Source organism: Xyrauchen texanus, chromosome 5, assembly GCF_025860055.1.
Source record: "Xyrauchen texanus isolate HMW12.3.18 chromosome 5, RBS_HiC_50CHRs, whole genome shotgun sequence".
NCBI lineage: Eukaryota > Metazoa > Chordata > Actinopteri > Cypriniformes > Catostomidae > Xyrauchen > Xyrauchen texanus.
Window position 1 is genome coordinate 33,704,129 of NC_068280.1, and position 288,358 is coordinate 33,992,486.

A 288,358-nucleotide genomic window follows, 5' to 3' on the forward strand; every position below is an offset into this window, starting at 1 on the left:
TATTGTAAAAAAAAAAAATGTTTTTTAAATGTGGCTTATTTTTAAATCATTTATTTAGCTTTGCTTTGTTTTGGTTTGGAGCTCATGAACATTTCTGTTTTCTGTGCATCAGTTTATATACTCTCGCTCCACATTAGGCACTATGTGTCAGTTTATACAATGTATGGCTGCACAGATGCATAATGAATGTAATTTACCAAAATAATCAGTGCTTTGCTATTGCTAATTTGATACTTATATTAATTACCTGTATGTACTTGTATATTTGTGCTATGAAGATATCTGTAAGGTAATAGTACACTTTCTATATTTTTTTGCTCATAGACAAACTTTAAATATATTCTTGAGATATATTTATTCATGATTGTAAAAAAAAAAACATTTTTCCAGTGTAAAGCCTTTGTAGTTTGTTTTAATGAACACTGGTTTTAGGCTAAAATTTTAAACTGTTGTAGTGATTTATTTTATGAAACGAATTATTACAGTATTCTTTCATAAATCATTCCATTGGAGAGCAATGAAACGTCATCTAGCTTCGCAGATGCCATTTGCTATTGTTAGGACTTTGCCAACATATAGGTATAGGGGTCAGTTGTAAATTACCACAACATCAGATAAAAAAAGATCAAAACAATGCAAAATAAAACAGGCCCAGATTACAATTTGATGCAATTCTAGCATTGCTATGTGTGTGTGGTAGGCCACTGTGCTTTTTGTGTACAGAATGTACCATATATAGTGATTATATAAAATTACAATTTTATTTTGTTTTGTATGGTGTCTTTTTTCCATGGTTGGTTATTTCTTGGATATTTCATATGTTTTTTTCCTCTTCAAAAGTGCCAAGATGTTTTGATACTAGGCTGTTCAACTTAGGTAATCAAAATGAAACTTGCTTGTGCAAAATGCATGTCTCTTTCATAGTGGGAGAAATCTGTTAAACTCCCCACAGAAGCTTAGTCACATAGGGGCAAATATGGTGCAACAAAAATACCACAACACAAGCAAACGCATCTGACAGATTTATTTATTTATTATTTTGAAGTGTGAGTGAGCTCTGATGTTCTTGCCACTGTTACAGAAAATCAAGAGGGAATAGTGTGCTGGAGAAAAACAAATGTAAAATAATTAAATATTTTTTTTCAGGACCTGCTGTTTTTATTCTGAATATTCAAACAGTCTATTTTTCTCACTTGTAATATTTGAAAGGAATCATTCAGTGTTTTTTACTTTAATGATTTGACTGCCAGTGTGGCTATCCTGTGAACTCAGCAGTGACGTTCTACTCTTTATATAGCTCGTATCTGTGCTTTCTCTAGAGCAATTATTCATGCTTATTGTCATTGTGTCTCATATCTTCTGACATATCAAGTCCAATAAAGATGTGTTCTGCAATACAGCATAGATGGAAATTATCTGTGTTTGCTTCCAATGAGTGCAAAAATATTTTCTTTCTCTGTTAGGGCTGCTGAAATCAGTCTGTTCTTACCAAAAATCCAAACCAGGCAGTGGTCAAATCTGGAAGGGTTGTTGAACATATGTGCATGTGTGTGCTTCAGTTTCCAGGTGAAATGTCCACAGAGTGGCTTCAAAAGCTAATTGTATTTTTATTTGTAAATGATGCAATACAGTCATCATAATAATATTTCAGCTCTGATGTGACTGTTTTATGCTATAGGTGGTTGTTAGTGAATAAGACCAGAGCTGTGTTTCTCAAAAGCATTGTAAGCTTAAGTTGATCGTAGAGACCATGATCTACTTAGCTAATGATGCTTTTGGTAATGATGATCCATGGCCCTAGGAAACCATCCGACCGGGTCCCCCCGAGCGTTTCGCCATCCATCTGCCGTTTCGCCATCCGTCTGCCGTTTTGCCATCCGTCTGACCATTTTCGGATTTGAAATATTTTAGATGCAACCAGTCACTAAGCATGTTCTAGTTTGGAAGGATTCAGTTCTCATTTGTTTTTCAGTGTAGCTACTGATTAAACAAAATATTGGACAGTGTGACAGGAAGTGGGAAGGTTAAAGACAATAGGAATAGGATAGAATGTGATGAATGTGTGAATAAGTCTTTGACCAGAGGGAGGATGGTCACCTCTCCTTCTCCTTTGAGCCTCATGCAGCTAAACAACCCTGACAGATTCCATGAGCTACACTAACAACAAGATGCTGTCATCACTGACAATCCCTGGGAATTAATATACTTTACACAATGACAAAAGATGCCTGACAGCAGGCTTCGTGTTATGATGCAAAATTTGACAAGATACTGCCGTTTATGGACCCCAGTGAGATCTAAAACACTGGATCTAACAAAAAGAGGCTCACAGGCAAAATGTTGTTGCTTGGCAACAAGAGGTAGATATCTCAAGCAGGATGAAGTTGTGAAACTTTCACTTCTTTCTGTCTGCAAGAGTAAGAAACACATATTATTTATAAAATCAAAAACTATCTGACACATCACAAATAGTTTTTGGATGACATATTTCAATAAGTGTGTGGTGTGTTTGTGTGTGTGGGTGGGTGGATGCACAAAAAAAAAATGCTTGTATTTTAATTTAAATTTATATAATTTATAATTTAAAAATTATATAAATTATAAATTATTTTTATTTTATAATTTAACTAATTAAAATGAACAAAAATAACACAATAATACATCATTTTGTCACAACTTAATTTTATTGTGTTTGGGTAAACAGGTAAGATATAGGTTCAAATTCAAGATTTTATTAATGAACCAAGTGTTGAAAAACTGAATAAGTAAAAAAAAAAGCTGATTTGGTGGTGCTTGCAGGAATTTATGGGTTAACTTTTTGTTAGCAACCATTAAACAAGAAATTAGAGATGAGCTTATCAGTAAATTGGAGGAGGAAGTTAGATTATTAAAGCACAGAACGACGAGAGGCGTTATATTTGTATAGCGCTTTTCACAACACACATCGTTTCAAAGCAGGTTTACAGAAGATCAATCTAGACTTAAACATCTCGAGTTAGGGAGACTATTCCATAGTTTAGGAGACAAATATGAAAAGGATCTACCTCCTTTTGTATATTTTGATATTCTAGGAACTATTAACAGGACAGAATTTTGCAATAGTAATAAATGTGATGGAATATAGCGTGGTAGAAGGTCACTTGAGTATTGCGGAACAAGACCATTCAAAACTTTGTATGTAGTTAACAGAATTTTTAAATAAATACGAAATTTAACAGGTAGCCAATGTAACGATGATAAAATTGGGCTAATATTATCATATTTCTTGGTTCTCGTCAGCATTCTGGCTGCTGCATTTTGAACCAATTGAAGTTTATTTATTGATCTTGCTGGACATCCTCCCAGTAATGCATTAAAATAATCTAGTCTTGAGGACAAGAATGCATGAATTAGTTTTTTGGCATCAGCAACAGAGAGCATGTGTTGTAATTTAGCATTATTTTTAGGTGGAAGAATGCTGTTCTCCTAACGTTGGTAGATTTTCAAAGGACAGATTGGTATTACATATAACACCTAAGTTCTTCGCTGTTGAAAACGATGTAATAGTACATCCATCGAGAGACAAATTATATTTTAGTGGCTTATTTTTAGAGGTTTTTGGTCCAATAATTGGTTCCTCTGTTTTTTCGGTATTGAGTAGAAGGAAATTTCTGGCCATACAATCATTTATTTAATTGATACACTCTGCTAATTTGGAGAATTGTGAAATCTCATCAGGTTTTGAAGAAATATAAAGTTGGGTATCGTCAGCATAACAGTGGAAACTTATTCCACGATTCCTGATAATATCGCCCAGGGAAGCATATACAAGGAGAAAAGCAGAGGCATTAAAAAAGATACCTGTGGCACTCCATACTTTACTTTTGTTTGGATTGACAATACCTCATTTACGTAGACAAAGTGGTAGCGGTCTGCTAAATAGGATCTAAACCATGCTAATGCAACTCCAAAAATGTCAACATAATTCTCTAGCCTATTCAAGAGAATGTTGTGATCTACATTGTCGAAGGCAGCACTAAGATCTAAAAGCACTAGAAGTGAAATGCAGGTGCGATCAGATGATAAGAGCAAGTCATTTGTAACTCTGATAAGTCCAGTCTCTATACTGTGATGAGGCCTAAATCCTGACTGAAATTGTTCATATATAATATTTCTCTGTAGAAATTAATCAAGTTTCTTAATAAGTGGTTTGATAACTGCCATTTTAAAGTTTCTTGGGACATGTCCTAAGGATAGAGAGGAGTTAATAATATTAAGAATAGGTTCTGAGATTACAGGGAATACCTCTTTTACGAGCTTGGTTGGTATTGGATCTAACATACAGTACATGTTGTTGCTGTTGATGTTTCTGTTTTTGTTAGCTCTTCGTGACATATGACAGCGAAGGATTGACGTTACACTTGAGGGAAATTATGAGACACTCTTTTCTGAGGTACTGTGACAGATGATTGTATAATTCCAATTTAAATTTGATCAGTAAAGAAGTCTTTACTCTTGTGCTGCGACAGAATATCTGGTTTTGTTGAAGCTTTATTCCTAACCAATTTAGCCACAGTACTGAATAGACACCTAGGAATGTTGTGGTTATTTTCTATGAGTTTGATCAAATATGCTGACCTGGCAGCTTTTTGTGCCTGTCTGTAGCAGCAGACACTATCCTTCCATGCACTGCGAACTACCTCTAATTTAGAATTCTTCCACTTGCACTCCATTTTCCGAGCTGCTCTCTTGAGAGCATGAGAGCATGAGTGTGATCATTGTACCATGGTGCAGGGCTTTTTTCTTTAATTTTCTTTAATTGAAAGGGGGTATCAAGAGTGCTAGAGATGACTGTATTTATATTTTCTGTATTTATTTCATCAAGTTCTTCAAGGCTTTGGGGTTTACTGAGTGTATGAGATAGATCTGAAAGATTATTAGTGAAGCTATCTTTAGTAGTTGAAAGAATAGTTCTACCTGAACGATAGCATGATGTAGATTGAGTAACATTAGCTGATTGCAGCATAAAAGAGACGAGGTAATGATCCAAGATGTCATCGCTCTGCAGAATTTCTGTAGTATCAACATCTACTCCATATAACATAATTAAATCTAGCATATGATTATGGTTGATAAGAGAGTTGAGAATATCGATAAATGCTTATCCCAATGTGTAATTTTCATTATTTATGTAAATCTTGAAGTCACCAACAATTTAAGCTCTATCTACAGTAACTACATGTGGCAGCGGGGGCAGGTATATACTGTACCCTTGCTGCAGTATATAGATAACCCAGGCCTTATTCTGTGCATCTGTGCACAGAATCTAACATCTGTGTCTAATTTCAGTAAGCATGGGGAGAGCGGCATTCTTGACTTCAAGGTAAGACTTTTAATTTACACACTTTAGAATTTGCAATACAACAGTTCATTAACTTCTTCTGGTGGCTTTGGTGTCGGGCTCTCTCTCTCTCTCGAGGCTCTGTGGCTGCTGTCTTTTTATGCCGCTCTGCCCATGCATGTTAGACATAATTTGGCTCAGGTGTAAGCGCCCTTACCGCTTTCTCTCCCGGACGGGCGCTTGACCACGCCCCCGCTGCCACACTACAATATCTGATAAAAAATTTGCAAATTCACCAAGGAAATCAGAATAAGGCCTGGGTTATCTATATACTGTAGCAAGGGTAAAAGACCCTATAGATATATATCTATATCCGATGGTGTCACATTAAGCATTATTCGTTAAAAATACTTACATTTATATCCTGTCCTCTGAGTAACACCAAAAACTTCACTGTAAATAAATGCAACACCTCCTCCTCGACCCTTCAGATGAGGCTCATGTTTATAACCATAACCTGGGGGAGTAGATTTCTTTAACCTAATATATTCATCCGGTTTAAGCCAGGTTTTAGTCAAACAGAGCACATCCAAACTATGATCTGTAATTATTTAATTTACAATTAGTGCTTTGGTAGAAAGAGATCTAATGTTTAGTAGCCCTATCTTTATATGATGTTTATCTTCATTTTGTTTGGTTTGTTCAAGTGTGACCTTAATCCAATTTTTTCTAAATTATTTAGTGAGGGTTTTGTGTTTGGTAGTTCGGGGAACAGACACAGTCTCTATATGATATCTAGGTGATAGAGTCTCTATGTGTTGTAGTTTTTGTGACCTATGTGACGTCTCAAGGCAGATAGCCAACGTTCGGATTAACCAGTTTGTCTGCTTCCTGACCTGGGCCCCAGTTAATCAAATACTATCATTATTAAGACTATGAGCCAAATTACTGGAGAGGAGAGCGGCACCTTCCCTGCAGGGATGGAGTCTGTCTCTCTTTAGCAGGTCAGGTCTACCCCACAAACTCTTCCAATTGTCTATAAATCCTATTCTATTCTCCAGACACCACTCAGACATCCAGCCATTCAGTGACACTAATCTTCTATAAACCTTGTCACCACAACGATCAGGGATGGGACAAGAGCATATTACTGTGTCTGACATAATTTTTGCAAATTCACACAACTCTTTAAAATTAAGCCAAAACCAAGCCGGACATCATTAGTGCTCACATGAATACACATTTTAGAAAATCTACATTTAGAATTAGCCAGCACTTGAAAATGTGATCTGATGTCAGATGCTCTGGCACTCGAAATGCATTTAACAATAGTGGCCAGAGTCTCTATTTCCACATTCCTTACAATAGAATCACTAATAACAATGGCTCTTTCAACATGATTCTCAGTGGGTGCATCACTGAGTGGGGATAATCGATTGGAATCCCAAAAAGGAATGGGGGAGTGGTGCCGCTTTGCTGAGTGAGTATGCTTCCGAGATGTCACACAAAGCCCTGCTGCGGGGGCTCTACAGCCGAAACCAAAGTTTGTGTGTTGCTCTCTGTACTGCCGCATCCAAAACAGTATCAACCGGCTTCTCTAGATCAGTGACCTACACTAGCGTTCGGATGCATGTCTCTAACTCATTAATCTTCTCCATCAGCCTGACTAATTCCTTACATTTATCACATGTGAATCCCTCACTGCTGATGGAAGAGAAATATCATGACATGCCATTCAACGGATCCCACTGTAGTTGTTTGTTGTTGTTGGTTGTTCCTGAGCGATGAGGGTTTGAGATCGATGTGAATCCCTCACGCAATTGTTTGTTGTTATGGTTGTTCTTGATAAATGGTGCTTTGAGATCGATGCAATAATCCATATAACACAGAGGAGAAAAACGGTGCACACTGTAAAATGCACACAGTTTAATTGCGATTAAAATAGAAAGTGGATGCACATGGAAAATGCATGCAGTTGAATCGAGATAAGAGAATAATGTGGGAGGAAACTCGATGCATGCTGAAAAATGGCAGATGTTAAGGATTAAAGTCTGAAAACAGATAGATAAGCGATGCAAAAAAGCAAGCAGGCTACAAACACAGACTCGAGCTAGGTGCCAGAGTCAACAGGTAAAATATACACAGATGAAACTGTAGAAAAGTGGAAAAACCCAAAACATGTGGTAAAATGACAAAATATGTGTACAGAGTGAAAGCATTATACCTGGTGTGCCGGAGACATGTTTCCCTGACCTGGATCTTGAAAATTTGCCTGAAGGTTTGGGTGGTTCTTATATGGATAGATTTTTTGTTAGATGTTCATCTAAAAGAGTTATATCTAGCTGTGAAACGGCAGGAGCATGATAAGCAATAAGCATAAGATGTGCTGGAGTTGGAGGCTGTGAATGCTCAAGCCCAACAACGTCCTATTCTATTGCCTAGATCAACGATGTCTTCTGAATCTTCCATGTCAATTCCAACTTCACAGTATGATGTAAGTAAACACATACATTTTGTTCCCCAGTTTAGAAAATCTGAAATGGATTCTCATTTTAATGCCTTTGAGCAGATAACTGGTGTTATAAGTTAGCCAAAGGCTGTGTGGTTGCTATTGTTACATTGCAAATTAGTGGGGAAGACCCAGGAGGTTTGCGCTGCTCTGTCAACAGAGCAGAGTTTAAATTATGATGTGGTAAAAGATACAGTTTTGCGGGCCTATGAGTTAGTTCCTGAAGCCTACAGCCAAACATTCAGAAATTCGAAAAAGGCTGCCAACCAAACATATTTTAAATTTGCCAGGGAGAAAAGTCTCTTGTTGGAAAGATGGTGTCAAAAGTGCCTACATTTGAGCAACTGAAAAAACTTGTATTGGTGGAAGAATTTAAAACTTTTTGCCAGATAAGTCTATTGTCTACCTTAATGAACAAAAAGTTAAGTTGTTATCTCAAGCTGCTGTCTTGGCAGACAAATGTATTCTTACCCATAAGAATGTTTTTTCCATTTCAATTCAGAATTTACCTGCCGAAACACCGCTGATCAAAGCTCTGGTGAGAGGCACCAGCCTCTGTTGAGTCCCATGAGAAATGTGAGTGTTTCTATTGTCATCAAGTAGGTCATCTTTTTGCGGCCTTCCCCTCTTAACAAAGAAATGTAAGCACCAAAAGCAGCCTGACAAAAGTGTAGCTTTAGTAAAAACTGTGAATGTTCTGTCAACTACACCTGATTGTGAAGTTGTTAAATGTGATCCACTGTGTTATCCTTTTATTGAACTTCACACGGTGAAACTTAATGCTTCTGATCAAATTCCTGTGAACATTTTAAGAGAAACAGGATCAGCACAGACTTTTATTCTCAGCAATGTCCTATTGTTTTCTGACAAATCTTACTGTGGTTTGAATATGTTAATCTAGGGCATAGAGATGGGATATATACAAGTGCTGCTGCATAATGTGTGTTTAAACTGTGATTTAATTTCATGGATTGTCAAAATGGCTGTTTGTGACAATTTGCTTGGTTCGGGAGTATCTGTTATTTTGGGAAATGATTTAGCTGGGTGCAAAGTAACTGCATTACCTGAGGTCGTAGATACTGGTGATGTGCATTCTCAGTCTAATAATGCTGTTTTGTTAGTCTAATAAAGAGTTTCCCTCTGTGCACTGAAAACTTTGTGAACAAGTTGATTGAGTCATTACTTGTATTGGAGAACCCAGTGGAAAATGTTGTGAAAGAAACTATCTTTTTGTCTAAAACACAAAAATCAGACAAACCTATTGAAAAGGTAATCTTCTTAAGTTCTGCCAAACCCGTTGTGAAGTTGCCACTTGTCAAATTGTCGGGAAACCCCATCAGACTGTTCCTCCTGCACCGCTCCAACTCATCCCTGTTATGGGTGAAACTTTAAAAATAATTTTAATCGGTTTTGTGTCTGTTGTCTAGAATTAAATCTGGAAATAAATTTCTTCTTACATTTATGTGGGCATCGACTCGCTACCCTGAAGTAGTGCCGTTACGCACACTTAAGGGTAGAGTCATAATTTGGACTTTATTCAAGATTTGTTCCATATTTAGGCTGCCTAATTTATACAGACTGATTAGAGCTCCAAATTTTATGCCTAGAGTTTTTTCCTAAGTTATGTCGCAGCTGAAGGTGAAACATCAAATTTCCAATGCCTACCTTCCAGAATCACAGAGAACATTGGGACGCTTCCACTAAAAAGTATACTTCAAGCATACTATTTTGATACAGGGTGTCTGTAACGAAGACTCAGGTAAGTTGGGATCCATAAGCAGTTTATTGAGAATCGCAGGTTATAACAGGTGAGGGTCAAGCAACAGGCAAACAGGGTAAACGTAGGCAGGCAGAGTCGATGTCAAACAGGCAGAAGATCAGGGCAGGCAGCAAACAACAATATACGAGTGACAGGCGAGAGTTCAATGAAGGCAGGTGGCAAACAAACGTGGTCAGATAAACAGGGCAAGGTTGGTACACAGCAGATCAGATCAGATCAGATAGAATAGAATAGAATAGAATAGAATAGAATAGAATAGAATAGAATAGAATAGAATAGAATAGAATAGCCAATAACGCTCAGAAATGTAGCCGGGGCAAACAAGACTTCGCAATGAGTGAAACAACGGGTAGGGTTTAAATAGAGAGGCAGAGATAGGGAACAGCTGTAGTGCAATTAGACCAGGTATGTGGGTTTATGGGAATTGTAGTGTCAGAGTCAATATTCGGGTGATTCAGATCTCCGATGGCCGGTTGAGGAGGCGCCTATCTCGGCGTTCGTGACAGTGTCAGTGGGACAAAGGAGTTCCTTTGGTTTTGTTTGCCATGAGGGAAACTAGAATCATGGGAATTTAGTCCTGCAGAGTTGTTTTTTGGGCAAACCGTGCGGGGCCCATTGAAGATGTTACAAGAGAGTTGGACAGGTTCGCAGCTGAGGCAGGGCAAGAATGTACTTGATTATGTGAGCTCCTTTCATGAGGGTCTACATCATGTCTTTGGTGCAGTTAATTCTGTTTGATTGAAAAGCAGTTCAGCATAGTTTTAAAGTGGGAGACAAGGTACTTCCGTTGATGGGGAAAATGTTCTGGACCATATTGTGTGGAGGCAAAGTTGTGTGATACAGATTATGTTGTGCATACACCTTATTGTAAGTACAAAACTAGCATCTGTAATGTCAGCATGCTGTAAAATTATGTTGCCAGAGATGTGATGCCAGTTGTTTCTGTGTCTGTTGTGCCTTCCTTAGATCCTACTGAGAATAATTAATAAACTTCCTCTGGTGAGTTGAGGTCTTGCATAATCGGCGATCTGTCATGTCTCATCTTCCAGAATCAGATCAGCAAGGTATTGTGAAATTAATAATTAATCATAAGTCATTATTTTCTGATGTTCCTACTAGTGTTGTAGTACTCGAGACCGGTCTCGAGACCACTTTTTGAAGGTCTCGGTCTCGTCAAATAATCTGCAAACTGCGGGAGTATCACTAAATTGTCTGTGCATTGCTTAATTTAATTGTTAATATCATTACTGTGATTGGATGTAAAACGTCACGCTTCAAATGCAACCAATAACATCAATAAATAATTTTTATTTGAAATTACCCATCACCCTTCCCCGCACCCCAAAAGTGAATGAGGGAGATAGGTGAAGCAGCGGCTATCTGCCTGGAAAAAAAATCAACGTTAATTAAATTTGGTTACCTGAACCACAAAGAGTTTACAGTTGCATCCAAAAGAAAACACATAGCAGTGTGTAAATTCTGTAATGAGATGCTCACCGAGACAGCTGGAACCACATAAAATTTTACTAGAATTTAGAAAGAAAACATAATAAAAGGTAAGCTAAGTGGAACTGATGCTAGCAAAGCTAGCTTCCTAATGTTTGCAATCTTCCTCTGTGGCAATACTCTTCAGAAATCTCTCTCAACTCCACAGTTTGGCACTGAAAGTGCTGTCAGTCCCTGCCTCCTCGGCTTGGATTTATGAAGAGTGTTTTGCCACTGCAGTTGTTCAGGTTTGGCTTATTATGTTTTATTATAAGGCTATCTACTTCATTTTTATACAAGTGCCAAGATGTGTCATTTTTAAGTAAGTGTCAGTGAATTTTAATGGTGTTTGGAGCAGACACGTGGAGCTCCTCAAATAGAGCTGAAACAGAAATGTTGACTGCAGTTGTTCAGGTTTGGCATATTATGTCATAACTTTTTAAACAAAACTTGTTGTTCCAAAATAACAACATTATATATTATATTATTATTACTTATATTATATATGTGTGGCAATAAAAGAGGTGAATGCTTTTTGTGGGTGTTTTTATAGGAACGTGGATCATTCAGATCAATTTGAGAGGTGCCTATGTTTGCATGTTTCACGTTTTATCTTAAGTGTGTCGTGCAGTGTGGGACTTGCAGTGATCTGGTCTTGACCCAGTCTCGCCCTGCCTTGGTCTTGGTCTTGACTCGGTCTTGACCCCTCAAAATCTTTGTCTTGTCTCGGTCTCGATACACTCTGGTCTTGGTCATGACTCGGTCTCGGTTTAGGTGGTCTTGACTACAACACTGGTTCCTACTATTCTTTTTCATGATATTGATGTAAATGCTCACCCGCCTATTAAACAGCAGGGATATTGCATCAGTCCGTTTAAATGTTTTGTTAAGCAGGAGGAGGCACAATATCTATTAGAATATGATTTGGCTGTTCCCAGCTAAATTCTTGGAGTTACCCCTGTTTAGTGGTTCCTAAACCTGATGGATCTTTCCGTTTTTGTACGGATTTTAAGGAAATTAATGTGGTCACAAAGCCAGGCTCCTTTCCATTGCCTTGGATGGAGGACTGTGTGGATAGAGTGGTCTTTGCCGAATTTGTGACAAAACAAGATTTGTTAAAAGCATACTGGCAAGTGCCACTTACTGTGCGAGCTTCTGAAATCGCTGCCTTTTTTAGGCCAGATGCATTTCTCCTATACTCTGTGATGGCATTTGGTTTGCAAAATGCACCTACTACATTTCAGAGGCTGATGACCAAAGTTTTAACTGGTATGACTAACTGTGAAGTGTACATAGAAGATGTAGTTGTTTATTTCTCTGACTGGAAAGAGCATGTAAAGAGTCTTTTAAAGTGTTTAAAGGACACTCTTACATTAAATTTGATCAAGTGCGAGTTCGGAAAAGCCACGGTGAACTATTTGGGAAAACAGATTGGGTGCGGTCAAGTGCGTCCTTTGATGGTGAAAGTTGAAGATAACCAAAAACATGAACTTTTGTGGATGGCGGGTTATTACAGGAGTTTCTGTCGTAACTTTGCGAGTGTTGTTGCACCACTTACAAATTGGTGCATGCAAATGTCCCATAAGTTTGGTCTACTGACTGTGATCTTGCTTTTGATTATGTTAAGGCAAACCTCTGTAATACTCCTGTACTCACTGACCCAGACTACACTATAACCTATAGATCGATGCTAGAGCAGTGTTGTTACAGGAAGATGCAGAGAGAGTGGATCATCCAATTTCATATTTTTCTAGTAAATTTAATCATTATCAAGCAAATTACAGTACAACTGAAAAAGAGACATTGGCACTTTTGTTGCCTTAGGAACATTTCAAAGTATAGCTTTGTTTCACTTCTATACCTGCGGTGGTTTATACAGACCATAACTCTCTCGTCTTTCTCGGCTGCGTAATACACCTGTTGAGATTAATGCGGTGGTCACTGTTGGTGCAAGGGTTCAATTTACAAATACGCCACAAAAAAGGCACGTAGTGGCTGATGCTTTATAGAGGGTTTGAAAAAGAAATGCTCTGTTTTATTAAACTTTGTGTAATAGACACCTTGTGTAAATATTTTAAGGGTGGGGGTGTTACAAGCCAGCCCGTAAGGAGAAATAATTTGATGTCATACGCTATGGTTGATTATACACAATGGTATGTCTAACCTACAACTTCCTTGTATATAGCTCACATGGAAATGGGAGGGGGTTGTTTGTATTTCTACTTTTTCTTTTATATGTTTTCTCCTGTTTTTTGGTTTAGGTAGGGAGTTTATGATTGTTGTTTATTTCTTTACTTTGTCATGAACAAGCTTAGTTTTTGAGAAAGTTTGTTACTCATTTTGATTTATTCTTTTGATGAGTTGGGCCTCTTTCCCTCATGAGAACAAAAGAGAAAAATAAAAGCAAGATGAAGAAAAACATGAGTCGAGTTGTAATGTCTAATAAAGTTATGCCTTCAGAGCCTGAATGATCTAAACCCTAGTATTCCCAGTCCCTTAAAAAATTGGATAAGTTTTTAACACCCATTACAATTTGCCAAATGTAAGTCTACTTAATCCATTTAAGTTTGGACTACATGAATACTTGTTGTTGTGTTAATGAGATTTGCATGGGACTGTATCCACCCTGTTTTGCAACGTGGAAGGAAGCAACGGCTGCATTTCAAGGGAATGTGTAAAAGTTCAGCTGTTATTGACCGCAATGTAAATAAATAGAAGGATAATAATACCAGAATTTAGTGATATAAGTTTATATCTTTATATATTTGAGTTTACCCAATTAAACTAGGTTCTTTCTGCACAAAGTGTTTGTGTTGAGATAACAGAAATTTTAAGGTAAGAAAACTAATTTCAAACACACAAAACCACTGTCAACGATTGAATAAAGTTCAGCCAAAGGTGTGGGGGGTTGACGAGGAAAAATGTTTAGGTTACAAACTGGTAAGTATAAGGATTTGATGCTATAAATGTGGTTTATGAGGACATTTCTAGAGTCCCCATAATTAGAATCGCTTAAACATATTAAACAATGTTTTTTTGAAAATGTAAAAACACAGGGTGAGGGTTAGGTTTAGGGTTAGAATTTATAGTTTGTACAGTATAAAAATCATTATGTCAACAGAGAGTCCTCATAAGGATAGCCGCACCAACACAGCACAGTGTGTGTGTGCGCGTGTGTGCATGCGTGTGTTTGGAGATTTCCATAAGAAGGAATGATTAACTCTGTTGAAAAGATTTTGGCATAATGTGTGTGTTTAAATGTGTATGAGCATATTTTTTGCAAAACGTAATGCATTATATTGTTATGTATACCTTGTCTTGTTTCACTGTTGCCCTTTTGTTTGCCATTTTTGTCACTTTTGTCCCTTGTGTAGCTCCATAGTCTCTTTGTTAGCTTTCGTGTTCACCGTTCATTGTTTGTACCTGCCCTCGTTAATTTGCCATTTTGCTTCTGTTTATCACCTTGTTATCTTGTTTGAGTTCTGTTTTGTTCATTGGCCCCTTTTTCCCTTGCTCATGTATTTATACCCCGGTTCTTTGTTCAGTCCTTGTCTATCGTTGTTTGTTGTTAGCCTGGTATGTGTTCCCTGCCTGAGTTCTCTGTTTGGTTGCCTGAGTTCTCTGTTTGGTTGCCTGAGTTCTCTGTTTGGTTTCATCGTGTTTAGTTTTCAGTTTTATGTTTTATTTCCCCATTGAGGGTTGTTCCTTTGTGTTTACTTGCTTGTTTATTTAATAAAGTCTAACTGCATTTGGATCCGCATCTCCTCGTCTGCCTCGCTGCTCAATCGTTACAGAACGATAGACCACACATGGATCCAGCAGCTATACGGGCCAAATGCCGGCTGCTCAACTTGCAGCAAGAAGACCGTCCTTTAGTAGACCACGCTCTCTACTTCCTCCTCCTGGCGAGCTTTACGGACTTCCGGGACTCAGCATTGGTGGTTTTTTTTAAGAACAGCTTAAACCCCTAGCTGAGGGAGCGGGTGCCACAGGCAACGCCCGGCTGCACTCTCCGCGACTACCTGGAGACGACTCTACTAGCATGCAGCTCACCGCTCCCTGTCACACCAGCCTCACCTGTCAGCGAGCAACCCCCACGCCAGTGGCTTCCCTTGAACCCGCACGGTCAACTTCGTCCGCCCGGAGGAGGAGGAGAAGACAGGCTTCCGCCTCCCGGCCCACGCCTGCCCCGGTCTGCGAGCCAGAGCCCACGCCTGCCCCGGTCTGCGAGCCAGAGCCCACGCCTGTCACTGTGAGCGAGCCTGCGCCCACGCCTGCACTGTGAGCGAGCCTGCGCCCACGCCTGTCACTGTGAGCGAGCCTGCGCCCACGCCTGTCACGGTGAGCGAGCCTGCGCCCACGCCTGTCACGGTGAGCGAGCCTGCGCCCACGCCTGTCACGGTGAGCGAGCCTGCGCCCACGCCTGTCACGGTGAGCGAGCCTGCGCCCACGCATGTCACTGTGAGCGAGCCAGCGCCCACGCATGTCACTGTGAGCGAGCCAGCGCCTACGACCTTTACCGTCAGTGAGCCTGAGCCCTCGTCAGCCATGGTCAGCGAGCCTGAGCCCTTGCCAGCCACGGCCAGCGAGCATGAAGCCACGCTGACCAGGAACAGCGTCCCAGCTTCGCCAGTCGCATCAGCCCGGAGGAATAGGAGAAAGGGAAAGGTCTCTGCTCTCCAGCCTCCGCCTGCCGCAGCCCCGTGCCCTAAACCCCCCTTGGCTCTGCCCTCAGCGCCCAGCGAACCCAAGCCGGCGCATACCACGGTAACCCAGCCAGAGCCTGTCGCCTCAGAAGTCAGTGAGCCAGCGCCTGTAGCCTCGACCGTCCCCGAGCCAGCGCCTGTAGCCTCGACCGTCCCCGAGCCAGCGCCTGTAGCCTCGACCGTCCAAGAGCCAGCGCCTGTAGCCATGACCACCCAAGAGCTAGCGCCAGTAGCCACGACCGTCCAAGAGCTAGCGCCAATAGCCATGACCGTCCAAAGGCCAGCGCCAGTGGTCGCGCCCATCCAAGAGTCAGCTCCTCTCGAGCTTTCCAGAGCTCCGCCTTCCGAGCTCCGCCTTCCGAGCTTTCCAGAGCTCCGCCTTCCGAGCTTTCTAGAGCTCCGCCTTCCGAACTTTCCAGAGCTCCGCCTTCCGAACTTTCCAGAGCTCCGCCTTCCGAGCTTCCTAGTACTCTGCCTTCCGAGCTTTCCAGAGCTCCGCCTTCCGAGCTTCCTAGTACTCTGCCTTCCGAGCCTTCCGAGCTTTCCAGAGCTCCGCCTTCCGAGCTTCCTAGTACTCTGCCTTCTGAGCCTTCCGAGCTTTCCAGAGCTCCGCCTCCCGAGCCTTCCAGGGCTCCGCCTCCCAAGTCTCTCGAGCCTTCCAGGGCTCCTCCTCCCGAGCCTCCTAGGGCTCCGTCTCTCAAGTCTCTCGAGTCTTCCAGGGCTCCTCCTCCCGAGCCTCCTAGGGCTCCGCCTCTCAAGTCTCTCGAGCCTTCCAGGGCTCCGCCTCTCAAGCCTCTCGAGCCTTCCAGGGCTCCGCCTCTCAAGTCTCCCGAATCTTCCAGGGCTCCTCCTCCCGAGTCTTCCAGGGCTCCGCCTCCCAAGACTCTCGAGCCTCCTAGGGCTCCGCCTCCCAAGTCTCTCGAGTCTTCTAGGGCTCCTCCTCCCGAGCCTTCCAGGGCTCCGCCTCGCGAGCCTTCCAGGGCTCCGCCCCTCAAGTCTCTGGAGCCTTCCAGGGCTCCGCCCCCCGAGCCTCCTACGGCTCCGCCTCCTATGGCTCAGCCTCCTGTGGCTCTGCCTCCCGAGCCTCCTATGGCTCCGCCTCCCACGGCTCTGCCTCCCGAGCCTCCTACATCTCAGCCTCCCGCGGCTCTGCCTCCAGAGACTCCTAGGGCCTCGCCTCTAGAGGCTCCTACGGCGCCACCTTCCTCGGCTCCGCCTCCGAAGCCTTCCAGCTCACCATCAGAACAACCTCCTACGGCGCCACCTCCCTCAGCCCCGCCGCAAGAGCCACCCTCGGCCTCGCCTCCGGCGCCCCTCCCGGCTCCGCCTCCGAAGCCTCCCTCAGCCTCGCCTCCGACGCCTCCTAAGTCCTCCTTGGCTCCGCCCCTATCCTGCGGCCACCACCCAGGACCCCCAAGCCTACCCACATCCCGTGGTCAACTCTCAGGCCTCCTGAACCTGTCCCTGCCCTGTGGCCAGCTCCCAGGCCTCCTGAACCTATCCTTGCCCTGTGGCCAGCTCCCAGGCCACCTGAGCCCGTCCTTGCCCTGAGGTCAGCTCCCAGACATCCTGCACCTGTCCTTGCCCTGTGGCCAGGTGCCAAGCCTCCTGAACCTGTCCTTGCCCTGAGGCCAGCTCCCAGACCTCCTGAACCGGTCCTTGCCCCATGGCCATCTCCTAGGCCACCAAAACCGGCCTCTGTCCTGTGGCCACGTCCCAGGTCCCCTGAACCGGCCCTTGGCTCACGGCCATCTCCCAGGCCACCAAAACCGGCCTCTGTCCTGTGGCCTCCTCCTAGGCCCCCTGAGCCGGCCCTTGCCTTATGGCCAGCCCCCGGGCCATCTAAACCTGTCCCTGCCCGGTCGATACCTCCCTGGCCCCCTAAACCTGTCCCTTTTTGCCCCCATAGACTGCTTGCCTGTCCTCTCGGCCTCCTTGGACTGCCTGTCTGCCAATCTTTGCCCCCCTGGACTGCCTGTCTGCCACTCGTTGCCCCCTTGGACTTCCTGCCTGCCCTCTGTGCCCCTTGGACTGCCCTCTTGATCTTGTGCCCCCCCTGGTCTGCCTGGCTGCCCCTGGTGCCCTCATTTTGTTTTTTGTGAGTTTTTTTTGTTCTTTAGGATCGTCTGGAATCCGATCCTTTGAGGGGGGGCTCTGTTATGTATACCTTGTCTTGTTTCACTGTTGCCCTATTGTTTGCCATTTTTGTCACTTTTGCATTCCTTAGTTTTCACTTTTGTCCCTTGTGTAGCTCCATAGTCTCTTTGTTAGCTTTCGTGTTCACCGTTCATTGTTTGCACCTGCCCTCGTTAATTTGCCATTTTGCTTCTGTTTATCACCTTGTTATCTTGTTTGAGTTCTGTTTTGTTCATTGGCCCCTTTTTCCCTTGCTCATGTATTTATACCCCGGTTCTTTGTTCAGTCCTTGTCTATCGTTGTTTGTTGTTAGCCTGGTATGTGTTCCCTGCCTGAGTTCTCTGTTTGGTTTCATCGTTTTTATGTTTTATGTTTTATTTCCCCATTGAGGGTTGTTCCTTTGTGTTTACTTGCTTGTTTATTTAATAAAGTCTAACTGCATTTGGATCCGCATCTCCTCGTCTGCCTCGATGCTCAATCGTTACATATATCAACTTCATCTGGTTTTAAGATACAGTAATATTTTGATGACAGTTTTCTTAGCTTTCATTAATCTTGACAAAAGAAAATCACAAGATATCAGAATCAAAATGAGCTTTATTGCCAAGTATACTTACACACACAAGGAATTCTTCATGGTGACAGAAGATTCCAGTGCAAGAGAATGCCACATATATATATATATATATATATATATATATATACATAAATACAAACATATACTTTTAAACATACAGTGAAAAAAATTATAATAAAACAAATAAGATATAACAGATAAATACAAGGCATACACTACTCTCTTATTCTTTCTCTTGCATAGTAGTTGGACTGATATTACATTGTAACATTTTAACATTGTATTGCTTTTCTTTAAAAAGATAAAGAGTTTTAAATATAATAGGCATACACATTTATGCAAACAAACAAACAAATCATAGTACTTTCATTCTGAAAAATCCATCCTAAGCTGGTAGCTGTGTTTTGGAACATGGTAGCTGGTTTCTAGCTGGTCCAACCTGCCGATTAACTGGTCTAAACTGGTCTTTAGCTGGTTCAATCTGGGAGAACATTTTGCTGGTCATACCACCTTAAGGTGGTCCTGCTGGTTTTTGGAACATGGTAGCTGGTCGACCAGCTACGAACCAGCTTGGCCCAGCACATGACCAGCTTGGACCAGCTCCTATGTTCCAAAATACACTACCAGCTTAAGCTGTATTTTCCTGCAGTACAGTGATGTTTGGTGAGTGCGTAATTGTAAAATGCAGATATAGCCTAACTGACTGTTTTAAACTGGTTTCCCAAACACTCCCTGTGTCTGAAAAATGTAGTCCAACCCCAAACTTAATAGTTATGCCAATGTTGCTCTGTCAAGCTGGTTGAGATAATATAACAAACTGAGCATTTTTTTTTTTTTTTTTGCTGAAACATTGATTATTTCAAAATAGGAATTATTAACACACTTTGATCAAAAAGACTAAATTAAATATTTTAATCATACAGACTTATGGTTAATCTCCCAGTCACAATGTTCAGTAGCAGATACAAAAATGTAAAGTTCACAGAGCTTAGCCACAATAGCTTAAAAGCAGCTAACTTGAAATTTATAGAATAGATGTTTGCAAGGTTTCCATACAAAAAAAAAAAACATTGAATGGACAATCCTTTGCAGTTCTTATGCAAATATATAAATATAACATGTTGACAACATGTTTTATATATATATATATATATAAAATATGTTGTCAACAAATAACAATTATTCATAAAAGATCCTAAATTAAACATTGATGTAAATGTTTAAAAAGCACCATAGAGCAATGTGTTTACTTTTCAAGGGAATCAGCCTATGAATTGCTCTCTTATATTTGTCTCTGAATATTACTATGGGATAGGAGAAAGTATTTTAACATTAAAAAAAATTGTACACTAGCTGAACAACCCGATCCAAATAAATAACCTTGGTGAACCCTCTAAACAGCTATATATAAACTATATATTTTTATAGTTATTACCTTATCCACAAGTAATTCCTTTTTCTAATGATGATCATACATTTTAAGAATAAGCTGATTTTGTTCTGTTTGATACACTATGTACGCTGGGACTTTTGGTCTTTACATTGTGGTGTTTGAAGCAGATGCAGTGTTCATATACATTAACACACACACACATAAGAGGTGTGGGAACTATTTCTGCCCTCATACCTGTGCTTCTCGTACAGAGAGAACTGCAAAACAAAGTTGTGAAATAATAAAAATTTCACACCTATGTTCACTTTACTGTAATATTATGATAAAAGAAAATTAAAAGGATTTAGACTGGTTGAATTTTGAAGTTTCATGCAAAATACTATGACATATAAGATGAGGACATGAAAAAATCCACTGCATAGGTATGACCCACATATGCCAGATACTGACATGAACATAACTAGACAAAATTACACTTCCTCAAACGTATCAGGCCACATACACACAAGAAAGTGAACACTCTAACAGACAGGAAACAAAGCACACCAACCAAAAAAATAGGCTGCTAGTATTACAAAAGCACGGTCTGTATCTTAGGATTCTGAGTAGTATATTTGAATTTCCTTTCCTCGCTGTTACTGAGAAGAAAGATATGATCCACTCTCCATACCCTCCATTATATCTTAATTAAGCTGCAGTCTAATCTCCTCTGTTAATAAAAAGTGCAGATGAACTGAAATTTCTAAGCTCTCAAAGCACCAGTGGCCTACACTAAAGGACGTTCATTCATCCATTTCCACACAACATGACTAAAACATCCTGGATGTAAAATGTGGAGGAGGTAAGAACTCTCTTTTACTGTACAAAAGAGAAAAAGAAGTGGGAAAAGAACTGTCAAAATGAAACAGAGAGGAGAGCACACACCGGCGTTGACGTTATAATTTTGAGTGTTACGTCTGTTGTGTTAAAGCACTAACTCTAATGATGGTTCTCAGCATTTCTGCTACTGATTTTTTGTGTATGTTTGGCAACAATCCCGCTTTGTCTGTAGCCAAATACTTAAAAAGCATGGTTCATTCATATCTTCAAAGAGGAAAAGAATGGCTTTTTTCATTAAAGCTCTCAGCAGGCTTTGAGTGCATTATGTTTGTTGCTTTTTAACAGAAAATATTGCAGAAAATAATAAAATGAAGTGTGCATTCTTGCACAAAGTTTTGTAAAACATCACAAATAGTTGCGTCTCTTTAATAAAAAATATTCAGTGACCGGTAGCATCTAAAGTTTTGACTTGGCTTTAAGAAATAGTTCACTCAAAAATGTTGATTCGGTCATTATTTACTCACCCTCATGTCATTTAAAACATGTATTCTGTATTCTTTCTTTTGTGGAACACAAAAGGATATATTTTAAGGAGTATTGTGATTGCTGATTTCCATACAATAGCTGTTGATTGTTAGATAGTCACTTAAAAGCTTAAAGGGTAACTAAACCCTAAACCAACTTTTTTTAGTTAATGATCTGTAAGCATGGGGCTTTATTAGTACTGGTCATTGATTCAAGTAATTTTTTTGACATTTGTGTATAAAGTGTTTTAATTCTACAATATATGGTGTAAAAACGTCTGAGTGCTGCCCTCTTCAGGTTGAACGGTGGCTACTGCAGTTGAATTTTCCTATTGGCTGTTGCGGTACTTCATGACGTAAGCGGTGACAGCTGACGTAAGCAGGTTCCAGCTCACCACGCCAGATTCATGTACATGTCGTCTTGCGACCGTGTGAGGAATAATAATAACATAGAGTCTGACACCCCCCCGCTCAGCCCCGCACTCGGTTCGTTCCCTCTATCCCCGCCGAGGTCTGCCCACTTTTCCTGCATTTTCAAATATTTCTAGTGGGTGGAGTCAGACTCTGAGCAGGTGTTTAGTTACCCTTTAAAAAGCACCCCAAAGTGTCTAAAAAGTAGTCCATGTGACTCATCCAGTATATTCCAAGTCTTCTAAATACATACGATCATACAGACAAAAAAAATGTAAGGCCATGTCCACATGAATAAGTTTTTGTTTGAAAACAAATAGATTTTATTAAGTTTACATCTCCGATCTATCCTAGAAGGTCATTTTCTCCACCTAAAAGATGCTCGCTCTCCATAACGACATAAAAACATAAATGAAAACATATTTTTGTGTTCATAGCCTAAGTCGTTATTCACACTGAAATCAAATCAACTTAATTTACAGGGCCCAAGTAAAATATGGCGACATGTCAATACATTAAAGCTCATTGGTTCTTTGGTAATACTGTCATTACATTTGGTCACAAGACACTTTTGTTTTCTGCAGAAGAAAGAAAGTCACATGGGTTTGGAGTGAAATTACGGTGAATAGCCAACATAATGACAATATTTATTACTAACAGTTGTAACTAGTTGTAATCAGTTGTAAATTAATGAATTTGATTTGTAATCATATTATGTGAACTCAAGTAGAAATACATACTTAAATCAAGTATGTAAATGCATACTATGCCAGTTTAGACACAGGAACACAGTAGCACTGTAATGACACCGAAGTCAGTTTTGCTAAGAAGTCTTTTGAAGGACTAACAGTTAATTTGGCTTTGCTGAATCTGTAAAGTGAGACATTACATTTTAAATGGCCACTGTTGCTCAGTGAAAAAAAATAATTATAATATATATATATATATATATATATATATATATATATATATTATAATTATTTTTTTTTTTTTGCTGGATAGAAGAGGTATAACATATGCCTCTGACCCCCGCCCCCTCACTGTATGTTGCTATACATTATATCTGTCTGATGGACATAGACAGAGAGATCGCTTCAATGTACCCAAATGAAAAAAATATTTAATGTTTTAAATAAGAAAATTAACAAAAATGTAACTCTCTTGGTTACACAGTATACTGATAAATTCGGATATCACTAAATGGCTGGCTTCATTTCCTGCAGCAGATACATGTTTGATAGCAATTAATAAGAGAAACAGACAGAGTGAAACATACATAGAGAGAAATATATACAAACTGTTTAATCTGTATGTCCTGTGTGATTAGAGGATCATCTGATTTATCATTTTGCAGGCTCTGAACATGAAGTATTTCCTGGATTTATGACTCTCGTCTAAATGGCATTTATGTGTAAGTGTGGGTGTATTTGTATGTGGGGAGGACTGTGAATGTCAGGACAAATAATAAAGTGTTGTTTCCTGGCACAATCTTATGAGAACCATAAAGAAAATTCTTGGACGCAAATATGTTCCATAATACTGCATAAAGATAGACTTATATGATTGAAAAAATAATCAAGTATAATCACATGACTTTCTTTTTTCAATTTTAATATGGCAGTTCTACTTAATAAAATGGGATTTTCTCTAGAAATCAGAAGAGCAGCTGAATAGCAGTCTGTAAAACTGAACTAAGCCCCACTGATGATGGCAAGACAAATTTCAGCTAGAGCTAGCATTTACATTTACAGTCTGTAACTAACCTACCAGTGTGCCCAAAAGGTGATAGAAAGGGATGCAAGATGTCAAGATGTAGGCCTATATATAGATAGAGGTTCCATACATTAACATACATAACAAATTGTTCCTCTGTGATATTGCAATGAATAGTTCATGCAAAACATCTGTCATCATTTACTTGCCCTTTTACTCACTCAGATGTTCATTGGCAGATTTGGGCAGTAGAAGACTACATGGATAATGTAATCAGATTACAAAATCAATTACTTGTAATTATATTAAGAGAACTTGTAATTAGAACTTGAATACTTGTATATGAATACTTTTATTTTCTTATAGACAATTGAATCAATCTGTTTGTATTGTATCTCACCGCCAATCCATGCAGCCATGCGTAATCAGCGCAGAGAGTGCAATAAATAAAACACCTCCAGGGGTTAATGAACAGATCCAGCAGAATTAAGTAAAAACATTGTAATTCTTTTACCATTTCTTACAGTGCAACATAGTGTAACGGTGATATATTTTCACCAAGGGACTTTTATTTTGGTGGGTGGCGCTGTCTACGCTGTGTGCGAAAGAAGACAGTCACGCCTTTGGCTTTGAAGAAGACAGTCGCGCTGTGCTCGTGAAGAGAGTAACGTTGTAACAGCTGTGCGAGAGATCGACATTTTGTCAGCTGAAGATGTAAACGACAACGGAGGCACACAGTCAGTTTAAGTTATGCGAGTTAAGTGTACTTTGACGTGAACGTGTGAAGCTGAAGACGTAGGCTAGTTAAAGCGGAGGTTCCAGTTGATTACGCTTTTTGACGGAGAACGGTGTTAAGAGACTGGCCGAGAGTGTTGCTAAAGCCGAGAGTTTCATTCAGAACATTGTTGTTTCTGGCGTAATAGTTTTTTAATCAAACTGCGTTTTTGGAGTCATCTGTGAACCGTGTCATAGTGATACGTTGTTTTCCCGCGCATCGGAGAGTTAGTTTTGCACGAGTGATTTTTCCCAGAGTATTTTTCGGCATTTATAAGAGTCTGACAATAGTCAACGATCAAGTATCGCTTTCAATAAGCATTTATCATCTTTCTGTGCATCGACCATATTTAAGTGGGCCTCGCGCGTGCTGTGACTGAGCCGCGCCATTTTTTTCCAGAAATTTCCAGAGTTTTCCCGAACTGCGCTGAGCTTCTCTGGTGTTTTTGAGTTTGTTACCCTGCCAACCAGACGACATCTCTTCACTGTCCTGTCTCAGATGTTTTGTTATGTTTCATGGTTACAAATCCTTACAAGTTATCTCACATAATCAGTCAGCGCAAGTCAACGCATCAAGAGTCATCGTTGAAACAGTCTGGTACAAATGTTCTTTACACACACCTATACAAACATTTTACTGAGTCTGATGGAACTGAACTGAGTGATTATTTGAACCACTTGAACTGTCATTTGAATGAAGCTGAAAGAGTCATCAGAGTTATTTGAAGTGAATAGTTTGAATTGTGCTATAATAGTCTTCAACAGTATTCAGTATTTTGTTAAGTAACATCCAGTGTCATTGGTGACTTAATTTATGTGTCTATACATTGGAATTCATTTAGGAAAATGTACAACTGAAGAGTGTTATATATGAGTGTTTGAAGTTGATGTTTTGTAGTTTCATAAAGTCTATAAGACTAATTCAGAGAACCTTTTATTCTCAGTTTTATTATTTTATTTCAGTTAACTGTGAAAATTACTTTAAGAAGAATTCATAGTTTCCTAAAAAAGAGAAAATAAATGATTAATTGTTAAAAGTAATACAGCTGAAGATTATTTCTGGAACTTACCTTGGAGTAGGGGCGTCTCACTTTCACTATTAGGTTTAGGGGGGTGGGAACGTGAGCTGGAGTTATCACTTTGCATCACCTTTTATTCTTCAGGAAGCCACTGTGTTGACATTTAATTAAACACTACTTGTGTATTAGACAAAAGGTATGCTAAAACATATACACACTAACTGTGTATCCTGAGACTCAAAGCACCAGGGGTGGGGACTAAGATCCTGTCACTTCTAGGCCTTCCAAGGTAACATTGTAATATTCCCCTACGAGCAGGGCCGGCGCTACCTATAGGCGAACTAGGCAGTTGCCTAGGGCCTCAGCCTTGGAGGCGGGGCCTCCAAAACATACACATGCTTATCCACCAATCAAGAGCAGCAAAATACTATGCTGTTTGTCCATTGGATATAACAATTGTCATTTACCTGTAGTTAAACCAATTAATATCACCGTTTACATGCGAGTCACTCCCAACCTCTGAATTTATGAATGAAGATCTTGTAGAGGAATAAAATCCAACTTTTCTGCAAATTTATCTGATGGCGCCGAAACAAATTCATCCTTCAGGGGCTGCTAAGCGTAAGGCTAAGCAGGCACGCAAAGAAAGTGCAGCTCGTGATTCAGGTATCATCTATTTTTGAGTGATTGTAATGTATTGTAAAAAATAAACTGATTCTAATGATCAGCGTCATTTTGAGATAGATCATTTGACGGTTATTTCCAGTTCAAAAAAGCAGAACAGTGCCTCTGTAGGTGGCCATGGAATAAGAATAATAAGTGCTGGTCCAGATGACTTTTCAGATGATTTTTTTTTTTTTTGTTTACCTTAATTAAAGTTACATTAATATGCACATTTAAGTACAAATATAAAAACACTGATAACAGGTTTTGTATAAATAAAATGGTTAGGAATCATATTTGTTTTCAAGTCTTTTTTATTAAATGATGTTTTATTAACAAAGTTCGTGAGGAGCACATTCAGATAATCAACGCGATAAGAGGTATATATATACTGCAGACTTACCTCTGTTCATTGACAGTTTATCAGCATCCCTCCACCACTCCCATCTCCTCACTTTGATTTTGAATAATCTCTTATTGGACGTAAACAACACAATCCAAAATACAATGCAATCCAATGTAATACTGTGTAAATCTGGCCAAAATTCATTATGCGTATTTGGCATGCTGTCCTCCCCTGGACAGCATGTCAAATACGCATAATCTTTACTCTATTTAATTTGATGTAAGTGTGAACTCGTGAATTCTGAAAGGTGGAGGGGAGGAGGGCATGGCGGGGGGCCTCCAACATACATTTTGCCTAGGGCCTCCAAATGTCTAGAACTGGCCCTGTCTACGAGGCGAGATTTACAGTCCCGTTACAATAGTATAAATGTTAATTTGCATAATAGATTAAAAGGACACTTGATAGAACTTCAAATATATCAAGTTGGTAAATCAAGAGCAAGGTGCAATTACACATTAAAGACTTTTAGCCTAAGAGCATAGAACAACAAGACAGATGTAAAGAAAACCAAAGGCAAAGCTGCCATATAAGATTTGGAGCTGTGGATGGAGGAGGGTATGTTTGCATTAGTGCAATTCAAAAGCTGCTAAGGCAATGTATAAATGAGTGACTTAAATAGAACTGATGCTACATTTGATTTCAGTCATGACCACTTCCGTCAAATGAATATTTTGTCTTGAATACTTGAATGAATACTTTTCTTCACCTACATACAACTGAAGAAATCTGGTGGTGTTGGCAGTATGGTTTTGTTCTGGCCAAAATCCTTGCTCATCCATGTAATAAGTTCAGCGAATAACCCCTATGCCAAACATCCCCCAACCAACAAATGATGCTGACCATTGGACTTAACCAAATCCATACAGCCGTAATGTTGAGAGAAAAAAATAACAAAATTCCGAAGCCATAGAAATGAGCCCTGACTGCTGCTAACTGATCTCAAGTGATGTCATATAAAATCCAAAGCTATGAACACTGACTGCTGGAGTGTTGAGAGATCAAAATAATGACATTCTGAATTAATATTTACAAATACTGACGATAATAATCTACTGGGGAATGCAAGCAGAGCTTAAACAATCTTAAAAGCAACAAGAATGATGCTATTACCCAGATAGGAGCTTAAGGCAAAAAGCATGTTACCATTATTGTGTCCTCCTCTCCCTCTCTCTCACGTGCAGCTGTCAGCAGCACATTGATTAGTTGTTGAGTTTAGTGTGAGCACGCAAAGTAAGGAAGCACTTTGTATTATACTTGTCACATAGTAACTGAAACGTAAGATGCAGCAGATGAAAACCATTCTAAACCTGTGAATTCGTCATGCAAATGGCGCTGTAAGTGAGCAATGCACATGCAACAATTGCTTCTGTTTATAGGCTAATCAACAAAGCCGTCAACATTGCAAATGCTGTAGCAATATGGGAGCAATCTATTTTGCCTCCTTTCACGTCGTGGCACTCCCTTATTAGTCATAATAAAACACATTTGACAAGAAAGGCAGAAATAGCAAAAATGCTTTGTGTAATGTACCAGCTACATGGTGAAGAGAGATGTTTAATAACCTGTTACATCATCTCTCATCTCTCTAGATTTCATCTTCTATCTGACCTCTACAGATATTTTTTCTGCCTTGTGGTTCAGTCAATTTGAATAAGTTATAGTATACAGACAGTAATAATAATATAATTTAAATACCATCATTTTGATAATATAGTTACATAGCATATATATTATTATATAGTATAGTCTATCTTTAATATACATATGATCTGTTTTCAATATAAATCATAACTGATTTAGCAACAATGTTCTCTTTCACTATTTCATTTGTTAACATTTAAATGCATTTTGTAAACATGAACTGGCTATTAATATATGTGCTGAGTATTGACTTGTACTCAAGGCCGTAGCCAGGGTTTTAAAATTAGTGAGGTCCACGGTGATGTGTCAAGACTTTTACCAAAATTACACCTACAAATGCAACATATTCTATACATCAAAATTAAATATAAAAATTAAAGGACAGAAATGTCATGGTTACTGTTGTAACCTCCATTCCCTGATGGAGAGAACGAGATGTTGTGTTGAATGTAGTGACACAAGGAGCCTCGCGTACCTCTGAACTTGAGAAAAGGCGAAATTGCTAGACAGAAATTGCATGTCCCGCCCCCGCACATACGGGTATAAAGGGAAGCGGGCGTGCGTCTGTCAGTCAGGTTTTTGCACTGAAGAGCCGAGAATAAGGTACGGCTGTTTACAGTTGTAGGTGGCAAGGGGGACACAACGTCTCATTCCCTCCATCGGGGAACAGAGGTTACAACAGTAACAGTTCCCAGCACCCCTAAGGGGGGAACAGTTGACATGACTATCATGGGAGCCAGCCGTGGCCTTTTCTCTCTCTATGTTTTTCGTCATAGAGCATAAATCTTACTGCTACATTCCTATTCTTTCAGGGGGAAGAGACCTCATCCTGCCCAGACTGGGGGGAGGTGACATGTGGCCAATACGCCACATGGGTTGTGGAGGGCCTGTGGAGCCCTACCCCAGTGCAGAGCACTTGCGGCTCGTAGTGGGACTGGTCACAAATTCCTCCACTGAATTTGCAGGCCAGAAGGCTAGGGAGGAAGAACATCCAGGAAGCGGGAGCTTAGTGGCTAACCTGGGACAGAGAGCACACTGGATCACTTTGGTGAAGGGCGCTAGGTGCAAGCGGAAAACCCGGTCGGCTGTTCCATATTACCGAGTTCTACCGGCTCGGACCTGACAAAACACATGACGAGACCGACTCAACCCTGAGATTGTAGAATCTCGCAAAGGTATTGGGTGTTGCCCAGCCCGCTTGCTCTGCAGATGTCTGCTAGGGAGGTGCCGTTGGCCAGTGCCCACGAGGATGCCACATTTCTCATCAAGTGTGCTCGAACCCGCAAGGGGGCGGGCTCGGCCTGGGTCTAGTAGGCCAGGGAGATAGCGTCAATGACCCAGTGAGCTAACCTCTGTTTGGAGACGGCGTTCCCTTTCCGTCATCTGCCGAAGCAGAAAAAGAGCTGTTCAAAACATCTAAAGCTCTGTGTGTGGTCCAAATAGATATGCAAAGCACGTATCGGACACAGCAACTAAAAGGCTGGGTCTGCCTCCTCCCGGGACAGCGCTTGCAGGTTCACAACCTGATCCCTGAAGGGGGTTGTAGGAACCTTGGACACATAGCCCAGTCGCGGTCTTAGGATGACGTGAGTATCTGCCAGACCGAACTTCAGGCAAGTGTCGCTTACAGAGAACGCTTGCAGGTCCCCAGCCCTCTTGATGGAAGCTAGCACTGTCAGGAGGGCCATCTTCAAGGAGAGGGCCTTGAGCTCAACTGAGTCAAGCGGCTCAAAGGGGGGTCTCTGAAAGCCTGAGAGGACCACGGAGAGATCTCAGGAGGGGAACAGGCTTGGCCGGGTAGGATTGAGCCTCCGGGCGCCCCTAAGGAACCTGATAATCAAGTCGTGCTTACCCAAGGACTTGCCGTCCACTGCGTTGTGGTGGGCCGCATAGCAGCTACATACACGTTCAAGGTGGAGGGGGACAGCCTCCCCTCCAACCTCTCTTGCAGAAATGAAAGCACTGACCAAAACGGGGCATCTCTACGGGTCTTCAAACCAGGAAGAACACCAATTTACAATTAAGCGGCACTTTAGGGGGTGTACAGTTGCCTGGTAGGAGTCTACGACTGCATCACTCAGATCTTCCACGTCCCATCCATGGGCCAGACGCGGAGGTTCCAGATGTCTGGGCGCGCGTGCCAGAGGGTGCCCCGTCCCTGGAAAAGAAGGTCCTTCCTCAGGGGGATTTACCAGGGAGGTGCTGTCGCGAGGAGTGTGAGATCCGAGAACAAAGTCCGCGTGGGCCAGTAAGGAGCCTCTAAGGTGACATGTTCCCTGTCCTCCCTGATCTTGCACAGCACCAGTGCAAGAAGGCTCACTGGAGGAAATGCGTACTTGCGCAGCCCCCGGAGCCAGCTGTGTGCCAGCACGTCTGTCCCGAGAAGGGCCTCTGTCAGGGAGTACCAGAGCGGGCAGTGGGAATTGTTTTGGGAGGCAGAGATCTACCTGTGCCATGCCGAACTGCCCCCAAATCAGCTGGAGCACCTGGGGTTGGAGCCTCCACTCTCCGCTGAGCGAGACCTGTCGCGACAGCACATCCGATGAGTCGCCACTGAAATATTACAAGAGCGCACGCCACCATGGCGATTTATTTACCCTACCGTTGCGGTGCTGTCTAAACGGATCAAGACGTGCTTGCCCCAGATCAGTGGGAGAAACCCCCACAGGGCAAGGAATACAGCCAGCAACTCTAGGCAGTTGATGTGACAATGTAGCCGGGGCCCTATCCAGGAGCCAGCAGCCGCGTGCCCGTTGCACACGGCGCCCCAACCCTGTTGAGAGGCGTCTGTGGTTACCACGACATGTCTGGACACCTGCTGTAGGGGGACTCCAGTCCACAGAAAACAGAGGTCTGTCCAAGGGTTGAAAGTCTGATGGCAGGAAGGGGTGATTAAGACGGTATGAGCCATGGTGCCAAGCCCATCACGGGACTCGAGTCTGAATCCAGTGCTGAAGCAGTCTCATATGCAACAACCCGAGCGGTGTGACTGCGGCCGAGGATGCCATATGCCCCAGGAGCCTCTGGAACTGTTTTAGAGGAGCTGCTGTACCGGGCTCGAAGAGAGCGAGGCACCTGAGCACCGACTACGCGCGCTCGTTCATGAGCTCCGGAGCGAACATCTGACTGCTCGAGGCAGAGCTGCCTGTTGTTTGGATGCAAGGGGATGCCCTCGGCGGGCAGACGGGGCGTGGGCTGCGCTGGGGCGGTGCTGCGGCATGATGTGTGATATAGCCTCCATTTGCCTCTTTACCACTGAAAACTGCTGGGCGAAGGCGTCGACGATGTCGCCGAAGAGGCCAGGCTGGGAGACGGGGGCATTGAGAAAGCAGGCCTTGTCAACATTGCGTATCTCATCAATGTTCATCCAAAGGTCTCGTTCCTGGACCACGAGGATGGCCATCGCCCGCCCAAGTGCCCGCGCTGTGACCTTTGTGGCTCTGAGAGCGAGGTCGGTGGGAGAGCGCAGTTCGTGCAGCACATCGAGGTTGGGACTACCCAGGTGCAGTTCTTTAAGTGCCTTGGCTTGGTGGACCTGCAGGAGAGCCATGGCATGCAGGGCAGAGGCGGCCTGTCCAGTGGTGCTGTAGGATTTCGATTTCATCAGTGACGACGTGTGCTGAGGCAGCGTTCTCAGCACACAGGTGGATTGCAAGCACTTTGTCCTCCAGGGGAACCTCTGTGTACCCGTGGGCCACCCCACCATCAAGGGTAGAGGCTGGGAGTGCCGCCCTGATCTGAGGTACCAATCGTCAAGCCGTGAAGGGTGTGGGAAGGACAGAGGGTTCCAGTCCAAGCCCACGCTCACGACGGCCCAGGCAAGCATGTCGGCCATCTGCACGTCGGCCTCAGACTGGGCGGGGTGGCATCCTAATTGAGTCCTCTGCGTCAGACATCTGAACACTCTTCAATGCAGCGGAGAAGTCATCATCCAACTCCGGGTGCTCAAGGGAGATTACGGGATGGCCGTGAGACGAGCCGCACTCACCTTGAGCCCGGACGGAAGCAAGCGAGCGTGCCAGGGGGCGGGTGGTTCGTGGGGATTTACCCGACGAAACCGAGCCCGCTGCCATCCCCAAATCTCCTCAATCGTCAGCCGGGTTGTCCTCAGTCCTGTGGGAAGAAGCAGCAATGCGGGGAGCGGCTGAAGTGGCATTCACTTTGAGAAATGAAAGCCGTGACCACAACGATGCCATGATCATGTTCTTGCAGTGTAGCGTTTCTTGGTTCAGGTTTGGGGAATGTACAATTAATATTAATGATTGTAATCAATGATTAATCATACGGTTTGAACTAGATAACAATACATTCTAAATTGCCCTTCAACAGGGGTTATATAGCCCAAAAGTCTGCTTCAGATATATATAGATAATTAAACACAACGAATTATAATTAATTAGGAATATACATCATATGCAGACAGGCTATATTAATTTTCAGAACACCTTAATGGAATTAACCCGTACCGCAACCAATCAGTTCATCCACCGAACCACTTTGCTCGATACTCTTGATCAATTCTCCAGAAGGTTTATTCTTAGCATAAGCTTACTTAATCAAAGCACGTTAACTTACTTTGATAATATCAGCTCGTAGCTTTAGATCGCACATTAAAGAGGCTTTGCTTTATGACCAACAAACAGACAATCAAGCGTATAATTGGGTTTAATACAAGGATCTAGGATATATCACAAACTTAACAAACGTAGAACACATTTAACAACAAACATTTAACATAGAACAAAGTAAAACAGTAAGGAAAATAAAGAGATTACAGGGATAGCAAACTTGTTACAACAGTTAAACCTTAAGAGCCAGCAAGGGACTTACACACTTTAACGCATTTGAATTTAGATGGGATAATACTTGCAAAATGGACCTTTGTGTCGCTGAACAAGTCTGCGTGTGTGCGTGAATGTCCTCGTTGCGTCCGTGAGATGGAGGATTTCTCTTGGTGCTTCTCGAGCGTGGATCGCTCACGGGAAGTTCAAAGCATCTTAGGAGTAACGGTTGAAACTGAGAGAAAGTCCTTTCACCCGGAGGATATCGGACTGCTCCAAAAATGTATAGTGTTGAGCTTTGTCCGAAGACAAGGAAAAGACTGAGATAAATGCCAAATAAAACAAAAGACATGTCTGACGAGAGTTTGAAGAGAAGTTGAAGAAAACTTGAAGAGGTTCAGAAGAGAAAGTAAGAGAGAGATGTAAGGACAAAGGACAAGAGAAAGAGGACAAGAGAGCGATTCCACACCAGATCCTGACTTTTAAGGTAGGGAGGTCATGCCTCCTTTGGGAGGAATGACCCAATGAGGCTCCTCAGTTTTGGCGCGAGATGGTTCCCTTTGTCTTGTCAAGGCTCGACATTTGCCTAATATACAACAGGGTCCGGATGTGGTTTGAATCACTCAAAAGATGGTAAAATATAGCAGAATACATTTTAATGTAACCTTATATATATATATTCAGCTAGGGCGAGTCGTAGGGTTTAATTTGATACCAAGAAACTTGTATATGGTACACTTAAAAGTGAATATATACTCTTAGACTCTTTATATAAGCCCTCAGAGTTTAACTACACAACTAAACAATCTTAACTAGTTTGATATAACAGCAGAAATACCCAAGCATACGGGAATAAAACATGTTTCCTTAAAATAAGCCATTTCTGGGTTTTAAATGGTAGGAACGTGTGTGTGTATAGATTTTCAGTGTGTAGATGGCGATATCACGAGTGTCTCTGGAGAGGCTCTTTGTGTTGTAAAAACGTCAAGAAAGCATTCTAACTCCCAGACTTGCTGGCGCTACCTGGTGATTTAGATGGGGAGTCACAGTGTGTGGGGGTTTTAGGATCCTTCGCCAAAATGTGTGCATTGCATTCAGAATTAATGAGTTCATGATTTTCCGTTCATACTCTACAGCAGTGAGTACATGAACCATCCAAACGCGTCTATGACCATCAGTCTTGGAGAGATATCGACCACATCTAGGAACTACACAGAGGTGGAAGGGCATTTTTAAAAAGACACGTCAACTGTTATGTATTGCTCTTTTGTGAGTGAAAACAAACTCTTTTAGAGGGGAAAATTATCTTTTAGAATTAAACAGTCTTTTAGACAGAAGTGCTGTCGAAGCACCCCAGGGGCATGGACTGCACAGCGTGCAGAGATGGAGAAAGCTGCTGGTAATGCACCGTAGATCCAACAGCAATTCTCTGCCAACAGAGGTGAGTGGAACAGTAGTGAACTTCAGCTTGCTGCTGCACAACCGCTCGGCTCCGAAGAAAAAATCTGACTGACAGATGCACGCCCGCTTCCCTTTATACCCGTATGTCCGGGGGCGGGACATGCTAATTCTGTATGCCAATTTCTCATTGGCCTTTTCTCAAGTTCAGAGGTATGTGAGGCTTTCAAGAAAGACCCCTTGTGTCACTACATTCGACACAACGTCGACCAATAATAATACTGAAATATTTTGTTTAATCGCAAATGCAGTAAATAATAATACTGAATTTTTGTAACATAGAAATGCACATTTGAAAATAAAGCTAAAGTTTACTCTGTTTCATATTAATATTATCCAAAACAATCAATTGTTTTCCTTTTGCCAGACTTTTTCACCTTTAAAAAAAGTTTTACTCCTGAAGAAATTAATTATAATTTTTAAATATATGTATAAAATCACGACCTCTCACTTGAGATGTCATATTCTAGTCATATCAGTAACCTTATAAAAGCTGTTTTATTCTACATGGGGCATGGCTTGGCCATTTTAGAATCACATTACCAGTTGAATACTACTCGCTTAAGCTCAGTAACTTTCTTGTTATTGGACACTTTCACTCATGTATTAAATTAAGCATAGTTGATTGTGAATAGTGAATTCTACAATGGCATCAGTAACTGAAAACTTCTGATTTTGAATGATGCTGCATCCACACCACTAGGTGTCACTGTAAGTCCAACATGACATGAACAAAGAGTTACTGAGTGTACCTTTAATTCACCTTTTTCAAAGTTCATTAGAACTAAACATATTTACAAAGGAGAAAAAGTCATACTTCATAATTCATGAGTGTCCAGGCTTTAATCTGGCATACCGGGCATTTACCCGGTGGGCCGACTCACTTTGGGGCCGATCAGGGGCGGACTGGCCATTGGGAGAACCGAGCGGGCCAGTGGGTCTGCTGCAAAACGGGCTGAATCGGCCACGAGAAGCGAAAATGAGCCAAAGCATTATGCAGAACGGACAACAAAATGGCGCCGTGATATGCAGAAAAGGACAGCGAACCCCCACTCCGCTCAACAACTTTTGGGCCAGTTGCTATGTAAAATCCTGGGCCGGTTTCTCTTCCCAGTCCAGCCCTGGTTATGAATGGAACAAAGTTTTCCTGTGTATCTCGTCAATGTAGTTTAATATGACGGGCTGTTTAAACTTGTTTCACCTAGCTTCAGCACAGAGCCATTAAGTGTCTTGTATCAGATGGGTTTATAACAGAGAATTCTGTGTCAAATTCAAATGGGTCGCACGCGACTCGCACTGTATTAACCTCGGGACAGCACGCGCAGCGCAGGTTCATCAGATTAGTGAGACCGGTCCAGCTTTTACTCTGCTCTGCCCGGTAAAATGCGCTTAGCAGCTTCAGCGCCATTTCATCACACGCTAGTAGTATTTGCGGACAGTAAAGAATCCAGCCAACTGTCTAAACAAAATCATACATGCATGCAGACACTCAAAGGCGTTATCCACCACTTATTTTTTTATTTTATTTACAAACCTGTATGCTTTTCTTCATTAAAACTTAAAAGGAGATGTTAGACAGAATGTTAGTTTCAGTCATTATTCACTTTCTTTGTATAGAAGAAAAGATGAATTGATGACTGAGACATTCTGCCTAACATCTTTTGTGTTCCATGGAAGAGAGAAATTCATACAGGCTTGAAGGTGAACCACGATGACCGAGATTTAATTTTTTGGGAGGTGAACTATCCTTTTAACTACCTGTTTAAGTGTTTATTAAAGGTATTTGACAAGAACGACAATAAAAGTATATTTTTAGCACATGATTATGATTGAATGTTACAATCAATTGAAGAAGAGTTTACTGAAGAAAGTTTGTTTGCAGTTTTAAAGGCAGAAGTCAGCATGACAACAATGACAAGCTTCTTCTCCACCTTCAAGATAAGGGGGTAATTATACTAAAAAGATCAACAATGTACGTCAGGTTACAGATAAAATTATCCTGTTTGGTTGAATCATAGATAAGTTTAGTACATCTCCAAACATGGTGTCCTGTTACTAACATATCTCACAGACTACAGGTCTGGTTGATACAGTTCTAAATTAATTATTAGATAACCTAGCTGTCACAAGTCAGAATTTCTATATGAAGGATCTTCTTAGGATCCTCTACAGCAGTGGTTCTCAACCTTTTTTGAACAAACGCCCCCCTGACCTCTTCATGATCCTCTTAACGCCCCAACCCCCCACCCTAAAAAAAAACAAAAACACTTCAGAAATACTATTACAGCCAAACAATTGCAACACTGACACCTGAAGCCTGAGTTTTTGGAAAAAAAAAAAAACTGAAACAGAAGTTTCTTATTGTATTTAAACTACATGTAAAAGCCTCAAGTTGAGTAATATTGTGTTTGGAAAAAAATGCAAAAACACATGGATTGTTTGAAAGGTATTGCAAATGTATTTAGAAATTCAAACAAATTCAGGCTCACACACAATTTTTTTTTAAGATGAACCGATCACGTGAACAATAACGTAACTAACCTAAATGGCCAATGAAAAAGCAGCGGTCGTTCGCGCACTCAATTAGGCAATATATACTAGGCTTCAAATTTGAATAGCCTACAAATGGTCATTTGATTTCAAATGAAGAACAAAGACGACAACAGCTCGGCCACCTGAACTGAACCGAAGAAAAAACGACGTCAAAAACAGCCATTATTAATTACGGTCATTAGTGTGAGCCCTGAGCACTAATTATGCGCCTAATTATGTGTTCCGCGTTATGTACAGAAAAAGCCGGTGAAAGCGCGCCTCTTTTGCGCTGAAAATTCTCCGCCTCTTAAAAGCATGTGTAACTTAGGAAGCGGCTCTCCTGGCATATCCTCCTGGTGAAGTGGCAGCAGTAATCTGAGCAAGATGAAGACATAGGCTAAGGAGAAGAGCTGAAAAGATATTTGCGCAGGCCGCCTGTTGAGTACCTCTGAGTAACGCCCCCCATTTGTGCCTGAGCGCCCCCCTCTCTGCTGCCTCATTCACACCGCCCCCCAACACTGTCCAAACGCCCCCTAGGGGGCGGTACCGCCCGTTGAGAAACGCTGCTCTACAGCCTCCTTCTCAGGTGCCACATTGTATCCTTTCTTCTTGCTCCTGAAACAAAGCAATAATAAAGAGCACACATCCTCCTAGTTCAAGGTTGCCAGCTGAAAGCTTCATCAGATTTGGCTTTTTCCCAAAACAATAGAGATAAGATGTACTTTAATTTAGTGGAACTTAACAATATCTTCCCTAAGATCAGAGAGTCACAAATGTAGAGTCAAGAATAGGGAATGCCTAGTGAAGAGATACAGGGTGAAATCCTGGCTGACCACGTGGGTTACCTGGGCAGGAATAGTATACTGATGACCTGTGTTAGGCCTAAACAGAGTTGGTGAACAGACAGAGAGAGAGAGAGAGAGAGAGAGAGTGAGAAAATAAATATAAGCATACATTATCAAGATAACTTTTTCATGCAACTACATTATAATGAATCAATTCTACTTAAATCAAAAAGGATAAATGCTGATTAATAGTTGAGTAAAACTTAGTCAAAATCAGGAGGTATCAAAGGTAAAGGTGAATATACACCCCTTCACTCCCCTGTTTTAGACAAATGAGTTTCCAAATAACCCATGTCCGGTCTAGTGAGTTCGCTCCGGAAATTGGAAGTGCCCTTGCCACTTGGCGAGTAATTTAGAGCTTGAGGTGGACAGTAATACAAGCACTTTATCTCTCGTTGCGAATTCCTGTTATCCAGTGCCCCTGTCTTACAGTCGGCTTTAACGTTCCTGAGCTTGGAACAAATTCTCCTGTGTTAATTGACCCAAAGTGTGGAGTTTTGCTCTAAGATCAAGAACCTACTGAATTTAATTTTTACTGTTTGAAGGTCCCTCCTCACAAGCTTCCCACATCACGGCGAGCGTGCCGCGTGACCGACGCCCATACAGCTACTCGAATGGGGAAAACCCTTTGGCCTCACACACTGCAAATAACAGGGGTTTGAGCCACTTATCCCAATTTCTAGCATCCTTGTGTACGAATTTACAAATAAATAATTTTTAAGGTTTATTAAATTATTCTAACAACCCATCTGTTTGTGGGTGGTAACCACTGGTGCGAATCGATTTAATACCTAACCATTCATACAGTTCACGTAGTGTTCGTGACATAATGTTGTGCCTTGATCAGTGAGGATTTCTTTTGGAATCCCCACTCGGGAGATAATTCTGAAGAGTGCCTCTGCAACACTACGTGTTGTGATGTTGCGAATGTCCCAGTGCATGCCTGGCCAAAACAAAAAGCCATTATTCGGTTAAGCCTTTTCTCGTGCACTAGATGGCCAGCCATTGGATTAAGGTGTGCCGCCTGGAAGAGGGTTTCCCAACGGCTCTTTGGTACTAATAATTGGGTTGCATTTTCTTTTGTTTGAGTGTCCTGTGTCCCCCGATACAACCAATCTTTACTAATTGAAAAATATGGGTATGTGAGTGCGACGTCAGGCTGGAGCTGTTGATTATGTGTTTGTGGGACTCATCACATGACTGCTCTATAGGGAAATCTCCCACAGGGAACCCCCTGAGGACAGGAATTCCCTCTCTTGCATCATCTTGATGTGGCGGAGACATAGACAGCCCTGGCACCACCTCCCCAGCCATAGCATCGCACTTCACACACCTAGACAAAATTCCTAAAATCAGACCAATTCATTCCCAAAATCAGTGGATGGGTGAGGCGGGAATTAACCATGGCCTCTAATCTATACTTTTCCCCCCTAAATAGTATCTCAATGGTACCCACCGAATACCTGTGAATATACCCATGCACACACTATTTATTCATACCCAATGCCCCGCCTTGCACCAATGTTGTTGGATAGAGATTTAGATACAACCAAAATCCACCAAAACTTGATATGTATGCCCTTTTAAACTCACCATTATACAATACGTCCCTGCCTGATCAGGGGCAGCCTGCGGAGCATCAGGGATCTGGATCTGCATCGCCACTTCCATAACTAGACACAGATTCTGGCAGTACCCGGCTTCCCCACAGCTCACACAGACTGGCCCAGGTTTCCCTACCATGCCCATGGGGACGGACTGGGGGGGAGAGCAGAAGGAGACAGCGGAAGGGTGAGACACAGAAAAGGGGAAGGTTTTGGGTGGGGCTCCTCCCCACTTCCGGGGAGCTGGAACAGGATGGAAACAGGAAGGGGGAGAGAAAGAGAGAGAAGAAAGAGCCTCCAGGAAATGCCACCATCTAATCTTCTGCCAGCTGGACGAATCCGTCTATGCTGGGCAGTGGCACTGGACCCACACAGTCATCCCTGAGGGAGTTGAGAGATGTACTGCTCCAGTGTCACCAGGTTGACAATATCCATGGCACCGCGGGTTGCCTCAGCCAGCAGCCATTTCGACAGGCATACCGGAGCTGTTACATGAAAGCAAATGGGCAGCTGTGTTTCTCAAACTTCAGGGTTCTGAATTGCTGGCGGTCCTGCTCAGGACTACAGCCAAAGTGCTGCATGATCACCTTCTTCAGGTCTCCGTAGTTGAGGAGGCTGGCGGCAGGAAGTTTCTGGGCCACTAGCCAAATAAGCCAATGTAGGCCTCAGGATCATTGCTCAGCCCCATCTTGATAAGGGTAACAGGGGTTGTGGGCTCCAGAGTCACAGCGCAGCCCCCTCTCTGGCAATGAGGCTCCAGAATGCCTGCCGATCCTCCACTTGGGCCTGGAGCCGGAGTTGGAAATGCTGTTAGTGCTCCAGGCATAAATCCATTTTATTGCAAGGAACTTGATTACTTTGCCCAGTGGTGAAGGGTCCATGGCGATGTTATCCTCCAAATCCGAACAGAGTTCGTATTTTCAGGGCAAATGGAGGAGACAGGAGGCAGCGGAAACATTTTAACCAAAGCGACTTACAAAAGAGGAAAAACATCAGTGAATCATCTTAGGGAGACAGTGGTACAAAAAGTGCCATATTACAAAGTTTCACTATCATCAGAATAGTACACAAAACAGATTTAAGTGCAACAAGAAATGTAAATAATTTTTTTTATTAATTTGTTTTTTTTTAAGTGACCGGTTAAGTGCTTTTGGAAAAGATGTGTTTTTAGCCGTTTTTTGAAGATAGAGAGTGAGTTGGCTTCCACCGTGGTATAATGAAACTGAAAGTCCGGGAAAGTGTTTTGGTGCCTCTTTGTTTTGGTACGACAAGGCGACGTTCCTTAGCTGACTGCAGGCTTCTGGTGGGAACGTAGCTCTGCATAAATGTTTTTAGGTATGCTGGAGCAGACCCAGTGACTGTTTTGTATGCCAGCATCAGGGCCTTGAATTTAATACGTGCATGAACCGGCAGCAAGTGGAGAGAGACAAAAAGTGGTGTAACATGTGCTGTCTTAGGTTCATTAAAGACCAGACGTGCTGCATTCTGGATCATTTGGAGAGGTCTAATAGCACATGCAGGACGGCCTGCAATGAGAGCGTTACAGTAGTCCAGTCTAGTTATGACAAGGGACTGAACGAGCAGTTGTGTGGCATGTACAGAGAGGAAGGGTCTTATTTTTCTGATATTGTAGAGTGTAAATCTACATGATCTTGCAGTTTTTGAAATGTGGTCTGTGAAATTTAGCTCATCATCAATAGTTATATCACCCCTAGATTTCTGACCATTTTGGAAGGTGAAACTGTAGTTGGACCCAGCTGCACGGTGATGTTGTGTTCAACAGCAGGGTTGGCTGGAAAGACAAGTTCGGTCTTGGCTGGGTTGAGCTGAAGGTGGTGTTCCTTCATCCAGGCTGAGATGTCTGCCAGACAGGCAGCAATTTGAGCGGTCACTGTGGTGTCGTTGGGCTGGAAAGACAAGTAGAGTTGCGTGTCATCAGCGTAGCAGTGGTAAGAGAAACCATGTGACTGGATGATGGGTCCCAGTGATGTTGTGTATATGGAGAAGAGAAGTGGCCCAAGCACTGATCCCTGAGGTACCCCAGTAAGTAACTGGTGTGGCTTGGATACTTCCCCTCTCCAGGCTACCTCAAAGGACCTTTCTGAGAGATCAGAGTTGAACCAGTCAAGCACAGTTCCAGTGATGCCCAGTTTAGGAAACAGTAACCATTAGTATTTTATTACTCTTCAGCGTCATTCACAAAACTCAAACAAAAGGGCACTCAGTGGCCAAATAATCACACACACAAAGAGTCAATTTCTTGTCACACATACAGGAACAGTTTCTCTCTGCCTCCTCTCTTTCTGCTGACTGATGCACTTTATCTGCCTCCAATATTTCTGCTCAAAGATGTGGTTTCCCACTTAGCCTGCCTTTGATTAGAAACTGAGCCGAGATGCTTATTGGATAACAGTTTAAAATATGATGAAATATCACTTACTGGTGAGAGAAAACTTACTGAGTTTTTTTTACAGCCCATTCAGCATAGTCATAAATCAGCAGGCAAGGATGTTGGCCTGCCATTGAAGTTTGAGGTGGAGTAATAGCCTACAATTCCAAATGAGGTTCACCCTGGGACTCGCTGGACCAGTGCTGCTGAATAAGACATATTACCCACCCAGGTCCACAGATGAAAAGTCTTACTGCCATCAGCATGCCTCAAGGCTAGAGTAGAGGCCAGAGTCTCTTTTATGCTCACAAAGGCATCATCCATCTCCTCTGTCCATTCGACCAGTCCTGGCTTTCCTCCCTTTAGGGCTTCCGTGAGAGGTTTGGATATATACTGGCGGCAGTAATTCAAAAGTCCCATTACTTGCCTTAGACCAGTAACAGTGTTAGGCTTTGGCAGTTCAACAATGGCTTTAATCCATTCAGGTGTAATGCGTCAGCCATGGACACAGACTAATTGGCCCCGACAGGTCACCTCAGGCCATGCCAACTGTGCCTTTTTCAAATTTACCTTGAAACCCCTGTTTACGAGGGCTTTCAAAACAGTTTGTACCACAGTCAAATGTTGAAAGTTTGTGGGGCTATCAATCAAAAAGTAATCAACTTACTGCAACACAAAGGACCCTTCAGCTTAAATTGATTTACGTACAGGGTCAAGAAATTATGCAAGTGTCTGGTGAAATGTGGGAGAGTGGCAAAATCCCTTTGGAAATTGAGTCCATTGTTGGCCATTGCACGTAAATGCAAACTTAGGCTGATCCTCAGGTGCTAAGGAGCATGTCCAAACTCCAATAGAAATGTCCAGAGCAGTAAAATAACAATGTTCAGAGCCTCATGCAAAATAATTGCTGGGTTAGCAACAAGGGGTGTACTTTGGTGGAAACTGAATTTAGTGCCGTGTAGTCAATGGTTAAACACCATCAGGCTTTATGACAGGCCACATTGGAGAGTTGGTTGGGGATTTGTATTGAACAATAATCACCCATTTATGCAGCTCTTCTACAACATTTTCAGCTCCTATTCTAGCTTAATTTTTCAGTGGATATTGATGTTTGACATGCATATGGCCTGGGATGCTTAGTGGTGAAATTTTAGCATAAAATAGGACAAAATAATTTGTCCTTATCCCAAACTTCAGGGAATTTAGAGATCAAAAACTTCCTTTCAGGTGGGGTTTCTGTAAATCAAGTAGTATCTGCCACTGCACATCCTGTGTCATGGTGGGGGCCAGCATGAGATAAGCAAATTACTTCATTGCAGCCAAGTACAATCTTACCTTTAGAAAGCAAAACATCAGCTTCTAATTCTTTCAAAATGTCACTAACAATTATTGTGACCACAGTGTTTTTACCAACTCAAAATTCAGTCCAAAATACAGTCTGAGAGCTGATGGGAATACTTCTTTACCATTCAGTACTTCTATGTACAAAGATTCAGATGTTGTTTGTAAAAGAATATCAATGATAGAAACTTTTGCCATTGTATCGAACAAGACAATGCATTGCCGGCCTCCTAACAATGCATGAACGAAAGGGCGAGGATCAGTTTTATCACAGGAGTTGGAGGCTGCTGACCCCTAATCATCACTTAAAAGAGAAAAGAGAAGTTTCCCTTCATTTTCCCCTCTCGCCTTTGTGACCTTTTCCTTTCTGGGCTCTACAGGTTTTCTGTAGATGTCCAGTTTTGCCACACTGATTGCATTTCAACACTATGCCACATGTGTTAGCATTATGTCCTTGCATTCCACATCAGTAACAAGACACAGTGTCTTGTGGATTAATTTCCACTCCTGCAGCAGCAGATGCTTTGCCTAATTTCCTCTCATTATGAGCTTGAAGACTACTCCAGCTTACTGCACACCACTGGAGTAATGAGTCTCAATTAGGAATTTGGACAGAACCGCTAATGATCAGTTCTCTGTATTATTTTGATAGTCCATTGGTGGCAGATTCAATAACAAAAGCTGAGTCATAATCTTCTAGAGAATCATTGGCAACAGAATAATTTTCATACGCTGCATGGAACCGCTCTACATATTCTAAAGGGCTCTCATTTACCTTCTGTTGAATTTGGGTCACACTAGTCCAGTGATATGAGCCCCATCCCAGAACCCCTTGAACCGCCCGCCTATATATATTTATTATAGGTTTCACAATATTCAATCCAGTCAGAGGGGACCCTGGGCCTGAAGTCAACCGCCTGGACCTGTGGTAAATTACTGGGATACAGTGGTGGACGAAGTACACATACCATGTACTTGAGTTAAAGTAAAGACACTCAAGGTAAAATATTACTCAAGTAAAAGTAGAAGTGCTGCATTTAAACATTCACTTGAGTAAAAGTACAAAAGTATTTGCCTTCAAATGTACTTAAGTATCCAAGTACTATGATTTTTTATGGCCATAATGTCCTATTATAATTTGTCACAAGACTCTTGCTTAACTCAGTCTACATGAAGACTAATGTCACTCTTGGCACACCAATCTATTAATAAAATTACATTAATTAGTCAGATGTGTGTATATGTATGTGTGTGTATATATATATATATATATATATATATATATTTTTCTTTTTTTTTTTTTTATTGAATAATTTTTTTTTGTGTTTAATTTTGGAGGGAAGGGACTGTTCCCATAAGGTATAATACATTTACAGTATTTACTGTATATATTTTTCTCGAGTGTCTATGGTCATAATTATTAACATCCTAATGTTATGATACATTCACATAAACCTGCACAATGCCATTAAATATATATATATATATATATATATATATATATATATATATATATATATATATATACACACACACACACACACACACACACATCACACACACACACACATATATATATATATGTATATATATATACTCACCTAAAGGATTATTAGGAACACCTCTTCAATTTCTCATTAATGCAATTATCTAATCAACCAATCACATGGCAGTTGCTTCAATGCATTTAGGGGTGTGGTCCTGGTCAAGACAATCTCCTGAACTCCAAACTGAATGTCAGAATGGGAAAAAAGGTGATTTAAGCAATTTTGTGCGTGGCATGGTTGTTGGTGCCAGACGGGCCGGTCTGAGTATTTCACAATCTGCTCAGTTACTGGGATTTTCACGCACAACCATTTCTAGGGTTTACAAAGAATGGTGTGAAAAGGGAAAAACATCCAGTATGCGGCAGTTCTGTGGGCGAAAATGCCTTGTTGATGCTAGAGGTCAGAGGAGAATGTGCCGACTGATTCAAGCTGATAGAAGAGCAAATTTGCCTGAAATAACCACTCGTTACAACCGAGGTATGCAGCAAAGCATTTGTGAAGCCACAACACGCACAACCTTGAGGCGGATGGGCTACAACAGCAGAAGACCCCACCGGGTACCACTCATCTCCACTACAAATAGGAAAAAGAGGCTACAATTTGCAAGAGCTCACAAAAATTGGACAGTTGAAGACTGGAAACATGTTGCCTGGTCTGATGAGTCTCGATTTCTGTTGAGACATTCAGATGGTAGAGTCAGAATTTGGCGTAAACAGAATGAGAACATGGATCCATCATGCCTTGTTACCACTGTGCAGGCTGGTGGTGGTGGTGTAATGGTGTGGGGGATGTTTTCTTGGCACTCTTTAGGCCCCTTAGTGCCAATTGGGCATCGTTTAAATGCCACGGCCTACCTGAGCATTGTTTCTGACCATGTCCATCCCTTTATGGCCACCATGTACCCATCCTCTGATGGCTACTTCCAGCAGGATAATGCACCATGTCACAAAGCTCGAATCATTTCAAATTGGTTTCTTGAACATGACAATGAGTTCACTGTACTAAAATGGCCCCCACAGTCTCAACCCAATAGAGAACCTTTGGGATGTGGTGGAACGGGAGCTTCGTGCCCTGGATGTGCATCCCACAAATCTCCATCAACTGCAAGATGCTATCCTATCAATATGGGCCAACATTTCTAAAGAATGCTTTCAGCACCTTGATGAATCAATGCCATGTAGAAGTAAGGCAGTTCTGAAGGCGAAAGGGGGTCAAACACAGTATTAGTATGGTGTTCCTAATAATCCTTTAGGTGAGTGTATACACACACACACACACACACACACACACACACACACACACACACACACATACATAGAATATATATAAATATTTATATACATATTTATATATTCTATGTTATGGGAGCAGCCAATTTCCCTCCAAAATTAAACACAAAAACGTATTAATGCAGTGTTTCTGCTACTCCCCAGAAAAAAAATGCAATTATATGCAAGTCATTTTAGTGTCAGCATAATAAGCAATGTACATTATGCGTCAATATTTACCGATAATTGCTGCAATAATAGCTGCTGCTCTCTGCCCCGCTTAAAATCATTGGCAACGCAATTTGTTTGGACCTATTGAGAGCTACACGAATCTCGTGACCGCGCGGCGGTGAGATCACTGTCGCAACCGTCTATGTTCGCAACTCTCATATTTAACGGCTCTGGGGTGCGTTTCCCATACAACGACGTAACTTGCTGCTCCACTACCGTAGTACGATGCACTGTTGAAGAAATCAACTTGCTGGTCACGACTGTTTCCCGAAACCGTATTGTCGCAAATTGGTTGTTCAACCACGTTGGTTAATGATGTCACACATGTGGTGGAGTAAAAACTACTTTTAATGAATCTGTTTGCGATCGAATTAATGCTAGATGATTTGCTATAAATTACGGACATGTCATCTGAGGACTATCTCATATTTTTCTCAGTTATTTGCTTTATTTCCAGATTCAATCATAGGCTCGTTCTTACGCACTAGAGCACGTTCACACATGCACACTCTTCAAAAACAGTGCTTTAAATCTATTGACAAACTAAAATACATAAAGGACATTTGTATGTCTTCTAAATAAAAGATACTGATTGTGCTGAATGTCATCTTGCTTATTTGGCTCAAGATAATAATTTATTAAGCCCACATGTTATAATAACAAGAAACTCTGCTTCTAACCCCAGGTCGAGAGCTGTCGTTCCAACCACACAACACTGTTTGCGAATGTTCGTTGGACTATGATGATAACGACGGAACTTGCGACCATAGTTGGCTAACGATGCTTTTGGGAAACGCACCCCTGGTTCGCGCTTAGTAGATGCCGCCAAGGCAAGTTCAAAACAAAGTGCGCGCGCTGTACTGTGATTGGTGGCTCCTTTGACCAGTTACGTTTTTATCCACTCATAAATAAAAAGGAACGACTGATTTTGAAAATGTAGTAGAGTAAAAAGATATTTGACTTTGAAATGTAGTGGAGTTAATGTAAAAGTCTCCCCAAATTTAAATACTTCAGTAAAGTACAGATACGCAAAAAAGCTACTTAAGTACAGTAACGAATTACATTTACTTCGTTACTGTCCACCACTGCTGGGATATACAAGACTTTCAACAATAACCTGTGTATCGTCAATTCCCAAATTTTGCTGTCTTGCTACAGCTTCTATTTTATTCCATAAAATAGGGTTAAACAATTTAAAAGGTTCTAGTCCCGTGAGCATGTTATCTCTTTCTGGGAGAGTCAGCCTATTCCATTCTCCTGAATCTTCTCCAGCTCCCATCTCTGAATCTCTTACAAAAGAGTGTGTCTGATTGGAGCAGCTGACACTTTTTCTCTTGGGGCAACATGCACACGCCCCTTCTCCAGAAGAGAAAGGGACATTTTTCTGACTGCTTGTGTGATTGGGGCCTTTTCATTCTTGCATAAGGTGGAGGTGCTTCCCCCGTGACTGCATTCAACATATACCTAACTTCAATGAACAGTAAGGGGTGTGAATCTGAATCTTAGCTTGGAGGGTGGCGCTTAAGGCAGAAGCCACTTGAACATACTGAGAAGTAGAATTTGTGATTTTGTCACAAACATCCTTTAAGTTATGTGAATCACCAGTTACCTCAGGGACCTTTCTTCTAGGTTTAGCAGTATGCCTCCCATTGTACAGATCCAAGAATATGCACATACAACTAGAAATTTGCTTTGTAGCCAATCGAGTTGCTGTTCAACTTTCCAATCAGAAACAAAACCCTGACTAACCATTCTTTTAATAAGCTCAGAGATTTTCTTTGAGGTGAGAGCTTCAGAGCAGAAATGTTTTCAGTGCTTGCTCTAGTCTGTTTCATAATTTAGGTCCGGGCCAACCTTGCTACACATATTGGCAGACATTCCTTAGTCACAGGTGAAACCCACAAGAAATTATCTACACCAGCAGCAAAAATGAAAATACAGCTGTAATCTTGAATAAACACAACTTGAATTCTGCACAACGAAAAAGCAAAGAACACTTGGTGATTTTCTGCACACTGGTATATTTGACTTAGGGCCAAATTTGATCTCAGGTCATTCTTGATGTACCCATGATCAAACAACTTCATTTCTATTTTTGGTTTTGATAGCAGCCAGGGCATAATCCCTGACTGTCTGATCTCTAAATTCGGGGTGCCCCTATCTGAGTGGAAGATTTTGAGGAGCTACCGGCAGTGGTCATGCACCTGCAGGTGCCTTTAAGAGCTCTGAACACCCATGTTATGCAAAAGGTTAAGTGAAAACACTTACGAGCTGTGTGGAACTCTCTGTTCCCCTTCTGTCGCTCTCTCCACGTTGTGTCAGAGAAGCGACACTAGGGGTCTCTCTTGAGCGCCGATATTCACCTCTGGACTATGAAAAAGGCCAATGAGAGTTGGCAACCAGTATTTGCATGTCCCGCCCCCGGACATACGGGTATTTAAGTGGCGCAAATACGGGAGTTCATTCAGAAAATTTCTTCGGAGCCGATGGTCGTGCATGAACTCTGCTGCGAGTTACACACCAAGTTCCTGGTTAATCCTCTGACGCTCTGCATGCTGTTGGATCTGACGGCGCATAACAGCGGCTTTCTCCTTCATGCACGGCTGTGCATTCTTGCCCCTGGGCGCTTCGACAGCGCAGACAACTCGAAAGAGTTATTCTAAAAGAGTCATTTCGCTCTAAAGAGCAAAACACAGTGGTGTTGAACGTCCTTCTCAGGACGCGTCTTTTTAAAGACGATATTTCCGGCCCTGTGTAGTTTCTGGATGTGGTTGATGTCTCCCCACCTCTGACGGTCATAAAAACTGCCTTGCATTCCTGGGTTGCGATCACACACAGGCAGCGTTTTTATGAATGGTCTATGTTTTCAGTGCGAGAACATAGCCATGACAGCATTGCGGTCATAGGCTTTCTCTTGTAGTGAGAGAAAGCCGCTTCAGCCGCCCCCCGCTCCTCGCCTCCTTCCCACGGGATTGAGGCAGGTGCCGCGGGCGATGAAAACGATCTGGGGACAATGACGGGCTCCGTTTCGCCGGGTGAACCCCCTCGAAACCCCCCGCCTCCCCGGCACGCTTGCTTGTTTCTGTCCGAGCTCGGGATGAGCATTCTCTCCTATGGGTTATGTTTTCAGTGTGAGAACATAGCTGCGGCAGCGTTGCGATCTCTGCTTTCTCTTGTAGTGAGAGAGAGCCATCTCAGCCGCCCCCCGCGCCTCGCCTCCTTCCTACGGGATTGAGGCAGGCGCCGCGGGCGATGGAGAACAATCTGGGGAGAATAACGGGACGCTTTCGCCGGGTAAATCCCCCCGAAAACCTCCCACCTCCCCGGCACGCTTGCCTGCTTCCCTCGAGCTCGGGATTAGTGCGGTCCACTTAACGGCCTACCGTCCGGTCCCTCGAGCTCCCCAGCATTGAATGATGACATCACCGCTGCATCGGAGAGCGTAACAGCGGTGTCGGATGCGGATAACTCGCATGGGCCGCCACCTTCGGGTCTCCGCCCAGTCTGAGCCTGACGCAAGAAGGTCTGCTATGCTTCCCCGGGCTTAATTGGTTCCGCGGGCATGTGTGCCGCTCACAGCCACGCCCCCCCTGGATTCCTTCCCGGACGTGCATGACGAGCTGAGCAAGCCCAGCTTCCTCGCTCCTCCGCTCTCGCTACCCTCGGTGGTAGAACGGTCCCAGACCACTCCCCCCTGCACGCCATGGCCCCCTCCTGCAAGTCCACCGGGCCAGGGCACTTCAAAATCTGCACTTGTGTGGTCCTGTTCTTGACGTGCTGCAGGAACTGCACTCGAACAGGCGATGGCCACTCCGTGGTCCAGAAACGCAACGATGGACAGGCAGTACGGGAGGCAGACAAACCACGCTTTCTCAAATGCTCCCGTCTCCCAGCTCCGTCCATTCGGCGACACCACTTGACGACTTCGCCCAGAAGTCCTCAGTGGTGAAGAAACAGACGAAGGCTATTTTCAAGCAAAAAAAGCATCCTGCCCTGCCGCAAACCTGCCACCAGGGGCCATGCCCTGTCTGCTCGCCGAGGGCGTCCTCCTCCGGCTTTCAAGAAAGAAAGAAAGTGGTGCTCCGCCTCAACTAACAAGTGAGTGGGCCCAGCTCTCAGCCCTAGCGTTGAGCCCCCCGCAGAAGTTGGACGCCCATCGTCTCACGGACCCCCTTGAGGACCCAGAAGGCTCCCAGGCACTCCTGAGATGACAGACCCAGAGACCGAGACGTTAGCTCCGGAGCTGGTAAGACCACTCCGTTCCCCGGTGGAGGGCCGGGAGGAGAATTTTTTGTTAAATTCGTTACACTCTATAGAGCTATTTCCTTGTTGTCTCTGGGGTCACCTGGTCCGCAAATGCCGTTCTCACGGCACTCTGCTTTCAGGCCTCAACAGTCCCGGCTCCATGGACGCGGTGTCCCCACCTTCAGCCTCACGACTGTTCCCCGGCTGGCCGGTTCAGACGAGTCCAGAGGACGCCAGCATCAGACCTCCTCCTCAGTCACGAACCTGCCCCCTGCCGGGTGCGCGGAGCAAGGTAAGTGCTTTGAGTTTATTCTCAGCACCGGAGCCTCGGGACGCCACGTTGCCTCCCGACGCCGCGTTACCTGTTCCGCACCACTGCGAAGCCCCGCCGGGTACGTCCAAAAAACTCGTCCCCTTGGTGCCCCTAGCGCGGAGCTTAGAGGCGTGGTTTTCACTGCCCAACCCGTCACGCTGGCTGCACCGGACCATTCGACTCGGTTACGCAATTCAGTTTGCCAGGTCTCCACCCCCTTCGTGGGCGTACATTTTTCCGCAGTACACGGCCAACATGCCCATTCCCTGCGCGAAGAAATCGCCTCCCTTCTATTAAAGGACGCGATAGAGCCTGTCCCTCCAACCGAAACGAAGAAGGGTGTCTACAGCCCTTACTTTGTTGTACCCAAGAAAGGCGGCGGCTTACGACCGATCTTGGACCTGCGAGTTTTCAATCGGACCTTGTCCAAACTCCCGTTCAAAATGCTCACCCAGAAACAAATTCTATCTGGCATCCAGCATTTAGATTGGTTCGCAGCGGTAGACCTGAAGGACGCGTACTTCCACGTCTCAATTTGCCCTCGACATCGACCCTTCCTACGTTCGTATTCGACGGCCAGGCGTATCAGTACAAAGTCCTCCCCTTCGGCCTGTCTCTGTCCCCTCGCGTCTTCACGAAAGTCGCAGAGGCAGCTCTTGTCCCGCTCCGAGTAGCCGGCATACGCATACTCAATTACCTCGACGACTGGCTCATACTGGCTCACTCTTGAGAGTTACTATGCGCACACAGAGACCAGGTGCTCAGGCACCTCAGCCGTTTGGGGCTTCAGGTCATCCGGGAAAAGTGCAAGCTCTTCCCGGTCCAGAGCATCTCTTTTCTCGGTCTGGAGTTAGACTCAGTCTCAATGACAGCACGTCTCTCAAACGAGCGTGCTCAGTCAGTGCTGAAATGCCTCGCTTCCTTCAAGCCAGGCGCCGTGGTCCCGCTAAAACGTTTCCAACAGCTCCTGGGGCATATGGCATCCTCCGCGGCGGCCGCGCAGCTGGGGTTGATGCATATGAGACCACTTCAGCACTGGCTCCGGACTCGAGTCCCGAGACGAGCATGGCGCCGCGGCACGCACAACGTAAAAGTTACTTCTGCCTGCCGCTAAACCTTCAAACCCTGGACAGACCTCTGCTTTCTAAGTGCAGGTGTACCCTTGCAGCAGGTGTCCTGACGCGTTCTGGTCACAACCGACGCTTCCAAATTGGGTTGGGGCGCCATGTGCAATGGGCGCGCAGCCGCAGGCCGGTGGAACCGAGCCCTGCTGCGCTGGCACATCAACTGCCTAGAGCTGCTGGCTGTTTTTCTGGCCCTGCAGAAGTTTCTCCCGTTAACTCGGAACAAACACGTCCTAGTCAGGACAGACAGCACCACGGTCGTAGCCTACATAAACCGCCAAGGCAGAGTACGCTCCCCCCACATGTCACAGCTCGCCCGTCGTCTCCTCCTTTGGAGTCAGCAGCGACTGGAGTCACTGCGCGCCACTCACATCCCCGGCAACCTCAATGTGATAGCGGACGCGCTGTCAAGACAAAGCTTGCCTGGCGGGGAGTGGAGGCTCCACCCCCAGTCGGTCCAGCTGATTTGGGACCGGTTCGGCAAGGCTCAGGTAGACCTGTTTGCCTCCCAAGAAACCTCCCACTGCCTGCTCTGGTATGCCCGGAGAGAGGCTCCCCTCGGGGCACATGCGCTGACACACAGCTGGCCCGCGGGGCTGCGCAAGTACGCATTTCCCCCAGTGAGCCTTCTTGCACAGGTGCTATGCAAGGTCAGGGAGGACGAGGAGCAAGTCATTCTGGTAGCCCCCTATTGGCCTACCCGGACTTGGTTTTCGGACCTCACGCTCCTCACGACAGCCCTTCCCTGGCGAATTCCCCTGAGGAAGGACCTTCTTTCTCAGGGACGGGGCACGCTCTGGCACCCGCACCCAGACCTCTGGAACCTCCATGTCTGGCCCCTGGACGGGATGCGGAAGATCTAGCCGGTCTACCATCTACCGTCGTAGATACAATCAGCCAAGCCAGAGCCCCCTCTACCAGGCATCTTTACGCCCTAAAGTGGCGTCTGTTCGCAGACTGGTGTTCTTCCCGAGCCGAAGACCCGCAGAAGTGCGCAGTTAGGTCAGTGCTCGTGTTTCTTCAGGAGAGGCTGGAGAGGAGGCTGTCCCCCTCCACCCTCAAGGTGTATGGTCGCGGCCCACCATGACACGGTAGACGGAAAGTCTCTTGGTAAGCACAACTTAATCGTCAGGTTCCTAAAAGGTGCCCCGGAGGATAGCTCCCTCCCGGCCTAACCTGTTCCCCCCCTGGGATCTCTTGGTCGTCCTTACGGGACTCCAGAGACCCCCCTTCGAGCCGCTTGACTCAGTTGGACTCAGGGCCCTCTCTCTCAAGACCGCCCTGCTGATCGCGCTCGCTTCCATCAAGAGGGTCGGGGACCTGCATGCATTCTCTGTTAGCGACGCTTGCCTGGAGTTCGGTCCGGCAGACACTTTCGTGATCCTAAGACCGCGACCGGGCTATGTACCCAAGGTTCCTACCACACCCTTCAGGGATCAGGTAGTGAACCTGCAAGCGCTGCCCCGGGAGGAGGCAGATCCAGCCCTTTCACTGCTGTGTCCAGTACGTGCCTTACGTATCTAACTGGACCGCACACAGAGCACTAGACGCTCTGAGCAGCTCTTCGTCTGCTTTGGGGGACAGCAGAAAGGGAATGCTATCTCCAAGCAGAGACTCGCCCACTGGGTTGTCGACACCATTTCCCTGGCTTATCACACCCAGGCCGTGCCCCCCCTTTGCGGGTCCGAGCCCACTCCACCAGGAGTGTTGCGTCCTCATGGGCACTGGCTAGGGGCACTGCCCTAGCAGACATTTGTAGAGCAGCGGGCTGGGCAACACCTAACACTTTCGCGAGATTCTACAATCTCCGAGTTGGGTCAGTATCGTCCCGTGTTCTCTCAGGTACCGAGACCGTAGAACTCGGTGGCACGCTCACGATCTGACCGGGTGAATCGCTTGCACCTAGCGCCATTCCCCCTAACCAGGGGAAACAGTGCACCTTCATTCCCAGGAGATCTCAGGTTTGGGACACTGGTTGATTCCTCCCTAGCCTTCGTGGGTCGCAGTTCAGTGGAGGAAATCGCTGACCCAAGCCACTGCGGGTACCGCAAGCTACCCTGTACTGGTATAGGTGCTCCACAGGTAAGGCCTCCTTCGGACTCCCCCTGTGTGTAACTCCACAGTTCTGTCCCCTCTGGCGAGCGGACTCCCGTGCTTCCCTTAGGCAGTCACGGCTGCCTCGGTTGCCGTGCTGTATGTTCCCCCCTCTATAGGCTGGATCCACCACCGCACCGACTTTTCCACATAGGCCCTAAGTCAGGCCTCTGATGGTTTTGCCACTTAAACTTGCCTCCCCTCTCGGGTAGGCGTGGCCTCCGCAGGGTCTTCTCCGCCCTGAATAAGGGCTAAGACCCCCTTCCCTCAATGCGTGTAAGGGCCCCGGCCTAAGTTGCTCTATGCGAGAAACATAGAGAGAAAAGAGGCCCGACCAGGCTTTGCCCGTTCCCAGGTTGGCAGCCAGCACCTTGTTCCCCCTTCCGGGGTAACGATAAGGAATCCTGATGGCTTAAATGGGGCATTGGGGAAGGATACGTGCAGCCTGATACAGTTGGTCGTCCTGCACGTAAGAATACCTGCTCGCTCCTGTATCAGCAGTTCACGTACACGGCTCAGCGCGTGGCGCTTTTATAAGTGGACCCCTAGTGTCATTTCTCTGACACAACGTGGAGAGAGCGACAGAAGGGGAACGTCTAGGTTACGTATGTAACCTCCGTTCCCCGATGGAGGGAACGAGACGTTGTGTCTCCCCTGCCACGTCGCTGAGCTGAGCCACTGTTGTGGCCGGACCATTTCCGGCTCCTCAGAAAAATCCTGAATGAACTCCCGTATTTGCGCTGCTTAAATACCCGTATGTCCGGGGGCGGGACATGCAAATACTGGTTGCCAACTCTCATTGGCCTTTTTTCATAGTCCAGAGGTGAATATCGGCGCTCAAGAGAGACCCCTAGTGTCGCTTCTCTGACACAACGTCTCGTTCCCTCCATCGGGGAACGGAGGTTACATACGTAACCTAGACGTTTTTGGCTGAGGGCTGCATCCACTCCTGAAACGAATTAATACAAATACCCAACTTCAGTGGATCTGCAACTGGCCACACAACCACCCCTTCAACCTCTTCCACCAGATAGCCTTAAGAATTCAAATCTGCCTACCTAATTGATGGTTGATCAGAGATTACACTGAAGAATATGTCCGCGCCTCTCCACCATTTACTGTAGGGGAAGTTCAGTAAAGGCCCTTAGAACCAGTCAGTGAAAGGAAGACCAGGAGTAAAAGTCGCAATCAACTGAAGAAGAGTTTACTGAAGTAAGGTTGTTTGCAGGTTCAAAGGCAGAAGTCAGCATGAAATACATTTTCTACAAGTTCGTAGAAGGCTACTTCTTTAGCTTCAATATAAGATTGGCAATTATACTAAAACAAGAGATCAACCATGTATGTCAGGATATAGATGACAAAGCAATAATAAAGAGCACAAATCGTCCTAGCTCAGGGTTGCAAGCTGAAAGCTTCGTCAGATTTGGGTTTTTTCCAAAACATAGAGATAAGATGTACTTTTATCTAGTGAATCTTAACATTATCTTCACTAAGCTCAGAGTGTCACAAATGTAGAGTCAGGAATAGGGAATGCCTAGTAAATGATATAAGAAATACAGGGTGAGATCCTGGATGACCCTGTGGGTGAACTGGGCAGGAATAGTATGCTGATGACCTGTGTTAGGCCTAAGCAGAGTTGGTAAACAGACCAGAGAGAAAATATAGTGTGTATATAGCCATACATCATCAAGATAACTTTTTCATGCAACTATATTGTAATGAAACAATTCTCCTTAAAAATGTTAAATGCTGGTTAATAGTTGAGTAAAAGGATATCAGGAAGAATCAAATCTGAAGGTAAATATACACCCTTTTAATTGCATCAAGTCTTGCTGGGAAAGTGTAATGTATATTTAAAATAATTCCATCTGAATAAAACTAGAGGCAAGAATTGAGAAAAGTAGCCCTCGTGAAATTTAGGTGAGATTGTTGTAAAATTCGATATGCTTTATTGTTTTATTCCCCCCAAAAGTGCGTATGAGCCATGTAAAGGGGGAATTACCCCCATTTTCAGAAATTTATTTCAGTTAGAGCCAAGCTAACAATTATGCTCCAGGAGTACCAGCAAACTACAGAGTCCAGAGTTTTTTCAAAGTCCAGATTTTGTCAGAGTCTAGAATTTTTACAGGTTCAGAGTTCACAGAGTTTAGTTAAAGTAAACCTCAAAACTTGACTAGCTTTCTCCAGTGTTTATTAGAGACAAAGTCAATGTCTGCAGAGTTGCAGAAAGAATTAAAAACAAAGCCATCAAATAAATCTCCTAAATTCCAGGATGAACATAACATTGATAGTATGCAACAGAAGACTATCGACCAAGAGCTTGAATACATTGTTAACAGAAACTTCTGCTTTTATCACTGCTCTGATGTGACAGAGTGAGCACTAGTATGCTATACAGCACCATGGAGAGGCTGGAAAACTGGCAAACCAAGAAGAGCAGTAAACCAGCACCTGGACCTCTGGCTTTCTCCCCTCTGTGATGAATATCATCAGGACATGCATGAGGTTGTAAACTCTAATAAACTCTAATGGAACTGAAAAACATTATTAGTATTTATTTACATTAAGTCTACCATACATTGTCTACCCACACACACAGTATTTAACCTACAATAGATGTCTAGAGGGAAATATCTGACAGAGTCAGATCAATTGTTGGCTTAAAGTATGAATTCCCAGAACAAAGAAAACCTTACAAAAAAGTGCACAAAGAGACAGCTTCCTATGTTGATTCTACAACAGAATTAAAACACTTTTGCCTTGAATCATCAATTCATCAATTGAACGGGAGTGCAATAGGAAGCCTTTTTGTCTTGTTTGTTGATACATTCTTAGCAGTGCTGAAAATGCAAAACGTGTTACAGATGGATGACTCCAAGCATCTATAGAACAAATGCCTGAACTTCAATTTTATGGAGGAAGGCTGTATGATACGAGATGGGTTACAATGTGTAATAAATGCGCATGAGGCCTTTGCCATAGCAATTGCAGGAAATTACACAAAAACAGAACAAAAAAAGTCAAGCTGAGCAAGTCTTGTTCTTTTAAAGAATATTTAGCTAGGGTGCTGAAATTGAAATAAGAACCGTTACAGTGAAATAAGAATTTACAGTGTTAACCGTAAATTTCCAGTAATACATGACTGCATGATTTGTTGAGCCATCTAATAATAAAGATACTGAAGAGCACTGTAACAAGTTTAAAATGGGCATGGAGGAGGCGGGAACTGGACAAACCATCAAAATAGTATTTAAAATAAAAGTTTAATGAAAACTTAAAAGACAAAAACATAAACACACACGGCAGCTGCGTGTGGCTCTCTCTCTCCTGAACTGCGCATCCAGCTCAGCTTTAGCCCTCTCCTCGGCTGATTAACCTGATTGGGGGCTAGTCATGAGCATGCCGGCCCCGCCCTCCTCTTCATCACAAGCACCTTTATTATAATATGAACAGTGCTTCATTAATGCAGTATATAATGTTTCTGGAGCCTGATCGCCACAAGAATACAAGCTAATACAGTTGAGTTGCGATGGCTTTAAGGTTATATGGGAAGCACGACTTCCCCTTAAATTTTATAAGAAATGCAGCAATGGCAAGTTATAGGTACAAATCATGGCATGTCTATATGATAATTAGTCGAGCTCTAACAATGGGCGAGACTTCGCAAAAAATTAAAATAATTAAAACAGAGACGTATGTGATGCGTATGAAATTAAAAGCAACCCTGTCAAGTGTAGAGGATTTGGTGCTCGGATATATGCATAGCTATTTGTAATCTAATTTACACATTTATTTCAGCTTTCATAAAGTGATAACCCAAGTGAGGCATGAAAAGAAATATTAAGCCAGATACAGCAAAAAGTCCAGTTCATTATTAACAATAAGATGGCGTCTCTGCAATAACATCCCCATTGCCTTTGTCTTTAGCTGGCAGTTGGGGGCTTGAATGAGAATGGGCTTAGAAAGAATGTACTAAATGTAAAGAGATGCACAGATATATAAGCAAATATGGCTATAATGCCAGATTGACACAATCATTCAATTCTTTTTATATCATTTGTATGAATATACATATCTACTTTAACAGAAAGACTTGGGATACTCATGAAAGCATACTACAGTAGGTAATGTCCAGGTCTGATTACAAATACTTAGTAGCATTCATTTTGACACTCCGGGCAAGTTCTTAGATAACATCCCCATACAAGCCATGTAGTACAGAGTTCAGCAGAACCTTTTAGCCAAACTGGCATTAGGATGTGAAGATTTTTCAAGAAAATGGGGAGAATAATTTACAATTTTGTTGTTACTTCCACTGTTCCTGCTGTGCTTAACCCAGTGGTCACAGACAGTGTCCTCTGACCCACTGCATAGACACATGACATGGTCTTCTGGGGGTCTGCAGTAGGGTACTGAACACAGTCCAAAGAGGTTACATGCTTCAGTTCGGGAAGCTGCCACCTGGCTTCAGTGGTGTTCTTTCCTCCACCATACCAATGTGGGACCAGCCAATTTTACACTCAGAGGTACAGAATCTCCTTGACAAAGACATGATAGTGAGTGTACCGACATGTGATGAACAGAAAGGAATTTAACAGCCGTTATTTTCTGATTGCCAAAAATAGCATCAACTGGACAAAGAGCGTGTTGTACCCAGTCAGCAAGTTACCTTCTTAGGAATGAAACTTGACTCACCTGACCCCGTTAGACTTGCTACAGGCAAGACCTCTTCAGGGCTGGCTCAACTTGAGGGTATCTCATCAAGGAGAGGCCTGAGTTTTATCGTGAGTGTGTGACACTCACCAAGATGGCTAAACACAAAGCTGTCACTATGGACATGTCAGTTCAGGCTGGGGAGCACTGTGCAACAGACATCCGGGTTTTCATACCTGGACATTCCCCAGGATGGGTGAATGGCACCCTGATTCAAATGTGCAGTGCAGAGGATTTCGGAGGTATTCTGTGAACTTTTTAGCCAAACTGGCATTACCTGTGAGGTTTATTCATGTAACTGGGGAAAATAATATACAATTATGTCAATACTTCCACTGTTCCTGCTGTGCTTACTCCAGTGGTCACAGACCAGCACCTGTGTCCTCTGACCCGCTACACAGACATGTGACATTCTCTTCTGGTGGTCTGCAGCAGGGTACTGAACACAGTCCAAAGAGGATATGTGCTTCAGTTCGGGAAGCGGCCATCTGGCTTCAATGGTGTTCTCTCATCCACCGTACCAATGCGGGACTAGCCAATTCTACACTCAGAGGTACAGAATCTCCTTGCAAAAGACATGATAGGGAGCATACCTACAGGTGATGAACATAAAGGAATTTAACAGCCGTTATTTTCTGATTGCCAAAAAATAGCATTGAGTTACGTCCCACACTGGACTTGAGGCCCTCGAATCGGACACTCAGGAAGTCTCCTTTCAAGATGGTAACTCCTTTGGACTGGTTTGTGCCAATCGACTTAAAAGATGCCTACTTTCATGTGCAGATTGCCCCTGGACACAGGCCATACTTGAGATTCATGTTCGAGAGGACTGCATTCCAGTTGGCGGTCCTACTCTTCAGATTGACCATGGCTCCTCCTGGAAGCTGAGCAGTGTCAGTATATTGAATTACCTTGACGATTGGCTGCTGCTAGCTCAATCGGATGCATAGGCATTCAACACAGAGTCCTGTTGCTCGTGCATTTAGAGCAGTTGGGCCTCAGGGTCAACTGGACAAAGAGCGTGTTGGTGCCTAGTCAGCAAGTTACCTTCTTAGGAATGAAATTCGACTGTAAACATGTCAGCACACCTGACCCCTCAACTTGCTACAGATGATACCTCTTCAGGGCTGGCTCAACTTGAGGGTACCTCATCAAGGAGAGGCCTGTGTTTATTCGTGAGGGTGTGACACTCGCCAAGATGGCTAAACACAAAGCTTTCACTATGGACATGTTCAGTTCAGGCCGGGGAGCTCTGTGAGACAGACATCCAGTGTTTGGTACCTGGACATTCCCCAGGATGGGGGAATGGCACCCTGACTCAAATGTGTAATGCAGAGGATTTGAGAGGTATTCTGGGAAGCCAAGTTAGACCTGTTTGCCTCCTAGGAGACCATGCATAGTTGCTTCTGGTACTCCATGACAGTAGCTCAACAAGGTTTTGACACCTTAGCACACAGATGGCCAACAAAATTAAAATATGCTACATGAAATTTTGTGCAAGATACAGGAATCATGGAAACAGTTATGTATATTAGTTGTGCCAAGGTATGATCTGGCATCCTCAGCCAGAGCTGTGGAGACTGCATGTTTTGCCCCTATGTGGGGCTCATCTGATAAGATAGGGTTGTCGCAACCGCTTCTAGGCAACATACTACAGGACAGGGCACTGTATGCCTTAAAGTGTGCAACATTTTGCTGATTGATGTTCTTCCTGAGGAGATTATATCGCTCCCATGGCGGCCACACTTTGAGGGCTTGTTTGTAGGCAAACACCCTCTGGACAGCAAATTGTTTTGCATGGTGTGTAATGGTTAAATGCCTCTTGCCTGTTAACAACCCAGTCTGGGACTTAGCACTGGTGTTAAATGCTCTTACAGGTTCCTTTTCTGAGCCACTAGAGGCGGTAAGCTTAAGCATACTCTCTTTGAAAACTGTGGTGCTTTTCGCTTTGGCATCATTCAAACGTCAAAGGGGTAGAGCAAGGCCGGGAAGATAAGTGGTGAATGAGCTCCACCTGTGTGCCACACTGGCCTCACATTCCAGTGAGGGGTGGTGGGAGTATTTGAGCAGAGGACACATCGGCAGAAGAGAGAGAGACGCACAGAGTTGTGTGTGCGTGTTGATGTGTTTGTGTCTTTCAGGGACTGCTGAAAAGAAAACGTCTAGGTTACGAATGTAACCTCCGTTCCCCGATGGAGGGAACGAGACGTTGTGTCGGAGAAGTGACACTAGGGGTCTCTCTTGAGCCACCGAATATACCTCTAATCTATGAAAAAAGGCCAATGAGAAGTTGGAAGCTAGTATTTGCATACCCTGCCCCCGGACATACGGGTACAAAGGTGAGGCAAATACTAGAGTTCATTCAGGATTTTTCTGAGGAGCCGGAAATGGTCCGGCCACTACAGCGGCTCGGCTCAGCGACATGGCCGGGAAGGACACAACGTCTCGTTCCCTCCATCGGGGAACGGAGGTTACATTCGTAACCTAGACGTTCCCCTTCTGTCGCATCCCGATGGAGGGAACGAGACGTTGTGTCGGAGAAGCGACACTAGGGGTCCAATTTAAATTACGCCATGCGCTGAGCCGTGTACGTGGTCTGACACAGGAGCGGGCAGGTGTTTTTTACGTGCCAGATAACCAGCTGTATCAGACTACACGTACCCTTCCCCAATGCCCCACAAAAGTCATCGGAATCCTTTTGGTTACCCTGACAGGGGAACAAGGCGACGCTTGCCAACCTGGGAACGGGCCAAGCCTGGCTGGGCCTCTTTTCTCTCTATGTTTCTCGCATAGAGCAATAGACAGCCTGGGCCCTTACACGCACTGATTGCAGGGGGTCTTACCCAATTCCTATTCTTTCAGGGGGAAAAGAACCTGCGGAGACCACCCCTTCCCAGCTGGGGAGGTAAGGTGGTGAATACATCACATGTGTTTTTAGGCGACACGTGGAAGTGGCGCAGTGGTAGATCCAGCCTCAGCGAAGGGGGAGTTGCTACACACGGCGACCGAAGGGCAGCCGAAACGTACCCAAGGAAAACGCGGGTCTGCTCGTATGGGGACCGTATCGCGGAAAATACACACAGGGGGAGTCCGCGTAGGATTCCTCACCCTGTGGAGCACCTATTCCAGTACAGGGTAGATTTGAGTACCCACAGTGGATTGGGTCGGCAAGTTCCTCCGCCGAACTGCGGACCCATGAGGGCTAGGGAGGAATCGACCAGGGATTCGAGTTGAGTGGAATCTCCTGGGAAAAAAGTTTTACCTCAAGCGAGGGAAAGGGCGTATATGCAAGTGATTCACCCGGTCAGCCCATCAGCGTGTTACCGAGTTCTACTGGGATGAAACTGACTCAACCCTGAGATTATAGTATCTCGTAAAGGTGTTGGGTGTCGCCCAACCCGCTGCTCTACAAATGTCTGCCAGGGAGGTACCCCTGGCCAGTGCCCACAAGGACGCAACACTCCTTGTCGAGTGAGCTCGGACCCGCAAAGGGGGGGCACAGCCTGAGTATGATAAGCCAGTGAAATAGCATCTACTACCCAGTGGGAAAGCCTCTGTTTGGAGACAGCATTTCCTTTCCGCTGTCCCCCAAAGCATACAAAGAGCTGCTCAGAGTGTCTAAAGCTCTGCGTGCGGTCCAAATAGGTACGCAAAGCACGTACCGAACACAGCAACGATGGGGCTGGGTCTGCCTCCTCCCGGGGCAGCGCTTGCAGGTTTACTACCTGGTCTCTGAAAGGCGTGGTAGGAACCTTGGGCACGTAGCCCGGTCGCGGTCTTAGGATCACATGAGTGTCTGCTGGACGAACTCCAGGCAAGTGTCGCTGACAGAGAACGCTTGCAGGTCCCCGACCCTCTTGATGGAGGCGAGCGCGATCAGCAGGGCAGTCTTAAGAGAGAGGGTCCTGAGTCCAACTGATTCTAGTGGCTCAAAGGGAGGTCTCTGGAGACCCGTGAGGACTACCGAGAGGTCCCAGGAGGGGAACAGGCTTGGCCATGAGGGATTTAAACTCCAGGCACCTCTTAGGAACCTGATGATTAAGTCGTGCTTACCAAGGGACTTGCCATCTACTGCGTCGTGGTGGGCCGCGATAGCAGCAACATACACCTTCAAGGTGGACGGGGACAGCCTCCCCTCCTGCAGGAATAGGAGCACGGACCTAACTGCGCACCTCTGTGGGTCTTCAGCCCGGGAAGAACTCCAATTTGCGAACAAGCGCCACTTCAGGGCGTAGAGCTGCCTGGTGGAAGGGGCTCTGGCTTGGTTGATCGTGTCTACGACAGTAGGTGGTAGGCCAGCTAGATCTTCCGCGTCCCGTCCAGGGACCAGATGTGGAGTTTCCAGAGGTCTGGATGCGGATGCCAGAGCGTGCCCTGCCCCTGAGAAAGAAGGTCCTTCCTCAGGGGAATTCGCCAAGGAGGGGCTGTAGCGAGGAGTACGAGGTCCGAGAACCAGGCCCGGGTGTGCCAGTATGGAGCCACTAGTGTGACTTGCTCCTCGTCCTCCTTGACCTTGCACAGCACCTGTGCAAGAAGGCTCACTGGGGAAATGCATACTTGCGCAGCCCCGTGGGCCAGCTGTGTGCCAGCGCATCTGCCCCAAGGGGGGCCTCTGTCTGGCCATACCAGAGCGGGCAGTGGGAGGTCTCTCGGGAGGCAAGCAGGTCTACCTGGGCCTTGCCGAATTGTTCCCAGATCAGCTGAACCGACTGGGGGTGAAGCCTCCACTCTCCACTGGGCAAGTGTTGTCGTGACAGCGCGTCCGCTACCACATTGAGTTTGCCGGGGATGTGAGTGGCACGCAGCGACATGAGTCGCTGCTGGCTCCAAAGGAGGAGACGACGGGCGAGTCGTGACATGTGGCGGGAGCGTACGCTGCCTTGGCGATTTATGTACGCTACCGCAGTGGTGCTGTCTGACCTGATTAGGACATGTTTGTCTCGAATTAACGGGAGGAACTGTCGCAGGGCAAAGAAAACAGTCAACAATTGGTAGGGTTTCCGGGGCATAGGTGAAGCGCAACAGCCCTATCCACCAGGGGAATCGTCGTGTATCCGTGGACCGCTCCGCCGTCGAGGGTAGCGAGAGCAGATGAGCGAGTGTCTTTGTGAGAGGTGAAAGGCGCTCTCCACAGCGACGTCAGCTCATCATGCACTTCTGGGAAAAACGGGACTGGGGGGGCGTGGCCGTGGGTCTGTGGTACCCGATGGAGCCGCACCCGCTGCCGCCCCAAATCGCCTCCAGCGCCACTCGCACCGTCCTCAATCCCGTGAGAAGGAGCAATGCGAGGGGTCGGCTGAAGTGGCTTGTTCTTGGTTGAAAACAAGTCGCGACTGCAACGTTGTCATGGTCATGTTCTCGCAGTGAGAACATGAACCATCCACAAACGCAGCCTTGGTGTGATCGCTACCCAGACACACGAGACAACGCCTGTGGCCGTCTGAAATGGAGAGCACAGTGTTATGGTATACGGCTTCTGTAGTGTAAGCTACTGATGCAGAGTCAAAGTGACCGACTTGAAAGGGAACGTCAAGGTTACTGATGTAACCTTGGTTCTCCAAAAGTAGTGAAAGAGGTGCTGCATAGCTTTGCTGCAATATTGATTTATTTGCTGTAAAGAGACCGAGATATGTGTTCCCCTCCTTTCAGTTGGAAAATTCTGAAGGTGTGGCACTGAGCTCCGGTTTAAATGCCCACAATGTCACAATCAAAAGGTCAAGCATTACCAGCCAATCCAATTGGCTTGAGGGTATAGGGTTTCAAGGTCATTGCCCCTAGGAGGAGCTCCCATACTGTCAGCTACTGATGCAGAGTCTCGCACCTCCCTTTCAGAGAAAGGTTACATCAGTAACTGAGACATTATTAAATACAATAGTTGCAAAACCTAAATGTTGAAGCTTTAATCACAATAATTTCTCTTTGGATTTCTACAGATTCTACTACCTGCCTGAACAGACACGACGCTTGATTTTTGAATATTTACAATCAGAGTAGAGTTAATTTTTGGATTACATTATTACATAAAGATTGAATTAATCATCAGTGAAAGTGTAAATTGGTAATTAATGCACTTAAAATGAGATTTTCATCAAAAAGTAATCAGATTAGATTGACTCAAAATGGTAATCTAAAAGATCACATTACTGATTACAATTTTAGTTTTGTAATTTGTAATTATTGACATATCTCATTTCAGATGTCATCTACCCAATACTGTCCAATGGTAGATAATGATTTCTTTTGTTTCATTGTATTACTTATACTTAAGCACTTACACTTATTTACTGCACTCCACCAAATCATATAATTTATTTTTTATCAAACTTTTGTTGTCTGATTATATTTGCTAGTATTTGGAACAACTAAAGAACTAAAGAGGACATCTGTGTGCTCTTTGACCAAACTTATAAACAAATATTGTTTTCAGAAGACGCAGAGGTAATTATAATTTACAATGAAATGTCTGGTGAAGAAGAGCAGCAGAATGTAGTGTGAGCATGTTGCATGTTTAAAAAGGTTCTCTGAGGAAGACACAAATGAGGATAGTGTTTTCACACACCTTTGAAGTGCTCCCCAAATTCACAGATCTGAATCCTTCAAAAAGGGTAGGCCAGGTTTCAAAAAGATAAACGTAAAATGCCATTTATGTACTTAAATGTGCCAGTGTGTCAAAATTATGTGCACATCCCCTTTTAATCAACGGGTTTGGCTATTCCAGGTATTCCAGTGAAGACCATCTTAATGCGTTTCCACACTATGACATTCTAGAAGACTGTGTGCTTCCAACACACACAGTATTTTCTGTTCCCGCATAACAATGTTCCTGTGCACAAAAAAATGATTTAGTGAGTCTGGTGTGGAAAAACTTGAATGGCCTGCAAAAAACCTAGACCTAAACTCATTTGAACACCTTTGGGATGAATTGAGGCAGCAATTGCGAATCAGGCCCCTTCACCCAGCAGTGCCTGACCTCACTGATGCTCTTGTGTCTGAATGGGAGCCAATTCCCACAGCCATTTCCAAACATCAAGTTGAAAGTCTTCCCAGAAGAGTGGATGTTGTTCTTGCATAGGTAGTAATTCATGCTTATGGTGTTGAAATTACATTTTCAACAAGCACAAATAGGTGTGGTTTTTGGGTGTCCACATACTTTATGTACTTCTTGATTACATCATGTGATCAGCCCATGTGTTGTTTGGAGATTTTGCAGGTGTTTGTATATATGTGTATATTAGCTCAATCAGTGCAGGCATGTGATTATCCTGAGAGACAGATGCAACTGGACAGAAGAGTGACAACATATGTTGAACAACAGAAAACATTTTCTAAGCACAGATGCATTGAAGACAGATGCCTTGCTGAAATTAATTATGGATTCTTCGATCATAAAAATGTGTATGTGTGTGATTGATTGGGAAATTATATTTTGTATGTTACTTGTGAGATGTGTTTTTGAAATACACACTAAACCTACACACAAATAACACAAATACACATACAGTAAGTATAATAAAGGGACCATAAATCAAGGTGCAAACCCATATATACTTTCACACTGACACCTATGTATGCACCAATGCACACGCACCATTAACCATCTGACCATATAGATTAGGTTGATAAAACAGCAATATTTTGAGAACTTCTTTGTTGCTAAGGGAACAGAACACTAGCACACTTGGTGTCACAGCATCTAACACCCATCCTGTTGGTTGTAATAAGCATCATATAAAGATATCTTTGTACACGCATTGTCACAATCCTGTAAAGATATCTTTGTGACACTTTTCTCTGCAGTATAATACTATGTTACACAGTTATATAAACAAGAATTCATTTTACTTCTTCTCTGTTTCTTTTCACCATGACTTTCATCATCCACCCCCACCACCACAATTTCTTTTCTGTGTGTGTATATCTAATACTTTTATTTTCTTGTATATCTAATGCCTCTAATTCCTTTATCTCTTTTGTAGTTTATATTACTCTTCATGAACTCACAAATAACATGAATCTTCTGCTCCCACAATGTATCCGTAGAGTGAGTGCTTTAAAAACATGCTAGTGCACACTTAAATTGATGCATTGCACACTTATATTGATGCATTGCGTTATATCTGTGGATGAGTGTGTGTTGTGTGGTATGTGTTTGTCTGAGTGCATATAAAGGATCCTGAAAAATATTACATCTCTCTAATAAGACACAATGAGGGAATTGTTGTTTTGCTATAGTTTATCAAGCTATGCATTATCACTGGTAATTTGATTTCCCCAATTCCACCCCACCACAATAAATGCAAGCCAACACAAAAAACAGGAGAGGTCTCGCCCTAAACCAAGAATTCCTAGGCATTTTTATCGGCTTAACCCCAATGATCTAAATTATTTACTTGGGAGTACCACCTGAGAAGTAATAGTTTAAAAACATGTCAATAAGTATAATGATAAATTGAAAAGTGAAAGATATTAAGTTTAACAAATTAAACACTCTGGACACTTTTGTCCATACCGAGGGCAAATGCGATGTTACAGGTTGTCATTTAACTTCTGCGGTTAGTTTGATAGAAAGGCTTTGCAAAGGCAAAATAGGGGCAAGAACTTCATGTTCAATACAAAACCAGGGAGGGGCTCTCTCAGGTGGAGGCGACCAATGAGCTAATTATTGAGGCCAAATGCATAATAATAAAACAAAATCTTGGAAAGGCCTACCCCACCTTTGTCAATCGGCCTATGCAGCACTCTGAAATGTAATCTGGGATGTTTCCCATTCCAAATGACTTCGCTATGCTATCAGATTGCTTGAAATAAGACAGGGGAACATCTATAAGAAGAGAATGTAGCAGGTGGTTGAATTTTGGAAAACAATGCATTTCAATAACATTAACCTTCCCAATCATAGATAAATGTATTGAAACCCACCTGCCCACATTGCTTGAAAACCTTTTTATTAAAGGAACAAAATTAACTCTAACTAAATCACACAAATTTGCTGGGAATAAAATACCCAAATAAATGATGCCACTGAAAGGCGCCCAGCTGAAAAGCCGTTATCGGGCAGTTTGCTGTCAGAGCCAAAGCTTCGATTTAGACAAATTGACTTTGCATCCCGAGAACTTAGAAAAGGAACGAATAATTCTGTGGAGGCAAGGCATAGATCTAGAAGGGTTGGAGACGTATAATAGAATATCATCTGCATAAAGCAGAATCTTATGCACCACACCTCCCACCATCACCCCTGGAAAATCCTCCTCCTTTCTTATTGTGGCTGCTAATGGCTCGAGGGCAAGACAGAACAATAATGCGGAAAGAGAGCAACCCTGCTGGGTGACACTATCCAAAGTAAAATAATCTGAAATGAATCCATTTGTTTGTACCGTCATTACTGGGTGTCTATAAAGTAACTTAATCCTTCCAAAAAACGTACTCCCAGACCCGTACATTTCCAAAATCTTAAAAAGATAATCTCATTTTAACTGTCTGTTCGCTGTCCTTTTTTGCATATCGCAGCCCAGTTTTGTGGTCCGTTCTGCATAACGCGGCGGCTCATTTTAGCTTATCATGGTCCAGTTTAGGGAGTTCTAATGGTTAAACAAAATGCCTAAAATCTTCATCAGTAGACGAAGACATGGAACTATAAAGATCAAGATATAATTCTTTAAAGCATTATTAATATCAATGGCCATGGTAAACATTTCACCACCAGCAGATTTCACTGAGGAATGGTAGAAAAAGACTCTCTCTGCTTTATACATCTAGCCAAAAGCTTCCCTGCTTTGTCTCCCAACTCAAAGTATGACTGTTTTGCCCTGAATAGCCAAACTCTACCTTCCCCGACAAAATTGTATTATATCTGTATTTCAGTCAGGTCAGTTCTGAGACCATCAGATGACATTTGGTGCTTCAGCTCTGCCTCTGCATTTTTAATATTCCCTATCAACTCCACGAGTTCTCTTGCTTTGGAATTTTTGATGAATGAGTCATACTGTATGATCCGACCTCTAAGAACCACCTTAAATGCCTCCCAAGCCACACCCACAGAGGATACTGTGGACCATTTGGTCTCTATATAAACACTGATTTCAGCCTTTAACATTTGTTGGAAATCAGGATTTTACAAAGGGATACATTTTAAGCGCCAACTATATGCTTTATTTTTGTGACAACACCTCTAAACAAACCAGGGCATGATCTGAGACTAAGATGTTTCCAACTGAGCATCAACAACAATTTAAATGAAGGACTTAGATATATAAAAAAATCTATTCTAGAAAAAATCTTATGGACTGGTGAAAAGAATGTATTGTCCCTACCAGATGTTTTAAAAGTCTCCAAATATCTGTTAGAACAAGGTTTTTACACATCCTGTGATGCGTCAATGTTGCCCTAGGGGACTTGCACACTTTTGCTTCACTATGATCAAGGACCATCAATAGATTAAAGTCTCCTTCCAATATTATACCATGAGGGGTACAAGCGCCTTACAACATCCCTTCAAGATCTATAAAAAGCCCTGATCATCAGCATTAGGTGCGTAAATATTAGCCAAAATAAGACTTTGCCCCTGAATTTCTGCTAAAACAATAATGACTCTTCCTAATTATTCTTTACACTTTTTGAGGCATTTGAATTGTAGATGTTTACTTATTAATGTAATGACTCCCCTGCTCTTACTTGAGCAAGTACTAAAGAAAATATGCCCACCCCATATCCTCTTTTTCAGCTTCCTGTGGGGAAAGATGTGTTTCTTGTAGAAACACTATATCATATTTATTTCATTTAAGAACATAAATAAACTTCCTTCTTTTTATGGGGTGCCCCAAACCATTAAATTTCCACATGGAGAGAGACAATCCACTCATATTACCATTTGGCATTTTGACATATGAGAAACAATAGACTGTGTGTCAAAAACAAGATTATAAAGACCACATTCCAACATTAGTGCAATAATAATACCCCGAATTTCCCCCTGAATCAAACAAACTAAAAATAGAAAAACATGCACATTAACCCTGCGCAAGACAGCGCCAAATGTCATCCATACCTCTAAACTCAAATAGTCTATGTACACCTACGAGAGCCCCAACAACCACTTTGCTGTCAGATTGCTCAAGTCCAGTTTTTCTAAACAAATTTTGTGTGACAGAATTACATAACAGAAGAAAATCTATAAAACAAACTCCAGCCAACAGGCAAAATAAACACAAAGAACATGTAGATTAATCTGCATAACTGTCCCGAAGGTGTGTTCCTCCCCAAAACAAACTCCAGCCTCTAGCGGAACCTGCACACACACACACACACACACACACACACACACACACATACAAAAGCAGTTCAGTTTCCTTGAACAGTCAAACGAATGTTCAGTGTTCAATGTTCGGCCGTTACATGAGTGAGCAGATGACAAATCATTCCAATGTCCTGCAAAAAATACTCAACAAAACAAACTCCAGCCAACAGGAGGCATTAGCACAAAGAACATGCAGATTCATCCACAAACTGTCCTGAAGGAGTGTTACTACACAAAACAAACTCCAGCCGCTTCGCGGAACCAGCACAAAAAGAAGCAAAAAAGGTACCCAGTTTCCTTTGACGGTCAAGTGAATGTTCAGTGAGTCAGGCCCGCTCAGCTGCAAAGCGAGCGCCACAAAGTGACTTACTCATTCCATTGACTTTATGAAGGATAATGCTTGTTGAGGACAAGTAAATACTTTGCAGCCATCCTTAGCATCTATTCTCAACATGGCCAGGAACTTCGGTGCAAAAACAACCCTCTGTCAATGCAATAATTTCTTGAATGAGTGTTATTCTACAAAACAAACTCCAGCCGCTAGGCGGAACCAGCACAATAAGAAACAAAAAAGATGCTCAGTTTCCTTGGACAGTCAAGTGAATGTTCAGTGAGTCAGGCCCACTCGGCTGCAACATGAGAATCACACAAAGACTTACTCATTCCACTGACTTTATGAAGGATAATGCTTGTTGAGGACAAGTAAATACTTTGCAGCCATCCTTAGCATCTATTCTCAATTTGGCCGGGAATATCAGTGCAAAAGCGACCTTCCATTGATGTAAGAGTTTCTTGTATTCCTTGAATCAATCATGTTTCTCTCTTGATGAATTTGCAAAGTCTGGGAACAAGAAAATGTTGTGGTATAACATCGGATGATCTCAGAAATTTGGCCAGAATTGATCGGGGCCAGTCTCCCTTAGCGGATCTCTGAGCCGGAACTCTTTGAGCTCGCTCGATTTCCAGCTTATGGCCTGTTATGTTGAGCAGACTCGAAAATAACCTATCCAGAAATTCTACCATATTCTTACCCTCCGCTCGATCAGGAATTCCAACAATTCTGAAGTTGTTTCGCCAGTTACGATTCTCAAGGTCCTCCAACTTTTCCCAAATGTGTTCCAAGTCCACATTGGTCGCTAGCGGATTAGCAGCTAATTCCCTCCGATGACTCCAGATAATCAATCCACTTTTGTAACCACTTTGATGAATTTCATCTCCATGGCAGTGATCGATCGACATATTATAGCAAGAGCCTCCAAGTCAGCAATGACCTTTATCAACAATACCCTTCGATAATGTTCGACAGTTGACGCTGAATCTTTCCCTCTGCACTGTCCAAATTGAGTCCCGGGCTCGAGGCCTCCGGACGGGCATCAGCTGGAGCACGTGAGTGTCTTTTAATGTCTCCAGAGCTTGAGGATTTTGAATTCTTTGACATATTGTCTTCCTAGAACATTTAAGAATCAGGGTGTATTGAATCTCACCGGTTTGTGACATAAAAAGTATTAAAACCAGCAAAGTGGCAGAGCTCGCCGTTCACAAGTCCGAACCTCACATGACATCACGTGACTTTGAAAAAAGTAATTTTTGATCAAACCTAGACAGGTTCCATTTCCAGCAGCCATCACTCCAACACCTTATGCTTGAGTTATCATGATAAATAGCTAATTTGGTCACATGCCATTATATCATACACAGTTGAAAGCAGTTTGGTTTGTTAAATGAAGCTGAACATTGTCTTTGTATTTGTTTTTGAGTTGCCACAGTGAGCAATAGATTGGCATGTCTTAAGGTCAATACTACATCAAAAATGGCAAAAAAGAAACAGCTTTCTCTAGAAACTCATCAGTCAATCGTTGTTTTGATGAATGAAGGCTATATAATGCTTGGAATTACCAAAAAACTGAAGCTCTCATACAAAGGTGTACACTACTGTCTTCAAAGACAAAGGACAACTGGCTCTAACAAGGACAGAAAGAGATGTGGAAGCCCAGATGTACAACTAAACAAGAAGATAAGTACATCAGAGTCTCTAGTTTGAGAAGTCAAGTCAAGTTAATTTTATTTGTATGGCGCCTTTCACAACACACATCGTTTCAAAGCAGCTTTACAGAAGATCAGCATTAACAGACGATAAAACTTTAATGTCTATAAAGTCGATGAATCATCATTGTGCAATTTAGATAAAATACGATTCTTAAATAATAATTGTATTAATAATATTAATAACCCAAGTGAGCAAGCTGTAGGCGACTGTGGCAAAGAACACAAAACTCCATAAGATGTAGATTAATGGAGAAAAATAACCTTGGGAGAAACCAGACTCACTGTGGGGGCCAGTTCCCCTCTGGCTAACATTATGAATTTAATGTAAATATTACATATGTATATGTCACGAACCCCGCTCCCTCGCTCCGCCCCTTCGAGCTTCCACGCTCGTTTTGCTCCCTCGGGCTTCCACGCTCGTTTTGCTCGCTCGAGCTTGCACGCTCGTTTTGCTCCTACGAGCTCTCATGCTCGTTAGCAGGTCTCCCTCCTTGGGCTCGCATGCCCGCTCTCCTATCACCAGTATTAGTTTCACCCGCACTCGTCCCAATCACTAGATCATTAGTTTCACCTGTACTCGTCTCATCACTTATCATTGTTTACACCTGCACTCGCCCCTATATATATCACAACCCTTTCGTCTCACGCCTGTTGGTTATTGTATTTAGTTTCCCGTGTCTTTGCCCCCCACTAGTCTCGTCTAGTTCTGAACTCCTCTAGTTTACCCCTTAGCTTGCCAGCTCTTGTGTTCCCCTAGCTCCCCTGTTTAGTGTTACTCGTTCTGCTGATTCTTATTACCCCGGCTTTGACCCTACGCTCTCGTTGACCACTCTCTCCTGGATTTGCCCCTTTACCCTATCTTGATTCCCTGGCTTCGACTTAACGCTCACCCTGACCATTCTCCCTCTGGATTTTCCCCACTGTACCTTCGCCTGCTCTTTACAATAAAAAGCAGTTTTGATTTACATTGTGACTGTCTCGTCTTGTGTGTGTGTGAGCGGGTTACAGAATAACCAACCTCACCGTAGACTGTCACAATGCGTCACACGGAGGATTCGCGCAGCTCACTAGAGCGGAGATGCACGTCACATTCGGCACGAGGAGCTACAGTTTGGAGAGATGACCACGCGCTCACGGCCCAGGGGCAGCAGGTATGCACTATTTCTGATTTATTTCACCCTGTTTCACCTGTGTCTGCCCCTGAGCCCGTTTATGCGTCCCATGCATTTCTGAGCGCCGTGAGCCTTCAACCCCCTGAGAGGTTTGACGGCTCTTCGGGCGCTTACCAAGAGTTTTTCGTGCAAGGCAGCGGTTGTGTAACTCATAACCCCGTCCTTGACATTATGGAGCCAGCGGCCCGACTCTTGGTTTTGTGCCAGGGGAGCCAATCCATGGAGGCTTATGTTGTGGATTTTTGTGCCCTGGCTAACCAGGTGAATTTTGATGAGGTGGCTCTGAAAGACATTTTTCAATGTGGACTGAATGAGCCAACCTCATCATTCATGCCTGGTGGTCGCTGCTCTCTCAACCTGGCTCAGTTTATTGCCCTCGCCCTACTGTACGCTGGTTCCTCGTTTACTGTGGGGGAGGCAGACACTGAACCAGCGCTCCACGTCACGGCCCTAGTCCCGAAGCCTTACACGGCCCTAGCCCCGAAGCCTGACACAGCCCTAGCCCCGAAGCCTGACACGGCCCCAGTCCCGAAGCCTGACACGGCCCCAGTCCCGAAGCCTGTCACGGCCCCAGTCCCGAAGCCTGACACGGCCCCAGTCCCGAAGCCTGTCACGGCCCCAGTCCCGAAGCCCGACACGGCCCCATTCCCGAGGCCCGTCACGGCCCCCGTCCCGGAGCCCGACACGGCCCCAGTCCCGAGGCATGTTACCGCCCCAGCCTTGAAGCCTGGCACGGCCAGCGAGTCAACGCCCATGCCTGCCACGGTCAGCGAGCCAGGGCCTGTAGCCTCGACTGCCCCAGAGCCAGCGCCTGTAGCCTCGACCGTCCCCATGGCCACGTCCCCTGTTGGCCGAAGACGTAAGAGAAGGAAGAGGGCCCCTTCTCCCCAGTCTCGTCTTGTGCTCAAGACCGCAGAGGTTCCCTCAGAGTCTTCCACGACTCTGCCGGGCTCTGCTCCGCCCCCAGAGTCTTCCACGGCTCTGCCGGGCTCTGCTCCGCCCTCAGAGTCTTCCACGGCTCTGCCGGGCTCTGCTCCGCCCTCAGAGTCTTCCACGGCTCTGCCAGCCTCTGCTCCGCCCTCAGAGTCTTCCACGGCTCTGCCAGCCTCTGCTCGCCCCTCAGAGCCCTCGCGGGCTCCGCCTCACGAGCCTCCTAAGGCACCCGCTCTCAAGCCTCTCAGGGCTTCCCCTCTCAAGTCTTTCAGGGCTCCTCCCCCTCTCAAGCCTCTCAGGGCTTCCCCTCTCGAGTCTCTCAGGGCTCCTCCTCCCCTCAAGCCTCTCAGGGCTTCTCCTCTCGAGTCTTTCAGGGCTCCACCTCCTTCCAAGCCTCTCAGGGCTTCTCCTCTCGAGTCTTTCAGGGCTCCTCCTCCCCTCGAGCCTCTCAGGGCTCCGTCCCTCGAGTCTTTCAGGGCTCCTCCTCCCCTCCGGCCTCTCGGGGCTTCGTCTCTCGAGTCTTCCAGGGCTCCTCCTCCTCCCGAGCCTCTCGGGGCTCTGTCTCTTGAGTCTTTCATGGCTCCCCCCCTCGAGCCTCTCGAGCCTTCCAGGGCCCCACCTCTAGAGCCTCTCGAGTCTTCCACGACCCTTTTCCCCGAGCCTCTCACGGCTCTACTCCCAGAGACTCCAGAGCTTCCTAGGGCTCCGCCTCTCGAGCCTCCTACGGCTCCGCCTCCCGAGCCTCCTACGGCTCCCCCTCCAGAGCCTCCCACGGCTCCACCTCCCGAGCCCCTCATGGCTCAGCTCCCAAAGACTCCAGAGCTTTCTATGGCTCTGCCTCTCGGGCCTCCTACGGCTCTACCCCCCGAGACTACAGAGCCTGCCAGGTCGTCGCCTCGGGGACCTCCCACGGCGCCACCTCCATTGGCTCCACCTCCTGAGCCTTCCAGGCCTTCCCCCCAAAGCCTCCTTCGGCTCCACCTCCAGAGCCTTCCAGGCCTTCGCCCCTAAAGCCTCCTTTGGCTCCTCCTCCAGAGCCTTCCAGGCCTCTGCCTCTAGAGCCGCCCATGGCGCCACCGTCATTGGCTCCACCTCCTGAGCCTTCCAGGCCTTCCCCCCTAAAGCCTCCTTCGGCTCCACCTCCAGAGCCTTCCAGGCCTCCGCCTCTAGAGCCTCCCACGGCGCCACCGTCATTGGCTCCACCTCCAGAGCCTTTCAGGCCTTCGCCCCTAAAGCCTCCTTCGGCTCCACCTCCAGAGCCTTCCAGAACCCCACCTCCAGAGCCGCCTACAGTGCCGCCTCTGACGGCACCGCCTTTCACGGCTCAGCCCGGACTTCCTGACCCCCTCCCTGTCCTGTGGCCTCTTCCCTGGCCTCCGGACCCTATTCCTGTCCGGTGGTCACCTTCCAGACCCCCGGACCCAGTCCCGGTCCTCCAGTCGCCTTCCAGACCCCCTGACCCAGTCTCTGCCCTATGGATGCCCCCTAGATCTCCCGACCACCCGCCTGTCCGCTATGTTCCCCCTGACCTTGCCTTGAAACTGCCCATTGACCCCATGTCTCATTTCCCTCTGTGCCCCTTGGACTGCCCTCAATTTTGTTTGTGTGTTTTGTGGGTTGTCTGTTCAGGGTTTTTTGTTTGTTGGGATCGTCCAGCACCACTTCCCAGAGGTCGCACTCCTCGCAACCGAGCGCGGCCGTCAGGAGCCGTCCGTTATAGAGGTGGGAGTACTGTCACGAACCCCGCTCCCTCGCTCCGCCCCTTCGAGCTTCCACGCTCGTTTTGCTCCCTCGGGCTTCCACGCTCGTTTTGCTCGCTCGAGCTTGCACGCTCGTTTTGCTCCTACGAGCTCTCATGCTCGTTAGCAGGTCTCCCTCCTCGGGCTCGCATGCCCGCTCTCCTATCACCAGTATTAGTTTCACCCGCACTCGTCCCAATCACTAGATCATTAGTTTCACCTGTACTCGTCTCATCACCTATCATTGTTTACACCTGCACTCGCCCCTATATATATCACAACCCTTTCGTCTCACGCCTGTTGGTTATTGTATTTAGTTTCCCGTGTCTTTGCCCCCCGCTAGTCTCGTCTAGTTCTGAACTCCTCTAGTTTACCCCTTAGCTTGCCAGCTCTTGTGTTCCCCTAGCTCCCCTGTTTAGTGTTACTCGTTCCGCTGACTCTTATTACCCCAGCTTTGACCCTACGCTCTCGTTGACCACTCTCTCCTGGATTTGCCCCTTTACCCTATCTTGATTCCCCGGCTTCGACTTAACGCTCACCCTGACCATTCTCCCTCTGGATTTTCCCCACTGTACCTTCGCCTGCTCTTTACAATAAAAAGCAGTTTTGATTTACATTGTGACTGTCTCGTCTTGTGTGTGTGTGAGCGGGTTACAGAATAGTTAAAATCATGGTTTAAAATTATTAAACTAAGTAAGGGTTAAGAGTCAGTGTTTAAAAATCGATTGTGTTTGAACTGTAAGATTAATGACCACAGTCTTTGTAGTCAATCTTGCTTAATTGCAGAAGTTCACATAGATGCAATTGTCCTTGTTAATTGGCTGATGAAGGCTTTCGTTGGCAATAGTTAGTCTATGTATTCCATTTCAAGATCGTAGTCCATCAATATTCCGAGGTGATGCAGGTTGTAGTTGGCATCAGTTCATCCTCTGAAGTCCATCATAATAGACTGAAGTGATATATGGCTGGCACCGGCTGCATTTAGTCATCATCATTCAGCGACATGTAGCAGTGGAGTCCAACATGAAGCAGGAATGGTGCTGGATCCAGCCGGTTCTGGTGACCACAGGATAGAGAAATAGACGCTTTACAATTCCTCGGGTGACAGCTTCCTTGAATTCTACCTGCTCAGCGTCAGTTTCAAGTACTAAAGTAAAGAAAAAGAAAAAAGTTACTTTTACAAAAAGTAAGGCCTTATGGGAAGAATGGCAAAGAAACAGCCACTTTTGAAACAGAAAAACAAAGAAAAGTTTAGAGAGGGCAAAGAAGCACAGACATTGGACAACAGATTATTGTAAATTTTGTTTAGTCACAACATAATTCCCATTGTTCCATTTATGTTATTCCATAGTTTTGATGACTTTACTATTATTCTAAAATGTGAAAAAAATATATATAATAAAGAATGAGTATGTGTTTCAAAACTTTTGACAGGTAAATTTTTATATATATTAGCGCTGTTGATTTAACACGTTACTTCAGTGCGATTAATTTGACAAAAAATAACGTGTTAAAATAATTTACACAAATAATCACACTTCCCCCGGACCATAATAAGGAAGAGTCCTGAGAAATGCAAGCTTGTAGTACCACCTGTTTACTCCAGAGGGCAGTAAGTGAAATTTCAGCTGTATGAGCAATGCGCAGTTTATACAGTGAAGAAAACACTTCAGTAGGCAGAACAACACAAACATGCGTTACGTTCTTGCGTTCAAAACACTTGAAGGAGTGTAAATGCGAACTAAGGGATCTCAAGATGTACCATGTTGCCTCCAGGCAACACAACCTATTTTAGTTATTTTTTAATAAAATGAGACACCCATTTAATTGGGGAATGTTATATCAGGGAGGAGAACTCAAATACTAACCAATGAAAATGTAAAAAAAAGTGGTCACAAGACCCACAGGGGTCTATTTTGTTTCCTCTTTCAGCACATGTGCACATGTCACATGGCTCCATATTTTCTCCAATGATAAGTGCATATTTCACAAATTTTTGTCCATATAATCGCCTTCAAAAAATCAGTGTCACCTTCATTGGTAAGTAAAGAATTATTTTCAAAAAATTTACATTATATATCATCAAATGTATCATAGGGCATTACAAAAAACTGCATGTTGCCTTGAGGCTACATTGTACCGTAATGGAATCGCATAAGACCATACCGGGCATGTTGGCTCGGTCTCCAATGACAAGATGTACAAGGTGCTCCCACTGCTGTCATCCCTCTTGGAGAAGTTCCAAGCAATCCCAATTGATGGAAATCTTTGTGCGGATGAAAACATTTTCCTTTCAAGGGGGAAAACCCCATGAAACAGTACAATCCCACAACAAAGGGATGGGAGGGGTTGATCTACTAGACTCTCTCATCACCTTCTACAGAACAAAGATTCGATCCAAAAAGTGGTATCACCGAGTGGTCTTCCACATGTTTGATCTGGCTGTTGTTGAGGCCTGGCTCCTCTACCGGAGAGACAGCAGAGACTGTGACATCTCCCCAAAGTGTGTGTGCAGCCTTGCAAAATTCAAAGGCCTTGAAGTGAAGGGGGAGACCATCACAGCACAGTGAGAAAGAACAGCCTGAAAAGCATCTAAAACCCCTGTAGAACCACGACCATCAATGCTGGTTCGCTTTGATCAGACAAGGGTTATGCAAATACCCAGGATGTTCAGGCATTGTAAAAGTGCAGTGCTCAAAATGTGCTACCTACCTGTGTTTTTCTGTTGAGACGAATTGCTTCAACTTTCACAGGTACCATTTGTGAGGAAGGACATTTTGTGTGTATGTGCATGCTTGTAAGGATAAGGTGCATATTAGGATAAGCTTATGATGATTTTTTAAAATTGTTTTATCTTGAAACAACACTGATTGTAATGTTTTGAAATGATAAATTGATGATATGATGGTTTGGTAATATTTGTGTTCCACGATGTTTCAATGTTGCCTGAGAGCAACAGCTCAATATGAAATGTTACTTTTTATTAAATATAAAATGTGTAATACATCTAAAACTAGATAAATCTGTTTGTTGAAGTGTTTGGTTAAAGAAATTGATGTTTTCAATAAATATATTTCTTTTTTCTGCATTAAATGTCAAATATTTAAATTTTTCCATTGTGGTACAATGTGGCCTTGAGGCAACAAACTTTAAATAAATAAATTAATTTCAAAATAATTAAAATATTTATTGATATTGTTATAGTGTCCAATTTTAAGCAGGAAAAGCATCACAAATATTTTTTTCCTCATTGATATCATATTGCATACCATAGAGGGTTAAAGATTGAGTATTAAACTATATTTACCTTGAAACAGTGACTTAAACAATTTATGTTATGATGCAACGCACCTGAGACACTACACAAGCATGTCTGATGCTGGATTGAGATGGTGCAAAATTTGGAAATTACCCATAAATATTTAATCAGGAATAAAATCAAAGAAATTTCTTTTAAACTTATTTATAAGTACTACCTCACTAATTATTTTCTTGTAGAGAGATTTAATTGTGATGTCGATATATTCTGTACATTTTTTTCATTTATTTTGGAATTGTCCCTATACTCGGCTTGTTTTTGGTCTGATTGTTAGATCATATTATTCCTGGCTTTCAACTTTGTTTTGAAAATGTTTTATTCGTTTTTTTAGCTATGACATGTCTCTTCATAAGGAATATTATTTGATTAATGTTCTGCTTTTGTTGGCAAAATTTAGTATTCATAATGTATGGTGGTTAAGTATATATATAATGGTTAATTGACATTTCTATCACGGTATCAAGACCCTACTGCAAATTAATCACGATCCCTAGTGGTTTTCGTACGGCTAGTTGGGAAACTTTGCCCAAAACTTGAGGACACCCTGAGGACACCCACGCGAACACGGGGAGAACATGCAAACTCCACACAGAAAGGACCAATTGAGCCTAGACTCGAACCCACGACCTTCTTGCTGTGTGGCGACAGTGCTAAATTATGCAGTAATCTAGCACAACCTGGTGGTCGTTCTAGGTATTGGCCAATCACAAGGGAAGGACAGAGGTTTGTGTTATCTGTCATTTATAATCTGTTACACAACACACGCGCGCGTTACAAGTGACCTGTTTTCACTTCTTGTATTCTAAGTAATCTATTAGGCTATATCAGTAAATGGGGTATAAAGTAGGCCTAAACACCTCCCAGATTATGGCTTTAGTAATTATTTGATTAAATTGCTATAAAAATGTTAATCAAAGCCCAGCAAAATAATGACATTAATAATCAAATGAAAAATAATAGGAAATTATTTTAAAACATGGATCTACGTTGAGAAACGGCCTTTTCTTTTTACTTTTCATGTAGGCTAAATGTGTGACTCGTGATCCAAAGATTACTGTTCTTGTAATATAATATGATAATTAATTTTTATGATTAAAAATAAGGGATAGAGTCAATTAACTTATACATTTGCTGGGTAAAATCTAAATATATATATATAAAAAAAAAAAAATTACATATAGAAATTAGTGAAATAGATATTCAGCTGTGAAGCTCCAAATTAATCTGCACTTCAAATTTTTGGGGGGTTTTCCTGTCACAATTAATTTGGATGGACTTTTGTAATTGTACTAACGAACATTTGCTTTTGGATTTTTCAATATTGTTTAAGATGTACTGATCTGTTTTTTTATAGCATCAGAAAAACAAAAAAGGAATGAGTATTTTTATATTAACATTTATATAAACCTTGCTGTTTGCCAAATTTGACATTCACCAAAGCAAATTCAGTAATCAAAAGCCCTTATTTATACATCCAACTATTTTAACTTAAAAGAACACTAATGCTGCGACGAATGTAAACATGCTTTCTTAATATATTATCTTTGTAAATTATTTATATAATAGATAAAAGAACTGTGGTCACACCATATATTGATTTAGCATTTTTTTATGTTTACTGGACTTTGCATGACGTTAATTGATAAATGAAAAATGTGTATGCCATTATTTTTGAAGAACAATCATATGTTATTAGAAATGTTACCAGCATATATATATATATATATATATATATATATATACCCGTTAAATGTGACAAACGCTGATGATTATTACAGATACCAGTTTGAATTAAGTTATTGTCCACACGGGGCGCTAGAGGTCGATCATTTAATCTCTTACTACAGTACTGCAACTCGCATGAATCACGGCGTGTTGTTGTCATCGGTCCAGTTTCACCCCGCCCGTCAGTCTTGTGCCCACCGCACAATCGCAATGGAAGAACGTCACTTTGTTCAACTACTCCAACTTGGATTATCTGACTTTTAGTATCGCTTTTCACCATCGGGGAAACTAAAGAGACTATCGGACACGGGCTAATGAACATTAATCCCGAAACAACGGAGTTTAAGCTTCCCTACCCGTGAAACTCTAATCTGGACACAAGACAATGCACAGACATTTCTGGACTTGTTCAGTTGATGTATAGTTGTTTAAGTGACGTTACTTGCAAAAACGTAATTCCGTTACCTTATCGACTTTACGTTATTTGTGGCAAGTGATTTTTAAAAGCCACTATACTTTCATGTTAATATTTACCCCTCGTGCGACGCTGGGACGCTGTCTGTTACTTAAGGCTTGACTACAACTCCAGCCCGCGGCTCTGAAACTGGCCCACATTGAGACACCTTTGTCTTTTAGGGACCTTTAGTTCAGTTTAGAAATGACGGCGCACCTTAAAAGAAGGAGTCGGAAGCGTTAGCGGAAATGTACAGGTTTGAAAAAGCAGACCTCTTGTGTTACTTGTGAACGCACGCGGACAGAATGGCGTCTTATGTGGATAATAGTTTTCGGCACGCGATCGTGAAGAATCCTGCCGACAGGACGCAACAGGTGAGTCTCTCTCTCTCTCTCTCTCTCTCTCTCTCTCTCTCTCTTTCTCTCTGTGTGCCTAATAAAATAGTTTATTTACCGTGTGCTGTTACACAATAGCCATATTGTTCTGGGGAACAGTGGGTTGTCTAAATAAAACAAATGACAAAATAAAGGGACTTCTTTTTTTTATTTTTATGATACGCCTCATCTTAATTTAGGCTCGGGGGCATATTTTTTTAAGCGAGCTTGTTTAAATATCCCAGTTATCCGTATTCTTGCATAATTGTGTGTTCCTTAAGTATAGCCAAGTAACTCGCTCAAACTCGCGCTGTTTTTACAGCGTTGCTTAATATAGCAACACACTCATCAAAGTTGGCTGGACATTGTTGCTGTGGTATTTCAGACACGTATTAATCATGTATCGGAAGGGAGTATTTCCACACCATGCCCTTCAATCCAGACTAGTCCATCCTTATTTAGACCAGCTGCAATAAACAAACGTCGCAACACAATTTAGCCCGAGACCACAACTTAACTGGAGATTCAGTTCTGTAGCCTAAATGTGCATCGTTTGAATGTCAGCACGAAACCTCTTGCCTGTGGCCACAGTGAAACTACATTTATGTGTGTGGGACTTCTGGGTGTGAGTTGTGAGCTCAGGAATTTAATGAATCAAAAGAATGTGAGGAATGTAGTTTAGAGCGATTGTCCTTCAGCTTATGCCTGTGTGCTTGTAGTTGCAACTTTATTTCTTGTATTTCAGTTTAATTACTCTATATTTTGCATATGTGATTAATATTCTCAGTATTTACATCTTTCGTTAAATGGGGGTCTCCAATCAGGCAGGTGGTCATAATCCGTTTTTGTGTGTATCCCACTGTGTAGCTGCCTTCTGGTTACAACTTTAGGCTGGTGATCCGTGAACTTTATCACCACTTTGCAAATTCACCTTAGTTTCTAGGTGGTCGTCTCTGTAATAAGTGTTCTGTAAGTTTTACATTTAGCAGATGCTGTCATCCAAAGCGCCTTACAAATGAGGAAATTTAGCAGACACTTTGAATAAATGATTTAGCTAAATGACAAATTATGAAAATTAATCCACTGGTTTTAGATGTACTCCTTTAACATGTTAATCTGATTACAGATTTACACAAGGCCCCACATTAAAGGATCGTTCAGGTTCAATACAAGGTCAAGCTGAAGTATGTAATTTCTGTGCCACCAAACAGAATTGTAAAAATATATACATTTTTTAAAACAGATTTCTGTCTGCCGTTGGTCAAACAGAGATAGTCCCTCCCAGGTGATCGTAGAGAATATTGTCACCAATGGTTTATGCAATCTACTTAGGCTTGGAAAACGCTGCCCAGAGCAATTTTCATAGTGCCACAGAAACACAATGCTTAGAGATTTCGGAGAAATGTTCCTTCTGAATGGCTTACTAATTGTTGTCTCTGCATATTAAACTGGTACAGGAGAAAGAATTTTAACACAGAAAAAGTTACATACCTAATCTTTAAGCTTAATTAACAGCATTTGTAGCTTAAAGTTGGTTTCAACAAAAAATTATTTTGATGTCCTCCCATTTGATAAATTGTTAACAGGGTTTCTTAGTCATGACAACTTTTTTTTTATAGGATACAACTTTAAACTGATAAAGTTAGTAAGTGATTTTATCACACTACAACCAGGTAAACATGTAGACAATATTGTTTACATCATGTGACTATACTTTTGAAACAAATGGCACTTTTCCACTGCACGTTACGGTTTGACTCGCCTCAACTCTTCTTGTTTTACTTTTCTGAGCTTGTATTTCCACTGCAGTTTAGTGCCTCCTCAGCGTGGGTGGGATTATAGGTTGATCGTCATAGTTGCGCCGCCTCTACTGACGTGACATCATCTTAAACATGACTTAAACTGACCCAAACAATAACACAATCACTAGCTTTTAGCTTACTCATTGTGCTGCATAAAGCATTTGTTGCATGGTGATTTTACACAAGTGTAACATTTAAATTGGCCTGATTGTTTTAGAAGCAAGCTTCCAGTAGCTGGTCAACTAAATAAAGTGAAGCTTTCAAGCAGAGTATAGAGTTAACGTAACAAAACATACCATCCTCCATCGTGGCTGAGTCCAGGGCACTCTCCCTCCCATTGATCTCTGGTTTAGATAGCGTCCATTTGGTCAAATCACGTCCACTTTTCCTTGATGGTTCTGTAGTCACTTAACTTTTTTTTTTTTTTTTACTTTTCCCTACACTGTTGGTAGGTCCGGTGGTAGCCGTGTGCGGCCAACAGCTGAGACACTTCCTCAGAGACATTTTCGTTTCGCTCATCGCTAACGAGTGGACCGTCTGCGCCTCTTTTATTGACCATGGTGTGGTTTTGCGCACAGCCATTCCTTTTTTCACAATTTGAATGTCGCATGAACAAATTATACTTCTATCACTGTTACTAACTTTAAAACTAGCGTATTGATGTTGTGTGTCAGAAATCCAGGGACGCTGGTAGTGACGATTCTCCCTGACCAATCAATGATCTGCAGGATTTTGACGTCACATTTAGTATTGGTTCGGCTCGCTTGGAACCTCGACCGAGGTGGTACTAAAAAAAGTATCAGGTACCAGGTACTATCCACAGTGGAAAAATCCAAAAAAGCGAGCAGAGTTGAGTTGTACCGTGCAGTGGAAAAGCCCCAAAAGTGTATTTTAGCCTGTAATCCTGGTATTATATAATAATTTTACACAGAAGGTAAGTGAATTTATGACTAAAATAAAATCATGCAAAAAAAAAAAATATAATAATAATAATATGCTTGTATGTTACATCTTGTGGCTTTACTTTTGAAATGGTGTTTGTTTTTAGCATATGTGGACTGGCCCTATTCACTCTCATTGTAGGTGCCTTACTTGTACTACTTTTTTAATAAACGAGGAATAGTTTAAATTATTTTTGTGGCAATCAACATTATGCAACAAATGCTGTTTAATAAGCTTAACTTGAATTCCACCCTGAACATTCCTTTAATAACCCTCTGAAAAGCAGCAGCAGCATTTTGGTTTTGGTCAAGATGTAATGCATGTACTGCATATCACATTACATCAGTTGTTCAGTACTTTATAGAAAACACAATGTTGTCAAGGAATGAATACCCATGTACATGATAACAAATATAAGATATTCTGAAAACACAACTCTGGCCAGAAACTCTCGCACTAGCCCTACACCAATCGCCATTTTTTACATTGAGCCCTGACTTTGCATTCAGTTAAAGGGAGTCTGTACTGCAGTATAGTTTTCATAAAGATGATTGTCATTTAGTACCCTCAGGGAAGTAGGTACTAGAGGTCTACCAATATAGGATTTTGCAGATACCGATAACTATGTTTGGAAGATAAGCAGATAACCGATTAATCAGCCGATAGTTTTTAAAATTGATACTGAATGAAAAAAACAACATTTAAAGTAGGGATGCAAATTTTCCTTTTCCGATACTGGAAATCTCAGTATCATCCGATACAGTGTTGTTTTTTTGCATAATCAGTTTAGAATATCTTTATTGTGTGGAACTAATTGGGTGTACTCTTTAATATGTAAAGAAACATAAACCTCTAACTACACATTATTTCAATATAAATGTATAGCTTATTTCAATTGACATTGAAATCACTTTATCTTATCTAAGAAAAAAAAGTATGTTTTGACACATCCAGTGTAGACAGCCTCAAGCATCGCAGCACATCCAGTTCCATCATCAACGAAGGGACAAAATATTATGTCGTTTGATTGATGAGTAGGCCCAGATGGAATCTGCTGACTTTTTGTTGTTGTTTTTGCATTTTTTTGTGCTAATTTTGTGGCTAAATACTGAAGGATTTAAACATAGTAAAATGTACTAAATGGAGCTGAGAGTACTGCACTATTATTGGCTGCAGAGAGCATCTTGGAATTAGACAAAATATGTTATTAACACAAGCAAGTGGTTAGAAGTGGGTAGAACTTTTATGAATGACAGATTTCGCAATTCTGTGGAAATCTGCACAGTTCTGCATGCACAGATTCTTTCTGTGGCTGCCGATGAGCTCTTGCTATAAATGTTGTCAATTAGATTGATATTGAAAACATTTAAATTTAATTTCACACAACTTTAGAGAGCTAATTCTAATACATCTACATTCCTAAAAAGGCATGTTGCGGGGCCACAAAATAAAGGCTGACGAGCCTGATGCAGCCCCATGACTGTCTTTTATAAATTACTTTATGGACTTCAAATTCCAATTTAAAGTTACCACATGACGTGATGGTGAAAATGTTCCATCCATTTACCAAAAATTGTGCCATGCACAAAAGCCTGACATTATACCACCCACACAGATCTCATCATTTTGTTCGTCTTTAAGCCATAAAAGTGCCATGTTTCATCTAAATGATGACTTAATTCGAGACATCTGTTTAGTCAGGGGTTTACTAAATCTTTTGAGCTTACTGATGTGTTGGATAGATGCATCAAATGTCAAAAATAACCATCAGCTCGGATAATTTTTGGTCCATTATGGTTGTTTCAGCCTCTGTAAAGAGAGCCTGTGAGTTCTGAGTGTAGACTACAGCAGTAAGCTTCAGAAGAATTAGGCCTCTGGAGTGATGATTAAACGAGCATTTTGTTCCACTGAACATACTGGTTACTTAGCTGCTGATAGCAGAGGTAGCCTACAATTTTGTAAAACAAAGTGGAAAAATATACGGAGCCCTTTAGAGGAGAACCATAAATTTACCTTGGTTTTTCTGTAGTAACCATATTTTAACCTTGATATTTGTAGTAAAACCATTGTAATAATATAGTAATATATTGTATACTGTATTAAACCATTGCTGCCAAAATACAAAACATGGTTAGCGTGCAACAGTTATGGCTACTACAATGTTACTATAGAAATATTATTTTCACCAAAAACTATGGTAACAACAGTCTACAAGTAAAGTAAAACCACAAAATTATGCCTTTTTATTACCATAGTTTTAGTTTTCCTGTATTATCACTATGGTTTCACTATTAATATCAAAGTTAAAATGTGGTTACTGTAGTAAAACCTTGGTACATTTATTGTGAGGGCACACAAAACTATTGCAAGGGAATGCAAAACTATTGCGTTGGCACACAAAGCTATTTCAGAAAAAAGTCCCATCCTGTCCTCTAAGGGGCTCTGTAAAATTCTGATATCCTGATCTGAAGGAGAAATTTTTTTTTGTTTATAGTGTCTAATTTTACTTTGGCATTGTAGGAAATAGGACTTATAAACTGATTCATATTCTTCCAAAACACATTAGCCCTGCAGTTTCATAACAATGGATTTGTTTCCTCCCTCCTGACTGTTTCTGAGTAGCAGCCGCATGGTCATTAGTGAGTTAAACTACTTGATCACTTTTTCGATGCCTTTCCCCTGAATCACATGTTGTTTGAGTTTTAAATAGAGCTGGAAAATGTCTCCGTTACGTAAGTAACCTCGGTTCACTGAGATGAAGGGAATGAGACATTGCGTCACTAAGCTGAAAGGATTAGTTGACATTATCGACAACGTCGACAATAAAAATTTGTCTACAAACATTTTAATTGTCAAATAGTTGTCTTATTTAATTTAACAACTTGAGATCTTTTGAAATGTTAATGATGACCCAGGAGAGCAGCACGTAAAGGGCACCTATTATGGAATTTTGAAAATTACCTTTCATGTAGTGTGTAACATAGATTTAAGTGAACAAAAACATCCTGCAAAGTTTTATATATGAAAGTTCACCGTAAAAAAAGTTATTGTCTCTCAAAAGTAGGAGTCGACTCTGAGTCGATTTAATGAATCGTTTTTCCAATGAGTCATTTTCCTTTTCTTTGTGACGTCAAGACGAAAAATTATCAAATTGGCCGCACCCACTCATTGCGCGCGCAGACACCAGGGAAACCTTGAAAACATCATGTCGACAACAAGACGCTGTGTTCTGAAGTGCATATCAAAAGTGACCTTTTTTTCACTGCCCAGGGATGAGCATGTGAAGAATCAGTGGCTAGAGTTTATATTTACAACTATACCACATAAGTATAGCCCGAACCTTGTGCTGTGTTCGCGTCATTTTTATGACGATTGCTTTACGAACATGAATGCTTTCAAGTGTGGATTCGCGAGCCAGTTAATACTGAAGGAAGGTTCAGTACCAAGTTTATTTGGATCAGCTTCCTCCTCCGAATCACAACCTGTAAGTCTTATTAATAATTGTTGCTTTTATGTGTTTTTTAGCATGCTTAATAAATATTTGTGTGTGTTGTGTAAGTTACACTCAGCGCAGCTTCTAGGTCTCCAATGTCAATTTTTTTTAAATATGTGAAATGTTTGTCGATGTTAATGGAGTTGTCATAAAGAATAGAGCAATAACTTGTAGTAATGCAGTGCTTTACCAATATGTTTATGCGTTGGGCTAATGCAAACAATAACTAATTGGGTGTTTACCACCGAACTTTGGGCTATGATCGCTAACATAAATCAACTCAAATTCCTTCTCTAATTTTGATTTTTACTACAAAGCGGTGATGGGCGTTCCGTTTCCGACAATCTCTACACAGAGTATACCAATCACCGCAGATTAGCGTCACGCAAAGGAGGGGTTTGGAAAAATGTGTCGTTGAACGAATCATTTGGAAGTCGGTGAGCAAATCACATAAACATAAATGCATATTATAAGACAACAAAAGTGTTTTTTGTCATTGCATGCATGTAAAACTGTTGTTGGGGACTCCCAAAACAATATTAGGAACATTTTAAATGCCATAATAGGTGCCCTTTAAGCTCGCACTAGATTGAGGAGAAGCTCACAGTCCAGATGCACTCCAAACTTTCCAAACAGATTAAGGTGATGTAGATCACAGAGTATTATGATAAAAAAATGCAAAATAAGTAAATACAGAAGCAGTGTCATCGTGAAATAATGCGGAGCCATACCTGGTGTTCCGCTTGAGCAAAACTTGCCTGTCAGAGCGTCTAAAAGGGAAACACTGCGCTGTTATGCTGTGTGTAATGCATCCTTTATTAAAGTTCAAATAATAAGGAAGTGGCCTGTATACATAAGCACAAACTTGGAAACTGGCATTTACCTGTGCGGTCAGTGTCGCTTATGAGTCGCGTGAAAAACAGTGCGAAAGAGTTTCAAATTTCTCCCGGCTGATAGACTCTCGCACGGAGACGCTCATCACTGGCGCAAGCTTGCTGCAGCTAGATTTTGTTTATAGTGATTGCCTGTGACAGTGAATTATAATATGAGTGTCACTGTGTGTATCTTATGGTGTAGAAAATCGGCAATACGTAGGAGTTAAAGATGGATCGAAATCAAGTGAACAAAAAGGTGAGAGGGTGTAGTTATACAATGCAAAAATGTATTTATTTTTTAATTTTATTTTTTGGTTTGTTTTCCAATATAAATATCTAAAACTCCTTATGTACATTTACTTTAGCAGCTGTACTGCAGAAGAAATATTTTTGATATAACATTTAATTAATTTTAATATTTAAATACTTGAAAATATAAAAAAATCCTTAGAACAAGATACATTTACCTGAGAAGCAACACATAAGATATTTAGACTTGCTTTTAGAGCTAATATCTTGAATATGAGTATATTTTCTTTACTGCACTGGCAGAAGTATGAACAAGTGAAAAAATATACTAATCAAAATACACTTATATTTAAGATACATTCTCTTAAAGCAAGTCTAAATATCTTATATGTTGCTTCTCAAGTAAATGTATCTTGTTTTAAGGATTTTTAGACTATTTTAAATGGAAAACAAGACAAAAACACTTGATAACAATAGGATTTTTTGCAGTGAAATGTTTAATTAATTCAACAATAAAAATCCAAGTAGTTTTTCCCCTTTAATTCAGTGAATGTCATTTAGAGGTATTTTAAATTATGATTTTGTCCTCTTAATTGTTAGTTAGCATGTTTAATACTACCTTTAAGTCGGGCACAAGCTGAATAGTCGGTTAAGAGCTAATGATTAATCTTTGCAATAATCGCATGAATAGTCGAATTATCGTTCTAATAATCGTTAGATTAGTCGATTATCAAAATAATCATTAGTTGCAGCCCTAATTGGGAGTGTGCTTCTACATGAGTTAGTTGAATCTACCTAGTTGAAACCTTTCTACAAAAACAGCAGTATTGGCTATGGTGTTTAAGCCCAGCCCTTTTAGGCGTGAAGCTGTCCGGTATAAAAGCGGGCATGCAAAAATCATTCCTCAGAATTTTCTGACTGAGGGACAAAGAGGGCATCGCTCACAACACAAACCATAGTGTGGCCAGCTTACGCAATGTCTTGTTCCCTTTATCTCATGGAACCAAGGCTAGATTCATAACTGAGATGTTCCCTTACGATTAAGTGCACTACACAACATAACTTTCCCAGAGAGGAAAAATTATGCCGCAGTCCTGTGGGATGGCGACCGACATGAGAATGCCGCAAGTGAATGACCCTAATTGTGAGCCATATATATATACAGTGAGGAAAATAAGTATTTGAACACCCTGCTATTTTGCAAGTTCTCCCACTTGGAAATCATGGAGGGGTCGGAAATTGTCATCGTAGGTGCATGTCCACTGTGAGAGACATAATCTAAAAAAAAAAAATCCAGAAATCACAATGTATGATTCTTTAACTATTTATTTGTATGATACAGCTGCAAATAAGTATTTGAACACCTGTCTATCAGCTAGAATTCTGACCCTCAAAGACCTGTTAGTCTGCCTTTAAAATGTCCACCTCCACTCCATTTATTATCCTAAATTAGATGCACCTGTTTGAGGTCGTTAGCTGCATAAAGACACCTGTCCACCCCATACAATCAGTAAGAATCCAACTACTAACATGGCCAAGACCAAAGAGCTGTCCAAAGACACTAGAGACAAAATTGTACACCTCCACAAGGCTGGAAAGGGCTACGGGGAAATTGCCAAGCAGCTTGGTGAAAAAAGGTCCACTGTTGGAGCAATCATTAGAATATGGAAGAAGCTAAACATGACTGTCAATCTCCCTCGGACTGGGGCTCCATGCAAGATCTCACCTCGTGGGGTCTCAATGATCCTAAGAAAGGTGAGAAATCAGCCCAGAACTACACGGGAGGAGCTGGTCAATGACCTGAAAAGAGCTGGGACCACCTTTCCAAGGTTACTGTTGGTAATACACTAAGACGTCATGGTTTGAAATCATGCATGGCACGGAAGGTTCCCCTGCTTAAACCAGCACGTCAAGGCCCGTCTTAAGTTTGCCAATGACCATTTGGATGATCCAGAGGAGTCATGGGAGAAAGTCATGTGGTCAGATGAGACCAAAATAGAACTTTTTGGTCATAATTCCACTAACCGTGTTTGGAGGAAGAAGAATGATGAGTACCATCCCAAGAACACCATCCCTACTGTGAAGCATGGGGGTGGTAGCATCATGCTTTGGGGGTGTTTTTCTGCACATGGGACAGGGCGACTGCACTGTATTAAGGAGAGGATGACAGGGGCCATGTATTGCGAGATTTTGGGGAACAACCTCCTTCCCTCAGTTAGAGCATTGAAGATGGGTCGAGGCTGGTTCTTCCAACATGACAATGACCCGAAGCGCACAGCCAGGATAACCAAGGAGTGGCTCTGTAAGAAGCATATCAAGGTTCTGGCGTGGCCTAGCCAGTCTCCAGACCTAAACCCAATAGAGAATCTTTGGAGGGAGCTCAAACTCCGTGTTTCTCAGCGACAGCCCAGAAACCTGACTGATCTAGAGAAGATCTGTGTGGAGGAGTGGGCCAAAATCCCTCCTGCAGTGTGTGCAAACCTGGTGAAAAACTACAGGAAACGTTTGACCTCTGTAATTGCAAACAAAGGCTACTGTACCAAATATTAACATTGATTTTCTCAGGTGTTCAAATACTTATTTGCAGCTGTATCATACAAATAAATAGTTAAAAAATCATACATTGTGATTTCTGGATTTTTTTTTTTTATTTTGTCTCTCACAGTGGACATGCACCTACGATGACAATTTCAGACCCCTCCATGATTTCTAAGTGGGAGAACTTGCAAAATTGCAGGGTGTTCAAATACTTATTTTCCTCACTGTATATATTTGAACTATGGTAATATAGTATAAATTAACCCCTTCACGAATCCAGTCGGGAAGGAAGTTTATTTGTAATGGAAGTGCCTGTGACTTTTGGGATATACAACGGTCTGAATGCAGGAGGTTGTGTAAAAAGACAGGGAGCCCATGCTTAAGAGGGGCATAAGTATATGTTTGGCCAATGATATAGTAAGCGCTCTAGACAGAGATGACTAGCTGTGAGAGAGATATAACTTCTAGGTTGTAAAACCTTGCGAATGTGTTTTGAGAAGACCATCCCGCTGCAAAATATATGTCTTATAAGGACCATGTTCATCCATGTCCATAAAGAGTTGAGTGTACTTTAACGACAATTGGGCAATTCGCACTCTGCGACTCGTAAGCCAAGGCAATCGCATCAACCAGTGAGAAAGTCTTTGCTTGGAGATGGACATTCCTTTTGTGCGTCCTCCATAGCACATAACAAATTCAAGGATTTAAATGGAGGAGGGTAAATCGCTTGAAGGTGAACCACCTGTGCTCTAAAGGGTGTGGTTTGAACCTTAGGCACATAGGCTTTCCTGGGTTTGACAGTGGTTTTTGAAAAACCCGGACCAAACTGCAGACATGAATTGTCAACTGACAGTGCTTGCAAATTACCGACCCATTTACTGAGGCTAAAGACAGCAGAAATGCAGCCTTAAGAGAAAGCACACACAATTCAACATAGTCCAGAGGCTCGAATGGAAGCCCCGTGAGCACCTTTAAGACCAAAGTTAGGTCCCAAGTTGGGACTGTAGCCGGGCGAGGGGGATTCAGTGCTTAAAAGCATCTCCTGGATTGTGCTCTAGCCTGTAAAATGGTGTTCTTAACCAAGTTCTGGCTCTTCCGCTGTGCTCCGTTAAAAGGCCACATGTGTAGGCTCCACAGTTCTGGCTGGGGATGTCAAATCGTGCCTCGCGTTTGAGAGATAAGGTCTCTCCGCCGCTGTATTTTTCATGGAGGCCCGTCCTGTATTTGTACCATCTCCAGAAACCAGGACTGATTGGGCCATTTCAGCACAATAAACAGAAATGTTTCCATGTCCACTCAGACTTTGCTGATGACAGAATGGAGGTGCACCAGGGGAAAAGCATTTCACCGGCCATACGTGGGCCAGCGCATCCTGGCGACTTGTATACACCACTACTGTTGTGTTGCTGAATGATTCAGAATGTGGTGATTCACTATGTCGGAATGAAAAGCTCTCAAATCTAGAAAGACAGCCAGTAGCTCTTGGCAGTTGACATGCCACACCAGTTTTGCACCTGTCCAGGTGTCGAAAGTCAGGCATCCATTAAACACCGCGCCCCAAACTGTGTTGGATTCATCTGTGGCCAGCACTTTCCTTCTGAAAATTTTACCCGGCATAACACCCTGTTGGTTGAATGCCGGTGCTGTCCATGGTGCTAGAGCAGCCAGACAGCGGCGAGTCACCATGATGTACATGCGCCCGAGGCTCCAGGCGCAATGTGAAACATCGCTTGAGCTAGTACTGGAGAGGTCTCGTTATGAGGTCTCGAGGTTCTCTGAAATGACTTGGTGGTAATGTTTTTCCAGTTTAAACTGAGACAGACATGAAGGTCTGTACGCACTCATTCGTGAGGTGTTGCACTCATGCTCATGGAGTCAAGACGAACTCCTAAAAAGAAGATTTACTTGCTGGGGAAAAGTGTGCTTTTCGCCCAGTTGACATTTAGACCAGATTTCCCATTTGGCAAAGCAGCAAATCTCTGTGTTCGCTCAGAAGTGCCTCTGATTGGCTAGTAATAACAATCAGCGAAGTAATTAAATACACGCACACCGTTCATTTTCAATGGAGCGATCGTCACATCGATACATTTATTGAATGTGCGGGGAGCCAAAGACAGACTGAAATGAAGGACTTGATATGCTGATATGCAGTTCCCTCAAGTGCAAATCTAAAAGCCATCTGTAACCCAGTGCAATTGGTACATGAATTACTCGTCCTTCAGATCTATTGACGCAAACCAGTCCTGAGGATGGATGTGCGATAAGATCTGTTACTGACTTAACATTTTGTATAGGCACGTTGCAAGCCTGCCGTCCTTCTTCAGAACAGGGATATAATGGCTGTAATTCCCACTGTGTTAGTGTTGCAGTCTCTATCACATGTTTTGCATGACTGTGAATCTCTGCACCGAACATCGGCATATCCTGTGGTCGGACCTCAAATCGCTGGTGAAGCGAGGTCGTATGACCATGCTCAATAGTTTTAAACACCAGTCTGAAACGCCCGTGAAGGCTGCTTTTATTGTAGAAAGGTTTCAACTAGGTCATGGAGAAGGACACTCCCCATAGCCTCATCTTAGTGACGCAATGTCAAGTATACTGAATCATAAGGGAACCCAGATTTCTTCATAATTCACAAATCTTTAGCTCAGAATACCACTGAACTGAATTGGAAAAATTTATATTTCACTTAAAATGCCATCTGATCTTGGTCAGTCAAAAAAGCTAGAAATGGGCAGTAGTCTACTAGTTTCTGATGCTGAAAGTAACACTTGATTAGTGTTGGTAATCTTTACACTTTCAAAGTTACAATTAAAGTCAGAAGTTTATATATGCCCTGTTTTCACAATTCCTGACATTTACAGTAATTCTAGAAACAAATTCCTTCTTAGGTCAGTTAGGAAAACAACTTTATTTTAAGAATGTGAAATGTAAAAATAATAGTAGAGAGAATTATTTATTTCAGCTTTTATATCTTTCATCACATTATCAGTGGTTCATAAGTTTACATACACTTTGTTAGTATTTGGTAGCATTGCTTTTAAATTGTTTAACTTGGGTCAGTAATTTTAGGAAGCCTTCCACAAGCTTCTCACAATAAGTTACTGGAATGTTGGCCCATTCCTCCAGACAGAACTGGTGTAACTGAGTCAGGTTTGTAGGCCTCCTTGCTCGCTAGGGCTGGGACGACGCGTCGACGTAATCGATGACGTCGCCGAAAAAAATACGTCGACGCAAAATATGCGCGTCGATTCGTCAGACCAAAACAAAGATGGCGGTGCCAGGGAAAGTAGAAGCAAAACGAGTGGCTCCCCAGACTACCAGAAGTGCAAGGCGGCACGTACTCGTTCATCTAAAGTGTGGGAATTCTTTAATTTAAAAGGAAAAAATTGTGTGATATGTCGTCTTTGCAAAATGGAGATGGCTTTCCATTCTAGCACCACGGCAATGCACCAGCACTAGGGCTGGGATGACGTCGACGGAAAAAATACGTCGACGCAAAATATGCGCGTCGAATTGTCAGACCCAAAACAAAGATGGCAGCGCCGGCGCCAACACGAGTGGCTCCTCAGACTATCAGAAGTGCAAGGCGGCATGCACTCGTTCCTCTAAAGTATGGGAATTCTTTAATTTAAAAGGAAACAATTCCGTGATATGTCGTCTTTGCAAAATGGAGATGGCCTTCCATTCTAGCGCTACCCGGGAGCAGCTGCAGATGACAGAGCACCGTAAGTTATTTTTTCAACTCCCCACTTTGCACTCGATGTTGGAGTAGGCTATAATACGTTGTCGACACCTAAAGTTTTCGCTTATAGCTATTAATAATGCGCTTATAGCTATGAATGTCGTGAAAAATACATAGAGGACACTGACAACGCGCTGACAGACAGGACCAAGCAGGTAACATTTAATAAAGTCTCAACTTTCAAATTTGGACATTCAAAGAAAATTAAACCATAAATAGGCGTACTATTTTGTGGCTCTTTAATGTGTCGTGACAGATTGCCTCAGTTAAAGCTGCTCGTGAACCGATCATCTTTTCCTTGGTGAATTTTTAGCATCAAATAGGCTAAACATGAATGTAGCCTACATCAGAAGGACTGTTGTTTTAACCACGGAAAGACGTCAGTACGGTAGCCTACAATCCATTATTCAAATTCAAATCCACCGACGTTAATCTTCTCTATCCTGACTACTTTGTCGGACAAAAATGGCGTATTATGATTGATTGATCAGATCGCCAGTCAATCAAACTCCCAGCAAATGTTTTTTTTTTATTTTTTTTACATTTTATACACCCCCACCCCCCGATGAAACCGGTATTACAGGTGTTGTCACAAGTGGATTAATCGAAATCGAATCGGACTGGAAAAAATGAATCGTTAGATTAATCGATGCATCGAAAAAAATAATCGCTAGATTAATCGTTTAAAAAATAATCGTTTATCCCAGCCCTATTGCTCGCACATGCTTTTTCAGTCCTGCCCACACATTTTCTATCGGATTGAGGTGTCAGGGCTTTGTGAATGCCACTCCAATACCTTGACTTTGTTATCCTTAAGCCATTTTGCCACCAATTTGGAGGTATGCTTGGGGTCATTGTCCATTTGGAAGACCCATTTGCGACCAAGCTTTTAACTTTCTGGCTGATGTCTTGAGATGTTACTTTAATATATGCACATAATTTTCCTTCCTCATGATGCCATCTATTTTGTGAAGTGCACCAGTCCCTTTTGCAGCAAACCACCCCCACAACATGATGCTGCTACCCCCATGCTTCACGGTTGAGATGATGTTCTTCGGCTTGCAAGCCTAACCCTTTTTCCTCCAAACAGAACAATGGTCATTATGGCCAAGCAGTTACATTTTTGTTTCATCAGAAGTAAGATCTTTGTCCCCATGTGCACTTGCAAACTGTAGTCTGGCTTTTTTTATGGTGGTTTTGGAGTATATGTATACACATCTTTACATGTATAAGTCGGAATAAAATGTACATTGAGTTATTAAATGTAATCTACAGTAAGTATAGCAAAATATTGTCCTGTATTTTTTTTATGGCTCAGATATTTTGAATACCCAGTTATGAAGGAAAACAAACCGGGTCCTTCTGTGGATAATGGAAAAGAGCATTGCTGTGAGGGTTGGTTTATTTAGTTCTGAGGCCAAACTCTCACAGCTGTGAACCTTTCAGTATTTTCCCAGAAATTTGGTGACATCATAAAGGTCAGTGGTGAAGCTGAATTGGAGTATTTTTGGAAAAGGATGTTTCCCTTTTTGTTCCAGTTGAGCACGTGAAGGGGAGTAAGAGGCGTTCTCTTTCCCTTTATTAGAGTGATATGTCAGTGCTGATAAGTGCATTAAGACACACTGTTGTATTAATAATGCTGTCTTATCAGCTTTTCCTCTCCTCCTTGAATTTTCCCCTCAATCCTGTGTATTAGTCAGCACTGATAAAATAACTTTGCACTTCACACACACATTTACACATTTGAGCAGAACCATGACCCAAAAATCTATCATAGCTCTTTTTTTAACATACACATTAGCAAGAATATGAAGGTGTTTATTTTAATTTCTTCATTTTTCTAGGTTATGAAAGGCCGAATCATTTCACTACAAGAATCATTTTCCAGGAAAATGGTTACTCGAAACATTCCTCTCTTCGCAAATGCCATTCTTGTAGGAAAAAATAATGACAGGACTGTCATGCAATATGTGCATTACTTTTCTTAAGTTTGCCTTACAGTTAGGTTCCTAAATTAATACAAGTGCCAAATGCGGGTAGTATTTTCTATTTGGCTGTGCCATACATTGGCGGGCGCTTTTTTGTCAGTTTGTGTCAGCTTGTAAAATAATGTAACTTGTTCCAGTTTTGTCATTTAAGGGGGTTCTGTAGGTCTTCAGTCATTAAGGTTGTAGGTATTTACATGGAACGGCTCTCATTAGCTAGTCCCTCTGCTCATCGAAAGTCTCAGTTAGCAGTAGAGATACCACGCTCATGTACTTGTATGTGTGAAGCCGGTGTTGTGTTGAAGCTGGCTACTCTTACAAGCTCCTTGGTTCACACTAGTTCAGACACTCTGAGAACTTAAGAAACCGCTATATTTAAAGGGCTAAAGTGCTGGAAAGTGCAGATTTATGGGCTTCTTGTTAACATGTAAATTCACACTGGATTAATATTATCAGGGGTTATTTTCACAGGCCGTCTTAGAGTAGGTACAACATGCTGTAATTTTTACCTGAGTGGGAATGCACAGTCTGTAAAAAGTCTGGGAAAATTACTGGCATGACCGATTTGCAGGGAATTAAAATGACTGAGAATGGACAAGCTCTGGTAATTATTACATTACCCCACGTCCCCATATAAAACAAATCCCATCTGAATAGGGCTTCATACTGTTACTACTACTACTACTACTACTAATAATAATAATACAAAATCAATAATATTTACAAATTTAGCAATATCTCACACCTTTGATGCTCTGTTGTGCAGCACTTTATAAATCAAATGTATTTTGTGCTGTGAGGTTCTGAATAACACCACAATTTTGATGATAACATTGAAATAAACTGTTGATTTGGATTTCGGGAAAAAATAAAACAATAAACAGGTATCAGTAACGCCGAGTACTAAAAAGGAAGTATCGGTACTTGTACAAAAAATGGTGTGAGGACATCTCTAGTTAACAGTAAATCTATGAGCTGCTCTTTTTAGTGAATCATAAAGACGTATGAATCTGTTGGAGCTTACTGAATTAATTGACTCACTCCAAATATACCAATATCTTTTACTGTGTTATGTGTACTTAAGGCTTGTGAGACTAATGAGTTACTAACTGGTCGTTCATATGACAACATGTAGTTTAAAATACAAATTTAGTTTTGTTGTAATAAGTGAATAATCTGAAATTTTATTCTAAATGGACTATCTGGCAATTAAATATTTCATAAATTATAAAACAATACAAGTCTTTAAAAAAGCAGCTCACTTTTAAACATGCTTATAGCATTGTTTATTTGTCTCTCATGTCTGTTAAATCCAACCAAAATTTTATGTAATAAATCCAATAATAATAATGCTAAAAAATTGCTGGTAAGATATCTAACTGCTGTTAAATGTTTTCATCTACCAGCCACCTTGGCTGGTGGGCTAAAAAGTTAATTTCGGACCCTGCTTACAGTGAACTTGACATCCATATTGGTTCTCCTTTCTTTTATGGTGTGGTGCTGGAATGCTTATATAAAGATGGGATTGTTTCGGGGGTTATGTTGTGGGTGTGAGTGTTTGTTGTGGATAATCTCCTCTCTGATAGCAGTAAGGGAGTTTGTGGATGTTGTGCAAAGTCATGAACCAGAGCAGTATTGCTTCATGGTAACTTATGTTTACATGGAATCTAATGTTATCCAAGGGTCATTAAAAATAGCCAATTTAAATACATAGACAGATATTGCAATCTGTTCTCTTACTACACGTTACTACATCGGAATCTTGAAAATGAGCCTCGTTGTGCGTATATCTTCACTTTCCTGGTGAAATGAACACTGAGTGCTAGAACAATGACTTTTATTCCATTTCACACAAATGGTACACTTTTCGCCCTGATCCTCACACAGTGATATCTTATGACATTTAACACCATGGAAATCTAGGCCCGCGGACGGGCCCTTAAATGTACAAAATAAAAGTATGCGATAAACAAAACAGCTGTGTGTTACATTGGTACACATGCCACATATCTTTGGAAAGCTACATTTCTTGATTTTCTATTGATATAAACCATTTTAAGATACAATCACAACAGCAGGTACAATCTATATCTTTGTCAGACCACCAACATATAAACAACCAATAACAAAATTTAGGCAACTCACCTATGATGCCTCATAGTTGTACACTGAGCCATAACTTCCCGACAAAAGCGGTGTTGTTTCATTGTCAAATGTCCAAATGATCAAATCAAGTAAAATGTTTAGTCCAAATCACAGTATTACATCAATAAATATCCACAGACTCTTGTTGCATCATTTCAAAGCACCTGGCAGCTGTGCCTAATCTTTCACATATTACGGTAATAACTTCAGTTCAGATGTAAACATTTCCTATATCCGGTATCAAAATGGAAGCGCGCACTCTGGCCTTTCGATTGACACCTCATTTGACCCAATAGGAGCTTCCATGTCCTGTCCACAGCCTTCAATACCCAACCACCATCTGTGTCGAGTGTAAGGGCATACCCACTTTCCTTTGTTTACTGATCAAACCAATTACATTGAAGAGTGGAAATGACTGGCGCATCGTATAGCCAATGAAATTCTGAAAACAGTGATATGCGGCTTTAGTGGAACTATTAGATGACGGCTCTGTTATTCCTGTGCGCAAAGTTTCCTCGAGTTTACCCCTGCTGTAGCCTCCGTGCGTAAATGCATGCAGAGCTGCTTTGGAACTGTTTACACATTTGGCGATTTAAATATGGTGAAACGGACCTGAAAAACAGGATTTTCACCCCAGGATGTGATATAAGAAGGCATTCATTGTCAAAATTCTGAGTTTGGAGATGAAATTTCTGAAAACAATACAGATGATTCAGAGGCAGATGGAGAGATGAGACATGGCTCTGGACAAGTAAGTGTTTTCTTGTGTTTATAACATATATTACTGTATATTCCGCATAAATAAGCTTTAGTTTGAATAATGAATACACATTTTGTAATTACCCTTTGTCCTGTGTTTCCTCAGTGAGTGTTTGAACCGTTTGTGCGTGTTTTTAGTTCATTGTTTGTTTCAGATCTATTGACATGCTATATAGATGTTTTGTATATTTACTGTAAAATATATATATATATATATATATATATATATATATATAGTAAATAAATCAATAAATATAAGTTGAAAATAAGAATATATGTTGTGTTTGAGAGTCTATTTGTTACAATGCTGGGGAGGTGGGGAGGTGTAGGGCCATCTATTTGTTACAGTGCTGAATTCATGGGGAGGTGTAGGCCCATCTCTTTGTTCCATAGTACATTGGCAAAGTATACAGTATTTACAGTAAATATACATACAATAATACATTTTTACACACTCGAAAAGAAAAACTAATATATATATATATATATATAGAATACAGAAAAGATGGAGAAGTTGTGTCTAGCTTTGTAAATTACATTTATTTATTATCCCCCACTCAGCAAGCGGCCACATAAAGTGGAGCAGCAGGACAGCACCTCATCAAGAGAGGAGGGCTTTCAGAGAGACCCTTGCTGAGGAGCATGGCAGAGTTGGGGTCTCAATCCACAGCCAGACCCGTATCTCCTGCTCCACGAAGAGCACATCACAGGCTGTTGCACATCACCAAATCTTGCACCGCTGGTCGTCTGAAGTGCAGGCAGTGTCATGCAAAGACACCAGTGAAGTACTCTCCTGTGTTGTGCCTATGTGCTTTGTACACAAATGTGACTGCTACAATGACTGGCATGTTGCTAGAAACATGTACAATTTTATAATGGTTTGTAAATACTTTATGTAAAAATTAATGTAAATAGTTTGTTGTGTATTTTTTATATAAACAAATTGTCCACCATAGCACTAGTTTTGACTCTTTTATATGCACAACATTTAGTTTCAAGAAGGAAAAGGCACTCTAATGTGTTTATGCATCAGTTACTCTGTGTCAGCAAAACTAATAGTGGATCTGGATATGGAATATGATAGCTCTAAGTGTCATCTTTCATTAGAGCCCACAATTATGACTGTACGTTGAAGCGTTCAAAAGTTGCAGCCTTTTTGTCCTAGGTTTCCAAAGTGACCTTTTGGAGTATCCAAAAGGCACTTTTATAAAACGCCTGGGTGTACCCTTAGAAAAACATGTGTAAAATATTCATTTTTTTATGATATTGTTATAACATTTGAACCTGGACTAGGTAAGGATTCATGCTGTGATCCCATTGTGTTCTCAAGCTAATAGCTACAAGTTATAGTCATCTGCAGGCATCTGTATGCAAAAAAAAATTTCAGGTAGGAAAAAGAAAATTCTATTTCATTGTGTTCAAACTTCTATTACTCAAAATCAGTAGCACTTACAGTAATTCTGACTGCTGGAGAAAAAACTTCAGAGTGTCCCCTTTCAAATGTGACCAAAACCATGCATGTACTCCAAACGGTTCAAGAACAGCTTTAAATTTACTTTGGGTATGCCTTGATTAGGCGTTTTAGGCTAATTTTACAGGATTGGGAAGAGGTTAAACACTTTTGGTATAGAGTACCTTGTAAGGCGATACATTTTAATGTCTTTTTTTTTTTGTTAGAAAGCATTTACAAAGAATGCGTTCTTGCATTAAATAAAATGGCTGGACTGTGCAGAATGGAATAGAATGCAAGAATCTTTTAAAAATGCAAAAGTTTGAAGTTTATATTAAAACATTTTATATTATTTTTAACATGATGTCTTAAAAATGCACTGTAGGGTTTAATTAGGATGAACCACCATCTATATCCCTTTATCACAGATCAAGACCATAAGGAGTCTTGTTCCACAATGTTAGTGTGCTTTTCATTGACTAAATAAATTGTAATTTAAGATCAGTCCTCCAAAACAGCTGCCTTGTACATGTCTACAGGATGCATATGGATATTTTTTTTCACTATCTGAACTGGAGTTTAACTAAACTTTAGCAGCTCCCAGGTCTCTGGGTCTGTTGCATTGCTCTTAAATCCTTTCCCCCCTTGTTCCCCCGGCTGGCTCTAATGGTTTTTCCCACCTGCTGACCCTGACACTGGGTGGGGGTGGGGGGATTTCACGCTAAACAGAGAATGAGTTGTAAAACTCAGAAACCACACAAACACAGATGCCAAACACGTTGAATTACCACGATGCCATGTCCAAAAAGCCATTGAAGTACCATGGTTCTTTTTATTTTTTTTAGTGTATGGTAGTTTTGTTATAGTGTATGTTGGGCTGCATGATATTGGTAAAAATAACAATGATGATTATTTTGCTCAACTTTAATTACAATTATTAATCATAATTATTTTGTCATTTGAGAATTTTCTTTTTTTAATAACAGTGCTGAACTATTTGGGGGGAAAAAAATGCTCTGTTGTCACTGCTTGAATATTATTTCTAAAAGAAGAAAAAATAAGATTAAACAGCAACTCTGATGTTGAACACTTGAACTCTGTTTGATGTATAAAATCTAAAAACTAGTAAATGTATTCCTTTTGACCAAAATTAAGTCATGTTTTTGCCAATGCTTTACTGCCAATAGAAAGTTAGAGTTACTCTGTAGGGTGTTCACAAAGCGAGTCCTCTTTAAAAGATAATTTTTAATTTGATTATTACCAAATAAAATAGCAATTTATTTCTGGAATAATTTAGCATGTGGGACTGCTATATGTTCTCAAGCCTTTATTTTTTGCGTGCAAGACACATGTTTGCGTGTATGTTAAATGTAACGGGTTGATAAATACACATCATTGCACATGTCACACTGGCATATTGAAAATTGGTTTTGTCAGTATTTTTCTGAAAAAACCTACATATATATATATATATATATATATATATATATATATATATATATATATATATATATATATATATATATATTTTTTATACCATAGATATCCCTTTAAAATTACTTTTATTATTTAATGCTTAAAAGATGCTTTAAAAAACTGTAGCTCAGCTCGTATCCACCATTAAAATCTGCTACTCTGAAGAACCATACAATTGCATACTTTGTGATGACATGGTAATTTAATCTTTTAATCAACATTAATAATCATGATTACAATATCAAGGGCAGTAATCAACAATAATGATTCTGGTCATAATCCTGACACCAATGAACTACCCATATACTACCCAAACTACCCAAAGCAAGTGTTTTATATATATATTACACAAAAAACCTAGTGCATTGTATAGAATGAATAATTTGGCTCTAAATCTTTTTGTCATTAATGAAAAAAATAAAGTTGTCTTAATTAAACATTGCATAATTAAAGTTTTATTTATTAATAACTCAAACTATTGAATACAAAATTGAAGCTATTGGAATGCCCATAATGCCTTGCCCTTGAATTATTTAATTGTGTTTACTTGGTCAATATATAGGGGGTTATTTAAATAGCTGTTATTAAGAATTCATTGTGATTTTAGCTCCTTTATATTATTTGTTATGTTGGTTTGTGGCAAATGGTGGTTTCTGATGTCACCATTAGGGTAATCTGTGTCCCCTTTGGTCAATTTAACCCTTTTCCACACTATCTCAGTTATCTTTGTGCATGTGCAACTAAAATACAAGTGTCTATACATTTCTGTGGAGAAATACGTTTATTTAATGATTGACCTTGAATCGGTTATAATCTTTTTTTATTTAAGCTGTTATTGTACAGTGCATCCGGAAAGTATTCACAGCACTTCACTTTTCCCACATTTTGTTATGTTACAGCCTTAATCCAAAATGGATTAAATTAAATATTTTCCCCAAAATTCTACAAACACTACCCCATAATGACAACGTGAAAGAAGTTTGTTTTGAAATCTTTGCAAACTTATTAGAAATCACATGTACACAAGTATTCACAGCCTTTGCTATGACACTCAAAATTGAGCTCAGGTGAATCTGGTTTCCACTGATCATCCTTGATGCTTCTACAAATTGATTAGTCCACCTGTGGTAAATTCAGTTGATTGGACATGATTTGGAAAGGCACACACCTGTCTATATAACGTCCCACAGTGCATGTCAGAGCACAAACCAAGCCATGAAGTCCAAGGAATTGTCTCAGAGGTCTACAGACAGGATTGTATCGAGGCACAGATCTGGGAAAGGGTACAGAAAAATGTCTGCAGCATTGAAGGTCCCAATGAGCACAGTGGCCTCCATCCATAAATGCAAGAAGTTTGGAACCACCTGGACTCTTCCAAGAGCTGGCCGCCCGGCCAAACTGAGCGATCGGGGGAGAAGGGCCTTAGTCAGAGAGGTGACCAAGAACCTGATGGTCACTCTGACAGAGCTCCAGCATTTCTCTGTGGAGAGAGGAGAACCTTCTAGAAGAACAACCATCTCTGCAGCACTCCACCAATCAGGCCTGTATGGAGTTTGCCAAAAGGCACCTGAAGGACTCTCAGACCATGAGAAACAAAATTCTCTGGTCTGATGAAACAATGATTGAACACTTTGGCCTGAATGGTAAGCGTCATGTCTGGAGGAAACCAGGCACCGCTCATCACCTGGCCAATACCATCCCTAAAGTGAAGCATGATGGTGGCAGCGTCATGCTGTGGGGATCTTTTTCAGTGGCAGGAACTGGGAGACTAGTCAGGATCGAGGGAAAGATGAATGCAGCAATGTACAGATACATCCTTGTTGAAAACCTGCTCCAGAGTGCTCTGGACCTCAAACTGGGGCAAAGGTTCATCATCCAACAAGACAACGACCCTAAGCACACAGCCAAGATGTCAAAGGAGTGGTTACGGGACAACTCTGTGAATGTCCTTGAGTGGCTCAGCCAGAGCCCAGACTTGAACCCGATTGAAAATCTCTGGAGAGATCTGAAAATGGCTGTGCACTGATGCTCCCCATCCAACCTGATGGAGCTTGAGAGGTCCTGCAAAGAAGTGGAGACATTTTTTATAAATTTGCAAATATTTCAAACAAACTTCTTTCACGTTGTCATTATGGGGTAGTGTTGTCACGCTACCAAAATTTCAGTAGTCGGTACCAATACCAGTGAAATTTCACTGTACTCAATACCATTTTCGGTACCAAAGCAAAAACGGGTTACTAAACAACACTGTCTTTTATTAACAAAGTCTACAAAACATTAGCAGCAGAACTAAGAACAGAAATATGCCATTGAGCAACACTTTAATTTAAATATATAATTTTTTAATTATAACAAAACTGAACAATGTATGCTTAAATACATTGTATAATATATAAGATTTGCTTCAACTTTTGCAACTTTTACCAAGTACTAAAAAAAAGCCTAAATAAACAAGCATACAATAAATTAATAAAAAACAATTTACAAACTAATGTGCAAAGTGCTCTCTTATTAATAAAGCTGCATATTGTCAATTTTCTTCATGATAAGAAATGCTTAGTGATATATATATATATATATATATATATATATATATATATATATATATATATATATAGATATAGATATTATGATTAAGTCATGAGCAACCGCATTCTAATCTAGCTGCATTTAGCGTGCGCACTGCATTTAAGATGTTACGCTGGGATGTTTCCTGTAAAGATTATTCCACAACGGTACATACTTTTGAATGTACTTTTTTTTAATCATTCCCTAATACTTTGGGATCTACCTAAAATAAACTGTGAAAGTTTTGAGTGCATCTGGACTGATCTGTGTAATTCTTCCTCCATTAGGCGTGAATTGCTGCTCTCATGCGATATCGTTACAGTTTAATGTGAGATCAAATGGCTATTCGACAACGAAAATGTTTCTCATCAACTTTGTGTTTTCGACGATGTCGACTAAACGTTTCAGCCCTAATGCAAATGATAATATGCTTTTAAACTCACCTGCTTTATTTGCTTGAATAAATCCGGGTGTCTGTCTTTATTAAGTTTGATGTGTTCCCTCCTATCATCAGAAAATTGCAAAAGCAGCATTTCCAAATAGGTTTTTGCTGATCTGTGATGTTTCCCTTTTCATCAGCCTCAAATTACCTGGCTTTTTCCACTTTTCATTTCGACATGATTCAGTTGAGGCTCCGCAGCAGCTTTGCTTGTCGTCATCTTTTGCTTGTTGTGAGCGTTCGAAAGTTCCCGCCTCTGCATGGGTACCGGGTAGACTCGGTACCCCGGTACCTTCAGAAATTCTGGTATCAGAAATTTTTTTTTGTTTGAGTACCGACTTGGTACCGGTATTTTTGACAACACTATTATGGGGGTATTGTTTGTAGAATTTTTAGGAAAATAATGAATTGAATACATTTTGGAATAAGGCTGTAACAAAATGTGGAAAAAGTGAAGCACTGTGAATACTTTCCGGATGCACCTATATGGAAGTTCATTCAATTAAAATTATTAAGTAGAAACAGCAACATTTAAATGTAAAACTGAGTTAAGTCTACTTGCATTTAGATACCTTAACTGAAATAGTTAAGTTCATTCTATATGATCACCAAGTTAAGTGAACATAATTACACAAGTTTCGGAGACGCCATTACTTAATTCAATTGAGGGAATTAGTTTACTCAGTCAATTAAAAGTAAAATCCAGATTTTAGGGTTTTCAGTTTATATTAGTTTTTCATTTTAGGCAGAGTGGTTGTGGGACTTTATGAAAGAAAACAGGTAAGGCTATGCAGGATACTTGAATTGAATGCAAAAGAGATCTCAACAGATCGAAGAACTTTCGAAAAGTGAAGCTCAGGTGGTTACTCAAGAATATAAATAAATGTATTTGAAGGATAAGTCCTTTTTTAAGTTCCGGACCATTCACACCTGCGCTGTTTTTTGATTATTGGTTTATGGACACGTGTTAGACTGTGTTTGTCTGGATCTTGCAACACGAGTGTTCAATACATGTTCTGTTCAATTCGGTTGTACTCCATCTAGCTTTTTAAACATGTCCTGTGTTATGTCTTCGGGACCATAACATTTAATATGAACACTTATAATAGCAGCAGCATATTGTTGCTCATATCTCAGTTCAAATCACAATATTTGTAGAAATAATAGAAATATGAAATTTTGGTTGAATCGCAACTTAATGCAAACATATATTTTCCAGCAGCAGGTGGTACGGAGAGCAATCAAACCTGGTTGCTTGCTCGTTTAGGTGACTTCTCCTTGGTGTAAAATTGCAAAAGCATTAACAGGTAGTGGTTGACACAATGATGATTAATCGACTTTATAGACATTACAGTTTTGTCGTCTGTTAATGCTTCTATTCTGTAAAGCTGCTTTTAAACGATGTGTGTTGTGAAAGGCGCTATACAAATAAAATTGAATTCAATTGAATATAAGTGTGATAAACATTCCAAAGATATGACATGTCAGTGAATTTAATTGTAAGACCTGGTAAAAACATCACAAACGAGCATAATTTTATTTTGGGGTTTTTGGAAATCTCAGGGAATTTTAATGGTTTCCTCAAGGTTTGAAAAGTCCTGGATATATATTTCTATATTGAATATACATTTCTGTAGTTTTGCTCTGCTATAAAATATGTTATCAGCTAAGTTTTGCTTTTGTGTAAATTTAAACATGTTTGCAAGTCGTAGAGATGTCTGATTTGTGAGCAAATTTTTCTTTTGAATGGTTCTATTCAATGAAACGGTTAAACCAATTCAGATTGGTGTGAATGATTAATCAGCAAATCAGTCTGAATTTGAATGATTTATAAAAATCCTTATCCAGAAATCTCAAATATGGGAAAGGTCATGGAAATGTATTGGTCCAAAAGTGTGGGAACTTGACACGAAGTTCTGAAACACCCGACTGCCTAGTTTGTTAATTTAATCAAATACCTGATGCCAGGCTGTCTAATATTGCTTATACATTAAAGATATCTCATTTGTGAGTATTTGAGTGAAGAACAACAGAAACTTAAATTTACACAGGGAAATTGTGTTGCATCTGTTACCTATACTTTTCGTTAGACAAAACATGTTTTTTTAAAAAAGTTGGACTTATTCTGTGATTTCAAAACAGGCACAACGCATGCTTTTTATAAGTGAAAATGAAAGTGCAGGTCATTATTTTTAGATGGGACATGCCCGAATGTGTGCAAATATGTATTTTCCAGATTTGATGCAACGTCCTGCTGACCAGGTCTTCTACTACCAACTGAAATGTGACTTGGTCTTTGACTTTAAGGACCCAGTCCATTGCCATACTCAACTCTCTGTGTGAGTATGTGCGTGTCTGTTTTTCAAAGAGGAAATGCCACAGTCCAAGAATAAACATTGCTGCCCTTCTACTCAAATCAACCAGTTGCAGCCCTCAGTACACTGCCCCTAACTGGAACTTCTGAATTTCTGTTTAATTTCCCTGGAGCGAGAGCAGATGAGAGGTATGGGTGGATCGATTAAATGTTAGTATGTAGGCTACTTCACAGCGGTTTATTACGCATCCTATTAAAATTCTGTTAAAATGCCATTCTGAATGCATGTTATAAGTGAACCGAACTATTGAGCATCTACATCTGATATGTTGTTTGTGAGTAGCGCTCAAATATGAAAATAGCTGCAAGCTCTGAGGGCTAAAAAATAGACGCGACCAACTCACCAGCCTGCACGTGCTTATGTGTGTGTCAACAGAGCAGTGCCATTTACTAACGGACTGCGCGTTTACTTATTAAAGATAGCATTTTTTTGATTCACAAAGTGGCTTTGAATAAAATGCAGGACTGTTATGGATTACATTAATGGTGCTTTTATGGTTGTTTTATTTCAGTTTTGGAACTTAACAGTAACGAACATGACTAACACATCGTAACAGATTAGGATCGGGCTTGTCGTACCGAAACCCGATCCATCTAAAAATGTCAGAATTGGAGCTGATACCGATCCAAGTATCAGATGTGCATCCCTATTTACTTCACTTAGTCTGTGTTTAAATTAATAGAAAACCCCAGTTTTCCAATTAGTAGTATGCCTAATACATTTCCTTGTGTTTCCCAGTTAATGCTGCCTAATAATTTCCACTGTGCTGTTTTCGAATTTCCGTTTCATTATGCAATTAATGCTGCCTAATTACACTTTAAAATTTGTGTTTGTATTGAATTTCGTTAATGCAGTTAATGCAGCCTAAAGAAAATAAAAAATAACAAAATTTTAGGTTTACGGTGAACATGTTTTTGTGTTACTTTATGATTTAATTATTTTTATCTTTTGTATCTTAAGAGGCACAGCGTAAGTAAATCGTAAAATTATTTAATGGCGCCTATGCATGCAATAATTTCATTTAAAAAGAAAACTGTAGTTTAATGCATGCGTGTGTGTGTGTGTGTGTGTGTGTGTGTGTATGTGTATATTTATATATACAGCTATGGAAACAATTAAGAGACCACTGCAAAATTATCAATTTCTCTGGATTTACTAATTATAGGTACAGTTGAAGTCAGAAGTTTACATACACTTTGGTTAAAAAATTTGTTTTAATGACTTCAACCTCTCCACAGATTTAGTATTAGCAAACTATAGTTTTGGCAAGTCCTTTAGGACATCTACTTTGTGCATGACCCAAGTCATTTTTTCAACAATTGTTTACAGACAGATTGTATCACAATTCCAGTTGGTCAGAAATAAACTTACACTAAGTTAAATGTGCCTTTAAGCAGTTTTGAAAATTCCAGAAATTTTGTAAAGGACAAACCTTTAGACAATTAGCCAATCATGGCACTTTTCCACTGCACGTTAGAGTTCGACTCACCTCTACTCGCTTTATGTTTCTGAGCTTGCATTACCACTGCAGTTTAGTGCCATCTCAACGTGGGTGGGATTATAGGCTGATTGTCATAGTTGCGCCGCCTCTACTGCCGTGACATCATCTTAAACGTGACACAAATTAACTAATTCAATAACACAACCAATAGCTGTTAGCTACTAGCTCATTGTGCTGCATAAAGCAGTTGTTGCATGGTGATTTTACACAAGTGTAACAGTTAAATTGGCCTGGTTGTTTTAGAAGCAAGCTTCCAGTAGCTGGTCAACTAAATAAAGTGAAGCTTTCAAGCAGAGTATAGAGTTAACATAACCAAACATACCATCCTCCATCATGGATCAACGCCAGTCCAGGGCACTCTCCCTCCCATTGCTCACTGGTATAGTCACTTTAAGTTTTCTTTTCTTTTCCCTACACTGTTGGTAGGTCTGGTGGTAGCTGTGTGCAGCCATCAGCTGAGACACTTCCTGAAAGACTTTTTCGTTTCGCTCATCGCTAACGAGTGGGCCATCTACACCTCGTTTATTGACCACGGCGATGTTTTGTGCACAGCCATGTCTTTTTTTCACAATTGGAAAGTCGCGTGAACATGTTACTGATATCGTTGTTTGTAACTTTAAAGCTAGCGGGATGATGTCTCGTATCAGAAATCCAGTGACGATGGTAGTGACTATTCTCCCTGACCAATCGGTAATCTGCAGGATTTTGACGTCACATTTAGTATCGGCTCGGCATGCTTGGAATCTCGACCGAGGTGGTACTAAAAAAAGTACCAGGTACTATCCACAGTGGAAAACCCCAAAAAGCGAGCAGAGTCGAGTTGTAACATGCAGTGGAAAAGCCCCATTAGCTTCTAATAGGGGGTGTACTGAATTGGAAGTGTACCTGTGGATGTATTTTAAGGCCTACCTTCAAACTCGGAGGCTCTTTGCTTGACATCAGGGCAACATCAAAAGAAATCAGCCAAGACATCAGAAAAGATTTGTGGACCGCCACAAGTCTGGTTCATCCTTGGGAGCAATTTCCAAATTCCTGAAGTTACCATGTTCATCTTTACAAACAATGGCACGCAAGTATAAACGCCATGGGAACACACAGCCATCATACCGCTCAGGAAGGAGACGCATTCTGTCTGAACGTAGGTTAAGTGCAGATCAATCCCAGAACAACAGCAAAGGACCTTGTGAAGATGCTGGAGGAAATGAGTTGACAAGTATCTATATCCACAGTAAAACAAGTCCTACATCAACATAACCTGAAAGGCTGCTCAGCAAGGAAGAAGCCACTGCTCCAAAACCACCATAAAAAAGCCAGACTACAGTTTGAAAGTGCACATGGAAAAGATCTTTTTGGAGAAATGTCCTCTGGCATAATGGAACAAAAATGTAACTATTTGGCCATAATGATCATTGTTATATTTGGAGGAAAAAGGGTGAGGCTTTTAAGCTGAAGAACACATCCCAACTGTATAACATGGTGTGGCAGCATCATGTTGTGGGGGTGCTTTGATGAATCTCCCCAATTCTAGCCTTGCTGAAGCACCCTCAGATTATCACCAATCCTCCAACAAATTTCACAGTGGGTGCGAGACACTGTGGCTTGAAGGCCTCTCCAGGTCTCCGTCTAACAATTAGACAACCAGGTGGAGGATTGGTGATGATCTGAGAGTGCTTCAGCAAGGGTGGAATTGGGTAGATTTGTCTTTGTGAAGGACACATGAATTAAGCAATGTACAAGGTTATTTTGGAAGAACACTTGCTTCCTTCTGCTCTGACAATGTTCCCCTACTCTGAGATTTTTTTTTTTTTACCAGGACAATGCTCCATGCCACACAGCCAGGTCAATCAAGGTGTGGATGGAGGACCACCGAATCAAGACCCTGTCATGGCCAGCCCAATCTCCAGACCTCTGAACCCTATTGAAAACCTGGAATAGGGCTGCAAATAACGATTATTTTGATAATCGACTAATCTAACAATTATTAGAACGATTATTTGACTATTCTGTGATTATTGCAATGATATATCATTAGTTCTTAACTATTCAGTTTGTGCCTTGACTTAAAAGGTTTCATTAAACCTGCTTGCTAACAATAAAGAGGACAAAATTATCTATTAAAAATACCTCTAAATTACATTTATTGAATTAAAGAATGGAAAGAAGGAAAAAATCTTAAATTTAATTCAGTAAAAATTTCACTGCACAATTCACTGTGTTTAAAAATATCTAGAAATCCTTAGATACATTTACTTAAAGCAACATATTTAGAGTTTTGCTTTCAGAGTTTATTAATATTAAGTGTATTTTTCACTTGTTCATACTTCTGCCAGTGTTTAATGGGCAAAGACTACTCTCACCTTTTTGTTCACTTCGATTCATCTTTAACTCACAAAAAACAACCTCTCTTCTTAATAGAGCTGTTTGTCGCCATTTTTTTTCACGATAAACAATGCAACACTTATGTATTGTAATATACTGTGTCGTGAGCCATCATGTTATGATCTAGTTGCAGCAAGTACACATGAGGGACGAGCGTCCCCGCACCAGAGTGTGCGTTAGGGTGCAGTTTCAATCTCTCTCCCCCTTAGATCAGGTCTCTTCATGCGACTCATAGAAGCGGAGCAGACCGCAAAGAAAAATGGAAGTTTCAGAGTTTGTCCTTATTTACATGACCTGCTTCCTTATTATTTGAACTTTAATAAAGGATGCAAGATATAATGCCAGGTGTCTAAGATTTACTTTTTAAAATGTAAAGCCATAAAAAGTCTTAAATATCTTAAATTACAAGAAGTCTTATATTTCGTTTGCTATGGTCTTCAATTTTGGGGCGTGAATAGAGAAGACATATTAAACAGCAGATTCTGTTGAGTCAAAATCATCTCTCTCTCTCGGGCATCTGTTATTTAGCAGCTGTCGCTTGTGTTTAGTGTGAGGGTGTGCAGGGAAGCACTTTTTTACTGAACTTACGATGTTACACATGTTTAAACCTTCATAAACTTGTTAATCCGACATGCAAATGCTGTTACTTTGTATCTCTAACACTATCGCTCCTGCTTATAATCGATAAAGCGGTCAATGTTACAATTTGCAAGCGCACAAGTCTGGAGCGGTCATCTGACGCATTTCAAATTGTTGCGCTTTCCTATTATACACTACCTTTGACAATAATTGTAAAGCTAACAGAACTACTCAGCTGCAGAGTTACACCTGTTATATCTCTCATCTCCATCTCTCTAAATCTAGGACTGCCAATGCAATTGACACTGTTCTCATGCTCTCACACCACATGTCCCTTTTCGCACGCAGTGAAAAAGTTGCAGAGCAAAGAGGACACTGATAGCGCACGGACAGACAAAACAGAGCAGCCTGCATGATGCTGCACATTATTCAGACCAATCAGGGGGAAAGCAGCAGCACAGCATCTCTCCTTCTCTTTCATAATTTAATCTGTTAACATTTTCAATACATCAGTCAGCTTTAAACAGACATTTTTAAGGTAACTGATGAGTTTTATTTGAGATACTTAACTCAAAAATGAGTATTGTCATCACTTACCTTCATGCTGTTGCTAACCTGTATGACTTTATTATTTCAGTGGATATCAAAAGGAGATATTACAGAGTTTTCAGTCACCATTCGCTTACATTGAAAAACAAGATGCAGTGACAGTGAATTGAGACTGAGACAAAACGTTTTGCTTAACATCTCCTTTTTTTGTTCCATGGCAGAGAAAAATGTATTCAGACTTATGAGTGAGCAGTGATGACAGAAATTAAAGTTTTAAATGAACTGATCTATAACTACCTGTTAAAGTAGTTGTTAAAGGTAGATGCCAAGAAAAATATATAAATGTTATCCAGCACATGACAATGAAAACAAGGCTGTGCGGGATAGACGTACAGTCTCTTCAATGGGATGAACTGCAGTTTAAACAGTTTTTGGATCGTTCCGTGTTCAAAACATTGAAAAAATATTTTTTCAAGGACATTCAGTAGACAAAAAACTCCAGACAACATGAGCTGTGGAAAATCTGATTCGTTATTGGAGCTTTTTACAGATTTATACCATGCATGCCATTGAAGAGATGGTAAATCTATCCCTCACAGCCTAGTTTCCATTCCCATTAAAAATTAAACATGGCGCTACTGTGAATAAGGTCTGTAGACCAATCCACTTATTTACAAAAATGTCAGCGCATGCGTAGTAAGTGGTAGCAGAAAGCCCACTGATTGTTGTGTTAGATTTGACAGATTACAGGATTAAATGATAGTATGACACAAAACCATCATAAATACAAACGTAATTTTAGCGATACAATTACTACAATGAAATTAGTTAATAAAAAACATATAATCATGTTCGCTATAAATTTTTGCTGCAAAGTTGTGAGTTGAAATGTTCTCCTCAGTCCAGTCAGCTCTGTTAATGATCTTGAAGCCATCAATTTCAAAAAGTAAATTTTTTTGCACATGGTTTTTGCCACCACTTCAGTGTTTGACATAAGTGGTGACATTACCAAATCATTGGTCTAATGCGTCATGTCTTGCTAGAAAGCAAGTGACTAAAGAGAAGGGTCACAATATAGGCTACTTAATACTTAAGACTACATGCATTCATAATGAATTAATTTAGAGATTTAATGTTGTATTAACTTATTAACACATAAATGCACACAAAAATGAAACGTGTCCAGAGACATTAAAGTAGCCTCAGTGGTTTTGTAATTACTAGTTAATGAATTAATGTGGGTTTTTTTTTTTATTGCGAATGTGGTCTTAAATTTTTCATTTATTTGGCATTTCATTCCTTCAAACCTGCAGATACCCTGTCTAACATGCAAATTTTGCTTAGTTGAACTGCAACTTTTATTTCAAAACGAGAGTGCTTTGTATTTTTAGATGATTTCCTCATACTTTGCAATCTACATCACCTTAAACAGTTTGGAGTGCTTCTGGACTATGCGTTACGGCATAAAAATCACCCAATGTGCCAAGACGTATGAAAGCTTTGATTTAAAAATGTGTTATTAAATCAAATATTGTTTTCTGAACCCTTCCTAAATTAAAACATTAGTACTGTGTTGTTTAAAAATGTAAATGAACTTGTTTTCTTTGCATTATTCGAGGTCTGAAAACACTGCATTTTTTTGTTATTTTGACCAGTTGTCATTTTCTGCAAATAAATGCTTTAAATTACAATGTTTGTATTTGGAATTTGTGAGAAATGTTGTCAGTACGTCATAGAATAAAACAAAAGTATTCATTTTATTCAAACACATACCTATAAATAGTCAATCCAAATAAACCGGATTTTCCGGAGCTGTGTGTATGCATTAACAAGGCATTTCCGTCCCCAGAACTACCGCTCACGGGATGTTTAATATTTTTGGCAAATTCTAGAGACTGTTGTGTGTGATAATCCTTGGAGATCAGCAGTTACAGAAATACTCAAACCAGCCCGTCTGGCACCAGCAATCATGCAATGGTCAAAATCAAATTTTTCCCCATTCTAATGGTTGATGAGAACATTAACTGAATATCTTCACCCATATCTGGTTGATATTTGCATTGCAATGCTGCCACACAATTGGCTACTTAGATGAAAGTAGGTGTACAGGTGTTCCCAATAAAGTGCTTGGTGAGTGTATATAAATATATACACTACGACTCAAAAATTGTACACATCTATTCATTATATATTATTAGCCTAATATTTTAGTAATAATATAATAATTTTGAAAGTCATCAAAAATATGAAATAACACATATTTTTTTTCTCAAATTATCCACCCAATGGAAAGGTAGTCCCATGTATGCTGGGCTCTTGTTGGCTGATTTAACTTAATATCTGGCCCAAACCATCCATTTAAAAACAAAACATGTAATTAAAATATATAATTTGTAATAAGTATACACAATTTGTATTACTTCTAAAAAAGCTTTTAAGCATGAACCTTTCAATCAAAGAGTTTTTAACATCATGAGAAGCATTCAGTCAGGTGTGTCCAACCTTGCTATCATAACCTCTGGAATGAATGCAGCTAATGTGGTCACTTTGTCAGTGGTGAAATTTTGAAATCTCCTTTCGTCATCTCAAATCTGTGTAAACAAGACCATTTGACCTAATCTTCCAAAATTGTGTTAAATCTTTAGTCACTGTAATGAAAATGAGCTGAAAATGAAAATATCCTCCTCGCACATGACGCATTGTATCTGGGTAGGCCTAAATTAACATTTATCATGACTTGAGGTTTTTGCGTGCAAATGGAGGAAATAGCTCTCACATTTCATTCCTTCGAACCTGCAGATACCCTGCCTAACATGCACATTTTGTGTTTATGCTGTTGCCTCTTCTAGGATGATGAGAAATTAAATTGTTATTTTTCTGTACAAAGCTTTGATGTTTGCCACAATTATTTTTATTTTTTTCATCTTTAATGCACATAAGTTGTCTGCATGTTCTCTGTTGTCATGTGTGCCATGCCAGCAGGCTCGCCCAGTCGAGTCTGGTTCCAACCAACTTTTTTTCTCTCTTGTACCTAAACTTTTGCCTGTCTGCTCCGTTTAAAACAAATGTCAACTTTTGCTTGCTCACTGGGGGCTTTAAGACACTGTTGTCTGTAATGCTGCTTTGAAACAATATGCTTTGTGAAAAGCGCTATGTAAATAAAAATGACGTGACTCTCGATGTTGTAGAACACTCTTTAAACAGGAAATCATGTCTCTCACCAGATTTTCCTGATTGCTAATTTGCTTGTAATAACACCATTAACACGCATCAGGAACACTCCCATGCTTTCTTTAAGGCCAGAAATGCAAGTATGCATACGCTGGAACAAATGTCCAAAGTTGCATTATGAATTAAACTCTTGACATTTTTCAAGTGTTTGTCTTGACATACCTGCGTAAAGTACTAAAAATAGTCTGTCCTTTATCTTACCTTTTAGGAAAATAGGAAAACAGAGAAACATGTTTAAAAAATGACAGAAGAGGAAAAGAGAAGTGTGTGAGAAAAAAAAAGATGTGAAAGTGACGTAGTGAATGATGGATGATCTGCAAACATTCCATTCTTGTTGAACATTTATTGCGTAATTCAGGATTGGCAGAGTTAACTAGTGTAAAGTGAGGGTGGTGTGTTATGCATGTGGTACAATGAGTTAATTCACATATGCAGGTCACCTCCTACTGGTGTTTTGGTGTTCATGCAGGCAAATTTTAAATGACTTTTAAATGGGATATAAAAAAAGGTTTGCATGATGTGTGTGTCCATGTGTGGGTTTCCTGCAGCTCAACTGGTAGAGCATGGCACTAGCAATGCCAAGATCATTGGTTCGATTCCCAAGGAACACACCAAAAATTGTGTGTACTGTAAGGTGCTTTGGATAAAAGCATCTGCCAAATGCATAAATGTAAATGTAATAAATGTCCAACTGTAATTCTTATTTTTTTTTGTTTTTTATTTGGCTCTCAGATTTCTTAATGAAGCTTTTTATTAACCTTTCTAAATGAATGATTGATCAAATAGATTTGATCTTTATGTGTTTTTAAATGTTAAGTAATGCAAATGTAACCTGCTGTGTGTGTGTGTGTTGCAGGATCTCCAGATTGTGTACTCGTACCTCCATGGGATGGAAGCACTGTCCAACCTAAGGGAGCACCAGCTCAGGTAATAGAACAGTGTGTGTTATTGTGTTTGTATTTGCGTGACTACATTTGCATCAATGTGCTTTACACTGTGTCTGTCTGACTTGCAGGTTGATGTGTGAGACGGTTCGATATGAACAACATGATGCCAATGAGGTTTTATACTAGTGAGTAATCAAACACACAAACAATACACTCTGACAAACGCTGTCAGAAATGTATCCTTATTTAGGTCAGTTTATCATAGGTTTACATCAAAGTCACAGGGATGATGCTGTCCACACACACATTTGCGCTCTATCTCTCTATCACAGACACACACACACACACACGCACATCTCATGCTTAGTTAATTTTTTAAATCTGTTACCTGAGATTAAGCTTCTAAAGGCTCTTTGTATATGGAAACACACTCAAGCTCACACACTGCCTTTTGAATTGAAATGTCCTGTTCAAGATCTGTTTGCTAATGTTACTGCTAAAGTGATTAAATGAATGTTCCGGGTTCAACACAAGTTAAACTCTATTGACAGTATTTGTGTATAGTGTTGATAACCACATAAATTCTGTTGGCGTTGTCGTGACACTAAAGTGATAGATTAATTTACTAACCATGTCTGTATGTAAAGTTAAATCCAATCTTTCAACTTCAAATGTCATGACCATATAAATCCGGTACGCTCTGGATCTTTGAAGGATACCAAAAAGGTACTGTTTACATGTTACAAGTTCTACTCTGAAATTACATCAGGAACCACAAGTTCATCTACATAGAAAAGAGTTCCCCTCTTCAAAAGGACAAATTGGACAATTTTACAACCCAAATAATAAACAGGTTTTTATTTAAATATGAATTTAATTCCTTCACATTTAATACAAGCTTTAATTTCTGCTTTTAAACAATTTTGAACACTGGCCAGGTTTACTTCCATTGTAAGTTAATTTCTTTAACCAGGATTTTTACGTTTTTTTTTTTTTTTTTTTTTACCTGAGAGACAAGTAAAATATTCCATATTATTAATAGACCTTATTTTTGTTGTCGATGTTAAGGGAGATAGTTTTGAATCAACCCTCGATGTCCGTAAAGATTCAGAAAATTGTTCCCAAGCTTTCTACCTCATCTATTTAACATAATTCTTTATATTTTATTTTATTTTTGTAAATATTTTTAAATACTATATTTTTCTATTTTTTTGTACAGCTGCATTTAAACAGTATGTATTATAAAAAGCGCTATACAAATCAACTTTAATTTAAATTTGCATCACAAAATCTGCACACATTTTCCGCTAATTTATTTAATTAATTAATTTGGTGTCATTTTACTATTCACAGACACCGTTGTGCCATTATTAGTTTCAGATTTTACCATCCCTGCAGATCATTTAATTTAACTGTGGTAATTTTACATGTTGGTCAGACAATCTCTTCCTGTTTATGTGGGTGGTTCGTGACCAAAATAAGCAGCAAACTGAACAAGATGCTTATAGTCAAGAGTCTGGCTATGCTAGATTAGTAACCCAAAGGTGCCCCTCTGCTCTGGAAACTGCTAAAATGACCAAGATGCATTCGCCCACATTTCGATGATTCATCTTGAAGTTTGTTTCCTTTGCTCAGTGTAGCATCTGCGTTGTTAGGTCACTGCTCCACCCGGAACATACTAGTGAGAAATGAACTAAAACAGAAGTGATGTGTACTGTGCATGTGACTGGGTTTTTCTGTGTATGGTTCAATGACACAAGTCATTTATTTGCCCGAATCAATTTAGTTATTGAAAAATGCATTTAAAATTCAATTCAGACAAAAAAATGACGAATACCTCATTATCATGTTTTTTTTAGTGTCCGCTAATTTTTATTGGGCCTAAAGGAAAAAAATAAATGGGTTATATTTTGCTGGTATTTTCAAATAAGAATTTTGGCATAAGATTTGATTATTTCTTAAAGAAGCAATGAAGTTTGGAATAATGTACAGATTTGATCTTATGGAAAGAAATTCACCAAAGTGGCATTCAACTGATCACAATGTATAATCAGGACATAATACCATGACAAATTTCTATAAAAATTTTGAAAAAAAAAATCAGAACTTCAGAAATTACTTCAAAGAGTTCTCATAAAATAATCTGCCACGTGCAGCAATGACAGCTTTGCAGATCCTTGGCATTCTAGCTGTCAGTGTGTCCAGATACTCGGGTGACATTTCACCCCACACTTCCTGTAGCTCTTGTCATAGATGTGGCTGTCTTGTCGGGCGCTTCTCACATACTTTACAGTCTAGCTGATCCCACAAAAGCTCAATGGGATTAATCCATTACACACATTTCCAATTATCTGTTGTCCAGTGTCTGTGTTTCTTTGCCCACTCTAACCTTTTCTTTTTGTTTTTCTGTTTCAAAAGTGGCTTTTTCTTTGCAACTCTTCCCATAAGGCCTGCACTGAGTCTTCTCTTTTGTACATGAAACTGGTAGAATTCAATGAAGCTGTCAGCTGAGGACATGTGAAGCATCTATTTCTCAAACTAGAGACTCTGATGTACTTATCCTCTTGTTTATTTGTACATCTGGCCTTCCACATCTCTTTCTGTCCTTGTTAGAGACAGCTGTCCTTTCTCTTTGAAGAAAGAAACCTTTATATGAAATCTTCAGTTTTTGGAAATTTCAAGGATTGTATAGCCTTCATTCCTCAAAACAATGACTGACTGATGAGTTTCTAGAGAAAGCCGTTTCTTTATTTTTTGCCATTTTTGGCCTAATATTGACCTTAAGATGTTCCAGTCTATTGCATACTGTGGCAACTCAAAAACAAACACAAATACAATGTTAAGCTTAATTTAATGAACCAAATAGCATTTAGCTGTATTTGATATAATGGCAAGTGATTTTCTAGTAACAAAATAGCAATTTGGCATAATTACTCAAGGATAAGGTGTTTGAGTGATGGCTGCTGGAAATGGAGCCTGTCTAGATTGGATCGAAAATGACTTTTTTCAAATAGTGATGGTGCGGTTTGTTACATCAGTAATGTCCTGACCATACTTTGTGATCAGTTGAATGACACTTTGGTGAATTAAACCACCAATTTTCATCCGAAACAGCAAAATCTGTACATTATTCCAAACTTTTGGCTGCCGGTATAGATGGATGAATGGAAATTTGTTTCATGAAATAAAAGTTAGCGTTTCCAAAATACAATGACTACATTCCTATGAACTTGAATTTACTATCATACCTTTTAAACAAGATTTTAAAATAATTTCTACTTTTTATCATCTTGGAGAAGCTATGTTGTCATTGACACGTGTGCATATGTGTAATATTTGAATGTGTGTGTGTGTGTGTGTGTGTGTGTGTGTGTGTGTGTGTGTGTGTGTGTGTGTGTGTGTGTGTGTGTGTGTGTGTGTGTGTGTGTGCTGCAGTCCTGATGACATTGGGACATGCTGGTATATCCTCTTGTCCGGTTCAGTATTTATAAAGGAGTCCATGTTTCTGCCACGCAGCAGGTATGTTAGTTTGTTCTACTTTGTTAATCGTTTGCCTCATTGTTTCCTCACTGTCATCTGTTTGGTGTTTTGTGTGACGTGTGCTGTTTTATTTCAGTTTTGGTAAGCGTTCTGCGGGTAGTATGCGTCGTGGTTGTGAGTGTATCGTCCTTGAGGCTTCAGAAATGATTGTGGTGAGTTAGGCTGACCTGTTTACATGCAAAAATCATGTCACAATTAAATGGAGATTTATTTATACACTCGGTTTCTTTCTCTCTCAGGTGGACTACATAGACGACAATGACGAGTATTTCCAAAGGCAAGCCTCTCATCGTCAGTCCAGGAGAAGGTTCCGGAAAATAAACCAGCGTGGAGAGCGACAGACTATTATCGATACGGTTGATCATTATCCTGTCAGCAAGCCCCCTATGCCACCTGGATACCACTCGGTCCGTTTAACATGCAAAAACAAATACTTTAAATACTATATACCAAATATTACCTAGATAACTAACAAAACTTTTGGTAGCTTTACAGTATGAAGTTAAAAAATTGTTGCAACAGTAAATCTTTGTGTGATGTAATTTAACCCAAATGTGGAGCTTGTTGTTTACTCTTGTCTTGTGTATAACTAGGTAGTAGTAATATGTCACTGACTATTTAAGTCACTGGGCCTCATTCGTGAAACTTGAGCCGAATTTTTGTGTTAGACATTTGTTGAATGGAATGCAAAAACAAGCAGTAGAGTAGATTCTTAAACGATTTGCACAGTAATGTTAAGAAGTTCAGTTTGAGTTTCATAAGTGAGGCACACTGGTTTGTCCTAAATGTCCTTTGTGTATATGTGGAGTGTGTATTAATGTGTTTTTAATTTTGTCTTGACTGCAGGAATGCTCCAAATCCCAGGTAACCTTCCCTTTTAAAATATTAATTATAAAAAAATAATCTTCAAAGCTGCTGCGTGCAATTCTTTTTGGATGTTAAAAACCTGTTTTTCAGGTTAATGTGACAACTTGAAGCCATTTGTAGGTTAATTTCCCTAAAAGCGTGAACACTGTGGCGCTATAAAAACATAGTTTCCGTAGCCCTCACATGAACATTGGCTCAGTATTGGCGTTATTGCAATTTCTCCTGTGGCATAGAAAATTACACACAGCAGCTTAAACATTCATACATGTTTGCACACATCTGCCATGTTAACTGTAGGCATTCATAGACTGTTCCAAAAGATAGTGAGCTGCCCAAGTAGGCAGAATGTAAAGGCATCATAGATGCGCTCCCAGCTTGAAGTCTGGTCAAAAAGGTAGGCAGCATAAGATACCTTCTTTTAGCCAAATTCACATGTGGACCACTATTTGCATGAAGCATCGATTTTTCTGCCTTTGTAGAATGTTTAAATTCTGTCGATTCAATTAGGATGCTAATTGTAGGTGGTAGACAACAAGGCAACTCACAAGGTTTTGGGACAGAGCCTTGTCATGGCTAATTTATTGTCAAATCGTGTTTTGTAAAAAAAATGTTGCTGTTAGTCTCAGTTTCTCCCTTGTGGTGCTTTAAGCATTTCGTCTCTCTTTGCTCATTAGTTTTTTATTATCCTCTGACCTGTAATAGACTTGGTTATGATTGACAGCAGGGGGCGGGCTCTCTCAGATATTTATGCCATTCTGATTGTTTAGTTAACTGTCAATCACTCCAGGGTCGGCCTCGGTGACTGGTTTAGTAGGGCAGTGGGTGTCAACCATCCCCCACCCCACTCTGCTTAAACAAAACCAGCCTCCTGTTAATCCCATGAGCTTGTGTGTGTGTGTGTGTGTGTGTGTGTGTGTGTGTGTGTGTGTGTGTGCGTGTGTGTGTGAGAGAGAGAGAAAGAAAGAAATAAAGAAAGAAAGGGGCAGTGGCTGATGAAAATTATGTCTGCAGAAGCATCTTTCTGCCTGAGTGCTGTCTGTTACTGTGGTGACAGGCAGAGTTGATGCTCTCATTGAAAGAGTAAATTGGGAATAAAGATATCTGTCCAATAGACAACTTTGAGGTGTACAGGAGGTGTAAAGTTTTGAGGAACATCAAAGAACGAAACAAGAAAGGGAAGGGTACAGGAAGAGAGATAGATGTTAGTTTGGAGAGTGCACTTAGGATGGTTGGACATTCAGTATTGCAGTCTATGAGACAGCTAGTCCTGTTTCATGGCTATGGAGTCAGGAGACAGGCGACCAGGACTGTGAGTATCATATGCGCTCACACACACACACACATGCATTTCTTTGACAGTCCAAATAGGGGAATACTATATAGTATTATAGAATACTATAGAATACTTCAATTGTTTTGGTGTTTTATTTACTATAGAAAAACACTAACCCTCAAAGGAAACGTTTAGCATTTTTAGAATTAAAAAAACACTCTTTGCTTTCTTTATGAAACAGTTTTCCATTGAGGTCATCCCAAAAATCTTCAAATGGATGTTTTGTCAGATTTAGCTCACTACTGGTGTCAGATTTGTCCCACAGTTATAGCTAAATACCCAAACTCTTAAACTACAGAAAAACACAAAAAGCCTGTGGACAACATGCATATTCCCTTATTTACATGCACAGGTTAAACACAAAATGCATTAGTTAACTCCGTAAATACACATACATGCATGCACGCACACACATACATTTATTGTCATGCAGCCCACTCTAAATGTTTAAGCTCTGCATGTTACATTTTATGAAGTATTAGGGAGCAGTTGGATTTGTTGGATGAACAGTGTTTTGGCATTTACAGTATACAAGCAGAGCAAGTATTAGTTTGAATAAAAGCAATGTCCTGTCGAGTACAATATTTTGTATTATGATTATAAAAAAATATTTTTTTATTTAAATATTAATGAATCCTGTTTTGTAATTGATTTAAAGGAATCGCCATACTTTGCATTCGTGTAAGTGCAGGATTTGGTGACATGTTTACATTTTTTGGATATGTTTTGCCGTTGTGGTTAAAAAAAAAAAATAGAATATATATATATATATATATATATATATATATATATATATATATATATATATATATATATATATATATATATATATCTTTCTGTTAAGACTTTACAGAGCAAGATAAATGATACCAGTTGTTTAAGGAGTCATACACTATTGCATTTTTTTTTATTACATGTGTGTATTCAACACGTCGTGATTTGTTGGTGGGTCACTGTATGTAGGCCAGCTGAACTAGGCCATTAATTTATCCATAAATTTTATTGTAGTAAGCCTCTGGGTATAATGTACAGTAGTGTGAATCTGATGTGTGTGTTGATTTTTCGCAGGTTTGTTCGATATTTTGTAAATATCTTTAGTCATTAGTATATTGTTGTACTCAGCCCAGGATTCACACACTCATGGAAAATCTGGAAATAATGTTTTCTAACACTGACCTGGAAAAGTAATGGAAATTAATAATATTTTCGAAATAAGAGTCTTGGAAATTATTAAATTAAGTTACGCTTTGCTAAGTACTATGTGTGTGCACACAGGGTTGGGGAGTAACGGAATACATGTAACAGGATTAAATATACATAATATAAGTAACTGTATTCCACTACAGTTACAATTTAAATCACTGGAATGCAGTTACATTCAAAAAGTATAGAGATTACTTTGCATTTTATTGTCATTTGTTTCATTTAAAATGTGGTCCTTTCAGATATTTCAAATATTTATACATATAAATGATGCAATCCAAAGTGCATTTGATCAGCGGTGAAACACTTTGTTACATTCACACGAGCAGTGAAACACTCAAAATATATATATGTATATCCCCATCCTGATTTCTTTTGTTTTTGTGTATATCTCATACTAAAAAAAATTCAAAACAAAAATCTAACATAAAACAAAGGCTGTTTTTAAATGATAATGTTATTTATTGAAGCAAAACATTTATCCAATACCAGCTGGGCCTGTTTGAAAAAGTATTTTAACCCTTAATTACTAAATCCCCAAATCTAAGAAACTGCATTCATACTGGGGTTCAGCTGGACTGGGCACACCCAGGCCTGATTACTGCCAGCCATGTTCAATCAAATCAACACTTAAATAGGTATGTAAGGCTAAAAGGTCTTACCAAGTAGCACACTATGCCAAGGTTAAAAGAAATTCAAGAAATTATGAGGAAAAATTTGATTGAAATACATCAGTCTGGGAAGGGTTACAAAGCTATTTCAAAGGCTCTGGGACTCCAAAGAACCACAGTGAGAGCCAGTATCTCCAAATAGAGAAAAATTGCCACTGTAGTGAACCTTCGCGGAAGTGTCCAAAATTCCTCCAAGAGCACAGCAATGACTCATCCAGGAAGTCACAAAAAAGCCAAGGACAACATTCAAGGAACTGCAGGCCTCTCTCCCATCTATAAAGTTCACTGTTCGTGACTCCACTATCAGAAATACACTGGCCAAAAATGCCATCCATGGAAGAGTGGCGAGGCGAAAACCACTGCAAACCCAGGAGAACATTATGGCTTGTCTGGATTTTACTAAAACACAACTTGATGTTCCTCAAAACTTTTGGGAGAATGCTCTGTGGACTGATGAGTCAAAAGTGGAACTGTTTGGAAGAAAGGGGTCCCGTTACATCTGGAGTAAATCAAACACAGAATTTTACAAAAAGAAACATAATACATCTCAAGCATGGTGGTGGTAGGGTGATGGTGTGGGGATGCTTTGCTACTTCAGAAAAAAGTAAATGTCAAAGTCCTGACTTGAACCCTCCAATGTGACTGAACTAAAGCAGTTCTGCAAAGAAGAGTGGGCCAAAATTCCACCACAGCATTGTGAAAGACTGATCTCCAGTTATCGGAAGCATTTGCTTGCAGTTTTTGCTGCTAAAGGTGGCACAACCATCTATTATGTTTAAGGGGTTTTTGTTTAAAAAAAAAAAATATATATATATATATATATATATATATATATGAAAACTGTATTTTGTGTTTACTCAGGTTGTTTTTTGTTATATCTCGTTTGAAGATCTTTACAAAAATGTGAAAACCACTGTACAGTTTTTGCACAAAAACACAAAGCTAGTGTCAGAGATTTGCTGTATTGTGTTTATGTATATTGGTAGTTGACATGACATTTCAAACAGTGTCCTGCATAATGTCGATACATGCATTTTTAATTAAAAATAAAAATCTTGTTTTAAATAAAAGTTCATGTCTACATGTCAACTGCCCATATATGTCTATGTTTGTATTTATTTTGTGTTGGTTTGATTTGAAACAGTGTTATGCCCCTCTCTCAGCTTCCTGCAGATTTTTCAAAGCTTCAGCCCTCCGACAGTTGCCACTCCCATATGACTTCCAGCCAGTCACGTTCCAGCATCACCAGTGATTCAGGAAGTAGCAGCCTATCAGACATTTACCAGGTGATAAGAGACACTGAATTTCTATCCCTCTAGCAAGCACTCTTCTCTCACACTGCAATATAAGAATATCCTGACAGATTTATCATGAACATCTGGGACAAGCGCTCACACAGATTTAAATCCTCTCCAGTAGAGAACACCCTCCTCCTCTGTGGTCCATCTGTCAACTCTCTATAACCTATTCATGTCAGCCCTCAACCGTACACCTCGTGATCCATAGATCAGCGTTACACATTAACATCTACAGCATGCACAAACACAATCAGCTCCATACCCAGCCTGCCAGTCGAGCTCCTTTTCAAAACCCAGTGAGCTACCCACTGCTTACATAGGCAGCTGCCTTCTTACGTTGCATCCTAATGTCATGTAACCTCATAAGTGACATTTTTAAAATGTTTTGCTTTGTTGATTTATTTGTGAATGTAAGCCACAAAGGACCACAATCCATTAAAACACAAATCAATTGTCACCTGCCTTAAAAATTTATGCAATATTGTCCGCTGAAAAATGTGGAAGAATGCAAGGCATTCACACTCTTTCTTTTACAGGCCACTGAAAGTGAGTGTGGAGACATGGATCTCAGCGGGCTTCCTGAAACAGCGGTGGACTCTGACGAGGATGATGACGATGAAGACGTAGGAAGGGGAACCGACCCTCTCATGAGTCGGGATATCGTGAGAGACTGTCTGGAGAAAGATCCCATGGACCGCACAGATGATGACATTGGTAAAATGCAGATTTCTAGTTACCTCACACACTTGGGGGCCGTTCACATGGGATACGTTCTTGCATCTGTATGCGCTATTATTTAATTGTTGGTCTATGTCAGCAGTCACCAATTAGCAGACTGTGGACTGAGTCTGGCTTGGTTCCAGACAGAAAATTAATCAGATTATTAGTTAGATGTAAATGATTAGTTTATTGTTAATAGATTCTCACTTTAAGAAAATATAAATATGGTCCATTCAGACTTTTACATTTTCTAAATGTTCTCTCAGGGGTTACCTCAGAGCCTCATAGAGTAACCTGTATTTTCTCAGTCAAAACTACTCTTATGTTCCATACATGGGTATCTGAATGTAAAAATAATTACAAATAAATATTCAGAATATAAATTTGAATTTGAATTGAACACAAAAACTGGACTGCTGTCACCCAGCTTGAAAACAATTGTTGATCTTATCTTGCAATATTAATATCCAGGTGCCCTCAACTAATGAACTCTATGAAATATATTAGTCTAATCTTTTGGTAGAAAGGATCCCTCACACCCCACTTATTTGTCTCTGGGAGTGTCCTCATCTCTGCTTTGAGGAGACTATTTTGACTGTTTAAAATTGTTTTTCTTTTACAAAGTAATATTGCTGCCAACGTGTTATAATTTTATAATAACTTTTCCAAAAAATACAAATAAAAAATCAAAGCCATACTGACTACTGACACCTTGCAAGTTAGTCAAGTGGTTTTTATTGTTGTTCAACCATTTACAGTTAGTAAAGTACACAGCGAAACAAGACAACGTTCCTCCAGGACCATGGTGCTACATAAAATAACTTAGGACAAACACAGAACCACGTGAGACTAAACAGACTGAATAAGACCTACACATTCCTACATAAAGTGCACGTGCAAACGTGTGCAAAAATTCCAGGACAGTACAATAATTACTAAAAAGGAAACAGGACAATAGGCACAGTAAGGGACATGATGGGGGGTGGGAGATGTGATGTCTCAGCCTTTGAAGAAAGTAGAGGCGGTGCTGGGCTTTCTTGGTAATGGAGCTGGTGTTGAGGGACCAGGTGAGGTTCTCCGCCAAGTGAACACCAAGGAATTTGGTGCTCTTGACGATCTCTACAGAGGAGCCGTCGATGTTCAGCGGGAAGTGGTCACTCTATGCTCTCCTGAAGTCAACAACATCTCTTTTGTTTTGTCCACATTCAGAGACAGGTTGTTTGCTCTAAACCAGTCTGTTAGCTGCTGCACCTCCTTTCTGTATGCTGACTCGTCGTTCTTGCTGATGAGACCCACCACAGTCGTGTCATCGGCGAACTTGATGATGTGGTTTGAGCTGTGCATTACTACATAGTTGTGAGTCAGAGTAAACAGCAGTGGACTGAGCACACAGCCCTGGGGGGCCCCAGAACTGAGTGTGGTGGCGGTGGAGATGATGTTCCCGATCCGGACTGACTGAGGTCTCCTAGTCAGGAAGTCCAGGATCCAATTGCAGAGGGAGGTGTCCAAGCTCAGCAGGTTCAGCTTTCCAATCAAGTGCTGAGGAATGATTGTGTTGAATGCTGAGCTGAAGTCTATGAAAAGCATTCAAACATATGAGTCCTTTTTATCCAGGTGGGTGAGGGCCAGATGGAGGGTGGTGGCGGCGATGGCGTCGGCTGTTGAACGGTTGGGACGATACGCAAACTGCAGTGGGTCTAGTGAGGGGTGCAGCTGATTCTTGATGTGCCTCATGACGAGCCTCTCGAAGCACTTCATGATAATGGGTGTGAGTGCGACGGGACGCTAGTCGTTGAGGCAGGACACTGAAGACTTCTTCGGTATGGGTACGATGGTGGTGGCTTTGAAGCACGTTGGAACAACGGCACTGCTCAGAGAGATGTTGAAGATATCAGTAAGAACATCCGGCAGCTGGTCTGCACATACTCTTGAGCACTCTGCTAGGAATGTTGTCTGGTCCGGCAGCCTTCCGTGGGTTGACTCTACATAGAGTTTTCCTCACACCAGCCGTGGTAAGACATAGCCCCTGGTCGTTGGGAGGAGGGGTGGTCTTCCTCGCCATTACGTCGTTCTGCACCTCAAACCGAGCGTAGAATTCATTCAGCACATCTGGAAGGGAGGCATCATTGTCACAGGCAACTGATGTTGTATTGATGTTGTATTCTTTTCCATACCTTTGCTGCGAAGGAAATGTAAAGACCAGCCCTTTTGAAACTTTGATTGAATACCCCTGGTCTATGTCAACATGTGCTCGACGGACGTCTTTGACTTTTGCGGCAGGTCATTTTCCATGAATGCCGCATTTAAGATGCTGTGCCACTTTTACTGTTTTAAATGTGAGAATGCATCCTGCATGAACACCTCTTTGTTTTAGTTGTTCAATATTGGTGACTTAAGGAAATTCACTATACTATGTTTGCATTTCTCTTTCATTTTCTATTTGTCTTTATGTTTACAGAGCAGTTACTGGAGTTTGTACAGCAGCTTCCAGCATTTGCTACTCTGAGTGTTTCAGTACGGAGGGAACTTTGTGCTGTGATGGTGTTTGCGGTCGTGGAACGAGCTGGAACAGTTGTACTCAATCATGGTGAAGAAGTAAGACAAGCCCATATAAGCATCTCAGCTCTTTACTGTACAGTGTTCAGACGATAACAGGCAAGATTATGTGTTTTAGCTGGACTCATGGTCAGTCATTCTGAATGGAGCTGTAGAGGTAATCTACCTTGATGGCCACTGTGAAAGTGTGTGTATGGGTGGAAGTTTTGGCATCTCCCCTTCTATGGAGAAACAGCTGATGACTGGAGTCATGAGGACCAAAGTGGATGACTGTCAGGTAAGAGTGTGTTTGTTTAGCTTTGTATATGAGCAGATAGGGGATCTACATTGTATTATATGACATTAAAGGTGAAGTATGTAATCCTTTGATGTCAAAATATGTTATATCCCAGGTTTATTGTTCATTGACAACTATAAGTAAGCCATTCGTGAGTTTCCCTTCCCCAAAAGAAAAACACTGAGCCTCCCAGCCACTATCAAAACATTAATGTTTTTATTTTGAGCAGCCCACTCAGCCCCACCCATCCCTTCCTAGCTGAACCTATAGTGTGATTTTGGGGCGTGGCTACTTGTAGTGAGCTGTTCAGCCAGGGTAATATGAACATCCATGGCAGATGTTTACAGAGGAAAAGAAATGTAGCTTCGCTTACAGATGTTAAAGGAATGTTCCAGGTTCAATACATGTAAGCACAATCAAAAGCATTTGTGGCATAATGTTGATTTACCATAAAAATGTATTTATAATAGTTCCTACTTTTCTTTAAAAAAAAAAAAAAAAAGGAAAGAACATCTACTTTGTGCATGACAAAAGTACATTTTCCAACAATTGTTTACAGACAGATTGTTTCACTATTAATTGTCTATATCACAATTCCAGTGGGTCAGAAGTTTACATACATTAAGTTAATTGTGCCTTTAAACTGCCTAGAAAATTTCAGAGAATTACGTCAAGCCTTTTGATAGGCTAATTGGAGTCAATTAGATGTGTACCTGTGGATTTATTTTAAGGCCTACCTTCAAACTCAGTGCCTCTTTGCTTGACATCATGGGAACATAAAAAGAAATCAGCCAAGACCACAAAATAAAAATTGTGGACCTCCAAAATTCTGGTTCGTCCTTGGGAGCTATTTCCAAATGAAGAGGTGCCACTTTCATCTGTACAAACAATAGTACGCAAGTGTAAACACCATGGGACCACACAGCCATCATACCGCTCAGGAAGTAGAAGCATTCTGTCTCCTAGAGATTAATGTAGTTTGGGGTGAAAAGTGCAAATCAATCCCAGAACAACAGCAAAGGACCTTGTGAAAATGCTGGAGGAATACTTTTTAAAAGTATCTATATCCACAGTAAAATGAGTCGTATATTGACATAACCTGAAAGGCTGCTCAGCAAGGAAGAAGCCACTGCTCCAAAACTGCCATAAAATAAGCCAGACTACAGTTTGCAAGTGCACATGGAGACAAAGATCTTTCTTTCTGGAGAAATATCCTCTGGTCTGATGAAACAAAAATTTAACTGGTTGTCCTTAATGACCATCGTTCTGTTTGGAGAAAGAGTGAGGCTTACAAGCCGAAGAACACCATCCCAACCGTGAAGCATGGGGGTGGCAGCATGATTTTTTTGTTGTGCTTTGCTGCAGGAGGGACTGGTGCACTTCACAAAATAGATGGCATCATGAGAAAGGAAAATTGTGTGGATATATTGAAGCAACATCTCAAGACATCAGTCAGGAAGTTAAAGCTCGGTTGCAAATGGGAATTCCAAATGGAATGTATTGTGTTTAAGTTTAAGAGGAATCCGTTTATATGATTTTTTTCTTATTTTAAAGGGGTCATGACATGGGTTTTTTTATTGTATTATTATGTTCCCTTAAGTGCAATTATAGTATTAATATATTTTTTTTTAAGAAAAACTTTTAAAATCTAGTGATTTATGACCTTTTCCCACCCTGTTTCTCATCCTCTGATTCAAACAGTCTGTTTTGGGGGCGTTTTCCATTTAAGACTTCAGTGTTAACGCCCACTGTTATGATTGGCTAACGTCAGTGCCTATGTATCAATTATTGACGCCCCAGCCAGAACAATATGCAAGTAAACTAAGTAAAAACACTGTGATTATTCATAATGAATGAAATTGCGCTTTAAAAAGTAGTTTAAAGTTTAAAATAGATTACTTACAGTTTGCGTCGTCGTTGTTCCCAGAATAGTCGGCACGGACTTATCTTTGAGCAACAGTTTTCTGGCAAAGCCAGCATCATATTGAGATTTGTTCTCAAAACAGTCATCCTTAAAATGTACAGAACAAAGGCTTAAGTTAACACTGCCGTGATGGGACGTCCGCAAAAAATAAACTGCATCCATTTTTCCCTGACGTCTGGATCTTTCGGCAGCTTATTCAGAGGTTTTGTTTGACCACAGCCAGGAACAGCACATCTGTGTGGCATCGTAATTTTCCTGTGCACAAGTAGTCTCTGTCAGAGCTCGCTGTCCATCGACTGAACACTTGTGAGGCGCACGGCGATACGAAATGAGCGTAGTTGTCTTGCGCTGGAGGCGGTCATATGCAAACGCTGGTACGTCGCTTCTAACCGTCACGTCACTTCTAACCATGAATCCAGAACGAGCTGTATTTTGAGCTTGATTAAATAAATGATTCGTTTAGAATGGGGAGGACGTCTTAAAATATTAAACTTGCAGGACGTTTTAATGATACAAAGACCTCTTATATACCAAAAGGGCTAATAGTCTTTTCCATAACCATTACAAGTTTATTTCTTTTTAGAAAGACTAGCTACATGGAGTTAACTAAGGTCAATATGAGGAGCCATCCATTATTAGGCTACCATTGACAATTATGCAGTGGAAAAACTATGACTATGCAAAAGTACAGGGCAAGTACAAATTGTAGAAAGAAGGGGTTTAATATTTTGACTAATACTAGACAAAATTTTCCTCCAGTTCTAACAAACTGGCACTGTTTACCTTTTAGATATTTTAATATGAGATGCTATAAATTATTAAGAGCCTGAATAAAGGAAAACAATATTTGGAAAGGACACAAATTATTTAATTGGAAAAAACAGTCCCAGCAAAGTAAAGTGGCCCACTCATACTATAGGTAAACCATCAGAATATTATAACTAGCCCTATAAAAATAAGTCTTATTTAATGAATTTCATTTGATTTACCATAGCATTTTGAGGTAAAACAAAAAGAAAAAGAAAAAAATTCTAAATTCTAAAAGATCCAGATTTCCAATGTAAACATGAAATGCAGTTTAGTAATTCTGTTAATTAGTAATTAACAGAATCAGTGGTTAAGGCTCTGGGTTACTGACCGAAAGGTTGGGGGTTCAAGCCCCAGCACTGCCAAGATACCACTGTTGGGCCCTTGAGCAAGGCCCTTGACCCCATCTGCTCCAGTGGCGCTGTTTCATGGCTGACCCTGCGCTCTGACCCCAGCTTAGTTGGGATATGCGAAAACAACTGCATTTCATTGGCTCTGTACCTGTACTCTGCACAATGACAATAAAGTTGACTCTTAATCTTAAAGGTGGAAATATATCTACAATTATTTATTAGGGCAGTGGTGGCTTAGCAGTTAAGGCTCTGGGTTACAGACCAGAAGGTCGGGGGTTCAAGCCCCAACACCACCAAGACACCACTGTTGGGCCCTTGAGCAAGGCACTTCTGCTCCAGGGGCGCCGTATCATGGCTGACCCTGCACTCTGATCCCAGCTTAGCTGGGATATGTGAAAAATAAATAATTTCACCATGTATGTGCAGAAATGTATGTATAATGTGTGACAATTGATCAATTAATTTTATTTTATTTTATCGCAGCCACCACTGAAGGCCAGGGTTGGATTAGGTCTTTTTGTGGTTTTAGAAATTAAAGATAGAAGGCCTACTAGTATCAATTGCACACACTATATCCCAGGCCCCCTGGGCTTCAACGATAATTTGTCTGTTCATCAATGCGGACCTGGCCATAACATCAAAATCTCACTCCAGCCTGGTATCCATAGTTGGCAAACCTGGTTAAAATTATGATTTTAATAACTTTACTGCTCAAGTATTACACAAGTTTTAACAGAAGAATTAATGCAAGTGCTTTTATAAAATTATAAGCTTCACATTTCTGTGTTTAATCCCTCCAAAGATTGGCCATGTTCACTTTTATTGTCCCCATCCAATTTTTGGTTTTTTAAAGACAAGGAGGAATGAGTCTAAATAAATGTTTGTGGTAATCATCATTATGCCACAAATGTTGCTGTTTTAGCTTAACTTGTATTGAACCTGGAACATCCCTTTAAAGCCAATATTCGAGGACTTGCTAAAAGAGACAGAGATAGAACAGAGTAAAACCAGAGTGAACATTGGCGTCACATTTACAAGGTAGAGGACTTAGAGGGAATTTTTGAGGTTCGGTGGAGATGGCAAACTTGCAGAGTTGCTTCTCAACAGGTAAGCTACACTCAAGGTATTACAACACATGTCAGCTCATTACTGCAGATCTCCAGATAAATTTGTAAAATACTCAGAATATATATCGTTACACTTACTAGTTACCAGAAGAACCATCCTACATCATGTGCTGGATCCCCCACACACCCAGCTGCCGTTCAGTCTGGCAATGTTATCGGATGACCCGATTCCTCTGCCACGCTTTCTGTGTTTATGCTATAATGATCTTGTTTATTATGACGTTAAACGTTTATCACCTTTTATTTAGTATGGCCTATTTGTTCATAGGGAGTCAAAGAGAGGCAGATGAGTCTGAGGAGTGTTCACAAAGGTTGTTTGAAAACATACTTTATTTTTGTAATTCCGTTTGGTGCCACTAGTGGCGCAGAAATTACTTCACCTTTTAGGTATGATAAAAATATATATTTTTTTTTATTTGTTACCAGTCAATGCAATCATTGCAACAATAAAAAAAACCTCACAGGTAAACGTCACGTTATTATCATGTCTGTATACAATAATTGTGTGTGTGTGTGTGTGTGTGTGTGTGTGTGTGTGTGTGTGTGTGTGTGTGTGTGTGTGTGTGTGTGTGTGTGTGTGTGTGTGTGTGTGTGTGTAGTTTGTATGTATTGCACAGCAGGACTACTGCTGCATTCTGAATCAGGTTGAGCAGAACACACAGCGTGTGGAGGAAGAGGGTGAAATTGTCATGGTGAAAGAACACCGAGAACTCGACCGGACGGGTACCCGAAAGGGACACATTGTTGTAAAGGTAACCTTTTCAGGCTTTTGTAGTAATCTGTGCAGCTTGAAAGAGCATTGAACTAAGAAATCATATTTCTGCTTAACGCTTATGAAGTTGATACATTTTGACTTTTCATTATATTTTAATGCAGTGACCCACAGAAATAGCATAACACTTAAAGTGTGAACAATATCAGAATTTTTGGTTTAAAGACCCCATTTGCACCTGGTATTGCCATGCATCTCGAGTGATCTGATCACGTGGTCAGGCGAGACACATGGCTGTTTACACCACTTAAAGCGTCTCCTGTGACCACTTGTGTTCGAATTTAGAGGGGAGGGTCTCTGTTTCATGACGACATAAATCAATCACTATGTCTGTGTGTTACTGCAATGATAAAGCGCAACAAAGTCAGAAAAGACACAAAAGCGTGAAAAAACGGCTTGCTGTTTCCCAGTTGCTGTTTCCCAGATGCAGTTAAAATTTCTTCAAGTGTTCATGCTTCTCATCTGTTTTGATATCAGATACACTAAGAAAGATCTGTGAAGCTCTCGTGATTGTGTATGTATACACTTTTTTTAATTTTCTGATTGGACATTCATTTCCTTTTTAAAGCTGCTCATAACCGGCAAAGTTTAAACTCTTGTTGTAGCACAACGGTTAATTGACAGGTGAGGGTTGGCGCTTCACGAATGCCAGGACGAATACAGGACAGATTACTGTTAACACCTAAATTGTGATGTTGATACATGCATTTTTTACCTCATGTGGTTCTTATTATCCGATCACAAAACGTTTTTGAACCCGTTTAGACCTGTATTTAGGGCTGACCACATGTGATCGGATCACCCGAAACGCATCTTAATACCAGGTGGACGTGGTCATAGATACAAGTTTTTTTTTCTCCCACAAGGTGTATTTAATGTTTCAGACCCTTTAACAAATTGATAAACTAAAATGATGGATTATATATTTTTAATCTACTTACAGATTTCACCAGAAAAAAATAAATATATGCATTAAATACAATAATTTACATGGAAAGTCTGATATAGAAATTGTTTTTTTTAGGGTACGGCTGAGAGGCTGATGCAGCACTTAGTAGAGGATCATTCAGTTGTTGACCCTACATATATTGAGGACTTTCTGTTAACCTATCGTACCTTTCTGCCCAGTCCTCTGATTTTGGGACAGAGACTTCTGGACTGGTTTAATGACCCCTGTTTACGGGACAAGGTAGCATGACTGAATCAACCTTCTCTGTGAAAAAGAAAAGAAAACACACACAAGCTTCTGCTGGACTCTCAGTTCTCCTTTCTCTCCCTCGTTCAGGTTACTCGAGTTGTGTTATTATGGGTTAACAATCATTTTAGTGACTTCGAGGGAGATTCTGATATGACCAGTTTCTTGGAGGAGTTCCAAAACAATCTGGAAAGAGAGGTGTGAATCATTACCCCTAACCATCACATTCATTTAAGAACAATTCCTCAAATTTGAGGTATATACAAGCATACATAAATACATCTGCAGTTACAAGCATTCTTGTGTTCTTCCTCTTTTGATGTGAGCAGAAAATGACAGGTCAGTTACGGCTGCTCAACATAGCTTGTGCTGCTAAAGCCAAACCAAGAGTAATTACAATAACAAGGTCTGCTCGAGAGATGCCCCTCCCCTTTACACTTATTGGAGGAGCTGAACGGGGGACACGCCTCTTTATCAGCAGTGTAGAGGTGGGCAGCAAGGCAGAGGAGGCGGAGCTTAAACGTGGAGACCAGGTAATACCTTTAAATGTTTCAATATTATGCAATATTAAAACACACCGAAGCACATTCTTCAACACAAATCTGTCACTTGTCTTTGTCTTGTCTCAACCTTTCCCTGTCAATCTGCAGATATTGGAGGTGAATGGGCAGACGTTTGAGAATGTACAGTTGTCCAAAGCAATTGAAATTCTCAGGAACAACACACAGCTGTGTATGAGTGTCAAAACCAACCTCCTGGGTGAGATTCTGACCAGGATAAACCTTCCAATACTAACACACAGACTAAAGTCAAGTTCCAATTTCTCTCACATCCTCTTTATCAGTTGTCTTATCTGTTTCTCTTTCTCAGTCTTTAAGGAGTTGGTGGCCAGGGTGGCAGAGGAAAGGAAAAATGGTGTTCCTCATCTTCCAAAGATTGGTGACGGAAAGAAAAGTACCCGTTACTCTGTACCTGAACTTGGGGTTGGTTCTGATGCCTTGGGTCAAGAGAAGGTCAGCAAGAAGGTCAAAGCTCATACAGTGGGCGGCAGAAACAAATTGCTGAAGATTCTAGACAAGACACGCATGAGCATCCTACCTCAGAAACCTTACAGGTATATAAGCACGCGCATTATCACGCTTCGTTGTTTTTGTTGTTGCTTTTTTTTTTTTTTTAAGTAGGGATGTCCCAAAACCGATTCTGGTATCGGAATCGTGTCCGATACTGCACTCATGTACTAGTTTACTTGCTCATAAAAATTATCAGATACCAAAAACTAAAACCATCTGACGTACAAATGTCATTTCGTAAACATTCAGTTAACATATTAAAATCACGTTATGTCCTAGTGTGATTAATAAATTGCAAAGGCTGCAATTTAATTAGATAAATATATAGTTTGCATATGTTGTGTGCTTCAAATGTGAGCGATTGTGAATGTGTGGAGTCGTGTTGTGCTGATCCTGGCTGCTCAACACTTTTAGAGATCCTTGGCTTAAAAAAAAAAACAGAATCATGAGCATTGCACGCTCTGTTTGTGTTATGAATCAGATGAGGGCAGACGAGGAGTGAGGATCTAAATGCAGTTTTCTTTAATGAAGGAACAAACGGTGAACAGGATAACTAAAAATAAAACAACACAGGGAACAAACAAAACATCCACGAGGGGAAAACAAAAAACATCCACGGAGAGCACGGGCAGGAGAAACATAGAGGACAACCATAACATTCAACGACCGACCACGAATGAACAAACAAGTCAAGTCAATTTTATTTGTATAGCGCCTTTCACAACACACATCGTTTCAAAGCAGCTTTACAGAATATCAGCATTAACAGACGATAAGACTGTAATGTCTATAAAGTCGATGACTCATCATTGTGTAATTTAGATAAAATACGATTTTTAATAGTGTTTAAGAATAATTAAATGATAATTGTATTAATAACCCCAGTGAGCAAGCTGTAGGCGACAGGGCTTAAATAAACAGGGCTTAAATACACAGGGATGATAATTAAATTACAAACACAGGTGGAAACAATGACACTGGTAGTGATGAGAGCAGGGGATTATGGAAAGTGTAGTTCGGGACAATTGACAGGGGAGAAACACTGAGCAGACAAAGGGGAATCGTGACAGTTTGTAGCAGATGACAGCGAGCAGAGCGCTTATTCACTTTGTAGCACGAGGTACATAGAGACTGCATATTTATTTAATTTTGCTGTTTAATAATCACATTGGGTCACGTAGTGGCCTCATTTATTTTCCAAATGTGAGAAGCTACCGTCAAAAAAACACAGAAATGGAAAGGACTTCACTCCAAAATAAAAGCTCAATTTAAATGGGAAAAAGATTACAGAAATATATCACTATTGTACAGTCATGCAATTTTCACTGTAATACTGCTACTACTAATATAATAATAAATCAATAGTAATTGTATTATATTTAAACAATATCTCACATCTGTGATGCAGCACTTTATTTGACAAAAATAATACAATATTATATTGAAAGATAATTGTTGTATTTTTATTTGATTAAAATATTAATAATTTTATTTAGACACCATTTTGATGATAACATTGAAATAAACTGTTGATATGGAATTCAGGAAAAAAAATACGCAAAAAACAGGTATCAGCATTCTCAAGCATACTTTACAGCTGAACATAACCAGCCGCACCTGGAAGGGATTTTTGCTGTAAAAAAGGCCAATTGCTTGATCGTGTCTTGTGAGTTTAACTTGCTCAAGCCAGATATCAGCATTAATCCTGCCTCTAATTTGAAGAAACATATCTGGGTAAATTTCACATTTCTGCTTACTAGATTCTGTGTGTCTATAACGTAGACTGTATCTATCAATGAGATTATTGGGCTGCTATTAGAGATTAATGCAATGTTATAAATAGGGCTGGGCAGTAAAATTATCTAGATGTTTATCGGAAAAAAGAGAGATGTCCTCGATCAAATTTTTGAGTAGTTTTCTATATTTAGCCTAAGTTCTACATCTCGAGGAGGGGTGTTCATTACATCAATCACTACAGCAAGAGCACCACTGGTTGGTTGATCTAGATGAAATATAAAAGATTGACTTTTTATTTGCTGACGTCTGTAGCTGCATGCTGTTTGATTGACAGGTGGCTAATGTTTGTGCGCTAATGCAGGTTCACCCCTAAATGATCAAATACACTTTATAATTCCAACAATGCCCGTCTTGGTGAGGATTTAATGTAAACACAGTCGTTTATGTCTAAAGTGAATTTAAACAGTGGGAAAAAATGCGTATTTGCATTAAAATGTTGGACTTGAAGTGTACATGTATCCGAATTGAGCACTGTCAAGTAGGCTATGTCATAAAAATGCTATTAATAAAGGAAATGAGAAAACCACTCACTACTTTTGGCCAAATAACTTGAGTAGCTTTAGAAGTATTAATGTAATAGAATAAAACTGTGACATTTTTAATAATACTATTTTTTGTGTTTTATATATTGTTAGTTTTTGAATAATACTGACCCCTGATGTAGAGTGTATGTTAATTGGTATAATAAATTACCAGGAAAGTAGAGATGATTTTATAATTTATAATTATGCTTAGCCTTTATAAAGATAGAAAAGTATCAACATTTGCAGAGTAATACTTCAGCAGAACATTCCACCAGTCACAAACTTCAGAAAATTGGGCATCATGCATTAGAATGAGAACACAACTATTTCTTGGCTTAAAAGATACAAGAACTAAATCAATGTTGAACATTGTATCTCAAAAGGAGGACAATGTGGCCCCCCATGTGCTACTTAAAGAAATAATCCACACAAAAATGAAAATACTCTTATCATTTACTCACCCTCATGCCATCTGTCTATGACTTTCTTTCTTCAGAACACAAATTAAGATTTTTAGAAGAATATTTCAGCTCTTTAGGTCCAGTAAGTGAAGGGGTGCCGAAATGTTACGCTCCAAAAAGCACATAAAAGCAGCATAAAAGTAATGCATACAAATCCAGTTGATTAATCCATGACTTCTGAATTGATGTGACGTGTGGGTCAGTCACAGATCAATATTTAAGTACATTTTTGCTAGAAATTCTTATCTCTGCCCAGTAGGTGGCGATATGCATGAAGAATGTGAATCACCAAAAACTCAAGAAGAAAGTTAAAGTTAAAGTGGAGATTGACTGAGCAGGAAGGAGAATTAATAGTAAAAAATTTATGAAATTGATTTATGTGATTTGTGGTGCTTCAATATTTTGGCACTGATACACTTTCATTGTATGGCCCAAAGAGATGAGATACTCTTCTAAAAATCTTAATTTGTGTTCTGCAGAAGAAAGTCGTACACTTCCAGGATGGCATGAGGGTGAGTAAATGAAGAGAGCATTTTAATTTTTGGGTGAATTATTTATTATTATTATTACGAGTGATGTAGCCCCTGTACCAAACAACTTTTCCCATGCCTGCTCTACCTCCTCTATTGTGCAGGACATGACGTGCCAAGTGATCCTGCTTATTTATAATTTTTTTGCATTCCTTGCATTGTTTGAACATGTTTTATGAAAAACAATAACACTCTGTCAGCATTAAGGGAAATTTAGACCCTACACATGAACTGATTTTAATGTAATGGTTTCATACATTACGATTTAAAATGGTGATCAGTGTATTGAAAATAACTTTTTAATATTTTAATTTCTGTTACCTTGTCACCCTTTTATTTTTTGGAATTAGATTTATGTAGTGTTTATCATAGATAAGTGGTGTATTTTAAAAGTTGGCATACAGTGTTCATTATAATGGGGCATATAGGTTTTGCAACTCGGTACTGACTACTCAAGAGTACGTTTAAATGAGCTACTCTTTTACTCTTGAGTAGTTTTTAGAACAGCTGCTTTTACTCTACTCACACTAAATGTTTTGGGAAGTAACAGTACTTCTACTTGAGTATGATTTTTCAGTACTCTTTCCAACCCTGGTCATTGTTCTTTTTTTTAGTGACCTCGGTTTGGGGCAGACTCAAGATGACAGCATTGTGGGATTACGACAGAACAAACAGGCTCCGCCCACTATGCTAGTCAGTGGAAATCTCTCATCCAGTAACCCTGACCTGGCCCAAGGCCAACAACGCATCATCGACTACAGTACACAGCCCCAAGGTAAATACATACAGAGACAAAGTACAATCACACACAATTCTACAAGACATCTGATTTTTTTTTTTAATTGACGTTGTCACCCATGTATACAAGAGGGTGCAACAAATCAATATAAACCAATAAGAACCACATTGAAGCAATTGTTTATTGCTTGGAACATATCTGGCTTTTAACAAATCTGCATAAAACAAAAAAGTCAAAAGATTAAAACAGTTCATATTCTCAAATATTAAGGGGGTCATGAAAAGTAAAATAAAAATTTCTATGATATTTAGACATATAAGAGGTAACTGTACAATTAAAACGTTCTGTACATTTCAGAACTTAAAACTTCCTCCCATTCTAAAAAGAGCATTTATGATTTCCAGAAGTGATAAACTGATATGGGATTTTTAATGGCCGATGGTGATATCCATTGAGCAGTGTGGCCGATACAATGCCGATATATCACACAATTGAATATAGTAAATAACAAACATAAAATTGCTAAAAATATTATTTACTCTTATTTAGCACTATTTACTCAATTTAACTAAAAACTTAAAATATTGTATTTTAATGGTAGATTGCAGTTTCTTCAGATTTCTATTTAGTCATCAAATTTTTGTAATTTATTTGCACATGTATATATTAGGAAAAAGAAAATAACAGGATACATAGTAGTCCAGCAACCATGGATGGCATGTGCGCATTAACAATAGCATTTACTCAACAATAGCATTTAGAAATACAGAATCATACCAATTGTACATATAAGTCATTTACTTATAGCGCACGTGACGCACTTTTACATTGGGCTGCATCCGAAAATGTAGGCAGCGGACTTGCTACCTTGCTGCTTAATCAGTTAATGGCTGAACTGACAGCTGTTTTGAATAAATGGAACTCTTAAGGAAACTTATCTCCGAACAGTTTAAAAAGGACTATATTTTCATCCTACCTCCGTATACTGCCTCTGGAGGCTTTATTTTTCTGGTTTTGGACAGAGCCTTGAATTTGTACTCACACACTCGTGCGGGCGGGTCCAGCGTGAGCCTCAATCTCCTGACAGTTTAAAATGGACTGGATCGCCTACTTGGAGTGTTCAACAGAAAGAAAATGCTGGATTTTCATGAGGTTCATGAGTCACATCTGTTTAAACGAGATATCTGCATTTTTGGAAGTTTTATTGATATTTGCCTTTTATCATTAGAAAAGTTACTGGGAACTGTTGAGGAGTTTATCATTAGAAAAATTACTGGGAACTGTTGACATTATGAGCTCGAACGCATCTGCAGAGGCTCTGAAATGCCGACCGTTTAAATGACAGTGAGTTGCACACCGGTATAATATTGTAGTAAACGCATAATAACACGATGGCACGTAACAAGAAAAAGAACCATGACTGGTCATTTACATGTCTCAGTCACTTCACATGTAAGTAGGCGATTCTCAACTCCCTCAAGAAACAAATCGGCCAAACGGGAAAACTTTGAAGTTTCAGTCAGAGGGCCAGAGACTAGGTAGAAAATTAGTAATATTATTTAGTAATATTAATTTATTACTAAATTATGACTTTTTTGGTGCAGCAAAACTTCACTAACATTATCAGTGGACCTCAGGAAAGATAATACAATTATTAAAAATAGCATTTCATGACTCCTTAAAGTAAAAAAAAGTCAAACAAGAAAAGAAATGCTTCAATAGACAGTTCTGTGTTAACCTAGTCTTGCACAGTTGCTTATACTGGTCCCATAGTACTACCATAGACTCAAGCTTCATAATACCTGTGGTACCACAATGTTTTTCATCATATACAATGGATGTATGTACCTAATGCTTATGCTGCGAGACTCTGATAACAGAGCAAGGTGTGGTCAAGACCCAACCGCCAAAGACCTCCAACTCTGGGATGTGTTCACTCCGAACACAGCCGCCTTTTTTTTTTATTTTATTTTTATGGAAGCCAGCACTAGACAGAAGTCTTTGACTGTTGCATCTTGTCTCACTGTTTTTATCACCTTCTTGTGCATTTGAAAGGAAATTTTTACTTTCGAAAACAGCTCGAGACACCCGCATTTTATTAATTGCATCTGTTTTAGCCCAAGAATGCGATCTTTCTGAATGGCCAGTATGTCATTTTCCGTGCTTGGCAGACATCTAAAATTTGAATGCCCATTTTAGCATTCAAAGTTGCATTTTTATCTTAAATTCTACAAATATTAGAATTTCTAATTTTAATTGACTTCATACAGATAATCAAAATACAGCCTCAAGTTGCCAGACTTTTGACTAATGTATAAAGTATATTGCATAAAGTCTACACACACAGTAGGAAGGGGTAAAATGACCTTTGGACCAATCAGTTCTGTGCACACTGGAAGTTGTCTAAAGCAAGCAAATCAGATTGGAGCTTGCCATTTTGAAAAGCTCTTCCTGGTCTGTGAATGATCTGTGGGCAGTTCAAGGGCATGCCATCTGAGGTTGAGACTATGTAACATGCAGAGTACACAGTAACATACAAAACGCATCACATAGCTACATACTGCACCTCTGTTGTTTACTATATTTAACTGGAATTCTACTTCTCATACTGTATATGCATTGTGCTCTACTGCTGCTTTTTTGTGTTACTGCCTTCCTTAATATCTCTGTTATATCTGTGCAATGTTCTAACGATCCCGCTACCCTTTCCTTGCTCACAGCACCTGGATTCACTCGTGAGTATTAGTGCACTGTGGGGGTTCTGCTTGTTTCTTTAGTTGTAAAATTCCACCTGTCTTTCTAGATTTCAGTCCCTGGGATATCTTTGTAGATGCCCGTCTTACATTATTGCCTGTCTATATCTCTTCAGTCTCTCTAGAAACCTGTAGTACAGTTTCACTTATCTATTGTTGACTGTCTTTCCTTCTCTGCTGGTCTTTTTAGTCTTTGTACAGATTAGGATCTGCAGACTTGAGCTAATGGCAAAATTTTCATACTGATGGCATTAACCCTGACTGACATATGGGAAGTTTTTCTGTCTTGAAGGCACCAAAAAATGATGCAGCATCACTGTTGCCCTGTTTTTGCCAATAGGCTGTTTTTTTGACAGTAGCCTGGCAAACCTGACTTGTTCACTGGGTCAAATGAAGCATGCCTTCGAGCTGTGGGACTTCTTTCCACTGTCTCTCTGGACCACTGATTTCTTTCAGTGGCCTTTCTGAGTATACTTGTATGTTTTGCCATCTGCAAAACTTGCTACTGGGCCAAGTTCTGCATTTAATTACCTCTCTTTTTCAAACTATGATCAATATATCACTTTAATTCGACTTAGTACAAATTTGTTTTGTAGCTGCCGATCTGGCGTGGCATATTTTGTTAGCAGTTTTCCCATTTTAAGACTTCATGTCTTTCCAATAACGGTCTGCCATGCGTTTTTATTTATTTTTTGCTGTAGAACTGCAGTTATTATGTGTCAACTTGCGTGTCAATATGTTGTAGGGCTTTATTCGTTTTTATTCATCATTTCTTTGGTGCTAAGATGCCTCTACTGACATTTGCTTCATTGGATCTCCAAGTAACCTCTTTGAATTTGTCTTTGTTATTAGGGTTCTTTCCATGTCTAGTTGTTTGATTGTTGCATCTACCTCGTCCGCATCTACCTCGTCCATTTAGCTAATATTGTTTTAGAAGTTGGATGTAGTTCGTGGGAATATTTAGATTCTAGTGCTGGTTAAGGATTATAGTTCTAATAAACTGCTGTTTTATTTTTGTGTGTGTTTTCTAACTTTTTCATTCACAGAATTGCAAGACCAGGTGCTGCGTGTTTTCAAGGCAGACCAACAAAGTCGTTACCTTTTGATCAATAGAGACACTACAGCGAGAGAGACAGCCAATCACGCGATTCGAGAGTTTGGCCTGACTGCAAGTCCTGAAGCCTTTTCACTCTGTGAGGTGTCGGTCACTCAAGAGGGAGTTATCAAACAGAGACGACTTCCTGATCAACTCTCCAAACTTGCCGACAGGATACAGCTTAGTGCCAGGTTTAGCCTTAATACTCACCAAACCTTTCTCAAGTGAACACAAGCTGAATTCGGCAATACATAGTATTTAATTGATTTAATTTTTCACTTCTGCTTCAGGTATTATCTGAAGAACAACATGGAGACCGAGACACTGTGTTCCGATGTTGAAGCACAGGAGATGCAGCGAGAATCTCTGGTCTCTCTTTTATCCCTGAGCTCCATGGAGATAGCCAATCAGCTGTCAGCACGCAACTATCTGCTCTTTTCAAGCATTGAACCAACTGATTACATCGTTGACCTTTTCAAGCTCCGCCCTCAGGAGCCTCCTACCAACCTGCGCAACTTTGAAGGTCTTGTAAACCAGGAGACCTTCTGGGTCGCCACAGAGGTAGTAGTGGAAAGCAACCTGGCCAAAAGAGTGAAGATCATCAAGCACTTCATAAAGATTGCCCTTCACTGTCGCGACTGCAAGAACTTTAACTCCATGTTTGCCATTATCAGGTACATTTTCTGCTTAATGTTTAGAAAATATAGACTGACTACACAGTCACATAAGCACAGCAGTTTGAGTATCTATTCATTTTGTTAAACTAAATTTCTACATTATGTACAAGAGGTCCAGTTATGACATTTTTCATACATTTTCAAATACTATTTTTGTTTTGCCTTTGTACTTGTTTGGTGTCCCAAAACTCTGACAACTGTTTGTCAAGATTAAGTTTCAATCACATATTTTAAATCAGAAATAAAATCTGAAAACGAAGGTATCATCATTTTTTCTTCTCTGCCCAAATCTGGCTAAAAAAAGTATTTGGCTGGTCCTGGTAATATGTATGTGCTTTCTAGTGTAAACAATAGGCTATGTCTCTATCAAGAAGGTGATTGGCTCTTTTAACTGAAAGGCGGGACTTCTATTCCTACAGCTGCCATATAAGCTTCCGTTATGATTTTTTCCATACATTTTCCTACATGTGGTCCTGATGCATTTTTATTCATCTTTTTCAGTGGGTTCAATCTAGCACCTGTCTCTCGGCTGAGATCTACATGGGAGCGGTTGCCTGGAAAATACGTGAAGCTTTTGGCAGAATTGCAAGACGTGTTCGACCCTTCGCGCAACATGGCCAAATACCGCAACCTCCTCAACAAACACAACTTGCAGCCGCCAGTCATCCCTCTGTTTCCTGTCATCAAGAAAGACCTCACCTTCCTCCATGAGGGTAGCTTACACCGCTCCATGTGTCTGTTGCCTTTTGTTGCCATCTAATTTTGAATTTGTTTTGAAAGGTTAGTATAAATTTTCAAATGTGTATGTTTATAGGCAACAACTCTAAGGTGGACGGTCTGGTGAATTTTGAGAAGTTGAGGATGATTGCGCGAGAGATCAGACATGTGGTTCGAATGGCTTCCATAACAATGGATCCTGCATTGCTCTTTAAGACTAGGTACACTCTCTCACAAAGTGCACAGTTATTCAGCACTGATATTTGATACACAAACACATGATATCAAGAAAACCTTGTTATAGAAGCATAATTAGACTGCCACACAGAGTTCCAAAACCTGACTGAGATGCCTTAGAATTTGGGCAAAACAAGATCTCTTAGGTGACAGCATAATTAAGATGTCTGTCTTTTGAAACCGCCTTTGCATTGGGAACCTTAAAGGGGTCATTAAATGCTTATATATAACATTATCAGTGAACCTCAGGGAAGATGATTTTTATTTATATATATATATATATATATATATATATATATATATATATATATAATTATCTTCCCTGAGGTTCATTGATAATCTTAGTAAGTAAAGTCATAATTTAGTAATATATGATAATTTTCCACCGTCTTTATCCCTCTGTCTGAAACTTTTACGTAAATGGCCACTGTTATGATTGGCTAACATTGTGCAGCCCCTCAAATAAGCCACATTTGAAACTCAAATGGAAGAGAATGAACAAGCTCCACAATATTATAAAACTCATAACACACATTGCATACGAATATATTAAAATGTTCATCTCAGCATAAACTATCAAACAGTCATGACATTTGAAATATTCATGTATGACACGGTTTACTTACCTTTTTGATCGGGTTCCAGTATTTTTCATATGCTCAATCCTTCAATAACAGATCCTTTGCAAAGTTTGAATCCTATTATGACTGGTTCACAAGCATTTCACGCTGATATGAGCCAAAAAGACATACAATCCAAGCTGATATGAGCTGAAAAAAATGCACATACACAGTCCAAAGCACGGTGAATAGATACACACACATACAGTTTTGCATCACTGGAAATGCATCAAAACCATCAAAGATGTCCCTCTAGTGCATGTTTACATACACCAACAATAAAAAATAGCGCAGATGGACGAACTAACTGTTTGTGAAGCAGTTTGTGCTCAAAACAGCAAGAAGCAGCTGCTGAATGAAAGATAATTTCTTGTTGTAACTAGACACAGCGTCTTTTAAAGGTGGCATGACAATGGTCAAAGACATGTTTATATACAAAAATAATTCAAAGTAATCCAGATGTGGATCTCTTTCCCAATCCCTTTGGTGTTCAGGAATAGTTAGACCATGCTAGGCCTGTCAGATCTGCTCTCAGTTTACAAACTGAATCACCAGTGGGCGGGGCCAAGGATGCAATGACGTAAAGTTGGTGGTGATGTTTTTTTAGCTTTAGAGGCGGTCATGAATTCATGGGCCCCTAATGACATAAGGAAGTCGAGGAAGTATAGAACTAAATGTTTTTGCAGCTTGGTCTCAATCAATTTATTTAATTGGGGATTAAGTTTTGAGATCTGAAATGTACAGATTTTTTTTTTAATAGTAGAATGACTCAAAATATCAAGTAAAATTTGATTCCTCATAACATGACCCCTTTAAATGCTGCCTCTGTAGGCAGCTCAACAAGTTTTGGAACAGAGGCACTCTCTTACACAACAATCTGGCTTATATTCATTGCTGACAGCCATTTGTGTGCTTGGTTTCTTAACTGGCCTTCCTGTTTATTGGGCCTTTGCTCTGTGGGCTTCATTGTCTAAGCACTGGTGTCTTTTTGTCTCTCTCCTTTTTCTCTATTTCTCATTCTATCAATTTTCCTGTTCTTCATCTTCAGGAAGAAAAAGTGGAGGAGTCTAGGGTAAGTGGGACTGCTACTATCTTTCTATATTTTACCTTCTCTGTTAACTGTCATATTTTTGTCACACTTTGTTGTGTACTAAATAACTTTCTCCACACAAACACTTCTTTCTGATAGTCTAGCTAGACTATGTTTGAAAAATCACATTTATTTCTTCTCCCAAATGCTTTTCTTCGCCCTCCAGAAGGCATGAACTCTTTATGACAAATGTTTTGATTTTGATTTGTAGTTCAATTAAAGTGTCACTGATATTTCCTAGACATTTCAATATTTCTTTAAAGGTGAAGTTTGTAATTTCTGTACCACTAGTGGCACCAAACAAAATAGAGCACAACAGTTGGGGAAGTAAAAATCTAATTAATTTTTCCATAGGCGAATTGATTATTAACAACAGCTTATAAGCTTTTAAAGATAGACCAACCGTTAGTTCTGAGGTTGTTAATTGATGGTATTAGCTTCTGTTGTAGCCATCAGTTCCATTTTTTTTTTTCAGCTTATTATTTAAACAAAAAATTGTGTTTATAGTGGAATTCTTGGTGAAGAACTACACTATCCATGATCCTTGGGGGGAAATCCGCTAATCCGAGGGAAACAAACGACAGTAAAAGACCCCAGCAGCAATTGCCTATATTTACGAAGCACTGCGAATAACGCTATTGAATACACACCCTTAAACTACTCTTTAAATTTGTAAATATCTGAATATATTTCAATAAACTTAAAATATATTGATTGTAATCTTTCATATAATCAATAACTTTAAATCAATAGTTTTATATTTTTCTATTCTTTTAATTCGATTGCGTCATTCGCAATGCTTTTTGGGATTGTTGTTTATTCCTTCATTCAGTCTTCATCTTTTTGTATGATTTTCAAATACTTATGTTCAAAGTTTGTAATGTTGTGATTCACCTCGGAACTGGCTTGTTTGATTCATTGCACAACTCTTTTATGAAGGCTTTTATGAGATCCCAATGATATAAATATATGGGAAAAATACTTCCGGAACCAGGAAAGAAATTAGTTTTCAAACAGGTTTCCCCAACACACACCCCCATCTTCCATAGGTTAAAAAAAAAGAAAAGAAAAGAAAAAAGAACCCCCCTCCCCAAACTCATAACATTGGTTGAGCCAATGTTTCTCTGTCAGGATTTGGGTTATCAATGTTTTGATACCCACATGGTTTACACTTTTGGGGGAAATAAGAATTAAAATTGCTTTCTTATAGTTGTCTGTCCATATTAAGCTCTGATACAAGAAAGTATTCAACATAATATTTTTTTACACACATCACCTTTATCCTGTAGATTTCTAAGTTAGTCACTCGTCTCAAATAACATTCTTTGTTATACATCGCTGCCATGCCAATTCCACCAAAACAATTCTCTCATTTGTCTAGTTATCTAAAATAAAGGAAGAATTTCTTCTTCCCCTTGCTAACTTCCTCTGTATTGGTTTGATGTGTTCTACGTTAACCTGTTGTCATTAATATAGATTGTGTCTTTTGTCTGAATGTGTGTTTAGATCTCTGAGTCAGGTGAGCAGCTCAACTCTCTCTGACATTGGCACAATGGGCGGCAAGAGGAAAGGGAGGCGGGGCTCTTTTCTCAGTGCTAAAAAACTCTATGAGGTGGAGATAATGAGCAGACAGGTGCGCCAGTATCTGGATACTCACACTCATGAGAGTGATGAGGACACACTCCATGGACTTTCCTTGAAGTGTGAGCCTGCCAACAGCTCAAGTGAGTCACAAACACCTTCAAAGAAATCCAACACACTCCTTGTAGATAGTAAAGTGTGTAAAAGTAATTATTTGGACGGCAATTGTTTCTCAGTTGCCGCTTTTTCACTATCGGGCCAATGCGAGCCAGGGCTATCAACTGCTCACCCGGGGCCAATAGCCTCAGACATCGAGTCGCGTTAACTAAATCAATTTGCATTCCAACCATTGGGCCAATAGCACGGCAGTGTTGCCCTAAAACTATGGATGTGTGTGACTAGTCGAATAAATGGTTCTGATTCAGCTAGTCGACCCTGGAATTACTAGTCGTCAATTTTTTTTCCCCATTAAACTTTTCAACATTTTTACATATTTACCTTTTGTTTTTATATTATTTCAAAGGCTGCGCTTAAATTAGTGGCATGTTAATGTTACACATTTTAAATATAATTAATAATACAAATATTATATAATATTTAAGGGGATAATATAAAAAGGAGAAATCTGGGGGATCCAAATCAATTCAAACCAGTGCTGGTAGTTTGTGCTCGGTTTGTGCCTTTAAAACAAACGTTGTAACTATTTCTCTTCCTTAGATATTGCAAAAACAAATTTGGGAGTAGTGACGTCATTTTCTACCCCATGTTGTTTAAATCACTACAAACCAGTGTAATTTGTATGTGCTCGATTTGTGCCGGTGTTTTACAGTTGAAACCAATATTATTCTTCATATAGCACATGACTTGCTTTTGGGAGTAAATATTCAGTACTTTTTATACAGATTAATTTATCCCTATGAATCTATTAAACTCAATGACTATAGAATTATAATATAAATAAAATAAAATTATAAATAATATAAAAATATCATATAAAAAATTATATAATAAAAAGTACTTACTATACATCTATATCTATGGAAGGGAAATAATTACAACGTTTGTTTTAACAGCACAAACCAAGCGAGCTCAAATGACCAGCACACACTAGCACGCCCTCATTTGGTCCAATAGTGGAAATGCGGCTAATGTGACTGTAAAGTAACTATAGAAATAGGCTTTGCTCGGCAAGAACAAAAATAAGAGGCAACCTTAATATCTAGTGCCTCCTCTGGTCTAGGACTTTTGTTGAGAGATTCTTATATGAATGATCTATATATATACAATAAATATAAATATATAAACCACAGAAATACAAACAAATAGATTTATTTTCAGTAAATGTACAGTATAACAGTCCAGTTGCTTCTGTTGTTTACATAACAAACAAATAACTTTTTTGTTCTGTTTGTTAAAACATGCAAGAGGGAACTAAAATAAATTTGCAAGTGTAATTGAGACTGTTGAGAAACCGCATGCAAGCCATATGCATAAGTACACTGAAAATGAAAACGTGCTCCTATTTAAAACAGAATCACCATTCCTAAAAATCTAGCGTTGTTTCTAGTCTTGTGGCAGCTAATGGTGTGGTGTGTGTGTGTGTGTGTGTGTGTGTGTGTGTGTGTGTGTGTGTGTGTGTGTGTGTGTTTCAGCCATGAAGACCTCAGGTGAAAGGAGAAGAGTGGATGCATCTCCTGTCAGTCAAAGAAGTTCCACTCCTCGGCAGCCAAATGGAAATCCCGGTCACAAAAAATCAGCTGGCAAAGAGTTACCGCCATTTGGTTAGAGCATTACTTTCTGAAACCGTCACAAACATTTATACACAAGTACTCCAAGTGTTTGTAGCATCAGAGTGCCCTCTGCTGGTGGCTGGAACTTTTCAAAAATAGGGTACAAAATAAAACTTGAAATTAAGGCATTTCTCCTTTTTTAACCAATGGCTTGTTAATCGATTTTTTTTTCATCAACATTAGGAGGTCATACTTAATATTATATGAGCTTTTTTATTTTATATGAGGTTTTAAATTAAGTTTCAAATCTTTATTTTGTACAAATGAAATTATATAAAGTAGCTACTTTTCATGCTAGGAACACTTATGTTAGATATTCGTTTATATATACACACACACAGTGCATCCGGAAAGTATTCACAGCGCTTCACCTTTTTCCACATTTTGTTCTGTTACAGCCTTATTCCAAAATTGATTAAATTCATTATTTTCCTAAAAATTCTACAAACAATACCCCATAATGTCAATGTGAAAAGTTTGTTTAAAATCTTTGCAAATGTATTAAAAATAAAAAAACACAAAAATCACATGTACATAATTATTCACAGCCTTTGCCATGACACTCAAAATTGAGCTCAGGGGCATCCTGTTTCCACTGATCATCCTTGAGATGTTTCTACAACTTGATTGGAGTCCACCTGTGATAAATTCAGTTGATTGGACATGATTTGGAAAGGCACACACCTGTCTATGTAAGGTCCCACAGTTAACAGTGCATGTCAGAGCAAAAACCAAGCCATTAAGTCCAAGGAATTTTCTGTAGACCTCTGAGACAGGATTGTATCGAGGCACAGATCTGGGGAAGGGTACAGAAAAATGTCTGCAGCATTGAAGGTCCCAATGAGCACAGTGGCCTCCATCATCCGTAAATGGAAGAAGTTTGGAACCACCGGGGCTCTTCATAGAGCTGGCCGCCCGGCCAAACTGAGCTATCGGGGGAGAAGGGCCTTAATCAGGGAGGTGACCAAGAACCCGATGGTCACTCTGACAGAGCTCCAGCATTTCTCTGTGGAGAGAGGAGAACCTTCCAGAAGAACAACCATCTCTGCAGCACTCCACCAATCAGGCCTGTATGGTAGAGTGGCCAGATGGAAGCCACTCCTCAGTAAAAGGCACATGACAGCCCATCTGGAGTTTGCCAAAAGGCACCTGAAGGACTCTCAGACCAAGAGAAACAAAATTCTCTGGTCTGATGAAACAAAGATTGAACTCTTTGGCCTGAATGGCAAGCGTCATGTCTGGAGGAAACCAGGCACCGCTCATCACCTGGCCAATACCATCCCTACAGTGAAGCATGGTGGTGGCAGCATCATGCTGTGGGGATGTTTTTCTGCGGCAGGAACTGGGAGACTAGTCAGGATCGAGGGAAAGATGAATGCAGCAATGTACAGAGACATCCTTGATGAAACCTGCTCCAGAGTGCTCTGGACATCAGACTGGGGCAAAGGTTCATCTTCCAACAGGACAACAAACCTAAGCACACAGTCAATATAACAAAGGAGTGGTTACGGGACAACTCTGTGAATCCTTGAGTGGCCCAGCCAGAGCCCAGACTTTAACCCGATTGAACATCTCTGGAGAGATCTGAAAATGGCTGTGCACCCACACTTCCCACCCAACCTGATGGAGCTTGAGAGGTCCTGCAAAGAAGAATGGGAGAAACTGCCCAAAAATAAGTGTGCCAAGCTTGTAGCATCCTAACATACACAAAAAGACTTGAGGCTGTAATTGGTGCCAAAGGTGCTTCAACAAAGTATTGAGCAAAGGCTGTGAATACTTATGTACATGTGATTCTTTTTTATTTTTAACACATTTGTTGTAATAAAATAGCTCTTACAACAAAAAACATGGGTTTTAAGCTTTACATTTTATTTGGACACCATATTGTACCCTAATTGTGAAAGTCGTGTTTGTACTGAAAAGGTGTTTTTGTGTCTGTGTAGGTGCCCATTCTCCTCATTCTCTCCATAAGATTGTGTCTCTCTCAGAAGATGGGCGGGACAGACAACGAAAGCCACCTGAGGACAGCCAATCAAATGCTTCATCTATATTCTCCTCTCCGCATACCTCACCTCACAGTACACTTAGAAAAGGTATGTACCAGTACTGATGACGTGTATTGTATGCCTTTTAATATGGAAATGTATGTCTATGTAATGATTTCTGAGCAATTTTTAGATTATTCAATTTTGTGTGATTTTTGTTTTTATGTGTGTGTCTTTCTCATAGCCCCACAATTAGTAGTGAGTGAAGCATCAGATCAGCTGTTAAGTTCTTCCTCTTCCGATCTTATCATGGCTGGTGACCACATGCATACTCAAGCCCATACGCTTACACACCCTCTCAACATGCGTAGGACAGAGCCTGACCAAATAAGCCTGGGGTAAGAGGTTTACACAAACCCTTACAAAAGTGCTAAATGATTCTATAACATTATTCTTGTCCTTGATACTGATTAGTCAATACAACATTGCAGCCGTGCTAAACTGGATCTGTGATGCGAAACACCTGTTCACTTAGATACTGTTTCACTGTGCAGAATCTTTTTTTCTCCAGAGCTCCGACACATACAGTATAAGGTACATTCCTCACACTAAGCCAAAAATACAAGGAAAGAAATCTCAGTGTGTTTTCATGTATGTCTGACAAGATGCTTGTCACAGAGAGATAAAGAAGCGCTTATATCTCACATATAATGGTGCAAATGTCAGAATGCCCAGCCAAATAAGTCTGTTGTCATAGGGGCAAAAATATATTTTAATACAGGTAATGTAAATGTTAATTTACAGGTAATGTTTATATTAGGTGTTTCTTTTTCTCCCAATTTGGAATGCCCAATTCCCAATGTGCTCTAAGTCCTTGTGGTGGCGTAGTGCCTTGATCCAGGTGGCGGAGGACGAATCTCAGCTGCAACCGTCAACCCATGCATCTTATCACATGGCTTGAGCGTGTTACCGCGAAGATATAGCGCGTGTGGAAGCTTCACGACATCCACCGCGGCATCCACACACAACTCACCACGCGCCCCACCGAAAGCGAACCACATTATAGCGATCACGAGGAGGTTACCCCATGTGACTCTACCCTCCCTAGAAACCGGGTGAATTTGGTTGCTTAGGAGACCCAGGTGGAGTCACTCAGCACGCCCTGGGATTCGAACTAGCGAACTCCAGGGGTGGTAGCCAGCGTCTTTACCACTGAGCTAAAAATGCTAATGCTGTCAGTAGATTCAAATTATTAATCGCAAAAAGTGTTAAAAGTTGACACTATACAGTATATACTACTTTTCCTATCAAAATGCATTCATTTCCATCTTAGGAAAGAAATCAAAACAATATTTAACAATATAATGCTTTTTTAACATTTTCCAAACAAAGTCTTCCACAGTATAAAGATAGAAATGCACTAAAATAGCACCAATTCAAGTAACATAAAACAACCAGGTTTTATATACGAGATGTCGAATTCACTCATTCATAGTTATTGAAAGGGGAAGAGGAACTGGTTTGTGATCAATGCATTCTTTGAGTATAAAACATATTTTGATAGAATGTCCATATCTAAATGATATTAGAAAACTCTTTTATTCAGAAAACTCCACATGAAAAGCATTTACAGACGAAAATGTCTCATTCGGGTTACTGTGGGTACATTTTGTATTCTGTTATAAATCACGTTTCTTGAGCCAAACGATTTTAAAATCGTCTCCCTGTTGAAAAATCTTTTTTAATAAAAAAAATACGTTTGTCTTAATGCTACAATGATTAATAGGTAAATATAGGAAGCTATATTTGTCCAGAGTTCCACACTAACCTGTTTTCTCTCTGGTAAGTTTTGTCTCTTTAATTCTTAACGTTTAGTCTTTAATGCACCGCTGCTACGGCTATCAAAGTGCCGTTTGTTCACTGTCGGACGTCAGAATCCTCTGCTGTGATTAATGTTCCTTTATTATGCATAATCCAAAAGTTTATTTGAGAGGTGTTGTGGAGTATATTTGGCAGAAGTCATTCTGCAGATTCTGTCTGACAATGCTTTAATAAATAATTTAGCTGTAAAAAGGCTTATCAAACTGTTGGATGCCGTAAATTATTATGTCACCCCCACAGTATTTATATTCTGTATTTATGCGCAGTGGCAGATAATTTAGCACATTTATCCGCCACTGTCGTCAAGAAATACCCGCTATATACAAAGATGCTTGAGGAAACATACCTGAAATTAATTTGCGCGCTGGTGCCAACGAGCGCAGTGCCAACGAGCGCAGCGCTACCATGTCTCGCGGAACACATGCAAAATGGTGAGTTCTCACTTTTTTCTCTGTCAGTCTTCTTGGAGCAGTTTGTAAGAATAGTGTTATCTATGAGAACACTGCATAATCAGTGCAACACCATTGGGACTACAGGCAAATTGTCATGTCATAATTCAGTACAGCCCCAGAAATGGTTCTTGAACAAGTTCACTCTTTAGCCTCCATTTGTCATTTTATATGTTGCAAAATGTTCATTATTATAATATTAATAGCCTGTGGTAATAAAAATTTTTTATATTCTAAAATAACAAAATTATTTTGTTTAAAATTATATATTGTAAATATTTTTTTGTTGAATACAAATGGACATAATGCAGCCTTATGTGTTCCTTTGCACTAACTAGTCACCTAGCTCAGACAACACACTGACTAGTTGATTGGTAGTTTTAAAATTTTGTTTTAGTTCCATGTCCTATATGACGGCTATAATTGATGTGGGAATCGCTACTTCCGGTTTTGCTGGTATTGTTGCTTCAGAATGAAGGCACATGAGGCCAATCCCTTAAATGATGCGTTATTTTAAGGCTGCTGTCGGCCACAGCCACACCAACCTAACTGTTTGGTGAACAACACTTGAAACAGTACGAAGTTACATCAATGTTTTGAAAGTAAGAAACGGTAACTATTGGAATAAATCTCAAAAACAATAGTAGCTCATCTATGGGCATATACAGTAAGTTTCTTTGAATATCAATAAATAATACTAGGCCTGAATACAGATTCAGTAAGCTATATAATTTTAAGTTGGATATGCAACTGCAGGGTAAATAATGTCATAGAAACCTTCTACAGCACAACAACTGACACTTTATAAAGTTACAATTTCTCTTAGCACCTTACTTCTGATCGCACTTTCTTTACATGTAAATATGCTGGTTTCAGCCAAGTCTCCTCTGGAAATCTCCCCTCACAGCAACGATAAAGCCCCGCTCACACCTTGTGATCTCACTTAGTTTCAATGAACGCTCAAACGACCGGAAGCATGCACACACTGGAATTGCAAAAGCTCACAGGTGCCACCTTGTGCCCCGAGCCAGTTATTGGCTGTGTACTCATGCATCAAAAGGATTCTTTTGGAGCGTCTTTATTTGGTTGTGTCATTTCTCATTAGTTCTATGGAACTCTAATCACAGAAACTGTGTTTTTTAGCATGCTGTGCCAAGTTAAAAGAAGTTTTGAAAAGTGTCTCGCCTGGATTCTGATGTGCACTGTATTTTTCATACAATTAATTGCACTAAATTAACACGTTAAATTGACAGCCCTAATATATCTATATAAAATATAATTAAATAGCCATTTAAGATGTCCAATGTAAAGTTGGCTCATACAGTTTCATGGCTGGTAAGAAATATTTGACCAGATTATTTTCTCAGTTCACCCATCATTGGCTGGTGTGGTAGAAAGTTAATTGTAAGAACCTGTGCAGCACCTATAGAGGTCAACTATTAACCTTTGTTTACATGTCAGGGATTTACATGTCAGAATGCCACTTATTTATTTATTTGTTGCTCCTTAAAAAATGCTTTATTGTGCTGAACAACTCCTCATATGTCTATATATACTCTATAGCAGGGTCTTTCTAATTCACTCTATTGTATAATTCTTTCTATCAACATAATTCTATATTTCTTTCTCTCAGGTCCTACTCCCTGACTCAGGATCAGTGTGACCGCACGTCGTTGGATGCTGCAGACAGCGGGCGTGGCAGCTGGACATCCTGCTCTAGTGGTTCCCATGACAACATCCAAAGTATCCCACAGCGTGTCTGTTATGATGACAACCGCAGCTGGGAGACACTGTTAGACGGAATTGGGCGTAGCCACATGACCACACCTAATGGTTACTGGGGTGATGAATTGGAAGGAGACACGGGAACGATAAAGCGAAGAGGTGGAAAAGATGAGACTCCAAATGCAAACAAGAGTATTGTGAGTCGAAAGGAGGGGCAATTTAGAGAGCCCCCGCCCACACCTCCAGGTTATACTGCACTTTCATTAGCAGACAGCCACAATCATGGTCACGGGCGGCGCCCACCAGACTACACAGCAGCATTGCAGAGGTCTCGCTTCCTCAAAAGGTCATGTGAGCCTCCACCATTACACCCATCCAGTAGATTACCAGCATACGCCCACTGCCAGTCACCACGACAACCACAACAGGACGGTTAGTAGAAAAATGTCCCTCATGCCATCCCAAATGTGTATGAATTTCTTTCTTCTGCTGAACAGAAGAAAGCTGATTTTTAGAGGAATATCTCAGCTCTGTAGGTCCATACAATGCTAGTGAATGGTATACAGACACTTGCAGCTCCAAAAAGCAGATAAAGTCAGCATGAAAGTAATCCATCTGACTTGGATTCTTGAGAACAGACCAAAATGTAACTTACTTTTTAACTGCCTTTTATTTTGTCATTGATTTCAACCTTGATTACACTTCCTAGTGCACAGAGTGCTAGATGGCACTATAGGAAGCATAATCGAGCTTGAAATCATGATCGCAATGGAGACTGCTGTCAAAACATTTTGTTTTGGTCTGTTCTCTTACAAAACCAACTGGAGTCTTATGGATTACTTTTATGCTGACTTTATCTCCTTTTTGGATTTCTGGTCACTATTCACATGTATTATATAGACCTATAGAGCTGAGATATACTTCTGAGAGAATTATGAGAGAATTTTCATTTTTGGGTGAACTCTCCCTTTAACAGTACAATTCAAGCTCTTTTTTTTTCCTCTACAGAAAACGAGCAGATATCTGCAGTTTAAACAGTGACACTTCCTATATCTCTGCCTCAGTGTTTTACAACAAACAGTTGATACAACAGATGATGTGGAGGCTTGGCCAAAAAATGTATCACAGCCAACCATTTCAGGTCTTTATGAAGATCACTGTGAAAGAAGAAAGGAGCCGTGAAAATGTTGGGACTTTTAACAGTGTTCTTCAAAACAAAAGAAAGAAGGAAACAAAATCAATCAAAGCATAATAAAATGAAGCTCAATGTCTCATTTTATATTGCCCATGATGCAATGTCAGTGTTATTTTATTTCTTTTTTTAAGTCTACCATGTAACTTTAGTATGCATGTTTAAGTGTGAAACTGAATGTGTGTGTGTGTGTGCATGAGAGAGGGAGGGTTGATGTAGCCCTTTTTCAGACACTTGAAGACAGAAACTAAAGACTGAGAAGCTGCCTCTTACAGACCTCAATAGTCTCAGACATCTCCCTGTGCTTGTATCAGTGTTTAATGTTACTAATGATTTTATGTCTTTTCTCATCTGATCATGTTCCTGACAACTTTCCAAATGTTGCCACAAGCTTTTGTTTGAAAAGATTTTATGTTTTGTATTTTAATTTAAATTGTATCTGTCAATTCCATATTTTGGCTATTCAAATGATATATGGCACAAATCATGAATTGTTGCACAAATTTTCAAAGCAAGAGATTTTTGTAGATGTATTATAGTTGTTACATAGATGATAGGTGGTCATAATATGGTCAGTAAATAGTTACATCAGTATATTTTACTTTTTTGAATGTCTTTTGTCATTTGTCCAATGTGTATGTATCACTTATAGCTCCTTGTGTTTCTACCCAGTCAAATCTATACCACATGTACTTATGTCTTTTAAAAAGGCAACTGGCAAAGTCTGTAACTACTTTTATATTTTTAAAACAATTATTGTAAATATTGGTTATATTTTGTTAATGATTTCAGAGACCTGTACTGTTTGTTGGACACAATTCAGCTGCAAATGACTGAGGAAAAATATACAATGTAGCAATGAGTGTTGTTCCTATTAAAGAAATCTCGTCTTGTCTATACATAATATGATATTTGACTAGTTTGGCTCCAACTTTGTGTTCAGCTCTACTATCTTTAATGTGGGCAGGTTTACACAGCATATCTTCAAGAGAAATGGGGGAAAAAGGGCTCAAAGTTTGAATTGAAGTATACGCAGTGTATCATCATAACCATGTGAGCATAATTAGTATATGCTCAATATAAACTCTGCAAAAAATAAACATCCCTTTATCAGGACACTGTACTTTTAAAGATATTTTTGTAAAAATCCAAATAATTTTACAGATCTTTCTTGTAAAGGGTTTAAACAATGTTTTCCATGCTTGTTCAATGAACCATAAACAATTAATGAACATGCACCTGTGGAACTGTAATTAAGACACTAACAGCTTGCTTACTTATGGTCACAGTTTAAAAAAAAACTTAGGACACTAAAGAGACCTTTCTACTGACTCTGAAAAACACCAAAAGATAGATGACCAGAGTACCTGCTCATCTGCATGAACATGCCTTAGGCATGCTGCATGGAGGCATCAGGACTGCAAATGTGGCCAGGGCAATAAATTGCATGTGACATGCCTACGACAGCACTACAGGAAGGACAGCTGATCGTCCTCGCAGTGGCAGACCATGTGTAAAAACACCTGCACAGGATCAGTACATCCGAATGGCAACAACAACTGCCCGAGTTACCAGGAACTCACAATCCCTCCATCAGTGCTCAGACTGTCCGCAATAGGCTGAGAGAGGCTGGACAAACGCACCTTCGCCTGACCAGACAGCACTGGCAAAAAGTGCTCTTCACTGAGGAGTTGTTGTTTTGTCTCACCAGGGGTGATTGTCGGACTCACGTTTATCATCGAAAGAATGAGCATTACGCTGAGGCCTGTACTCTGGAGCGGGATCAATTTGGAGGTGGAGGGTCACAGCATTATCGGACTGAGCTTGTTGTCATTGCATGCAATCTCAGTGCTGTGCGTTACAGGGAAGACATCCTCCCTCATGTGGTGCTCATCCTGATATGATCCTCCAGCATGACAATGCCACAGCCATACTGCTCGTTCTGTGTGTGATTTCCTACAAGACAGGAAGGCCAGTGTACTGCCATGGCCAGCGAAGAGCCCAAATCTCAAGCCAATTGAGCGCATCTGGGACCTGTTGGATTGGAGGGTGAGGGCTAGGGCCATTCCCCTCAAAAATGTCCAGGAACTTGCAAATGCCTGGGTGGAAGAGTAGGGTAACATCTCACAGCAAGAACTGTCAAATCTGGTGCAGTCCATGAGGAGATGCACTGCAGTACTTAATGAAGCTGGTGGCCACGCCAGATACTGACTGTTACTTTTGACCCCCCCCCCTTTGTTCAGGGACACATTATTCCATTCCTGTTAGTCACATGTCTGTGAAACATTTTCAGTTTATGTCTTAGTTGTTGATTCTTTTTGTTTATACAAATATTTGCACATGTTAAGTTTGCTGAAAATAAAAGGAGTTGAAAGTGAGGGGACATTCTTTTTTTTTTCTTTTTATAATAGAGTTTATAATAATAGAAAATAATATATTTAGGGGCCAAGCACCAAAGGTGCTGTGGCACCTATTGTATCCATTAGTGTTATTATTCCTCCCCAAATGGAATCTATGGCAGCCCATAGAACCGTTCATAGACAAATTATGATATTTGGCACACCAATAGGGGTGGACATGAATAGTCCCCATAGCAAATTTGGGACCTCAAAGAAATTTATAGCTACACCGCAAGTTAAAAATATAACTTTTCTTTTGTGCATATGTTTAAAACATTTGTCCTAGAGACATCATTATGTTTTTTTAGGGGTTTTGTTTTGGTTACTCTCCTCTTGATGATTCAAATGGATACATAACATTAAAACTCTGCCAATTACATCTTGGATTATGATGTTTACAGTTTAAAAGTTTCATGTCCTTCAAACCTGGACAAGTCTTGACCAAGCTGCACAGAAATTATGGTACAGAATTTACATTTTCACCTTTGTTTAAAAGTTATGGCATCGCAACTTTAAACTTTGTACTATAAAAATGAAACTTGGTTTGCTTCATAGTCTTAGTGCACATGCAGTGTTTTGCAACAGTGTCACCTATGGGTCATGAATTGTGAACAATGGCAGTTTTTGACTGTAACTTTTGAACTGAATGTCCTAAAATCATGAGGTTGTTGTCTGTGAATTCCTGAGGTCATGTGGATGCTATATCAAATTTTCCCATATTAACCACGTCTCTCCACCATATTTAATTTTACTAAAAATGTATATAACTTTTAAAAGGATTGTCAGATTTAAAAGAAAATGGAAATGCATCAAATACATTTTGAGGATACCTGAGCAGTTTTGAGACAGCGCCACCTATATAGTTCAAGAGATAATCCACACTTGTGTGCTGACTCCAACTGTGCCATGTTTCTGCCATCCAATAGATATGTGAACTGCATGGCACTGTGTGAGAACATCTGTGCAGCGATTTGAGGTTGTGGGTTCAAAAGCCCATTTTGACAAATCATGCATTTAACATTTCTGCTGTTATGCAGATCTTTGCATTGTGCTTACTGAATGGTTGCTGGGCTTCAAATCAAATTGAGATTTTCATCTTTGTTTAGAAGTAGCATGAAGATGAAGTTGATAATGGTTATTCTTGGCTGTGATACCTATGATATGTGTGGTGCAGTGGATAGCATATTGATCTGTAAAAGGTGTAGGTTCAAAACAATCCTGTGGTGTATGAAGTCCATTTGAATCATCAACAGGGAAGTATATGTCATACCTGTAAACAATTTCCTTTTTGGCGAAATTCGCAGTTTAAATCCAAAATAGTTTAGGAAATGAGGATGGTGGAATCCAAGTGAAATATATTTGTAAAATTAATAGCTTTAAGCGACTTTAAACAAACAACTTCAGCATTAAGGCACATCACAGCTGAGAGACACAACAGACTGATTCATTACACAACTCAAGGTGCTTACCTCTTACTGAAGTTTCCATATTGGATACATACTGTTTAAAATGGCAGAGGACATTGTGGTTTCTATAGGGAATGACTTCCGCACCGGCTACCGTGAAATAGCGAGGAATACCCCCGCTTGGACGGCTATTTTACCACTGAGAAAGCTGACCTTCAGAAAGCTGACAGCATCTCTGCTTGGTTGTGGCAACAAGTGATTGCACACGCTCCATCTCTCTCCCTCTCTCTCTCTCTCTCTCACACACACACACACACACACCCATCCACCTTGTTTATCCAATAACTTGTTCGAAACAGCACAAGCTGTGATACTATTTCTGAAGTGAAATTTTGTAATTAATAACGAAGGCTTGGACGCATCATTTCTTTTGAACCAACAACGGCAGATTCTTCGCATCCTCGCTCATGCCTCCTCATAAAGCTTCCTCTTTCCTTGTTTTTAATATAAACGTGCTAGATGAATGACTTTTTGCCGTGTTTTGCTATGTTTTTAGATGCTGTATAAAACAACTTAAACTGTTGAAAACACGTCTCGAGTACTGCATCACCAGGGTCAGAAACTAAAAGGGTTTAGGGCAAAAATGCCAATGAAGGTGACAAAAAGGACCCCGAAATTAAAAATGTGGGGGCAAAAAATAAATAAATTGGCACGTGGTTGTTTCTTATTTGTAACACTGGATATATTTTATTTTTCTATTCTAGACATGAAATTATTTTATGTTGATTTAAATCTTATTATTCAGGTTGAACATGTAATTTAAGGAATTTATTAATTTAAAGTATTTGAAATAACACATGACATCATATTGTTATATTTTGTATCGTTATAAATGGTATAAATAAATAAGAATGTGCTTAAAAACAACTCCAGGGGCCAAATGTTGCCCCTTAATAGAAAAGTACATTTCTGACACTACTCTAAATAGAAATAAAAATATATAAAAATACTTTAGCCAATAGTTACATAAATGCTATACATACACAAGAAGATAATAATAATAATAAATGCTTCTCTCAGAGTCACCAAAATTGAATGCGTTGGTGTTGTTTTGCCAAGAACACAAAGTATCTACAATAAGGGTACACATAATTACTTATTAATTACATATATATATCATCCCCCCAGGTATGAGATACAGCATATATTTTGAATGCATTTAGAGACAGCACCATATAGTGGTCAAAATGCTTATTCAATTGAAACAATTGACTTAATCCAAGTCTTCAGAAAATTGTGTGTGTGTTTTTTTTTTTTTTATTCAAAACCTGCTGACTCTCATCTTGGTATGTTTATTTAGCACATGTAAACCTTGTGGAAATGTGGTGCAGCAGTTGGTGTGCCATACCTGGTGTGCCTGGAGATTTAAAGGATGTCACCAGTTAAACTTGGGGACATTTTCAAAAATTGAGTATATGCAAAATATATCATGACTGGTCTGTTCTTTCTCTCTCTCTGTTTGATATCAGCAATATCGGCTCTCCACCATTTTGAATATTTTTTTATTCAAAACCTGCTGACTGTCAGCTTGGTATGTCTCTTTAGCACCTGTAAATCTTTTCGGTTTCTGTAAATGTTTTGGTTACTTGTGAAGAAGTGTGGGGTCTTGTATGTCATATTCATACTATGTGTTGTGCTTGCTATGGTGTAATGCTTGCCTTTGCAGTGCTTATTTTTTATGAATGTTCTTGAGGTTAATTGCGTGAACACTGTCTTGTCAGCCAGCCATCTGCTGCTTATGCTCATAAAGGGCTTTTTATTTACAGATTCGGGTCAAAAAGCAGCAAGACCTACAAAAGGAAAACAATTGTGTGTGAGGATGCAACATCTGGGGATGGTACATCACAATCATCTCCTAATTCAGTTTTACACAATATTTTTGCAACATGTTAATAATTTATGTTATACCGTTATGCTAGTTAGCTAACATTTAGTTAGCAATAGCAGTCTTTAGCATGCTAAGTAGTTATCCCCTTGAACTATGTGGACCTGCCGGCGGGTCCAAATGTGGCGTTATATCACAAAATAAAAAGTTTACGCTAAAGTCACCGGATACAGAAGTCAGGCATATGGGGGTACATGAGGTGACAATGGGGGTAAGCGAATTACATTTTGAGATTTACCATTCTTTCAATTTCATCACAGTCTAAAATAACATTCAAACCCAGTTCATGTATTTCTCACTTGCAAAAATTATTTTGTGTGCCCTCTAGTGTAGAAACACCAAAATGGTTGTGTCATAAAGGCCCGAAAAATATGCAATGAAATAACACAATATTTTGCAGTTAAAAATGCATTTACTCACACGTTGTGCGTCACACAAGTATCTTTTTTTGTCAGCCAAGCCCAGTGCCCCAGTGCTAAGTGACCTAGCTTAGTAAAATACTTCAGTCGTCCACGATTTCAGTTTATTTATTTTTCACAGTTAAAAACGTAATTTGTATTTAAGGTTAGATGCATATAGAGTTTTGATTCTGATGGTATAAGTTCTAATTACAGGTGTTTTTTCTGCAAATGAGCTCAGCCTTGCTAACAGTGTCAAATGTGACATAAAAAAGCACCTTGAGCTGACCGGGTAATTGCACAGATAATTGCCCTCAATGCACAAATAACCGAACACTATTCTTGCGTACCGCGACGCGATGAGGGGGGAGTTTTCAAGTTATGCAGTTATATCATATCTAGCATTCCCATCTCAATCGGTAAGCCATTTATTGAGTATACGTATATGATTAGTTGTTTTACAATAATAATTGTGTAAAACAGACATATTTCCAAATGACCTTGTGTGAAATGTATCTATACGTTAGAGAGGGGGTACGCGAAAGGATGTTGAATGTTTGAAGGTGTACGCCACTGTAAAAAGTTTGGGAACCACTATCCTAGAGGTGATAATGCAGAAATATGCGTATGAATATAAAAGTTTTTCACAAACTACCTAAATAGACAAGTCATATATCAAATAAAAGCTCTTATTCTCAGGAATGTGATTGTACAATTTATTTTGTCACGCTTACACCACAGTTCGCACGATTATCAAAAGAATAATGATGTAAAATATGATCTCTTTATGACAACAAAGACAAACGTCTCCTGCACTGATCACTGCTGCTGTAAACCACAAAGTAAAGAAAACTCCATGTCAGCTTTTACCTTAGGTTGCCTACTTTAAAATTTGCAAATTTTACTTTGTGAACTTGCTTTGTATAATAATCCAGTGTCAGATGTCCAGAAATATTGCAGTACAGTAAAAAAGGCATTATAAACTAATCATTGGCAAGATATTTTAATGGGGAACATGCTTAGCCTATTTAGCTACTGGTGAGATTTTCCAAATTTCATTAAATACTTTATACAGGGGCGGCTGTGGCTCAGCTGGTAGAATGGGTCGTCCACTAATCGCAGGGTTGGTGGTTCAAATCCCGGCCCACACGACTCCACATGCCGAAGTGTCCTTGGGCAAGACACTGAACCCCAAGTTGCTCCCAATGGCAGGCTAGCACCTTACATAGCAGCTCTGCCGCCATTGGTGTATGACTGTGTGTGTGAATGGTTGAACGAGTCAACAGTGTAAAGCGCTTTGAATACCGAAAAGGTTAAAAAGGCGCTATATAAGTGCAGACCATTTACCATTTTTACAAATATATATATAGTCAAAAGTATTTAATGCCGAGTTTACACTACACGATTTTAAGCCCGATTTTCGCTCGCCGACAGTTTTGTGGAGATCGTCGACAAAAGCCTGAAATCGTGAGCAACAATCGCAATATATGAACTATCAAAGACGCGATTTGAGAGAATTGTAAATATCTGGACCTGTCTGCGACTCCAAATCGTGCAATGTGAAATTTTGACTGAATACAACACCAGCGTTGACCTACAGCCAATGACAGAGCAAGAAACAGGGCACGGGAAGTTTCAGTGGGAGGAGTCTTGATGTACCTGCAACAGAACATCAACTAGCATGGCTGCGGTATCAACAAACTTATTGGACCGAAAAAAATTTAGGAAAAATTAGTGGAACATTGGCAGGAGCACCAGTGCCTATTTGAAGTTACCTCTGAACTGTACCACAATCGGGTGGAGAAAGAGAAAAGTTGGAGACAAATGGCCAATTCTTTTGGACAGTCAGGTAAGCAAATAGGTAGATTTTTCAGTAGGAGGTACTTTTTATAATTGTAACCAAATAAAATATATGATGCCTTGCGGCGATTAATAACATACACATTATATTCTGAAATGCATAACACATGATCATGCATTTGTTTTCGTATCTCGTATCACTTCTCGCGTGTACTCTGTTGTGAAACGTAATTTGGAGTCCAGGCAGGGCAGGGTCGTCAGGGATTCGTCAATAGTGAAATATCTTGTAATGTGTTCACCCCTGTCGCGGATTCGTCGTGTAATTTGAAAACTCTACGACTTCCATGACAAGACAGACAATTTTGTAATATGAACGTTACCACGATCCGACGTCTTTGAAAGTCGTGTAGTGTGTAGGAGCCATAAGGGTGTTTTTGGACTTAAAGCTGTACGGCTCTATTCGTTCTCTCATACAAATGTTTGTTATAAACTCTTCCACCAGTAGTGGGCGCTGTGGATCCGCGCGGGTTTGCTGTGTTTCGCCGAAGGAGAGTGTCAGTCTTCCCTTCACTGTTGTTTTTGTATATGAGCTGTTGGAAAATAAGAGGAGTCTCAGTCTCTGTATGTGTCCTGTCTTCGTCCAGACATTGGCCCTGTCTGTCGCTCACTGTCTGGACACACCAGTCACACAGACACCGTTTCCGATCCCGATCTTCATCAGCGGAGCTGAACTCGCACACTGGTACTCAGTCTAGTCCGGTTCGGCGGACGGGACACAGCGGGTATTTAAACGCCAGAACACGATCAGAGATGGAGATACACAGACTGATGTGAAAAGAAGGAGCGTTATGGAGATACATCCACTGTGAGTGCAGTGTGTGTGTGTGTGTGTGGGTGGTGGTGGTGATGATGATGATGAATGTCTGTGTGTGTGACCTGCATGTGTTCACAATCCTGTGACAATGTCAATATAGAGTAAATCTGTGCTGTCATAAGATCACATGACATGTGATTCCCTGCCTTTGTTCACATAACTGCAACACCATTTATTCAACATTTTCAGGAATTGTCTGTTGACGTGTCACTTTTGAGAGTTGCCATATGGACACTAAAGATAAGACACACACTATGAGTTGTTTTGTGGTAGGTGATGGAGGTATGCGAGTGTGAAATGTGGTGTGTGAGAGTGTATTTTTGTGTGTTTCAGATGCACTAAGCTTTGCCATCATAAAGCTGTGGAGCTGAAGGATGATGTGAGTGAGAAACCGAGTGTAGTTACCATCAATCCACGTCATATGAGGAAAGCCTTCAGAATCATGAATGAGCTCCGCAGGTATACCTGTGTGTGTGTGTGTGTGTGTGTGTGTGGGTTTGACCTATATTTATGGAGATGAAAATGGCCTTCTAATGTAGGGAATCAATTATCTACATTATGAGGAATCTCCAACTGTCCATGTAATTCAAACAGCTTATAAAAATACTAAACAATGTTTTAATGAAGATGCTCAAATGTTAATGTCTTAGACCATTTAAAATCATTACACCAATGGAATGTCCTTGTAATTAGAGGAATACGTGTGTGTGTGTGTGTGTGTGTGTGTGTGTGTGTGTGTGTGTGTGTGTGTGTGTAGAGAGAGAGAGAGAGAGAGAGAGAGAGAGATGCGCAATTATAGGCCATGCAATGCCCAGGGTTTCCACAAGGTCCTTGAAATTTTTAAAAGTGCTTGAATTTATCTTTTAAAAACGGATGAACTGGAATATCTGAAAAGTGGCATGTTGTGTTTAAAAGTGCTTAAAATTAAAACTTTAAATTCCTATATGTTTTGCATGCTCAAGAAAAATATTAATTGTTTCACATATCTTTGATTAAATATGCCATATCCCCCATACACAGTGGTCATATTTGAACTAGAGGTCGACTGATAGTGGATTTTGCCCATACCAATAACTAAGGTGATAGATAGAAAAGGCAGATAACCGATTTATCAGCTGATAGTTAAAAAAAAATAATATATAGGATTTATAGAATGTTAAAACTTTTTTGTGACGTTCCTTACTATGATGGGCACATACTTGGCTACAAGAGTTCAAAATGAATCAAATTTGAGATGCAGTTTATTGTACAACCAAAAATCCCAATAATAACCAGAATTATCGCAAAGTATGAGGGAATTATACAAAAATACCAAATAAATACAGAAGCCTTGTTGTGGAATAAGTGGAGCCAGAGCTGCCGCTCCGCTGAAGCAGAACTTGCATGTCGAGTTAAAGGAAACACCCCTGCGTTACACCTTTAGAGCAGTTAAATTGAATGTGTAGAGCTTTATTAAAGTTCAAATAATAAGGAAGCAGATCATGTAAATAACTACAAATTCCAAAACTGCCATTTTTCTGTGCGGTCTGCACCTTTTCTATGAGTTGTACGAAGTGTCCCGATCTAAGGGGGAGAGATTGTATCTTCATCCAGCTGTGGCACACTCTGGCGCGGGGACATGTTTGCTGGAGCTAGATTATAACATGATGGCTCGTGACTTAAAGGCCCAAACATACTGCATTCTCAGCATTGCCGCAAGGGGAACAAGAGCAGTTTTTCATCTATCAAGCAACAACTGTCTTGGTGGACCCGGGCAGCGATTGGAGTTGAATCTATTTGAAAAAATACAAATGACTTTTTGTCCCCTGTCCATACAAACAAACTTGTTTTTTCTCCATGTCTCTTCCCCACTCCTCAACTTCCGACTCATCTACCACATCTGGGCTGCATCTGAAAATGTAGTCAACTGACTTGCTGCCTAATCAGTTAATGGCTTAACTGTGCCGTGGCACACTAGTGTGCCATGAAAGATTGTCAGGTGTGCTGTGGAAAATTTTAAAATTCCACAAAATACTCCAAACTCCTCACCTTTCGGAGAAATTTGCTGTTTTGAAACCATGATCGGTCACTTTTGTGATTGTGAAGAACAATGATTAATATGCAAATAGTGATATTTATACACGTTAAGGGTCTTTCACATGATTCTTTTACATTGAAGTCTATGAAGTGACTTTACACCAAAGTGTTTTTCACACACACGTTTTTGCTTCAACAACAATGTCTTTGAGAGTACTAAGCAAATAAGAAATATTTAAAAACGGTCAAAATTTGGAAGAGACATTTTTTAATTAAGTAATATCTTATCATTTACGAATATCACAGTAATTTAAATTCACCAAGAAAATCCTTAGACCTAAACATTAACAAGTCCTTTTATTACTTTCTGCTATCAAAGCAATTGCAAGCTTTTTCTCTCTCTTCCAAATGCATGTTTTTATGTTTATTGTGCACACCTCCCGCATTTTTATGTGGCAAACTTCTAAAATCACCCCCTCTGTGATGCTTTCTGCAACTCTTTTCATGTGGAGGGCAATGCGGCGCTTGATGCTGGCATTTAACGAAGTGTTGATGTCTCTAGTCAACTTATGAGAAATGTGCTTTACAATGACGAAAGAACATTATTGAAACTCACAATTATTATTATTTATCTATTATTGTGGTCTTTTCTGATAAAATCCATGATCAGTAAATTATACCGTAGATCTGCTTTGTGTTTATAATTCTTATACTGAAGTAAGTAGATTTGTTGCCATGCAAGTTTTTATAAAGGAGAAATTAAGGACGTTATTGAAACTCGCTATATTTGGATGAAAAATAATGCTCAGACTGAATGAAGACTATAGATCTGCTTTGTTCCTTTAATGCTTAATCACTATATAGTCTCTTGGTAAATTTCGGTCATGAATGACTCAAAATGATTCACTGACTCACTCATAGCACATAAGATGCTCATTTGTCACCACCTAGTGACATTTCCAGAAAGGGTCACTGAATCAGTTAATAAAATTGAAAAAATTTGGAAACAGAAGCAAGCCTCACCAAAATACTCTTTATTTTGCAGCTATTCAGCACAGTTGTAAACTTGAATAAACATGAATCACTAAAATAGCTGGAATTGGTGCTTTTAGCTTATTCTTTAAAAAAAAATATCCCCAGATAATGTTTTCGTGGACCAGTTATTGTCTTACCTTTTTTGACCCTCATGAGTTTGCATCCCTGTAATTTGTTGAGGCATTGCGAGAACAAATCAAAAAATTAGAAAAGAAGCACATTTTTCTTTTTTCATTACCCATTTATCGCTCTTGCCACCTGTGACCTCACACAGTAAACAAGCTATTAAGACAGACAGAAAACATGGACAAGTTCTTGAAAAGGAAAAATATTGACGATGGTTAGCCTATGTGGGGTAGTGGTGTGCTGTATAATTATTTAGTCTTAAAAAGTGTGCTGTGGAAACACTGGCTTAACTGACAGCTGTTTTGAATAAATGGAACTCTAAGGAAACTGGTCTCCAAACAGTTTGAAAAGCACCTTATTTTCATTCTTCCACCGTATTCAGCTACGAAGGCAGCATTTTCCTGGTTTTGGAAGAAGCACTTCATGGTAATGCAGTTTTTTTTTTGTGAGTTAAAGATGGATTGAAGTGAACAAAATGGTGAGAGGCTAGTCGTCACCCTATTATACACTGCAACAAAATATGTTGTTAATTTGTTTTTGTTTTGGCTTGTTTTCCAATATAAATATCTAAAACTCCTTTAAAACATCGTACATTTTCTTTAGCAGCTATACTGCTGAAGTAATTTTTTTTTATGACAATGTTGAATACAACTATTGAAAAATATCAAAAAATCCTTAAAAAAAAGATGCATTCACCTGAGAAGCATCAATTAAGATGTTTATACTTGCTTTTAAAGAATAGATCTCGAACATAAGTATATTTTGTCTTTACTGCACTCGTAGAAGTATAACCAAGTGGAAAAAATACACTTATATACAAAATACACTTATATTTGTCTCTTAAAGCAAGTTTTAAAAATATCTTGTATGTTGCTTCTCAAGTAAATGTATTTTTAGACTATTTTAAATGGAAAACACTTGTAAATATTGTTCACATCACTTGTACTTGAAAGTCCTTGATTTTAATTTTAATGCATTTATGAACCCTGAATGCCTCTCTATTAGTGTAAAAAAAAAGTACACACTATTAAAGGGATAGTTCACCCCAAAATGGGTATTTTCTCATTATTTACTCACCCTCATTCCATCCCAGATGTGTATGAATTTCTTGCTTCTGCAGAACACACACAAAAAAAAAAAGATTTTTGGAAGAATATCTCAGCTCTGTTGGTCCATACAATCCAAGCGAATGGTGACCAAAACTTTGAAGCTTAAAACAGCACATAAAGGCAATAATAAAAGTAATCTATATTACTCCATTAATCTGGATTAATCCATGTGTTAAGCGATCTAATCAATTTTGTGGTGAGAACAGGCCAAAATACAACTCCTTTCTCACTGTACAGCTTGCCATTGCAGTCTCTAGGCACAATCATGACTTCAAGCTCGATTACCCCACCTAGTGCTAGATGCATGCGCAGGGCACTAGATGGTGCTAGAAAGCTTGAAATCATGATCTCCAAGGAGACTGCTGTTGTCAAGATTTGTTTTGAAAAAGGCGTTATTTTGGTCTGTTCTCACCCAAAACCGATTGGATCGCGTCAAAGTTTTAGTCATCATTCATTTGCATGAACCAACATTTACATTTATTCATTTGGCAGACGCTTTTATCCAAAGTGACAAAAGAGGAAAACGTGAGTGAATCATCTTAAGAAGACAAAGTTTCACTAGCATCAGAATTGTATACAAAGCAAAATTATTATTTTTTGTTAGTGACTAGTTAAGTACTCTTGGAAAAGATAAGATTTAAGTGTTTTTTTGAAGACAGATATATAGTCTGATTCACAAATGGAGTTGGGAAGGTCATTCCACCAGCGTGGTGTGATGAAGCTGAAAGTCTGAGAAAGTGTTTTGGTGCCTCTTTGTGTTGGTACAACAAGTCAACGTTCCTTATCCGAACGCAGGCTTCTAGTGGGTGTGTAGCTCTGCAGAAAGGATTTTAGGAATGCTGGAGCAGACCCAGTGACTGTTTTGTATGCCAGCATCAGAGCCTTGATTTTGATACGTGCATCAACAGGCAGCCAGTGGAGAGAGACAAGGAGTGGTGTAACGTGCTCTCTTTGGTTCATTAAAGACCAGACGTGCTGCTGCATTCTGGATCATTTGCAGAGGTCTAATTGCACATGCAGGGAGGCCTGCAATGAGAGAGTTACAGTAGTCCAGTCTAGTTATGACAAGTGACTGAACAAGCAGTTGTGTGGCATGTTCAGATAAGAAGGGTCTTATCTTCCTGATGTTGTAGAGTTTAAATCTACATGATCTTGCGATGATCTTGCAACAGAGATGGGATATTCTTCTAAAAGTCTTTGTTTGTGTTCTGTTGAAGAAAGAAAGTCATACACATCTGGGATGGTATGAAGTTGAGTAAATTATTTTTGGGTGAACTATTCCTTTAATTATGTTGTGAATTGTGTGTGTCAGGAGCGTCATGCACATATCTTTTTTTAAAGCCGTTAATAAAGTGATATAATTTTATTTATTTTTGCATACGAGGGGACCTGGGTTCAAATCCTGTACTAATATATAATATTTTTATTTTATGGAAAAGACCATCTTTTTGTGTTCCAAAGGGTGAAAGTCATAGGAGTTTCGAGAGACATGAGGGTGGTTAATTGAAGACAGAATTTTTTAATTGAAAGTAAATGATCTTAGAACCTTAGAACGTGCTTTGGGGGTGTGTGTGGGTTCATGTTAAAACGAATTTGTTATTTTCCCTTCACTGTAATTTAAATAGTTTCTTCTATTGTATGCACGTTGTAATATGTCTTTTCTCTCACTGCAGTCAGAGTGCATTGTGTGATGTCACCATCATAGCGGAGGACGTGGAGATATCTGCTCATCGAGTCGTCTTAGCTGCTGGGAGTCCTTACTTCCACGCTATGTTTACAGGTGAGAATCAACAAACACACACGGACAATCTAGAGAGTACTGTGCTTGTTTGCAGGTGATATATTCGGTTTGTGTTTGTAGGAGAGATGACAGAAAGCCGCCAGCAGAAGGTTCGAATCAAAGAGATTGACGGCTGGATTCTGGGAATGTTGATCGACTATGTTTACACTGCTGAGATCCAAGTCACAGAAGAGAATGTGCAGGTATCTGTGTGCGTGGATGGCTAGAGCATCATGTTAAATGTGTTTGTAGGAGACAGTGTCAATTTATGACCTAAAAACACAGCTACTTTTTAGTTTCCAAAGTTATGGAAAACCTGGAAGTATGAGGGAGTTTTAAAACTGATTTTTAGGCCTATGAAAGTAATGGAAATATCTATTAAATCCTGGGACCCGGGCGTGACTGCTATGTGCATTTTCAATTTCCCTTTTTGATTTCTAACTAGTAGCACCTAATAAAAATGCAGGGAAAAAAAAAATAATAATAATTTCTATTGCAAATATTTTTCCTAAAAATTGACAGCAACATTTGTGGACAGTGGAACTATGTTGTGAATTTTTAAATAATACCAAGCAATAGAAAGTCAGATTTTTTTTTTTTATCAAAATGTTTATTATGTTTCAAGGAGTGTTGCTTATTCAGGTTTTTGAGATGTTACAGACATTAAATCAGACATTAGCATCATTAATTCTCATTCAAAGTAATGGCCAGCATCATCCAACCATGACCAACCATGTTAAAATTATACATTATAAATTCTGAATCTATGTACAGATTACCATCAACCCATGTGTGCCAAACATGTTGAGTGGTCCAAACATAATCTGCAGCCTGAAACTGAACTTTTGGTCAGATTTTAGGAGTAAATACACTGCATTGAGAGATATAGGATGCTCCCTTGCACCATATTTAGTGAATGACTTAACTAGCAGTGTGCTGTCTGTCTGCACTGGTCTCTGAGTCTCGCAGTTCGAACTGAGAATAGTTCAAACTGCGCCTTGTTTTCATTATAACTCCATGTAATGCCTCTGAAAGCAACATTAAAATCACCTTTTGGATGAGCCCATTGATTCTCAATGTGATAATGCACAGTGAATATAGGACTTCTAAGGAAATAATGTGCTAAAATACTCATTAGTGTACATTGTGTTTAGCAGTGTGGCGTTTCATGATAAATTGCTCAGATTTTAAAAATGGCATATCAGATGAAACTAGAGACTAATCTTTGACTCAAACAGGTTTCAGTGTTAAAACTTAATTAGGTTTCTTACCAGATATAGTTTTGTTGGTGTTTCTCCCAATACGAACTCCACTGTGGTCGACGGCATTTTATTTTGTCACATGACATGCCCAGAGTCTTCTGAACTGAGATCTGTCGGTTTAAAAAAAACGTCGGTTTGGAATTCCCAATGCGCACTTCCTCGTGGTGGTGTTGTGACTCGCTTCAAACCGGGTGGTGGAGGACGAATCTCAGTTGCCTCCGCATCTGAGACCGTCAAGCCACGCATCTTATCACGTGGTTTGTTGAGCGCATTACCATGGAGACATAGCACATGTGGAGGCTTCACGCTATTCTCCACGGAGGTTACCCCATGTGACTCTACCCTCCCTAGCAACTGGGCCAATTTGGTTGCTTAGCAGACCTGGCTGCAGTCACTCAGCACACTCTGGATTTGAACTCACGACTCCAGGGGTGGTAGTCAGCGTCTTTACTCGCTGAGCTACACAGGCCCCCAGTTTAAATTAATTTAAATTATGAAAAAATATATAATGTCCACTTATGTGTAAGCTGGGTCGCACGAGGATAACGATTATGCATTTTTCTAGTTGTGTTAATTAGTCATTTATTTTTTTAATCCTTATGTAATAATCATATATGACTGGAAGTGTCATGGAAAAGTTATGGAAATGTTTTGCGCAACAGATACAGATATGGGAACCCTGTACATATGATTGAGTCTGCCTTCATTTTATGTTGTTTGTTTTTATGTAATGCTTGTTATAATTGATCCAAGAAGTGTGTGTGTGTGTTCTGTGTGGGTGGGTGTCAATAGCTTTTATGTGTCTGTGTCTGTGTGTAGTTCACTAGAAGGAGAGTGTGAAAATGAGGCTGTATTTTTCAAATGCAAACTTTGCAGTAAAAAAAGAGCACTCTTGAGGCAGTGTGTGAGATCTTTTGGGTATGTGTGTTTGATTAGGTACTCTTGCCTGCCGCTGGCCTGCTGCAGCTGCAAGAAGTTAAAAAGGCCTGCTGTGAGTTTCTCATAACTCAACTTCACCCAACCAACTGCCTTGGAATCCGCACCTTCGCCGACGTGCACGCCTGTACAGAGCTGCTCAATCTTGCCAACATATTTGCAGGTGTGTGTTCGTGTTTAAAGTCAATGTAAATTGCCGTTCACGAGCCATTTTACTTCCATGATGTGACATATTACCATGTGAAACAGGATATTCAAAGAGAAAATATTTAGGGCAGGACTTGATTTTATCCATCAGGCATTGATTGGATTGTGAAAACATTCCAAAATGGAACCAGACTTATTTGGCTCTTCTATCCCTACAAAGGTGAAATGCAGTAACTACACATTTAGTCAAATTTTGGTTTTGATGAAAACCGAGTCTTTGGAAAAACATGCACTGATAAATCGTTTACAATAAGACCAGGAATGTGCAGTTAAAAAGACAATTGGGTCAATTTTGATATCACGTTGACTTTAAAAGACAAAAATGGGAAAAGATATTTGCACAATAGTTGATTGTTGTTGTATAGATTTGTGACAGGAACTTTGTTTGACAGTCTCCATTTCTCATTCTGTCTCTCTCCCACTCATTGACACTCACAGAGCAACACTTCTCTGAGGTCGTGCAAAGTGAGGAGTTTCTTAGTCTGGGCATGGATCAAGTGTGCAGCCTCATAGCAAGTGATAAACTCACTGTTCCGTCAGAGGAAAAGGTAACCATGTCTTCATGTGATGAGAGATTTGTGACTGTCCTTTGTAATGCTGTTAGTGATCTGTAACTATAGCAGCAAACAGGTTATTTTATTATGCAGACTTTGGCAGCTCTGTTGCCATGGTAACTTCATGGCTGGTACAATAACACTATGGGAATAGCTGTAGCTGCTGGAGAGAGCTTGTTTGTTGTCATGGTAACATGAATTCAAGGCGTGGGCACCATGCTTTTAAATTTTTTGCCATAGTAACACCAGTGTCTTAAGATATCATATATTTGTGATTGTTAGTTTGACTGTGAGTGTGTATGGCCTTGTTTACACCTGGTATTAACATCTAACTGGAGTGATCCAATCACAACTGATCAGCTGAGACAGAAAGCCTTTTACACCTGGTATTGACATGCATCACAAAAGCATATCCCATCAGAGTTTGAGGGAAGGTCTGATTTCACATTGTTTTGTTTCTGCATGTTCATGAAGCAGAAAGAAAAAGTGCAAAAATATCAGAGCATTGTTGTTCCCAAATATACTTTAATTTTAATCTTACAACAAATGTGACATTTAGAGTGGAACATTCATTATTGTTGTAGTTGAGCAGCTGAATTAACTGGACATTTGAACTCCATTGTATATGAATGAGTGTGTTTACATCCACTTTAAAAGTTTGATTTAAGTCGAACTAAAGCAATAATTTGTCTTTTTAAATTGTCATGTAAACGCTTTAGTCCGACTGAAATCGTACCTGTCCGGTTTGATTGTAGCTTGGCTCAATCCAGCATGTATACAGGTTAATCAAACCACAATGGTCCTCATTATGTGCATGCTCTGAAAACGTACCCGGAAGTCGAACGCAATACAAAGCAGAAAAGAAGTACAACAAAAACAGAAATGTCCCTGCATTCCAAACGGGATAAATCAGCCTCTGAAGGGCACTTCGAAGGGAAAACAATCATGATAGCCATGAAACAATCATGATAGCAGAAACAGTCTATGTCACTTCCTCCGCTGACGTCCTTCCCTCAGCTATTTGATTATGCATGGTGTCAAGCATACTTGGACAGGGAAATGAGGACTGTAGTTGGACTACACAAAACCTGTGGTATCTCGTTTATAACTGCCCATGTAAACGTACATAATGTGATTTTCCATATTTTTCAATCAGACAGTTATTTAAGCAATATCATAATATCAAGTGTGTTATTTTCTAAATATCAGCATGGCTGTGATTCGCTCACAGATAATAAAATGGCATCATTGCAAATGTGATAATGCTTTTTTTACAAAAGTTCTACAAACAAGTAAATAATATTGAATAACTTAAGTTTTAGGCAAAAATTAGCCAGTTAGTTCGAGCATTTCTTCTGTTAGCGAAAATAGTTCTGAAAGATGCCTGAGCATAAAGGATTACTTTCTGTACTGTTCTCATACTCTGGTTTTGAAATAGTGGCTTTTCATTCGTTATGAATGTGTTTTTGAACTAATTGTTCTTGTTCACTTCCATTGTTTCGGTCGTGAATGACTTGAATGTGTGTTGAACGAATCAGTTGAGTCCGATTTAGTTGTTTCAGTGTCTCAGTGACTCACTCTTAACTCAAAAATGCTTATTTGTCACCACCTACTGGCATAAAAAATGTATTCTCCAAAAATGGTCACTAAACAAAATCAAAATCAATGAAGAGTCAAAATCTCCACCACTATTTGGAAAGCCACTAACACAAAGGCTATGTTATGACTGCAGGCAAATAGGATTTTTTTCAAATCAGATGTTTTCAGGCAGACTGCCAACACTATTAATTGCAAGTGATCAAATCAGGTTTGCCTGTTCAGACATAACCAACCTATCTGCATGGGTTGCTTTGGTAACGACGTAGACGTTCCCACGTGACGATGCTTTCAAAACAGATGCGGGAAAATGGAGGTGCATCATTTCGCTGTCCAAGTAAGATCAGAAGTCTTGATCACCATGTGATCACGTCACTCAAAACGGATGTTAATACCAAGTGTAAATGGGACCTATTTGTGTGTTCTTAGGTGTTTGAGGCAGTCATCGCTTGGGTCACACATGATAAAGACGTACGTCAGGAACACATGGCTCATCTGATGGAACACGTTCGCTTGCCCCTACTGTCCAGAGAGTACCTCGTTCAGGTGTGTGTACATATGCATGAGGATTAGAGCATGTGTGTTATGATGTTCTCTAACCATGAATGTAATATAATTATGTGTGTGTACTGTATGTAGAGGGTGGAGGAGGAAACTCTAGTGAAGAACAGCAGTGCCTGTAAAGACTACTTGATTGAAGCCATGAAGTACCACCTGCTGCCTGCTGAACAACGTTCCATGATGAAGACCATTCGCACCAGAGTGAGAACACCCATCAGTTACCCAAAGGTTTGTGTGGACAGTTGTGAATTTTCAATGTATTTATTTTTTGCCATTTTGATTAATACAAGCAGTAGAGTGAGGACAGGAAGTGATTGGAAGAAGAGGTGGGAAACATGATCTGAAAATGACACAAGCCCAATTCGATCTGGTGTCACCTTTATAAGCACCATGACTTAACATAATGATGCGTGTATGCCAACTGCTCAGAGTATGTGAGTGGAGTGGAGCAGCAACAATTTCCTCTCCGCGCGCAAAGCATTCTTTAATCATTCCGCTCCAGCTCCACTCCGGCTTGTCCATTTCCCACTCCTCGCTCTCTCCGCACTCCTGGATTAGAGAAACCCCACTCCATGTTCGCTCCATGGCAAAATTCTCCACTGTAAAGTAATTTCAGTATACTTTTTAATATCACAACCTTCCATGCATTTGTTTTAAGTGTAAACTAAATACACAATACTAGAAAAAAAGCTACAATGTGCTTTATTAGAAAACTAACATTAGCCCAAGACTAAATAAAATAATTTTTATAGCTTACTTTTGAAACATATCGGCAGCATTCTCTGGGTTTGATCAATTAAATAAATTGCTAGATGCAAAAAATAAATTACAAAAATTTAATTAAAAATATAAATGACCAAACTATTTTTTTTTTTTTTATAAATTACCAGAACAAAACAAAACATTAAATTCCAAAAAAAAGGCATATGTATTATTGCCTATTATTGCACTTATTTTAATTCTGTGAACGAAAAAAAAAATACATTCTCAGAATGTTCTATTTCCTCTATTCGCATTTGCTGAGCTTTTTCATCTGCAAATGTATAATTCATAAATTAGCCTACGTCACTGAAATACATTTAGATGGCAATCGATTAAAGTCAAACTACGCAATATTAACATGTTGATTAGTTCAGTTGGTGTTTTACGTCGTTAAAAGTTCAATTCTATTTAATGTGGGACATAATAGCCTACAGTTAAGATTGTGATGCATTAGATTAGAATGTTGATATGATTATTCAAAATATTTAACAGGGGATATATGTATTACTGACATTTTTAGATTTTCTCTCCACATATAAATGGATTATCATCGTGTTTTTTTGATACGCCTTTTAGGATTTTACAACAAACCTTTGATCGTGACAATCACCTCCCCACTCATGTTGTCCTTCACCATACCATCATTCATTTTCAATATATGCCAGTTGATCTAAAAATAAAGAGATGAGACACAAGCATGTAGTTAAGTCAAGCTTTACCACAAGCTTAACTCAATAATAGGAGCGTGAAAACAGAAAGCGAAAGTAACCTTCGTGCTGGAGGTCGAACATTACCAAGTGCTGCTAGATTTTAAATTAGTATTTTTTTTAATCACATTCTTTCTGGTTATATCAGAAATTCCATCTTTCCTTCATGCCAGTAGTGTTTTAACACTGGGGAATTATTGCATTAAGCTCTGTTAACAGGTGTTTTGCCCGTGATAGAGCATTAGTGGAGCGCTCTTGGAGCGAGAAAAAACAATAATTTTTTAAAAACCCGCTCCTCGCTCCAGGCAACATCATGCTGCTCCGCTCCCACTCCGCTCCACTCACATACTCTGCAACTGCAAGGCCATGTCTCTGACGTGTTTATGATAATTTTTAAAATGCAAACATTTTGTCATTGACATGAAAACAAGAAAATACAAAATATATTATTGAAACAAGAAATTTTGTATCTGGTTTAAATTTTTTTTTTTTAAATATAGCTAAATAATATTAAAAGTGATAGAACTTGAGCTTATACCTAGACCAAAAGGAAATCAAATTGTATGGCCTTATGGCAGAGACCAGTGCACAAAATTAACTTTGATTCCTTATGAAATCAGTTCTGAAATCTGCCTGTAGAAATGCTCTCTTGATGTATTAATGAATAATTATTGTTGACCATGCTGATAAAAATGTCTCTAAAGGATAGTGATTCTGATTCTTTTTCTCACATGTGTGTTAAAGGTGATAGTGGTGGTGGGAGGGCAGGCCCCTAAAGCCATCCGCAGTGTGGAGTGCTTTGATTTTGAGAAGGAGAGATGGTTCCAAGTGGCAGAGTTACCCTCCAGACGATGTCGAGCAGGTGAGCAGACAGACACATATCACTGAAGATGTGAATAACGCATTCTTTGCAGACAATAAAAAGAGCTTGGTCACAATCCAGGGCTTTTACATTTACAGGTTTTCACTGTCACAGGAAAGCTGGAAATACCAGCGAATTTTAAGATTTCCAGGCCTTGGAAAATCATGGAAATTTCTATAGTAACTGGACATTTTTTTATTTTTGCTCTAAAATATTTATATTTAATTGTTTTAGGTTGAAATGATTTGACCTCATCCATTAATTAAATCTGTGGTGGTGGTAAATAACTATAAAATAAATTAATATACACCGATGAGCCAAAACATTATGGCCACTCACAGGTGAATCGAATAACGTTGATCATCTCCTAACAATGCCACATGTTAAGGTCTGGGTTGATTAGATGGTAAGCGAACAATCAGTTCTCGTAGTCAACGTGTTGAATGCAGGAGAAATGGGCAGGACTAAAGACCTGAGCGACTTTGACAAGGGCCAAGTTGTTATGGCCAGACTACTGGTCATAGCATCTTTGGAACGGCAAGACTTGTGGGGTGCTCCCAATCAACAGTGGTGAGTACATACCAGCAGTGGTCTAAGGAGGGACAAACCACAAACCGGCGACAGGGTGTTGGGCACACCATCAACGCTCAAAGGCAGCAAGGCCTATCCCTTCTGGTCTGAAGTGACAGAAGGTCTACTCTGGCACAAGTCACAGAAAATGTTAATGATGGTTACAGTGGGAATGTGTCAACACACAGTGCATCGTACCCTGCTGTGTATGGGGCTACGTAGTCGCAGACCTGTCAGAGTGCCAATGATTTACATTTACATTTATGCATTTGGCAGACACTTTTATCCAAAGCCCTCATTACAGGGACAATACCCCTGGAGCAACCTGGAGTTAAGTGCCTTGCTCAAGGACACAATGGTGGTGGCTGTGGGGATCGAACCAGCGACCTTCTGATTACCAGTTTACCAGTTATGTGGTTTAGACCACTACACCACCACCACTACACCACACAATGATGATGCTCTGGGCAATGTTCTGCTGGGAAATCCTGAGTCTGGCCATTCATATGGACGTCAATTGACGAACATGCCACCTGCCTATACATCATTCAGACCAAGTACACCCCTTCATGGCAGCACCATTCTTACAGCAGGATAATGCGCCATGCCACACTGTACACATTGTTTGGGAATGGGTTGATGGTTCAAAACGTACAGGACTTACAAGGATCTGCTGCTAATGTCTTGGTGCCGGACACCTTCAGGGATCTTGCAGAGTCCAGCCTCGTTGGATCAGCACTGTTTTGGCAGCATGTGGAAGACTACATATACATTTGAAGTCAGAAGTTTACATACACTTTAGCCAAATAAATTTATACTCAGTTTTTCACAATTCCTGACATTTAATCATAGAAAACTTTCCCTGTCTTAGGTCAGTTAGGATCACTGCTTTATTTAAAAAATGTTAAATGACAGAATAATAATTTTTATTCTTTCATAACATTCCCAGTGGGTAAGAAGTTTACATACTTTTTTTTTTGTATTTGGTAGCATTGCCTTTAAATTGTTTAACTTTGGTCAAACGTTTTGGCTAGACTTCCACAAGCTTCTCTCAATAAGTTGCTGGATATTTGGCCCATTACTCCATACAAAACTGGTGTAACTGAGTCAGGTTACTGCCCATAAATTTTCTATCGGATTGAAATCAGGGCTTTGTGATGGCCACGCCAATATCTTGACTTTGTTGTCCTTATATGTATATGTAGGACTCATTTTTACTGTGGATATAGGTACTTGTCTACCTATTTCCTCCAGCATCTTCACAAGGTTCCTTGCTGTTGTTCTGGGATTGATTTGCACTTTTCACAACCAATCTACGTCTGTCTCTAGGAGACAGAATGTGTCTCCTTCCTGAGTGGTATGACAGCTGAGTGGTCCCATGGTGATTATACTCAAGTACTATTGTTTGCACAGATAAACATGTTACCTTCAGGCATTTCCCAAGGATAAACCAGACTTGTGGAGGTCCACAATTTTTTTTATGAGGTCTTGGCTTGATTTTCCCATGATGTCAAGCAAAGAAACACTGAGTTTGAAGGTAGGCCTTAAAATACATCCACAGGTACACCTCCAATTAGCCAATCAGAAGCTAATTGGCTAATTGCCTAAAGACTTGACAGCATTTTCTGAGATTTTCCAAGCTGCTTAAAGGCACAGTTATATATATATATATACTAATATATATATATTAGTGTATGTAAACTTCTGACCCACTGGAATTGTGGTATAGTCCATTAAAATTGAAGCAATCTGTCTGTAAACAATTGTTGGATAAAGTTATTTGTGTCATGCACAAAGTAGATGTCCTAAATGACTTGCAAAATCTATAGTTTGCTAATATTAAATGTGTGGAGTGGTTAAAAAAATATTTATTGACTTCAACCTAAGTGTATGTAAACTTCTGACTTCAACTATGTATTAGAAAGTTTGATCATGTATTTTTAGTGAGTTTAGTTAGAACTGTGGTTCTAATGGAAATATTTTTTCCCCTTCAAGACCATTAGAAAAGAACATATTTTATACAGGTGAACAACTGATAGCTTAGCCCATAATTCAGGGAGTTCCATGCTTTAAATCCCTTGAATTACATTTTACCACAGATTTGACCATGGATGTCTAATTATTGAGTTGTAAGTGTAAAGTATGGTTTCTATCAAACAACCTAGCATTGTTATGGAAAAACTGCCTTTGCTATTATAAAGATAAGTTGACTTCTTCCCCTTTTATAGTTTTAATATGAATCTGTAAAATGTTTGTCAAATCATACCAGTTACTACAGCTGGTGTTACTACAGTAATATTTATTTTCCTTGTTAGTGCTGTTTAGAATGTCATGTCTATCTGGACTTACGAGGTCTTTGACACGCTACATAGTGCTTCAAAGTAGACAAATCTTGGTTTCGTTTAGGTTTTGTGGTCTGCGCCACGCTGTTTAGTCCTCTGCTCGAACCAGCCTGGTTTATGATGCGTCCAGCGCGAGGATGCATGCGAGTTGTGCTGCGCTGTACAAATGGGAAGCGCATTTATCGCTTAAAAAATGCTTTTTGGATAAACTTCTTAATGGATCCCACACACTAGATCGTGTTTTATTATCAAATAAGAGCAGTCTAGCTTACCAGTGTGAAGTGGCCCTTTTAAAAAATCATGCAGGAAAAGACTCTGGGGTTCTGCTGGGCCCCCTGGCTGTGCAGGACTCTTAGAATCATCCTTACCTGTGTGTATTAAACCTCCATGTATAAGACTTTTGAGTGTGTGTATCTGCATTTCCATGGCATTATGAGATTGTCTAGTTTTCTGAATGTTAACTTCATGGTTGGATGACTTCACACATTTGTGCTCTGTGTCATTTGCGCATGCTTATGTGTGTGTAGGTGTCGTGTACATGGCCGGTGTTGTGTATGCTGTGGGGGGTTTTAACGGCTCATTGCGTGTGCGGACAGTGGACGCATATGACCCAGTGAAAGATGAATGGTGCGGTGTCAGCAGCATGCAGGACCGGAGATCAACCCTCGGGGCTGCTGTGCTCAATGGATTGCTGTACGCTGTAGGGGGCTTCGATGGCAGCACGGGTAACACATGCACAATGTACTTATACAGTAACACAAAGAGGAAATGACACAGCACTATTTGTTTGTTATTTTGAGAAAATAAGAGACATCCATAGACGATATAAGAGAAATAATCTTATGTTTGTTATGGTAATAATGCTGATTCAGATGTTATGAGTGATATTACTAGGGAAATGATAATAATAAATAAGTGTGGGTTGTGAACAGGCCCAGACAGAATCTGCAGACCTTTTTCACATTTATATATCTGCGGTATTTAAAAATTGTACTAAGTGTTAAATGGAGCTGAGATTATTATACTCTTATTGGTAGTTGAAAGCATACCCAAATTAGCCAAGTACAATTGTGCTATTTTGAATGACAGCAGTTGCAAATCTGCTGCACTTTCTGCAAAGTTCTGATCGTCCAAATCCTGTGTGGGGCTGGTAATGAACATTTGTATTTCTACATCTGTGAGTATAACAATGATCATGATGATGGTTTGCAGGTTTAGCTACTGTAGAAGCATATAACGCTAAGGCCAATGAGTGGTTCCATGTCAATCCCATGAATACACGACGTAGCAGTGTGGGAGTCGGCGTTGTTGGAGGTTAGTAACTGCCAGGCAGCCGATCACAGTTGGTTTATGTACAGGCACAGTCAATAGGTGGCTCTTAATGTTTTCATATCTAATATACTGTTCTATTACATTTGATATTTAAAATACAATATTTTCTCTGTTAAAAATTGCCTAAATATTTAAAAGTTTAAAGAGGATAAAAAACAATAAACATAATAATTTTTCATACTTTTTTTTTTTTAGGTCTGCTTTATGCAGTCGGAGGCTATGATGGAGCAACACGTCAATGTTTGAGTACTGTTGAGGCCTATAACCCCAACACTAATGAATGGTCTTACACAGCAGAGATGGGAACCCGACGTAGCGGAGCTGGTAACACACACACACACACGCACACCTTCACATACATGATATAGCCAGAAGTATTTGGACACCCCCTTCTAATTTACTGATTTGGCTATTCCAGTAATTTCAATGAGAATATATATTAATGGTACAGTATACAATCATATTTGAGAGAGTTTCCAACTTTGTGGCAACAGTTTGGGGATGCCACTTTTCTGTTCCAGCTTGACAATGCCCCCTGTGCACTTCGAGGAGAACGGTTTAAGCCCTGGTTACATGACACTTCGTGCTCCATTCACTCCCATTCAAATGCATCAGAACAGGGGAAACTGAAAACGCAAGCTAATGCAAAGAAATATCACATTTCACCGCAGATGAAAGTTCAAGTTCAGTGACCTCAAACCTGCGAATATGTATGATGAGAATACTTGTGCCCAATAGAAGAATGAAAGTCACATGCTGACCTCTTGCTTAACTCTTTCCCGGGAAGGAAGACCCGTGCGCATGTTTTGAAAGAGTACGCAACTCTTTGATCAAAGAAACAGACTGCGATCGTCTCAAACGTGAAGTGGAACACCATACTAATACTAAAGCACTTGTTTGATAAAAATGCCTTTTTCTCAGCTTTTTGTCCGAAATGTTTTTTTTGACAAAACCTACCTCTGTTCAAGTGGCAATAAAGAAAGAACAAATGAAGATAAAATAAAATCGTTTTTTTTGCCTAAAAGCAGAGGCTCAGATCTTTATTTTGATATATAGCATCTTCATATATTCATGGAAGAAAATATTCTGCGGGCCATTAAAATTTAGCGAAAATCGTCAAAAACCCTGGCGGTGGCTGGCAACTTTTTTTAAAAACGCTGGCGGGGAAAGAGTTAATAGAAAGAATATATATTTTCAAAGCTGCAGGTTCTTATAGTTGCAGAAAAGTGAGTAAACCGTATATTTTAACATTTTGAATATAAAGTTGAAGTCAGAAGTTCACATACACTTAGGTTGAAGTCATTAAAGTCAACAATTTTTTTTTACCACTCCACAGATTTTATATTAGCAAACTATAGTTTTGGCAAGTCGTTTAGGACATCTACTTTGTGCATGACATTTGTCCAACAATTGTTTACAGACAGATTGTTTCACTTTTAATTGACTATATCACAATTCTAGTGGGTCATAATATTTCATACACTAAGTTAACTGTGCCTTCAAGCAGCTTGGAAAATTCCATAAAATTATGACAAGCCTAGTAATTAGCTGTTGATGTATTTGAGGAGGTGTACCTGTTGATGTATTTTAAGGGCTACCTTCAAACTCGGTGCTTCTTTGCTTGACATAATGGGAAAATCAAAAGTAATCACCCAAGACCTCGGAAAAACAATTGTGGACCTCCACAAGTTTGTTTCATCCTTGGAAGCAATTTCCAAATGCCTGAAGGTAGCATGTTCATCTGTACAAACAATAGTATTCAAGTATAAACACCATGAGACCACACAGCCATCATACCACTCAGGAAGGAGAAGCATTTTGTCTCCTAGAGATGAATGTAGATTGATGCGAAAAGTGCAAATCAATACCAGAACAACAGCAAAGGACCTAGTGAAGATGCTGGAAGAAACCGGTAGACAAGAATCTATATCCACAGTAAAACATGTCCTATATCGACATAACCTGAATGGCTGCTCTGCAAGGAAGATGCCACTGCAACAAAACCACCATAAAAGAGTCCGTCTGTGGTTTGCATGTGCACATTGGACAAAGATCTTACTTTTTGCTGAAATGTCCTCTGATCTACTGAAACAAATATTGAACTGTTTGGCCATATTGACCATCATTATGTTTGGAGGAAAAAGGGTGAGGCTTGCAAGCCAAAGATCACCATCACAACCGTGAAGCATGGGGGTGGCAGCATCATGTTGTGGGGGTGCTTTGCTGCAGGAAGGACTGGTGCACTTAAAAAAAAAATAGATGGCATTATTAGGAAGGAATATTACGTTGATATATTGAAGCAACATGTCAAGACATCAGCCAGAAAGTTAAAGCTCGGTCGCAAATGGGTCTTCCAAATGGAAAATGACCCCAAGCATACCTCCAAAGTTGTGGCAAAATGGCTTAAGGACAACAAAGTCAAGGTTTTGGAGTGACCATCACAAAGCCCTGACCTCAATACGATAGAACATTTTGGGGCAGAACTGAAAAAGCATGTGTGAGCAAGGAGACCTACAAACCGTGTTACACCAGTTCTGTCTGGAGGAATGGGACAAAATTCCAGAAACTTATTGTGAGAAGCTTGTGGAAGGCTATCTAAAACATTTGACCCAAGTTAAACGATTTAAAACCAATGAAACCAAATACTTACAAAGTGTTTGTAAACTTCTGACCCACTGTGAATGTGATGGAAAAAGGCTATGAAATAAATCATTCTCTCTACTATTGTTCTGACATTCCACATTCTTAAAATAAATTATTGATCCTAACTGGGGAACCTAATACATGATAATACCTAATACGAACTAATACAGGGAAAGTTAAATGTCAGGAATTGTGAAAAACTGAGTTTAAATGTATTTGGAAAAGTTGTATTTAAACTTCTGACTTCAACTGTACAGAGAGACCACTGTTGTCCAATTTCTGAATAAATGACACTTACAGTAGCATGCAAAGGTTTGGGCACCCCTGGTCAAAATTTCTGTTGCTGTGAATCGTTAAGTGAGTAGAAGATGAACTGAGTTAAAGATGAAACATTCTTTTAAAAATTAAGCAATATCAGTGTGTTATTTTATTTTGTACAATTTTAGAGTGAAAAAAGGAAAGGAGCACCATGCAAAATGTGGGCACCCCAAGAGATCTAAGCTCTCAGATAACTTTTACCAAGGTCTCAAACCTTAATTAGCTTGTTAGGGCTATGGCTTGTTCACAATCATCATTTGAAAAGGCCAGGTGATGCAAATTTCAAAGCTTTAAACATATTCTGACTCCTCAAATCTTGTCCCAACAATCAGCTGCCATGGGCTCTTCAAAGCAGCTGCCTTGCTCTCTATATAATAATAAAAATTATTGATGCCCACAAAGCAGCAGAAGGCTATAAGAAGATAGCAAAAAGTTTTCAGGTAGCCGTTTCCTCAGTTCGTAATGTAATTAAGAAATGGCAGTTAACAGGAATGGTGGAGTTCAAGTTGAGGTCTGGAAGACCAAGAAAACTTTCAGAGAGAACTCCTCATTGGATTGCTAAAAAGGCAAATCAAAACCACTGTTTAATTGCAAAAGACCTTCTGGAAAGATTTAGCAGACTCTAGAGTAGTTGTGCACGGACGTAAGTTAAAATATAACTTTTTGGCCGCAATGAGCAAAGGTATGTTTGGAGAAAAAAGGGTGCAGAATTTCATTAAAAGAACACCTCTCCAACTGTTAAGCACAGGGGTGGATCGATCATGCTTTGGGCTTGTGTTGATGCCAGTGGCACAGGGGAACATTTCTCTGGTAGAGGAATGAATGGATTAAATTAAATACCAACAAATTCTGGAATCAAACAACACACCATCTGTAAAAAAGCTGAAGATGAAAAGAGGATCGCTTCTACAACAGTATAATGATCCTAAACACACCTCAAAATCCAGAATGGATTACCTCAAGAGGCGCAAGCTGAAGGTTTTGCCTTGGCCCTCACAGTCCCCTGACCTAAACATCATTGAAAATCTGTGTATAGACATGAAAAGAGCAGTGCATGCAAGATGGCCCAAGAATCTCACAGAACTAGAAGCCTTTTGCATGGAAGAAAGGGCAAAAATCCCCCAAACAAGAATTGAAAGGCTACAAAAAGCTTTTACAAGCTGGGATGCTTACCGGGGTTTTGCTAATTACTGACCATGCAGGGTGCCCAAACATTTGCTTTGGGCTCTTTTCCTTTTTTGTTATTTTGAAACTGTAAAAGATGGATATAAAAAAGTTAAATTGCTTAAAATATTAAAGAAATGTGTCATCTTTAACTTTATGCCTTTTGGAAATCAGGCCATCTATTGCTCTCTTAGCTATTCACAGCAACATACATTTTGATCAGGGGTGCCCAAATTTTGGCATGCCACTGTATAAGACAGTTCTTTGTAGTGAATAAATTAAACAATAAAAAAACAGGGTAACCAGAGTAGTTCAATTATCCTACTGGATATTTTTAATCAGATACACCTAAGAATCAGTTACTGAATTAATCTGACCATCTGTGCTACACGTTATTACTTTTGTCATGTCCTATTCTAAATGAACCAAGAACTGTTAGTATGTTGTATTTAAGGCTAGTGCAACTTGAATTATTGTAGTGACTGGTTGTTTATATGTCAACATTAAGTTTAAGGTACACATTTAGTTTAGTTGTAATTTGTAATATTTAATAAAAAAGAAATGAATGAATGAAATATGTTATGTTATGGTATTCCCATCCCTACTATGTAGTGTATCTGGCATCACTGTGTATTTGTCTCAACCACATATGTGTGTGCTGCACAGGTGTGGGTGTGTTGAAATGTCTGCTGTATGCAGTGGGTGGGCATGACGGCCCACTTGTTAGAAAGAGCTGTGAGGTTTATGACCCTGCCACTAACGCATGGAAACAGGTGGCTGACATGAACATGTGCCGCAGAAATGCAGGTGAGTTGGACAGACCATCATGACATCTTCCTTTTACCAACTACTATTAAAACAGTTTCTACTGTATAATGTTGCAGCAGTAACATGTGAATGTGTATTCAGGTGTGTGTGCTGTGAATAACCTGCTTTATGTGATTGGTGGTGATGATGGCTCCTGTAACCTTGCTTCAGTGGAGTTTTACAACCCAAACACAGATAAATGGACCCTACTTCCCACTTGTATGAGCACAGGGCGCAGCTATGCAGGTCAGGAAAAAAAGGCTATGTTTTAAAATAGCATACTAACATACTAGTCATACTAGCTTTTTTTGCAGTATGCACATTTTCTCTATGCATAGAATGATGTGGACTGCACATTTTGGCAAATGTAGCAGGTCATCCTGCTATAGGAGATACTTTATAGAGATACTGTTTTTTTTTTTTTTCATTTTCAATTAATGAACTAAGTAATATCAACTAAAGTCTTTGAACATCTCTTTCTTGACTTGAAATTTTTTTTCCACAACCCCCCCAACCTCATCAGACATGACTATATTCACAATATAACACAACCTTGATCTTTAAGATTATCTTTATTTGTGTAGTTTATATTTCTACTCCCTTTCCCTTCTGACCTATTAACGAGATCGATGAGTGATTGTCTTGCTCTCTGCCTGTTGATCGCAATCAACATAATCAGCTGATATATGTTTTATGTGTTTCACTTCATATATTTTAATATATTGTGTATTTTAGTACGACTGGAATGTTGTATTGACCATTCAACATCCAGGACCAGAACTATCCGTTTTATAATAAAGCAATATCACACAATCAAGAGTGCTGTTATGGCCGGATATCAGCACAGCTGCAGGTAATAACAGCCATGCTGATACACGGACAAAAAAGCAGGATTGCGAATGTGATATTGCTTTTGAATGTGATATTAACTTGACTCCAAGATGGCGCCGAGTATCCGGCTAGCTCCGACACAATTTTGCAGTTTTTTGATTGTTTTGACTTGGATGTTGTCTGCTCTATTGTCTACGATAGACAAACAATTTTGGACATTGGTTCTGCAACAGCACACTGAAAGCCGGACTTTAAAAACCTCAATGTCGACCCGCTATTTACAAACACGACAGCGGAGCCCTTTGTTTGTGCAGCCCGGCCACGAAATGGCAGCCAGAAAAGGGGAAGGATAGCTGACATTCTCGTCAGACTAAAATGTTGTCCCCATCTATCGACCCCATCTACCCAGCATTCTACTGGCAAATATTCAGTCTCTGGACAACAAGATCTGCGAGCTGAGAGCATGGATCTCTTTCTAACGAGAGACGAGGGACTGCTGCATTATCTGCCTTACAGAAACTGGATGTCTGTGGAGATTCCAGACTCAGCCATCGAACCCGTGGGGTTCTCAGTGCACCGAGTGGACAGAGTGCACTGAGTTTTTACCTCTCAAGTAAAAGCAGAGGTAGTGGTGCCTTGACAACTATGTAGAAAAACTTCCACACACTAGACTTTCCTTCATTTTCGGTGGTTTTAAAATCTCCTGAGGCCAAATATGCAATATTATACACGCACGCACGTGTTGCGCGTTGTCACAGCAACATAAACAAATTTCCGCACACATGAAGATGGATGTTAGGGTAATATTTTAAATTTATTTTAATCACAAAAATAAACATTTGCATCCAGTTAAACATTATAATAAGCTGTTTTAAATTTCAAATGTTCAATGCCTTATCGTGCCGACGTGACCGAGCCGACCCGAACCCGAACGTCATTTCAAAATATGTGTCCGAACCCGGCCCGTCGGGTACCGTCGGGTCCCGTCAGACTCTGTTCGGGTATCCATCCTCTAGCGCTGACCCCCATCATCAGCAAATGCTTTGAGAGACTAATCAGAGATTACATCTGCTCTGTGCTGCCTGCCTTACTGGACTCACTGCAGTTTGCATACCGCAACAAACGCTCCACTGATGATGCCATTGCATCTATATTACACACTGCTCTCTCCCACCTGGAAAAAAGGAACACATATGAGAGAATGCTGTTTGTAGACTACAGCTCAACATTCAACACCATAGTGCCCTCCAAGCTTGATGTGAAACTCTGGGCTTAAACCGCTCGCTGTGCAGCTGGATCCTGGACTTCCTGTCAAGAAGAGTTGTGGTGGTGGCGTAGTGATCTAAAGCACTGAACTGGTAAGCAGAAGGTTGTCGGTTCGATCCCCACAGCCACCAACATTGTGTCCTTGAGGCACTTAACTCCAGTTTGCTCCGGGGGGATTGTCCCTGTAATAAGGGACTGTAAGTCACTTTGGATAAAAAGCGTCTGCCAAATGCATAAATGTAAATGTAAGAAGACTCCAGGTGGTTAGAATGGGTAAAGTCTCCTCATCACTGACCCTCAACACTGGAACCCCGCAGGGCTGTGTTCTCAGCCCACTCCTGTATTCCCAACACACAGCTCCTATGCCATCATTAAGTTTGCTGATGACACAACGGTGGTAGGTCTGATCACTTTCAATGATGAAACAGCCTACAGAGAGGAGGTGTACATTCTGACGTGCTAATGTCAGGAGCACAGCCTCTCCCTCAACATCAGTAAGACCAAAGAGCTTGTGGTATATTTCAGGAGAAAAGACCATAAATGGAGCACTGGGGAAGAGAGTCAGCAGCTTCAAGTTCCTCAGTGTCCACATCACTGAGGAACTCACATGGTCCGTCCACACTGAGGCCATTATTCCAAAATTTATTAAATAAATTATTTTCCTCAAAATCCTACAAACAATACCCCATAATGACAACGTGAAACAAGTTTGTTTGAAATATTTGCAAATGTATTAAAAATAAAAAAATAAAGAATCACATGTACATAAGTATTCACAGCCTTGCCATGACACTCAAAATGGAGCTCAGGTGCATCCTGTTTCCACGGATCATTCTTGAGATGTTTCTACAACTTGATTGGAGTCCACCTGTGGTAAATTCAGTTGATTGGACATGATTTGGAAAGGCACACACCTGTCTATATAAGGTCCCACAGTTAACCGTGCATGTCAGAGCAAAAACCAAGCCATTAAGTCCAAGGAATTGTCTGTAAACCTCCGAGACAGGATTAAGGCACAGATCTGGGGAAGGGTACAGAAACATTTCTGCAGCATTGAAGGTCCCAATGAGCACAGTGGCCTCCATCATCCGTAAATGCAAAAAGTTTGGAACCACCAGGACTTTTCCTAGAGCTGGCCGCCCAGCCAAACTGAGCGATCGGGGGAGAAGGGCCTTAGTCAGGGAGGTGACCAAGAACCTGATGGTCACTCTAACAGAGCTCCAGCGTTTCTCTGTGGAGAGAGGATAACCTTCCAGAAGAACAACCATCTCTGCAGCACTCCACCAATCAGGCCTGTATGGTAGGGTGGCCAGACGGAAGCCACTACTCCGTAAAATGCACATGACAACCCGTCTGGAGTTTGCCAAAAGGCACCTGAAGGACTCTGACCATGAGAAACCAAATTCTCTGGTCTGATGAAACAAAGATTGAACTGTTTGGCCTGAATGGCAAGCGTCATGTCTGGAGGAAACTAGGCACTGCTCATCAACTGGCCAATACCATCCCTACAGTGAAGCATGATGGTGGCAGCATCATGCTGTGGGGATGTTTTTCAGTGGCAGGAACTGAGAGACTAGTCAGGATCGAGGGAAAGATGAATGCAGCAATGTACAGGGACATCCTTGATGAAAACCTGCTCCAGAGCACTCTGGACCTCAGACTGGGGCAAAGTTTCATCTTCCAACAGGACAACAACCCTAGCACACAGCCAAGATAACAAAGGAGTGGCTACGGGACAACTCTGTGAAGGTCCTTGAGTGGCCCAGACTTAAACCCAATTGAACATCTCTGGAGAGATCTGAAAATGGTTGTGCCGGTGCACTGCTCATGCCCCCATCCAACTTGATAGAGCTTGAGAGGTCCTGCAAAGAAGAATGGGAGAAACTGCCCAAAAAATAGGTGTGCCAAGCTTGTAGCATCATACTCAAAAAGACTTGAGGCTGTAATTGATGCCAAAGGTGCTTCAACAAAGTATTGAGCAAAGGCTGTGAATACTTATGTACATGTGATTTTTTTTTTTTCTTCTTTTTAATGAATTTGCAAAGATTTCAAACAAACAACTTTCATGTTGTCATTATGGGGTATTGTTTGTAGAATTTTGAGGACAATAATTAATTTAATCCATTTTGGAATTAGGCTGTAACATAACAAAATGTGGGAAAAATGAAGTGCTGTGAATGCTTTCCGGATGCACTGTATATACCAGGTGGTGTGTGAAAAAAGCTCTGAGGATCGTCAGAGACTCCAGTCAACTGAGCCATGGGCACTCACTGCTACCATCAGGCAGGTGGTATCGCATCATCAGGACCCGCACCAGCCAACTTCATGACAGCTTCTTCCCCCAAGCAATCAGACTTTTGAACTCTTGATCACTCACGATACATATATCAGCACCGCACTTTATTAGCTTCTGACTGGACCCACATTTTATTCTTCACTTAATAACACACTGGCGACTGACTATCAACTGACAACTGAATGTCAACACAACACTTCATATTTATTTCCACTGAATACATGGGGGGGCATATTTTTATTGTATACAGTGTATGGTTGAGTGACAATAAAGGGATTTGATTTGTATTCAATAGTTCAATGAACAAGTGTGAATGAATAATTAAGGAAAAACCAAGAAGAATCAAAAAATGCTCTTGTGTGTGAAACTAATTTATTACTCCACAGATCAGGATCTGCCATAGCTAGTTCGAAAGATTTCGCCAAAGCTTTGCTACTAATGCTGATGCTGCCATCTTTATTATCCTACTTCTCACTTCTGAAGTCACAGTAACAATTGTCACTTTTAAGTGTTTTGATGTTAGAGAGAAAACTTAGAGATTTCATTCTTTGCATACTCGCCAAGTTAAAGGTTTATGTCTCCTCACAATTCGCAAACTCGGGTATCAAAATGATCTTTTTCCCAATCGTAATTGTGACTTGAGGGGGCTTTTATGTGTATCATCCAAGTAAACTTGTATAATAATTCCAATAGCATGTTGTGGCAGCGGGGGCGTGGTCAAGCGCCCGTCCGGGAGAGAAAAGCGGTAAGGGCGCTCACACCTGAGCTAAATTATGTCTAACACCTGTCTCTAATTGCAGTAGCGTGAGGAGAGCGGATAAAAGCCAGCAGCCACAGAGCATCCGGAGGCTGACAATACAGCAGAGATTACGTGTGTGTGTGTGTGTGAAAATGAAATTAATTAAACTGAAAAAATAAAGCTTACCCCTTAAGCTGACGTCTGTTCCCGTCCCTTCCTTGGTCCGCTTTACACTGGTGCCGAAACCCGGGAATTGAAGGAACACCCTTTTTTTTTGTGTTCCAAGTTATGGAACAGAGTCGCCCCAAAGAGTCCTCCCAGCTGGCGGAAGTCCTCCAGTCCCTCGCTACTCTCCATCAAGGCCACCAACAATCCCTGCTTGAGCTCCGGCAGGATCAAGATCGACGTTTCTTCGAGATCAGGCAGAGGACCGACTCGCTATCCGGAGCCTCCTCAGCCAGGAGACTGCGTCGGCCCCAGCCGCGACCCCGGACACCCACGTTACGCTACCCCCGCCCACGTTACAGAAGATGGGTGCAGCAGATGATCCTGAGGCCTTCCTCGACTTGTTCGAGCGGACGGCAGAAATCTGGGGCTGGCCGCCCGAACAGTGGGCAGCCCGCCTAATCCCTCTCCTGTCCGGGGAAGCCCAACTCGCGGCGCAACAACTGCCGGCGACAAACCTCCTGGCTTATGCTGACGTGAAGAGGGCCATACTGCAGTGGGTCGGTCGGAGCCCGGAAGAGAATCGCCAACTCTTCCGGAGCATGAAGCTAGAAAAGTCCGATCGCCCGTTCGCGTTTGCTCAATGGCTCCGGGACGCCTGTCGGCGGTGGCTGCTCGCGGGGGACCGCGACGTCGAGGAAGTCATCGATCAGGTGGTGCTGGAGCAGTTCGTGCAACGGCTGCCCAGGAGAACGGCGGAGTGGGTCCAGTGTCACCGCCCGGCGTCACTGGAGGAAGCCGTACGACTCGCGGACGACCACAAGGCGGCTATTCCAAGGGCGGATGAGCCATCTCTCTCTCTTTCTCCCCTTCCCCTGTTTTTTTCCCTCCCCTCTTCCCTCTCGCTCTGCTCTCTCCCCAGGGTCCGTGCCTGCCCCCCGCAGGCGTGGAGGATTTGTGAGACCAACTTCCCGGCCGTGGGAGAAACCGCCTACCCCTTCCCCGTCCCTCAGCCGCTCTCCTCCTCAGGTGGGGGCGCCCGCCAGCACGGGTGCGGCCGTGGCGCCTGGGCCGGTCTGCTGGAGGTGCGGAGACCCGGACCACTTCCGGGATCAGTGTCCGCTGATGGAAATAGGGACGGTGGTGAGGGTCTCCGACTTCCCGCAGGCTGCCCCCGATCGGGCTGGAACGTACCGTATTCCGGTAAGGATCCAAGGGGGTACATACCATCCACCAACGCTTGGTTCAACCCGGGGCTTTGGGTTTAGCTAAACTGGTGAGGGTGAGGTGTGTGCATGGGGATGTTCACAAGTATCCCATGGTGACTTTGACGATTAAATTCAGGGAAAAAAACCATGGTGTGGAGGCAGCGGTTAGTTCCCGCCTCACCCATCCGCTAATCTTGGGTACTGATTGGCCGAATTTCAAAGATATTTTAGAGGGTATTTGTGCGGATGGGTCCTGCATAAAGAGGTGTGCGGTGTGCGATGCTTTGGCAGGGGAGGCGGAGCCGGGGCCGTCCTCGGCTGCTCGGAATGACGAGGGAAGGGGCGAGGTGGCCGCCCCTCCTCTCAGGGAATTCCCTGAGGGGACTTCCCTCTAGAGCAGTCGTGGGATGAAACCCTTAAACATGCTCTTGACCAAGTGAAAGTAATTGATGGTCAACAGCTCCGGCCGGGCATCGCCATTGCATACCCATATTTTTAAGCTTATTAAAGATCGGTTGTACAGAGTGGCGCAGGGCGCTCAAACAAAGGAGGAAGTGACACAATTGTTGATTCCACGAAGCCGCCGGGAAATGGTTTTCCAGGCGGCTCACTATAATCCTATGGCCGGTCACGTAGGGGAAAGAAAGACAATTCTCCGTCTAATAGCCCGTTTCTATTGGCCGGGCATTGGTGGCGACGTCCGCAGGTGGTGTGCGGCGTGCCACGAATGTCAACTCGTAAACCCACCGGCCACCCCAAAAGCGCCATTGCGCCCCCTTCCATTGATCGAGGTTCCCTTCGAAAGAATTGGAATGGACCTCATCGGGCCATTAGCACGAACGGCACGCGGACATCGCTTTGTGTTAGTCCTGATGGATTACGCAACGCGATATCCGGAAGCAGTGCCTTTGAGCAACATCTCAGCACGTAGTGTTGCAGGGGCACTCTTCAAGATAATCTCCGGGTGGGGGTTCGAAAGAAATCCTCACCGACCAAGGCACTACTTTTATGTCACGAACACTTCGCGAACTTTACGAACTTTTGGGCATTAAGTCGATTCGCACTAGCGTGTACCATCCTCAGACAGATGGACTGGTGGAACGATTTAATAAGACGCTCAAAAATATGATTCATAAATTCGTGCACGAAGACGCTAGGAATTGGGATAAGTGGCTGGACCCTCTGTTATTCGCAGTACGAGAGGTCCCGCAAGCCTCCACGGGGTTCTCCCCATTTGAACTGTTGCACGGGCGACGCCTACGCAGGGTCCTAGACGTCATCCGCGAAGCTTGGGAGGAGGGACCTTCCAATAGTAAAAATGAAATTCAATACGTTCTTGATCTTAGAGCAAAACTCCACACACTGGGGAAATTAACACAAGAGAATTTGCTCCAGGCTCAAGAACGCCAACGCCGGCTGTATGACAGGGGTGCTCAGCTACGGGAATTTGCACCGGGAGATAAAGTGCTTGTATTACTCCCAACATCGAGCTCTGAATTACTCACCAAGTGGCAAGGACCTTTTGAGGTCACCACGGCCAGTAGGGGATCTCGATTATGAGGTTAAGCGTACCGATAGAGGGGCGCGGCAAATATATCACCTCAACCTCCTGAAATTGTGGAGAGAAGAGGCGGCCTCTGTGGCGTTAGCCACGGTAGTTCGGAGAGGGTGGAACTGGGACCGGAGGTAAACAAAGCCCGCAATCTCAACATCCCGGTTCCTTGTGGAGACCACCTCTCACAGCGCCAACTTCGCAGAGGTTTCCGAATTACAAAAGGAGTTTGCGGACGTGTTTTCTCCTCTACCGGGCCGCACAAACATCATACATCACCATATCGAGACCGAGCGGGCGTGGTGGTGCGTTGCCACCCCTATCGCTTGCCCGAACATAAAAAGAAAGTAGTTCGAGAAGAATTGGACGCGATGCTTGAGATGGGAGTAATAGAAGAATCCCACAGCGATTGGTCCAGCCCGGTCGTCCTTGTTCCCAAGAGCGACGGGTCTGTACGATTCTGTGTGGATTATAGAAAAGTCAACGCGGTGTCTAAATTTGACGCGTACCCAATGCCCGTGTTGATGAACTGCTCGATCCGGTTAGGTACGGCTCGATTTTACTCGACCTTGGATCTAACGAAGGGTTATTGGCAGATCCCCTTGACACCAATATCCCGTGAAAAAGCGGCCTTCACCACGCCGTTCGGATTACACCAATTACGTGGCGCTTCCTTTCGGTTTGTTGGGGCACCGGCCACGTTTCAGCGTCTCATGGATAGGATCCTCAGACCGCATACTGCTTACGCTGCTGCCTATCTAGGCGACATCATTATTATAGTAATGATTGGCAGCGGCACATGCAACATCTGAGGGCCGTCCTGAGATCGCTGCGTGCGGCGGGGCTCACGGCAAACCCAAAAAGTCTTGCGGTTGAGCGTGTGGAGGTACGGTATCTGGGGTTCCACTTGGGTCATGGCCAGGTGCGTCCCCAAATTGACAAGACCATGGCGATTGCGACTTGCCCTAGACCCAAGACCAAAAAGGGGGTGAGGCAGTTCCTGGGGCTGGCTGGCTATTACAGAAGATTTGTGCCTAACTATTCGGATATCACCAGCCCGCTGACTGACCTCACTAAAAGGGGCTCCAGATCCGGTCCAATGGTCAGAGCAGTGCCAACAGGCGTTTACACAGATTAAAGCTGCACTTTGTGGGGGCCGCTTTTGCATGCACCTGACTTCTCTCTCCCTTTTGTATTGCAGGCGGACGCTTCAGACAGAGGGCTGGGGGCCGTACTCTCGCAGGTGGTGGAGGGAGAGGGCGCCGGTGCTGTACATTAGCCGGAAGCTCTCCTTGAGGGAGACTAAGTACAGCACCGTAGAGAAGGAGTGTCTGGCCATCAAGTGGGCGGTCCTCACCCTCCGATACTACCTGCTGGGGCGGGCCTTCACCCTCTGCTCGGATCATGCCCCACTGCAGTGGCTCCACTGCATGAAAGATACTAGCGCCCGGATCACCCGTTGGTATCTGGCCCTCCAGCCTTTTAAGTTCAAGGTGGTCCACAGACCGGGGTGCAGATGGCTGCCGCTGACTTCCTCTCCAGAAATGGGGGAGTGGTAGGCAGGCGGATGACGCCCGGCCTGAGTCGGGCGGTGGGGGTATGTGGCAGCGGGCGTGGTCAAGCGCCCGTCCGGGAGAAAGCGGTAAGGGCTCACACCTGAGCTAAATTATGTCTAACACCTGTCTCTAATTGCAGTAGCGTGAGGAGAGCGGATAAAAGCCAGCAGCCACAGAGCATCCGGAGGCTGACAACACAGCAGAGATTACGTGTGTGTGTGTGTGTGTGTGTGTGTGTGTGTGTGTGTGTGTGTGTGTGTGTGTGTGTGTGTGTGTGTGAAAATGAAATTAATTAAACTGAAAAAATAAAGCTTACCCCTTAAGCTGACGTCTGTTCCCGTCCCTTCCTTGGTCCGCTTTACACATGTGAAGGCAGCATGAGAGACAATAGCCAAGTATCGATCAAAATGTTTGGAATTTTTAATGCGCATTTATGAAATTTCGACTAAAGAAAATGCGAAACATCACGTGTTTCCATGAACTGTAAATGTGCGTTATCTTAAGAGGGCCTGCCATTTTGTCATGGAGCATCTGAACGACCTCTTCACCTCATGGAGAGTTGTATTTGCTGTAATAAAGCAATTGTTCATTGTTATTAAATGCTGCCAGGAGATGTCGCAGAATAAGTGCAATAGCTCACATAATGAGGGCTCTAATGGCTATTCTAAATTTGCTAACTGCCTCCATATATCTTGGAGCACCCATGCTCAATTCAGCTCTGATGGATTGTGAGGATCCACTTTATCGACGATCTGAGTGTGAAGAACTTTCGACTAACCAGGGCTACATCTAAAGAATTGTGTGCCATGTTCGGGCCATTCGTTAAGCCCGTCAAGCTCTTGCACACCTGACATTGCGCTTTAAAAATGGTCATGACTTGCCATCGCTCAAGCAAATAAGCTTTTTCGATCATTTTAATGTGCATTTTAACTGATTAAACAAGAGGTGTTCCAGGAGTGTTGATAAAGAAGTCATATCAGCACTGGGACTCTTCACTGTTCACTCCGCTTGTGTTCGTGGCATTTCAAACTAAAGTGTAAGAGCAGTGGAAATGTGTTGTAGCTTGATGTGGGGATTTTGATTCACTGTGAAATTAAAGATTTTAGCCAGCAGGTGGCAACAAAAGACAATATTTTGTGTGTTATGAGAGAATTGAGTTGTCGAAAGAGACTGCTCTGTCAATCAGTGTGCAAGTTCCATTGAGATCATTGGCTTGTCTCTCACTCCATGATCGGTCGGTTTACTGCTACCCTACAGCTAGAGAAATGGAGTTAAACTAACAGCTTCAGCAGTACTGCAGATCATAGCAGAGAGAGCCACAGACGGATTCATTACCTGACATTACCTAACTGATGCCCAAGTTTCCAAGGTGGAAGGAAATGTAAACTTTCAACATGGTGGAGGAGAGTCTGGTTTCTGTGTCTCAAATTAAGAGTTAACAAAAAGTATACAAGAAAATTGTTCACTGCTTAGGAGTCACGACAAACGCAGGTAATCACATACGCTGACTCACGCTGTCTCTCCCACACTCTCACACTCACTCACACACATGCACAAACACACACATACTTGTTACTCAAATAACTTGTTAGAAACATCCCAAGCAGTCGTGTGGAACGCTCTCGCTCTGAGAGAGGGAAAACACAGGAAAACTCCTTCAGGTAACAGGGTTTTTATTCTTTTACAGGGTACATAATAATGTCTTTGTGGGAACACTGGGTTCCTTTGTCATTCTCTCTTTTCCCGAGGCTCTGTCGCTGCTGCTTTATATGCCGCTCTCCCCATGCTTACTGAAATTAGACACAGGTGTTAGACATAATTTAGCTCAGGTGTAAGTGCCCTTACCGCTTTTCTCTCCCGGACGGGCGCTTGACCACGCCCCCGCTGCCACAAGGCGTTACTAGTTTTAAAGTGGTGTGTTTGAATTAGTAACAGAGGCTTGGGTGCATCTTGTGTCCTAGCAACTGCAGATCCAGATCCTTGGCATAAGTAAGTAGTTCCACACACAATTGCATTTTTTGGAGAGTCCTTTTTCCTAAGATATTTAATTACTTGTTTGTTAAAATATTTTACAAAAGTAATATTACATTCGCAATCCTGCTATTTGTCTTTATTAAGGCCGAATCACAGCAGTGCTGATATACGGCCATAACTGAACTCTTGCTTGTGTGATATTGCTTTATTATGCAGTAAGAAGTTCAGTTGGATTTCACTCTAAACATGGCCAGGGACAAAAAAAACAACAACAAAACAGTAGGACAGAGCCCCATCTGGTGTTTTTTTTTTTGTGTGTAATTGTACTTTTATTAAGTATTACTTGATGTTCAAAAGTTACTGCATGTAAAAAAAAATTTTTACTTTGTCATTAGCAAAAATATATAGTATGCTGAGTTTGATTACATTTTAGCAAAAACATTTTAGAATTACTTTAATGATAAACGCTGTGTGTTTGTCTGTAGGCGTGACTATCATTGATAAACCTCTCTGAGCATCTGAGGAGTTGATGAACATTGTTGGAGCTTAAGCTAACGTACAGCGGAGGATTCGCTTGCACTGAAGCTCTTACTAAGGCTGAGGCTTCATCCTGGAATTGCTTCACCATGGACAAGGCCTCGCCTGGAGAATACTGCTCTCATTCTCTCTCTCTCTCTCTCTCTCACTCTCTCTCGCTCTCTCTGTCCCTTTAACTCTTACACGTTCACACACACACACATTCAGATACGTAAATACAAGCATTCACACACTACCTCTCTTTTTGTCCCTAGCATATATAATTACACACTCTTCATCTCTCTTTTCTTTCTGTTTCTCTTGTTTGAGAGTAGTTAATGCAGATTATTGCAATTTGAGGAGGACTAACAAAGCAGGATCAATATATAACACAATGTTGTTAACCTCTGAGTAAAGACTGGTGCAAATATTTGGCCAGTGCATCTGCAACGTGAGTTTGAGCCTAGGGGATGCCCAGCGATTTTGCTGCTTGATCATAGGATCTGAAGGAACCTTGATTTTTGCTCATTCAGATAAAGTTTGAGTGAAAGTGTGTCTAGTTTAGGACCAGCACTTTGTTGCCTCTTGGAAGCTTGGTGTGAAGTCACTGGACTTAAAACCATCTTCATTATGAAGGTTGGATGATTACGAAGATGTGAATTGTGTCTTATGATTAGAACTGAAACTAGGAAGGGTTTCTACTGAAGTCAAACAAACTTTGACACTTGGCATTTGTTTGCCAAGCTACATTTGAAGTCTTAAAGTTTGAATGGTGTGTTGTTGTTTTTTCAATTAATATCCTCTGGATGTTTTCTTGTGGTCTGGTTCTTCAAGAAATTACATTTGAAATGCCCGTTAACACGAACGATTCGGCATGCACAATACTGTGGACTGATTCTGATTGCTTGGGTATTAAACCGCTTTGCATGGTTCTAAATACTGATGTTTGTGTGCCATTCTTAAACCACTGCTGTATTCAGTAACCAATGTGATATGCTCTGTACTGGCGGTTTTGAACACTGAAGAAATAAAGTATAAAGGTACGCTTTCTTTTTTTAAAAATAAATCTTTCTTCTCTCTCTCTCTCTCTCTCTCTCTCTCTCTCTCTCTGTCTCTCTCTCTGTCTCTCTTTGTTCTTTATCTTCACCCAGGCCTCTTAATGAATATACACACACACACACACACACACACACATTAAATATAACTGTAGTATTACTTGTCAGTCAAGAGGAATGTTGTGTTCTTGAAATGTTTCATAACTTGTTTTTTATCATTATTAATAAACATGCTTCTTGTAAATAGACTAACATTTGGATTATTTTCTGTGTGTTTGTGCGCGTGATTGCGCATGTGTACTCTCATCAACTATATACTGTTTTTATATATATATATATTTGGAATAATGTACAGATTTTGCCATTTTCCAAGGAAATTGATACTTCAATTCACCAAAGTAGCATTCAACAAAGTATAGTCAGGACATTACTGATGTAAAAACAGCACAATCACAATTTGAAAAAAAGTTAATTTTGATAAAATCTAGACAGGCCTCATTTCAAGCATCCTATTCTCCAACACCTTATCCTTGAGTAATCATGATAAATTGCTAATTTGGAACTAGAAAATTACATGCCATATATCAAACACAGCTGAAATCTATTTGGTTCATTAAATTAAGCTTAACATTGTCTTTGTGTTTGTTTTTGAGTTGCCACAGTATGCTACAGACTGGCATGTTTTAAGGTCAATACTAGGTCAAAAATGGCAACCAAAAAAAAAAAAAAACTGTTTTCACTAGAAACTCATCTGTCAATCGTTTTGATTGTTACCAACAAATTGATTTCATACAAATGTGTACACTACAGTCTTCAAAGATAAAGGACAGCTGTCTCTAAAAAGGATAGAAAGAGATCTGGAAGGCGAAATGTACAACTAAACAAGAGGATAAGTACATCAGAGTCTAGTTCAAGAAAAAGTAGATGCCTCACATGTCCTCAGCTGACAGCTTCATTGAATTCTTCCAGCTCAGCACCAGTTTCATGTACAAAAGTAAAGAGAAGACTCGCAGGGAAGAATTGCAAAGAAAAAGTCACTTTTGAAACAAAAAGAAAATGCTAGAGTGGGCAAAGAAACACAGACACTGGACAACAGAAAATTGGAAAAGAGAGGCTCTTAACCCCATTGAGCTTTTGTGGGATCAGCTAGACTGTATGGTGCGTGAGAAGCGCCCAACGAGACAGCCACATCTATGACAAGCTACAGGAAGTGTGTGGTGAAATGTCACCTGAGCATCTGGACAAACTGACAGCTAGAATGCCAAGGATTTTCAAAGCTGTCATTTCTGCACGTGTAGGATTTTTTTTTAATATTTTTTTTTATTTCAAATTGTAATGGTAATTTTTCAAGTTACTAATGTCCTGACTATACATTGTGATCAGTTGAATGCCACTTTGGTGAATAAAAGTACCAATTCCTTTCCATAAGAGAAAAAAAGTACATTATTTCAAACTTTTGGCCACCAGTGTGTAAGTGTATATATATATATATATGTATATATACTTTTTTCTATATATATATATATATATATATATATATATACATTAACAAGTCTCACGCTGTCTATCGCTGTTTTTTCCTTGTTGACTTATTTAATTTATCTATCCTTCTATTGTGTGTGTGCGTATGTGTGTGTGTGTGTATATATATACACACACACACACATCTACATATATATATATACACACATATGTATTTATATATATATATATATATATATATATATATATATATATATATATATATATATATATTTAAATATATATATATATATATATATATATATATATATATATATATTTAAATATATATATATATATATATATATATATATATATATATATATATATATATATATATATATATATATATATATATATATATATATATATATATATATATATATATATATATATATATATATATATATATATATATATATATATATATATATATATATATTTATATATATATATATATATATATATATATATATATATATATATATATATATATATATATATATATATATATATATATATATATATATATATATATATATATATATATATATATATATTTAAATATATATATATATATATATATATATATATATATATATTTAAATATATATATATATATATATATATATATATATATATATATATATATATAATACATATGTGTGTATATATATATGTATAGTGTGTGTGTATATATATATACACACACACACACATACGCACACACACAATAGAAGGATAGATAAATTAAATAAGTCAACAAGGAAAAAACAGCGATAGACAGCGTGAGACTTGTTAATGTACCTGTTTGCATACTCCATTTATGTAGTGACTAGTCCAACCCATTGGCTGGACATCCAGCCCGGTCCATTCAGGTTATGAAAGACAAGCGTGTTTCTGATTGGCTGTTGCTTTAGAAACTCGAGGTCTCACTATCGTCAGTTCATTACCTCAGCCAATCAGCCCTCCGACTCTGTCAGCATACGTCAGTCTCCTTCTTGTCTCAGCCAATCAGCGCACAGCCTCTTTCCGCATACATCAGTCTCCTCTTATCGCTAATGGTCCTATGTGAAGTTATATTACATTAAAAGCGTCCATTCTGGCAACGCAGGTAGAGGAAGATCTTCTCATAGGTGAGTCAACAACTTGTTCATGCAGAAATACAGACGTTTAAATTTCAATATTTGTTTTAATGTCTTAAAGAAAGGTTTGAATAGGTAAATCAGAAATCATTCCAAAATTAGCAAAAATATTTGCGCTCTTTCGCCAGCTCTAGATACAATTAGGGCTGCAGATGTGCAGTTATATAAATGTTGTTATGTTCATGTTGGACTACACGGTACATTTGAGTAGTTTAAGAGATACCACATTTGATACCACGTAAAGGCTTTAGTTGATTAACAGCATTATATCCACGCACAATATTTGTACAATACTACTACATATTGTATGCAGTAATAAAACTATAATAATTCATTGTAAGAGTCTAGGTGTATACAGTACTATATACAGTATATCTGCTTATGGGTTACAAAATAGCAGCACACATTTTACTGCAATATATTATTGGGTAATGTGAAATGTACCTTTTATCAGTTAACATTTTTTTTTTTTTAAGCATACTTTGTCTAAATTTCTATGTTTTCCCTTTAATAGTTCATTGACTAACATAAAATCATTAAATGGAATTGCTGCCTTCACAGACAGGAATACTTTCTAATGGAAGTTTGTGAAACTTGCAGTGCTCTTTAAGTTGCAGTCTTGAATTGTATTTTAATTTATTGCTAAATTACAGTTATATTGACCATTTATGGCAGCTAGCTACAGTATAACTTTTATTCTCTGCATTTTTAACAATGTGCATTAATTGAACTTTAATGGGATGTTATAATTTTGGGGTATTAAGTTGGAGAGCCCACACAATTTAAATGTATTACATGACAAATAATGTCTGGCTTGTAGCTCATTACATATTGTTGTACATTATGTCATACCACTGTCCTAATATACTGTCGATGAGTAAGGTACCATGTACAGGTGTTTCATGATGTTTCCTTAGTTACCTTTATGCATTTCCTTATTTTCCTACCTGTCCTTCAAACAAGCCTCACTTGCTCTGAGATAGTTAACTGAGTCACATCGATCTTTATTCATGTCAACTCTTTATACAGTTACTCATTTGGTGAGTCCGATCGATTCGCTGCTATGGAGGTGAACGGCACAGTCAACATTCTGTCCTCAGCATTTCTGGCTGTGGAATTTGTGGATTCAGTTCTGCCTGAAAATCCACTGCAGGAACCTCTAAAGCACACATGGAATCATATGCTGCAGAACTACAGCAAATTCCAGATCGCCACCTGGGGCTCCCTCATCGTCCATGAACTCATCTATTTCCTGTTCTGTTTGCCTGGCTTTATCTTTCAGTTCCTCCCTTTCATGCAAAAGTACAAGATCCAACCAGTAAGTGGAGTCAAATGATATGAGATTTGTGTTCATTTCTATTTTATTCATTTTGTTATATATTTTAATTCATTGAAATATTATTTTTATTTACTCAAATGTCTTTTGATATCTGCAATGATGCTCTGTGCCTGTTCCTCATATGTTTTTATATTTGTGTTTTAGGATAAACCAGAGACATGGGAGAAACAGTGGAAGTGCTTTAAAATGCTGCTGTTTAATCACTTCTGTATCCAGCTACCACTTATCTGTGGAACATATTACTTTACTGAGTTCTTCAACATCCCCTATGACTGGGACTCTATGCCTCGCTGGTAAGAACATGTCTCACGTTTATAAAGCTTTTGAAATTTTGAAAAATATAAGTCAAGATGGGTCAAGTCATAACAAAACGAAATCTTTAGATAAATGTTTATTTTTATAACCTCTTCTCTGTTTCAGGCCTTATTTATTGGCTCAATGTTTTGGCTGTGCAGTGATTGAGGACACATGGCATTACTTCCTCCACCGAGCCCTACATCACCGCAGAATCTACAAGTACATTCATAAAGTCCATCACGACTTCACCGTAAGTTACTCTAACTCTTACAGACACACAGAATATGCAAATTAAGAAAAAACTATAAGCAAACTTTTATTATAGGGTTTTTAAAGGCATAGCTCACCCAAAAATAAAACTTTTGTCATTTACTCATTCTCATGTTGTTCCAGCCCTATATTGATTCTTTCTTCCATAAAACACAAAAGAAGATGTAAGGCCCCATTTCCACCTGGTATTAAGATTTTTTTGGGGTGATCCGATTATTTGTGATCAGCCCTAAATACAGGTCTAAATGGGGTCTAAAGCGGTTTGTGATCGGTTCACAGAAACCACATGCGAATGTGGTCAAAAACGCATGTGTCCACATTACATTACAGGTGTAAACAGTTATTCGTCCTGAATGCATCCCGGCCACAGCAAAGCATCACCCCTCACCTGTCAATCGACCGCTGCTCTAAAACAAGAGTTTATACTTTGCCATTTACGAGTGGCTTTAAAAGGAAATAACCATCAAAACTGAAAATTACACAGAGCTTCAAGGATCTTCTTTAGTGTGTCTGAAATCTACACAGATGGCAAGCACGAACACACAAAGCTTCTTTAATAGATGTAATCCACAAAAATAACGGATAATTCTGCTTGACATATTGAGTATGTGCTTAGATTCAATTTCAAGTGCATCTGGGAGAAACAGCGCCCAGTTGTTGTTTTTTGTGCTTTGTTTTTTCTGACTTTGTCGTGCTTTAATATCAGGTAGTAACATACTGACATAGTGATTGATGTATGTCGTCATGAAGCAGAGACCCCTCTAAATAGGAACACAAGTAGTCACAGGAGAAACATTTAAGTGACCAGGTTTAAACAACGATGTGTTTCACCTGACCACATGTGATCGATTCACCGAGATGCATCATAATACCAAGTGTAAACAGGGCCAAAGGCACATTGTCCAATGTGCTCTTTTCCATACAGTAGAAGTGGATCGTGATTTATAATGAAAGCTCCAAAAAGAGCATTTAGCACCATAAAAGTGGTCTTTATGATTTGTATGCTAAGTCTTCTGAAGTCATTTGATAATTTTTGAGGAACAGACCGAAATGTACTGTATGCCATTATTCTCTGATTATCTTCCTCTTTGCTGTTAGCTCTCCAATCTAATTTGCGCATGTACATATTCAAATTTGTGATGTAAAGACTGATGCCACATTGATTCTTGCGATTCTTGCAACATGAACATGAAGGGAGATATTTGTTAGAGATTTAGAAGAGTTTCTGTTATGTTGAAGTTTTGGGGGTTACCATTATGGTGAAGAATGGGGCTTGAGCTAACGATGAGGACAGGTAAGTGTCGCATATTACATTGATTACTCGCTTCGTTTAGCAAATGCTGTGCTAACCAAAACATAGAAGAAGAAAGAAGAAAGCCTTTATTATTGTCACACATTATATTTTTTTATTTTTTAGTAACTAAACTACACTGTGTAGTGCTTCAAACCAGCATGTATTTAGCATAATTACATTCACTTCCACTTGTTTATACATAAAGAAAATAAAGAGATGAGTTACATTGACACGTCTAAGTTTTTGTTTTGGGGGGTTTACCCAATTCAACTAGGTTCTTTCAACAAAAATTGTTTGTGTTGAGATTGCAAAGTACATTTTATGTTAAGAAACCTCATTTCATATACATGGAACCTCTGTCTACAGTTGAATCAAACTCAGCCAAAGAGCTATTTATTTTTTTTTTTTGCAAATTATATTTCACTGCTATGGGAGAGAGAAGATTATCAAAGATCAATGACACAAAGCTATTGTATGACATAGCCATCAACTCATATGGACTACTTTTATTAAACTTTCATGGTGCTTTTTTGTCCTTTTTGGAGCTTAATTATAAATCACCATTCACTTTTAATGTATAGAAAAATCTAACTCTTTAAAATTTGCTTTTGTGTCTCACGGAAAAAATAAATAATATGGGGTTGAAATGTTTTGAGGGAGAGTAAAATATGACAACATTTTTACTTTTGTTTGAACTATTATTTCAGTTTCCAGACAAACAATTTTTGTGCTACTTGACAAATAATCATACTTTATTTGACCCCTTGAACCCATATATCGCAAAATCCACACTTTTGTTTTCAGTTTTACACAAGCACATGACTACAACCTGTCATCATTCTCTGTCTCTCTTTTTGTATGTAAGTCTCCATTTGGCATGCAGGCAGAGTATGCCCATCCTGCTGAGACTCTGATTCTAGGGGCAGGGTTCTTCATTGGCATCATGGTCTTCTGTAATCATGTTATTTTGCTCTGGGCTTGGGTCACTTTCCGTCTGCTTGAAACCATTGATGTTCACAGGTAAGCTTAGTACACACACTCAGTCTTTTGCAATAGTAATCTGACGGTGCCCTGATATGTGTCATTAATGTTTACACCACCATCAAGACAGTCATACTGATAATAGTCTCATACTCAGACAGAACCTCGTTCACTGACTGTCAGATGCATAATTAACATAAAACTGGCAAGCGCCTTCTCGATCTGTGCAAGCTAAAATATGAACTTCCAAAAATAATATGCTGGGCCCACAGATTATAATTTATTGCAACACTAGGGGACACTATGTTGAGAATATATACCTGTTAAAGCCTGTCTGTCTTCAATACTTAAATTTAGGAGCTTCAATCAATGTAAAAAACATTTTAATTTATTACAAGATATGCAAATTCACTCATCAAATTAATTGCAAATAATTGCATCTATTTGCTGAGAAAAGCCCCCAAATGAAGATAGTTGAATAGCATTGAATATACATTAAAAATGAGCTTTTTTGTTATATATTATTGAACATTAGGCTATCACTGGCCTACAGTCCACAGCTATTAATTTTTTTCAATTGAGTTTTTCAATCTGCCCGAGGTTGACTTAGGTGCCATTCACACAAAATTCAGTTAACTTAATTAAAATGAACTAGATCGTCTAGGTTACGTATATAACCCCATTTCCCGATGGAGGGAACGAGATGTTGTGTCAGAGAAGCAACACTAGGGGTCTCTCTTGAGCGCCGATATTCACCTCTGAACTATGAAAAAAGGCCAATGAGAGTTGGCACCCAGTATTTGCATGTCCCGCCCCCGGACATACGGGTATTTAAGCGGCGCAAATACGGGAGTTCATTCAGGATTTTTCTGAGGAGCCGGAAATGGCCGGGGCCCTTACACGCATTGAGGGAAGGGGGTCTTAGCCCTTATTCAGGGCGGAGAAGACCTTGCGGAGGCCACGCCTACCCGAGAGGGGAGGCGTGTTTGTTCCGAATTAACGGAAGAAACTTCTGCAGGGCCAGAAAAACAGCCAGCAGCTCTAGGCTGTTGATGTGCCAGCGCAGCGGGCCTCGAAGGTTTGGCGGCAGGCAGAGGTAACTTTTACGGCCGCCGCGGAGGATGCCATATGCCCCAGGAGCTGTTGGAAACGTTTTAGCGGGACCACGGCGCCTGGCTTGAAGGAAGCGAGGCATTTCAGCACTGACTGAGCACACTTGTTGGAGAGACGTGCTGTCATTGAGACTGAGTCTAACTCCAGACCGAGAAAAGAGATGCTCTGGACCGGGGAGAGCTTGCTCTTTTCCCAGTTGACCTGAAGCCCCAAACGGCTGAGGTGGCTGAGCACCAGGTCTCTGTGTGCGCATAGTAACTCTCGGGAGTGGGCCAGTATGAGCCAGTCATCGAGATAATTGAGTATGCGTATGCCGGCTTCTCGGAGCGGGGCAAGAGCTGCCTCTGCGACTTTCGTGAAGACGCGAGGGGACAGAGACAGGCCGAAGGGGAGGACTTTGTACTGATACGCCTGGCCGTCGAACGCGAACCTTAGGAAGGGTCGCTGTCGAGGGCGAATTGAGACGTAGAAGTACGCGTCCTTCAGGTCTACCGCTGCGAACCAATCTAGATAGAACGCCAGATAGAATTTGTTTCTAGGTGAGCATTTTGAACGGGAGTTTGGACAAGGTCCGATTGAAAACTCGCAGGTCCAAGATTGATCGTAAGCCGCCGACTTTCTTGGGTACAATGAAGTAAGGGTTGTAGAAACCCTTCTTCGTTTCGGTTGGAGGGACAGGCTCTATCGCGTCCTTTAATAGAAGGGAGGCGATTTCTTCGCGCAGGGAATGGGCATGTTGGCCGTGTACTGCATAAAAATGTACGCCCACGAAGGGGGGCGGAGACCTGGCAAACTGAATTGTGTAACCGAGTCGAATGGTCCGGTGCAGCCAGCGTGACGGGTTGGGCAGTGAAAGCCACGCCTCTAAACTCCGTGCTAGGGGCACCAAGGGGACGAGTTTTTTGGACGTACCCGGCGGGGCTTCGCAGCGGTGCGAACAGGTAACGCGGCGTCGGGAGGCAACGTGGCGTCCCGAGGCTCTGGTGCTGAGATTAAACTCAAAGCAATTACCTTGCTCCGCGCAGCCGGCAGGGGGCGGGTTCATGACTGAGGAGGAGGTCTGATGTTGGCGTCCTCTGGACTTGTCTGAACCGGCCGGCCGGGGAACAGTCGTGGGGCTGAAGGCGGGGACACCGCGTCCATGGAGCCGGGACTGTTGAGGCCTGAAAGCAGAGTGCCGTGAGAACGGCATTTGCGGGCCAGGTGACCCCAGAGACAACAAGGAAATAGCTCTATAGAGTGTAAAGAATTTAACAAAAAATTCTCCTCCCGGCCCTCCACCGGGGAATGGAGTGGTCTTACCAGCTCCGAGCTAACGCCTCGGTCTCTGGGTCTGTCATCTCAGGAGCGCCTGGGAGCCTTCTGGGTCCTCAAGGGGGTCCGTGAGATGATGGGCGTCCAACTTCTGCGGGGAGCTCAACGCTGGGGCTGAGAGCTGGGCCCACTCACTTGTTAGTTGAGGCGGAGCACCACTTTCTTTCTTTCTTGAAAGCCACAGGAGGACGCCCTCGGCGAGCAGACAGGGCATGGCCCCTGGCGGCAGGTTTGCGGCAGGGCAGGATGCTTTTTTTTGCTTGAAAATAGCCTTCGTCTGTTTCTTCACCACTGAGGACTGCTGGGAGACGGGAGCGTTTGAGAAAGCGTGCATTGTCTGCCTCCCGTACTGCCTGTTCATCGTTGCGTTTCTGGACCACGGAGTGCCCATCGCCTGTTTGAGTGCAGTTCCTGCAGCACGTCAAGAACAGGACCACCCAAGTGCAGATTTTGAAGTGCCCTGGCCCGGTGGACTTGCAGGAGGGGGCCATGGCGTGCAAGGGGGAGCGGTCTGGGACCGTTCTACCACCGAGGGTAGCGAGAGCGGAGGAGCGAGGAAGCTGGGCTTGCTCAGCTTGTCATGCACGTCCGGGAAGGAATCTGGGGGGGGGGGGGCGTGGCTGTGTGCGGTGCACATGCCCGCGGAAACCAATTAAGCCCGGGGAAGCATAGCGGACCTTCTTGCGTCAGGCTCAGACTGGGCGGAGACCCGAAGGTGGCGGCCCAGGCGATTATCCGCATCCAACGCCGCTGTTACGCTCTCCGATGCAGCGGTGATGTCATCATCCAATGCCGGGGAGCTCGAGGGACCGGACGGTAGGCTGTTAAGCGGACCGCACTAATCCCGAGCTCGGGGGAAGCAGGCAAGCGTGCCGGGGAGGCGGGAGGTTTTCGAGGGGATTTATCCGGCGAAAGTGTCCCGTTATTCTCCCCAGATCGTTCTCCATTGCCCGCGGCGCCTGCCTCAATCCCGTCGGAAGGAGGCGAGGCGCGGGGTGAGGCTGAAATGGCTCTCTCTCACTACAAGAGAAAGCAGAGATCGCAACGCTGCCGCGGTTATGTTCTCACACTGAAAACATAACCCATTGGAGAGAATGCTCATCCCGAGCTCGGACGAAAACAAGCAAGCGTGCCGGGGAGGCGGGGGGTTTCCAGGGGGTTCACCCGGCGAAACGGAGCCCGTCACTGTCCCCAGATCGTTTTCATCGCCCGCGGCGCCTGCCTCAATCCCGTAGGAAGGAGGCGAGGCGCGGGGGGGCGGCTGAATCTGCTTTTTCTCACTACAAGAAAAAGCCTTCGACCGCAATGCTGTCATGGCTATGTTCTCGTACTGAATACATAGACCATTCATAAAAACGCTGCCTGCGTGTGATCGCAACCCAGGAATGCAAGGCAGTTTTTATGGCCGTCAGAGGTGGGGAGAATCAATGCATCCAGAAACTACACAGAGGTGGAAAATCGTCTTTAAAAAGACGCGTCCTGAGAAGGACGTTCAACGCCGCTGTGTTTTGCTCTTTTAGAGTGAAATTCACTCTTTTAGAATAACTCTTTCGAGTTGTCTGCGCTGTCGAAGCGCCCAGGGGCAAGAATGCACAGCCGTGCACGAATGAGAAGCCGCTGTTATGCGCCGTCAGATCCAACAGCATGCAGAGCGTCAGAGGATTAAACAGGAACTTGGTGTGTAACTCGCAGCAGACTGCATGCACGACCATCGGCTCCGAAGAAATTTTGAACGAACTCCCGTATTTGCGCCGCTTAAATACCCGTATGTCCGGGGGCGGGACATGCAAATACTGGGTGCCAACTCTCATTGGCCTTTTTTCATAGTTCAGAGGTGAATATCGGCGCTCAAGAGAGACCCCTAGTGTCGCTTCTCTGACACAATGTGGAGAGAGCGACAGAAGGGGAACTACAAGCGTTCTAAAACGTTTTATCACAACTTTTAATTTCATTGGGTTCTATCCATTTAACTTTGTATAATGGAAGATTACGTAATCAATTTGAGTTGGGACTACATGAATACTTTTTGTGGAGGGGATTTACTATTGATGAACCTGGCCATGGCATTTCCATTTCCCAGCATACGTTGTATGGGACTCGAGAGGAAGAGTAAATGTTAAAATTAAGTGTTTTTTTTTTGTTTTTGTGAATTATGAATATAAAGGTGGATACTTGTTAGTTTGTTGAGATTTAGAAGAGTTCCTGTTTTGGGGGTTATCATTATGGTGAAGAGTAGAGCTTGAGCTAACGATGAGGACAGGTAAATATCGCACATTACATTGATTGCTCGCTTCGTTTAGCAAACGCTGTGCAAACCATAAACAATTCAACTAGGTTATTTCTACATAAAATTAAATTTAAGTTAAGAAAACTCTTTTCAAACATGTGGAACCACTGGTCATGATTGAATCAAGTTCAGCCAAAGAGCTATTTTATTTTATTTCTACGCTATTTTTAATTGTTTATGTACACATGCGCCAGACAGACGTCTTTGTTTTTCAAGTATCTTGTACCATGAGTAAAAAAGTTCAACTTTGAAAAATACATCTCATGACCTTGACGTTCTGTTCCATTTTGTTGCACTCCTTCCAGCTGTTTTTGCATGCAAGAACGTGGCCTGTGTGAACAGCTCCTTACTCATTCTGTGCTGCCTGCTCTTAGTGTGGTTTTGCGAAGCACGTTGTCTGTAGTAGCAGTTGCATACACGAAAACATGCTTCGCCATTTTTTTATAATGTACTAAATTAACCAGTTAAATGGACACCCCTACTTTAACTTAATGTCATAGAAACTACATTGTCAAATATTTATGCACTTCTGTCTGCTTAGGAAAAGCATCCTGATAAATGATTTTGCAATTCTGAAATACTTTTCATGATATAATTTAAATACACCTATATAGTATTTGTTTGTTTCTTTTTTTTTATGTTTCTTTTTTCCCCTCTGTTTAGTGGTTATGACATTCCTCTGAACCCGCTACATTTGATTCCGTTCTACGCTGGAGCTCGTTTCCATGACTTCCACCACATGAATTTTGTTGGCAATTATGGATCTACATTCACCTGGTGGGACAGACTCTTCGACACTGATGCCCAGTTTTACAAACATTACACACAAAAAGCAGTGAAGAGTGATTAATTGGAAGATGCTCTCACTAACATACTATGATGTTTCATCGGCATCGATCTCTCATGTACTCCTGTGTGGACTCTGGTTCTTCTGATGCTTTTGCATTACCTCTTCCTACCCACAAACACAAACATGTAAACTAACAGTAGGGCTAAGTATTTAAATTGGACTGAAGGGAATCAGATCAATCAATGCCAGCTTCTTAAATCAATGTGCCTTTTAAAAGGGAATGCCATACACACCATTAGACCATTGGTCACAGTTATCCTGAGGACTGTTATGAATTATAGAAAAACTTGCAGTGTGTGTTCTGTGGTCTCAACAATTACTGTAAACTTTCCTCTCTTTTAAGTAATGATGACCCCATTCTTCAAAAGCACTTTAATTTCACCTAAACAAAGACGTTGCTTCTTAAAAGAAGTTATTTTTGTAATGCCTTTTTTGTTGCCTTTTCAGATTTTTGCTGAGAATAAATCAAGCAGCGTTCCTGTAAAAGATTTTAAAGCTCTCCTTAGTAACCACCCAAAGCATAGACATTTTTTATTTGTTTTTAGGTAAAGAAAAATTGGACCCACTTTGTATTAGGTGTCTTTAACTACTGTGTACTTCAGCATTTGATACAATGTAATTATTATATAAATATGTCTTGTTGCATTGTACTTACATTTAAAGTACCTGCATTTAATTACAAATGTAGTGGCACTGTCCATCTTACCCCTAAACTAACCGTTACCCCTAAAATAAACCCTACTCCTAAACCTTCCTGTACCTCAACATCAGTAGCAGCAAATATGAATTTTATGAGAATTTTGCAGAACAACATGTAGTTACACAATAAATACATTGTATTGTATGTATATTTTAATGCTTGTACATATTAGTTAAAGACAACTAATATAAAGTGGGACCAACACATTTCAAGTGTTTTCTGGTTCCTAATGGAGAAAGCCAATTCAAATGTTTTAAAATTGTTAATTTGAAGGCAAGTTGATGGATTAAAGAATTACCAAAAAAGTGGCTCTATCTTAATGCTCCTCTAAGACTGTGAGAGCTTTTAATCAAACACTTGAATAAGTTTGTCTTTCCATTCCGTGTTTATATTCTACATCATCATCCAAGTCAAGTGTCATACAACCATGTGCATACAGGGTAGAGCTTTCTCTAAGAGGCATTGGTGCTATAATATTTCAAAGTGAATTAAATGCATTTGTGCAGTTAGACAGAATGAAATCAGTATACATGTACACAGCATACAAGTTTCACATGGAGTTAGTTGTCCCAGAAACATGATATAATGTACGTTACAGTATCTTAAGCAAAGTGTAAAATATACTTTATAAAATAGGAAAACAGGACCAGAACAGAATATACTGTATATGGCTTTAAAAGAGTGTGTTATATAAGGAATTAACTTATTTACTAAAGATATAAGACACAAGATGTTCTCTTTATAGTTATTTTACTACAGCCAAAAGGTGTTTTAAAGGCCCCAGCACACTCACAGAGCAGTGCCTCTTAGTTCGTTCCTCAGAGCCAAAAAGAAGTTAGAAACAGCTGAGCAACAACATACTGTTGTGAACATCCAGACATCCACCACACTGCTGTGGGAGGCATTTAGAGATACATTTAAATATGCGGACGCTCAACTATTATGATAACCCTACTCAGATAACGACTCTGTACAATTGTAGTGAGCAGAATAGAATCTCTGAATGCACAACTAGTGGAACATTGAGGCATATAGGCTACAACAGCAGAAAACCATGTTGGATTCAAGTTCTGTCAGCCAAAAACAGAAAGCTAAGGCTGCAGTGGGCCTACCATCTGTGTACCTCAGTAGGAATCCAGATTTATCTGTCCAGTTTTTGTTCTGCTGTTGTAGACAATCCTCCTTAAGGTTTGACATGTTGTGCATTCTGAGATGCTATTCTGTTCACAACAGATGTGCAGAGAGGTTATCTGAGTTACTTTCTGCCATCTCCAACCAGTCTGGTCATTCTCCGTTGACCTCTCTCATCCACAAGGTGTTTCCATTCATTTAACTGCAGCTTACTGGATGTTTATTTTTGTGTTGTACCAATATGAGTAAAATCTAGGGACTGTGATGTGCATGAAAATCCTAGGAGATCATCATCTGATCCATTTGAGTGCTTTTTATTATTACTGATGAGGACATTCGGCCCTTACATTGCAGTCAAACCTTGTCCAACACAAGTGGTTAAAAAAAATACTTCAATTTAACAAATAATTATAATTTTTTTATTATTATGTCTAAATATCATATATCCAATGCATAACTTGTGGTAATATCTAGAAATTATTTTGTTACAATATTGGCTTTTAGAGATCAGCCAATACATGGAGCACTGAAGCCATCCATTGGCCATAGCTGTAATTTCATGTAATTTTTTTGTTTTGTTCCAGTAGATGTCTCCAGAGACACATGCAATGCATGACATATTTTGATGTTTTGACAATCTCTCATTTACTGCAATGAAAGTTTTTGTTGAACTGAAGATAAAATTTGTAACATTGCTGGCAGGCAATGGCACTGGAGCAGACGAAGATGATGATGTAAGAACCCAGGTGCACTTTATTTACAAAAGTGAAATCTAACAACCATAAATCCACACGTGAAACATAACAAACATAAACTTGACTATTCTTAAACTAGACTTGACTTGATTAGACACAACGCTACACAAGCATTACTCAACAAAGGACAATGGCAAACATGAGGGCTTAAAAACATTGAGAAACATAAGCCAATGAACAGAACTCTAAACAAGATAAAAAAGACAATAAGCATGAACCAATTACATTAAAGAACCAATAACAAGACTAAGAACCAATGAAAACAAGACACATAAACATGGAGGGAAAACATGACATCACATGACTAGGAAACGGGAAAAAAACTCATGACCAGAAAACAAAACATGACCAAAAACACATCTAGACATGACATATCCCCCCTCTAGGTTCGTCCCCAGAGGCCCCAAAACAAAAACCGGGATGAGAGGCTCGAGGGGCGGAGCCGATCGGGCTGAGGACCAAGGTGGAGTCGTAGGGATGGAGGTCCCCTGTGGAGCAAAGGCGGGCCTGGAGTGTGGAGCAGAGGCGGGCCTGGACCATGTGACATGGCATGGAGCAGTCTGAGGTTCAGCTGTGACTTGGCATGGAGAAGTCTGGGGCTTGGCTGTGACATGGCATGGAGCATTCTGGGCTTGGCTGTGACATGGCATGGGGCAGACTGAGGTTTGGTTGTGACATGGCATGGAGCATTCTGGGGCTTGGCTGTGACATGGCATGGGGCAGACTGAGGTTTGATTGTGACATGGCATGGAGCAGGCTAAGGCATGGCTGTGACATGGCAAGCAGTAGGCTGAGGCGTGGTTGTGACATGGCCTGGAGCTGACTCTGGCGTGGCTGTGACACGGCCTGGAGCTGACTATGGCATGGCTGTGACATGGCCTGGAGCTGAATCTGGCGTGGCTGTGATATGGCCTGGAGCTGACTCTGGCACGGCTGTGACATGGCCTGGAGCTGACTCTGGCGTGGCTGTGACATCACCTGGAGCTGTGGGAGGCTCACAACTAAGCGTCCTATTTGACTGGGAAAAGACCTCAGTGGTTGTGAACATGAGCGGAGTTGTGGGAGCGACCTCTGTGGTCGTGGGTATGGACAGAGATTTAGAAACGACCTCCATGATCGTGAACATAGGCAGAGAGTTGGAAACGACCTCCGTGGTCGTGAACATGGGCAGAGACTTGGAAATGACCTCTGTGGACGTGAACATGGGCAGAGACTTGGAAATGACCTCTGTGGTCGTGAACATGAGCGGAGTCTTGGGAGCGACACGAGGAACATGGTTCCACTCTCCACCGGTGCTCCATTGATGGTGATGGGGCTGTTCTCTCTGTCTTTTCTCCTGAAGTCCAACACAAGCTCCTTGGTCTTACTGACATTGAGAGAGAGGTTGAGCTCTTGACACCAGCGTGTCAGAGTGTGCACCTCCTCTCTGTAGGCTGTTTCGTCATTGTCAGTGATCAGACCTACCACAGTTGTGTAATCAGCAAACTTTGACTGTGTTGCCACACAGTCATGTGTGTACAGGAAATACAGGAGTGGGCTGAGAACACAGCCCTGCGGGGCTCCAGTGTTGATGATCAGTGATGAGGAGATGTTGCTGCCCTTTCTAACCACATGGCATCTGCTTGACAGGAAGTCCAGGATCTAGCTGTTCAGCAAGCTGTTTAAGCCCAAAGCCCAGAGTTTCACATCAAGCTTGGAGGGAAATATGGTGTTGAATACTGATCTGTAGTCTACAAACAGCATTCTCACATATGTGTTCCTTTTTTCCAGGTGGGAGAGAGCAGTGTGTAGTGTAGATGCAATGGCATCATCAGTGGAGCGGTTGTTGCTGTATGCAAACTGCATTGAGTCCAGTAAGGCAGGCAGCACAGAGAAGATGAAATCTCTGATTAGTCTCTCAAAGCATTTGCTGATGATGGGGGTCAGAGCAACAGGATGCCAGTATTTAAGCAAGTGATTTTGGATTGCTTTGGTACAGGCACAATGGTGGATGTTTTAAAGCATGTTGGGACCACAGACAAGGAGAGGAAAACGTTGAAAATGCCCATAAAACACCAGCCAGTTGGTTCGTGCATGCTCTGATGACGCGGCCCCGAATGCCGTCTGGACCCGCGGCTTTACAGATATTCACCCGTCGGAAGGAACGGGTTACATCCGCTGCAGAGACAGAGAGTGAACTAACCTCTGTAGCTTCGGCCGCGAGAGCTCTCTCTGAGAGGGCGGTGTTATTTCCCTCGAAATGAGCATAAAAATTATTACGCTTATCCGGGAGAGAGGCAGCGTTTACTGTGGAGTTTTTATTCCCTTTGAAGTCTGTGATTATATTAATTCCCTGCCACATGCTTCTAGAGTCAGTGTTGATCTGTCCTTCAATCTTGTCCCTGTACAGGCGTTTGGCTGCTCTGATAGTTTTGCGGAAATCATAACTGGCTTGTTTATGCTCCTCCTTGTTCCCGGAATAAAAAGCGGAGGTCCGCACATTAAGTGCTGCATGAACATTGCTATTAATCCACGGTTTTTGGTAGATCCCTATAGTTTTGTTCGGTACTACGTCATCTATGTACTTCCTGATGAAATACGTTACACTATCAGCGTAGACCTTGATGTCAGAGGCGGACCGGAACATCTCCCAGTCTGCGTGATCAAAACAGTCTTGTAGCATAGAATCTGTTTGGTCTGACCAGCACTGCATCATTCTGAGGGCAGTGCTTCCTGTTTCAGTTTCTGCCTGTAAGGTCTGTGTCGGCTTGTGTGGGGATGTACACAACTGTGATAATGACTGCTGTGAAGTCCCTTGGTAGCCAGAATGGTCGACACAGAAGCATGAGAAATTCCAGATCAGGAGAGCAGAAAGACTTGATAGAATGTATGTTCCTCTGATCACACCAGGATTTGTTGATCATAAAACATATACCACCACCTCTGCTTTTACCTGAGAGGTCTTTCACTCTGTCCGCTAAGTGCACAGATAACACAGCGGGTTCGATGACTGAGTCTGGAATCTCCGCAGACATCCAAGTTTCTGTAAGGCAGATAATGCACCAGTCCCTCGTCTCTCGTTAGAAAGAGATCTGCGCTCTCAGCTCGCAGAGCTTGTTGTCCATAGACTGAACATTTGCCAGTAGAATACTGGGTAGCAGGGCTCGTTATAAAGTTTTATATGGCGTCGTTTTGCCCGACGCCTTAGTCTGACGATAATGCTGGCTCTCCTTCTCCTTTTCCTGCTGTGTTTCCACAGCCGAGCTGCCCAGACAAAGGGCTCCACTGGCGTGTTTGAACACGGGTTGGCATTGAGGTATTTAAAGTACAGTCTTCAGTGTGCTATTGTAGAACCAATGTCCAAAAGTGTTTGTCTATCGTATATAATAAGGGAGATAACATCCAAGACATGGCAAGAATTGTAGACAAAAAAAAAAAAAAAAAAAACCTCTACCCCTTTGTTGAGCGATATGTTCCACTAACATGCTTTCAGTTCTACTGATAAATGGTTACATAGGGTGACCATGCGTAATTTTTTCCAGGACATGTCCTCTTTTCCGACCTGAAAATAGCATTCGTTCGGCCGGGATTTCAAAATTGGCTAAAAATGTCTGGGATGTGGCTTTGTCTTCATATTGATGTGATCTCTACAGTTAGGACCATATCACGACAGAATGCACACTCTTTTACATCTATCTCACGCACCTACTTGCTCCATTTGTGCTCACTGTGCAGTTTGTGTGTGAAAGCGAAAAAGATCATCAGATCGCTCTGCAGCTACAAAAATCCATACCGTAAGCACACTTTTGAAAGTAAGTTCTCCAACTCTGCAAATTATTCAATAGAACACCTGTTTTATCATACTTGTGCTTCCCAATATAATGTCATTTTTAACTGAAAATGTTGACTCTATCAAGACAACATCAAATATAGGATACTACATATCAGTGAAATGACTAATATGACTGATAAAAAATAGACCATGATGGAAATGTTACAACTGGGCCCATCAAATAATTGTAGTGCAACCTCTTTCTGTGATCTGTAAAGCTGGCACTTGCGTGTCAATGGCAAAAAATATCAGAAAAAAGCCTACTAAATGTATTAAAAGTGACAAGCAAAAAATGTTAGACAAAGGAACGTTTGTCATTAAAATTTTATCTTTAAGGAAGTACTTGGAAGTGCAGGAAGACTGGAAAATGTGAGGTGTCGTATAAAAATAATTTTTAATGGCATCTGATCTTTTCTGTTTTTATTTAATGGCCATAATTAAGAGTAAATTACATTGATGACTTTGCCACAAAGACGTCTAGGCATGTGCAGTTTTGAAACCACATTTGCTTATTTTTATGTTATAATTTAATGAATAATTTAATTATTAAATTCAAACAAGCAAATTTGATATAATTATATAATTTAATTATACCTAACCCTTAATCTATAGCCCTGTTTTTTTAAACAATCAGAAGGTAATTTGGAACAGGTTGTTTGTTATTGGTCACATTTGTTATTTGTTATTAATTATAAATAATTTTTAGTTCATATTATATAAAATTGGAGAAAAAAAAGGTTTGCAGTAAATTGGAGTTCAAGTGAAAAAGGGGGTGGTTTGTGGCGCCAATCTGAAATCTTGCCCATGACACCAACAGTCGTGAGCCTGGGTTAAAGCGTGGAGGTTGGAATCTCAGAAAAGAAGATCTCTGGTGCAGAGTGCTAGACGCCGCTATAGCAAAGTGTAATCGAGCCTGAAATCATGATCACCAAGGAGACTGCTTTCGAGATGTTGAGTGAAAAGGGAGTTATATTTATTTGGTATGTTCTCACCCATAATTAATGGACTATGTTTATGCTGATTAAATCTGCTTTTTGGAACGCCAAAGGACTGATAACCATACACTTCTGATATTCTTCTAAAAAAAATATTTGTGTTCTGCAGAAAAAAGAGAGATCCTAGATGGTGAGAGAATTTTAATTTTTGGGTGAACTATCCCTTTAAGGTGTGCCTTCATCCCCTTTTTTTCTTTTCTTTTCTTTCCTTTTCTCCTTTTTTTTTGCCTTCAGCACTATTGTACCATATTAATGTCTCTCTTGCGTCATGTCAAAAGCCGCGCCCCTGCAGGGGTAGCACCGTGCGCGTTCACCTATTTGCGTGTGTGTAATCTTATGCTTAGAGCAGCTTCGCGCTACTCGTCCGCTATCTCACGCGCGCTTCCGTGTCTAAACAGGTTGTCAGGACTCGCGTTCACGCATCAGTTCTGCGGTTCCATACAAGGCACGACGCAGAAAACGTGAGAGGATAGGCCTGAAAGGAAATACAGCGGTGGTAAGAGAGACAGATACACGAAGAGAGAGCGTGTTAAGTGTATAAAAAGACCGGAGCGATGAAGGTGCGTGCGGCGGCGGTGTTTTGCGGGGCTATGGTGATGCTGGCCCTGGGCTCGGGCGGGGATGCTGCGGGGGACGGAGGCATCTCGTTTGAGTACCACCGATATGAAGAGATGCGGAAAGCGCTGGTGTCCGTGTGGCTGCAGTGCCCCTCCATTACCCGCATCTACACGATTGGGGAGAGTTATGAGGGCAAAGAGCTTCTGGTGCTGGAGATGAGCGACAACCCCGGGGTCCATGAGCCTGGTAAGAGATCTGCAATGTAATCTTATGATAAAGAAAAACAATAACATCATAACTCAAAAAACTCTATAAACCCTTATAATAAAGCACATATTTTCCATTATGTGGCATCTTTATCCAGAATGGAGTTCTGTAAAGGCCATAAATGAAAGGCACCGAGTGCAAAGAGTACTTTCATATGACAGTGACCCTTCTATTGAAATAATCTTTGTCACAGTTGTATTTTTCGTGTTGATTTAGGTATTTCACGTTTTATCCTATGTTCTCCTCCAGTCGATGGAATTGGGTCTTAAAACGAGCACACCTCATAATACCGACGGTGTGCGAGAGGTTAATAAATGACGTATCTGATTAGTGGAAGTGAGGCATCCACTAAATGGTTATTTTGAGACATTCCATTTTTATTACATTTTTTAATTTACATCTCAGTAATGTGAAATCTGTGACTATGCAAAATGGTCTCTAAATACTGAAATTCATTATGGTCAATTATTGCACTAGATACAAATGATTTGCGTTGTTTAATTCTGTCATTTTCCGTTTGTTTCATAAATCATTGCATGGATGTTTCTCCCGGGTCACTGTGACGTGCAGGTGCGCATCGGTGTTTCTCTGCTCTTGGAAATGTGATGACAGCAGTTCACTTTGAGCGTGGACGCCATTTTGCAAGCTTTGCAGCCTTGCATGAAAAGTATGACGGTATAATAGTGCCTAAATGATTTGCTTGTGCAGAGTAATTATTTTTAAACGCTCAAATGAAGTTACAAGCGTGATAGGAACATTTGCATGTGCAGAGTAAGATATGTGAAAGTGTAAATCAAACTGCAAGCCTAAAAATAATTTGCATGCGCAAGGAACGTTTTGGAAAGGTATAAATCAAGTTGCAAAACTATTAGCAATACTTTAATGCTTTGCTTAAGTGCAATTCATGTTAATCTGTCATTTAGTATTAACACAAAGTAAATTTGGTGTGTATTTTTCTGACTGTCTTTTTTTCACGCTTACACTTTTGGCACTGTTTTTGCTCCTAAACACGGTCAAAAACATTGCAAACCAGCAATCAGCGATATGCAAGCAAAGAAAGATTGTCATGATTGACCGCTTATAATCAATCTGTATGTGTAAAATAAACAACTGCAAACATGTTTCTTTTCATTATTATAATTATATTTTAATTACTTTCAATAATCATTGTCATGGCAAATGGGTGGATGGATGGATAGATTGAAATAGCTGGTATCACAGAACACATGCTAGAAAATAAATAAATAAAATAAGCCATATAAAACTTTATAAACAGATAGATAGATAGATAGATAGATATAGTTTACTTACATATTTTTTTTTATTTAGAATGAGTTCAATGATACCAGCAAGTTCCATCTATCCATCCATCCACCCATTTGCCATGACAATGATTATTGAAAGTACTTAAAATAGAATTATAATAATGAACAGCAACAAGAAGAAACATTTGAACACCAGATTAAGATTTATGTCAATAAATGGTGTCAGCTCAACTTTACATTCGCAGTAAAAGAACATGTGTGTATTAAAATACACATTTTATCACTGTGCCATATGAAAAACTAGCTGTCTGTCATGTTATTAAACCAATCAAGTCAGAGTAAACTGGTCAAGGAAAACCTAATTTGATTGGTTACTAGAAGCAGGTAGACCCACCTCCCCCTCGCGCATGCAAAACTCTTTTCAGAGAGAAATTTGGGCCAAAAGTGACCGCAACAAAGGGAAAATGGAACATTGTATATCAGATTATTCTGGAAAATATTTATGCCACAAACAAAAGTAATTTACGTGTTTGCAGTTATTTATTTTACACATACAGACTGATTCTAAGTGGTCAATCCATTTTGCTGTACATGACAATCATTCTTTGCTGCATATTGCTGCAGGTTTGCAATGTTTTTGGCCGTGTTTAGCTGCAAAAGCATGGGGAAAAAATCAGAAGAATACACACCACTCTTATTTTGTGTTAATATGAAATTACAGATTCACAACCGACACTTGAATTAGCATTAAAGTATTGCTAATATTTTTTCTTACGCTTGCAACTGTAGACCTTTACAAATCTACTTTGTGCATGCAAATAATTTTTTGTGGCACAATTTTACCTTCATAGAGAAGTCTGTAATTGCATATAAAGCCTGATACTCAGTCAGTACAATAGTGAAATCAATTAGGGCTGCACAGCTAAAAGAAAAATGTCACACTTTACATTTAAGTATTTTCGTTATAATGTAATTACATATGTATCACAGAGTAATAGCCTACAACTTTGTCTGGAACAGCTTGTAATTAAGTTACACATTGTTAATATAAGTAATATTTTAATTTTATATAGGCTATATTTGACCTCTGTATAATACAAGTTGAATGCAATGTAAAGTAGGGTATTTAAACCTATAATGCAGGATTTTCAGGAGCCCTGTGCCAGGTTTTTGGTGACTTGGTTGCACCAACTAGGACAGGTATTGTTTGGGTTTGGGTAATATAGGCTTAAACATGAAACAATGTAATGTTCCCTTTAATATTCAAATTGTGTAAGGTATGTAGGCCACTATAAGTTTAGTATAAATATATGTATCATAAAGCCTTTTGATCTGAAGCTGTGTTTACTGATGAGTTAATTTGGTTTGCTCCATTTATGTTTTGGATGTACTCCATTTACAGACTGGAATTAGACAAACGGATTAAGCTAATCACTGAACGTCTCATGCTGAAACCACATAGTGAGATGCATAAGTTATTTAGGAGCATAAATCAGAATTTTTCATTATCATTCTCCCCGAGACCTGCTGATTTTAATAGTAAAACATACATAAACAAGGACCCCAAAAACCCCACACTGTAAAAAAAAAAAGTGGAGAAAACTCAGGCATCAGGCAGCAAGAGATTTTCACTTTTCTCAACATTTGACTGAAGTACCTCACACAACTAAATGTTTAGCTTTACAATGCAATAAAGGAGAAAAGTAAAAAATATCCAAAGTGCTTTAGCCAACTAGGATTAGTTTTTTCATTAAATGCTTCATGTCTTGTTCAGCCAATTAATTCTCAATCACAGGAACTTCACTTTAAAAAATGTGTTATTTTCGTGTACGTGCTGCCTTAAATTAATATAAATTATTAAATGAACATAATGTCTTATTATATAAACTTGACTTGCATAGTTCAATTGTCACGATTCCCTTGTTGTCTGCACTGTGTTTCACTAGTCTTTGTTAAAAAACTCCACTTCCCACAATTCCCGGCCTTCATTACTGCCAGCACTCTGTCATTGTTCGCACCTGAATGTCGTTTGTGATTATCCTGTGTCTATGTATTTAAACCCTGCTGTTTTTCCATTCCCCTGTTGATCGTTGTTTGTGCATGTTATGGTAGTCTGTGTGTTTATATCCTGCCCGTTTTCTCCGTTGATGATTTTTCATGTTTATGTTGTGTTTTCCCCTCGTGGTTGTTTTGTTTGTTCCTGGTGTTGTTTTATTTTAGTTATCCTGTTCACTGTTTTGTTCATATAATTAAAAGAACTGCAAGTAGATCCTCACTCCTTGTCTGCCTCCTTCTGCCAAACTTAACATCAATAAACCTAATCCTAACTTAATTCAAATTGAATACTAGGGCTGCACGATTTGGGAAAAAGTCATATTGCGATTATTGAGGTTAATATTGCGATATGCGATTGCGATATAATAAACAAAAGGTATCATGAGTCAACTTGCTTGGTTATCAAGGAAAATGCAGAAATAGATTACCGATAATGCTGAAATTTGTATTTTTCAACTCAAAAATACAAACTAGCAACAACAACCACTATAAATGCACAGCGTTTTCAAATTAAAATATTTTTACAAAATTAAATAATATCTTTGCGTTACTGCAAACTTGTTATTTTCTCAATATTACACCTAAATAAAATAGAACAATAAATAAGAACATACGAATTTTCACGAAAATAAGATTGTCCAAACAAACAGGGGCATTTAAGCAGGATGTAACATGTACTTTGTATAAACTCTTTTGAAAAGGAAACTGGATATAAAAGTGTGGTTCACTCAATCAAACCACTAAAACTGTTGTTGTTGTTGTATATATATATATATATATATATATATATATATATATATATATATATATATATATACACACACACACACATTTTATTGTTGTTGTAATTTTAATGTTATTTTTCACATAAGATTGATGTTATGACGATCTCATCAATGATGCAACACGTTGCAATTTGCAGACAGCGGGGGTGAGAGACGAGCTTGGAGTTTGTGTTTATTTACATGGCACACTCCCATCTTATATGAACTTTAATTAAGGATAAAATAAAGATATATCGCAAAGCTGTGATCTGTGTTTCTATCAGACACTCGAGTTGCAGACAGCGGGGGTGAGAGAAGAGTGTCTCGTGTTAGAGTGCACATCAGCCGGCAGAACTTTAAATCTCTCATGGTCTCGACTCCCGCTCAGATAGGTTCTCTTCCGCGACTGGTTGAAGCAGCTCTGACCACACAGATAATGACAGTTTTGGAGTTTGAGCTTATTTACATGTCACGCTCCCGTATTATATTAACTTTAATTATTGATGAAATAAAGACATATCGCCAAGCTGTGATCTGTGTTTCTGTGTTATTTTTTCTGGCCACCAGTTCAGTGTCGGTCTGCTAGCGGTGTAGAAAATGGGCAAACAGCTCTCAGAGAGTATAGGCTGTCACGTCCACACATGCACTTATTTATTTAATAAAATCGCAGCATTTGCCGTCATATAATCCCACAGGCTGACATCGCGATTGCGATTGCGATATGATTAATCATGCAGCACTATTGAATACTTAAATTCATCTAATTTTATTAATCGTTTATTTCATTGGATACCATAGCAGTAGCTGGGTTGTCTCATTATCTGAGATGCCTTAAACTGCCATTTGAAGATAAATAGCCAGTGACTGATAAGAGACTAACATCTATTTTCTCCTTTATATTATTGTATAGGGTTATAAAGAAGACTCATCACAAATGATGGTGACACGCAACAAACATATAATCCAGTAAAAAGATGAGCTCTGAATTATTACTACATGACAAATAACTTAAAGTGACATCAAACACAACAACCAAGAGCATAAATAAATGCAGCAAACACTAAAACAATGAAAATTAAGATGGTAACTATGCAAGTTGCACAATTTATTCACGCTGAATGGGAATCCGAATATATGAACATGATGTGCAGTTCTCTCGACTTATATTTTTTCGTTAAGCTGAATAGTTTTTCTTATTTTGATAACTTATCACAATTTCAGCCAACAAAAACTTGGATAGTTTAGTTATATCAAATATACTAATCCAGTACAGTTATTCAAACACTATATTTTAAATTATGAAAACAATAAGGCTAAATCATAATTTAGTGTAAAAATATTGTTTTTAATAGGAAACCCCTTTTACCTATTTTTACAGAATTTATTTGCAGTAATTGCTGAAGACGTGCATTGGTTTTCTGTCTCATTTGACACAGTTTATCTGTTCATTAAGCAAAGCTGATTAACAGTCTTTTACAGTCTTTCTGTTGATTTGGTGTTCTGGCATGAGGAGGGCAGGTTTTGCATTCAATATGGAGACCAACTGTGAGACATATATCTCTATTTGACACATATATGCTGTAAAAAATTATCATTAGTGTTTTGGTGTGTATGAGAGAGACGTGTGAAAAGAGAGAGAATTTATCCTAAAGGTAGGGGTCCTGTTCCTTAAATAGTGGTTGGCTCCCTGTTTGCGTAGATATGACTCATTGCATTAAGTATTTTATTGCTACCAGATGAGTTTCCAGCACCACCCACACCCCGTAGCTACTGGCAACCAGCTGCACCTCAGCAGCAGCATACAGATATCAAAGAGTAAACTCTGTTACGGGTGCTAGTGTCGAGTGTTACGGCTGGGTAGAAATAGATGTTGCCCTGGAAACAGATCAGCTTAGCACTAGGAGCCATGTGCTTCCCTGTGCTCAGTCAGACGAGGAAGAGGATGAGCGAAAGAGTTAGCGTGCAATGCCGTCTGCCACGGGGGCTGGGATGCGATCAGAAACAGGCCATCTGGTGCTCTGCTGAGTGAGAGCATGTGAGAGCATAAGATAGTCAACACATTTGCACATTTGTTTGCTGAATACAAAAGATGAATGTGCTCTAGCTAAAGTTCCGTAGGTCGACTATATTGAGAATAACACTACAGTAGTATATGCAGAAATTACCACAAACATTACAATAAATACAGGACTAGGGTAGGCTATACATAGCACTGAAAAATATAAACCTAAAAAATTTTATTTTCTAAAAATATATATATATATATATATTTAAAAAAAGGTCTGGGCAATAAAACGATATCGATAGATATCACGATAAAGAAAACCTACAATAAGCTTTTGAGGAATTTTCAGTATTTACTGCGTGTCGCTAAAACACAAGCAGTTTGGCTTTCTCAGGCTGCGTTTCCACTGGGGTGGACAAAATCCGCTCAAAGGCACACACAGCGCTAGGAGAGAGCTTGCTCCGCACCGCTGCCAATCCTACGATCCACCTTGCGAGCATGATGCTCGGCTTTCATAGGAATGAATTGAAAACACTCTCAGCTTCGCTCACAAAGCGCCAGTGGTAACGTAATGTCAGACTGGATGAACTTGCTAATGCTAGCTGCCTTGGTAATGATTAGGCTACGTCGGACTCGGATTGATTCCATCCGCACCGCAAGAATTCCTGACAACGGTTGCGCTCTCTCATCTTCTTTAGTGAAGAGAGCGACAGCACAACAGTGATGTGGACAACAGCTCTGATCTTTCTGCGCTGTAATTTTGAATATTGTTCTCTAGCAACAAACATGCATAATTTATGCCCTGTGTTACCTTTTTACCCCAGCGGCGCTCTCAGCAGCTGTGTAACAGTTTGTTTAGTTCATGTTCGTATAAATGATGAGTTGGACCGGATTATCCCAAACATGCCACTTTTATTTCTTCAGCACATATCCATACAGTAAATCTGCTGTATTGCAGTGAACATAAATTGCCGGGTGGTTCAAGAGAATGTAACAGAACAACTCTATATCTCTCCCATATTTGTTACAGAGCAACACTACGACCACGCTTCTTCCCGGACTTCACTACCCATAAAACACTCCGTTAGAACTACAAAAACCACATTCTTACAATCTTAAAGTAATAGTTCTCCCCTCCACCCTTGTCCCGCAACACCTGTCCTGCTCCGCACGCGTTGCTTCTTTTCCCTGCATGTGTGTAGACATGAAGCGCCACATGTGGTTTCAAAGCACCTTTTAGACCAAAACGTCTGTCCCTCCTAAATGTATATTTATTAATCAGCATGTTATGAGCCTTTAATAATAAACAAATCGAATAAACAAATCGATTTCTGTTCTAATTTTGTGAAAAATTATGGATAAGGAAAAGACTAAAATTACTAGTTGGTAGCCTAGTCTCTCATATATGAAATATAGTATATGAAAATATACTAATGCTTTTTACATTTTTTAAAAAACGTTTTCAAAATTTTCTCTCTGGACACCCCTGAACCCACATTCAGCATCATTCCACAGTCACAAGGGCTTCTATGCCCCATACTTGGGTATCTGAATCGAAAGAAATATAAAATATATTTCATTGTAATGTAAAAATATTCCAACAAATACTGGACTGCTGTCACTATGCTTCAGAACAAACAGATGATCTTTTAACATTCATTTTCAATTGATAAATGGTAAAAGACGGTAAAATTGGTAAAAGATCCCGCAGACCCCACTGCTTTGGCCGTCTCTGGACCCCCTGCGCAGTTTTGTAGAGTCTATTTTGACTGTTTAGAATGTATTTTTTCTTCTTTTCTTCCGTCAGCTTTGAAATAAAAAAAAAGAAAGTGCAATGTGTAAATGTATCGAACAATATGAAAAAGATTATCATGATAAAAATATTGGCCATGCCGCCCAGCCCAACATGAGGTACTGTAACATTATTATTATTTAACATTATTGATTCAAACCTAAATACATATTACAGTTAAATCAACAAAATAAATGTTAAGGGTTAGATCAAGTAGAAATAGTTTTTTAAGATAGCAATTTTAGGTTACTACTTTTTAAAGTGTAGGCAGAAATTGGAAATTATGTAATCATATAAGGATATGATCTTCATTTAATTTGTGTGCATGTATGTTTTATAAATTGCTCCTTAGAACATTTAGGAAATTATTGGATGTTCACAATTTTACAACTTTTTTATAAATAAGACCCCAGGCTCTTGAGTAGGAGCTATCAACATTTATTTGATCAAGGTTTATGATTTCTCAGTTTCTTTCATTACAGTCCGCCACATGTGTTCTCCCTCAGAGTCTAGCTATGACTTGTGCAGCTGTTTACAGATCACATACCTGCATAAAATTATGTTTTTTTAGTGCTCCCCTTTCAGTATCTCTTTCTTTCTCTGTTTCTGCCTGATAGACACACACTGAGAGAACAGAGTGCCCAAAGATGTAAAATGAAATTGCTTATAGAGCAGACATTGCTATCTCATCTTATCAAAGAGAGAGACAGAGAGGAAGTGAAAGGGAGGGGAAGGGTATTTTATTCTAATGTCTAATTTAATCAGAAACTCACATTATCATATTAAATGAACAACTCTCTTCCTCTCTCTAACCTCAAACATCAAAACCGTAACCTCAAATCCAGGGGTGTAACAACAGGGAGGGCAGAGTGGGCAGCCGCTATAGAAGCAGGGCCCGACGGGTGATGATAAACAACTCAGGCTCCCCAAGCAGTGGGCCTGACAGGTTCTTTGAACTGGGGTTTGTAAGATCCAAGTTACGCCACTGCTCAAATAAAAAAATTATGATTTAATCATCAGGAATATACATAGGCCGCTGAAGCATGTTTTTAACAGGAAATGTCACTCCTCTCCATTCTTATTTCCTTCTTTCTAAACCTTCCTACTAAACCCATCCATCCATTCAATTAGTCATGCAGAAATTGTGTGCTTTTGACGCAAGTCTCTAGCCTCTTAAAGACATGCACAAACACTTCTAGTAACGTTATAAACACAGTTGTTTCCATGGCTATGTTGACCAAAGGAGAGCATTAATTCAGGATAATTGATTCAGCACACTTCTCCATTGGAAAAAGACACAAATTAAAAGCATGTATGACATCCATTTTAAGAGACAATCTGATGACAATGCCACTGAAGAGAAAATTGTTTTTTGGGGGAAAGACATTTCAAGCCAATCATAATGAAATATATAATGAAATATTTAGAGATGCACCGATTGCAATTTTCTTGGCCGATTTCGATTTCCGATTTTTTGCAAGTGTGACCTGCCGATACCGATTTTTTCAGATTTTCTTTCTAAGAACTATTATTGACCACATATACAAACAAAATCTACCTTTCTTCAATGCTAAATTTTATTTTCATAATAAAATAAATTATTAAACATTACAATTTCCCCCCAAACTGCACTAAGTTACAGGATCTTCTCTCACTTAAACAACTCTCAAAATAAAGTCCTCTGTGACTAGAAAGAGGTAGAAATAACAATTAACTGCAAATAAGTTGCTTTATATAACAGATGTCATTTTCCACTATTTTTATAAATGGACCTTTTTCTCTTTATTACTCGTCTAACAAAACAATTCCAATGATCTGAAAAACTGAAGTGTCCAATACACTCAACTTACGTTAGATGTCCAAATATCTGTTGTAAAACTGAGCACTGCTTTGGGAACGCTTGCATACCTGTCAACACTCCCGTTTTTCCCGGGAGTCTCCTGTTTTTTTATTTCTCCCAAAAAAACTCCCGTAATTTGTATGGCCCAAACCACGTTATATGAATAATCACATCAATATATTATTCCAAGGTGGTCCAGTTGCCAGATCTAGAATGAAACGCATCCTACTCACACAATCGACACATCATACACATTACAAATCATTTATGACCTCAATCTGGCAACCTTAACCCAGCTGCTCTGTTGATATCTGCGCAGGCAGTAGACGCGGGATGTTAAATCAAGCATCACTGGTAGATGGGAGGAGAAGTATCAGCTGGTGCTCCGGCGAAAAAACTAAATATACATGTACATTTAACAACAGCTGGATGGAAGAATTGAATTTCATATCCCGAAGCCATATCCGCAATGCCCACGCCTTTTGCAATGTGTGTTGCACTTATTTTAATATCGGACAAGGTGGGAAAAATTACGTTAAATCACAATGGCACAATTTGTATGTATTTAGCCTGCCTCTGCCATCCAGCACCCCCCTTCCCCATTCCCGGATTTGTGTACCCAAATGTTGACAGATAACAGGCTGCGTGTGTGACATGACACGAGATTAAACAACTCGGGCAAAGCGACGTCTGAAAATCGAGGAAATGTATCAGATTTCTGAAGCATCTGTCCTCAACTATGGAGAACAGCTGGTCATCCAGGGCCATGAATTCCATAATTTTCCTCGTAATTGCTTTGGTGTATTCGTTGCTCATACCAAGGAATGATAGGAGAGGCTGCTGACTTGTGGCTGGCTCTGAGCTCTGGCTAGCTTTAGCCGCTTTCACTTTTTAGCTTCTTTTTTAAAATGGGCATTTTTAGCTGGGTGGTGGTGTTATAAATGTCTAATTAGGTTTGTTGATCCGAAAGTTATTGTGGTGGTTCCCCCACGGTTTACTTTGGCCTTAAAATTATTACACATTTCGAACTTTATGTATTCTTCACTCACACAGTGAAGATCTCCCACGCCAATGACATGTTTACATGCGGCTGTGACGTTATTGCCTGCGCCGCTGGCAACAAAACGGACCGGCTTGGAATCGGTAAGACGTGAGGCTGACCGGCCGATCACCGGTCCGGGCCGAGCATGCGGAAAATCGGCTAATTCCGGTCCCTGGCCGGTCGATCGGTGCATCTCTAGAAATATTTGTGTTCAACATAACAAATTAATGAAAATCAAATGTAAAAAGTGCATCTAAGGATTGACTCACTACCCTCTTTAGCATGCAGGTTATTTCATCACACAAAGAGGGAGAGAGAGAGAGAGAGAGAGAGGGAGGGAGAACTGGAGAGAGAGAGAGACAGATGTGGAATCCCTCTACGATGTATTATTAATTAACTTTTGCTCACTGGAAGATACTATTTTCTCCACAGCCCACACAGAGAGGTTTTCTTACATGAGGTCAATCATGTCTTATATATGTGCAATAAATATTTATGATACAAGTGGGAAAGATGTAGATGGAATTAATAACCTTGAATAACCTGCATGCACTTTAGACTGAAATGTTAGCCTAAAAGTGTACTTCATGTATATGTTCATGTGCTTCGATTACACCAACAACAGTAATAGTAAGGGTTTGAACAGGTAGAAATAGCACCTGAAAGGAGCAGTTGCAGGTTACCACTAGGGCTGGGGCAAAAAATATGTCGACGCAAAATATGCGCGTCGATTCGTCGGACCCAAAACAAAGATGGCGGCGCCGGCGAGTAGTAGAAACGAGACATATCCAGCTGCAGACCCGCAGCACCACCAGTTTCAGAACCCCAGCGCCAGAACCTGAAGTGAGGGGCGGAGTTATTGACAATGAGACAAGCATGGCGGAGAGCATGGTGAGTTGTGTAACGTTTTTGACATCATGTTGTGAAAAATTATCGCATATATTAAGAAAAATGATCGCATATATTATCGCATATATTAAGCTAAATATTTAATTTGTGCATAACTTTATCATCTTAATGAAGTTTGAATATGTTGTCATACTTTACTGTATTAAAAAAAACATTCTGGATGGTTCGATACATTTTTGCGTGTTGTACATGAGCCTTGCGGTGACATTTTGAAGACATCTTGTGAAGGTGTTAAAGTGTTTGTTCCACGTTCCTCTGTTATATGCATTGTTTGTGAGTTAATGTTACCTTATAGTTGAGGGTTTTTTTTTACGTTGAGATTATTGTGTGGTGCTTTCATCTCTTGTAGAGACATTTCGAATGAATGAAGACCACAAGGAAAAGGCCCGCAACAATCTCCTGGAACAGTCAGAAGCTTCCAGAGAGCCCTTTCTATTTCATTTTGTGTTCAGGGATGACATGGAGTTATTTTAGCAAGAATGTAAGGACAAAATGGGCCTGAGAGTGAATTCCTCATTTGATACATTTTAAGTTTAATTTATACAGGATTGTCATGATAAAATGGGCCTAGGGGTGAATTGGTCATTTGTTGTATATATTTTTATTGTTTCTTTTAAAATTATGCAGAATTTTCTCTCTTTTTAGTTTTTTGACATGTTTTATTTTACATAAAGAAAAATGCATGCTGCACATGTTCTTGTGAAATAAAGTATATTTTATATAAAATGCCCATAAGTTTCAAGCATTTTTTTCACCATCATGATCAGGAAGTAACTCTCATAATACAATGAAACGGATAACTATATACAATTATATTACACAAGATCAATGTTTTAAAGTGCTTATTGTACTGTACCTTAAAGAATCATTATAACATACGTATAAAGTATGATGTTTCGTTTGTAATAAAAGCAAAGTACTCTCCAAAACGTTAGGTGGCGCTACTCGGTTTCCAACGTAAGCTCCGCCCCTCACTTCAGGTTCTGGCGCTGGGGTTCTGAAACTGGTGGTGTAGCCTACTCTCCAAAACGTTAGGTGGCGCTACTCGGTTTAGAACGTAAGCTCCGCCCCTCACTTCAGGTTCTGGCGCTGGGGTTCTGAAACTGGTGGTGCTGCGGGTCTGCAGCTGGATACTATTGGTAGAAACACGAGTGGCTCCTCAGACTATCAGAAGTGCAAGGCGGCATGCACTCGTTCCTCTAAAGTATGGGAATTCTTTAATTTAAAAGGAAACAATTCCGTGATATGTCGTCTTTGCAAAATGGAGATGGCCTTCCATTCTAGCACCACGGCAATGCACCAGCACCTTAAGAGGCGCCACCCGGTTGCAGCTGCAGATGACAGAGCACCGTAAGTTTTTTTTCAACTCCCCACTTTGCACTCGATGCTGGAGTAGGCTATAATACATTGTCGACACCTAAAGTTTTCGCCTATAGCTATTAATAATGCGCTTATAGCTATGAATGTCGTGAAAAATACATAGAGGACACTGACAACGCGCTGACAGACAGGACCAAGCAGGTAACATTTAATAAAGTCTCAACTTTCAAATTTGGTCATTCAAAGAAAATTAAACCATAAATAGGCCTACTATTTTGTGGCTCTTTAATGTGTCGTGACAGATTGCCTCAGTTAAAGCTGCTCGTGAACCGATCATCTTTTCCTTGGTTAATTTATAGCATCAAATAGGCTAAACATGAATGTAGCCTACATCAGAAGGACTGTTGTTTTAACCGCGGAAAGATGTCAGTACAGTAGCCTAAAATCCATTATTCAAATTCAAATCCACCGACGTTAATCTTCTCTCTCCTGACTACTTTGTCGGACAAAAATGGCGTATTATGATTGATTGATCAGATCGCCAGTCAATCAAACTCCCGGCAAATGTTTTTTTTTTTTACATTTTATACACCCCCACCCCCGATGAAACCGGTATTACCGGTGTTGTCACAAGTCGATTAATCGAATCGAAATCGAATCGGACTGGAAAAATGAATCGTTAGATTAATCGATGCATCGAAAAAATAATCGCTAGATTAATCGTTTAAAAAATAATCATTTAACCCAGCCCTAGTTACCACTTTTTACATTGTATATTCAGATCATTAACATAATCATTGATACATTTTCATTTTAAGAATTTTTTATTGACCACATTTCCTGTATATACACACCATTTTTCAGTTATGGAATCCTTTAATCTGAAAAAGTTTATATGCTCCACTGAGTGAACAACTAATGGAATATCTCTGTAGGCATATACATGGTGATCTGCATATTACTAACAAACTGAGTGTGTTCTTTTCTTGCTATTTTCTTCTGCTTGTCCATTCCATATATTGCACTTCATTTTAAGTTATTTAATGAAATTGTTCTTTCTTATCCCTGTCCCTTACAGTAGCAAATATGTGTTTGAAGGATAATTAGGAACAATTTGTAAAGTGTTACCAGGGCCAGTTTGACCTACAGGAAATGTTGGTGACAACATTTAGAAATATTAATTACTTTTATTTTGTAGATCTTAATGGCCCAAAGTATTATGATGCCCACATTCACTGTGATTAACACAAGTTGACCTATTAATTTAACCTACAAATCACAATGACGGTGATAGTCAAAAAACAACATATTAAGTATAAGATGAGCTCTGATTGATCAACAAATTACAAATATGCCCCGCAGATTCTGCCCCGGTAGGCTGCCCATGTCGCCAATGCCTAAATCCTCCCCTGCTTCACATCTCTTGCAGCACATCCGCGGCTCGTGGCAGACAGATGCTAACATCACATCATTGCATATTCAATGCAACTGCGGGACACAAATAAATTTTGTTCTGTACATGTAAATTTTTGGTGGTCAATCCAAAGAGACAAAGGTAACACAGTGAAGCTGACATCTTCTTGAGTTGTTACCTAGTTACATTGACAAAACAGCTGCTTCTTGTACTTACGTTTATGACCGTATCGGACCACGTTTCAGACCCAAATAATGTGATGTGAACAGAGACCAGCAGGGGCAGGGGAAGGGAACAAACTTGGGTACAGTCCAAGCAATCAAACCAAGTATGAAAGCACCCTAAGTGGTGTGTTTGTATAATTTACATATATTTAAATTCGTTTTTTTTTTTTAATGTATTTTTGAGTTATGTTTGTAGTCACTATTTACTGTAAAATATGTAAAAGGATATTTTCATTGATTTATTTTTTTGCTCTAAATAAACATTTACATATAGTTATGTGGGTAGTTTACATGAAGTTTCAAGCATTGTCAGCAGTGTTCTGCGGTGTGACATACAGTACTTTCTATCATCTAAAACTATTTTAAACAGCATTTTCTTATTTTGTAAACTGTAATGGGTTTACTCTTTATAATTGCATTCGTAAACATTAGTTAACAACATTAGTTAACATGAACTAACAAAGAACAATACTTTTACAGCACTTATTAATGTTAACAAATACATTTGTATTGTAAAGTGTTAATCTGTAATTATTATACTTGCAGTTTCCATGACCTCATATTAATTGAGACACTAGTTTATTTATAGCCTACTTCTAGAAAAAAGTTGAGAGGGGGATTAAAATGGTGAAAAACTTGAAATGGTGAAGAAATGCTGACTTGACACAGCACCTGAAATACACACTTTCCCATAAATATTTATGTACATTTTAACCTAACATTTTGTGTTTTTTTGTGACGTTTTATTTGTCAGGGTTTATGAGTAGAACTACCAACAGTGAAATAAATGGTAGATGTAAAATGTTTGTCTTCTTTAGGCATTCTTTTGTAAATGAGGTTAACAGATGCTGTGTAGCAGTTCTGCTTGTTCTCAAGACGTTTATTTTCTTTTTGAAAATGAGGGATAGAGAGAGATGATGATAAGATGCTGTTTCATCTGTGTGTGGTGTTGATGTTACTGAATATGTTTAGAGAGATAGAGGTGATGTAGATCATATAGCTTTGAAATGTGTTATTTTACCCTTTCTGTTTGTCTGTTTCACTGATAGATTAGCAGTTTTCTCTCCCCATCTGTACAACAGATGATTTCCTCATCATCATTTGTATCAAGACACCTTCACTTTATTTGGATGGCGCACTATGGACCCTTTTCCATACTGGTTGGATAGTGGAAGTAAATGCATAGCAGGGTAAACTTGCATGTCAGTGAATGGCAGACCACAGGAAATGACATTTTTGCTTACCCGTTTGCTCCAACAGCAAAAGAAAAAATCATCTATTATGCTTTCACAGCTTTGCAAAAGAAGATAAAAATATAGAGTGCTGGATATCAGTAAGAAGAGAGAAATAGGCCAAACTTTGTTGCTAGAAGATTCATCACAGCTGTGATGTACTGTAAAATGTTATGTAATACAAAGTACAATGTCCTATAATTTTACTCAAAAAAATTTTTTACAATTGGAAATATAAAAAAGTTCACTACATTTATGGTGTTAAATAAGGCAGAAAAAAGGCTCCATAACAGAGTGTTTCATGTTAAAGGGGAGTTTCACACTTGCCGTACATCTACTGCTAAAAACTGCTCACTCTGATGCACTGATCAGCAATGTTATACAATAAAGCTATTGTGACAGGGCGGAGGGCGGGGCCGGGTCGTGATTCCACACTTCCGGCCTCTAATCAGGCTAATCAACCCTCAGAGAGGGATAAAGGCTGACTGTAGACTGCAGTAGGATAGAGAGAGAGATTTACGGACAGCTGTCCAACACCTTCGTGTGTTTGTTTTTTGTTTGAGTTCTATAATAAACATCTAGTTTACTGTCGCAACCTCCTTTCCCTGATGGAGGGAACGAGATGTTGTGTTGATGTAGTGACACTAAGGGTCTCTCTTGAGAGCCTCGGTTACCACTTATCTTTGAGGAAAGGCCAATGAGAATTAACGAACAGAATTTGCATGCCCCTCCCCGAACATACGGCTGTAGGGCCTTGCCCCACTAAAAATGGCAGCAGAGACAGCATGGCCCTTTGTTCTATGATCGAAGGGGAGTCATTGAACTCGGTTTCCCAGAATGCTTCACAGCCGAACGGGAATTCCCGCCCATGGACTCAATCTCAAACGTCATAGGTCAAAAACGGCTTATGACCGATGGCGCCATCTTCTTGACAAAACTAGCGGTCCGATTTGATTTCTCTCTCTCTCTCTGCTTCCAGCCTCACTGCCTACATCTACAGCCTCGCTGCGCTTTAAAGAGACCCACATCTACACAAAGGAATTTCCCTCCGTCTGGACAAAGAGAGACCACGTTTTTCTAAACCACAGTAGAGTAAGATGAACTTAGCTTTGTTCCAGTAGTGTAGTGTACTTATTTAGAACCGGTTCATTTCATTTTCACTGCGAGACAACAGTGAATTTATTTAGAAAACGGAAAAGGCGACCAGCTTCCCTTCTCAATCATTTTCTATCAACGTTGACTACCTCCCACGTTTCTCTCAATCACCGGACCCGAGAAACAAGGCAGAGACACGTCTTCTCGCTGACGAGCGAAAGACAAAGGACCGAATCCAGATCGTTTTCTCCTGACCGCTCAATGCAACAGGAATTCAACAGACAACCCTGCTGAAATCACACAGGATTTCATAAGTAAGGCTTGATATCTGGGCAGATTTATTTTAGAAACTATGACTTTTCTTATAAAGCTAAATCATATATTTGATCGGCAAATGTTTAATGTTTGATTTACAATTGTACATTTAACTACGATGGCTGATTGCTGTGTTGATTTATGAGATCGTCATTTTTGGGGAAATTTTATTTTATTTGAGTGATCTGAATTAACAATTCAATTGCGCTGTCAATTGCAGGGTTGCATGAACCCCTGTTTTTCGCTCTCTCTCTCTCTCTCTCTCTCTCTCTCTCTCTCTCTCACACACTGAAATTTACGGAGCGAGCAGAATCATGTACGAATCAAGCTGGTGTTTTTCAAATTCTCCCGCCTGTTTCGTTCAGTTCCTTTGTGTGTCTGTTCATTATCACCCACATGTGGTATTAGCTCTGTTGTGCTGGATCTGATCCAGCCATCTTTCTTTCCCTACACCTTCAAATAATCATTGGCTCTGCCCTTTCTGGCCTAGCCTCCCATTTTTAATGGCGGAGTTTAGTCCGCCATTTTGTGTCTTTGTTACCAAATCAAGACACACACCCATACACTAGCATATAGCTCCACCATTTAGTTAGGATTTCCACTTTATGTTTTTTTGTGTTATATTCATCTAGTATTGGCAGTGTTCATTGCTGTTTGATTATAATAAATCTTGTTATAGTATAATAAGTACGCCTAGTTGTTTGTTTGAATATTGTGTTGAAGCCAGCCTCTGCTACGTCAAGAACTCCTGTATTACTTCAGTATTGTTAGATTGTTGTTGTTAGAAGCCAACTGTAACCAGATTGCTGTTGGATTCGTATGGCAATAATTTGACTAGCTTCTTCCCTTTTTTATTATTTTGATTATCAATAAAAATACTCAATCTTCAGGGTAGAATTTTATGAGACTTTATCAGTCACTTACTATAATTTTTCTCTTGTCAAAGAGTGGTGCCCCGAGGATAGGATTTAATGATTTAAATTCTATTATTTAATTTAATTATTAATTAATAATTAATAAACATTAATTATGAATTATGTCTGATAGTGAAACTGATCTAACCAACCTGTTCACCCTACACAGGTTTAAAAGGAGGAAATCGTGAGTCTGTTCAGGTTTTGAGCTGAGGATCCGAGAGTTCTTTTCAGCTGCCTTTTCTCTCTCTATGTTTTCTCTCCATTGAGTGTTAGATGCGGCTGGGGCAATCTAACGCTATAACACACATTGGGGAAGGCATTCTTTTCCAATTCTATTCTTTCAGGGGGAAAAGACCACATCCTGCCCATCAGGGGAGGTTAACATGTGGCAAATACGTCACATGGCCTTACCAGCCACACAGGGAAGTGGCTCGGTGGTAGGTCCTGCCTCGATGGGGTGGAGCTCTACAAACACAGCAACAGGGGGGCAAAGGGGGCTTTGTCCAAGGGAGATGCGGGCGACCGTACCGCGGAAAATACGTAACAGGAGATTTTGGATTAATCAGGACCTGTGGAGCTAATATTCCAGCTTAGGCAATTCGGTGCCTGTGGTGGGTCTGTCTGCGAACTTGGACACCCAGGGTCCGTGACTTGTGGAATCAACTGGGGGAGCAGAGCGCACATCTTCACCTCAGGGGAGGGGAAATGCTCCTTGCGCAAGCGATACACCCAGCCAGCTGTTGTCACCGTATTACCGAATTCTACGTGTTCGGACCTGTCAAAAGACGAGATTGTAAAGTCTCGCAAAGGTATTGGGTGTTGCTCAGCCCGCCGCTCTGCAGATGTCTGCTAGAGAGGTGCCATTGGCCAGTGCCCACGAGGATGCCACACTCCTTGTAGAGTGTGTTCGAACCCGCAAGGGGGCGGGCACAGCCTGGGTCTTGTAGGCCAACGCAATAACGTCCACGATCCAGTGGGCAAGCCTCTGTTTGGAGACAGAGTTCCCTTTCCGCTGTCCACCAAAGCAGACAAAGAGCTGCTCAGAGTGTCTAAAGCTCTGCATGCGATCCAAATAGGTGCGCAAAGCACGCACCGGACACAGCAACGCTAAAACTGGTTCTGCCTCCTCCCGGGGCAGGGCTTGCAGGTTCACTACCTGATCCCTGAACGGGGTCGTAGGAGCCTTTGGCTTGTAGCCCAGTCAGGGCCTCAGGATGATGTGAGACTCTGCCGACCAAACTCCAGGCAAGTGTCACTGACAGAGAGCGCTTGCAGGTCTGCCAAGACGCTCTCCGATGCAGCAGCGAAACTCTCATCCAGCTCGGGGGCTTCGAGAGAGACATCAGACTGGTCGTAAGGCGAGCCGGTCTCATCTCGGAACCAGACGGGGGCAAACAAGCGTGCTGGGGTACGGGTGGTCTGCGGGGATTTACCCGGCGAAACCGTGCCTGTTAAATTCCCAAAATCGCCCCAGCCACACCGGCCCTACACTTGTGGGTAGAAGGCGCATGCGTGGGCTGGCTAGAGTGGCTTTCCCTCGGAAGAGAGCCACGACCGCAACGTTGCCATAGTCATGTTCTCGCAGTGAGAACTTGAGCCTTCCAAAAATGTTGCCTCTGTGTGATCTATGCCCAGACACGTGAGACAGCGCCTGTGGCCGTCAGAAGTGGAGCGGTAACGACTGCATCCTGGAATGACACAAAGACAGAATGGCATCTTGAAAAAGAACGGAATGGCATCTTGACATTCAACGTCAAAGTTTTTACTCTTTTAGAGAAATATATACTCTTTTAGAGGGCTGTCGAAGCACTCAGGGGCGTGGTCTGCACTGGCGTGCAGAAGAAGAAAAAAGCCGCTGAAATGCGGCGTATTTCCAACAGCGTATGTTCTTTAGAGGTGAGTGGAACAGTAGTGGGTTTTACTCAGCTCGCTGAAACAACCGCTCGGCTCCAAAGAAAACATGGGCCCCGCTCTTAGCCCACACGTCGAGCACCCCGCAGGAAGCAGACGCCGACCCAATCCACTGCGGGTACTCAAATCTACCCTGTATTGGAATAGGTGCTCCACAGGGTGAGGACTCCTACTCGGACTCCCCCTGTGTGTATTTTCCGCGATATGGTCCCCTTACGAGCGGACACGCGTTTTCCTTAGGGAGTTCCGGCTGTCCTCCGGTCGCCATGTTGTAGCAACTCCCCCTCGCTGAGGCTGGATCTACCACTGCGCCACTTCCACGTGTCGCCTAAAAACACATGTGATGTATCCACCACCTTACCTCAACAGCTGGGTAGGGGTGGTCTCCGCAGGGTCTTTTCTCCCTGAAATGAATTGCTCTATGCGAGAAACATAGAGAGAAAAGAGGCCCAGCCAGGCTTGGCCCGTTCCCAGGTTGGCAAGCGTCGCCTTGTTCCACTTTCAGGGTAACCAAAAGGATTCCGATGACTTTTGTGGGGCGTTGGGGAAGGGTACGTGTAGTCTGATACAGCTGGTCATCTGTAGAGGTCGACCGATATTGTTTTTTTCAGGCCGATTTATTTTGGCCGATATTTGGCCGATATGTGCTTGTTTTTAACCTCTTATTTGAACCTTTTATTTGAAAGATAAAATGTAACAAATAATTACTTAAGGTAGACAACATTTCTCAACAAATACATTTATTGAACACTTGACCAATCTGCACTTGTACACTTAAATTAAAAATGTATAATGTAAAAACATATAGTATAAATAATGTATAACAAATATTTTAAATAAACAAAGCATGTGTTACGAACTGCTCCAAGACACGAAGGTTGAGATCCAAATGCAGCTTTAATTAAGGGGCAATCCAGACACGTAATCCAATATTCAGAGCATCCAAGAGAAGCACAGGCATAACTAGGGATGGGTATCGTTAAGGTTTTAATGGTATTACTACTCTTACCGATACTGCTTATTGATCCGGTACTTCAACGGTATTCTTAACGGTTCTTTTTGTTATATATATATGTATTAAACAAAGATAAATGTTATATAGGCACAGTGATTTAATTTCAGGAAGGTGTACTAACATTACTGTTCAGGTGTGGTCTAAAAAGAAATCTAATAAAGTAATCAATTGTAAAATAACACTGCATAGTTTATCATAGATAGATTAATGCAGAAGTTATTCATTCAAGAGCTGTAAGTGATTTTCTCTTTGCCTTTTGTTGTTTGATTGGCAGTAATGGCTCAATCGTCAGCATGTTCATTAGACTGCTTCCCCTTTAAGACCGAGTTCAGATCTAATAGGCTCCTGATGCGCCATATTTTCTCCCAACTATTTCCATAACTACATCCATTTAAGACATAAACTGTGTTTAAGTGAATCTCCAAGCCGGTCGTTTTGACATATTTTTGTGTATTTGATCGTTTAGACGCGCACATGAAACACAAAGTAGCCTATACTTTGCTTGTCTCGTTGCAGTCTGTATCGGAGCGCGCGCCGCCTTGGGAACGTTATCTCTTGTGCTCTTTTTATTATTAAACGCATCCCGCAATTTAGCAACAGTAGCTAGACTGCATTTTACAACAATCACCGATCGTGCTGATTCTGACGTTAAGTTTGAGTTTTAGGGAGAAATGTCAGTGCACCGCTGTGAAGGGAAGGAAGTTGTGCTAGACAGAATGCGGCTTATGTATAAATATTCTTTATATAATCTTTGGAAGGCGAAATCTAAAATAAAATCAGACTAATATCACAGATCTAAAGTGTAAACAGGCTACCTTTGAATGTTTCGTTCTGTCACTCATTTAGCAGGGCTCGTGTTGTGCTCGCTGTAGCACCGTGTGAGCGAGATCTCTCTCTCTCTGACTGCGAATAGCTAAATTGCATCACAGACAAATGATTTCATATTATTATACATAGAAATGGCTGGCGAGATAAAATATTTTTCTCTTTATAGCAAAAATAAATTTATTTTCTTTATTTCTCCAGTACCGACAGCAGAACCGGTAACGTCCGAGCTTACCAAAGCCAGTCCTTCAATAGCCTGTAGTGCGTTGGTATATTTTTTATTACTTATTTCTCTGCATTGAGTGACAACCCTCTCAAATATAAGACACACAAACAGAACAAATAAAAGTCTTTCTCCAAGGAACTTAGCTCCTTCCTCACTCTGCTGGAAAATGACTCTGGGGCAGTGTGCGTCCAACACGTGTTCCACAACAACACTAGGCTGCCCACAGATGCGCCTGCCTAATAATCGGCTTGATATACTTGGATATTTGCCGATGCTGATTATGTTAAAAAATGCTAAAAATTAATCGGTCGAACTCTAGTCATCTGGCACGTAAAAAACACCTGCCTGCTCCTGTGTCAGACCACGTACACGGCTCAGCGCATGGCTCAGCGCATGGCACATGTTTCTCCGACACAACGTGGAGAGAGCGACAGAAGGGGAACGTCTAGGTTACGAATGTAACCTCCGTTACCCGATGGAGGGAACGAGACGTTGTGTCCTTCCCGGCCACGTCGCTGAGCCGAGCCGCTGTAGTGGCTGGACCATTTCCGGCTCCTCAGAAAAATCCTAAATGAACTCTAGTATTTGCCTCGCATTTATACCCGTATGTCCGGGGGCGGGGTATGCAAATACTAGCTGCCAACTTCTCATTGGCTATATTCGGTGCTCAAGAGAGACCCCTAGTGTCGCTTCTCCGACACAACTCGTTCCCTCCATCGGGGAACGGAGGTTACATTCGTAACCTAGACGTTACCACACAATTAACTGTGGTTACTACTAAAATATTACTGAAGTAAATCACTGGGTTCAATGGTATAGTAACTTCATATTAAATATGTATTTAAATTAATAGATGTCATTATTGTTCCTTTTATTATGCTACTATGAAAACTGTTAATACTTGATTATAATTCAAACTAATAAACTAATTAATAATATGTAATAAACTGTTAAGCATTAATATGAGTGTAGTAATGTTCATGTTAACACTTTATCTTGTATTACCATATATAGCCTACATAAAAATGTATGTTTCTTTTTTTTTATTTGTTTAATATTATGTGCTTTTCTGTGTAGAGTGAAATTGTTTTCCTACTTAGAAATATAAATGAGAAAAAGGCACCACCGACAGCAGTAATGGGCGAAAAAAAGAGCATCAAAAACTATCAGGGGTGCAATAACATTAAGTATTTTCACAAAGTTTATAATCAGTTATTACATGTGGGCATACGCAAAATCCTAAAACTGATAGGAGGGCATACGACGTATATATATGCCCTAGACTACACACCAGAAGCTGTTTCTCTGATTTTCTATCATTACGTCTACAAGGCGCTGATCCCTCTTGTTTGAACGAGTCTTGTGACGGAACAAGCGCTTGTCTGCTTGTGTTTTTCAGCATTTATGACTGTTAAGATGAGTGGAAGAAGAAACAGTTCCCATCCTGCACACGTATTTGCTAATATAGCCTAATCCATTTTATTTCACTTTGTAGCTTATGATTATTGTTCGTGGTTACCAAATAATAATACCCCTATTAAAAAAAAATTATAATAATTTAGAATCCATATTTTTATGTGAGGTTCGATATTTTCGATACAACATCAGTATCTGAAATGTCGATAGTTTAGGATTTCGCCCATCCCTACTGTGTGGCAACACGCAGTTTATACAGTGAAGAAAACAACATCCAGCAGACAGTGCAACACAGACATGCTTGCATTCAAAACACTTGATGGAGCGCAAATTCGAACTAAGGGATCTCAAGATGTGTTCTAAGTATTAAACTATATTTAACTTAACACAGGGACCGAAACATTTTATGTTTATGACGCAACACACCCGAGATGCTACACAAGCATGTCTGATGCAGGTGTAAATTGACGGGTCCTTAAACAAGTCCTCATAATAAATCTCGAACTGATTGACAAATTCACTTGCAAAATGGATTGCTGTGAACTGTATGCCAATGATTGGCTTATGTTCAATAATATTGTATTAATCAATAGATTGTATTCTAAAACTTTTTATTATGTCTAATCTATTATTAACTCTTCTGCCACAAGAATGTAATGCATTTGAATTTTCTGAATATTTTTATTATATATATATATATATATATATATATATATATATATATATATATATTTATACTACAGGGCTGTTGAATGCTTGATTCTGATTGGTTGAGAACGTTCTAAGGTGTGCAATTATTTTCAGGGAAACGCACGGCTAAAGTAGTTCCAGGCAGGTCTTGACCGCATTACAGTTCCATATCACTTCGCGTAGTCAACTGTAATAACGGAAAATAGGATACAATTCATAACAAGAAGTGACAGCGACAAATCCACTTCAACTTCAAGAGGAAAAAAAATGACAGACTATTTTGATTTTCCGGAAGTAAATTTTAATATTTATGGTGAACATAAACATTTTAACAACTGGGCGACCGCAGTATTGGATAGCTCAGATGAAAAAACTAATAAACGGAAGAGGACATCAAAGGCAGCCGGCAACAACAAAAGACATAAAACAATCAGCGAAGAACAGCTAGACCGACTCGAGGGCGAAAAACATGAAGAATACACCAAAAAAACAACAGCTTGGGCTGTCAATGTGTTTAACGTGCAGTTTAATTTTAATAAATAAATTCGTTCGAATTAACGAATGAATTATAACGTATGAATTAATAAATAAATTAAATAATATGACGCACATGATTTTCTGTGTCATTATTGCAACCTCTGTCTCTCTAATAACTACACTAATAACTGCATTAGTCTGCTGTCAGTGGCTCAAACCTCCGTTACTAACTCTAAAATGACGTTTTGGAATTAGCAACGGAGGCATGGGATTAGATGCGTAAGAAATTAGTCCTACATACAAGAGCGTTTTAATGACAAAAACTTGACAAACGTCTAGAATCACATCATCTGAACAATGTTTCGAGGTGCGGTAACTGTAGTATAAGCGGAATAATTGACTCGGGCGTTGAATTATTGAAAATAATGCACACCGAGTGTAACGGCCACTCCGCTCGCGTCGTGACCGCATTACCACCCGGGTGTGCATTATTTTTCTAATAATTCAACGGCCCGTCGTCAATTATTCCTTACATATATATATAATAAAAATATTCAGAAAATTCAAATGCATTACATTCTTGTGGCAGAAAAGTTAATAATAGATTAGACATAATAAAATATATATAAAATATTTAAAGATAACTATGTATAATTATTTCATCATTATATATTGAATTATTTTTATATGAGGGGCTTTCTCAGCAAATATTTGTATATGCGATTAAATACGATTAATCGCGATTAATCGCGATTAATTACTCGGGACACCATGTAATTAATTTGATTCCCAAAAATTATCGATTGACAGCCCTAATATATATATATGTATATATACAACTCGCGATGCGATACGATTCACGATACTGGTTTCACGATACGATTTTCTCACGATTTTTTTTTAACAAAATGGGATTTAAGATAAATGAAAAAGTATCCTTTTATTATTTCTCACTCAGACAAAATGCTGCACATTTCTTTGTGAAACTGAAATATCTTTGTCAAATAACAAAACTAAATTGACATTTTAAAACAAATCCCAAAGAAAATAAATACAAAAAAAAAAAAAATCTCTTCATTTAAACAAACTAAGGCTTTGCCTGTGCTCTTTCCTAGCTTAGAATGTTTTTTTTTTTTTTATACATGGTTTTTTTTTAAGAAATATCAGCATATCCACATTTTCTGGCAGAAGCTGAGATCTCTGCACATTCATAATGTCCCCTGCTGATGAAAAAACCCTTTCACTAGGGACAGAGGTGGCTGGTGTGGAGAGATATGCTTTTGCTATACTGGATAGCAGTGGGTATAGCCTACCATTCTCTTTCCACCACTTGAGTGGACCGCTATTGAGGAAAATGGATGTTTCAGTTCTGTACTTCTGCATCAATCTGACTGATGTGCTTTTCAACTGGTTCATCGAAAGTCCCTCAAAGGAGTTCTTCCAATGCTGTTTTCTTGGAAGGAGGTTGTTTCAGCTCAGCTCCTGCTCTGTCTGTCTGGTCAAGAGGCTGCTCTGCTGCAGGGGGGTGGCCACTGGCACCTTCTTTGCCCTCATCCTGCACAGAGGAATAGCAGAAATAAAAAGACTAAGTAAAATCTAAGTACAACATTGACAGGGGTTTCACATTGTTATAAAGGCAAGATTTTAATATTATTTGTTATCATTTGTATCATTACTTTTGAACACATTTAAAAACACATTTAGAAAAATATGCCATAAAAATCAACAAATTATTAAAAAATAAATACAATACCTGGTTCTGCAACATCAGCACAGCTTTCTCCTTCAGTCTGTGGAATACATCCTCACGTTGGTCTTTCTCTAGATGAGACAGAGCCCGGAATCTGGGGTCTAATGCGATGCACTCCAGCAGGTGGTTGTACTTTGAAGTGTATCTGTTGTAAAGGTTGTTCAGTATAGCTCTCTTCATGTTGCTCACAGTGAGGGAGTCTTCTTCATTGGATGCCATGTTATGCTCGATCATATGCTTTAAGGGCACAATGAGAGACACAGTTAGATTTTTTTCGTCACACAGCACAGTGGTGGTCATTTTGAGTGGCTTCAGAAGCCTCACCATGTCCTCCGCATCACGGTCTGAGCCATCCAAAGTATCGATGTCACAGACATTTCGTCGAATGTCGTTGCTAAGGAGAGTTGCTGTCACAGCCGCTTGCTGTTCGAGATAGCAGGTCAGCAGACCTGATTTTGCGGGACACGAGGGAGAGATAACTTACTATTATTGTACTAGGTGAATAAATATTGATTTTATATTAGATGTATTTTTGCAGTGATGTTAAATGTTAATGACGGCGCTGTGAACGTCACTCAGTTTGGCATAAGGTCTACGATACAAACTAATTTTAACAGCTCAAACCTACTCAATGTAAAAATAATGAAGTGAAAATAATAATCTAATCGTTAAAAAGCACATTTCCAAATAAGCACATCAATTCCATTATGAAAGACTAGAAAGATTAAAGGGTAACTAAACCCTAAACCAACTTTTTTTAGTTAATGATCTGTAAGCATGGGGCTTTATTAGTACTGGTCATTGATTCAAGTAATTTTTTTGACATTTGTGTATAAAGTGTTTTAATTCTACAATATATGGTGTAAAAACGTCTGAGTGCTGCCCTCTTCAGGTTGAACGGTGGCTACTGCAGTTGCATTTTCCTATTGGCTGTTTGCGGTACTTCGTGACGTAAGCAGGTTCCAGCTCACCACGCCAGATTCATGTACATGTCGTCTTGCGACCGTGTGAGGAATAATAATAACATAGAGTCTGACAGCAGCTGTCAATTAATCCGTCACTACGAGTCTCAGGTGTTTTAATATATTTTCTCCAATTCTTTATTATACGAACAAAGACACTTTTTCGTCTCGGGAGCTCCGGATAGACCCATTTTTCTGTTGCAGTTTTTTTTTCCAGTGTTTTCCTGCTCTGGCAAGAAAAAAAGGCTGCTCCGCGCATGTTCAGTGTTTTCTTATTAACTATTTTTATAGTGACTTTGTAATTAAAGGACGATGAAATAAAATGATGCCGAAATAATAATAAAGATAAAAAATTATACAGACTAAATTGAAATGCGGGACACTGCTTATGACTTGCGGGACGCGGGACAAAGCTTCCACCCTACCATACGACCTGTGTCAGACATGCTTGTGTCGCGTCTCAGGTGTGTTCAACACTGTGTTGCGTCATAAAAATAAAATGTTTAGGTCACTGTGTCAAGTTAAATATAGTTTAATACTCAATCTTTAAACACATATTGAGATCCCTTAGTTCGCATTTGAACCCTTAGTAACGCATATCTGTGTTGTTTTCTTCACTGTATAAACTGTGTTTTGCTCACACAGCTGAAATTTCACTTACTGCCCTCTAGAGTATAAAGGTGGTACTGCGGTTAAATGCATTAATTATTTTAACGCGTTGTTTCTTGTATAATTAATCGCGCGTTATTAACGCGTTAACTCGACAGCCCTAATATTAACATTAGTTAACAGTATCTAGTATCACAGTATCACAATGAGCAATACTTTTGCAGCATTTATGTTAGTTAGTGTTCCTTTTTACATAGACTAATACAATATTTACAGTTGTACAGTTTTCATTAACATTAGTTAAAGGAATATTCTGGGTTCACTATGAGTTTAGCTTAATCAACAGCATTAGTGGCATAATTACCACAAAACGTAATTTTGACTTGCCCCTCCTTTTCTTACGATTGAAGTGAGTGGGGCAATTTTTGGAGAGTTTAAATGCAGAAATGTGAAGCATATAATTTTAGAAAAGAACCTACATTAATTCATCTGTTAGAACTCATGTATTATTTGAGCTATAAAGACTTGTTTAAATTATATATTTTTACAGTCGTTTTAGGGTTTGTTGTCATTACATCATCATGGCAATGAAGTTGTAAAATTGTCTATAACTTTACACAGGTTAGTTAGGGATTTTATCACTCTAAAATCCTGTTTTCACACATAATGTTGTAACTATACTTTTGAAACAGTGAGTATTTTAATGTTTAAGGATTGACCCCATTCACTTCCATTGTAAGTGCCTCACTGGAACCAAGTAAAAAGTAAAAATACAGTTTTGTGTTAATCAGTATTATGCCACAAATGCTGCTGAATGTGATTAACTTGTATTGAACCCGGAATATACCTTTAATGCATAATGAACTAACATTAACTAACAACGAACAATATTATATTTTTTAAATAAACATTAACCAAGATTGATAAATGCTACAAAAAAGTTAATAATACCTATTTCATGAAATAATGTTGATGTATAGAAATTTTAGGTAAAGTTTTACCCCTTACCCTTTGACCATTTGATGCTATAGCTGTTGTCTTATGCATAGATCTGACAAAAAATATTCAGTGCATCAAATTTACTATGTCAAAACTCCACTACAGTGTCAACTGTCCCCCAGTTATGCTTGTGTTTTCAGCATATTAAAAATAATAATTTGACTCAATAATTTTATCAAATCGAACTGAATCATGACCAAATTCCAGTTTTATGCATCATGTTTGTTGTCAAATAACTTTTATTAAATCAAATCATTGTCACAACATATACTTTTTTTACACCCTTATGAATGACATAGAAAAAAGTTTTCAAATTATTTCAGACTGAAATTTTGCTAATTTGTTAATTTGACAGTGTATGAATTTATATCTAGTATTAAATAAACGCAACACACAATACATTCCATTGATATATTGCCATACATCAGTGTTTTTATTCACTATCTTTTTTATTAAGGGGAAGTATTCTCCTTAAATTCCTTGATTGTGAGTTTGTGGCGAAGAATTAATGTTACACTCGAGATCCTGACATAAACATTTCAGTAAACTGTGTTAAAAAAACAAATCAAAACAGAAAACACACACACAAACTCATTCATACAAACATGGCCAGCCTGGGAATATTTTGCTTTGGCTTTGTCTTTAACATCTGCAAAAGAGTTTGGCTGTAATTTAATTTTAAAGTAATTGGAGCTTCAAAGGCTAGTTGTAAATGTGACAGGGGCATACGTTTTTATTTAAGAGTTTAAACACACACACACACACACACACATGTTGGTCTACCTATCATTATGAGGACTTTCCATAGACATAATGACTTTTATACTGTACAAACTATAGATTCTATCCTCTAAACCTAACACAACCCCTAAACCTAACCCTCACAGAAAACCTTCTGCATTTTTACATTTTCAATAAAACATTGTTTAGTATGATTTTTAAGCGATTTGAATTATGGGGACACTAGAAATGTCCTCATAAATCACATTTATAGCATAATACCCTTGTAATTACTAATTTGTAACTTACAAAATTGTCCTCGTAAATCACAAAACACACACACACACACACACACACACACACACACACACACACACACACACACACACACACACACACACACACACACACAATGTGGATATTCTGTGCATACTCTTTAATTGAACAATGTAGAATATGTAGATGTTCAGAGGAGGCAATGAAATAGACGGCTATAAAAAGGCCAGAGCCTGCAACTACCCCTGCTGAATAAAACAGTGCTTCCATCTGTTTCCAATCTGTGTGCGTGTGTGTGCATGGCAAATAAATATCCATGGGTGCATGCATGCAATACGGTATGCCTTTGTTTTCCTGCTAAACTGGCTTATTGGCTTTTCTCAACTGCTCTATCCAATGTAAACATCCTTCTCAGATTCACACAGCTATTAAAATTGTTATTTCTAACATACAGTGCTTAAACTCTCCTTACAGTGCAATGGCAGGCAACTGTTGTTTACACATTGTGTGTTTGTAAGCTGTTTATCAGAGCAAATAGTCCGTATTATGTGCTTTAACTAACAAAATAGTTCTTATAAGCTCATACAACTCATACATCACAAGTTTTCTCATAAAGAAAACCACAAATGCCCTTTCCATACCTCTGATGATTTGTGATTTTGTTACCTGAGAGATGGATCTTGTTTGTGTGTGCTTGTGTTTGTCTATGTTAATGCCTGTGTTTTGAGCATGCAATTGTTAGGGAGGGTGATTGTGTAAATGCAGAGCCCTACTTTTATCATTACAAACATTTACTGACTGTCGTATCTGAAAACATTTGAAAAGTCATGTATGCTTATTCTATTACGTCTCCATCTGTTCAGTCAAGCCAGCATTATGAATGTTATGTAGATTAAAACCCCATACTTCTCTCTGTCTTTCTCTGTGTGTTGATCTTGACATCTGGCAAGGTGTTCTCAGAGGAATAATTCTCAGTAAATCCATAACCCAGGCTAGATTCAGCCAGCACACTCCATAAACAATGGGAGACCAAGGTTATTAAATTAAACAGATAAAACGTACAGCATCATATTGCAAGAGCATGAAAATTGTCCTTAGGAATAGCAGTGAAAGGGATAGTCAATCCAAAAATGTACTCACCCCAATGTCACTTCAAACTGATAATCATGCACTGTATTCCAAGTTTTCTGAAGCCATGCAATCACTTTGCGCGATAAACGATAAACTAACAAATCATTAATGTAACGCTTAATTAAAATAAAGTAGCTAGGTTGATAACATCAAATCTCAGTTCTGGTGTACATTCCCAAGGGGAGACACCGCAGAGACCATAGCCTGCCCGAAGGGGAGGCAATTGTGTGGAAATACGTCACACGTCTTGTCGGCAGTGTTGCATGTGGAGTAGTCCCCGCGGTAGGTCCTACCCAGAGGGGATGGAGCTCTACAAACGGCAACCGGTGGCAGAGGGGACTCTGCCCAAGGAAGACATGGGTTTACCAACGGGGAAACGTCTCACGGAAAATACATCGCACAGGGTTACAAACAGGAAACCTACCCCAGTACAGGGCCTAATAGCACACAGTTTCTCCATGAACTTGCCAGCCACAGGGCTAAGGAGGAAGGGTTCACAACCTTGTGAACACGGCTGGGGGGTAAAAAGCACGTCTCCCCCTCCAAGAGGGGAAAGGCGCTGTATGGCAAGTGGTACACCAGGCCAGTTGTCCCGCAAACTTACCTGTTCGTACCTGACAACACACGAGACGAAACCGGCTCAATCGCAAAGGTATTGGGTGTTGCCCAGCCCGCTACTCTGCAGATGTCTGCTAAAGAGGTGCCATTGGTCAGGGCCCAGGAGGCTGCCACACTCCTTGTAGAGTGTGCTTGTAGACCTAAGGGGGGTGGCACGCCCTGGGTGTGATATGCCAAAGCGATGGCGCCAATGACCCAGTGAGCGATCCTCTGTTTGGGTATAGCGCTCCCTTTCCATTGTCCTCCGAAGCAGACAAAGAGCTTCTCAGAGCGTCTAAAAAGATGCACAAAGCACGCACTGGACACAGCAATGACAAGGCTGTGTCTGCCTCCTCCTGTTCACCACCTGATCCTGAAACAGGGTCGTAGGAACCTTGGGCACTCGTGAGGAGTGTGAGGTCTGAGAACCAAGTCTGGGTGGGACAGTAGGGTGCTACTAAGATGACCAGCTCCTCGTCCTCCCTGACCAGGGTCTGTGCAAGTAGGCTCAGTGGGGGGAACGCATACTTGTGCAGCCACCATGGCCAGCTGTGTGCCAGTGCATCTGTGTTGAGGGGAGCGTCGGTCAGGGCGTACCAGAGCGGGAAGTGGAACAAGCAGCCGCAGATCGGCGTGATGACCACACCATGCCGGTCTCATATGCATTAACCAGAGCGTTGTGAATGATGCCGAGGATGCCATATGCCCCAGGAGCTTCTGAAATTGCTTCAATGGGACCACCATTCTCAGCCTGAACGACTTTAGGCAGTTTAGCACTGACTGTGTGCGCTCGCTTGTGAGGCGTACCATTATAGATACTGAGTCTAACTCCAACCTGAGAAAAGAGATGCTCTGTACCGGGGAGAGCTTGCTCTTTTCACAGTTGACCTGAAGCCCCGGCTGAGGTGCCTGAGCACCAGGTCCCTGTGCGCGCACAACAAGTCTCGAAAGTGAGCTAGGATCAGCCAGTTGTCGAGATAGTTGAGGATGCGGATGCCCACCTCCCTTAGCGGGGCAAGAGCTGTCTCTGCGACTTTCGTGAAGATACGAGGCAACAGTGACAGACCAAAGGGGAGGACCTTGTACTGGTACACCCAGCCCTCAAAGGCGAACCGCAGAAAGGGCCTGTGCCGAGGTAAAATTGAGACGTGGAAGTACGAGTCCTTCAGATCTACCGACGCGAACCAATCTTGATTGTGGACGCTCGCTAAAATGCGTTTCTGCGTCAGCATCTTGAACGGAAGTCTGTGCAAGGCCCGGTTCAGTACTCGCAGGTCCAAGATTGGCCACAGCCCACCGCCTTTCTTGGGTACAATGAAGTAGGGGCTGTAGAACCCTTTCTTCATCTTGGCTGGAGGGACAGGCTCTATCACGTCCTTCCGCAGAAGGGTCGCGATTTCTCGCACTTCACTGAGGTAAAACGGACGGCGCTGAACCCGGGCGGACGCCTGGCGAACTGAATTGCGTAACCGAGTCGGACGGTCCTGGAAAGCCATCGCAACGGGTTGGGGAGTGCAAGCAATGCTTCCAAGCTCCGGACGAGGGCGTTCTCTGCTCTCAACCGGTGCACGAGGGGGAGAAACCGCTGTAGTGCACCTTAAATCCAACAGCATGCAGAGGTGAATGGAACGGCAGAGGAATTCAGCTCGTTGAAACACAACTTCTCAGCTTCGAAAAAAATCTGAATGAGTGGTTGTGAGCCAGCTCCTTTTATACCTGTATGTCCGGGGGAGTGGCATGCAAATTTCACTCGCCAATTCCCATTGCCCTTCTCTCAAAGATCAGAGGTGTTTGGGGCTCTAAACACATGTATTTTATCAATAAAAGATTCTAAGTGGCTACAATTTCTCTGGAAGTGACAAGCTTGTTCTTTTGATCACATGGGATGGAAACTTTATTTTTAGCTTTATATGCACTTTTTTGTGATATTATGGTTTTTCGCATAAATTTTACTTCAAACTTGGATGGAAACAGCTAATGTGATTGTGTGAAATGTTTCTGTTGTCATTAACTTCTAAACAGCACATTTCACTTTTATTCGTAAATAACTGGTAAAACAACATTTAGTTATTGTTTTTGTTAGTTTATCTAACGCACATGTGTATACATATTTTTGCCACACCCTCCTGTGAAACTACAACAACTTTTGAACAAGATCAGAGAGCTTGGCCATTTTCTTGCTCCCCCCTTACAGTACCTCACCACACTCTGAAAACTGCTGGTATACAGTGTAGAGGTCGACCGATATGGTTTTTTTCAGGCCGATGCCGATCTTTTGAAATCCGGGTCGGCCATGGCCGATAAATGCTGCCGATTTATTTTGCCCGATATTTGGCCAATATGTGCTTGTTTTTAACCTCTTATTTGAACCTTTTATGTGAAAGATAAAATGTAACACAAATAATTACTTAAGATAGACAACATTTCTCAACAAATACATTTATTGAACACTTGACCAATCTGCACTTGTACACTTAAATTAAAAATGTATAATGTAAAAACATATTGTATAAATAATGTATAACAAATATATTAAATAAACGAAGCAGGTGTTATGAACTGCTCCGAGACACGAAGGTTGAGTTCCAAATGCAGCTTTAATTAAGGGGCAATCCAGACACGTAATCCAATATTCAGAGCATCCAAGAGAAGCATAGGCATAACTAGGGATGGGTATCGTTAAGGTTATAATGGTATTACTACTCTTACCGATACTGCTTATCGATCCGGTACTTTAACGGTATTCTTAATGATTCTTTTTGTATATATATATATATATATATATATATATATATATATATATATATATATATATATATATATTAAACAAAGATAAACAAAAGATAAACATTATATAGGCACAGTGATTTAATTTCAGGAAGGTCTACTAACATTACTGTTCAGGTGTGGTCTAAAAAGAAATCTAATAAAGTAATCAATTGTAAAATAACACTGCATAGTTTATCATAGATAGATTAATGCTTATTAATGCAGAAGTTATTCATTCAAGAGCTGTAAGTGATTTTCTCTTTGCCTTTTGTTGTTTGATTCGCAGTAATGGCTGAATCGTCAGCATGTTTATTAGACTGCTTCCCCTTTAAGACCGAGTGCAGATCTAATAGGCTCCTGATGCACCATATTTTCTCCCAACTATTTCCATAACTACGTCCATTTAAAACATAAACTGTGTTTAAGTGAATCTCCAAGCCGGTCGTTTTGACATATTTTTGTGTATAGTTGATCGTTTAGACGCGCATATGAAACCCAAAGTAGCCTTAACCGATAATGTCCGAGCTTACCAAAGCCAGTCCTTCAATAGCCTATAGTGCGTCGGTATCTTTTTTTATTACTTATTTCTCTGCATTGAGTGACAACCCTCTCAAATGTAATACACACAAACAGAACAAATAAAAGTAATTGCAAAATTCTTGCTTACTTATTGTGACATGATAGCAACCCTTCTGCTGTGATAATGCAACTTCAACTACGCTATCAATATCCAAAGTAGCCGAACATCACGTTTGTCGCGTTTTTTCTTGAAGTTGGCAATAACATATCAAAAGTTTTTAATTAAATATAAAGGAGTTATACGAATTTAATCCTTACCGTTTTCTGCAAGGAACTTAGCTCCTTCCTTAGGCACTGTATGAGGTCTGCTCACTCTGCTGGAAAATGACTCTAGGGGCAGCGTGCGTCGAACACGTGTTCCACAACAACACTAGGCTGCCCACAGATGCGCCTGCCTAATAATCGGCTTGATATACTTGGATATTGGCCAATGCCGATTATGTCAAAAAAATTCAAAAAATTGGCCGATTAATTGCCGGACCGATTAATCGGTCAACCTCTAATACAGTGTACTCTCATTGAATGTGTTTGTTTTTTGTGTGTGACAGGTGAGCCGGAGTTTAAGTACATTGGGAACATGCATGGTAATGAGGCTGTAGGGAGAGAGCTGCTCATATATCTGGCTCAGTATCTCTGTAACGAGTATCAGGAGGGCAACGACACCATCATTGACCTGATCCACTCCACACGTATTCACATCATGCCCTCTATGAATCCTGATGGCTTCGAGAAAGCAGCTTCACAGGTAACACATGAAAATCCCAGAGCTGGTGAGAGAGATCCTTTGATCAGGATCTGCTAATTGTTTTAAAAATGTCTTGGACTAAGTTTGAATGAATCTTCTCCTTTTAGGCGATAGATGAATATTTGAATTTTTACCAACCTCTCAAGATAACATTATATGTAATTCATCATGTCATATAAGTAGCTGTCCTGACTGTGGTTATTATCCTGACTGTGGTTGCACAATATACTGAGTTTGAATTATCATTAAGCTGTTTACTGTCTCCCTTGTAATTTAGCATGACACATATATGCTTTGTTATGGGTATATGTGTGTTTAGCTGAATGCAGGGGTGCTGATTTCATAACACTTCACTGTGGTTCACCACATCCTTAAGCTGCCAGTACTCATGCAACTTTGTGATTAGTTCTGGGGGGAATGGAAAGTCCTCTCTGGGCAACTTTGAGCACAGAGGTTAAATCTTTTGTGGGTACATTATTTTGAATTATCAGACTTCACTAGACAGTATTTCTACCTAATATAATCCTTAAAATTAGTTTGTTGGTGTAACATCATGTTGTCAGGTCGATTCAGACATTGATTCCTTTAAAGGGTTGAAAAGAAAAATTGAAAAATATCTTACCTCAGAAGGTCCTAAAAATGCAAGTCGATGGTGATGGTCGATGGAAGCTCCAAAAAGAACAGACAGTCAGCATAGATGTCATCCATACGAATCCACTGGTTACATTAATGTCTTCTGAAGCAAAATTCTAGCTTTTGATATGAAAAAGATTAATATTTAAGTACTTTTTAACTATAAATCATCGTTTCTTTTCGCAGCAGGTTCCGTGTGTGATGTAATAGTGCTGACATGTTCACGTGATGACAGACGCACGTGCCGCACCCGAAAGAGCAGCAGTGTTAATAACTGAGTAGGAAGAACACTGTACAGAAACTTCATTGGTTTTGGTTTTGATCTGTATTTGTATCAGGTTGTTTACTCACAATGGCGAGAGTAAAAAATGTGAGATGTGAGAAAATGTTACGTCCATAACATGCCAAAGCAAATACGTCACACAAGAGGCCATGTGAACTACACTCTCTTGTGAATGTGCAAACTGCTACTGACTGGAAGAGATGATTTATAGTAAAAAAAAGTATACTTAAATATTGATTTTTACACCAAAAGGGATAGATTCGCTTAAGAAGACGTTAATTTAATCAGTGGAGTAGTATGGATGACATTTATGCTGTCTGTCTGTGATTTTTGGAGCTTCAAATGTCAGATTACATCCACTTGCATTTTAACGACTATTTTTCTTCAAACTCATCAAATAGCAATGTGTCGGGGGCCTGGGTAGCTCAGCGAGCATTGATGCTGACTACCACCCCTGGAGTCACAAGTTCGAATCCAGGGCGTGCTGAGTGACTCTAGCCAGGTCTCCTAAGCAACCAAATTGGCCCGGTTGCTAGGGTGGGTAGAGTCACATTGGTTAACCTCCTCGTGGTCACTATAATGTGGTTCTCGCTCTCGGTGGGGCATGTGTTGAGTTGTCCCCTGTGCGCTACATCTCCGCAGTAACGGGCTCAACAAGCCATGTGACAAGATGAGTGGATTGATGGTCTCAGAATCGGACGCAACGCCACCACGAGGACCTAGAGCTCATTTGGAATTGGGCATTCCAAAATGGGGTGAAAAGGGGGAGAAAAAAATAACAAAACAATTGCAATGTACCATATGATGTGGTAAAGCTTTCAAAGAGAAGAATACAACCAGCCTATTTATTTTACAAAAATATAGCGAGTAATAGCTAAGTATATGTCTATAACTTCACAGAAAATAAACAGAACATAAAATATCACATAGCATAACTTAGTAACCTAGTAAGGAGGCGATTATCTTTCAAATGATCCCACACACAAGGTAATCGAATGCATAGATCATTAGATAATCCACATGAAGTACTTATGTGCACAATGTGCACACACCCTCTGGCCATATGGCATCTTGCAATGATGAATGTGAAAACACATACAGCTTTCCTGGAACAGATGACGTCATCGGAAATGGTGTAGCATCATGAAATGCTAAACCAGATGGACTGGGTTCTGATCGGTGCAAAAATCATCAATATTTGGGCAGAGAGACATGTGATTGGTGACTGTTACATATGGCCACCAGTAGATGGCGCCATTGAGTCAAATGGCACTCTTTCTGTGAAATCTCATTACTAACATCATGTCTGCATGCTATGCAAACCCTTAGTCATTGTTGTGTTTGCATGTGTAATAAATTCTTATGTGCAATTATTATTTGTTATGTGTTTGGAGAAGCTTTTGGACACTTGGAGACGTATTTGTACACTAGGATAAATAATTTTTGTAATGCTATAACGTTTGATTGCTTTGTCATATCAACACAAAATGTTTCTCAGTAACATATTTGATTTGGAACAAAACAAAGGTAGTTTTTTGTTGAACCACCTTATTTAAACTCAGATTTATATAATATCAAATCAGAAAAATAAGAAAAAAGTAGATATTTGGCTCATAATTCTCTGTTTCAGTGATATTTATGTTAGTGGGAGATTCATGGACAGGCATCTAGCCCTGACTTTGATGTTCAAGGTGTATAAGGCATAGAAAATTGAACTTCTCCTTCCCAGTGCTAAACTTTTGATACTATTCATAATCTCAGAAATATAACTTAGACAGCTGCATTTTAATACTGTAATGTAAATATACAGTAATAGAATCTCACAACTACAATATTCTCAATTCTAAATATACAGCAACTTTAAACTTTTACTCTAGATACTGAGAGGATAAGTAGATCGCTTTAATTATTTATTGATAGATACATTATTTTAATGCATGTAGTCTTACCCACACTGAAAAAGTCTGAATCAATTTGACTACATTAAGTTACATCAACTTAAGTAATTATAGTTCAGGTAGAAATAGCTCTTTAAAGGTTACCGCTTTTTACAGTCCATTATTTTGTTATTGTTATTATGAATACTTTATCCATTAATACTATTATGAATTACTTTTGTAAAGTGAGATTGTTTTGGTGTAATGATGTGATGAAAAAATGTATCTGATAGTAGTTCTATAAATATGATATACTATGAAATTTGGTTGATTTGAAAAGATTTACAATAAGATTCTCCAAAAATTCTCAAATTGTGATCCACTGGAAAAATAACAGCATACAGGTTTGGAACGACCGGGTTAGGTGAAATACTCCTTTACAAATTGAGTTTATTTTTCATAATGTGTGTGTGCAGCCTGGTGAGATGAAGGACTGGTTTGTGGGCCGCAGTAATGCTCAGGGTATTGATCTGAACCGGAACTTTCCAGACCTTGATCGCTTCGTCTACATGAACGAAAGGGAGGGAGGAGCCAACAACCACCTCCTGAAAAACATGAAGAAAGCCGTAGATGAAAATACAAAGGTGAGAGAGGGTTAACAAATATTGTTGCATAATATTAACAGTGTTACACAATTTGGAGCATAACAGCAGGTAAAATGAATATGTTCAGGTATAATTTGACCTGTGTGTGTTACAGCTCGCACCAGAAACTAAGGCTGTCATTCACTGGATTATGGACATTCCGTTTGTCCTGTCAGCCAATCTGCATGGTGGAGATGTGGTGGCCAACTACCCATATGATGAGACACGCAGTGGTGAGAGACTACACACAAGAAAATAAACAAACACAAAATAATATATTGTGTAGGACCTCTCATTGACTTTTGCTAATTATGTTATTCTACAAACTTTATTTTTTTTTTTAAATCCCTAAACCGAGACCAAAATTTCTGATTCTAACGTCTACAGCTTTCAAGCTACATCTGCCAAACTAGGTTCAGACCTTCAGACTATTGTATGTCTTTTCTAACTGATCAGACTAACTGTTTGCACAGCGGACAAATCCCATAGACTTACATTGACAGAAAGTACAAATGGACCAACAAAATGCTTGTTAATTCAAACTTAGATAGAACCAGCATCTAGTAAAAAGCTTTCTTCTCTATGTATGTTTTTCCAGGCTCTACACATGAGTACAGTGCTAGTCCAGATGATCTGGTGTTTAAGAGTCTGGCTAAGGCCTATTCCAGCTATAACCCAGTGATGTCTGACCCAAACCGGCCACCATGCCGCAAGAACGATGACGACTCCAGCTTTAAAGAGGGCATCACTAATGGAGGAGCCTGGTACAGTGTACCTGGAGGTACAGTGTACATCTTCAGTAAATCAATCATCTGGTGCCTGTATCAGTTGTGGTATAAACATATATAGTGAGATCCAAACGTCTAAGACCACATGATTTTTTTATTCATTTAGTTTAGGGATTTTTTTAAATTTTTAAGCAATTATGATATTATGTAACATGAAGAAAACTATTTAAAATGATACACTATATCTAGGTCACTAATCAAAGGGAAGCAAATTTGTGACAATGATCATGCTAACTCCTTCATACCAAAAGTTTGATTTACTTACTTCAAGAGCACACAAGATGCATGGAACATTTGGAACATTCTCAAATCATGCTGGTATAACATTAATCTTCACGTTTTGCACAAACATATGGAGTCCAATATATTTTCACTTTCAGAATTGTTATACTGATTAATTAACAATATTAAGAATATCAAAAGTGATATTAATATAAAATAATTGATATATTAATAGTATTAAATATATTATAAATATAAAAAATATATTTCATATACAATAGTAAATATATTATTATTATTATAGATTAAAGGGCTAGTTCACTAAAAAAATGAAAATCCTCTCATGATTTACTTACTTTTAAGCCATTCTAGATGTGAATGACTTTTCTTCTTCAGCAAAACCAAAGTGAAGATTTTTACAAGCATATTTCTGCTCTTTTTGTCCACACAATGGAAGTATACAGGTGCCCTCAGTCTGCTGGCTATTTGATGATCCAAAAGTCATTTGGGCAGCATAAAAGTGATCCATACAACTCATATCGATCAATTAATGAAGTAAATCAACAGGTTTGTGTATGTGACAGGGCAGAGGGCAGGGCCGGGTCGTGATTCTACACACCTGGCCCCTTATCAGGCTAATCAAGCCTCTGAGAGGGATAAAGGCTGACAACGGATGGTGGTGTGACAGAGAGAGAGCGTTTACAGGCAGCTGTCCGTGTGTGTGTTTGTGTCTTTCATTTAAGTTCTTTATTAAAAATATTATTTATTTTGTCAAGCTGGTTCTCGCCTCCTCCTTTCCATTAATCTCTTTACAGTGTAAAAAATAAATCTATAATTAAAACTTTATTAACTTTAAAAAATCGCTTCCTGCCAGCATCAGTGACGTAAGTGCAATGAAGCATTCACACGAGAAGTCGGAAGCACGTGCTTTGTATACAACAGAGGAACGAACATCACGTGAGAGTTAGGTAATTTCAAACACCAACCGGAAGCAACGATTTAAAGTTAAAAACTCTTAAATTATTGATTTGTTTCTTGCACCAACCTATCAGATTGCTACAGAAGACATTATTTCATTGACTGGATTCATGTGAATTACTTTTATGCTGCCTAAATATGACTTTTAGACTGCCAGCAGACTGATGGAACCTATATACTTCCATTGTATGGACAAAAAGACAAAAAGTAATCCACATCTGGGATGACTTAAAGATAAGTAAATCATGAGAGGATTTTCATTTTTGGGTGAACTAACCCTTTAAAACATGATTTGCAAAGGGCATTGATAAATTATTTCAAACTTTGTAAACTGAATGTCATCTTTAGTTTTTGTCCTGAATTTTTATGTACTTAGCCTACAAACATGAAAGACAATCAACATAAGAATATTATGAAAACCTATGTTAAATCCATATGCTTACTCTCTCTCTTGTTCTCTCTCTCTCTCAGGTATGCAGGATTTTAACTATTTGAGCAGCAATTGTTTTGAGATTACTCTGGAACTGAGCTGTGATAAGTTTCCTCCCGAGGACACACTCAAGCAATACTGGGACCAGAACCGCAATTCACTTGTCAGCTACATAGAGCAGGTACAGTGGATTCCTACACTTTTACATTTGTTACAAAATGTTGATAGAGAGTTGTTTTGTTTTCACTGAAGCTCAAACTCACATAGCGAGGATTAGAAGGGGGGTATATTTATCCCTTTTGATCCGTCCTGTCCTTCATAGGTTCACAGAGGAGTGGCAGGATTTGTTCGTGATCTTCAAGGCAACGGCATCTCAAATGCCTCTATCTCTGTTGAAGGAATTGACCATGACATCACAACAGGTACACACAAAAGTACACACCCATATCTGGATTAATAAGGAAAATATGTTGAAAGGTGATGTGTGTCATTTTTATGCCACTAATATTGCTGAACAGAATTGGAAAAATAGGCTTACAAAGGTTTCACGGAGTCTTCCAGAACACTCAATTAGGATGTTATTGGTCGTCCAAACAGGCAGTCCAACGTCAAATTCATGCAATTATTTGAGCCAAAGTTGCTACTGAATGTCAGGGTGGTCGGGATGCTCCAGCATATTTTTTATAGTGGCACTGAGCCACAGTATTTACACGTTTTCAACATCGCTGAAAAAAAATTTATGCATTTCTTCCACAGAAATGCTTAATGCACGGTATGTAGTCTATTTGACAACATCACCTAAAAATAATGTCAAATGTTTTGACCTGTGCCTGTAGATCTTAACACTTTGTGCACAAAACACCATGACGGTAACAATCAAAAAAAATATATATATATATATTTTTGAGTAATTCTGAGTAGAAAATGAACTTCAGACTTTATAAAATAAGAAGTTGGTAAACCTAACAATGAATCAACCAGAAATCAACTAGCAAACAGTGACACCATGCAAGCTCATTAATTATTCAAGCCAGGTGTATGCTAGGAACAGCAACTTCGAAAAGTCAAATTTACTTATTTCAGTTACCTGTGAAATGTAATCAAATGAGCAAATAAATATTTGGATTGGTACACGATGATGCATTGTAAAGATAACAAGCAATCATAAATAATGTTTACTTAAAAGCTAGAGCATCAATTTGTACATGTTTGAATGGAGTAGAAATGTAGAATTTACGTATTATTTTCAAAGTTCACGCTTTAACTTATTAAATGTAGAAAGTACTTACTTTTTCTACTATTTTTACTTCCCCAGAAAATTACGTTTTTTTCAGTGGCTTACTTGTAGTTGTCTCTGCATATTAAGCTGGGAATATTTAGCTGGAATATAAGAGCAATTATTTTGAAAAAATTACACAGTCCACCATAAAAATTAGCTCCACTAGTGAATCTCCACCAGGGGTTCGGAGCCTACTAGGGGGCCTCAGCAGACTTCCAAGTAAACTTCTAAATGACTTAATTTAAAATGAGTATTAAAAAACTTAATTTAAAGGGAAAGTTCACCAAAAAATGAAAATTCTCTCATTATTTACTCATCCTCATGCCATCCCTGATATGTATGACTTTCTGTCTTCTGCAGAATACAAGCGGAAGATTTTTAGAAGAGTATCTCTGCTCTGTTAGTTCTTACAATGCAAGTGAATAGTGACCAGCCCTTTGAATCTCCACAAATCACATAAAGGCCACATAAAAGTAATCCATAAGACTCCAGTGGTTAAATCTGTATCTTCAGAAGTGATATGATAGGTGTGGGTGAGAAACAGATCAATATTTAAGTTATTTTATTTTAATATAATTTTATTTAATATAATTCTCCAGATTTATGGTAAAAAGGACATAAATGTTCATGTAATTTTTGCATCTTCAAAGGTCTGGTCACCATTCACTTGCATTTACTTGTAAGGACCTACAGAGCTTAAATCGTTTTCTAAAAATATTTGCTTGTTTTCTGCACAAGAAAGAAAATCATACACATCTGGGATGGCATGAGGGTGAGTAAATGATGAGAGAATTAACATTTTTGGGTGAACTATCCCTTTAAATGTGAAAATTAGCTCAAATTAATATTGTTAAAGCAGTTCAATGGCAATGAGGAAGCAAGAACCGGCATGACAATATAAATAATAGTTTAATGAAGAAATAAACCAAAAGACACAAACACACACATAGGACAAACAGCTGCCCGTAAATGTTCTCTCTCTGTCGCACCACCGTCCGCAGTCGGCATTTATCCCTCTTGGAGGCTTGATTAGCCTGATCATTGTAAATGATTAGAGAATTTGTATTTTTTGGTGAACTATCCCTTTAAATTAAGTTTTTTAATACTCATTTTAAATTAAGTAATTTAGAAGTTTACTTGGAAGTTTGCTGAGGCCCCCTAGTGGCCCCCAAAGCCCTGGTTGAGAATCACTGTTGGAGCTAATTTTTAAGGTGAACTGTGTAATGTTTTCAAAATATATTCCAGCTAAATATTCCCAGCTTAATATGCAGAGGCAAGCCACTGAAAAAACGTTTTTTTTTTTTTCTGGGGAAGTAAAAATTTTTAGAAAAAGTAAGTACTTTCTACATTTAATAAGTTAAAGTGTGAACTTGAAAATAATAAGTAAAAAAACGACAGAACTCGTTAGGTTTTATTGAACACTTGGACTGCCCTCTAGGGGCCATAGCTGGAAAAAAGAAATTCACTTTTAAAGCTGTCTCTTTCTTCAGCTAAAGATGGTGATTATTGGCGCTTGTTGGCTCCTGGCAACTACAAAGTATCAGCATCTGCTACTGGATACCTTACTGTGGTGAAGAAAGTGGCTGTTCCCCACAGCCCTTCTACACGGGTAAACACACTTCTCTATACACATACTGTATCACATACAATAGTACATAACATATACACACACACACACACACACACACACACACACACACACACACATATATATATATATATATATATATATATATATATATATATATATGTGTGTGTATATTTTATTTATTTTTTTACAAATTTTCATATTAGTAGTTTCCTGGTATGTCCCCATTTAGTTTTTATGACAAAATACACTCAAGCTGGCATGGACTCCACAAGTTTGTGCAAACCTGATGATACATGTTATCCCAGCATGATTTGAGGATGTTCCAAACAGCATCTTTTTTTGCTTCAATGCAAACAAAGAATTCTGACCTTTTGTACAAAGGAGTTAACAAAGTCAATACCACAGGTTTGCTCAGTAAAATAGTTTGATTAGTAATCTAGAAATAGTGCTGAGTCTTAAATATTTCCTCTTTATTTTAGCTAATAAAATGTATTTGTTTACATTTTTTAAAATCCTAATCCCTATTTATTTCCAGATTTAAATAACAATCTCAGATTTTCAATATGCTCTTAGACTTTTGGACACCACAGTAGCCACGCTTCTCTCTCCTCATAACATCCTTTTCTCATGCCTCCCCTCTTTCAGCTGGACTTTGAGCTGGAGTCACTGGAAGAAAGGAAGGAGGAAGAGAAAGAGGAGCTCATGGACTGGTGGAAGATGATGTCAGAGACGCTCAACTTCTAGTTGAGGCAGAGGCTGTAACAAGCATTCTGGGTGTAAAATATTTATTGTTGTCATGTGTGTGTACATCAAATTCAAATTTAGTTTGTTTTGATTGCTTTACATGAGTGGCACTGCATCTGGACTCTATACCATATTTATAGAACAGTCATAATGCATATTAAGCACTCATACATATTGACAAACGCAACCATTGGTAGAGCTGGGCTGTATTGTTTTGCAAAGGATATTGTTTGTTAAAGTATCACCATACTGGACAAAGTTTGCCCTTTAGTGGAATACATCTATAGTGGTATCACCACTAAATTAAATGCTATGTAGTCTAGGTGAAGTGCCCCTATAGTAAAGAACAATGCAGTTTAATGTTGATCCTACTTCAGTATCAATCAACCTGGTTAATGTTATTTTAAGGCATTGTGGATAAATACGGTACATTTACATACAAAAGAAAAAGCAACCGTTGATATTGTGGAAGCCGTTTGGCTGATCTATCTCTCTTTTGTAACGTGTTTTACATTGACATTGTGAGATTCTTTTGTAGCTACGGTCACCTGTCACATCAACCAATCAGAGAGCACTGTGTTGTGATGAATGTACAGTACGTGTCAGCAATTATTATTACTATTTATTCTGTTTGTGACTGACTATGACTGAAGCCAATGTAGACAACACTCATTTACGCATGATCACAAGTCTCTTTCTGTTCAAACACTGTCATGTGGGTTTAAATAATGTTGTTTGATGTTATGATTGCTTTTGATAAAGCTGTTTCATTTATTAATACTTTAATAACTTTGAATCTCATATCCAGATAATTGTTCAGAAAGAAAATGCAAGAGGTGAACTCTTATATTATGTTATAAAAACTATATAGGAAATTAAATAGTTATCAACAAGTATAATCTATGTTTGTAAAGCAGAGAGTTACATTTCAGACCATGAAACAACTAATTTGAATGGCACAAATAAACAAATATATGTTTATTTATATGTAGAGAGAAATCTTAAGGTTTTTTAATCTGTACCAAAACTGTACTATCTATAGTCTTTATTTAACATTCTGTAATATATTGTCCTTTTTGTCTGTTTTTCTCTAATATGAAACATGTTAAACACAAATTCTAAATCATTCGGCATTATGATCAATTCTACAATCCAGCAATGTATCATTGGCAACCCCACCCAAGTGTCAACCTAAGACTTGTGGGAAATTTCATGCAATTCAAAATTAAACCCAAAGCTAAATGCCAAAAAAATGGCATTTCAAGCCAGCTTATATATTTCTCTTTTGAAACTTCAGTAGTAAGTCTTGTATTATGAATGTATTAATGGTTTTATTGAATGATGCAATTCACAGTTAATAAACTTCCCTTTCTGTTGTCAATCAGTTCTCTGTATTTTGTCTATAAAGCAAATTTTTTACTCTGAATCATTGCAAATATTCATGTCTTTAGTAATTAACATTACAATGAATGGAAGTACAAGATTGTTGCATTAGTAGGTCATGATTATATTTTAATTCTCCATGTCTTACTGTGCTCCCACATTTCTTTTTTTTTTTTTTTGCCAAAACAATAAATAAAACACCTAAATGTAAAATATAATACACATAGAACTTCAACACAAACTTAATATGAGACAATCGGTAATGTAAAGAGTAGAGTGGTCATTCTTTTTTTTTTAAGGTTGTTTGAAAGGCACCTTAAATTTAGCAAAGAATCCACTTTTTGATTAATGTTAGCTATGGGTTCTAGTTGGTTTTTCTGGGCTCTTAAAAGCATGGAGCTATAAAATTCCTGGAGAGCTATTCGTTAGATATTCATTTCGTTCCCAATTCATCTTTATTGCTGCGCCCGAATATCCATTCTTCCCTACTATAATGTTTGCCAAAAACAGTATGCCAACGTAGTATGTCCGAATACACAATATTCATGATGAAGCAGTAGGCGAGAAGTACCGGGATGACATATTTCCTGCGAGATTCTGAAATGCGGATCGACCGCACACTTTACGATCCCATAATCCCTCACGAGCTGAGGCGATGTCAAATTTAAAACTCTGGATTTAAATGAACGCTGTTGAATCGCGAGTGGGATGGCTCTTCTCAACTATAAGTGCTATATATACCATGATAATTGTTCCTTGTGCTTAAATGGTGCTTGTTTAACAAAACATGAGTGGATAGTTTTCACGGTTGTTGTTCTTACATCATATATTTAGGTCACGAGACAATTCCCACATAGGCCTACCTGGATATGAACTCAGTTATTCATACTACTCGCATACCTAAAAGAACGTACTGTTTTGCCGGCAGATAAATGCGTCCTTCATAAAATACAGTAGGCCTACACACTTTTACAGTATGGACGCAGCAAATGACTGTGCTCAGCTAACGCATGGTTCCCAGAAAACTAGCGAAACGGAGGCTGTCATCTTTGCTTATGGGCGCTCATTTCCAGGATCAGGTGTCACGTGGCTAATCACTCATTAATGGGAATTGATAGGGAAAAATATAAATCAATTTCGTGCTTTTAAGAGCCATTCAAAAATACTCAGTCACTGGATGACGATGTGCTATAATGTAATGAAATAATTTTAATTTACATTGTTCTTGGAATTATTTATTATTGCATCATAAAACACAACTACTTTTGAATGACTGTCTATGGAGAAACATGCTTTTGGCCATCGGGAGGTGTAGTTCCAGCATCTACCAGCAGGGGCTAACCAGCCAATTCCTGACCCCCTGCTTTAAGGGTGCACTCAGTAATTTTTTGAAGTATGTTGAAGCGACACTCCTTGCGTCTGAAACCGCATATTGTCACAGTATGTACTAGTCTGTATTTGATAAGAAATGCATTTCTACGCCAGTAAAACAGTACGCTCTTTAGGTATGCCAGAGGCAGTATAAATAGAATTTAGACATACTAACATCTGGGAACGTATGCATGTTCTGTGACCAGAATATATGACCTGACAACAACAACTGTGAAAATAACCCACTCAAGTTCGTTTAACCAAGCGGCATTTAAGCACAATGAGCAACGTTCTTTGTGTATACAGCATGTACTGCTGAAAACAGCCTTCTGCACTGTTATTTTCTGCCATTTGTTCTAAATCCAGTGTTTGAATGTGACATATCCTCAGCTCCCAATGCATTGTGGGATAGAAAATTGTTCAACCTATCCACACTTCAGATTCACACCGGAAGTAGTAGGTTATCCGGGCATTTCTCGCTTACTGTCTAATGAACTGTATGGATTCGGACATACTACTCCACTGGCATACTGTTTGGAAGTATGGCTATTCGGACGCAGGGACTGATACCTTGTGGCCTGGATGCTGCATCATTAAAACACAGTCAATTTCAGTTTCCAATGCCATTATAGAAATTCACTATGTACACTAAACCAGGATTAACTTAATTCCATGAGTGAATGTGTCCAATAACTGTGCAGTTACTGAGATTAAGCTAGTAGTATTAAGATGGTCACGTGATGCTAACATGGCTGCCCCAATGAGGTGCCCTGGCTCCTTTTAAAATAAAAGAGCTTTAATATTGTTACAGACTGAACAGAAATATCACCAGTGACCAGAATATTTTCAAAGTGCATAATTTCCAATCAAGCTGGGATTTTGCCAAATTACACAAAAAGGGTGAAAATATTATTCAATGTGTGTGTGTGTGTGTGTGTGTGTGTGTGTATATGTATTCAGCATACATAACATTTTATCTGTGAAATTAGCTTTAGCATGACAGAAGAAATCTGCCATTTTATTTCAAAAATAAATATTATTTATTTTAAAAATGTCATTTCAATGATCACCATCATTTCACGGAGATCCCCCAGGTGGATAGAACTGTTGCGCTCCACTTATGTCCCGGAAGCACTACCACCTGGCGGGGCCGCCCTGTACTCCCTTCCCGGTCCTGTAGAGCAACAGCCTCGCTCACCGCGAAGGCCTACAGCGCTACCGGACGCGCCGCTTCCGCCCTGCATGCCATGGCTCTCCTGCAGGTCCACCAAGCCAAGGCACTTCGCAACATGCACGGGGGTGGTCCTGATCCCGACACGCTGCAGGAACTGCGCTCAGCGACCGACCTCGCCCTGAGAGCGACGAAGGTCACAGCGCAGGCACTTGGGCAGGCGATGGCCACTCTGGTGGTCCAGGAACGTCAGCAATGGCTGGACTTGGTTGAGATGCGTGAAGCTGACAAGACTCGCTTCCTCAACGCCCCTGTCTCCCAGTTCGGCCTCTTCGGCGACACCATTGAGGACTTTGCCCAGCAGTTCTCCCCGGTGAAGAAGCAGACGGAGGCCATTTCGCACATCATGCTGCGCCGCAAGCTTGCCGCCACGGCCCAGGCCCCACCTGCTCGCCGAGGGCGTCCTCCCGCGGCCAGAAGACCTTCTGCTCTGCCCCAACCTGGGCCCAGCTCTCAGCCCCGGCGTCGAGCAAACCGCAGGAAGCGTACGCCCCCTGCCTCAAGATCCCTTCGAGGACCTGGAAGGCTCCCAAGCGTCCCTGAGACAGCGGATCTTTTGTTTTTTCATTTGCCGCACCCCCTGACGGGGGCTGCGGTACCCAAATTCTCAATAAAAGAGATATTTCCTTTACCTCTGGGTCACATGGCCCGCAAATGCCGTTCTCACGGCACTTTGCTTTCAGGCCTCAACAGTCTCGGTGCCCAGGATACGGTGCTTCCGCCCTCAGCCCCACGACTGTTCCCCGGCTGGCCGGTTCAGACGAGTCCAGAGGATGCCAGCATCAGACCTCCTCCTCAGTCACGAACCCGCCCCCTGCCGGGTGCACGGAACAAGGTAAGTGCTTTGAGTTTATTCTCAGCACCAGAGCCTCGGGACGCCACAGCGCCTCCTGATGCCGCGTTACCTGTTCCGCACTGCTGGGAAGCCCCGACGGGTACGTCCAAAATACTTGTCCCCTTGGTGCCCCTAGCACGGAGCTTAGAGGCATGGCTTTCACTGCCCAGCTCGTCACGGTGGCTGCACCGGACCATCCGACTCAGTTACGCAATTCAGTTTGCCAGGTCTCCACCCCCCTTCGTGGGCGTTTGTTCCTCCGCAGTGCACGGCGAACATGCCCACTCCCTGCGCGAGGAAATCGCCTCCCTTCTAATCAAGGACGCGATAGAGCCTGTCCCTCCGACCGAAACGAAGAAGGGTTTCTACAGCCCTTACTTCGTTGTACCCAAGAAAGGCGGCGGCATACGACCGATCTTGGACCTGCGAGTTTTCAATCGGACCTTGTCCAAACTCCCATTCAAAATGCTTACCCAGAAACAAATTCTATCTGGCGTCCGGCATCTAGATTGGTTCGCAGTGGTAGACATGAAGGACGCGTACTTCCACGTCTCAATTCGCCCTCGACATCGACCCTTTCTACGGTTCGCGTTCGACGGCCAGGCGTATCAGTACAAGGTCCTCCCCTTCGGCCTGTCTCTGTCCCCTCGCGTCTTCACGAAGGTCGCAGAGGTGGCTTTTGCCCCGCTACGAGGAGCGGGCATACGTATACTCAATTACCTCGACGATTGGCTCATTTTGGCCTCCTCGCAGGAATGACTATGCGCACACAGAGACCAGATGCTTGAGCACCTCGGCCGTTTAGGGTTTCAGGTCAACTGGGAAAAGAGCAAGCTCACCCCGGTCCAGAGCATCTCTTTTCTCGGTTTGGAGTTAGACTCAGTCTCAATGACAGAATGTCTCTCCAACGAGCATGCTCAGTCAGTGCTGGAATGCCTCGCTTCTTTCGAACCAGGCACCGTGGTCCCTTTGAAACGTTTCCAACGGCTCCTGGGGCATATGGCATCCTCCGCGGCGGCCGCGCCACTGGGGTTGATGCATATGAGACCACTTAAGCATTGGCTCCAGACTCGAGTCCCGAGACGAGCATGGCGCCACGGCACGCACAGCGTGGAAGTTACCCCCACCTGCCGCCAAACCTTCAAACCCTGGACAGACCTCTGCTTTCTACGGGCAGGAATACCCTTGCAGCAGGTGTCCCGTCGCATTCTGGTTGCAACCGACGCCTCCAAATTGGGTTGGGGCACCGTGTGCAATGGGCGCGCAGCCGCAGGCCGGTGGAACCGAAGAAATTTCTTCCGTTGATTCGTGGCAAGCATGTCCTAGTCAGGACAGACAGCACCACGGTGGTGGCCTACATAAACCGCCAAGGTGGAGTACGCTCCCTCCACATGTCACAGCTCGCCCGTCGTCTCCTCCTTTGGAGTCAGCAGCGACTGGAGTCACTGCGTGCCACTCACATCCCCGGCAACCTCAATGTGATAGCGGACGCGCTGTCAAGGCAAAACTTGCCCGATGGAGAGTGGAGGCTCCACCCCCAATCGGTCCAGCTGATTTGGGACAGGTTCGGCAAGGCCCAGGTAGACCTGTTTGCCTCCCAGGAAACCTCCCACTGTCCGCCCTGGTATGCCCTCACAGAGGCTCCCCTTGGGACAGATGCTCTGGCGCACAGCTGGCCCGCGGGGCTGCGCAAGTACGTTTTCCCCCAGTAAGCCTTCTTGCACAGGTGCTATGCAAGGTCAGGGAGGACAAGGAGCAAGTCACTCTGGTGGCCCCCTACTGGCCCAACCGGACGTGGTTTTCGGATCTCACGCTCCTCATGACAGCCCCTCCCTGGCGAATTCCCCTGAGGAAGGACCTTCTTTCTCAGGGACGGGGCACGCTCTGGCATCCGCATCCAGACCTCTGGAATCTCCATGTCTGGTCCCTGGACGGGACGCGGAGGATCTAGCCGGCCTACCTTCGGCCGTCATAGACACTATTAACCAAGCCAGAGCCCTTTCGACCAGGCAGCTTTACGCCCTGAAGTGGCGTCTGTTCGCGGACTGGTGTTCTTCCCGAGCCGAAGACCCGCAGAACTGTGCAGTTAGGTCAGTGCTCGTGTTTCTTCAGGAGAGGCTGGAGAGGAGGCTGTCCCCCTCCACCCTCAAGGTGTATGTTGCCGCTATCGCGGCCCACCACCACACGGTAGACGGCAAGTCTCTTGGTAAGCACGACTTAATCGTCAGGTTCCTAAAAGGTGCCCGGAGGATGACACCCTCCCGGCCTAACCTGTTTCCCTCCTGGGATCTCTCGGTCATCCTTATGGGACTCCGGAGACCCCCCTTCGAGCCGCTTGACTCAGTTGGACTCAGGGCCCTCTCTCTCAAGACCGCCCTGCTGATCGCGCTCGCTTCCATCAAGAGGGTCGGGGACCTGCATGCGTTCTCTGTTAGCGACGCTTGCCTGGAGTTCGGTCCGGCGGACACTTTCGTGATCCTAAGACCGCGACCGGGCTACGTGCCCAAAGTTCCTACCACACCCTTCAGGGATCAGGTGGTGAACCTGCAAGCGCTGCTCCGGGAGGAGGCAGACCCAGCCCTTTCACTGCTGTGTCCAGTACGTGCCTTATTTATTTATCTGGACCGCACACAGAGCACCAGACGCTCTGAGCAGCTCTCCGTCTGCTTTGGAGGACAGCAGAAAGGGAATGCTGTCTCCAAGCAGAGACTCACCCACTGGGTTGTCAACACCATTTCCCTGGCTTATCACACCCAGGTCGTGCCCCCCCCTTTGCGGGTCCGAGCCCACTCCACCAGGAGTGTTGCGTCCTCATGGGCACTGGCTAGGGGCACTGCCCTAGCAGACATTTGTAGAGCAGCGGGCTGGGCAACACCTAACACTTTTGCGAGATTCTACAATCTCCGAGTTGAGTCAGTATCGTCCCGTGTTCTCTCAGGTCCCGAGCTGTAGAACTCGGTGGCACGTCCACGATCTGACCGGGTGAATCGCTTGCACCCAGCGCCCTTCCCCCTAACCAGGGGAAACAGTGCGCTTCATTCCCAGGAGATCCCAGGTTTGGGACACTGGTTGACTCCTCCTAGCCCTCGTGGGTCGCAGTTCTGCGGAGGAACTCGCCGACCCAAACCACTGCGGGTACCGCAAGCTACCCTGTACTGGTATAGGTGCCCCACAGGTAAGGCCTCCTGTTCGGACTCCCCCTGTGTGTAAAACCACGGTTCTGTCCCCTCACGAGTTGACTCCATGTTTCCCTTAGGCAGTTACAGCTGCCTCGGTTGCCGTGCTGTATGCTTCCCCCCTCTGCGAGGCTGGATCTACCACCGCACTACTTTTCTGCATAAGACCTAAGTATAGGCCATGCGATGTATTTGCCACTCAAAATTTACCTCCCCTCCCGGGTAGGTGTGGCCTCTGCAGGGTCTTCTCCGCCCTAATAAGGGCTAAGACCCCCTTCCCTCAATGCATGTAAGGGCCCCGGCCATAGTTGCTCTATGCGAGAAACATAGAGAGAAAAGAGGCCCAGCCAGGCTGGCCCGTTCCCATGTTGGCGGCCATCACCTTGTTCCCCCCTCCAGGGTAACGATAAGGAATCCTGATGGCTTAAGTGGGGCATTGGGGAAGGGTACGTGCAGCCTGATACAGTTGGTCGTTCTGCACGTAGGAATACCTGCTCGCTCCTGTATCAGCAGATCACGTACACGGCTCAGTGCATGGCTCTTTTTAAGTGGACCCCTAGTGTCGCTTCTCTGACACAACGTGTAGAGAGCGACAGAAGGGGAAGGTCTAGGTTATGTATGTAACCTCCGTTCCCCGATGTAGGGAACGAGACGTTGTGTCTCCCCTGCCACGTCGCTGAGCCGAGCCCCTGTTGTGGCCGGACCATTTCCGGCTCCTCAGGAAAATCCTGAATGAACTCCCGTATTTGCGCCGCTTAAATACCCGTATGTCCGGGGGCGGGACATGCAAATACTGGTTGCCAACTCTCATTGGCCTTTTTTCATAGTTCAGAGGTGAATATCGGTGCTCAAGAGAGACCCTTAGTGTCGCTTCTCTGACACAACGTCTTGTTCCCTCCATCAGGGAACGGAGGTTACATACGTAACCTAGACGATTCCCTCTGTGGTGGGAATTTTCATGACTTTCAGAAAAGAAAAGAAAAGAAAAGAAAGACAAAAATGACACATCTCCAGTGATGTGTGTACTGTATAATATTTAATAATAATATTTATACCATGATCAATGGAAACATGTAAATGCTTCACGCTGCAACCCCCATACCCTGCAACAAAATATTTAAAAAACACTTTACATTAAGTTGAAGATACAGCTATGCTTTCTATGAGTTTTTGAATTTGTTTGTGGGAATGTTCGGAAGTTCACATATCTCCTGTAATGGTAAAGTTTTAAACTTAGTTCTTCTATTGTTCTTCGCTGCTATTAGCAAAGTCCTGTGGTTATGTAAAGTTGTGAATTATTGAGCTCTATGTTGTATATTTGCTGGCATGGCAGATTCAAGCAGTCTCCCCTATTATTCATTCCTTACCTATTAGCATATACCTGATCAATACCATTGATCAGAGAGGAGACAGGATCTGTAGGGCAGTTCTCCTGTTGGCCCAGAGGGATCTAAGAATGCCTAAAACAGCAATACTATTTCTCTAAGGTACGCTTCTCTCATTACTTTACTCCGAGAGGGGTGAGAGTAGCATTAATATGTGTTTAATTAGAGCTAATTACGCATGTCTGGTCTCCCGTGAGAGCTGACACCAATATCTAATGAAATGCATTAAAACAACAGCAAAGTTTAGACAAGCGTGAACTTTCATTTGCACTTGAGAATGTTATGCTCTCTTGCAGTTACGAAGGTATGTCGGTCGCATTCTTTTTCTGATTGTCTGTTGTGTCTTCAGATTAGGGCTGAGTGCATCTTTTAAAAGCGCAAATCGTTCCCAAAGATTATTGGACCTTTTATAACAGGACTAGTTAAAATCAACAGAGGGCGCTGTTGAAACATCTTCATTTAAACGTTGGATTTATGAGTACATGGACAAAGAAACAGAAAGAATGATGTAATGGTACTTTGTGGAACACATAGGAGGGAAACTTTATCTCTCATAATCAGCTCTCGTGAACAAGCATAACAAAAGCATGTAGCCTATGTTTCATTTAAGTGTACTCATGTGCCATGCATTCATATTTACAGTAATCGAGACTGACACAGCTTGTTGTTTTACCCCACATCCACGCACGCACGCACGCACGCACGCACGCACGCACGCACACACACACACACACACGTTGGTGCGGCTATCCTTATGAGGACTCTCCATAGACATAATTATTTCTATACTGTACGAACTATAGATTCTATCCCCTGACCCTATTCCTAAACCTAACCCTCACAAAAAACTTTCTGCATTTTTACATTTTCAAAAAACATAGTTTAGTATGTTTTTTAAGCGCTTTGAATTATGGGGGACACTAGAAATGCCCACATAAACCACATTTATAGCATAATACCCTTGTAATTACCAGTTTGTAACCTAAAAACATTTCCTCACAAACCACCAAAACCTGGCCACACACACACACACACACACACACACACACACACACACACACACACACACACACACACACACACACACACACACACAAACACTCCCACAGTCATACAAATGTTGGAAGGGGAGGACAAATGAAGGAGAAATCAGGGGTCTGCAATGAAATACCGAAATAGCCAGGAGTGACCTGGCCACATGCCACATTTCCAATCAAGAGAGAGAGATTGTGTGTGTGTGTGTGTGTGTGTGTGTGTGTAAGAGAGAGAGAAATAAATTTACATTAAATGCATTTATATGCACTTTAAAAATTCAATTTCATGTATAAGCAGTCCGTTTTTTGTAAAATCGAACTAATAGACCTAGATAATGCAACTGCAGATTGTTTCCGTCCAGTATGTCTACACGTTAATCAGACCACAATAGGCCTTGTTGTTATGTGCATGCTCCGAGAAACAGAGGTGTCACGTGAAGTGTATTTAACCTGGAATTCGAACACAACCCAAACGAGAGAAGAAGAGCAACAACAACACATGGTGCATTTATGTCAGAATTCATCATCCCTATGTCCTATTCCCGTAACAGAATTTACCATCCACTGTGAGAGATTTGGAGGGCTGAACAATGGTTGGGGCTCAAAAATACTGTTTATTCAGAACTTGCGTTTAAGTCATTTTTATTGGAAATTCATTTTGAAGCAATCTTACAACGTGGCTATTATGATTGTTCTCCCTTTCCATTTGCAGCTGTATTATTAAATGTTTTTCTTTATAAGAAAAATATATCTTACGTGGACAATTTTTAGAAATTCCATCATAAAATACAATAAAAGAAGGTAACAGATGCATACAATGGCAAAGTCTTTATAGCAAGTCAGTCCACAGTCGGCCATATTTGGAATGCTCTCAGGAGGCTAGATTATGATCAAAGACCATAATTCAAGTTAGCATTAAAATCTGACAACACTGGTATCATAAATTATATGATCATAAAAATCATAATCGCAATTTTACTGGCTTGTATAACTAATGCCCATGCACGTTTTCAAGTTCATTGACAGGCACTGTCTGTATCTAAAAGGTAATTGGCTCTTTTACCTGTAAGGCTGGACTTTCTTTCTACATCCGCTGACTGTTGGCTATCATTGAGCATTGTAATTTCTCCCATTCATTTTAATAGAAGTGGCCCATCTCTGCTAAATTGTCTCTGACTATGTCCAAGGTTAACATGCTAGCATAAGCATTAGTGCCAATAAATGCAGAATGTAAACGTTACAAATTGTATATATCTTTCAGTTATCATCGAGTGAACAGCTTCTTTTACTGATCTCTATTATGGATGTTCGCAATACACGTGGCTGTAAAGTTTTCCATGCTCTTATGCATGTTTGTATGTGTCTCGCTGATGACAAGCTAGCTAGCTGACTCATCAACGCTCTATGTCACAAAAGGTCAGCCGAAAAATGTCTATGTCACTTCCTCTGATGTCCTCTTTACACCTGTTTGATAGCGGATAGTGTCATGTATATTTGGACAGATGAAGACAGTAGCTCGACAATGCAAAACCCCATGGTAGTTAAATTATAACTGCCCATGTAAATGTACTCAAAATGTTTGTATGTGAGGCAGATTGTGTGCCATTGAAGCAGCGTTGCTTTGATTCGAGAGCTGTTTCAAATCCTCTCCTTTCCGTTCTCATCCTTCTTTCTATACAGTATTTCTCTTTGCTCTTTTGTTCTTCTGGGTGGCCTAACCTTCTCTTCTTTCACCAAATATCCTTCTATCACTGGGCTGTGAACACCATCCTAATCTGTGTGTTCCTAGCTTGTGCACATTAAAAGAAAGAATGAGAGAGATTTATCTTCATGTTTGTGAGTATCTGTCTGTATGACCTGATTATTTGTTTTGTATATGTATGAATGTGCCTGTGGTGTGTGATTGTGTGTATGCATGTGCAATTGAGCGAGCAAGAGAGAGAGAGAGAGAGAGAGAGAGGAGGGGGAGAAGGGGGAGGAGGGGGAGGAGGGGCAAAGTCCCCTCTTAGAGCTGATTTGTTCTTAGAGCTGACTTCACAATCCAAAACATGTCCAGCTGAACCCCATAACAAAACCCCAGCTAGACCAAATCAAATTATTTAAACACAAAAAGAAAAATATGTAAAACATTGGACAGAAGCAACAGCTCAACAAAGTACATTAGAATGCTATCAGTCCCTAAACAGATACTATAGAGCCGTGCAAGATGATCACATCCCTTAATTACCATCACAATACAAATACTGGACCCAGTGACCTTGCCAGCATCTCCCCCCTCTCTCTCTCTCTCTCAAGTTTCAAATAGCTTTATTGACATGGTTAAAAAAGAAGCTTACATTGCAAGTATTGTAACATTAAATATCTAATAAAAAGTGGAAATAAAAGCTGTTTGTTATGTTATGAGTGCAATTTTATGCATGTTGCACAGTGTTTCAGTTATTGTCCGGTCTTGGTTCTGTTCCACTGGTTGTCCTTCTGTTTCATACCTCGCAGCTAGGTTTGAACTTGCTGGGGGTTAGATATGAAAGTTTGTCCTTGTGTTGTAGCTGAGTAAAGTCTTTGTAGTGAGGTATAAAATGGTGAAAAATTGTTTCCCTGATTTGTGCATAATTAGGGCAATGTTAAAAAGTGCATTCTGTTTTCACTTCATTTTGTGCAGTGGGAATCTTCTTCTGGTAGCCAGGTCTGTATGTGTCTGCCTGTTTATATGGTGAGGCTATGTTCACTGAATCTGTACATCATCGGGACCTTTTTGAGTTTAGGGTCGGTCACAACGCTCAGGTAATCTGACCAGTTATATTTGCTTTTCTCTCTTACTGGCTTTCTGTCACTCTTACTGGTCATGTTTGCAACTGCCAATCTTAACTATTATTATTGCTCATACTTAAATTTAGGTTTTCTTTCTTTTTTCTTCTTTTTTTAAATTCCAACACTAACCATAAAGCATGAAACTCGTCATGCGCTTTTGTGGAACGGACATGAATGATACTGAAATTGGGTGGTTGTTGAGGAGAGGTGTGCTATTACTTTCCACGGGATTACATTTTTTTGACAGGCGGGCAATAAAATGGGCAAAAATCCCAAAGACTTTCATTAAGGGAGTGACTCGAAGCATATACAGGGACTAAAATATTAAAGAGATTCAGGGTTGGGCTTTTTTGACTTGGACCTGTAAGCAACACCATAGCAACCAACCACTCAAAACACCCTAGCAAAGGCATAGTAACTTGTTAAAAAAAAATTAAAACACCTTAGCTCGTCCATTTTTTAGAGCCATCTTGGTTCCGAAAGTATTTTTCCAATTTTTCCATAGGTATTTCATAAATAGGTATCCATAGGTATCCTTCATAAAACAGTTCTAAGCCATGAACCAAACCAACCAGCTTTGAGGTGAATCACAATGACACAAACTTTGATTTTAAACAAAAAAGTATTTGAAAATCAGACAAAAAGGCAATGGTATAAAACTGTATACTTAACATCTTTAATGAGGGAATAATAAACTACAATCCCATGAGGCTTTGTGAATGACGTAATGACGTTGTTGATTGTAAGTATTGTAGGGTATGCAGATCAGGTTTGGGGAAATGTATAATTAATTTCAATGATCGTAATCAATGATTAATCATACGATTTGACCCAATACCAATGTAAAAACGCCCCAAAAAGGGCTTATATAGTCCAGGAGTCTGCTTCAAATATATATAGATAATTAAACCCAACAAATTATAATTAATTAGGAATATACATTATATGCAGACAGGCTATATTAATTTAATTAAACCTCCAATGGAATTGACCCGTAGGCTACCGCAACCAGTCAGTTCGTCCAGCGAACAGCTTTGCTAAATATTCCTGATCAAGTCCCTTGAAGGTTTATTCTTAGTTATAAGCTGCCTCATCAAAGCACGTTAACTTACTTTGATAATATCAGCTCATAACTTAAAATCGCACATTAAAGAGGCTTTGTTTTATGATCAACAAGCACAGACAATCAAGCATATAATTGGGTTTAATACAAGGAACTAGAATATATCACTACACTTGACAAACAGACACTTAACATGTAACATAAAATAAACATAAAATAAACAGAGTAGAAGCAATAAGGAAAATAAAGAGATTATTAAGGATAGCAACTTATTACAACAGTTAACCCTTAAGAGCCAGCAAATGGAATTTCACACTTTAACGCGTTTGGATTTCAGATGAAATAATACTTGCGCAAGGGACTTTTGTGTGCAGCTGAGCAAGATTGAAGAGAGAGTTGAAGGGTTGTTCCGAGAAGTTCGAAGCGTCTTTGAGGGTGACTGTTGAATAGTTGACGAGGGTTCCGGATGTTGCAGAGGATCGGGAGAAGAAGTGAGAGATGTAAGATGGCTTGAAGAGATCCGGGAGAAGTCCAAGGGAGGTCCAGAAGTGAAGTGGGGAAGTTGGGAGCAGCCAAGAAGACGAGAAGATAAGAGTTGAAGTGTTCAGCAGAAGAGGGTTGAAGTAAGAGTTGGAAAGGAAGAGCTCAAAAGGCCAGTGTTGATGCAAGTTATACCCTTCGAAAACGGGTCCCCCCTCTCATTGGCTCGACCAATAAGAAGAGTGGAAGTTCCAGGCGGGAATTTGGTTTATTGCCCTTTGTTCTAAGAGTGTTCCTCTTAGAACTAGGAAATATTCTTGTAATACTAATATGATGTTTTTTTTATCGATATATCACGTACACAATCATTTCAATCTTCAAAATACCAAGTTATAGAGACCAAATATGACACACATATGATTTCGGTCAACCATAGTATGCAAAGTCTGAAACATTAACCCATTAGAGTTTGCAAGAAAACATAGATCAAACAACATTTAGGAAAATCCTGAGATGGAACATTAGATACATGTTAATACATTTATCACAGGGATATATATATATAGGATATATGGGATTAAAAAGGGTTCATTTCTCCTTCTCAGTAAGGACTGAGTGAGCGTCAGCCCTCTCTAACATTCCTTTGGAGGTCGTAAAATTCTCCTTTCTTTGGGCAGGAGAATGATTCCTTTGTCCCGTCAAGGCTCATTTGCATGTTTATGACCGGGTTTATGACGGTAAGAGATTTTGGGCTGAATGACTCAAAAGATGGTAAACATAGCCGAAATACCATTCTAAGGTGATCTTATATTTATTTTCGGCTAGGAAAAATCATAAGGTTTAATTTGATACCAAGAAAGATGTACTTGGTACACTTAGACGTGGATATACACTGTTAGGCTATTAAATATAAGATCACCTTATTAACTATAACAGGTTTTACTACACTACTAAACTAATTTCAACTAGTTTTGAACTATCATCAGACAAATAAACACACAGGGATTAAAACATATTTCATTAGACATACATTTCTAAGTTTAAAACACACACACACACACACATTTTTACGTTCAAGATCTCACATGGTAAAGCATGCGGTGTGAGGCGAGTCATATGGGAAAGGGGGGGCTTAGCAGTCACGAGGATTTCCTGTCAATAGTTCCTTGTCTCTTTGTCAGTAGCGCATTGTGCTGTGGAGAGTAGTCGGCGCTATTGCAGTAATTAGGGGAGTTTTAACAGTGGGTTCTTTATTGTTCGGGACCGGCTGAGTTAATGATTATACTTCACTGATTCCTCCAGACGCTACAGTATATAAACAATATGTATTAAATTTATTGCAAAATATTCAGATAAAATTCAATATATATAAGTCGCTTGGGAGTGTAGGGTGACTCGATAGCATAATTTACAGTGCGTCATGGAGTTCCCCATGAGTCATGTTCCCCAAAATTGATTGGTGGATTGTTTCCCTTTAGGATTTACAGGTGTAGTACTTAACCAGAAATTCATCTATTAAAAACAACTTTTTTTAAATTAAGATTAAATTATGCATACTGATGGCTTCAACAGAAGCTTGTACCATTGATTAACAATCTCTGAGCTCACGGTAGGTCTGTCTTTAAAGGTTTATATGTTATCTCTTTTAAATATCTCTATTTTAACTTCTGGATCCAAACTGTGGCCTTCTATAATTGTGAGGCCCAACCTGGACCTCACTAGTCCTTCGTCAAAAATGACCTCACTGACCTCCACTGACTTGTGGGAGTGGACCTTCTCATTAGTAAAAATGGCTCATAAATGTGCTAAATCATGTTTAGCTTTAAATCTAACTGATTCAAGCAAAACAGTAATTACCCATGAAACACCTCTAAACTATATCTGTTAATCATGATACATGCTTGGCTACTATAGGCAAATCCAGCAGGGAATAAAATGAATTGAAAGAAGAGAGTGGATGAGAGAGAGAGCCTGCAAGATGATGCTGAATTACTGGTTATCATTTATAGACTTTCAGTGACTGTGTTTAATACATTCATATGGTTCTCGTGAACTTATTTCTTACACTCTCTTTTACATCCATTGCCTCTTTCTTTTTAATTTTTTATTTATTTTTCTCTTCTTTATTGTGTTTCTGCTTCCCTTTTTTAATTTATATAAGACACTGTAACCTCTTGTTCTATGATTTTTGTAACAAAGGTCACATCCTGAATACAATAATAATTCTCTCTCTCTCTCTCTCTCTCTCTCTCTCTCACTGTGTGTGTGTGTGTGTGTGTGTGTGCTCCCACCCTGCATTTGTGTCGGAAAAACACATTCTCTGGAGGCGTTTTCATGCCGACTTGGGAGTTTGAGTTTTATTTATTGGAACAGCTGTTGCACGGGATCAGCCAATCACAGAGATGAGCAGTCACCTCCACAGACACCTCACACAGACCCTGGCAGAATCCTGCCACAGCCAATCAGAGACAACGTGTGAAAGGTCACTACCCCAGGCACATACTGTACAAACAAACTAGTTGTTTTCATGTTTTCACACTCTCATGAATGCAGGCACAAAGTCCCAGAAATGTCTAAACATAGATTGACAATAAAAAAAACTCTGAATTTAGATTACCAACAAAAATGCAATTAAATACATAATAAAATACAACTTATATTTGGACAAGCTACAACATTTTCTTCTTTCCCTCTGTCAATCTGACTATCCTGCAAGTCCTAGACTACGCAAGACTACGCCTCTTTTTAAAGATGCCTTTCCGCCCCTATGTAGTTCCTGGATGCTGTTGATATATCTCCGCTCCTGACGGTCATAGATGCTGCCTCGTGTGTCTGGGCAGCGTTCACACTGAGGCAGCATTTGTGGATGGTTCTTGTTCTCACTGCGAGAACTTAACCATGCAACGTTGCGGTCGCGGCTTTCCTTGCTAAAAAGGAACGCCACTCCAGCTGCCAACTTTGGGTTGGCCCGCCCAGTCTGATGCTGATGCCCAGGTCACAGCGCGGGCACTCGGGCAGGCGATGGCCACCCTCGTGGTCCAGGAACGTCACCTGTGGCTGAACCTGTACAAGATGTGGGAGGTAGACAAAGCCCACTTTCTCAATGCCCGTCTCCCAGCTCGGCCTATTCGGCGACACCATCGACCAGCAGTTTTTGGCGGTGAAGAAACAGACGGAGGCCATTTCTCACATCATGCCTCACCGCTGTTCCAGCACAAGCCATGCTCCATCTGCTTGCCGAGGGCATCCCCCTGTGGCTTCCAAATGTCAGGCAACTCCGCCTCAACCTGGGCCCAGCTCAAGCCAAAACATTTTGCAGACAACGAATGAAACAAATAGCCTGTGGGCTTTTTCTAGAAAAATCGCACGCCCCCGACTCTCAGATGTCCTCGAGGTCCCGGAAGGCTCCCAAGCATTCCTGAGACGGATGAACCAGGGAACGAGACGTTTGCTCCGGAGCTGGTGATCAGACCACTCCATCCCCCAGTGGAGGGCCAGGAGGAGAATCTTCATTTACCCTTATTTCCTTTGCCGCACCCCGTACCCACATTCTCAATAAAAGAGCTGTTTCCTCTTTTATTGAGAGGTTTCTCCCGCTACTTCGTGGCAAGCATGTTTTGATCCGTTCAGACAGCACCACCATTATAGCGTACATAAATCGCCAAGGCGGCGTGCACTCTCGTCACATGTCACAACTCGCCCGCCATCTCCTACTTTGGAATCAGCAGCAACTCAGGTCGCTGTACACCACTCATATCCCAGGTAACCTCCACACGGCAGCGGACACGCTGTCACGACAGGGCATGCTCAGCGGAGAGTGGAGGCTCCATCTCGCTGATTTGGTTTACGGTTCAGCAAAGCACAGGTGGACCTGTTTGCTTCCCAAGAGACCTCCCACTGCCCGCTTTGGTACTCCCTAGCGGAGGCTCCCTCGGAATAGACGCACTGGCACACAGCTGGCCCCGGGGGCTGCGCAAGTACGGTCAGGGAGTACACAAGG

At 40.6% G+C, this 288,358-nt stretch overlaps 4 protein-coding genes across 6 annotated transcripts; all 4 read left to right on the plus strand.

Annotated features, from left to right (window-relative positions):
* The first annotated feature begins 80,782 nt into the window (after positions 1-80,782).
* Positions 80,783-161,297, plus strand: LOC127643795 (rap guanine nucleotide exchange factor 2-like). 2 transcript variants are annotated; one of them, XM_052126686.1, is made up of 29 exons: positions 80,783-81,416; positions 117,353-117,423; positions 117,512-117,568; positions 120,819-120,902; positions 121,000-121,075; positions 121,163-121,330; positions 121,770-121,787; positions 126,161-126,283; positions 126,832-127,009; positions 129,474-129,610; positions 129,690-129,848; positions 134,659-134,811; positions 135,856-136,020; positions 136,117-136,224; positions 136,356-136,559; positions 136,677-136,785; positions 136,897-137,140; positions 141,023-141,183; positions 144,947-145,187; positions 145,287-145,670; positions 146,175-146,386; positions 146,488-146,611; positions 148,296-148,319; positions 149,844-150,061; positions 151,571-151,699; positions 153,652-153,801; positions 153,938-154,091; positions 157,657-158,180; positions 158,757-161,297. In XM_052126686.1, exons 1-29 carry the CDS (start codon positions 81,348-81,350, stop codon positions 158,780-158,782), a joined length of 4,470 nt encoding a protein of 1,489 aa, XP_051982646.1. In that variant the 5' UTR covers positions 80,783-81,347; the 3' UTR covers positions 158,783-161,297. The 2 variants fall into 2 exon arrangements, with proteins under 2 accessions (XP_051982646.1, XP_051982647.1); XM_052126687.1 differs by lacking the exon at positions 148,296-148,319.
* Positions 161,298-166,770: 5,473 nt separating this feature from the next.
* On the plus strand, positions 166,771-203,903 carry LOC127643993 (kelch-like protein 2). Of its 2 annotated transcripts, XM_052126974.1 has the most exons (16): positions 166,771-166,937; positions 167,533-167,753; positions 168,096-168,221; positions 173,722-173,828; positions 173,910-174,031; positions 176,027-176,189; positions 176,672-176,781; positions 178,813-178,929; positions 179,023-179,172; positions 181,158-181,275; positions 184,715-184,912; positions 185,400-185,501; positions 185,715-185,843; positions 190,311-190,451; positions 190,554-190,697; positions 202,524-203,903. In XM_052126974.1, the coding sequence occupies exons 2-16, from the start codon at positions 167,737-167,739 to the stop codon at positions 202,550-202,552; spliced, it is 1,773 nt and encodes a 590-aa protein (XP_051982934.1). In that variant the 5' UTR covers positions 166,771-166,937; positions 167,533-167,736; the 3' UTR covers positions 202,553-203,903. The 2 variants fall into 2 exon arrangements, with proteins under 2 accessions (XP_051982934.1, XP_051982935.1); XM_052126975.1 differs by lacking the exon at positions 167,533-167,753.
* Positions 203,904-206,150: 2,247 nt separating this feature from the next.
* msmo1 (methylsterol monooxygenase 1) lies at positions 206,151-217,020 on the plus strand. Its single transcript, XM_052126516.1, has 6 exons — positions 206,151-206,266; positions 207,305-207,593; positions 207,759-207,907; positions 208,035-208,161; positions 210,341-210,495; positions 215,834-217,020. Exons 2-6 carry the CDS (start codon positions 207,339-207,341, stop codon positions 216,018-216,020), a joined length of 873 nt encoding a protein of 290 aa, XP_051982476.1. The 5' UTR covers positions 206,151-206,266; positions 207,305-207,338; the 3' UTR covers positions 216,021-217,020.
* Positions 217,021-223,706: 6,686 nt separating this feature from the next.
* Positions 223,707-270,973, plus strand: LOC127643695 (carboxypeptidase E). The gene is made up of 9 exons (XM_052126511.1): positions 223,707-224,216; positions 259,927-260,123; positions 263,393-263,560; positions 263,676-263,793; positions 264,159-264,341; positions 266,020-266,159; positions 266,301-266,400; positions 268,748-268,866; positions 269,494-270,973. Exons 1-9 carry the CDS (start codon positions 223,967-223,969, stop codon positions 269,590-269,592), a joined length of 1,374 nt encoding a protein of 457 aa, XP_051982471.1. The 5' UTR covers positions 223,707-223,966; the 3' UTR covers positions 269,593-270,973.
* The last annotated feature ends 17,385 nt before the right edge of the window (positions 270,974-288,358 follow it).

Excerpts from the sequence above, each read along its gene's own strand:
- LOC127643795 (XM_052126686.1), top strand. The coding sequence starts at position 81,348 with ATGGCGTCTTATGTGGATAATAGTTTTCGGCACGCGATCGTGAAGAAT. Across the intron at positions 136,021-136,116 it reads ACCCCTGTTTACGGGACAAG|GTTACTCGAGTTGTGTTATT; the intron begins GTAGCATGACTG and ends TCCCTCGTTCAG. Across the intron at positions 158,181-158,756 it reads ACGACAACCACAACAGGACG|AAAACGAGCAGATATCTGCA; the intron begins GTTAGTAGAAAA and ends TTTCCTCTACAG.
- LOC127643993 (XM_052126974.1), top strand. Across the intron at positions 168,222-173,721 it reads ATCATGAATGAGCTCCGCAG|TCAGAGTGCATTGTGTGATG; the intron begins GTATACCTGTGT and ends CTCTCACTGCAG. Across the intron at positions 179,173-181,157 it reads CACCCATCAGTTACCCAAAG|GTGATAGTGGTGGTGGGAGG; the intron begins GTTTGTGTGGAC and ends TGTGTGTTAAAG.
- msmo1 (XM_052126516.1), top strand. The coding sequence starts at position 207,339 with ATGGAGGTGAACGGCACAGTCAACATTCTGTCCTCAGCATTTCTGGCT. Across the intron at positions 207,594-207,758 it reads AAAAGTACAAGATCCAACCA|GATAAACCAGAGACATGGGA; the intron begins GTAAGTGGAGTC and ends TTTGTGTTTTAG. Across the intron at positions 208,162-210,340 it reads AAGTCCATCACGACTTCACC|TCTCCATTTGGCATGCAGGC; the intron begins GTAAGTTACTCT and ends TTTGTATGTAAG.
- LOC127643695 (XM_052126511.1), top strand. The coding sequence starts at position 223,967 with ATGAAGGTGCGTGCGGCGGCGGTGTTTTGCGGGGCTATGGTGATGCTG. Across the intron at positions 263,561-263,675 it reads CCGTAGATGAAAATACAAAG|CTCGCACCAGAAACTAAGGC; the intron begins GTGAGAGAGGGT and ends TGTGTGTTACAG. Across the intron at positions 263,794-264,158 it reads ATATGATGAGACACGCAGTG|GCTCTACACATGAGTACAGT; the intron begins GTGAGAGACTAC and ends ATGTTTTTCCAG.